Below are 288,358 nucleotides of genomic sequence, written 5' to 3'. Positions count from 1 at the left end.
CGAACCTGGGTCTTCAGCATGGCAGGAAAGAACTCTGCCACTGCGCCATCATCTGCCACCCAGTGGATGGTAATTTTAAAACTTAAGGTCAAAAACCATTTTGAAAATCTTCAAGATTTTTTTTCATAGACCTCCTGAAATCCATCCACGGTCTCCCCAAGGTTATGAATTTCTGATAAAAATGCAAACTGAAAATATGGAGATGGAGAACATCAATGAACAGTCATAAAAATAAAGGCAAAGAACCCACTCTTCACATCTGCATTTGTATAGTTTTATCTCCTCTCACTTGTAATTGCCCAGTCATCAACTATAAAATGGGAATAACAATATCTCCCTTACAGGTTCTTGTAAAGATTTTAAATGGGAGCATTTATGGAACTCTGTAAGCTTAGTTCTTGAAGTTCTTGGTTTTACTGGCATCCATGTTGAACAAGACAAAACTCATTCTGTAGTACAGATTGTCCTCATTATTTGCTGATTACATTTGTGAATTTGCCTACCCAGAAAAATTTATTTATAACCCCCAAATCAATATTCATGGAGTTTTCCCATTCTTTCATAGATGTGCAGAATAGTAAAAAAAATTGAGTTCTTGATGCGCACATTTCCAGCAGAGGTCAAACAAGGCAATGCTCTACCTTCCTGTTTCAGCTCATATTGTTAACAACGTCTTTTTCATGGTTTATTAAGTGCCATGTTTGTCACATTTCTGTGCTTTTTGTTGGTGATTTCGCTGTTTAAAATGAACTCCATGTGTAGTGCTACAGTGCTGCCTAGCACTGTGATGTAACTCACAGAGAAAATATATTTGTTAGATAAGCTTTGCTCAAGCATGAATTACAGTGCTGTTGGCCATGAATTCATTGCTAATGAATCAACAATATAAATGAAGTAATGTGTCTTTAAAGAGACATACATATAAATCAAAGTAATATATTGATCGGTTGAAGAAAACGTTGCAACCAAAGGCTGGCTTGAACCTAACCCTGTATTTCCCCTAGGAATAAAGATTCAGTATTCAATAATTAGGAGTTCTCAAGGACTTTATAGAACATAATTACCACAAATAATGAAAATCCACTGTAGTCATCAATGTCCCAGTCTCATCTCAACTAGATTATAAAGCAGGGGTATTATCTTCATTTTTATATCCTAGGCAGAAGAATGGTACTTTGCAGATAGTAAGTGTCCCATAAATACCTGATAAGGAAATTAAGGCACAAGTTCTAGTCATACAGTTTAATTTCCAGCTTCCTTTTGCTAATGAGTCATGCTATATGAGCACAGTGTAATAAACAATACTGGGGAGGGAAGAGGAAGGGAGTTGAAAAAGATGAACATTAAAAAAGTTCCTCTCCCTCACAATTCACAAAGATTGTATTCTTAAGGTACTGCAATGTCAAATCAGAGCATACATTATGTTGTTTCCGTTTTTAATTTGAATTAGTATAAAACATTTTAGTAGTATTCCTACAGGTCTCAAATGAAAAACCAAGTAACTAAAAACAAAGAAGAAAGAAGCAAATCATACCTCAACAAAGCCATTCGTACAAATAGGTATTAAGGTTTGTGCAGTTCTGCAACATCCAGGCAGAAGAAATTAATTTAGCTACAGAATATTTCCAACGTTTACCTGTAAATTAATTCTCTGCTACATGTATTCATACCCCCCTCAATTTAAATACGTGGGCGTTTGCTTACTAGGGGAATTCCAGGTTGCGCTTTCAGCTGTTGAGCTTCCCTCAATCCCCTTTGCAAAACAGTTTCACATATTTGCTCCATTGCTTCGGATTCTTTTTCTGGTCCAGCTTTTGCTCTACGTTGGGTTCACAGCCTAGGAAGTATGACTTTTTAAAAAAGGATGAGGATCCCCAACAACGGAGCTTCGTAAGCACAGCCGGGAGGTAAAATCATGAGCGGGTAAGACGCTGACTACGAAGAAAAGGTCTACTGGACAAAGTTTCAGAAACCTTAATCCTGTGTTCAGCGATTCGAAAATGTGGATCAACAAATCACCGAGGGATCACTTCCAGCAAGGTCCTTTGGTCGCAGGGCTCGTCGCGATCCTCCAGAGCCCAGACCTTTCGCTCCTCCCACCCAGAGGCTCTTCTCCGGGATCCGGTTTCTGCTTCCCTCTCCCGTGGGACTGCAGCCCGCCCCCGCCCACCCCCGGATACCAGCGGCGCCTGGGCAAGGTTGCGCTACTCACGTCCTTCTTCACTTCAGTCAGGTCCTCCTCGGTGAGGGACAGCACGGTGGGCTCCATGGCAGAGGCAGGAGACGGCTCTTCTTCCGGGTCCGGGAGCTTGGCCTCGCCGCCCCTCCCAGACCTGGGGGCTTCGATAACCTCGAGAAGAGGGGGAAAGGAGAGGCGGAGCGGGTCTCGAAGAAGAAAACCGCCCCTAGGAAAACAGTGGCTCGGGGGTCGCCCTCTGGGGGCGACGGCGCCTCAGACCGTACGCGCCGCGACGCGGAGATCCAAGCCAGGCTCCTTCCCTGTCCAGGGAGGCTCAGGCGCAGGCGCCGCCCGTTCGGGAGGCTGGGCCTTCGGCAGGACCCGCCCCGTCACTACGACAGCCAATCAGCCCAAGCCTCCCACCGGAGCCTTTCAGGAGTGGCTCTACCCGCAGCTGACGTCACCTCAAGCTACACCTCCGCAGGTCATTTGCATGTGGCCGGAGGCTGGCCTCCCAATAAGGAATCGTTTCCGTGGGTGGGATCCGTTGCTGCTCAGCTGGCTGGCACCGCCCACGGCGGCAGGCGTTTCACGCTGGGTGTAGGTTTGTTAGTACCTTCGGGTTCCTCCCTTTTTTCCTGACCGGGTTCTATAATTTCCTGTTGCTGTGTTTGCCCATTCAAATGTTTAAGTTGTTATTACACACAAACACACGCGCACACACGGAACAGAACTGCAGTATTAAAGAAATTTGGGGAAATAAGAAAAAGAACCACCTCATTCCCACCACTTTAACATCTAATTAAACGTTTGCATCCTTCTCGGTGGCTGTTCGTTTATAAACATGTTTTTCTTCATTCATAAATCTGTGGAGTGGAGTTAGATCTACTTCATGGGACTGCTGTGAGAATTAAATTATACATGGAAAGCTGTAGGTACCTGGCACGGGATAAGCACTTATTAGTATTATTTTGTATTACTCAAGCATTTAGTTGGTACTTACTAATATGTTCCTGGCAGCTTCTCCTGTAAGGGTTCTTCCACATTTGGGGGTGGGGGAGATTGATGAACAGTAGTTATTCCCAGAATGGTATTCCACTCAGGAATAGAGGAGTATGCAAAGCAACCTGAGAAATGTGGGTGAGGAGCTGAGAATAGAGGTCTACGCCCAAGGAGGAAAGTTGGATGACATACTAAATAAACTGGATAGTTTTTGAAGCCACAAGGGTAGGTCAAAATGAGGAGACCAAGGACAAACTTGGAAAGCCAATGTTTAAGGTCAGGGGAAGCAAAAAACCAGAAAAGAGGTGTTCCCCAAAATGCACCAAAACATTTTTAATCACAACCCAAGGATTCTGCTTTTTTGCATTAACATTATGTCATGTCTTTTTCCACATTGATACAAAATACAAGTACAGTTTTTTTCTGCTTGCTAAATCTTCTGTTGTCTAGGCCTAACGGAAGATACATATTTGAAAAAATTTATGTAAATTATTTAGTATATTAGAAGATGATAAACAGAAAATAAAATGGAGAAGCAGGATGAGGCTTCTCATTTACAATAATTTACAATAGTGTGTCTGCTTTAGTTTCCCTTGGCTCCTCAAGCAAATACCATGCAGTGGATTGGCTTCAACAATGGAAATTTAATAATTTACTGTTTGAGGCTAGGAAAAGTCCAACTCAAGGCAATGCTTCGTCTTGAAGACTCTGGGGTTGACTGCCAGTGATCCCAGGTCTGGGGTCCCTGTTCCTTATCTCCTGTTCTTTTGACTTTCAGTGTTTTGCTTCCCATGGCCTTCTCTCTGTGTGTCTGCATTACATTCAGCTTTTGAAGGAGTCCAGTAATCGGATTAAGACCCATCTTGATTGAGTTGGACCGCATCGTAACTTTTGTAACCTCATCAAATGTCCTGCTTCTAATGGGTTCACACCCACAGGAATGGATTAAGTTTAAGAACTATTTGCTACTGGGGTACATAGCTCCGGACCATCACAGCAGCCAATGAAGACCTGCCTGAAAAGGTGGGATTTTGGTTAGGATTTGAAGGAGGTGAGGGAGTGCATATTTGGAGAAAGAGCCTTGTGAATAGAAGGAACAGCCAATGAAAGGCTCCGGGGGTGGCTGGGATGGAGTCAGGGGTGAGCAGAAGATGAGATTCTTGTGTTCCTTTGTAAGAGTTTTCTCCCACTTTGCTGAATCATACGGGCTTACTCTGAGTCAGACAGGAAGCTGCTGGAGAAGAGTGGTGTGATCTGATTTATGATTTTTGTTGAGGAGGAGGGTGAAAGGAGGAGACCAGTTAGGGGGTCTCTTCTTTAATCCAGGCCCTAGAGGTGGTGGCTCAGACAGGAGAGCTAGCTGTGATGCTTGTAAAAACACAATTTGAAGAGAAATGAGGAAGCACTTTGATTTCCTTTAGGATCACTCTGACTGTAGAAGCAAGAGCAAAAATGGAGACCAGCTGGAGGCCACTGTAGGGATTTAGACAGACAGGAGAGTGGCTCTACCAGGTGGGAGCAGTGGTGAGTGCTGCCCCGTTGTTCCCTTGGCATTATTCCCAATCTTCCATGGTTATAAAAAAATTATAAAATTTTTTGCCTACATATTTCCTATGCTATTCTCTTTTGAATTATTATTTTCTTTGCCTAAATTATCAGGAGGCAGGAGTATGCTCCCAACCAAGGAAATGAATATTTTATGGCTTTTCAGATGTATTTCCACAGGTTCTCTCCTAAAGGGTTGTGTGGGAATGAACCGCACCGGCTTTGCTCGTGAAAGAGGTGATTTCCCCCCAATTAAAGCAAATGATTTGCCAGTTTGGTGAATCCCATTTGGTCCAGTCATTTTGAAGTTGCTGTTATACTGTTCTTTTTAAAATGAAATATTTTAAACACACCAAACAGTAAAAAGAGTTATATTACAAACACCCCACACTCATTACCATGAATTAACAAATAATTGATATTTTGACACCTTTATTTCTGTTATGGGTTTTGACTATCAAATGTTAATGGTAGACAACTCTGATTCTGACCCTTTCCTTGTCCTTGACCATCATCTCTCTCTCTTTTTTTTATGTTATATTTCTCTTTTTTTATTGTGAAAAATAACGTATATACAAAAAAGTAATACATTTCAAAGCACACTGCAACAATTAGTTATAGAACAGATTTCAGAGTTTGACAGTTCCACAATTTTAGGTTTTCCCATTTAGCTGCTCCAAGACACTGGAGACTAAAAGAAATAGGATTTGTATTATTCAATACAATAATTCAGCAGTCATATTCATTTGTTAAATCCTATCTTCTCTGTTATAACTCCACTTTCTCCTTTGAGCCTTCTCCCAATCTTTAGGGGTATTTAGGCTATGTCCATTCCAACTTTTTCATGTTGGAAAGAGCTGTCAATAATATGAGATAGGGGAATGGCACTAGTTGATGTTTTGGAGAGGCTGGCCCCTCTGGGTCCATCATCTCTTTTCTGACACGTGCAGCCATGCCCTTCTTCCATCCTTGATGTTCATTCACTTATTCATTTATTCAACAAAAAGTTGTGCCTATTAGGTGCCAGTAATAGGGTTGGTGATGGACTGAAGAGCCGACGTTGGATGACACTCAGGTGTGGAGTGAGAATCTTAGGAATTTTTGAAAGCTGAAAGTTTAATATTTTGCTTTCCAGGTGTTCCAGCCCAGCCCAGCCCAGCCCAAAGACCAAAGAACACAGCAGAGAGTTAGATATGGGTTTCATTTGGGACTTACTAACAGGAAACGATTCTTTCTGATGGTGACTGGTCAGGAAATGGAAATCAGTGATCCCCAAAACAAGAGGAAGAGTACCTTATATGATTCAGCAAAGCCTGGCAATATCTGTTACAAAGAAGCTTCAGCAGAGTCTCAGCCAGTTAATTACCAACAGTGATTAGGGGAGGGGAGTTTTAATTGCTTTAACAATAATGTCTGGGCTCTGATCACACCGGCTGCTGCATACTTAAGCCTTCATCTCCCAAGGGAGGGGGTCCTGACCCTGGGCCACCACACCAGGCCATGTTTTAAGGTTCCTGGGTCAAATCATGTGTCAAAGGGGCCGCATCCTAATGTCAAGTACCTAATCAAAGAGCTGGTTTGTGGCAGGCATTACAGTTCTCAATTCTGCTTTCTTTCTAATGTATCACATTTCATAATATGCAAACTCATTTCCTCTTCTCTGTTAAATCTCAGGGTCAGACTGTAGTGAAGGTTGGGCATATTTCCAAGAAAATAGCCCCGCTTATTCCCTATTTGCAATATTTTCACCTCCCCATCCCCTAGTATGCCCTTCATCCCTACCTCTGTGTCTAGGTTTCTAGGTACACCATCCTGCCTTGTGCTGTGAAATACAAGGCATCTGATAAATGTAGTGTGAATAATACAGTTTATGTGCTAAGAAAATAAGGTGGCATATCATTGTGGTTAAGAATGAGGACGTTTGGCATCTGACAGACCTAGGTTGGATTCTGGCTTTGCCACTTAATAGCTGTATGACCTTGAATAAATAATAAACACTTAATGAAAAAAATAGCTTTTATAAGAGTGTAAAGGAAGAGATGAATGTAATCAGTCACTTTTGACTGATAAGGTGACAGGAAAGAGGTGTATTTTGGTTGGCCAAGTAGATTTCAATAGGCGGAACTTTTGTTGCTTAATGATTTATTTCAAAAGTTTTATTAAATATCTGCCAGGTACAAAATACTATGTTGAACAACAAATTTTATTCCAGATGATTGTGAGCTATAACTTTCCTATAACCAGCTGGAAGAAAAAGTAGCCAGTTCTGAGGCATCCCTGTGTTTTATTTGCAGACAATATTGGTGAAATTCCGAGATAGAAGCTCACGGACTTGGTGAACGCTCCAGATGATCCTGCCCCCAGGAAGGGCTTCCAGTTTAGGAAGGAAGGACCCAGCATGAGAATGCTCTGAGGACATTCATAGTGCACCCCAAGATCAGGGCATTGCTGGGCTTGATGAGGAAACTGGATCCTTTCCTCCACCATCCTGGTTGGTTTGGAGACTGCAGGTAGACACCTGGTATTAGAGGCTTGCGTGTTTCTGGGACATGGAGCCCTGATTATCGTCAAGGGGAGGATATCGTCAATATCCTCATAAACCCACAGGAGAACCAGCGGGAGAGGCTCGATCTCCCAGTTGTACAACTGCCTGGGGAAAAATGCTCACTAACTATCATTAATTGCTGTAACAGTCCTTCTAGACAGATTTACTTTTCCTCACTTAACAGATGAGAAGTTTGAGGCTTAGAGAATATGATTTGCCTGCGGTCACTCACCTAGCAAGTAGCAGAATCAGGATTCAACTCAGCTCTGTCTGATAGCAAGGCCAGTGTTCTTAATTGCTAGATATACACTGAGCTAGCTGTTTTAGGTCAAAGGGTGATTCAGAGAAAGCCAGGATAGTCAAGCATTTCATGGTGCAAGACAGAAGGTTTCAGTTCATGTGCCTGAGGTGGAAAAAAGAAAATCCAGAAAACTTACCATGGGAGTTTCCAACTCCCTAAATGGGAAAGGAAGCACCCCAAGATTGGCAGGAAAGGGACCTTTCAGGCTCTTGAGGGATACTCAGCTGCTGCCTTATAAAAGCATCCTGTGGCCAGCTGAAGTGAAGGAGGCTAGGGATGGACCCACTGCTCAAGACTTAGGTATATAATTGACGGAGCAGAACTCAGAAAAGCAGCATCAACATTACTAAGCAGAAACCGAAGCTCAGAAATGTAGTAAGTCGGCTTCTCAGCCTATAGTAAGTTTTTACAAATTTACTCTCCTCTGGTAACAAAGCAACTTCACACGAGTTCAGATGGTTCTTGGAGCTGTCAGGTCCCAGGTAGAAAGAATCTTAGAAATGAGAAGGCCTGCCCCTGCTGAAGACCTGTGAACGTTTGTGCACAATGACAGTGACTGAACACCAGAAATTGTTCAACAGTAGACTTCTCTAAAAGAGAAAGCTGGTACTTGCAAACTCCAGGTCGGGCTTGACTTGCCAGCCTAATTCCAGAAAGGCAGATTAAAAGAGTAGTTTATGCATGCCTAGGAGGGGTAGGGAGCCTGACAACAAAGAGAGGCATGGCTTTCCTCAAGATCAGACATTTTCTTTCCCATCAGTCAAGGTTACAGTTATTGGTTAAATAATCTAGACTATTTATTAGAAGCATTTGGGAACTTGTGTCCAATACCTCCCACCCTCCAAAACTAATTAAAAAAAGAATCTCTGGCAATAAAACCTGAGCAGTAGGGGTTTTTTGTTCTTTTCTTTTTTTTTTCTGTATGCTATATGGCAAGGGTCACATTTCATTCTTTCTCCATGTTAGTATCCCATCATTGCAGCACCTTTTTATTGGATTTTGTTGTTTGTGTGATTTTTTTATTTGTTTGCTTTGCTTGCTTGCTTGTTTGCTTTTTGGGGAACTGCATAGGCCAGGAATCGAACCTGGGTCTCCCGCGTGACAGGCAAGAATTCTACCACTAAACTACCCTTGCACCCTCTCTTCTTCTTTCTTGTAACAGCTTCATTGATGTATAATTCAAAGGCCATACAATTCATTCATTTAAACTGTACAGGTCAGTGGTTTTTAGTATATTCATGGGGTTGTGAACTGATTTTAGAACATTTTCTTCATTATGAAAAGAAATCTGTATTTTTAGCCATCATCCCCAATTCCTCCATTACCCCCTGCCCTAGGCAACCACTGATTTACTTTCTGTCTCTTGGGATTTGCCTTTTCTGGACATTTCCTATAAATGGAATCCTATTACATTTCCTATAAATGGAATCCTATTACGTGGCCTTTTGGGTCTGGCTTCTTTCACTTAGCATAATGTTTTCAAGGTTCATCCATGTTGTAGTATCAGTTCTTCATTCTTTTTTTATGGCTCAATAATATTACCTTGTATAGATGTGCTCCTTTTTGTTCATGCATTCATAGGTTGATGGACATTTGGATTATTTTCACTTTTTGGCTATTATAAATAATGCTATTATAAACATTCATGTACAAGTTGTTGTTTGAACATATGTTTTCATTTCTCTTGGGTAAAACCTAGGAATGAAATTGCTGGGTCACGTGGTAACCTTATGTTTAACTTTTTAAGGAGCTGTGGTAATTTGTGAAACTTCCAGGTGATGCTAGAGTCAGAACTTGAGAATAAATGGTACAGACTGAATGGTGAAATGCAGAAAGACCCACTCTGACAGCTTCAAGGAAGCATTTGTAGGACCTTTTGTAATTCTTCAGGATCGGTGTAGAGCAAAGAGGTTGGTTCATAGTTGGTTTTCCAGCCCTAGCCAAGATACTAGTGACTGCAGTTAGTATGCAGGGAAATGTGCCTTGGTGCCCTGTTGTTGGCTGTATTTAATTCAATATTTATACTAATAATTTGGCGGTGGGGAGGATGAATATCTGGAAAAGGGGTTTTCAGACTTCTTCCAACAATGCAAACCTTTCTCCCAATGAAATCCTCTGTGGAAGCTCAAAAGATAAAGTGGATAAAGGCGGAGCTGCTCTGAGTGCCACTGAAAACAAGGTGAATTCATAAGACCCTGTCTGCTGTACTTCTAGAAGCTACTTTCTCCTCCACCCACCCAGATCCACCCAGGGCTTATGGAGCATTGTTTGCAAACCACTGATCCAAAAGCTGTTTTTGTTTGTTTGTTTTTTTAATTGAGAAATCTCCACACACCTAAATCCAATTATATTGTACAATCAGTGGCTCACATTATCATCACATAGTTGTGTATTCTTCACGAACAATTGCATCACTCCAGAAAAAGAAATAAAAAGAGAAAAAAAGAACTCATACATTCCATACCCTTTACTCTTTGCTCTCATTAACCACTAGTATTTAAATCTGCCCGGTTTTTACCCTTCATCGCCCCCAGTTATTTATTTATTTTTAATCCTTGTTTTTATTTTTTTTACTCACTGTCAATACCCTGGATAAAAGGAGCATCAGACACAAGATTTTCACAATCACACAGTCACATTGTAAAAGCTGTATCCAGTCCTCTTCAAAAATCAAGGCTACTGGAACAGAGTTCAACAGTTTTAGGTACTTCCCTCTAGCCTTTCTAATGTACCATAAACTAAAAAGGAATTTCTATTTATGAGTAGGAAAACCTCCAGGATAACCTCCCAAATCTTAGCCACTGAGACTTTATTTTGTCTCATTTCTCTCTTCTCCCCCTTTTGGTCAAGAAAGCTTTCTCATTCCCTGATGCCAGGTCCTGGCTCATCCCTGGGAGTCAGGACCCTTGTGGGCAGAGGGCAGTGAGTTCACCTGCCAAGTTGGCTTAGAGAGAGAAGCCATATCTGAGCAACAAAAGAGGTTCTCTGGGGGGTGATTCTTAGGTGTAATTATCAGTAGCTTCTCCTTTGCAGGAATAAGTTTCATAGGGGCAAGCCCCAAGATTGATGGCTCAGCCTATTTAATTGGTTGTCCCCCTGCCAAAAGGTGTTTCATTAATTTGTGGATAACCCAAAACTGAAGGCATCATAATACTTTCAATGATAGGCTCATGGTGAAAATGAACTCTAACAGTGGTCAGTATAAGGTATACAAAGTAAAATAAAACTTCTCTGGAGTGGGTGGCATTGGGAAGTGGTAAGTTTCTTTCATGCAGGATATTCGGGCATAGCCTAGACAGCATTTTGTGAGGGAGTGAATTTAAGAAGGTGAGGTTGGTTTATGTGATTTTTGGACAGTGCTTCCACCTCTCGGCCTCTGGAAGGGCATAATCACATTGCCAGAGCCAAGTGCACCTGAGGATTTCTGCTAGAAGGGGAAGGGGCTTGTTCTGAAGGATAAGGAGTTATTTTCCTCCTTATCCTTCTTCTAATTTTCCTAACATAGCTCCACTGTTTTTTTTTTCTTTTTTTAAAAAATTTATTTATTAATTAAAAAATAAGAAACAAAACAACATACATAATCAGTAATTTACAATATCATCACCTAGTTGCATATTCATCATTTCTTAGAACATTTGCATTAATTCAGAAAAAGAAACAAAAAGACAATAGAAAAAGAAATAAAATGAACACAGGAAAGAAAAAAACAAACAGAAAAAAGGTTATACCTATCATACCCCTTACCCCTTGCCTTCATTGATCACTAGCATTTCAAACTAAATTTATTTTAACATTTGTTCCCCCTATTATTTATTTTTATTCCATATGTTCTACTCATCTGTTGACAAGGTAGATAAAAGGAGCATCAGACACAAGGTTTTCACAATCACACAGTCACATTGTTACAGCTGTATCATTATTCAATCATCCTCAAGAAACATGGCTCCTGGAACACAGCTCTACATTTTCAGGCAGTTCCCTCCAGCCTCTCCATTACATCTTGAATAACAAGATGATATTTACTTGATGCATAAGAATAACCTCCAGGATAACCTCTCAACTCTGTTTGGAATCTCTCAGCCATTGACACTTTGTCTCATTTCCTTCTTCCCCCTTTTGGTCGAGAAGGTTTTCTCAATCCCTTGATGCTAAGTCTCAGCTCATTCTAGGGTTTTTCTCAATCCCTTGATGCTGAGTCTCTGTTCATTCCAAGATCTCTGTCCCACATTGCCAGGAAGGTCCACACCCCTGGGAGTCATGTCCCACGTAGAGAGGGGTAGGGTGGTGAGACTGCTCGTTGTGTTGGCTGGAGAGAGGGGCCACATTTGAGCAACAAAAGAGGCTCTCTTGGGGGTGACTCATAGGCCCAAATTTTAAGTAGACTTGACCTATCCTTTGCAGGGTTAAGTTTCATATGAACAAACCCCAAAACTGGGGGCTCTGCCTATAGCTTTGGTTGTCCACGCTGTTTGTGAGAATATCAAGAATTCAACTTGGAGAAGTTGAATTTCTTCCCGTTCTCACCACTCCCCGAAGGGGGCTTTGCGGATACTTTTTCACCCACTGATTGAATCACTCTGGGATTCATTGGGGCATCACTCTGGACAAACCAACAAAATCTCATGTCCTACCTGAGATTCCAAGTACTTATGGCGTTTAATCAAACTATCTACATAAGTTATATTAGGAAATGCGCTAGTCAAAATATAAATTTTGTAACAAATAAACATTTTTTGCTTTAGTCTCACACAGAAGGTGACATTTTAAAATATTAATTACCATCTATTTTCAGTACCCTGCAATGACATTCCTTTGTTTTTCCTCATGCAAAAACATTTTTAAAATTGTACCTTGTACATTTCACTATTATTATAAACTCTAGGCATTCCTAGATTACACCATCTCAATCTTTAACATCTATCTTTCTTTCTGATTTCAATATGTCCCCAGCCCTCCACCCTCCATCATTCTCACATGCAGCTTCATTCAGTGTTTTAACATAATTACATTACAGTTAGGTAGTATTGTGCTGTCCATTTCTGAGTTTTTGTATCCAGTACTGTTGCACAGTCTGTATCCCTTCAGCTCCAATTACCCAATATCTTACCCTATTTCTATCTCCTGATGGTCTCTCTTACGAACAAAATATTCCAAGTTTATTCACTAATGTCAGTTCATATCAATGAGACCATACAGTATTTGTCCTTTAGTTTTTGGCTAGTCTCACTCAGCATAATGTTCTCAAGGTCCATCCATGTTGTTACATACTTCATAAATTTAATCTGTCTTAAAGCTGCATAATATTCCATCGTATGTATATATCACAGTTTGTTTAACCACTCGTCTGTTGATGGACATTTTGGCTGTTTCCATCTCCTTGCAATTGTAAATAATGTTGCTATAAACTTGGTGTGCAAATGTCTGTTTGTGTCTTTGCCCTTATGTCCTCTGAGTAGATACCTAGCAATGGTATTGCTGGGTCATATGGCAATTCTATATTCAGCTTTTTGAGGAACCGCCAAACTGCCTTCCACAGTGGTTGCACCATTTGACATTACCACCAATAATGAATAAGTGTGCCTCTTTCTCCACATCCTCTCCAGCACTTGTCATTTTCTGTTTTGTTGATAATGGCCATTCTGGTTGGTGTGAGATGATATGTCATTGTTGTTTTGATTTGCATTTCTCTAATGGCCAGGGATGTTGAGCATCTCTTCATGTGCCTTTTGACCATTTGTATTTCCTCTTCTGAGAAGTGTCTGTTCAAGTCTTTTTCCCATTTTGTAATTGGATTGGCTGTCTTTTTGTTGTTGAGTTGAACAATCTCTTTATAAATTCTGGATACTAGACCTTTATCTGATATGTCGTTTCCAAATATTGACTCCCATTGTGTAGGCTGTCTTTCTACTTTCTTGATGAAGTTCTTTGATGCACAAAAATGTTTGATTTTGAGGAGCTCCCATTTATTTATTTATTTCTTCAGTGCTCTTGCTTTAGGAGTAAGCTCTATGAAACCACCTCCAATTATAAGATTTATAAGATATTTCCCTACATTTTCCTCTAACTGTTTTATGGTCTTAGACCTAATGTTTAGATCTTTGATCCATTTTGAGTTAACTCTTGTATAGGGTGTGAGATATGGGTCCTCTTTCATTCGTTTGCATATGGATATCCAGTTCTCTAGGCACCATTTATTGAAGAGACTTTTCTGTCCCAGGTGAGTTGGCTTGACTGCCTTATCAAAGATCAAATGTCCATAGATGAGAGGGTCTATATCTGAACACTCTATTCGATTCCATTGGTCAATATATCTATCTTTATGCCAGTACCATGCTGTTTTGACCACTGTGGCTTCATAATATGCCTTAAAGCCAGGCAGCGTGAGACCTCCAGCTTCGTTTTTTTTCCTCAAGATACTTTTAGCAATTCAGGGCACCCTGCCCTTCCAGATAAATTTGCTTATTGGTTTTTCTATTTCTGAAAAGTAAGTTGTTGGGATTTTGATTGGTATTGCATTGAATCTGTAAATCAATTTAGGTAGAATTGACATCTTAACTATATTTTGTCTTCCAATCCATGAACATGGTATGCCGTTCCATCTATTTAGGTCTTCTGTGATTTCTTTTAACAGTTTCTTGTAGTTTTCTTTGTATAGGTCTTTTGTCTCTTTAGTTAAATTTATTCCTAAGTATTTTATTCTTTTAGTTGCAACTGTAAATGGAATTCGTTTCTTGATTTCCCCCTCAGATTATTCATTACTAGTGTATAGAAACACTACAGATTTTTGAATGTTGATCTTGTAACCTGCCAATTTGCTGTACTCGTTTATTAGCTCTAGTAGTTTTGCTGTGGATTTTTCCGGGTTTTCGACATATAGTATCATATCGTCTGCAAACAGTGATAGTTTTACTTCTTCCTTTCCAATTTTGATGCCTTGTATTTCTTTTTCTTGTCTAATTGCTCTGGCTAGAACTTCCAACACAATGTTGAATAACAGTGGTGATAGTGGAAATCCTTGTCTTGTTCCTGATCTTAGGGGGAAAGTTTTCAATTTTTCCCCATTGAGGATGATATTAGCTGTGGGTTTTTCATATATTCCCTTTATCATTTTAAGGAAATTCCCTTGTATTCCTATCCTTTGAAGTGTTTTCAACAGGAAAGGATGTTGAATTTTGTCAAATGCCTTCTCTGCATCAATCGAGATAATCATGTGATTTTCTGCTTTGATTTGTTGATATGCTGTATTACATAATTGATTTTCTTATGTTGAACCATCCTTGCATACCTGGGATGAATCCTACTTGGTCATGATGTATAATTCTTTTAATGTGTTGCTGGATTCGATTTGATAGAATTTTGTTGAGGATTTTTGCATCTCTATTCATTAGAGAGATTGGTCTGTGGTTTTCTTTTTTTGTAATATCTTTGCCTGGTTTTGGTATGAGGGTGATGTTGGCTTCATAAAATGAATTAGGTAGCTTTCCCTCCACTTCAATTTTTTTGAAGAGTTTGAGCAGGATTGGTACTAATTCTTTCTGGAATGTTTGGTAGAATTCACATGTGAAGCCGTCTGGTCCTGGACTTTTCTTTTTGGGAAGCTTTTGAATGACTGATTCAATTTCTTTACTTGTGATTGGTTTGTTGAGGTCATCTATTTCTTCTTGAGTCAAAGTTGGTTGTTCATGCCTTTCTAGGACCTTGTCCATTTCATCTACATTGTTGTATTTATTTGCATAAAGTTGTTCATAGTGTCCTGTTATTGCCTCCTTTATTTCTGTGGGGTCAGTGGTTATGTCTCCTCTTCCATTTCTGATCTTATTTGTTTGCATCCTCTCTCTTCTTCTTTTTGTCAATCTTGCTTAAGGGCCCATCAATCTTATTGATTTTCTCATAGAACCAACTTCTGGTTTTATTGATTTTCTCAATTATTTTCATGTTCTCAATTTCATTTATTTCTGCTCTAATCTTTGTTATTTCTTTGCTTTTGCTTGCTTTGGGGTTAGTTTGCTGTTCTTTCTCCAGTTCTTCCAAGTGGACAGTTAATTCCTGTATTTTTGCCCTTTCTTCTTTTTTGATATAGGCATTTAGGGCAATAAATTTCCCTCTTAGCACTGCCTTTGCTGCATCCCATAAGTTTTGATATGTTGTGTTTTCATTTTCATTTGCCTCGAGATATTTACTGATTTCTCTTGTAATTTCTTCCTTGACCCACTGGTTGTTTAAGAGTATGTTGTTGAGCCTCCACATATTTGTGAATTTTCTGGTGCTTTGCCTATTATTGATTCCCAACTTCATTCCCTTATGATCTGAGAAAGTGTTATGTATGATTTTAATCTTTTTAAATTTGTTGAGACTTGCTTTGTGACCCAGCATATGGTCTATTCTTGAGAATGATCCATGAGCACTTGAGAAAAAGGTGTATCCTGCTGTTGTGGCGTGTAATGTTCTATAAATGTCTGTTAAGTCTAGCTCGTCTATTGTATTGTTCAAATTCTCTGTTTCTTTATTGATCCTCTGTCTAGATGTTCTGTCCATTGATGAGAGTGGGGAATTGAAGTCTCCAACTATTATGGTAGATGTGTCTATTTCCCTTTTCAGTGTTTGCCTCTTGTATTTTGGCTCATTCTGGTTCGGTGCATAAATATTTATGATTGTTATGTCTTCATGTTGAAATGTTCCTTTTATTAGTACATAGTATCCTTCTTTGTCTCTTTTAACTGTTTTACATAGGAAGTCTAATTTGTTGGATATTAGTATAGCTACTCCTGCTCTTTTCTGGTTGTTATTTGCATGAAATATCTTTTCCTAACTTTTCCCTTTCAACCTATGTTTATCTTTGGATCTAAGATGTGTTTCCTGTAGACAGTATACAGAAGGATCCTGTTTTTTAATACATTCTGCCAGTCTATGTCTTTTGATTGGGGAGTTCAATCCATTAACATTTAGTGTTATTACTGTTTGGGTAGTACTTTCTTCTACCATTTTGCCTTTTGTATTTTGTATGTCATATCTAATTTTCCTTCTTTCTACACTCTTCTCCACACCTCTCTCTTCTGTCTTTTCATATCTGTCTCTAGTGCTCCCTTTAGTATTTCTTGCAGAGCTGGTCTCTTGGTCACAAATTCTCTCAGTGATTTTTTGTCTGAAAATGTTTTAATTTCTCCCTCATTTTTGAAGTACAGTTTTGCTGGGTATAGAATTCTTGGTTGGCAGTTTTTCTCTTTTAGTAATTTAAATATAGCATCCCACTGTCTTCTCACCTCCATGGTTTCTGCTGAGAAATCTACACATAGTCTTATTGGGTTTCCCTTGTATGTGATGGATTGCTTTTCTCTTACTGCTTTCAAGATCCTCTCTTTCTCTTTGACCTCTGACATTCTGTCTAGTAAGTGTCTTGGAGAACATCTATTTGGATCTATTCTCTTTGGGGTACGCTGCACTTCTTGGATCTGTAATTTTATGTCTTTCATAAGAGTTGGGAAATTTTCAGTGATAATTTCTTCCATTAGTTTTTCTCCTCCTTTTCCCTTCTCTTCTCCTTCCAGGACCCCCACAACATGTATATTTGTGTGCTTAATATTATCATTCAGTTCCTTGAATCTCTGCTCATATTTTTCCATTTTTTTCCCTATAGTTTCTGTATCTTGTCGGATTTCAGATGTTCCGTCCTCCAGTTCACTAATCCTAACCTCTGTCTCTTGAAATCTACCATTGTAGATTTCCATTGTTTTTTTCATCTCTTCTACTGTATCTTTCATCCCCATAAGTTCCATGATTTGTTTTTTCAGACTTTCCATTTCTTCTTTTTGTTCATTCCTTGCCTTCTTCGTGTTCTCCCTCAATTTATTGATTTGTTTTTTGAAGAGGTTTTCCATTTCTGTTCGTATATTCAGAATTAGTTGTCTCAGCTCCTGTATCTCATTTGAACTATTGGTTTGTTCCTTTGATTGGGCCATATCTTCAATTTTCCTGGTGTGATTTGTTTTTTTTCCTGGCATCTAGACATTTAATTACCTTAATTAGTTTATTCTGGTGATTGCTTTCACTTCTCTTACCTAGGGTTTTCTTGCTAGATGAATTTGTTGTCTATCTGCTCTTTGACCTTCAGTTCAGCTTTTTCTGGACCTCTAGCTTAGGTTTAGTTTAACAGAGGATAATTTTTCAGTTCTTGTTTTCTTGTTTCTTGCCCTGCTTGTAGGGTCTACGTGGGTATTATAGAGTCAAGGCAGGTTTTCCTGGGCTAAACTGACTTCCTATCAGGGACAAGGAGTCACCTGCATCAGTTTTCCCTGAGGGTGAGACCCAGCAGGTTCAAAGACTTTCCTGTGAAATTCTGGGCTCTGTTTTTCTTATCCTGCCCAGTATGTGGCGCATCTGCCTGTGGGTCACACCAGCAAAAGATGTTGCGGCACTTTTAACTTTGGAAGACTCTCCCTGCTGGGGACGTGGTGGAGATGGAGGAGAGGTTGTAGGCTGGTTTTAATGGCTTCAAATTGCCAAGCCCTGGGATCTGAATTCCTTGAGGGAGAGATTCCACCTGAGTTGGGCTTCACCCCTCTCCTGGGGAAGGCACAGGTGGGAGACAGCCCTGAAAACAGCCCATTTCTGCCTATGCCTGGGGCAGTTGCAGCCCGAGAAGTCCTGCCGCTGAATCCAGAGGCTGCCAAGTCTCCATAGAGACACAGCCACTAAAGCCTCTGTTTCCTCCCCTTTCCTCTTTTTCCGTGAGCCCAATGAGTGACCTCTGCCTCGACCAGGTTTAGAGTCTCTTTCCTTTCCCTCTGGGAAGCCGCCTGTGGGGGAGGGGCACCGGGCGCCGGCTACCACAGCTTGGGGAATTCACGGTTTTGGGGAGGCTTGCAGCCGGTCCAGCTGGTCCAGACTGGGGTACACTGTGTGTCTGGTCACTGACGTGGCTCCAGGAGCTGTTCTGTACTGTTTCTGGTTATTTAGTAGTTGTTCTGGAGGACGAACTAAAACGCACACATTGCTAAGCCGCCATCTTGGCCCCTTCCTGGGTTTTTGCCTTAGAAAGAGCTGGCTATGATAGCAGGGCATATCAGATCTACTATTTTTATTATGTAACATATAATCACTATTCATTTAGACTGTAACTTCAATAAGCCCAGGACTTTACTTTTTTCACGCTGTGCCTGGAACAGTGCCTGGGATAGAAGTAGGTGTTCAATACACATGTGTGGAATGGCTGGCTGGCTGAAGAAAAGATAATTCTTCACCCCTTTTTGTGATCCTGCTTTTTCCATTACCCCCATCCAATCCTGCATGGTGCCTCTCAGCAGTCCTTCTTACTTCTGCAAAACACCAGGAAGCAGATAAAGGAGAATCCTGTGTTCCGTAGCTCTTCCTGGTCTTAATTCTAAACCACAGGTCCCAACCCATCTTTTGCCTGCATAACCTCCATCCTAGTCTCCGTCTTTGTGTTTTCTGACTCAGCCCTCACCCTCTGATTTTTCAGACTTACTTTACTTGGGCTTCGGTCATTCCTTTACCACTTAATGTTCAAGTTCAGGCAAGTTATCTAACTGCTCTGTGCCCCGGGTTCCTCTTTCACCCGGCATAGAAGCTTTAACAAGTAAAGAGGAATAAAGGTGGGGTATTGGGAGATGCTAACATTTAAAGGAGAAGAAATAGCAGTATCTGTCACATAGATGAACTGAAGTAATGTGCATATAAAGTGCTTAGTTCCTTTCATGTAGTAAACAGGCAGTAAATGTCAGCAATGATCCCTTTGTATTATTATTGAGACTTCCTATCATTATTAACTCACCCTTTAGATTGGATGCTTGTTGACACCCTCTAATTGATGACCTAGATTGCTCTCAGCTACCACTCAAGTTTCGTCCCTGAACTGTGCTGCCTTGAGGAAGCGTAGCCCCCCCCACCTCCCCCACCACTACCTCCCTAGCCTCTGGTTCCTTCTGGGCAGTACCCACACCCTGTTGACGTACCTTCAGAGCACAAACAAACTTGCAATTGCTAAGAAATAGCAGTCCTGATTGTGTAATTTAGCATCTCATGTCTAGTTTGCTTTTAGTCATGTCAGGTTGCTGAATGCCAGGATTCATTTGCAGCTCTGCAACATCCAGGCTGCATATTAGCTTTACATGCCCTAAACTGTTTGGTGCCAGCTATAAAAAATCCAAACCAATCATTTTGTGGTTATCTGGGTTGCTGTAAAAATTAATATAGCTCTGTGGACGACCCATAGTGCCTTAGAACTTTCCCGTTTATTTTCATCAACAAGTAGTTCTTAAAGCAGTGAAAAGTGCTTCAACCTTCTTTTGATAGGAATAGCATTTTGCTCTTGTTCCAAGATTAAAAATGATCCCCTTGTGCTTTTTTTCCAGATTCTACTGACCATAGAATCTGTATGTCCATATTATCAGGGGATCTTTGGAAAGTGTATTACTAATTTGGGGATATCTATTTTAGGAAAAAGGCTGTGGCAGGATTCCATTTGTATTTTAGGGAAAGATTCCTCAGGCAGCAACGTGGGGGATGGGTAAGGAGGAGTAAGACCCTGAGCTATGGAAGTGCGTACAGTTGAAGGCTGAGTCAATCATCCAGACAGAACATAAGGCCCTGAATTCATAATGTAGTTGCTGTAGAGAGAGAGAGAGAGAGAGAGAGAGAGAGAGAGAGAGAGAGAGAGATGAAGATGTGGATTTGAGGGAATAAAGGGAACTTGTGACACCTAGATGCAAACAACACCCCAACTCTGTTTTCCATAAGAAATCTGTTCCACTAGGCATTTTATGGTGCTTAGGAATTTACTGACTGTTTGAGGCTATTTTAGGTGAAAATCACATGGAGTCCATCCTACAACTTTCTTCCAGCCCCTTGTTTGGAAGCCCAAGTCCTTTCCTTGCTGCTCAGAAAAAGCAGTTTGGTCTTCATCTTCTAACATGCTATATCATTTACTTATGCTTATGGTTTACATCTCCCCCTGCTCTAATGTGAGCTCCATTGGACTGAAGTCTTTGTTTTTTATTTCCTTATATGTATGAAGTGTGTATAACAGTGTTTGGCTTGTGTTAGGTACTCAATAAATATTTGCTGAATGTTGAATGAATGGAAAAAATGTTGCTTAATATGTTGACTGCTGCAGAAAATTCAAATAAAATGAGAATTGAAAGAAGGCTACCTGGTTTTAGGATAGGAGGTTATTGGTGACCTGAGAAAAATTTGAGTGAAGTGGCATTGTGGAAGTCAAAATGAAGTGTTGTTATTTTAAATGAACTTTTTGGAAAAGGTAGTGAAGGCGCATGGTTTTAAAAGGTAAGAAAATGAGGCCCCAAGATCGGCTCATTTTCTGCATAATATTGTGTTCATTTGATATGTCCAGCTTATAGAGATGGAAATATAATGGCGTTTATTGGGTGAAGATGATGGCTTGAGAAAAAATATGCCTGGAAGTATATAGCTAGGTTCTCAAAGCATTGTTCCATTTTGCATAAAAGAATTGGAGGCAGAGTACAAACAAGTCAAAAAGAAATTTCCATTTTCATTAGATAAATAAATAACACAAGCCATTTAATATATTTGGACATTGTGGGGTCATGTTTCTTCCGGGGGAATGTTTTAGTGCCCCTTGACATAAAATTACTCTCTCATCTTTACCCTATAGCTCTAAAGAGCTGTTTTATGTGTTAAATATTGCTTGATGTCACTATAAGCCATGCTCTGCTCCTTGGCAAGTACCTCTTCTAGGGGAATTTATGAAAAGTGCCAGAGTCAATCTGCATCTTAACCAACCTTTTTTTTTCCTTAATTGCTCTCAGGGACATCAATGGGTGATTCTGTGCAATATTTGCTGTTAACTTTACTGAGACAGCAGATTGAGACTTAATTTTATGTTGCCTTCGTGTCCTAACCTTACCACCTATGCCTGCAAAAAGTTAAATTTCTTTTTAAATATCAAATTCTAGTAGGAAATGATTGCAACTCCTCTCCCTTGGTTTGGTGGCTACCACTGTCCCCTGTTCTTTTCTGAGGGTTCCCAGAGCTGTCCATGTGAAAGCAGATAGGTGCCTTGCACTCTTTCTCCCAGTCTTTGTCACTCACCCACATTGCTGAGTACAGGTGTCTCCTCTGGTGTTGCTACTGCTATCACCACTTTGGCCTTGGGGGAGGGGACACTGTTCTGTCCCTTGCTCTCCATATCAAACATGGACCCACCCTTCCCCTAAATTGTCACAGCACGGAAGACACCTTGCCATCACTGTTAGCAAGTATATACCCCAGGTAAAAATTATAGAATGAAAGTTCAACATTGAGAATATAAGAAATGGCTACTCTTAGAGGTAACAGGTTTAGAGCCATCTTGTCTTACCTTGAATTCCTTAGAAGTAGACCCTGAGGCAAGGATTTGAAAGCAAGTATTTATTTGTTAGGTGATCCCAGGAAACATTAGTAAAGAAGTGGCAAAGTCATTCCCTGGAAGGTAAGGAAGTCTATTCTATATAGGGTGCATCAAGAAGATTATTGCTGTGGGCAACTGGGGCTCAGACCCATTGGGAGCCTTCAAGAGATAGTGTGGAACTGTCTTGTCTAGTATGGTAGCTGCCAGACAGATATGGCTACTGAGCACTTGAAATATAGCTAATCAGAATTGAGATGTGCTGTAAACACCACATCAATTTTGAACACTTAGTACAAAAAGGTAAAATCTCATTGATCTTTTTCTTTTGGCATGGGTAGTATGCTGATTTGAAATGATTTATGTACCCTAGAAAAGCCATGTTTTAATACTAATCCCATTTTGTAAAGGCAGACGTTTCTTCTAATCCCTACTCAGTACTGTATGTTTGAAACTAATTAGATCATCTCCCTGGAGATGTGACTCAATCCAGAGTGGTTGATAAACTGGATTAGGTGGAGACGTGTCTCCACTCATTTGGGTGGGTCTTGATTAGCTTACTGGAATCCTATAAAAGAGGAAACATTTTGGAGAGAGTAGGAGATTCAGAGAGAGCAGAGAACGCTGTAGCACTATGAAGCAAAGAGTCCACCAGCCAGTGACCTTTGGAGATGAAGAAGGAAAACACCTCCCAAGGAGCTGGGGAGAAAGCCAGCATATAACACTGGTGTTTGCCATGTACCCTTCCAACCAAGAGAGAAACCCTGAACTTCATCAGCCTTCTTGAATCAAAGTATCTTTCTCTGGATGCCTTAGATTGAACATTTCTATAGACTTGCTTTAATTGGTATATTGTCTCGGCCTCAGAATTGTAAACTTGCAACTTATTAAATTCCCCTTTTTAAGAACTGTTCTGTTTCTGGTATATGGCATTCCGGCAGCTAGCAAACTAGATTTTGGGAATCAAACCTGGGTCTCTGGCATGGCATGTGAGAATTCTGCCACTGAGCTACCATTGCACTGCTGTCGTTGATCATTTTTATATTGATTACAGGCTGACATAATATTTTGGGATAAATCTATTATTATAATTAATTTCACCTGTTTCCTTGTACTCTTTTAAAACATAGTTACTAGAAAATATATAATTGCATCTATGACTCACATTATATTGGTTTTGGACAATGCTTTTGTAGAATATGCCTCAGAATTGTCCTACCCGAGGACTGAAGCAACTGGATGTAGGTATCCACTAATTCCAAACTGTCTTGCTGCTTCCAGGAGTGTCAGCTCCCTAACACTTTTGGCTGCCACATATTGGCAGAGTTAATGTATGCTTCTGAACTACAGAAAGCCCTTGGCTGAGAGTCAGTAAGTAGCAGTGGGTGCCCAAGGCATTTCGGGTGGGGCACTGGCAATGCCTCCTGCACACCCTTATTCCCTCTTTCCAGCTCATGCAAAGGTGACATACCTCCCTCCCAAACTCCCCATCTCCCAGTCAGGTTCATCTTCAGAATCCAGGCCAGACTAATCCCCGGGAGAAGAAGAATGTATTTGCTTCTTTTTCCCCCTTCACTCACCTTTAAGTCATCTTCCCTAAGAAATGGTTGATTGAGACGCTCCTACAAGGGAAGAACGTATTCTCTTAGGTGAAGTAAGGTCTGGCTTCTGGTCCTCAAAAGAAGGCAAGTATATCAGCCATCTCAGCACATTTCCTAAGATCTAGGTTCCTTGGTAAACTCTACAGCAGTTCTTCCAGTTCAGTCCAGGTTGTGCTGCACCAAGCCAAAGTCAGCTACTTTCCTCATTTCTCCTCTGTGTGAGGTGGAGAGATGAAGCCCACGTATCTGTCCTGCAGCCCTTCAAGAAAGCATGTGAATGAACACACAACTTCACAACAGGTCATATGTAGGCATGCTTCCTGATGTATATGGAGTGGGATAATATTTCAAAGAATTGGCTATATCATCTCACCCACAACTCGCCCCTCATGCCCCTTTAAACACTATGCTTTCTGATTTTCTTCACCTGTACCCTGAGGCTCTTCCTCTCAGCTGAGAAAACTAGACCTAAGTCATCCACTTCCTTTAAGGGGAAGGATGTCACTCTTGAACCAGAGAACAAAGAAGGCAAATTTATAGTGTTTAAGTTCAAAAATCACTGGTGCAGAAAGAGCCAGATCCATAAATGCATAACTGCAAAGAAAGGTTTGTTCCACATCCTGCCACACACACCCCCTCCTCCACCTTTCAGATTAAAGATTTCACAGGCTGGGAGAGGAAGAAAAGGAAAAGACCTCAAGGTCAGAAAGAGAGATAACTGTGCTCGAGCACAGCATGAACCATAGCTTACCAGCTCCACTGGACACCTCTGCCTATGGTTGTTCACCTGTGAAGATGACTGCACATGGTCTGCAGTCACCATGGTGATTACCCATCCATTTCCCACAGGCAGCCACCCAAGACTTTGATTAGTCCTCTTCCTGTCCTACACCATATGGGAAGACCCTCTTTCTAATGTCCAGGGTGTTTAAAAGCCCCAGGATTGAAGTCTTGTACATCTAGAAGGGCTTTATGGAATAGTACCTGTGCAAGCTAGGACCAAACAGGACTGATCTCAAACTTCTTAACAAGCCACGATAGTGGTGGGCACACACATGTGTCATAATTTATTAGAGCAGGAATATTTCTCTAAAGGAAGCATCACCTTCAGTAATGGAGCTCTGTCTGTTGTTAAGACACTTCTTACATTGATGTACAGGTCAGCATCTCTCTTTGAGGCCACATTGTCTTAACCTCCTACCTCCCATCTAATTGCTAAAGGCCCACCTGAAAGTTCTTCTCATAACAGAGAAACAGTTTGCTTAGAGGTAAAGTCAATTTAAAAACATCAAGTGCTCGAAAAACCGAGGGTACAATCTCATCTTGTATCACCATCTAACACATACACCTGGACTAAAAAGCCAGAAAACCATTTGAATGAGTGAATTTAATGAGAGAGGCATAAAGCAGTTCAAATTTGCCCCATCACTACTCATGGAAAAGTGCATTTGGAATGTATTCAGAAGACACTGTATCTTGATTTGGTGAGTGACTTGACTTGGGTACAGTCCAGGAGTTTTGCTTTCACTGAATCTCAAGCTCAGTGAAAGAGGAAGGTGGGAAGTTGCCCAGAGGACTCCTGGCCTGCCTTAGGCCAAGTTAGGGTATTGAACACTTCTTTGTCGCTAATTCATAATCACAGTTTTAGATACACTAACATGAGAAACAAGGTTTAATGCTCTACTAAGACTCCAGCAAATATTTCAAGGAACAGCCTCTTATATTTTATGCTTCCAGTGTTAGGTGATGATGGGCTAATGACAGAAAAGACAAATGGAAAATATCTGTATATTTGAAAGGGAATAACAATGAACTACTTCTCAGATATTATCAAAATCTGGAACATACCACCTGTTGACTAAGGTGGTAAATGTCTTTTGGGGGTATATCCCCAGCCACATATCCCCTCTCTGAACTCTGCACCAACCTCTGAACCCATACAACGTGACCCTCCCCCATAACTCATTGGGCGCGGGTGGACACTTGCCCCAAGTGGGACCCAGCAGGTCCTGCCCTATGGAATTCAGAAATGGGCCTCAGAGTCTCTCAAGTAGCCATATTTGGCTCTTGGTGCAGGTAGGTCAACAACAAAAGAGAAGGAAGATACATGGGACATGACTCTCAGGGGTATAAATCTCTATGGCAATGCGGGACCTGACTCGTGGGGATAAGCTGGGACCTGACATCATGGGATTGAGAAAACCTTCTTGACCAAAAGGGGGAAGAGAGAAATAAGACAAAATAAAGTTTCAGTGGCTGAGAGATTTCAAACAGAGTTGAGAGATTATCCTGAAGGTCATTCTTATCCCTTTTTAGTTTATGGTGTATTGGAGTAGCTGGAGGGAAGTACCTGAAACTGCTGAGCAGAATTCCAGCAGCCTTGATTCTTGAAGGGACTATGTAACTGTATAGCTTCTACAATGTGACTGTGTGATTGTGAAAACCTTGTGTGTGATGCCCCTTTTATTCAGGGTACGGACAGATGAGTAAAAAAAAATTAAGGATAGTAAATAAATAATATGGGAAGATAAGGGGTAAAAATTGGGTAGATTGAAATACTCAAAGAGTGGGAGGAGTAAGGGGTATGGGATGTATGAACTCTTTTTTCTTTTTCTTTTTTATTTCTTTTTTCTGGAGTGATGCAAATGTACTGACAATGGTCATGGTAAAGAATGCACGACTATGTGATGATATTGTGAGCCACTGATTGTATAATATGGGTGGACTGTAAGTATGCGATTTCTCAATAAAAACATTTTTTAAAAGCGAGAGAGAGAGAAGGAGGAGGCTCATGCACAGAGTGAAGGATGATGAGGTAGTGAGACCTGGATAAGCAACAGCATTGCTGACCTCTGGTTTGCCAGGTCTGGTTCCAGGCTCTCCCCAGGGCTCATTATGCTGCCTGTGCATAGGTGCCATGGTGTGTCTAAAATAACCCCATCTTTGCTTCAGTGCCTGTGGGTGTCTGTGCAAACCGTGTTCCCCACCAGCCTATCAGAAGCTCTGACTATTAACTGAGCACTGGCATATGGCTGGTACCATTTCGAGGATGGCTCCCCATCTCAGGATCACCACAGTCCTTACAACTTTGGTCCTTTGCATCTTGAAGCATAAATGAGACATTTTTCACATCCCTTACCTCTTCTCCCTTTAAAGATGCTTTCTGGGCCCCGCAGTCTGTGTTGAAAAGCTAGATGTCAGCAAAAGAGACAATAACAGCTTTCTTTTTCTCTGTGGAAGTTCTTACAGCTTTACATTTTAAAATGTCCATTAAATTGGACATTTACTCACTCAGTTGGTATCTTTTAGGCACTTACCACATGCCAGGCAGTCTTCAAGATACTGAAGCTGTAGTACCTAGTGGAATTTATATTATAGTGGGAAGAGTTAGACAGTCATACACTCCCAACTTAAATAATTTAGGCTAGTAAAGAATTGCGAAGTAGATTAAACAGGGACATAAGACAGAATGGCTGTGCATGTGTACCTGTGTGTGCCTGTGTTGTGGCTCCTTTAAGAAGAATGCCAGGAATGGACTCTCTGAGGGAGTGGCCTTGGATGGAGCCGGGAAGGAGAGAGAAGCTAGCCCTGGGAAGATTTGTGGAAACAGCTTTCTAGAGAGGGGTACTAGCAAATTCAAAGGTGCCGGGACCCCACTGCCTGCCTCCTTGTCTCCCTCACTCCTTTCCCTCCCCTCGATATTAACTGAGTTCCCACTGGGAGGCAAGAGCTAGCTGGACCAGATCAAAAGAACAGGACAGAGTTTTTGCCTTGGAGGGATGTACAAGCCACATAGCAAGAAAGGCAGAAGTAAGTCATCACAACGCAGGTGTGTGCACATAGAGGAAGAACGTTGAAAGTGTTGGAGGAGGATGGGATCACAGAGGGAGCCACGACTACTCGCCAACTTCTCTCAACCACCTGCTCAGCAGCTGGGTCCTTTTTCTTTTTTGAGATTTAAAAAGAATATTTTTTTATTGACAAATCTTCACACACATACAGCTCAACCATGGTATACAATCACTGGCTCCCAATATCATCACATAGTTGTGTATTCATCACTATGATCATTTTTAGAACATTTGCATCACTCTAGAAAAAGAAATAAAAAAACCCCTCATAATCCCATACCCCTTACCCTTTCCACTCATTGACCACTAGTATTTCAATCTACCCGATTTATTTTACCCCCATCCTCTCTATTATTTATTTTTTATTCACATGTTTTTTACTCATCTGTCCATTCCCTGGATTAAAGGAGCATCAGATGTAAGGTTTTCACAATCACAAGTCACATTGTAAAAGTTATATTGTTATACAATCATCTTCTAGAATCAAGGCTACTGTGACACAGCTCAACAGTTTCAGGTACTTCCCTCCAACCACACCAATACACCATAAACTAAAAAGGGATATCTATATAATGCGTAAGAAGAACCTCCACGATAACCTCTCAACTCTGTTTGAAATCTCTCAGCCACTGAGACTTTATTTTGTCTCGTTTCTCTCTCCCACCTTTTGGTCAAGATGGCTTTCTCATTCCCATGATGCTGGGTCCTGGTAAATCCCGAGAGTTCTGTCCCACGTTGCCATGGAGATTTACACCCCTGAGAGTCATGTCCCACATAGTGGGGAGGGCAGTGAGTTCAACTGCTGAGTTGGCTTAGAGAGAGAGGCCACATCTGAGCAACAAAAGAGGTTCTCTAGGGCTGACTCTTGGGCATAATTTTAAGTAGGCTTAGCCTATCCTTTGAAGGAATAAGTTTCAGAGGGGCAAACCCCAAAATTGAGGGCTTGGCCTATTGATTTGGTTGTGTCCCACTGCTTGTGAGAATATCAGAAATTCTCCCAAATGGAGAAGTTAAATATTTCCTCCTTTCTCCCCAGTCCTCCAAGGGGACTTTGCAAATACTTCTTTATTCCCTACCCAAATTACTCTGGGATGTATCATGGCCTCACACTAACCTGGACAAACCAGCAAGATCTCATGCCCTATTCAAGATTCCATGAACTGATGAAACTAAACTGACCATACAAGTTAAATTAGGAAATGCCCTACCCAAAATGTAAATTTTACACCAACTAAACATCTCTCCCTTTGGTCTCACATAGAAATTGAAGTTTTAAAATATGGACAATATCATCCTTTACCCTGTATTCTGATCTACCCCAGTCCTACCCAGGTCAGCTTCATTCATATCTGTAGTGGAACAGCAGCTGGGTTCTTGAAGGAAGAGGCTGAATCTGCAAGGTCAGAAGGTTCAGTTTCTTTCTAATGTAATGCTCTCTGCCTTAGGTGCCTTTTAACATTATGTGGGTTTGGGAAGCTTATTTGAACAACCTAGCAAAGCACACACAGCAAACACTGACAGGAAAATCCAGCAGAAATTTGGAATTGACTCAAGTTGCTGAGAAAACAGGAAAGGTGACTTTTATTTGTAGGACCAGGATGCTGACATAAAAAATTATATGTACAATACTCAGAGAAGGACTGAGGGCAAAGGGAGGAGTTGGCAGCAGTCCCTGGAAATGTGTAATCCAAGAATGAAAGTTTTACAGGACAAATGGAAAAAACCCTTAACATAACACAAGTTCAGAGTGAACCCTTTGGTATTTATTAAACTGATGAGAGGTTTAGGCAAAACTGTATTTACTTAGTGGTATGACTCATTTGAATGGAACAGACTGAAAAAAACCCACAACAATTAGGTTTTCCGTTTATCATTGTGGAGCCAGGTGACAATGATATTGAAGTCCAAAACTATGGAAGCCGCCAACAGACAGTGTCTGTGGAAGGGCAAAAGAGGGACAGGTCGTATCCTTTAGGCGATTTAAGGGGAGATGCTGGACTCGAGCCACTATGCAGCTGAGGCGAGTGGGCGTGGAGCGTCAGATGGGCAGAAGTGACTGCACTGGTGGGAGGTGCAAAGGCCAGAGAACACCTTGGGTTTGTGGTAAATACCAGAAAGGGCATGCAGGAGAGGTGTTTCTATTACTCTTTCAGAATAAATCATTTACAGGGTGATCAGATGCCTCTCTTGAAGGGAATTGTTTCTCTATAAACATTTTCCCCAAGGAGACTTTGAGGATTAAGAATAGAAACTGCCTGACTCTTAGCCAGTTCCTTCTCTGCTTGGTGAATTTGGGAACAGAAACTGGGAGCTTGGCTCAGTGCCTTCCCGTTTTTTCTTGGGAGCAGTCCACCTGCTGAGAGCACGCATTTGGCCCAGGCCCCTCAGGCTGGGCACTGTCCCTGCGCTGGGCGCTGTCCCTGCGTGCCCGTCCAGCATGGTCCGGGAAGGATGGGTGAGCGTCCCAAAATCTGAGTGTCCTTTGCCAATAGATACAAGCGAGCCCTACACTCTCACCTTTAGCAGTAGTAAATGTACGATTTTGGTCTCTAACTACTCACCCCAAAGCCTGGTCCAACCACTTCCTGCCTCTATTCATTTCCATTCTTCTTCCTTTTGTTCATCCTGTCACAGTAATACAAACAGTTGTTGAGTAGGTCAAATTAGATGTGCATAAATGTGCTCTGTTAACTGAAAAGTGCCCTATAGAACTTGCGCTAGGTGATTTTTCTGAATAGGGCTAGTCTATATATGTCACATACCATCATTTAAAGTGCTTGCTTGATGGAGTTTTTTGGTTCTGGTTGCTGTGCACCTTCCAGGCCATAAGGGGATTTGTGAGATGTTTAAGGCCTATGTGGTGTCCCGGCACAGCGAAGACTGAGACATGATTCTCCTAAGGGTTGATTCTCACCCGGAGCATGCAGGGCACAGGCCTGAACGAGCCTCAGTTTCAGGACCCTAGAGGATGACACTTTGAGGTACCTCCCAGGGCGCTACTGGGGTCTCAGAATGATGTCCTGCTCCCCAGCCCGTATTCTATTGAGAACAGGGTGTTTGCTCCTGATGCAGGAAGCCATATGACCCGTTCTCATAAAATGTAGAATGAAATGAAAGGAATGAAGGAGTGGGGTATTTTCTGAGGCCGATTAATTGAGATAAGTGAGTAGCTTTAAAAAAAAAGTTTACTTTTTATTATGGGAATTTGAACAATTTACCCAGAATTAGAAGAGTATAATGGAACCCATGCACCCAATTGCCTGCTTAGATAATGATCTGCATTTGCCATTCTGGTGTCATCTATCTCCCCACACATTTTTCCCTGCTGGAGTATTTTACAACAAATCCCTAGAAGTCTTATAAAGTAGCACTTTGGGTCGCTAAGCCTTAAAAAACCTTATAAATTGCTAAAACATGAGTGAAAGACTGAACAAAAGGTTTTTTATTTGAAAATGGGTGGTTCTGGTTTCTTATGAATTTTCTTGCTCTAATTATTTCACATATGTGAAACTGTGCAGCGTTTGTCCTTTTATGTCTGGCTTATTTCACTCAACATGAAATCTTCAGGGTTCAGAAACATAATACAGGTCACCGGGGGCTGGGCTGGGAGTGAGGAACAGGGAGTTAATGCTTAATGGGTACTGAGTCTCTGTTTGGGGTGATGGAAAAGGTTTGGCAATGGATGGCTTTTGGTAGCAGCACATTGTGTGATTAACAGCACTGAATTGTATAATTGAAAGTGGTTAAAATGGGAATTTTAGGTTAAATATGTATTACCAGAATGCAATCTTTTTTTTAAAAAAAACAACAATGCAGAACTCTACAACACAAAGAGAGAACCCTAATTAAACTATGAAGTATACTTACCAGTATAATAATAACAATTTTCCTTCTTCAAATGTAAACAAAGGTACCATACGATGCAAAACATTAATAATAGGGAAAACTGTGACAGGGGTGGGTCATATAAGGACGCTATACTTTCTGTATGACTTTTCTGTAAAACTACAACTGCTCTAATTAAAAAAAGAAGAAAGAAGGAAAAGAAATGCACAAAAAAGACCCCCACAAATCCCTGTCATTGTATTACTTTACTTATACGTACTTCAGTATGCGTTTCTATAAAGATATTTTAATATAATCACAGTGCTATTATAACTCCTAATAAACTAAGCATAATTTGTTAATGCTACCTCATATCCAACCATATTAAAACTTCCTGGATTGTCTCCTAAGTGTCCTTTTATAATTGGTTTGTTTGAATCAGGGTCCAAACAAGGCTCACGCACTACATTTGGTGGTTCTGCCTCATTTTTGAACTTTTCACCTGCTGCAATTGCATGCTTATTGAGCAGCACTAAAACCAAGACCCCAAGGCATTCTACAGTCAGATGCTGTGACCTACTCAAGGTAACCACAAAACTGCATGAATACCAGGAAATCAAACACATCTTAAATTTTCTTGTCGCAACAATTTAAAGTGATGGATAAAAAAGATTCTAGGTATCTCACCCACCTACTACAAAGGGAAATGTGGTAGTAGCTTTACAGCAGGGAAACTTGGCAGATGCCAACTTAACCAAGTGGTCCATGTATGCATCACCAGTAATAAGACATAGAAACCTCATGAACCCCTTGACGTGATGCACTGAGAACACAGCACTAAGTTTGTGGTGTTCTTGCCAAAAATGCATAATATGAACCAGTCCTGAGAAAACACTGGACAAATCGAAATTGAGGGCCATTCTACAAAATAACTGACCAGCACTCTGCGAAAGTGCCAAAGCCATGAACGGTGGAGGAACAGTTGTGACTGGAGGAGAAAAGAAGAAATGACAACTAAATACTATAGGGAATCCTGGATGGATCCTGGAACAGGAAAAAAGGACAATAATGGAAAAGATGTGAAATCTGAATAACATCTGAGTTATTGTACCAGTGTTAATTTCTTGCTCTTAATAATTATACTATTGTTATGTACGATGTTAACAGGAGAATGGGGTGAGGGACACAAACTCTTTGGTACTATTTTTACAACTTTTCCATAAATCTAAAACTAGAATAAAAAGCTCAAAAGAAGTCTGACATATTCTTTTTCAAAAATTTATTTTATTTATTAAATGTACCAACATACAAACACAAACATTCTTGTCATATGATCATTTTCTACACATATAATCAGTAAGTCACAATATCATCACATAGTTGTATATTCATCATTGTGATCATTTCTTAGAACATTTGCATCAATTCAGAAAAAGAAATAAAAAGAAAACAGAAAAAAATTAATATGTACCATACCCCTTACCCCTCCCTTTCATCGATCACTAGCATTTCAACCTACTAAATAGATTTTAACATTTGTTCCCCCTATTATTTATTTATTTTTAATCCATATGTTTTACTCATCTGTCCATAAGGTAAATAAAAGAAGCATCAAACACAAGGTTTTCACAATCACACAGTCACATTATGAAAGCTATATCATTATACAATCATCTTCAAGAAACATGGCTACTGGAACACAGCTCTACATTTTCAGGCAGTTCTCTCCAGCCTCTCTACTACATCTTGAATAACAAGGTGATATCTACTTAATGTGTAAGAGTGACCTCCAGGATAACCTCTCGACTCTGTTTGGAATCTCTCAGCCATTGACATTTTATTTTATCTCATTTCACTCTTCCCCCTTTTGGTCGAGCAGTTTTTCTCAATCCCTTGATGCTGAGTCTCTGCTCATTCTAGGATTTCTGTCCCACATTACCAGGAAGGTCCACACTCCTGGGAGTCATGCCCCACGTAGACAGGGGAAGGGTGGTGAGTTTGCTTGTTGTGTTGGCTGGAGAGAGAGGCCACATCTGAACAACAAAAGAGGTTCTCTTGGGGGTGACTCTTAGGCCTAATTTTAAGTAGGCCTGACCTATCCTTTGTGGGGTTAAGTTTCATATGAACAAACCCCAAGACTGGGGGCTCAGCCTATAGCTTTGGTTCATTGACACTTTATTTTGTCTCATATCTCTCTTCCCCCTTTCAGTCAAGAAGGTTTTCTCAATCCCTTGATGCTGAGTCCCAGCTCATTCTAGGATTTCTGTCCCATGTTGTCAGGAAGGTCCACACCCCTGGGAGTCAGGTCCCATGTAGAGAGGGGAGGGTGGTGAGTTTGCTTGTTGTGGTGGCTGAGAGAGAGAGGCTACATCTGAGCAACAAAAGAGGTTCTCTTGGGGGTGACTTTTAAGTAGGCTTAGCCTATCCTTTGCAGGGTTAAGTTTCATACAAAGAACCCCCAAGATTGGGGGCTCAGCCTATTGCTTTGGTTGTCCCCACTGCTTGTGAGAATATCAAGAATTCCATTTGGGGAAGTTGAATTTTCCCCCTTTCTCACCATTACCCCAAGGGGACTTTTCAAATACTTTTTTATTCACTGTTCAAATCCCTCTGGGATTTATTGGGGTATCATTCTGGACAAACCTACAAAATCTCATGCTCTACTCAAGGTTCCATGTACTTATGGTGTTCAATTAAGCTGTCCACATAAGTTATATTAGGAAATGCACTAGTCTGACATACTCTTTTAATAGGCACTTTGGTTTGTGCAACTGTGAAATTAACCATAAATGAGGAGCAGTTCCTCCAACTAGAGGTCTATCGTATTTTGCTGAAACAACCCAGCCAGGTTTTTGAGTCTGCTTCCCTCTTTGCTGGCTTTCCTGACGTAGAAGCAGCATGGATTGTGATCACTTTTTCCCTGAGACCATGTACTGTTTCACATCCTGCTCTCTTCACATCTCCATCATCGTCACGGCCACACCCTCCCCCGCACCCCCACCCAGGATTTCTGATAAAAAGTTTTACAGTCCAGTTCCCTAACAGGCAGGGTGTCCCTGTGTTCTGCTTCCCACTCCTAACCATTCCACCACCCCACCAACACCCAGGCCAGGCGGATTCCCCCTTCCCTCCGGGCTTACCCCCTTCCTGTTCCCTAGACCACTCCCCCTTCCAGTCTGGTCAAGAGCAAGGGGACTGTGGGAGACAAACACCACCATGTAAAATTTCAAGGGCCTATGACTAAAAGAGGAAGGGGTAAATGGGTATTGCTGGACATTTACTGGACTCCATCACACCCTCCTTTAGTCCTTCCCCCTGGTGTCCAAGTTCTTGTATCCTTACATTATTGGCCCTCAAGCCTCATTCCCATATTCCTTGGCCCTGTGGCTCTCTCTCTGGACTCCTGGAGCCGGCGTGCTCCAGACTGCCGTCTTCTTATGGTCTGCCATTGTTCATTTTATGTGACTGCTCGTCTAGGTTATGTTGTCCAGTTGTTACCAGTTGTTACTGGAAGTATTTCATTCATGGGATTAACACCTATGATCAGTTAACTTAACGTAGAGGAAATTACACTCAGTAATGTGGGCAGTCCTCATTCAGTCAGTTGGTGTCTTCAAAGGGAGAACTGAGGCTTTCAAGAATGAGAAGGAATTCTGCCTCCGGACTCTACCCCCCCACCCCTCCCTGTTGACCCCTCCAGACCTGAGAATAAAGACTTCAATTTTCTGCTCCTGGAATTTCTAGCCTCCAATCTCCCTTATGAAATTTGGAAACACATGCATATGAGCCAATTCTTTATAATAAATCTCTTAATATGCATATGTATGTATGTATGTATGTATGTAGATCTGTGTATATCCATATATCCTGTTGCTTCTATTTCTCTGGAGAACTCTAATACATTGTCCCTCAAACTGCCTGTTAGGAAAATGCTTGAGGCGGGGCTTCTTCTGATGGAAGGGGATGACACCGAAAGGAAAACTAGATGTCGACAGCCAAGGCCAGGCTTCTCAAGCCAGAACCACCTAGTTGATTGTCGCCAGGCCCCACTTTACTTCAGCTGTGTATGGATGAATTAAAGCCATGCATGGGGGTGGTGCTGAGCCTTTGCAGGTCTTACAGTTGGGAGGGCGAGCAGCTGAGGATGAGCACCTGGGGAGGCTCCCTAAACCAGAGCCTCTGCCTATCGGGAGCCATGACCTCATCTTCTCCACCTTCTTCCTCCTCCACCTCCTCATGTCCGATCTCTCCAGCATCATTATCAACATCATAACTACTGTTTTTTGAGCACTGCCCGCCCCTCTCCATGCATCATCTCCTCTAACCCCTATTCCAACCCCAGGAGGTAGGTGTGACATGTCTATTTTACAACTTGAGAAACTGAGGCCTGGAGAGGTAAAAACCTACTTTACACTGTGATTGTGATAATCCACATAAAAACATTTAGCTCAGTGCCTGGGAAACAGAGAGAGCTCAATAACTATATGAGCTTGTATTGTTTTTACAGAGGAAGAAGCTGAGGCTTAGAGTAGGTAAGGGATTGGCCATTGTTTACATATACAAGGGGCTTAGGGTAATGGTCTGGCTTGGGAGGGTGGGGTGGGGCTGCTAGAGGATTTGTTTGCCTAAAAGCTTGTACCTAATAAAAATACCCAAATTTTCTAGATATGGGTATAGTTGTACTTTACATAAGATTGAGATCATTTCAGCTGCCCATTGCAATTATGATTATTATCATGGTTCGAGATAGCTTGGGATCTGATGGAGATCATGGGTGATGAAAGCCTCTCCAAGTAATCTTTTGGTGCCATTGCAGTAAGGGCCCAAGCTAGTAGAGGACAGAGCCAGGATTTGAATCTGGCTCTAATTCCAGAGCCCACATGTTCGCTACTGCTCTATACCACCTGTAAATTGGCAGAAGGCAGGACTACCCAGAGGTTTGGTTTTCCTGAGCATGGCCTCCTCTCTCTGCAGAGATGAATGGCTGGCTCCCTTCTCTCACTCATTGATCCATTCATTCACAGGCCACCAAATAACCATTTATCACCTACTACGTGACAAACATGATGCTGAGTGCTATAACCGAGAAATCAGGATTTAAGTGATGATTTTGATTACTGAATCAGTATATAGGTATTCCATTTTTGCTTTCTGGTATATTGGAATAGACAAAGTGAAATTCCTGAAATCTCGAAATTGTATTGCAGCTGCCTTGATCTCTGATAATGATGGTATAGCCTTTATCTTCTGCCCTTGTGATTGTAAAAACCTTGTGATAACCTTCATTTGTACCCTGTTATCCAGTTTTTCAACCTTAGAGTCTTGTAATCACTAAAGACAGCCCCTAATGTTTATTAATGAAGGGTCTTAGGTCAGCCCAGAATTAACCCACCCAAGTCCAAAGTAATCGAGACTGGATCTAACCAAAGTGGGGCTGCTTGACATGTGCAGTAGCTTAGACTGTAACCTACAAGTCACTTATACCTTATTCTGCCATTTTCTTTTATACATTCTGTGACTAAGCATATAATCAATCTGCTCATGCTCAATAATTAAATCACCTCTAATTACATCATCTGGGGACACTGTGCTCATTATCGGAAACCCTGTCCATATTTTCTCTAATAAAATTAACAGAATTATTGCAATTCAGGAGACAGATTTTGGGCCTCTAGGCCATCTGCTCTCCTACTATCTACCTATGTGCTGGTTTGAAATGATGTATGTATCCTATAAAAGCCGTGTTTTAATCCTAACCCCATTTTGTAAAGGCAGCTGTTTCTTCTAATCCCTATTCAGTACTGAATGTTTGAAACTGTAATTAGATCATCTTCCTGGAGGTATGATTTAATCAAGAGTGTTTGTTAAACTAGATTAGGTGGAGGTGTGTCTCCACCCATTTGAATGAGTCTTGATTAGTTTCTGAAGTCCTATAAAAGAGGAAACATTTTGGAGAATGATAGAGATTCAGAGAGAGAAGAACAACACAGCCACAAGAAGCAGGGTCCACCAGCAGCCACCTTTGGAGATGAAGAATGAAAATAACTCCTGGGGAGCTTCATGAAACAGGGAGCCAGGAGAGGAAGCTAGCAGATGACACCATGTTCACCGTGTGCCCTTCCAGATGAGAGAAAAACCCTGACTGCGTTCACCATGTGCCTTTCCAGATGAGAAAGAAACTCTGACAGTATTCTCCATGTGCTCGTCCACCTGAGAGAGAAACCCTGAACTTCATCGGCCTTCCTGAAACGAGGTATCTTTCCCTGGATGCCTTTGATTGGACATTTCTATAGACTTGTTTTAACTGGGACATTTTCTTGGCTTTAGAACTGTAAACTAGCAACTTATCAAATTCCCCTTTTTAAAAACCATTCTATTTCTGGTATATTGCATTCTGGCAGCTAGCAAACTAGAACAGATTTTGGTACTGGAGAGTTGGGTGCTGCTGTGGTTTGCAAATACCAAACATGTTGGAACGGCTTTTTAAATGGATGAGGGGAAGATTCTGGAGGAGTTGTGAGAAGCTTGATAGAGAAGTCCTGGAGTGCTTGAAGAGACTGTTGGTGTAAATGAAACCACAGCCAATCCAGACAAAGGGGGATACAAAAGGGAAAAATTGGAGTTTTCAAAGTGAGGACCATGGAAGCTCAGGTCTGAAGCCAAGAAAACTCAGCCAGGAGAGTGAACCCACCCATATGCATGGAGAGGATGAGTCTCCCACCTCATTGCCGTGGTAGAGTTGTACCGCCTCAGGCCTTGGAAAAGGTACAGCATGCTCCTTGGGGACTGGGGAGAGCCTGGCTGCCACCATATGGAGGGGTTGAGCGTGTGCCCTGGAAATGGCAGAGAGCCCAGGGCGGGGCCCTGATGCCTGGAGAGAGTGGAGTCGAGAAAAAGGTAATCTCCTCAATGTCCCCTGAGGTTGAATCGGAAAGAGGCGGGCCACTGCATAGGCCTTTGGAAAGGGTGGGACTGACACTTTCTAAAGCTGAAGGATAAATGACTTTCAGACTTTGAAATCCAATGGAGTTTGCCCTGCAGGTTTTCAGAACTATTTGGGTCTTGTGACATCTGTGTTCCTTCCAATTTCTCCCTATGGAAATGAAAACATGTATCCTGTGACTACCCCTCCTTTACATATTGGCACCAGATAACTTGTTTTGAGATTCATAGGTCCATAGCCAGAAGAGAATTTTTACCACTTTAATATCATTTAAGGTGATATGTATAGTTGCCAAGTTGACAAGGGGTGGACATGTGGTAGTTAGAGTCAGGTGTCACCTTGGCCAGGTGAAGTTGTCTAGTTCTGCTGCTGTGGACATGAGCCGATGGCATGTGAACCTCATCTGTTGCTGATTACATCTGCAGTAGGCTAGGAGGCGTGCCTGCGCAATGAATGATGTTTGACTTAATTGGCTGGTGCTTAAATGAGAGAGCTCAACATAGCACAGCCCAAGCAGCTCAGCATACCTCATCTCAGCACTCGCAGCTCAGCTCAGGCCTTGGGAGATGCAGAAAGGAATCACCCCAGGGAAAGTTGTTGGAACCCAGGGACCTGGAGAGAAGGCCAGCAGAGATCCCCTGTGCCTTCTCACATAAGAAACAACCTCAGTTGAAAGTTAGCTGCCTTTCCTCTGAAGAAATATACATTAACTAAAGAAATCCCCTTTTATTGAAAGCCAATCCATCTCTGGTGTGTTGCATTCTGGCAGCTAGCAAACTAGAACACATGTAGTAATAAACTCCTCTTTTAAACCCCCAGTGTCTCAGGAATTGGATATTGAGCACATCAGTCAAAAGAACCTATGGTAACAGGGCTGGGAAGGCAATGAATGTGTAGCAGCTAACTCAGGAAGCGCACTGTCTGTAGAGGACACGTATATGTAATGAGACTAGTACCCTACACTGGTAATATGTATACATATATACATATATATAGTCTTCATACTGGGTCCAACTCTGTGAGTTTGTTCGTTTGTCTATTTCTGTACTTTTCAGACATCCTAAGCACTTTCTATGTTAGGTCTGATGCTAGATGCAGGGGCTCTCATGCTAAAAAAGGCCATTCTTGCCTTCAGTCTCTACCTGACAGGGGCAAAAATGACCAAAAAGCAGTGTGACTGATGATGGGTGCTGTTGCTAAGCAGTAAGTGGAGCCCAGTGGGAGCCACTGAAATGTCTTGGGCTTTGACGAAGGGGCACCAGCAGGCTTTGGTGCTTGTGAAGCCTGGGACAACGAGGGCTGAGCTGGACGCCCAAGGGGCGGAGCTCATCTCTCCCCCTCCCTTCCCCCACCTTTCTCCCCTGTCCTGCTTTCTCCTTTTCCTTCCCTCGCACCTATTCCTAGCTCTCTTTACCCCTAGGCTCTTTCCTTTCCCTGTAAGACACCTATTCCCAGGTTAGGGAACAGTGTATTTCACACCAAGATGTTAAAATTAATTAGAATAAAAGTGTTGCCCCAGGGTTTGATTATTTTCCTTAAAGGGAGTAGACCTTTTGCTAAAGAGTCCCTCTCCCAGGAAGAAAGGCAGCTGTGGGCCTAGGGCTGGGTGCTGGGGAGGGAGTTCCCAGCTCTGTAGTCTTTGGAGCCCTCCCAGGTTTCACTGTGCATGGATTTTAAACACCCCTGCGGGGACTTGATTCCACTCCTGGTCTGCAGCCTGGGAGGGGAGGCCAGGTCCAGGCTGGGGCTGGGAATTCACTTCAGCGAGTCCACTGGGAAGGCCCAGTTTACCCTGGGGTGGGGGTGGGGGGTGATCAGAGCGTGAAAAGGCCGCATATGAGCCACAAGGCCCAGGTCAAGGTCAGCCGAGGCTGCATTTTCATCCCATCTCCGCATCAGCACAGATGATTGAGAACATTTGAGTGGCCACCTGAGGCCGCTGTTACTCCACATTTTTTTCTGCAAAAACTGCCGTCAGCCAAGATGGGCGCCACGGTGGGTCTGCATTTCCTTTGTTTTTGAGGCTAAATCCAGGGATGCCTGTGGGAAAGAGGGGCAACCCACACTCTCAGGTCTGCACGAATAGGGAAAAGCAGACTTAGGAAAACATTCTATAACGTTTTGAAAATGCCTTAGCATGTAATAGTTTGACATTTTTAATAGGGCATTTATTTTCAATGTGCAGTGGAGAAAAACGCTTATGAGCACGGAACCCTGCTGCCAAAACAGACTGGGGCTTGAGCTCCCATGCTGCATCCGCTTGCTGTGTGATATTGACTGGTAACTGAGTCTCTCTGGGCCTCAGCTTTGTCATCTGCTCTTTAGTGAGGGTGAAGGGGAAGAAGCACAGATACTTCTTGGTACCCATGCCTAGCACGTAGCAAGGACTCCAAAAAAAGAAAAGGGCTATTATTAAATACTGTCTAAACAATTTTTTTTAACTTTTTCTATTGTATAGTATAACATATATACAAAGCAAAGAAATAAAAAAGCAATAGTTCTCAAAGCACTCTTCAACAGTGGTTACAGGACAGATCCCAGAGTTTGTCATGGGCTACTATACCATACGTTCATAGTTTTCCTTCTAGCTCCTTCAGCGTATAGGAGGCTAAAGGGCTTAAATACTTTTTATCATCACAATCGACTTTTTTTCCTTCTTTTTTTGTGAATGATAACATATATACAAAAAAGCTATAAATTTTCAAGCACAGCACCACAATTAGTTGTAGAACATGTTTCAGACTTGGCATGGGTTACAATTTCCCAATTTTAGCTTTTACTTCTAGCTGCTCTAAAATACTGGGAACTAAAAGAGATATTAATTTAATGATTCAGCATTTATATTCACTTGTTAAGTCCTACCTTTTACGTATAATTCCACCATCACCTTTGATCTTTCCATACCTCTCTTTAAGGTTGTTTGGGCTATGGCCATTCTAAATTTTTGATATTGGAAGGGTCTGTCACTAATATGGGGTAGGGAGATGGAACTATCTGATGTTCTGGAGAGGCTGGGCTAGCTTGTGTCTAAACAATTTTTAAAGTGACCCTGAGGGCATCATCCACTTTGGGGGGCGGGGAGGAGGGGGGGCTGGTCTGAAGCTGTACAGTTGGATGAAGGAGGAAGGAGTGCTTGGGGCATGCTTTGAAAAGCTGGATGGCCAGGACAGGCGAAGCGAGGAAGATGCCACCAGAAAGGCTGATTTGATTTCCCTCTCCTCCTCTTATATAAAAATATTGCAGAGGTGCTGAACTCATAGGCTTACCTGGCCAAGAATCTGCTTCTCTTAGTATTACTCTCACCCTCTCCACTTAGAGCAAATTTCATTTTCATGTCTCTATTTGCTCGTCCAGACTGCTTTCATCCCACTGCAAAGTGGTGTATGATGGCCAAGATGCATTGCTGATTTGGGAATTCAAGAGGAGAGGAACAATGAGCAATTAGCCAATTATTATATGTGGATTCCAGGATTGACCTACGGAGGAACTTGGTATGTGTGGTAATTACACACACTTGAGTTTTAGGAAAACAGAGAAGAAATATTATTTCCTTTTTTAAAAAAGGGATATGATGGTAAGAAGCATTTCATACACAATTATTATGCAGTACTATTTCATGGGCTGTGACAAGCAGTTTTATTTTTTTTTAAATACCAAAAAACACCAAACAAACGCAAACATTCTTATTTTGATCATTCCGTTCTACATACATAATTAGTAATTCATAATATCATCACATAGTTGCATATTCATCATCATGATCATTTCTTGGAACATTTGCCTCTATTCAGAAAAAGAAATAAAACAAAAACAGAAAAAAAATTTATACGTACCATACCCCTTACCCCTCCCTTTCATTGATCACTAGCATTTCAAACTAAATTTATTTTAATATTTGACAAGGAGTTTTAAGTACTTAAAAAAAGGAAACCTAATTGGGGACTAAGGTGGTTTTGGGAATGGCAGTTTATGAGTTTTGTACTGACAGGTGCTGGTGAAGAGCTGATTAATCTCATTCAATAATATAACAGGCTACATTTGTGTAGCACTGCATAAGAGTACACTGTACTTTTGTATAAACACTCTCATTCTCATCCCAACCAACCTTTGAGATATGAAAAGGCCAGAGACTATTATTATTTTCATTTTTTAACAGCTTAATGGAGATATAATCCATATATCATACAATTCACCCTTTTAAAGTGTACAGCTCAATGGTTTTTAGTATATTCACAGTAACATGCAAACCATCACCAAGTCAATTTTAAACACTTTTATCACCTGAAAAAGAACCCCCCATATACTTCAGCTATTGTTCCCACAATTTCCCCATGCCATTCCCCCACCCCCAGCCCCAAGCCACCACTAATCTATTTTCTGTCTCTACGCACATGCCTATTCCAGACATTTTGTATGATGGAATGATATAATAAGTTATCTTTTGTGACTGGCTTCTTTTAGTTAAGCGTAATGTTTTCAGGGTTCATCCATATTACCGCATGTATCTACAGATTCAATCCTTTGTATGGCCAAATAATATTCCATTGTATGGATACACTACACTTTGTCTATCGTTCATCAGTTGATGGACATTTGGGTTATTTGCACCCTTTCACTCTTAGGGATGCTGCTGTAAACAAATTTGTGTACAAGATTTTGTGTGGGCATATGATTTCCTTTCTCTTGGATACAGATGTAGTTGTTGGGTCATACAGTGACTCTATGTTTAACCATTTGGGGAGGGGACTACCATTTATTTCCAACAGCAATGTATGAGGGTCTGATTTCTCCCCATCCTCACAATACTTGTCATCCTCTCACTTTTTGATCACAGCCATCCTCATGGGTGTGAAGTGTTATCATTGTGGTCTTGATTTGCACTTCCCTGGTGACTAAAGACGTGAGCATCTTTTCATGTACTTATTGGCCATTGGCGTATCTTTTTTTTTGAGAAATATCTATTCGGATCCTTTGCTAATTTTAAAATGGTCTTTTTATTATTGAGTTGTAAGAGCTCTTTTCACGTTTTAGATACAAGTCCCTCATCATGCGGAGCCTGCAACAGGCTATCAAAAGGAGCCATAGCCAGCTGGTGGCCATTAACCCCACGCGCAGCCATTAACCCGAATGAGGCAGGCATGTACACCCGCTGGAAAGTCCCTCCCGCATGCGCAGTATAAAGGTCAATAACTCAGTAACAATTTGTCTGCAGCTAGCCCCAATTATGGTTATTGTTTCTAACTTGCCTTATGGTTGGCCCACGATGCCTTAACCCAATGTTTCCACATCCTGCCATGTATAAACCTGCATATTTGTACCTCCTTCATTCCGACTTGCAATGGCAACCGCAAAGCTCCTGCGCCCTGCTGCGCAGCACAATAAAATGATTGGAGCCTGGCCTCTGGTGTCACGTTCTGTTTGGGAAGCTGCTCAGCTGAAGGCTGTGCCCCAACACCAGGGGTGCAACAATGAGATATATGAACTGCACCTATTTTCTCCCATTCTGTGGGTTGTCTTTTCACTTTTTGTTAGTGTCTTCTGCAGCGCAAAGTTTTCAATTTTGAGGAAGTCCCAATTATCTATTGTTTCTTTTAGTGCTTGTGCTTTTGGTGCATATAAGTAATCCATAGCCAAATCCAAGGTCATGAAGATTTACCCTTATGTTTTCTTCCAATAATTTTATAGCTTCAGCTCTTACATTTAGGTATTTAATCCATTTTGAGTTAATTTTTGTATATGATATGAGGGAAGGGTCCAACGTCATTGTTTTGCTTGTGGGTATCCATTGTCCCAGCAACTATTCTTTCCCTGTAAAATAGTCTTTGGCGCTTATCAAAATCAGTTGAACATAGGCATATACATTTTTTCTGGACTCTCAATTCTATTCCATTTATATATATATATATATATACTTGTGCCAATACAACATTGTCTTCAATACTCTTGCTTTGTAGTAAGATTTGAAATTGGCAAGAGTGAATCCTCCACCTTTGTTCTACTTTTCCAGAAGACTGGTTTGGTTTTTCTAGGTCCCTTGCATTTTTTTTTTTAATAAGAGAAGTTGTAGGTTTAAGGGAAATCATACAGAAAATACAGATTTCCTATATTACACCACCCCTATTATTAACAGCATGGCACATTTGTTACAGTTGGTGAGAGAATATTATAACTGTACTTTTAACTATACTCCATTGTTTACATTAGGGTTCACTATTTGTGTTGTAAATACCTATAGGGACTTTTTCAAAATTTTATCCTAGTAACTTAAATACAACCTAGAATTTCCCCTTAATCACATCAAATATATAATTCAGTGCTGTTAACTACATGTTGCGCTACCATCACCAGCATGCATTACCAAAACTTTTCCATCACCCCAAACAGAAATGCTATTAGGTTCCTTACAATTTCATATGAATTTTAGAATTTGTTTGGCAGTTTCTACGAAGAAGCCAACTGGGATACTGACAGAGATTATGTTGAATCTGTTAACGATATTAAGATTTCCAGTCCATGAACTTGAGATGTTTTTCCCTTTATTAGATCATCTTTAAATTCTTTCAACAGTGTTTTGTAGTTTTCAGGATATAAGTTTTGCACTTTAGTGTTAAATTTATTCCTAAGTATCTTATTCTTTTAGTTGCTATTGTAAATAAAATTGTTTTCTCAATTTCATTTTTGGGTTGTTTATTGTGAATGTATAGAAATAAATTGGGTTTTGTATATTGATCTTGTATACTACAACCTTGCTAAACTCATTCACTAATTCTAATACTTTTTTAGTGGCTTCCTTAGGATTTTCTAAGACCATGTCACATGTGAATAGAAATAGTTTTACTTCTTCTTTTCTGATCTGAATGCTTACATTTCCAATAATTCTACCGCTCTCCTCCCAATTGCTTTTCATTACATTCTCCGCTGGTTTGAGAACGCCCTTAGACTTGAATTTCTCTATGCTCTGTTGCAAATGAATTCAGTTCCTTCGGGGAGGGATTCGGAGCTCGCCGTTCTACCATCTGCTTCTCTACCTGGGCAAAAGCTCTGAATCGAGATCTGGAGCTGGGAGTGGGAACATTAGCCTGCTTCTCTCTGAGTGACAACTTTGCTTTAGGAGCCAGTTGAGGGGGTCGGGTAAGAGGCAGTAGTCTCAGGTCTTCTGGGCTTGCCTCTCCCTGTGTGGAACCCCCATCCTGTGAACTGGGGCAAGAGTCACCAGGCACCCAGTCTTCCAACAGTGCTGAGCCCAAGCTTCCATCTCGCCTGTGGGGACTGGGAGGGAGAAGGGAGCACCCATCTCCTGCTGCCCTCTCTTGGAACTTCATCTCAATAACAGGCAAGATGAGAAATGCTGATGTCCTGCCCCTCCTAGGACAATAGCTGGAGAGAAGCAGCCGTGCACCAGTAGTGGGGTTTCTAGCTCACTGAGCTGGGGTAGGGAGGGAGGGAGGAAGTGGGGTTTTGTTCTAATACCGCAAACTCTCACTTTTCTAATGGCATTTTCATACATTTTTCTTGAGTAGATGTTTCTTCATTTGCTGTATGCACCTAGGACAATTTCCAGAGCACTGTCTTCAATTATTTTCACCAATTTTACTGGGGAGTGGGTTCACAGGGTGCCTCACACTATCTCATGATATGTGGAATCCTTATTAATGTCATTTATAGATGAGGACAATGTTAGTCTATTTGGGAGACTGGGGGTGGCAGAGGGAAAGGAAATTCAACTAAGATCTGAACAGTACAAATGCCTAATCACAGAATTCCAGGACGGTAAAGGACATTGGATATTATCTAAATCAGACCTACTGGATATAATCTCTCTACAGTGACTCTTAGGTATGGCTCTTCATTTAAGACTGAATATTATCCCCAGGAGCATCATGACCAAGAGAAACCAAAACAGCTTGTTCCTGGCAAGGTGGTCTTGATGTACAAACAGAAGGGAAAAGAGAGGAAATAGATTCTTTGGAATCCTAAACAACTTTATGTCACCAGAAGGTCATGGGCATGCTGTAAAAAGGCAACTAGCTGTTTCTGGACTCTAGGTGCCCAAGAGACTGCTCTAATTTTAGAATAATGCGGTGCTTACTACAGAGGTCCAAAACTCATAGGTCTGGAATGTGACATTCTTTCACCCTCAGGTTTGCGTCCTTATATTCTATTGTTGATTCCACTCTAATCATTTTGTGATACTGAGGGAGGGCGAACCAGTCCTCTGAACTGGCTTTGGTCTGAGGAATCTGTCAAGAAACATGATTTAAATTTAAAACCTCGAAAGATGGAGAGGGCGATGGCCACTCTCTGATGGACTAAGAACTCGTTCTCAGAGATGGCACTGGGCAGCATATCCTCTGATCCTCTCCAGAGCCTTTCTCTACCCTTCTCTGTTAGCTCTTTCCCCAGAAAGCTGAACCCTCTTTCTCAATCCATCTGGCAGTTGGGTTCACCCAACAGGAAGCATCAGCAGATTAGAGAGTGGGAAGAGAGAGAGAAAAGCTGGGGTACTGCTTCCCTGCTCTGAAACTTGGTCTTCAGCTGGATCTTCAGCTGGATCTCCTTCTCTGTCCCAGATCCGCTAACACGATTTCCTATCCCTGTACTGTTGGGCCTAGAAGTGCTGCTGAGAGCTGGTCTCTGGGTATCTTACCACCCCTTGTTTGTACCCTTAACTGATACCCATACTGAAATATACCTTTATTGAAATCTCTTCATTCAAACCAAGTGGGGGTTTCTAATTCTAATTTCTGACAGATTCCTAATCTTGTAGGGGTGGCGATGTTTCTTCCATCACCCCCACTTATTATGGAGCCTAGAAAGGCTCCATTTACTCTAGGGGATCTCCTACACTCAGTTCGGTCTCCTAGAAACAAAATAGATGACTGTTCACATCCTTCCACGAATTTTAAATCTCTGTCAGATCCATGAATCAGTGTTTATTCCACAAGTTCTTTCCAGAGGTAGAAGAGATAACATTTCTAAGAAGCTTGACCATTGCCTGGAATCAGGACTTGTTTGCTTCCTGAATTTTTCCTGTATCAGTGTAAAGTATGCAGCCTTTTGTGGAATTTTGTGGAAAATTTCAACACATAGCACAAACTTATTCTAGTCTCACTTTGAGCAGTTGTCCTCTGAGTTCTTTTTTTTCTGCATGGGTAGGCACCGGGAAACGAACCTGGGTCTCCAGCATTGCAGGTGAGAATTCTGCCACTGAGCCACCATCGCACTGCCCTGTCCTCTGAGTTCTTGTCTCTAAGTCTCGCTAATCAATACGTTCCCTTGTCCATGAGCAGGAATTTAAAAGAATTCCTTTAAAAAGGTTTAAGCATTGGAAAAAGCAAATTAACTTCTTAAATTGGTGTTAATTCACCCAAGCTTTTTTCTTTGTATTTATAGCTAAGTAACTAAAATATCTATTTCTTAATAGAAGGGGCCTATTCATAGGGCCTAAGTCCCTATTCTGAAGACCTAGGAACCTATCATTGCTTTTAGGCATTCATGTCACAAGCCAGCCCAGGCTATATTTTACCAAGAGGTTAGCTGACATCCTTGTTTGACTCTTTTATTTATTTATAGTAACGGTAACATATTTGGCACTTACATGTTATCCTAAAAGCCTGATAACCCCAGTTATCTTGTGCTATAAGTGGTCCATCTTTCACTGAGTTAGAAATGAGTGTTCGGAGGGGGGAAGGGAAATGGGGGACATTGCAATTTGCCAACAATTCCCTAATGCAAGTATATGTCTGTGAAACAGCAGTGTCAGCTACCAGGGAAACCTATGATTTCACCACGGAAACTGTCAGGCCAGCTTAGAGACATCAATGATGAAAATGCTGAGTTATTTCTGGAGTAGTTGATTGATGTTTCAAATAGAAGATGGCATTTTGATGGGATCTAAACACGCTCTGATAGGAGTTAATGAGGATAATGATGATGATAATGATATTTACATCATATCTTTCTTCCAAAGAACACTTCAGTCCTTTTATCTCATTTTTTTTTTTTTTTTTGAAAATGTTCCTTTAGGGTTGGGAGGGGTAGATGCTATTAATTTGTTTTTTTCAGGAGAGAAAATACAAAGTTAATTGGATGAGTTTCATGCTCTATTTTGATAGTGAGAAAAGATGTTTAAATGATAAACTAAGCTTGGAGAAATTAACCCTGGAGAAACACCAGACTTTCTCAGCTTCCCTTTGTTCTACACAATGCTGCCAGATCAAGCTCTGATAATATCACTCCCTGACCCAAAAGTCTAGGTGTCTCACAACCAGCCAGATCAGTCCAAATACTCCAGCTTAGACATCAAGGCTGTCAACATTCCAAGCTACATTGCTTTATCTGTCACTGTGCTCTTATATTTATCCCATCTTTCAGTTAAGCAAATCCACTTGCTTGCCTCTGCTATCTGCTCTGTGCATCCTATCCTCCTTTCATAAAGTTCATTCGCACTTGCTTACTCTGTCTTCCTTGTGGGATGTAAATCCAGGAAAATAGGGACTGTCTTGTCTTGTTCACTATTATATCTGTAGGACCTGGCAGAGTGAATTGGTGCATAGTAGGTGCTCAACAAATATTTGTTTCTGAAATGCACACCATATTCTCCCACCTCCATGCCTTTGCTCATGCTGTTCCCTCAGCCTGAATTGCATATACTCCCATCTCTGTTCACTGAACCAGAGCTGCCCTACCAAATCTAGGTCAAACTTAATTCTGTCTGATTGTCCCCACTTGGGAACTGCCAAAGCACTGTTCTTTTAGAGCTCTCTCCTTACTGTATGCTGTGTGATGATCATCTGTATACCTGTGTAGTCATCTTCCCTGCCTCTCCCCGAGGTCAGTTCTCCGACAGGAGCCATATGCCAGACTTGGCACACTGCAGACACTTTATAAATATCTACTTGGTCTACTTATCCAAAGTTGTTGTTGACCATCATTTCCCATTTTTAATTCCCATTTTCAGAATCTGCACGTTGTCCTGAGAGGGGGCTTGTCTCATTCTTATCTTCCTTCATTCTTCCCCAAAGTTGGGAGGAAGACCAGACAAGGAATCCTTGCTAAATGCTCCTCTAAAAAGTGTCTCCCTTTCTCCTCCATGAGGTGCTTAGGTGGAAGGTTCCATTTCCTCTTGGGGCACAGAGCAAGTTTACAGGTGTGGCATTTTTTAGCTTTATTGCCATGTCAATACAAATCTAAATAATGGAGAACTAATCAGTGCAACATCAACTGAGAAGGTGCGATCTAATCAATTATCTCCCCAAGGAATTTTAATAGTGTTTTGTGCATTTGGTGATCATTCCCACATACCATTCTGTTATGCTAAGAATACACCAGATTGATCTAGCTCTGGGGGTGTGTTAAAGCTTGTATGTAGCACATTTTTGATAACCTGAAGACTCTGGGTTCTAACAACACACGCATACCGACCATTTGTGATATAACACTTCATGAAAATGAGAAAGAGCTGCTTCAATAACTGCACTGTGGAATACACAGCCTGTTAAAATTGATGATGTAGATTTATATTTGTTGACATGGAAAGATGCACTCAGTATATTGCTTCGTGAAAGAAGCAGGCTAGAGAACAGAATGATCCTATAATATTCCATATTTATATCTATATCCATTCATAGTTGTGGAGAAGGATATTCTTCAAACCATTAATAGTGGTTATATCTGGGTGATGAAATTTTGGGTAATTTTTTTCTTTACTTTTGTTTTTACAATTTTGATGTATAGTTTGAATTTTATTTTTACAGTAAGCAGTTATTTTTATGATCAGAAAATAATAAAATACATTCAGTTTGGAAAAAACTGTTGAAAATAAAAGTTCCATTTAAAAAATCCTCAAATTACCTGAGACAAGTTATTTATACAACTCTGTAAAAAAAAAAAAAAGGAAAAGAATAAAAAGCCAGACTTTCACGTGAGTGAAGAAAAAATTGTTCAACTGCTTCCATCACTGAGCCATATAATGTACTGAATACACTTCGGATTAAAAGAAAAAAAGGAAGCCCTTTTAAGGAGAACATGTGAAATCATGGTCTCCTGACCTATCATGGTTAATATGCACACTTTGTAAGTGCCTGATGTATGAAGTATCATTTCAAATATTTTAATCAAAGCTTTTGATGACGTGTTGATTTACAGGTTCAATATTTCCAATTCCATATCTATAGAGAGAAAGCATCCCATTTCTGAGAGAGAAAACATCCCACTACATTCACTACATTCTGTTGCAAAAAAAGAAACATACGCTGTTGATCACAGCACAATTCACACTTTATTCCATGATGGTTGGTACACATGTAGGATTGGGATAGCGAGAAACTAAAATCAGTGCAGAACTTCTCTGGACTAAAGGGCCATGAAAGGCATTACTGGTTTTGGCACACAGAATGGATAACCATACATTGGCTGGAACAAGATGGTCAGTAAAATAAAATGCACAAATCTAACACCGTGTTGAGGTCATGTCTTGAGTTCTGTTGAATGTTAGAGTCAATAATTACAAAGACTAACATGCAACTCTACATAAGCCACATTACTCATCTACAGACTATTCCCGCCCCCTTAAAAATGAAGAGATAGCCTTAGAAATGTGTTCACAGTAGCTTAAAAGAGCAGTCAGTATGCACTAGAAAGACCTGCCTACTGATTTCTATAGCAATCCATCACAGTTGAAGAAGTAATGCTTAATAATATACTTTCTCTATATTGTCCTTAGTAAATCGAATCTTATTGACTAACTCTTACTTGCCTAAATACACTTCTTAATGTCTTTATATTGTCAAAAAAACGGTTTCTGTTAGTTTACCCATCCTTACAAATCACAATGAACAAGAGGTGGTAACTTACGTAATGGGTAATATTTCCTTTTGAAAGATAACATTATACAGATGAGAACATCAAGGATGTAACACTACTATGCTGCATGTGTTTTAGGTTTTCTCATAATTATATCACATAGGAAGTCCAAAGAAGTCAGTTTAATAGGTAACGTCAAATGCAGAAAAAGATTCTGTAGAAGAGGTACACAAATTCTAAGTGATTTCTTGAGACAGAGGAAGAAAAGGGGGAAAGGAGCAAAGGAAAGGAGGAGTGAAAAACAGCCTTCTGGAAAACAAATTGCTCAAAAGAAAACTCTATTTACTTGCAATCAACCAGGGAACAGTTCTTTTAATTGGGATTATAGAAGAAAAGATATTGAAAGATATGTGCCAGTTAGCCTTAATATTAACCAGAAACTGGCCGATTGGGTTATTTTTCTGTGGTTGTTTTTGAGATGTTGAACTCTTATGGGGAGAATTTCTACTTCTGCCAGCACAGGGCCAGATTTAACCCAAAAGGGCAGTCATATCTGCTGAAAACAGCTCTTCTTTATTAACTCTGGCATGTGGTTAACATTCTTTCTCTCTCTCTGATAGAATATATTATTCATCCATGATGCGATAGTTTGAAATATGACAGTGACCATTCACAGGAAGTTCATGCTTAAATGTCTACATGCAATATGAATGCAAACATTAATGTAAATGAGGAAGAGAGGGAATTTCTTCAAATTTTGCCAAAAAAACCCCATTAAATAATGGAAAAGGTGGATAATAGTTAAGGATGCTTTGATTTTCTCAGAGGTTTATCACTTCCATCTGCTAAGGGGGAGATGAAATGAATGAAGGTAATTCTCATTTGGCCACCAAAATAAAAAGTGTTTGATTACAAACACATAGGTGAAGAAAGCAAGGCAAAGAAACCAAGGCTTGAGGTAATATTTCTTAATCTTTGTGAGTCTTAATTTTAAACAATAAACCACAGGCAATACGGGAAAGGTGAAGATGACTAGGGAAGTTTGATAACATGCCTGGATCCGTCACCATCCTTTGGAAAGTACCATTTTCCTCACTTAACAGGCTGAGTCCTTCAGGTTTAAGTAAGACAATAGCCTCTTCCTTCACTGTGGTATTGCTCTTTGTGAGAGACCCAAGTCAGTTCGAGATTGTGAAACTGAGGCCTAGAGAAGAAGGACATTTTATTTGAATCCCACAGTAAATATTCATGGATTTTTTTTTATTATTATTATTTTTTTTTAGTTTGTTCTTCTTTCTTTCATGGATGTTTTAAAGTAGAGTAGTCCATTGTCAGAGGTTGGTCTCAAGTTGTCCTTTCTGAACAAGCTCCACGACCACGGGGCACTGCTCCCTCTGGTTGCACCACACCATCAATCATCATGTTTAGATGTGATGTCTCTTTTGAAAGAAATAGCTCTGCTAGACTGGGATAACTACAGGGGTAAAAGGCTGGAAAGAGGGTGAGTCGGGGGTGTGTGTGTGTGTGATAGAAACAGGTTGAGTAAAGAACAATTAAGACTCTCCTCAAGGTCTATAATAATGAAGGAAAAACTCATGGAATGTGACTTAAAGACGTTCTAAGACAAGATGTTATACCCACGGGGCATTTGCAAACTTCTTGATCTCTCAGCACCCATCTGGAGCTGAGTTTACCTTCCTAGGTGTGGTGCCCTACTTCTTGTGGAATTTAGATCTCTGGGCCCAACCCAGCCAGGGTGCGCCTCTGTATAGTAACACTCCCCGGAACAGCTGCTCCAGCTTTGGTCACTGTCCTGTAGAGGGGCTTGTTTGCCCCAGAAGATACAGCAGTGAGGCAGACTGTCGGCAGACAGGTTGGACCTGCAGGAAGGCACCCAGAAGGCAAGACCTTGGATCTTACGCAAGGTCAAGGTGACTATGATACAAGTGGGAAAGGCAAAAGAAAGTAACTGGAAGAAAAATTTCAGAATGCAGAAGTAAAAAAAGAAGGAAAGGGGGAGGATATATCTGGACAAGGGAATTTTGCAGGACCCAAAGATGATTATGAATACACAGACAAAAAAAACTCCAGCTGATTGGACTGATCAAGAAGACGCTCCTCAGAATGTATTGGCAACTGGACTATTTTCACACCGACAATACAAACATGAAAATGAGTTTTCCTTATTAACATTATTCACATTTCAATAGTTCATTAGTGCTATATTTTCTAGATTGCTTAATTCATTTAATCCACCATTTAGGTACCACCATGAGAGGAGTGAGAGTGGGGTGCAGAATGAAGCAATTAAGCTTAAAATTAAATTTTTGTAAACAGGAGTTAGTAGCACAGTGGCACAGTAGATTGTCAATGAAAACAAGAGAGTGGGTACTGAGCCAGCAGCCTCATGTGTGTAGGATCGCCAGCCACAAGGGAGGGACTCTGCAGCTCAGGAGTTGACCTTTTTGTTAATAAAAATTGAGCAGCAGGTGAGCAGCCCATCCACCTTTTCCAGTTCTGAATTGCTCACGGGAATCAGCATGTGGTCCTTCAGTTTTTCATAAACCTACAGTAGGAATAACGGGAAAGGAAGAGAAGAAGGATTACCTTTCTGCCTCTGAATCCAGCTGGTGAATTAGGCTGTTCACTCATTTAACCCAAGGTACACATGCAGTGTAGACAAAGCTCCCTCCCCGCACCAGCCATACCCAGGGAGCAGCAATTAGTTAACCACCAGCTCTGTGCTTTGACCTCAAAGACAAAGATGTATCAGAGATGTGGTTCCTACTAGAAGGAACTCTACTTACCGTTGGGGTTGCTAGATTAAGTGGTATGTGAAAGCAGGTGGCCATTTCTTTGGTCTGAACATTATTCTCTCTCCAGACTTTTAAACTCTCTGAACTATAATGTTTTTTTCCCTTACCTACACCTCTAGAAAAATATGACAAAATATAATTTAAGTGACGTATTTCAGGTCAAACTGCTTTTAAGTGACAGGTGTGAATTATACAGCATCTTTTGATGCGAACAGAAAGCATGTGTCGAGACAAATTAACAGCCCACAGATCTTTTTCTGATGATCAAGCACAGCAATTTTTTTGTGTGACAAAAATCATTTGAAAACACAACGCCTAGAAACAATCTATCACAAGAGTGCTTTTGTAGGAAGCACTGGGTTTTTTAAATTCAGCACAGCGCTTAATTAGAAGTGCTGGAGCCCAGCAGAGTGGGGTTCCAAACCCAGCCCTGTCAATATATTACTTACAGTGTGACTTCAGTCAGTAACATTCCCTCTGAGCCTCAGTTTACTTCTCTGTAAGGCTGGAAAAATAACACTGTCTTCAGAGGGCTGATGATTAATAAGATAACGCAAGCAGCATGCTTGGCATAGCGCCTGGCCCAGGGGCAGTGCTCAGGGATTTGCCTGCTGTTTTCACTGATGTGGTTAAGGTTGACCAACACAGGGCTGAATTCAGAGACAGTTAAAGATTGTGTGGTTGTCAAGGTGGCTGCAGAGGCACGAATGAGCCAGAGATGTGGTTCTCAAATTGAGTTCTGTGACCCACCCAGGCGCTTGTTGATACTGGAGATGCCAGGCTGGGGAGGTGAATCCAGTGATCTGCATTTTTAACAACCTGATGTGTGTTAAAGTATGGGAGCTACTATGTATCTGAGAGAGGGTAAGGCTCCAGTCTGGACCCAAGAGTCCTATATTTTCCTCAGGTTTGCACGTTCAGCCCTGGAAATAGAGAGATATTATCTTTGTATTCCCCCATCCTATCCTTTTTATCTGCTAAGAGAGAGACTATATAATCAGAAGGTAAACCTACTAACTATACGGTATTACATATTTGAAAGTCAGCATAAAATATTTTCTAATAATTTTCAACCTTAAGGTATAAAAAAATAAAATCAGTGGTTACTAATGGCGTTTCTAGACTGCCTAGTATAAATATCTTGTTCCTCCGGGCAGAGATGAAGGTGCTGAGATGTCTAAAGGGTTTGGACACTTGAAGGGGGCTTTAGATAAAGATGTTACATCTGCTTGGAAGGGTTAAATTGAAATTCCTAAAAATTCGGATGAGCCTGACAGAGTGCCCTGAAAGACAAGGAAGATTGCTTAGAGCAGGAAGGAATTCCAGATCTAGGGACACATGTAGAACACAAATTTGTGTTAGAACACAAATGCAGAGACACTTAATGGTACCATTTGGCTGGTTCCAGCCCTACTGCAGTTCTTCCTGCTCAGTTCTTTTGACCAAGAAGAGCTTTTGCTGCCTGGAAGTGCAGCACCCCTCACCCCACCTTTCACAGCCCTCACAGTGGGCGCCACTTCTTTGGTCATTCGTACTCTTGTGCCTTAAGAAACAAGTGACCTTCTGATGAAGACAGCTCAAATATGTCAGAAAATGCCACAGCTGACCACTGATTGTAGGCTCCGTGCTTCATGAGCATCTGAGTGCGGGGAGGTTACTTTAATCAGAGCTGGAGCACAGCCTGGGGAGATCCAAGTACTTATTTGAACAGCTCTGAATACTAGGCATGATGGTGCCAATTAATGTGCATGCATTAGTAACCAATGCCATGAATGAGAAAAGTGAGTCCAATAAAATTTCCTTATGCCCCAAATTATAATGATCTTTTCTGCTTTCTTAACAATTTGATGAGTATAAAGGAAAAGGAAGCCCGTATTTTTTGTTGCTCCAATCGCCAGGTGGGAAGACTGAGAAGGAGGCTTACACAGCTGCAATAGCAGAGAAGAGTGTTTTTTTTTAATTTTTTTTTTTTTTACCTTTGCACTTTCCGGATACTCTTCTGGGGTTCGGTGCAGCAAGACATGCCCTTTGCTGGGGATATTTAGATAAATACAGTTTGCAGCCATGTCATCAGGCACAGTGAGTTTGTCATAGCGGTGGTCACTCATCTGCTGCATGATCTATAAAGAGAAACAAGGCAGGCCTAAGCAGAACGTCTCCCCACATTTTCACAACAGAAGACAGGCAGAGGGCTTGGGATATAAACTTGCAATTGATGCCTAAGCACATTCCTCTGTTTGAGTTTCCGTCTACTACTATTCAATTTACTTAGGATCGGAAGAGTAAAACTTGATTGAATTATGATTCTTTGGACAAATGGCAAGGTTCTACCCCCCCTCCCCCCAACACCCTGTTCTTTTAACATGTGTGTTTGTTTCGGGGTTTATTTTTAGGTTTACAAACTATTATTTTTCTAGTTTTTGTTCCTAAGACACATCAGTAAGATAGTGTGGCCAATGCAGGGATTTTGATGATGTCCTTGACCGAGAAAGCAGGGCTGCCCTGGGGCTATATGAAAGAAGGACCAGGGCAGCAATCGGATGGGCATTAATCTAATTTAGCAATAACCACACCACACGTGCACACGCACACACACATGCACACACACACACACGGCATGTGTGAAAGGCTGAGAGAGACAGAGATGACTAGGACAGAAACACAGCTTTCAAAGAGATCACAGGCTAGTGGAGTAGGACTGACTGGCAAACAGGTAACTATATAATAAGAACAAACAGGCACGATGCTAAACATTCTACATTTATTGTCCAATCTCAAAAGCATCCCACTTTGTAGCTGAAGAAACTGAATTTAGGGCGGGCCACGGTGGCTCAGCAGGCAAGAACGCTTGCCTGCCATGCCAGAGGACCCGGGTTTGATTCCCAGTGCCTGCCCACGTTAAAAAAAAAAAGAAACTGAATTTAGAGATGTCATACACACAGTCTAGGTCATACAGGTAGGACTTAATCTCGGATATGTGCAACTCGAAGCCTTCTTTGTTAATCAGCTCACTTTGCTCTATTTCTTATTTCCATAGATCTGGCAGATGTCTCTCTCCTACAGACCACCATGACTACTTTTTGGCACTCATTTGGTACTTATTATTTATTCTCTTGTTGTACCACTGATTATCTTTTCATGTGTGATCCTATTACAACTTGGTGCAGTCTAGTGTGGCTAAAGGGCTTGACTGAACATTTCTCTTGTACTTTTCACTTGAATTGTTCCTCAAAAGGGTCAGGTTCATTGAGTGGATCACATGTGAGGCTGACTCCATCTTGAGAGTCTGATTGAGAAAACTTAGATCTATGGAGGCATGTGGATAATTAAGAAATTAGAGACATTCATTCCTAAAGGTTTAATTTTCTAAGCAAACTGACAACATACTTAATTGAGGCCTCTTTATAACATTTATACGCCAGAAAATAATATGAAGAGGCATGTTTGAGAGAGAAAAATTCCAGATCCAAGTAGCTCTCTCCTGCTATGAGTTGCTATTTAATTTTCTTATGTGAACCTTCTTTTTGGCTGCTTCCAAAAGACAGCAATAGTAGCCACCATTTATTACTATGTGGGAGGGAGCACATTAAGATCATGAGCTCTGGGGTCAGACCTGGGTTTGAATCTTACTAGCTGTGTAAATCTAAGCTTTTTTACCCTTTTTTTTTTGGCTTCTTGGCTTCCTCACTTGTGCCCCTTATATAGCTATTATGAAGATTAAATGAGGATAATGGTTATAAGATATAGTGACTAGCACATAATAAGCCGTTAATAAACTACTAATATTTTACAACCGACATGACCTGGTTCAAATTTTCAGTCTGCAATCCTGTCTACTAATCTGGCAAGTTTTGACCTTTACCCTCACTCTTAAGATACACTGTTTTGGAGGTTGAACCTTTCTCTTAAGACTGCATAAGACAATACCCATCATATTCCTATGGTAGTTTCTTCAGCCTCCTTTCCAAGGCCTACTTTATTTAACATATAATCCAAAGGTCTTTCAGGCTTAGCAACCCTTGTGCCTAGATCCCTTATATAGAATTGTTATGAAGTTCACAAAATTTTCAAAATGTGGACAAATTTTAATATAAGAGTTTTTGAGCAGTTTTTCTCTCTTCAACCAGAGTATCAGTTCCTTGAATGAAGTCCAGGCATAATGGAGTGGGCAGAGCATGGGATTTGGAGTCTGTCACTAAGTGTATGGCTTGGGCAAGTCATTTAAGCTCTCTGAGCCTCAATTTCCTCAGCTGTAAAATGAGATGACAATGTAATACCTATTTCTCATAGAGTAACTTTGAAGATTATTTTAAAAAACAAAACATATATAATATTAAAATATATAATATACATAAAGTGCTTAGCACAAGTTCCTAGCACATATTAAATGTGTAATAAATAGAAGTTCTCTCTCCTCTGTTTCTTACAAGTCACTTGGCATAGAGCAGGTGATCAAAACATATTTGCAATTAATTGATCACTTCTTCATTCCTTACACCTTTGCAAAAGATGTAAAGACCCACAGGAGTTACTGTGATCACCTACACGGATAAACTACACAATAAATATAATCTCACTCCCTCAGAAAAACAAGTCATGGTCTGGGTCCAGAAATAGTAATATAATCACATTTAATGTGAAACTTGACTAAAATCAATGAGGCCGAGGTTTTTTTTTCTTAATACCTTACAGAAGGGCACCATACTCTGTGGGCCTAACCCAGTGACTCTGAATGTAAGATGACAGGGAGTGGTGGTACCTGAACTGGAGACTATGCAGCACTTAAAGGCATTACATGAAAAGAAAGAAAAAAGCATTGTGTATACCAAACCAAATATGACTGCCTCTCTCAGTCTGTGATCTCTGATTTAGCAAAACATTATGGCAACCCAATGGGAGATCAATTTCTTCATGTGTTTAAGTAAAGCTGAGTCAATATGGTAAGACAGCAATCAGATTTGGTGAAACTTTTCAGCAATTGCTTTTGGCCAGTATGGTCAATATCCTTTCCAGGTTCAGGGCATGCAATTACATGGTCAGAATCTCTGTTTATTTTGTGCTGTTAAAGACGGACCAAGATGATCAGTCATGTCTGCAGTTAGAACTGAACTGTCAATGTACACAAGGTCTGGAGAAAAAGTTCAGGATTTCTTCCAGACCATGTGGGACAGTTTCCCTGAGTCCACTATTATCAAGGAGGACCCAGCAATTTGAAAAGAAACCTTCTACAAAGGCCCTTAAAATATGGTATGTGCAGCCATTGGAACCCGGATAAGCCTAAACACACACAAAACAAAATTGCTTAATTTCTAAGCAATAGGGAGAAATGTGGGAAGCATTTTCTGGCCCAGGGTATATGTAAACTAGCTGTTCCCCCTATTCACAAGCACCAGATAACTGCCAATTGGTTTTCTGGTTTTATTCATGAACTGTGGGTGATCCACTGCATTCTTTATCTATAGATAAAGGAATCACCCATGTATCAGTACAAGTACATTCTCTTTCACTTTCACAAGGAAGTGAAAGAGAAAAAGGCATGGAAGATCACACCTCCTAGCCTGACTATCAGTGGCTCCATAAGCAGTCTGGGCAAAATTCCCCACTTTAATGTGACTCATGCATGTCCAGAGGTGACTCTGAAGCAGAAACATGGAATGTTGTACATTCCACGGGAAATGTTATTGAAGATTGTTATCAGTGCTCACTTCTTGTTTATTAGTAAGGAACAAAACTAAACTCTCCAAGGTTGTGTCTACCTCAGAAAGTGCCAAGTTTCATTGGAATAATGGAGGCTATATATTTCCTTTCCAGTTTGTGCTTTGCTTTGGCTTCAGCTTCTCCATACCCTGTCTCACCCCCTATTCTCACCATCATTAGTAAACCATCTGCTTCCTTCTCAGTACCTACTTGTTTTATTTGTTGTTCTTCAATGAATGGCATTTACTTAAAATTTTAATTGCTGTTTCTTCTCACTCTGATGTATCCCCCTTTTTTGGCCCTACATTTGTAATCTGTAGCTTCTTATGGGGGAGCTTATAAAATACTGACATAGGGGTCAGTACCCATTCTAGAATTGTTTGAAGATAGTTTCTTTTTTTTCTTTTCTTTTTTCATTATTGAAGGAAAGAAATTATACTTAGTGGGGAAATAATTGATGCTGGGAATATATGAAGTAATTTGCTGATAAGTTCTACAGAGAGTTACTCTTAAAATAAACGTGTTAAAATCACCAAAAGCCACCTTAGGAAAAGCTTTTCAATTAATTTATCAAGGCCCCACTGTTATCATTTTAAGACAGGTTTAAAAATATGCCCAAAGAAGTGACTTTTAATAATTAGAACAGGCCCCAGTTGGGGCAGTGAGTGGTTCAGTTTAACTGTGGAAAGAAAAAATACAAGGGCTATGCCAGGCATAGTCTTTCTAAATGAAAAGGATTTAGGCAGTGTTAACTATTGATAATAAACTATAAATGCATTCCCCCCTCACACACACACACACACACACACAAAGCTAAAGGTGTGTTTATTCTAAACACAAATAGTTTGACTTTTGTGATGAAGAACAGGTTTCTTTTGTCCATGTCAGAATAGCTGTTTTCCTTTCTTATATGTTTTTGCTGTCTGAATAAGACAGCTTGCCATTTATTTATAGTTGGGTTTGGAGGGATGTATCTATATACACAATGCAGGGAGCTTACCGTTCTGAGGGAAACACACAGAGAAAGATTCAAGAAGACTGTGTCTCTCTCTACCATCTTTCCCTTGTTGTGGCCAAATCAGCCCTGCAGGGATGCCTCCCCCTGGCTGGCAGGGCACCACCTCAAAGAGCTCAGGCTGCAGGGGACTGAGCAATGGCAAGGTCGGGAACACGTTTTGTTTCTGCTTTGTGGATGCACAGAGCCTTTGTTGAAAGATGAGCATCATTTCAAATATCCCAAGAATGCAGTTGTTGGGCTGATTTGTTCCATGTTCCAACAATATTTTCCTAAGAAAGGGTGGGGGAGGTGGCACTGCTATGGAGCTCATTGAAAAGTGTTCTTTTATCCTTAGGGCCTGTATTTCCTGCTTCCACTGTGCCCAAGCCAGAGCGGAAAGGAAAAAGCACCTAAACCCTCCAAACGTCATTACAAATTCCTAGCCCTGACAGCAGATTACTCTATATCCTGAGAAGTCTCACACTAAACACTGGAAAATACGTGTGAGTTCTGCAGGGCTCTGAGGAGGATATGAGAAGTCAAATTGCTGCCCCAAATGCTTTTTCTGACTTTTGCCACTGCCCAAAGGAATTATTCCACTTTGCATGAAATAATCAGTGCAATTATTATTGGGATTGGATACAACTGGGGTTTGGTCTAATTCATCAGTCATTCATGAAGTGGTCCCTTTGGGTCAGGCATGATAGCAGTGAGAGGTGGGAAAGGGAAAGAGATACAAAAAGGACTTAATCACAGGCTCTGCCGTCAGGAGATGATTATAACTTAAGGCAGGGCAAGCATATGAATGGTATGCTGGCAGCAAAAAGGAAGTCAACCTCGCTCCTCTCATAGGCACCTTCTTAATGAAGAAGGCATGTGGACCATAGGGAGGAAATGGCTTTGAGAATCTACTTGGCCACAATCACTGTGGTCTGTTACACAGATGCTGGACTGGAAGAACCAGCCTTGCTTCCCAGAGTGTAGCTGTCACAAAACTGAATGGGAACTATCTGGCTTATCACCCAAAGGAATCTGTATGACCAGTTGCATTAACAACCCAGGCATTTCCGGCAGTTCCTAACACTTCTGGGAATTTTCTCGTCCAAAGGACTGGAAGGGTGCTCCATTCTCCTGCTTCTTACTCATGTTTTCTTTGCATTACAGTAATTCATTTTTTAAAAAAATTCCTGTGCTATGTTGTCTTGCAGGACAAGTTAGGACTTACTGGTCAAGTACAGAAGAAAAGGTGTATTTTAGGCATTGATATATGTTTAGGAAATATTCAAAGTACATTTTTGGCTCACTCACAATTGATTTTCCTAAGAAATATACATATGTTCCCATCTCAACATGTCAAAACTAAACCAATATTAAAAGCAACTGATTATATAGCTCTATTGAGATACATGAAATATGGATGCTTAATTAAGCACAACTGTTCACTGTTACTGGAATCTAAAGTCACTCATTCATTTATTTATCCATCCATCAAGAGTTTATCGAATACCTAGCAATATCACTAGGCACTAAGCCTTGGCAATCCTTTTAAGGCTGAGCCAAACAGCTATGGATAATAAGCTAGAACTGATATCAAATTTTCATTTTTTATAGTCTCTCCAAACATCAGCTCAAAATGAACAAAAGCAGAGATGTCTTTTGAACCTCTCCTCTGAATTGCTGGGCTGTACAGATCCTAAGAAAAAGGTTACATGGCTCTTTTTAGTTAAATCTGGGCAAATTTTCAGAGCCAAATATTTCCACTGAAAGTTAGTTGCCATTTTCTTTACAAATTCTCATATTTGGAGCTGCTGTCTCTGCTCAGAGTATATGTCCCACACAAATATGTGGAGGAAAGATTTTGTCATTATTCAAGCAACAACCGTAAGTCTTGTGAACCACATCTGGAAGGAACCCTCAGAAACAGTGGCCTTTGTATAGGCCCCACTCTGAGCTCTGTGGAGGGCTGGGGAACAGATCATGGGAGGAGGAACAAAGGGGAGTTCTCTGGACGAGTCATAGTCCTGAGTAGTTCTTGATTTCAAGAATGGAGAGGAAAGAAATTCAATCCACGGCATCTTTCAAAATGCAAATGTGCGACGGTTCCTTCCCTTCTTATCCTTACCTATCCATTCTTTAAGACTAGCTCTGCTATAGAAGCAAATCTCCCATACTCTTATTCTTATGTCTTGTATGTAAGTACAAAAGACAGTTGCTACTTGGCTCTTGGACCATTTCATGGCTATGCATCCCCAGATACTCACACCATCACACACCTTAGCACCCTAAATCCCACTGTCAAAGACGGATTCTCTTGGGTATTGGGGGGTTGTTGATCTTTAGGGTTCCCTTGTGTGCTGGTTTGAAATGATGTATGTACACTAGAAAAACTATGTTTTAATACTAATCCCATTTTGTAAAGCCAGCCATTTCTTCTAATCTCTATTCAGCACTGTATGCTTGAAATTGTAATTAGCTCATCTCCCTGGATTTAATCAAGAGTGGTTGCTAAGCTGGATTAGGTAGAGATGTGTCTCCACACATTTGGGTGGGACTTGATTAGTTTCTAGAGTCCTATAAAAGAGGAAACATTTTGGAGAATGAGAATTTGGAGAGAGCAGAGAATGCTGCTGCAGCACCATGAAGCAGAGTGTCCACAAGCCAGCAACCTTTGGAGATGAAGAAGGAAAATGCCTCCCAGGGAGCTTCATGAAACTGGAAGCCAGGAGAGAAAGCTAGCAGATGATGCCATGTTGCCATGTGGCCTTTCAGCTGAGAGAGAGAAGCCCTGACTGTGTTCACCATGTGCCTTCTCACTTGAGAGAGAGAAACCCTGAACTTCATCAGACTTTTGAACCAAGGTATCTTTCCCTGGATGCCTTAGATTGGACATTCCTATAGACTTGCTTTAATTGGGACATTTTCTCGGCCTTACAACTGTAAACTACCAACTTATTAAATTCCCCTTTTTAAAAGCCATTCTGTTTCTGGTACAACACACCAGAGACAGATTGGCTTTTAATAAAAGGGAACTTATTTCATTACTTCTTCAGAGGAAAGGCAGTTAACTTTCAACTGAGGTTCTTTCTTTCGTGGGAAGGCACAGGGTGATCTCTGCTGTCCTTCTCTTCAGGCAACTGAGTTCCAACAACTTTCCTCAGGGCGAGTCCTTTCTGCATCTCCAAAGGCCTGGGCTGAGCTGAGAGTGCTGAGATGAGGTATGCTGAGCTGCTTGGGCTGTGCTACATTGAGCTCTCTCATTTAAGCACCAGCCAATTATATCAAACATCATTTGCTACAGTAGGCACACCTCCTAGCTGACTGCAGATGTAATGAGCAACAGATGAGGTTCATGTACCATTGGCTCATGTCCACAGCAACAGAACTAGGTAACTTCACATGGCCAAGTTGACAACTGAATCTAACTACCACAAACACCTTGGACCATTTGATAGCAAGTAACAAATGAAGTATTTGACCATGTCCTATTATTGATGCTTTAATATAAATGTCCCCATTCATTTCTTACAATAACTCTGTGTATTGGGGTTACATTTTTAAAGATGAGAAAATCAAATTCAGAAAAATTTAGTAATTTGTCCGAGGGGTCACACATTAAGATAGTAAATTCAGGTTCAAATCCAGGTTACGTAAGCCTCCAAATGCCCATGTTTTTCCTGTCACACCAAACTTCACACTGCCAATATCCCTTGAAAAACTAGAATCAGAGCTTACTCACTGGTAGCCTGTGGGCTAATATTTTTCTATAGAGTCAATTTGTTTGACACACATATGTTTTAAAAGTTTGCATTTGAATGTATTTTAGATGGAGAAGTCTGATCTCTGAAGCCATCTGAGTTTGCTACTGGACTACATGGTTTAGTTTCCGTTAAGGTAGCTATTCTGTTCTTTAAATAAATGAAACAAGAGCAAAGCTCTTTAGGAATGGAAAAAGACAGTGGCTGAAGAGGCATCAGTAACACCTAGAGCACCAGAGAGGCAGGCTCCAAGGTGAGAGATGAGAAATGGCCAAATGTACCCACTTTGCAATGATGCCCAGGACCAGCCCTGTTCACCTGTCCACCACTGCTGAATTAATGCTTATTCTTTGTATAAGCAAATAATTCCCTAGTTCCCTCATCAATAGGGCATGCATTTAAAATTTTTTCTATAATATATGTTTTGTTCTGAGTCAACAGTCTGCATGGCCATTTGTGAAATGGTTGCCTGGAGGTTAGGGAGGTCTGTGTCTATATAAAAACATTCTATTTTTCTGGAACAGGTTGAAGAAATCATCATTGGGACCCTCACTTTTTTTTCTTTTTTTACTCTTTTCTTTTCTTTTTTGGGACCCTGAATTTTATCACTCTACTGTTAACTGCACTTTTAGCCTAAGTGGTTAGGAAAAAAGTCTTTCACACTGCCCTGAGGTCTTCAGCTCCAGGGAGTAATGTATTCGTAAATGTTTAACAACAAGCTCTCCAGGGGAAAATATATGCATAAACATACACACGTAAGTTTATCATAAATATAGTGATATAAAGGATGGATAGCACACAATTCATAAATAATAAAATATTGAGTACTCCTTGCTATGACTTCCATATTGCTAATTGAGTCTCAAAGAATGCTTTTGTTGACATTTGAAGAGCTCATATCTGAGGACAATCTATGGCTGCAATTGACAAATCAGTGTAGTTCTAACATGAATATTGGTTAATTGTTTACATTAATGAGTAAGATAGCTAAAACAGCGAAGGCATATTGGAACTCTCTTGTTTGTCAATGATGTGTGTGACTATGCTCACATAATAGTTTTTTGAAGAGTGGAAGAATTTCTCTCAATGTAAAGGCTATAGGCATGACACAATTTTTAACTTTAATCTACATTATTCAAATTTTCTCTATCAGTTTCTTATGTCTATCAATCAATAAAGTGATAAATCAGCATTTGATGATTTCCATGGTGTATATACTCCCATGGAGCCAATTTCAAACCATTACATAGAATTTCTACCCTACAGATACAATAGATACAGATATCTTCAAGAACGCAGTTAATTGTGAAATGTAGAAAAATAACCAGGAAGCAGTGAGTTTTGACTATTTATTACCTTTGTAATTAATATAACATACTTAATAATAAGCTTATATAATTTAATTTTAAATAATGCCCGTGTTTAACAATTGGCTTATAGAATTCCTGAAAACTTAATTATCAGCTCTCCTAAACTGGCAGGAGAAAACTACTGCCTTATATATGAGACTTCGTGGTTTTATAAGATTTGGTTCCTGACTTCAGCTGAAATTGGGTTTTCATAGAAAGTTACTTTAAGTCTCTCTCTACCCTCTTTGTCAATGCCATGGATAACTTCGGCTTTAAAATTTGTTTCAATAATTTTTGCTTCTCACTGGCAGATAATATTTGGGAATTAACTAATGCCCTTTAAAGAGGCCCAGAGAGATGAAGAAATTAAGTGATTTATCCAATGTCACATGAAGATAGTTCACTGGAAATTTGGTACTACACCTGAGGTCCCATGACTCAGTCTGGGCAATGGTCTTGGTTCGGCAGAGAGAAATTTTAGCGGGCCAGGGAGGTACGATGTTAACTTCTCCCTAGCTCCATCCCTCCACCCCCAAGTTGATAAAATCTAAATAAGATAGGCTTTCACGTCTATTTGATAATTTGTAGAATGTCCTAGACCAGTGGTTCTCAATCCTGGCTACAGAATCATCTGGGGGCTTTTGAAAAATACTGTTGCCTGGGACCCAACCACAGAGATTTTTGTTTTATTTGATCTGGAGGGGGGCCTAGAAACTAGGATTTCTTTTTAAAAGCTCCCCAAGTATACTCACATGGAAAAATAATGAAATGTGACCCTCACCATACAGCATACAAAAAAGAAAAAAAGCTCCCCAAGTGACTCTAATATGTATATAAGATCGAGAATCACCATCCTATGTTCTCCCTCCAAAATTTCTACCAACTTTCGGGGTCGATGGTGGGAAGGGGCAGAGAAGACGCTTATATTCTCCTATATCTGGCTCCAGCTTCCACTGAATTAGATCCATTTGAAGACAAATTTATTTTTTATATGCTATTCCTCTTTTAAGCTTTGTCCACTTAAGCAGGGACAGTAGCCTTTTTCTGACTGCCTTAAAACAAACAAATAAAAAAACAAAAGCAAACTTATTTGCATAGGGTAACAGACTTTTCTCAAGTTTGTAAGGTTGGTGCATTGCAGTTAATTTGAACACTTAGAATACTAAGTGCCTACAGACTTTTGACAACTGTGATTAGTCTTTCAGACTGCTCCCTACCCCACGTTCCTATTAGTTCTAATGAAAGGCATTTTTGCTTTTTCATACTGTATTGTTTTTTGCTGACCCTAAGACTTCAAGGCTGATACCTTCCCCTTCAAAGAACTTATTGTTGTATTCTTCTAAGCAAAGACAATTGTCTCCCTAACAGAAATTCACGGTTTGGCTCTTCTAAGGGTCTAGTGGACGTTGTGATTCCTTCCCCAGTATCTAAGCCCTGCTTTCTTGGTGACTACTCCAATTTTCATTTGGATATCCACACATCCTTTACGTAGCCCACATAACTGGGGGGAAGCTAATTTTAACCCTGACTCCAGAACTTTAGACTCTAGGCCAGAGGTTCCTAAACTTTCTTGGTTCATGGAGTCCTTAGTATCTCAAAAAGTTTTCACGGTGCTTCTAGGCCAAAAACCAAACAAACAACATAACAAAACCCTGCCATTTAAGTTCATTAAGGAGTTAGGTCCAATCAACCTAAAATACTCTGGCGTGGTACCCCGTGAGTTTACTGTAGTGACACAGGGTGTCTTGATGCACAGCTAAGGAACTGTAGCTCCAGGTTAAACTAATCAGTGTAATTCATCCCCTGGTTATAGTTAGTGGTTCAGGGATGGGTAGCTGACCAATTGCACTAATAAGAATGCAGAATATCAGAAAGAAGCACCCTCACTTTTCTGTGAGAACTTTTAAAAGTGGTATCCCTCCTCCTCAATGTGGATAAGGAAGCTGGTATGCAGAAGTTGCTGGCAGTCATTGTGCTCTCCTGAACAAGAGCCAACTTTTGAAAAGCTCTTCTGTGGAAGGTGGTGAGGAGAGATGTAAGAGTCCTTGTGGCATCACTGAGCAGACCAATCAAACCAACTCTAAAGTCTGCTTTACTTTGGAACTTTCTAGTTATATGGACAAATAAATCTCCTACATTTTTGAGGCCAGCCAGCTTGAATTGGGTGTTCTGGTGAAACCCAACAGCCTTTATTAGGTAGGACTAAATTCAGCTCTAACAGAAATCACCCGTTCCCCCAAAATGACTTAAGGAAGGCTTATGTCTCTCTCACATGGAAGGAGTTTTGAGGTTGTAGAGTAGCGTGGTGACTTTGCCAATCATCAGAGGTCCATACTCCTAGATTTTTGCTCTGCCATGTCTGGGGTATAGCCCTTATTCTTAAGGTAGAAAATGGTTGTGGGAGCCTCAGCCATCACATTCTTATTTCAAGCAGCAAGATACAGGAGGGAGAGAAGGGCAGAACTCCTCACTTTCAAGGAGGCTTTCTGGATTTCACACCTATCACTTCTACTTTCATCTCATTGGGCAACACTCAGTCTCACTGTTATATCTAATACAAAGGAGGTTGGGATATGTGGATTTTATTCCAAGGGGCAATATGCTTATTTAAAACTTAAGTTTCTATTAATGAGAAGGAAGGATGGAACGCATATTGGAGACGGCAACTAGCTGACTGTTATCAACTGATTCAGAGAGTAGTATTTATTTTTTTACCCTCTGTAAATATATGTTTTTACCTCTGCCCCTTTAGGCAACTGGCATACTATTTGAATTCAACTGTCTTGTCCTGCTTCAAGATGTCCAAGTCATCCCAGAAGGATAGATGATTATTTAAACGCTTCCGGGGGGCAGATACCACATCACTGGCCCTATGTGCAGTATGTGGCAGCAGTACTTGGCATGTGGTAGGCACTCAACACATATTTGTTGAATGCTGAATGACTGAATGGTCTTTTAGAAGTGCATTTCAGCATTTCTTAAAATTAAATTCATGAAACCCTCAGCATTTCCTAAAAACTCTTAAAATCATGAAATCCTCCTGCAGTCTACTGATAGAATTTCCTATAGGATGAACTCAGTCAGAGCAAAGGAGAGCTCCCAATCAGCACTCTTGTCATATCCTTCTCTGTAAAAATACTAGCCACTGAATCTCCAATTTTAATCAGCTTTGGTTGCTCTCCAGAAGTCCTTCTTAAACTCTCTGTAACACACTTCAGGGATAGGATCAAACTTCTTACCCAAACTGAGTTTTGAGTTTCCTTCCCCTTTTTGCCATCCCTACTTGTAAAATTTAGTATTGTTTGTTTTCTAGGACTTCAGAGTGGGAAGGAACAGATTTTTATATTTAAGTCAAGAGGATTTCCTGAGGGCCTAGGTGCCAAATACAAATTAGAGAAATAGGACTTACTGCAGATAAATTGTATTTTAATATATAAATGTACTCAATAGAGTGAAAAAGTAATATGGAGAACATGTCAAATATCTTTTATTCTGTAAGCATTCTCCGCTCCCCCTAAAAAAGACACAGCATTTTAGAGATAAGTTAGCTTTCTGTAGGCATTTTATATATCAATAATCTAGTAGATTTCTGCATGGTTTTCCTTCCCACAAGGGCTATATCTCTGAAATACCTGTTATTTTACTCAATATGATATTATTCTGAATGATTTTAGGTGGTATTTTCTTGTTCAAAGACATAGTAATTTACTTTTGGAATGTAAGAACTCCTAATGTAAGAACTGATGGCTGGTGAATTCCAGAGAGAGCCAGTGTTTCTCACACTGAATCAGAATCATATGGGTGATTTCTGCTGAATCAGACTTTCTCATACTGAACCCCAGGAATGTTATGTGCATTTTTAATGTGTATTCTTGGGTACACCAAAGTTTGTGAACTATTAACTTAGTCTATTCAAATCAAATTAAAATGATCTTCATGCCAAAAACATATTTTTACTGCTATTGATACTACAGTTACTAATTGCTAATATATCAAGCTCTTAACCTCTTACCTGACTGAAGAATGATCAGAAAATTTACATAAAATGTATTAAATTCAACACCTTTCATTTAGCTTCAACTTGATTATTTTGAACTCTGTATCCGTAAGTAACCTATGGACATGTGGTCACAGCTTTGAACTTAGTAGCACTTGAGAAAGAGATAAAGGCTGTTGCAACCTGTCTCCAAAGCTGCTTTTTACATCTGTAGATGGACAGTGTGACACGTAACTCATGGACCAACTGCAGCCATAGACCCATCCAGTGACCGTAACTGCAAAATGGATTTAGAAATATTCCTAATGATCATTGGATTAATATGATATTTAAAAAAATGAACAAGGAAATAATAAGTGATTTAAATACGGCAGGCTAACACTAGTAGTATGATTTTCATGGGACAATGGAAGCAAATTTAATTTGTTTCTCCACCATGCCATTATTTCTAGGAGTGACCCAAATCCTAGTATTATATCACAGAGTAGAGGTGTTTTCACCAGAGGATGGAGAATAATTCACAGTTAAAATGTCACTTCTAATTTAGCATCTATGTTTAATAGAATTCTTTCCTAACTTTCAGCCAAGCAATAGGATACTCATCAACACCTAAGGCATTTAATACATGTGCTTTCCACAGAGAAACAGTAACCCAAAACTCAACCATCCTCCCTCCAGCTCAAATGGCACATTTCCTAATCCCTTAACACCAAAAGGTACTGGTGTTGGCATGGCTTAGAGTGTCACATAGGTCATGCTGGGATGTACAATTTCAGCCCACAGAGTAAAAACATTGTTTTGTTTTTTTTTGTAATCTTTTGCCAACTTGATTCACCTAAGAAATAATATGACACGACTGGGGATGGACAGCATGTAAATGTCGTTAAGATGATTTTGTGTGTGTGTGTGCCTTGAGAGTGAGTAGATAAAAAAATAAATGGAAAAGGGTAAAGGACAGAGACTCCAAATTCAGATGGGTCACTGACTGCTGCCAATGGAAACTGAAATGGAAGCCAACCCTGTTAGTGTCTTACAAGCTTAGACACAGGATGTCTACTAGAGCTGCTGTCAGTTTGACATGTCTGAGTATAGCTATAGCTCAGTTTCCCAAACACGAATCTAGGTCAGTGAAATCTGGCCATGTACTTTCCCCCACCTTTGTAGGAGATAGAAGGAACTCAATTCATGGGGATCCTCAAAGGCACCCCACTCTCGTCATCACTTCTGAAGTCATGTGGTTCACCACCATCCTCAAAGGTCTAATACAGTGCTTGGCACAGAACCAGAATTCTGGAAACATCCGATGTCAAAGTGTTGATATGACTTTTTTTTTTCTCCCTTGCCCCTTAAAGTCTACCAGTTATAATTTTCTTACTTCCTTAAATGATCTCATATTCTAAAGTGTCCTTCCATTTTCCCTATTACTTTCTTAATCCAGAACTTCATCAACTTTATTACAGAACTGTGTGCTGATTTCTAACTAGTTTTATTATTCCTAATTTTCATTCCTGTTAAGTTATTACAGGCATAATGCCAGATGGATCTACCTACTCTTCATCCTTTTACTCTTTAGCTAAAAACATTTGTGTGGATCCCCTCAGCCCACACATAGGAAAACCCCAACTCCTTGGCCTCTGGACCAGCTCCAACTTGTATCGAGGTCCTTGTCATTCTTTCTTCCCCTGCACACAGCCCTCATTCCACCACTATCCTTTGATTATAAGTTAGATATTCCCAAGTTGTCCTGTTTGTAGTGACCACTCGTCCTTCATGCCAGCCAATGACTTACTGTTCATTCAGGGCCTCTCAGCGTTTGAGCCCTACCTCCCTATGTTCACTCCTTCCTCAGAACTCCTGTCACCCTTACAGGACCATGTACCATTTATTTGACACTGTAACAATATTTATCATTTAATGTTCTGTCTTGTTTCTCCAAGGTAGAGATAATTTCTCATCCACTTCAGTATGCCTTGTGTCTGGGTCAGTCCCTTTCATATAGTTGCTGCTCCTTAAACATAATTGCTGTGTGGTGTTCAGGAAACTTCAAGCTCAACTGTGATCTTTCTTTTTTTTTCTCTCATGGGCAGGCACCAGGACTCTATTCCGGGTCTCCGGCATGGCAGGAAAGAACTCTGCCTGCTGAGCCACCATCGCACTGCCCAACTCTGATCTTTTTTTTAACTGCCTTTAAAAAAGTCTTTTTGTAGAAGAGACAGTAACAAGAAGTTTGGAAACTTTCAGCTTTTTTATTCCCAGACTTTTATTTATGAATTAGAAAATGTTGTCATTTGTCAGGTATGAAAGAAGTTAATAATTATATATCTAATTGCAGCTTCCTTAAAGAAAATGGAATTAGGTTGAAGTCTTTGGTTTTCTATCCTCAAATAGGCAGAAATGTTCTACTGAGCACAAGTCTTTTATCACAAGCCACTGAAATGACAATGTGATAATGGTCGAGAGTCTGTAGTGGACCCACTATGGGATTATCCTTTTCACTGGTGTCGTATAATTATATGGTTGGCACTTTTTGGAAACTGCCTGCATATGCCCATGCTAAAGACACAGTCCTTTATTGGCCATCATGGCATTTCCAATGGGAAAGAATGAAGCTCTCATTCCCTAGAGAAACTGATTAGATTCTGCTTCTTCCAGGAGGAGACTGAGTGTAGGAGACAGGGATCTCACAGGGGGAGCTGGATACAGAGCCACAATATCAATCCATGAACTTGGATTTTGAGTTCTCTGCTTTGCCGTTTTAGCCATTTTGCCCCTATAGACAGTTAAAGTTCTTTAGCAGAATCTAGCAATTATTTTTAAAAGTAAATTCTTCTCTGATAATAGTATCAGTATAAAGCTTAACAATTTTTTTTCTCTTTGGCATAAATCTTCCCACCTCAAGAACAGTCCTGTTGTTACATGTCTACTCCCTAGGATGTGTGTGTTGGGGGAGGGGTATGGAAACGTGAATCAAATACAATTTTCCTGTCTTCAGAAAATTATAAACCTAGTGCCTTAGGGTAACTTAGAATATTTTAAGTGGACATTTTTGCATACCAATGGATTGAATGACGGCATCCATATTACTACCCAATGAGGTATTATAAGTGTACACAATGTTGAACTGGAGGCAGCAAAAAGGGAAGGAGCTCCCAGCCTTCCTTGGCTGTAATTTGGATATTTTTGTACTTTTACTGCTATTTTAATTGGGAAATATTATTTTGCAACTGTATCAGATAGGGGTTGGCTTCTTCAGATGCCAATTATCCTGGATTCTAGGTTAGGCGCTTTTGGAAGTTGTAGGAATCTTTGATGGTACGGATGGCACGTGACCTGTGGAGCTTTAAAAGCATGTGGCTGCCAGGCTGGATCCCAGACCTAGAATATCACAATTTTCTAGGGGTCGACTCAGGGCTGTCCAGGGGATTCTGAACCACACCTTTCATGAGGAATGACTGCTTTAAGTTCACTTAAAAAATTATCAGTAAGAAAGAGTCTTGGATTTTCTGAAAGGCCCTTAAAAGGCCATTTGTCCAACCACCCAACACAGGCTAGTTTTATTCCCCCAACAGCATTCTATAGCATCAGTTGAACACTTCTTGATGTCCCACTGTGTAGTGGACAGAATGAGCAGAAGTTAGTACTTTAAATTTAATTTCTTTCTTTTTTTATCTGACATTTTCTTGAAAGCTCAAAGGGGAAAAAAAAAAAAACACATTACTGTTCCCTTTCTCCTACTTGGCCAATTTTGCCTTCTTCCTGCTTTGGGACTAATACTGAAATTTGGCATGGTTGTTTTGGTCTGACAACTTCAAATTATTTAGTGGCTTATCATGCCAAAGCATTTTATTTTGGCCACACCAGACTTGTTGGAACACAACTCTGGGAATATTGACAGATAAGGCAATTGCTGCCAGGAAAAGGAGCATAAATAGTTACAAACTCAGAGGCAATTTGGTTTTGTGTTTTAATTTCTTAATACAAGCATGGAAATAAAAAAAAAATAATTGTATTATGGATCTGGTGAATAGACAGCAAGGGGAATAGACAGCCAGATAACAAGGCTAAATTAAACCTACAATGGACCTACCAGTATGCCTTTCATAGCAGAGATACAAAAGTGGAAAATCTTGTGGCTACACTCTATTATGCTTTGTGACAACAACAACTAAAAATGCAAAGTCTTTATTTTTCCATTTTGATTACCCCATGATTCCAGTTGGTTCTCATTCTGTTTTATTGGATTTTGTTATTACTGTCCTAGTTGTCATTAAAGGAAATTCCAGGCAATGAAAAATACACAAAATTTAAGCACGTTAAGGGTGTTTTCCATTTTCATTTTTATATGACCAGCTGTAAAATAACATGGACATTTTTGGACACAAAATCAATGCTGGAACTTAGTCAAAATGAGAGGAAATACTGTCTGAGTGACCTCTATTACACAGTTAGTCATTCAAAAGGAAAACACGCTCTGTGCTATGCAATGTGTGCTATGCAATTTAAATTAGCCGACAGAGCAGCCCAGGTCCTCATTCAAGGAATCTTGCAAATGCAGTTAGTTATTTCAGGAAGTAGATAAGAAAACTAAAAGACAGTTCCATCAAGGAGAAATGGGAGCATTTTAATTTAAAATTACAAGTCTACTGGAATTCCACTTACTGTATTTCAACTCCATTTACATGACAAAGACAAGGAAATGGAGTGATGATCTTGTTATTCTTTTTACTACATCCTTTTAGTATTCCTACTAAAATTGTGATTTTAAACAACAATTCATTGTGATCCAAAATAAGAGAATCATTATTAAAGGAAGAAAAAAGGCCACTAAACAAAACTGCAGTTGCTAAAAGGAAAAAAATACACAGTGAGAATGCTCCACTTGCTGCCTGGACACCAGATGGCACAGCCTTCTAACTTGTCTGTATTGTAGTCCCACTAAACTGCCGTCAGTAGCTTCCTAGTCTGATTAGTGTCAGGAAAGCTTTAGCTAAGGGTCACAGTCCTGCCCTCCACCCCTTTTTTCTTTCTTTAATTGACACAAGGACTGAATGCTATCAAGGAGATTATGTTAAAAATCAGTATTGCAAGTCCCTCCCACGGGCAGAAATTACAATCTGTCTATCCTGCTACAGACAGCATGTAATTAATCCAGTTCTTTGGAAAGAAAGGTTTTTGGAATGGATCTAGGAAAAGAATGGGGTGAGATGTGCTGCAAATCTATTCTTTTTGACAACAAGGTTGTTTGTGGAAAAGACAGGCATCATGCATGGTGTAAAATAGGGGTTTGGGAGTTAGACCATACCATTAAATAATTATTTCTGTAAGTTAAGCATAACCCACTTCCAACTATCTAATATGTGTATTTTTAAAAAAAGCACCTTAAAATTAAAGTATAACATATAAACAAAAAAGTGCACAAATCATAACTATGCAGTTTGATGATTATCACAGTTATCACCCACCACTGTCTTGACTGCTAACATCACAGGAGTATTGCCTGTTGTTTAATTTTATGTAAATGAAATAACAGAATACACAGTTTTTGGAGTTTGGCTTATTTGGTTTAATATCACATTTGTAAATAACAATTCAAGCTGTGGAGCAACTAAAGTTCTCATCTTCTTTGAGAAGGCAAATATTCCTTCTGGAAGAGTACTGATAGGTCTAATGTCTGTGCATGGATTAATTACTCCTACGTTATTTTCTTTTCTAGCTAGAGGGACTTGGACATAATGAAGGTGATAGCTGTCCCGCGGCACGAAGGGAATATGGGACATGTGGGAAAATCCTATAGAAAAAAGGCAGGTTGCTCTAAAGACTAATTTTGCTTAGATAATAGTATGTTTTGGGATCAGACCTGATGGTAAGTGTCTTCAGGAATTTGTCAAATCAACCTAACTCCCAGAACCCTGGCCACATCAGCAGTAAAATGCAGTAATATGTCTTTTCTTCCTTCCCTACCTTGGTACTTTGTATAAAATGTGGTCTGGGCCTTTAAATAGAAAATGCTAAAATCTTCCTGGATGGATGTGATTTCATTTAAATATTCAATGCACACAATATTAAATCTATTACAACCTAGACAGGTAGGATGACTACTTCCATAAGAACCCATTTCATTAACCAAGAATAGATTACAACCCATTACAAAGTGTTTCGGATGCAAGACTACCCAGAAACCCCTGGGCTCTTAGCTTTGCGTGACTGTATAAGAAGCTTTCAGATTCCGAAGGAGGCAAGTACTGGGCGAGTGGTGACAGATGTGGGAAGTAATCAAACTTTCGGTGTGTGGCACAGGAAGGCACAATTCACCTCTAGTTAAATGCTGTGCCTTTCAAAGTGATGCCCAAGTAGCCAGGAGCTTCTTTACAGAGGCAAGGACTGAGACATCGAAGTTGGCAGGGGAGAAAATAGACATCTGGGTCTGAACTACCTTCTCTGAAACAGATGAGGATCCCAGAGATCAGCAAAAAAAAAAAAAAAAAAAAAAAAATTTGGGAAGAAAGGGAGAAATAGAGAAAGGGGAGGATAGAGAAGGAGCTCAGCTAAAGTTAATCTAGGGCAAAACAACTGGGAAATGCTTTTCAGTGGAAAAAGAATGGGTATGGGGTTAGGGGTGCTGCAGTCGAGTGGGGTGGGCAATCGGGAAGCAGAGAATCAGCGCTCAGGAAACCTGACCATGAAACTGAGAAATCCTAGTTAAAATGCTTTTTATTTCAACAGATCTCAGTATTTTTATTGTAAAATAGGAAAAATAAAATCTGTATCACTTTATTATTTGTAACGGATGTCTCTGTCTCTATCCATGTCTTTCTGTCTATCTATATCTGTATTTATATCTCCATGTTGGAAGTAGGAATTACACCACTTTCAATTTTATTGATTATTCTAATACAGGAGCCACATTGTTCTCGAATAAAGAAGCAGCTCACTTTCACCTAAATATGAATTTCATCAACCTACGTATTGCCAACCTGAGATCATGCCCTCATAGAGACTGCATTGCTCTTCAGTTCAATTTGTCCTCCTGCTTTCACCGTAAGGTAACAGGGCATTTTGACGTGAGGAACATGGCAGGAGGGCACTGGCCGACTCCACAGGCCCATGGTTTTGACAGCACATTTGCTGATGGAAAATATGATCTCCAAAGAATGCCTTTCTAGACAGTTAGGATTATTTATAGCTTCTGACATAGAAGGTTTCCAGTACAAAATGAACATCATTATTGACACTAACTTGCATGAACTCTACAGAAAGGAGGTCTACAAGGTCCTCACAGGATGCCTTGAAATGGGGCCTACTTCATATAACGTAGTGCTACTTAACCATATTTAAGAGATGAGTATTAGAGCATTGGATAACGTGGAGAGGAGGATGAATGAGAAAATGGGGATAGGTTTCTAAGGCATACAATGGGACTTGGGACCTGGCTTTCTCTCTCTAGGTCATTGGTGGCCCGCTTTTCTAACTGCAGGGACTTCCTTCCTTTTTTTTTTTCTGTAAAAAGAATGCTAGTCCAACATCTCAGAAGCAATGCAGGCACTGTGTCACCTTTGCTCAGAGCCCTGTGGGTGCCTAGAGTACTGCCTTGCAGAGATAAACTTGTTCTTCTCCTTCATTTTAAGTCCCTACCTCTTCACATTTCTCCTGCTCCATCCAGCTCTGTCTCCAGGAGCTCTCAAAAAACCCTTTATTATCATAATTGGGCTGGTTTTCACATCTCAGGAATGTATTTTGCTCATTCTTTGCTTTTATGCCATGTCCCCACCTGAACACTCTTCACTGAATTCCACCCTGCCAAATGCCATCCATCCTTCAAGGCCTACATCTAGCCTCATTTCTCCATGAAACTTTCTCTGAATACATAGCCTTAATGAGCTCCTCCCTCTCTTCTGAACATGTAATAGCAGTTGGGGCCTACTTCATGTGCTATAGTGCTAGTTAACCATATTGCATTCTCTCTTTCTGTGTATTGTGTTAGTTTCTACATACTTGATTATAAGCAATTTGAATTAGGGACCTAGTCTACTTAGATGGGAGGTGGCCCTACTTTTTCTAGTCTGTTTATCCAGAAGGAGTTCTTTCTGCTCATTTATACAAAGTCTTGGTATAAGCCAACTTCAGTCCTCTCCTGCCTTAAGACTTTGTGATCCGTTTTAGATAAGCATAGACCAAGCTGCCATAGACAGACATGGCAGAAAATCCCTAAGCAGAAAAAGAATCTTAAACCCCTTGAGTGACACCATTCATCACATTCTTTCTTTCAAGACCTATTTTCAACAACCAGAGAGCTGACAAGCCTTCCAGATGCAGCAGAACAAAAGAGATTCTCCAACAGAAATAAAATTCTGAGACAGATGCTTAACAATACGTGACAAAGGTCCTAGGGCTACAACAACAGATAGAGTCTGAGAAGTGGGGAAAGAGGCCAGGTGAGCTGGCAGACCAATTTGCAGATAGCAACTCAACACAATGATTGCTTCCAGTCAAACTCTACCAAGTTTAGCCCTCACACAGGAGTATAAAGACCTGAAAGGTCATACAAATAAATTGTATACCTCGGGCACATAGATTTACTAATACCTCATGTATGTGACCTGCAGTCACCTGAGAGCCTGGTCTCAGGCCCAGCCCACCACTTACTTTTATCCTTGTGACCTAGGGCAAATCACTTTATCTAGTTTTCTCATCTGAAAAATGGAGATAACACTACCTCTCTCATTCATTTATAAAGATTAATTAAGGGCCCACATAAAGGAGCATAATGGTGAGCACAGGTGACATAGTCTTTGCCATATGGAGCTTCCAATTTAATTCATCGGGTGGTTAGTAACAGAGAAGGAAAGTGTCTTAACTATAAAGGACTGTGAAAATGGAAGGTCTTCTTCATTATCAATGACTTCCACTTATGATCTAGCTGTGTGACCTGGACAAGTCATCAATCAGTTTTCTGGGCTTTCCTATTTTCATTTGCAAAATGAGGAAAATCCCTGTCTTAAAACTGAATTATTCCAAATGCAATGAAGTAGGTAAACATTTTAGGTACTTCTGAATCACAGCTTTCTACAAGACTATTGTGCAACTTTTCAGTTATTAAAAAAAAAAATAATAACATAACAACCCTTTGAGTATCAACTACGAGACTTAGGAGGCAAAATACAACACAGGGTGCTTCATCTGGCGGCAGACTCTCCTTTCCCTTAGAGGGAGTAACCGTGTTGAGCTAGGCGTTTATTATTCTGAATTATGGCATTTCTAAGAACCTTGACGCATGAGTAAGGATGGCTCACCAGTGAAGAGTTCTTCCTACTCTTAGGCGCCTGTGGTTCCTAATGAATTTGAGGTCATGACAGTGCACATCACAGAAAGCACAAGTACCAGCCACCTTCCTTAATGCCTGCCCAGCAGACAGAATTAAAAAAAGACTGTGGTGCTGCCTGAGGGATTTACAAAGAGCATATTTTTGTATTTACCTTGAGGGCTTTCTGTGCAGACTCACTGGACCCAATGGCGATCAGGTTAGGCCCAGCCATGCTGCAGAAACTCTTCAGATGCAAAGCATCAGCCACCGGAACTGTGGAGACCGCATAGTCCTATATATCATAGAAGGACAGTTCGATGTCTCAGAATACTTTGAAAAGCAATTAAGAACCTATCTGACCCACGCCTACTCCTCTGGAGGCTTCCAGGTTCCTTGCATATCTAGAAGGAAAACTGGGAGGCATAGGTTTTGGCATTGCCAGTTAAATGACGACTGAATCTAGGAAGAAATTACAGAACTTCCTCCCAGATGTGTGACTGTGTCAACAGCAATGAGGTGGCTGGCTGTTTGATCTATGGAGGGGCTTCTCTGGGAGGGTGTGTCCAAAAATCACACGCTTTGTGTCTACAAAGCGTGGCTCAGCAGGAACCTCCACATGCTCCCGGGGAACAGGGTTTCTTGTGGGGGGTATATCTCTTCCTAAGCAGCTGGACAAGCCTTTCTGTTCATGATGAATAAAGTAAAGGGAGTGGGACAGGATGTGTACGCAGTACCCAGCAGAGGGCTAGGCCCACAGCAGGGACCCAAGGACAGGCAGCCCTGATTCTAATCCAAAAAGCCCACATCTCCATGTCAGAGCCAAATGGGGCTCCAGATTGTTCTGTAAGTCCCTGAATGTGTCAGGAACATCTGCCAGGTGTTTTTAGGATTATACATGGGGAGAAAACAGAAGATGTCCACAATAACTCTGTTAATGCTGTGGTAGCCAGTGAAGCCTACTGATCAAGAAATTTGAATTTCATAGCTTCTAATTCTAGTAAATGTACAAATACTAGGAATTATTTTGCAAAGCCACAGACAGAGGAACACCATTATCCATGACATATTTATCAATGGATCTGTGAATAAGTATTAACTAATTACTCTGTGCCAAGCATAGATTATTTTTACCTACCTTAAAAGTATCAGCCAAGATTTCAGCACCTCGTTGATTTGTCCGTTTGGAAAGGCCCACAAAAAATTCTCTGCCTATAATAAATGCCATGGAATACAGTAAGTGGGTAGTGCTAGCAGGCTACATGCTACTTCTTTTATCTATAGATAAATGTCCTTAAAGCATCACATGGTTTTCTTCTACCACAGAGGGCAGCTCCAGTTATACTCTGATCCCTACGTTCTTTACAAAAAATGTATTTCAAACGATTGCCCTCAGAAATGAATGTTTTATCTAGGAAATAACAGCATTAGACACAATAATCTGTAACATTTAATAATCTGTTGTATAACAACAATGACAAGTGAGCAGTATTTCCTTTTTTTTGTTCCATAAAAGAACATCACTGGTCATTCTTAATAAAGCCAGATCCCTTTTCTTACAATGAGATTATGTAAGACCTAGAGAGACAATCTGGGTAAAGTAAGTCTACTGCTTACTGGTGCTCTGATCTAACCTTTAAGAAGACCCACCCATTTATTTATTTCACACCTATCTATAAAGTGCAAAATGGAACTTAATAACATCAGAAGACACCTATCTATAAACTGCAAAAATATAATATATTTTTTAGGAGGCTGGAACTTTCTACTTATTTGGCGTTTCTGAAATTTTGCAATTTTTTTATTCAGAAGGCAGAGCACTAGATAAAAGCGGTTTCAATAAAAGACAAAAAAGTAAGCATGGAGAGATGGAGTTAGGCAATACATAAATATGGAGATTTTCATGATCCCTTAATTCTTTGGAAAAGAATTTCAAATGAAGTGTGGAAAATATATTCTAACAGATATCAGTACATTTTTTCCCAAAGCATTATAGTAAAGTATAAGGACAGTAGACATATAGAAGGAATTTCCTGAGAAGACTTTATAACTGATATTACTTTTATTTTCATAAAAGTATCTTCATTTATCTTTGAAAAGAGGTAAATGATAAAGGTCTAATGATGTTATGACAAATTTCAAAGCCTTCTGCTATTGGCAAACACGGAATCCTTTGTGACACTCGGGCAATTTTTTTTTGGCAATAGGATGACTATGTTGTCCTTTAAGAAAACTCATAACATAAAAGTCAAAATTTAAGTTAAGGAGAGGTCTTTAATTCAACAAAAATATTATGCATTTTATTAAGAAATTAGGTCAAATAAAAATATCATTTCCTAATATCTTAATTCTCTTAAGATAAAATAGATTTGTAAATTACAATTATACACAATTTTAAAGAAAAACATTCAATGCATTAAACAAGTTATAAGACATTTTTAATGGGGCATGAGCACTATTTCCATCTTAAAAGACTAGGGTGGGATAGGAAAGCACAGAAAAAATATACTGCTTTTCTCTTTAAAAAGTAAGCTGGGCTTCTGTTTCTGGCAAGATGGTGAGCTAGATGCTCTAAGCGACCTTCTAGATGAAAACAACTAAACACACTGAATTGAAATATTTAAAAAATATATATTTTTTGCTTGTTATGTCTCATGTCATCTTCTTCTACGCCAGTCCACTCTCTCCCCCCATTTCTTTTTTTTACTCCCTTACTTCATTCGGTTATATGAGATATCAGGTCATTTGTCCTATTCAACAGCTTACATTCTTAATTTGGCTGATTGTTTCCCTGCATGTCATTTAACATTTAAATTGTTCCTTTATCCTTTTTATTTTCAGTAAACTGATGGTTTCATCTTGATGCCATATTAGATTCTTATTCCATTTTTTTGGATTAGACTACTTCAGAGGTGGAGCTATACTTCTTTCGCATCACATCTTCAGGCACACAATTGGCTGTACCATTTCCAATGATACTAGACTGATAAATTCCCCATTTTATGTTTCCCAATCAGGCCTTCATCTAATAGTATTCCCATCTTTCAATGATCATTGTACAGATCTATTATTTAATTAGGGATCTTAGTTTACTGGCAGGAATTCTTCTACAAAAACAAAACAAAACAAAACAAAACTTGCCTTAATCAAGTAACTGGTTTAACTGGAAGTGAATTAAAAGAGGAAAGAAGACTAAATGCTTAAGTTTTTCTTTTATATATAAATTTTCAGAGTAATGCATTGGTATCCTAGCAACTTAACATAATTACCATTAAGCCTTTTTTTTTAGACATTATCCACTCATGAGTCAAAGATAAAATCATAATGAAAATTAGAAAAGATTTAGAATTAAGCTGTAACAAAAATATTATCAAAACAGGAAGGATCTAACTAAACAATATTAGAGGGAAAATTATTGCCTAACTACTTACATTAGAGAAAATGAAAGGCTCAAAATTAATTATAAAACTGAAACTTGAGATTTAAGGAAAAAAACAATAAAAACAAAGATTTGAAGGAAGGAAATAAAGATAGAAACAGAAGAAGGAAATATACAATAGAGAGTTCAAAAAAGCTTAATGTTGTTTTCTCAAAAAAATTAACACCACGGATAAACCTCTGGCAGAAGAAAAGGAGAACGCACAAACATACAATATAACAAATGAAAAAGAGGACATAACAGTAAATGCTGTGATGCTGAAACAGATATTAAGACTTATGAATACATTTATATCCCAAATTTGAAAATGTAGATGAAAATCAAGTTATCATTAAAGAAACTGGATTAATTGAAAATCTTCCCACAAAGAAATCACCAGGCCCACAGTGTCTATTTATAGGTAAGTTCTATAATTCTAGAGAACAGAAAAACAGGATTATTCCCTAATACATTTTATGAGGTTAACATTACTTTTTTTTTTTTTACCAAAACCAAACAAGGATATTATGAAAAATTATAAGCCACAGAAAGAAAAGACTTAAATGAAAGATTAGCAAATCAGATCTAACACTATATTAAGAAGAGAATATATCATGATCAAGTCTGGTTTGCATCTAGGGATGCAAAACTAGTCCAATATCAGAAAATTAATTAATATAACCACATCAAGAAAGCTTAAAGAAGAAAATTGCATAATCATCTAATTGAAGAAAAAGTAGTCTACTCCATCACCTGAAAACTTTTATACATGTTTCCAGGATATATACGTGTATATATTAAAGTATACAAGGATGGGAGGAGCATCAAGATGGCAGAACAAGAAGGATTGCAGTACGAGGGCAAATGCCAAATCTAGAAAAAAGCAACTTAAAAATGCATCAGTATGGATCACTGGTCCCAGTTTTGGAGGGATCAGAGTAACCCTCATGTGATGCTGGGTACCTGAATGTCTGGCTCAAAGTCTCTGGTGATGCAGACTTGCTGCCCCAGAACTTGCCCTGTATACAGAAGGCAGCTCACAGAACTCTCTTATAGAATGCTGTGGGAGAGCAGTTAAGTCATAGCTGACTATGGGATACCTGACTTTTGGACATATAGTGCTGTGCCTGGGATATGAGGGAACTGCTTCCTAAGGAAGAAAAGACATTCATATCTGTGTAAATGGGGGGAATTCCTGGGGTCACACGTGCATGCCCAAGACAAGACGCATGTGTAGAAAGGATCAGAGAGGCCCTTGTGCTTTGGCCTTGAGCTATTCTTTAAACTCATTGTATGGATTAACTCTGAAGGAACATACTCACACAGGTCAATCTGCAAAGACTGGGAAAGGTGTTTTCTTTCCTCACTTTTTTTTTGTAAGCTCCTGGCATTTAAGGTAAGCTCTTTCATAACACTAGCTTGATAAATGTTCAGGGTCTAAATTCTAGGGATAACTAATCAAAATACTAAAATGCCCAGGTTTCAAAAAAAGATTAAAAAATAGACAAAGAAACAGGAAGTGATGGGCCAGTTGAAAGGGAACATTAAAACATTAGAAACCATTAGTGAGGAGAACCAGAGGTAGGACATACCAGACAAAGACCTTAAAAAAAAAGGTTCTAAATATGCTCAAAGACCCAAAGGAAAACATGGACAAAGAACTGAAGAAACTTAGGAAAACAACAGATGAACACAAATAGAATATAGATATAGAGATGGGGATCATGAAAAGGAAATAAACAGAGCTGAAGACCACAGTAAAAGAAATTAAAAATTCTCTAGAGGGGTTCAGTAGCAGATTGGAGCTAACAAAAGAAAGAATCAATGACCTTGAAGACAAGACTATTGAATTCATCCATTCTGAGGAACAGAAAGAAGAAAGAATGAAGAAAAATTGAATAGAGTCTGTGAGACACCATCAAGTATATCAATATACACATTGTGGGGGTCCCAGAAGCAGAACAAAGAGAGAAAGGGGCAGGAAGAATATTTGAACAGTAATGGCTGAAGGTTTCCCAAATTTAATGAAAGATATGAGTATACACATCTGAAATGCTCAACAAATTCTGAACAAGATAAACCCAAATAGACTCAAGCCACAACATATTATGCTCAAACTATCAGATGCTAAAGATAAACAAAGAATACTGAAAACTACAAGAGAGAAGCTGTGTGTCCCACACAATGGAGCCTCAATAAGATTAAGTGCCAATTTCTCACTGAAAACCATAATGGTAGGAAGGCAGCAGGAAGATATTTAAAGTGCTGAAAGCAAACAATTGTCAACCAAGAATTCTATATCTGGCAAAAATGTCTTTCAAAAATGAGAGATAGATTAGGACATTCTCAGATAAACAAAAGCTGAGGGAGTTCATCCACACCAGACCAGCCCTATAAGAGATGCTAAGGAGAATTCTGCAGGTTGAAAGGAAAGACAACAGACAACAGACAACAGATCCAAGCCAAATGAAGAAATAAAGATCCCTAAGGGTAAGGACAGGGATAAATTACAAATGCCAGTACTATTCTATTTTTGATTTGTAACTCCAGGATCTAAAAGGCAAATGCGTAAAGTGTAATGATAAATCAGTAATTTTGGACTCATAATATATAACCAAGTAATTTGTGACAACTACATATAGGTAGGGGGTCAGAGGGGTACAGGAACACAGTTTTTACATGCTATTGAAGTCAAGTTAGTATCCAAGGAAATGAGATTGTTATAGATTTAGTATGTCAAATTTAAGTGTCATGGTAACTACAAAGAAAATATCAGAGAAAAGGCAAGCGCATAGAGACAGAAGTAGAATAAAGATTGCCAGAGGTGGGGGGAGCAGGGGAAATGGAAGTTAATGCCTAATGGGTATAAGGTTTCTCTTTGGAGAGATTGGAAAGTTTTAGTAATAGGAGGTGGTAAGGTGAATGCGATTAATTCCACTAAATGGTAAGCTTGGGAGTGGTTGAGATGTGAAAATTTGTTATTTATATATATTCCCATAATTAAAGAAAAGAAAAAGAAAGATTAACTAAAGAGACAATGCTAATGAAATATAATATGTGATCCTGCACGGGACCTAACAAGGGAGGAGAAAAGGCTCAAAAGGCCACTACTGGGACTTATGAAAAAATTGTAATATGGACTGTAAACTTTACGTCAACGTTAAATTTCTTGAACTTGATAACTGTACTTAAAGTGGTTATATAAGTGAATATCCTTGTTCTTAGGAAATGTACATGATGGTATACAACCTACACTCAAATGATCAGAAAATGGAATAACAGATAGATATGGCAAATGTGGCAAAATGTTAAAATTCATGGATCTGGGTATCTGCAGGAATAGGGGTAGGTGGAGTTCTCTGTATGGGGTTTACATTCTTTTTGTAACTGTCCTTTGAATGTATTTAAAAATACAAAGTTAAAAAAAACAGACTGTATATAACAGCATTGAAGATAATAGAGAAAACTGGAAAATACCCAAATATATGGTAGAAGCAAAATGAATAAAAACATTGGGGAGGGAGTGCAAAGGTAGTTCTCAGTGGTAGAATTTTCGCCTGCCATGAAGGAGACCCAGGTTTGATCCCCTGATGTGTATGTCCCAAAACAATGAAAAAGAAAAAAATTCAACAAATGGTGCTGCAATAACAGGATAGTCAACATGGAAAAAGAATGAAATATGATCCCCCCACCATGCAGCATATACAAAGAAAAAAAATACACTGGAGAATATTTTTACTACAGAAGACTACATAACAGTGAAAATGAATAACACAGTTACACACATCAACATAGAATGAAAAGTCACACTGAAGAGTTCATATAGTATAAATCTAATAAAGCTACAAGACAAGCAAAACTAAACAACATATAATTTAGGAAAATATAGACAGAGGTGAAACTCAAAAGTAAGACAATGATTAACTCAAAATTCAGGACACTGGTTACCTCCAGCTGAGAGGAGGGAGGGGTTGGAAATGGGGGGCCACACAGGGTTTCTAAATTCTCACTAATATTTTATTTCTTAAATCGGGCAGTGGATACCCAGGTGTTCATTTTATTATTGGTCTTTAAATTGTACATAAAGATTTTATAACTCTTTTTAATGTACTCTGTATATCACAATAAAAGTAAATAAAAGTAGAGGTAAGTTGATGTTGCATATTTACTTGAACTGGGATAGGAACACTTTTTTGCCAATAGCTATTTGCCTGACTGACAGATTTCCCAGGAGAAACTGAAGTTGGAAAGGAGCTTTCCTTCAGTCCATTTCCTGATAAATTATTAATGAAGCCCCAGAAGGAAGAGGACACTGAGCACATGGAAAGTTCTATACTTCTGTTTCTTATCCAACTCTACTTACTATAAAAATTGAAAAGTAGGAAACAGAAGGCAGGCCCAGACATTTTTAGGCTCCCTTCTTGGATTCAGAATACAGGTGATGAATGAGGTGCCAAGCTGAGAAATAATATCCCAATACTACCTCGGTTTTGACCAAAATAACTATTAAGATATTAACTTAAAATTGAGACTACCACATCCAAAAGTCTAGAGATAGTGTCAAAGGAAAGCCTCAATGCTTGTCTCCTAATTAGAAGCTATGGTAAAAATGCTAGGGTTGAGATGCTGTGGAAAGACCTTTGACCAAAGGATGAGGTTCCTAGTATAAGTTGTGCTATAATACCAAGAAGATTTTTAGGGAGCCTGTTCAGATCAACTGTTAAGATAGCTAACAGTTAGCTAAATGATATATTTAGATAGCTAAATGGCCATGAAAATAGCTTGTTTTAAACCACACATTAAATGCTATCAGTACTTGGTTTATAAGTTATTATATGGTTATGTGCTGCTAAAAATGTTTTCGCTTTTTTATTACAGAGAAGTGTGATTTATACATCTAGCTTTCCAAGAACACCTGTTTTCTAAGAGAATCATGTCATTCCATGCTACCAAAAAAACTGAAAGTACCATCAACGGGAGACTCAGAGAATATTTTAAGGGGGAACTTACTGGGCAGATTCAAGGACTGCCTGAGTCTGATGGCATGATCAGAACTGAGAATACCGAACGGGCTTCCTTGACTCCTTGCTCTGTGTTTTTAAGGCTGCATTTCTCGAACTGACACGCAAACCAAACCCCAGAGGCAGGGTCGCTGCCTCTGACAGCGGCAACACTGGCTTGCGGGGCACATTCCACGGGATACCGTCCACACAACCTGGGATGAGAATGGTGCCCCACAATGATCCCGCACCCCCACCCCATGGCTTGTGGCACTGAGCTAGGAGCTGCTCAAATGTCACAGGACAGCCACTTTCCCTCCTCCTGAAATGTTACATCCATTTGTAAGTAATTCAAGATGTAATTCTTATATTAAAACAAAGAAAGCCATGCTTTGAGTATACACATGGGATTCAGTGTAAAATTCACATCAGCTAAAGTATTAGACTTTTAAGAAACGTCATGTTTTCAATGAGCCACTTGGGGCTACCTTCGCAAACCTCTGGGAACCAGGCTCTGCAACAGTAGTAATCTCTGACATTTAGGGGGATGTATATTCTTACTACAAATTGAAAAGTACCACTGATTTTGTTGTTTATCAATACAACCAGAATGAACCCAGGAATCCAGATTTTAGCACAGGATTTACAAAACAATAATAATATGACCATAAAGAATTGAAAATGTTCAATGTTAGAATTACTGGTTTTTTAGTTGCCATATTATATCCAATCTATAAACTGATTCCAGTTAGATTAATAATATTAGCTGTTTATATTTTATTGAGTTTGGCTTTTCTTCATCTGACATTAAGCCAGGTTAATTTGCATTGAAAATTATTGAAGTTCCTCTTTCCATCTAGAAAGAAAATTATCTATAAATGACACTAATCTTGAATTAAGGATCTTTTAAATACAAACTAGATATAGTAATACAATGGAAAGCTATGTAACCCACAAAGTCATGTCATTCACAGAAGAACATGGTAGAAGCAAGTTACAAAAAGGTATTTGCAAAAAAAAAGCTATTTGCAGGTGGATAATATTCTTGTAAATAGTGCAAATATATGAATTTGAAATATGGGTGGGCAATGGTGGTGCAGTGGCAGAGTTCTCGCCTGCTGTGCCAGAAACCTGGGTTCAGTTCCTGATGCCTGCCCAGGTAAAAAGAAATAAAAATTAAAAAAAATTTTTAAAGACTAAAAGGAAGTACACCCAATTAAGTAATTATCTTTGAATGTTTTTTCTCTTTTGTCTTTTTTTATATTTCCCAAGGTCCATGCAATTAGCATCTATCATTTGGTAATAATAATTAATAAGTGAATATAATCCAAGTATTAGGAATATTTTTGGATAGGAAAACCAAATACAACTATACCTGTGAAGAGGACATCTCCACCATCTAAGGTTGCATTTTCATCTTTCATCTCTACTATATTGAGCTGAAGTTTTTCTAACGCTTCTTTCATCATATCAACCTGTTGAAAATAAGATGATACAAATGAATATCCTACCATTTCCTAACAATAAAGCCAGCAACAAGAAATCGGAAGTGATTATTTACACATGCACGTGTGCACATGTACACACACACACCCTGTGAACATACATAGTATAGTAAAGGACCAATCTTTATTTTTAGAGAATAAATTATCTGTTAGAAGTTGTCTAACTTTATCCTCTTCTAGTCTAAGACTGAGTCAATATAATGGTTCCTTTTTCTGTTGGAGGCTAAGTTGGGCCATGAGTCAAGCAAGGTGGGAGGCGTAGCGCTCAATACCTCTACCCTTGCCTGAAAGTACAAGAATTAATTTTAAACCTTAGTCAGTCAGTCAGTTGGTCAGTTAGAATTACAGGCACGTTAAGGCACTATGTGGAAGTAACATCAATGACAATGACCAGTAACTTGAAATCTCAACCCATAGGGGAATCACTGTTTACTATTCAAATATATTTTAAACATACAAGGCTTCTCTGCAAATCTGAACTGCCATTTAAGTCTGTATTTAAACTTTTAAAACCCAGTTTGCTAGACTGCAATCAAACCAAAGAATATTTGAGAATGAATTTCAGGGACGTTCTATGATTTGGGGCGTGGTTTAAGCACAGAGATATTCTGGGCTGAACTAGAAACACTTACAGTGAGGTTTACTTTAGGGCAAGAAAAAAAAGTAAGGCATAACAAACGCACTTTGAAGTTCACAATTTAATTCAAGCCCTTCCAGCATCAGCAAAACAATTAAAATTTTTTTGAAGGTCTGTGCAACCTTTAACATAGTGAAGATATGTTGAGAAGATGTGAATAGGGGCTATGGGCAAAATAAGAGATCACATGAGCAGAGCGCATTGGGAAAAGCGGGTAGTTCTGCCAAAATACACCATGCTGAGTACACATAGTGAATTGTCAATGAGGAGTTTAAGAGACAAATATAGCAGAGTAACTTCTAAAGTAACAAAAATATGGAAATATTTTAACAAGTCTGACATTCATGCAGTCTCAAAACATTAGAGAGGATACAAAGTAAAATAAATATAATATCTCATCTTTATCCTGGAACTCATGTAAAAATTCCACAAACCAGGGTGACTCAGAACAATAAAAAATTATTTCCATGGACAAAACAGTCTTAATGTAGTAATGAATACATCTAATGACCTCTTTTAACAGCAGAAGAAGTTCTCCTATGTAAGGGGAAATGGAATTATTGCTATAGTATAAAAAAGAAGCAAAACAACATTTACCATGACTTGCTGGGCTAGAGTGAACCCAGAAAAACTTAACTGTTTCCTTTTAGCATCTCTGCCTCTGTATCCATGGAAAATACACTGAGAAAGACCAAGAGAATTGAGCTACTCTTAGCTTTTGCTATTATTATGAATAGTATCTTAACATTTATATAACTTAACATTTCAAAGATTACTAGGAATTCAGCAATAATATGGACTTTGGTCTTAAAAGTTTAAATGTAACATCTCTTTCCAGGAAAGTATCCGAATCAAGTTTAAAACAGAAGTAGGAGGCTACTATATTCCAGTTTCAGATACACAGTATTTCTTTAAAAGTCCTGTGCCTTTCAAAATTAAGGTTTTAGAGGATAAATGCTTGTGGTTTTTTCCAAGTTAAAATAACTGCCCTGACATTAAAAAAATGATTTTTGTCCCCCCTCATCTCTCTCTTTTTTAAACATTCAGTCATATCTATATAAACAAAGTCATCAGGCCGGTTCCATATCACAGATACGGAGGATACTATGTTAATTTCAAAGTTAGGGCATGGGCAAGTTTAAACATTGTTTAAACATCAAGTAAACAGTTTTGAGAATTACAGGACCATATGGGCATTAGATGGGCAATGCTAATCTCAGGCAGATTTCTGGAGAAGCAACAGGAGTGGCCGAACCTGGGCAGCTGTCCACTGGGAACCGCATGCTCTTGGCACGGCTGGGCTTCAGTGAATCAGACACTCAGCTGCAAACAGGCCCAGCATTGCCTTTACACACGGGTCCACCGCAAGCCAGCTATTCAGGCAGGCACACTAAATATAACTATGGAAACAGGAATTTTTACAGGAAAAGATCCAAACCATGAACCTTCAAGAAACTGTGGTTACATAGCCATGGTTAATGTTGACTTAATTAACTTTTAAAAGGGGGAAAAATTATATGAGCAAACAACACATCCACCTTTCATTGAGACACTAACCCTGTAGAGTGGCACGAAGCGTTACTCAGGGTGGAGAGAAACTGTCAGAATAAACAATATTGATTCCAAAGTTTGAGCTGAATGGGTCTATTTTAGCCCGTGAAATTAGAAAAATGATCTTAATTAATTCAAATCTTAACTACATAAATTTCCATATTCTATTCTAAGTGTTTACAAGACCTTCCTTTCTGTTTCACTCTATATACACCATGATTTGATATTTTTACTTTATATTCCCGTTTCTTTCTGGCCCATCTTTTCTTCTCCCACCCTCTGCTTACAGATTCCTTTTCTGGGTGGGAAGTGGGTCCAGGCCGCCTGTAATGCATCCAGTCATCCAACCCACATCTCTTTCTCTTCAAGAGCTGGGAGTAATCTTGAGATAATAATTCTTCCTTTCTCTTCTTCTTCCACCTTTTTTTTTTCTTCAGAATGAGTACTGTAGAGTTATTAGGGTTACACATTTACAATCGCTGCACTGGGAGGGTCAGTATAGAATAGTATTATCATCAAGAGCATGGAGTTTAAACCCTAGCTCTGCTACTTGTTAGCTGAGTGATCTTAGGTTGTGTAACTTTCTGAGCCTTGGTTTTCTCATCTCTAAAATGGGTGTTTATTCATAATGGTATCAACTTCCTAGGCTCCCCTTGATCATTAAATGCATGTAAAGCACCTAGCACAGAGCCCAGAACGTAGTAACTGTTCAATAAATGTTAGCTACGACATTGATTATTTTGAAAAACTCCAGCCTGTGTGCAGCCAGTGACAAATAACCTGTGCTATGCAGTGGATCTGCAACAGAAAAGCTGTTGCTTTTTCTTACGTTTGGACAAGTTTCTCATGTTTTACCATCCTATGACAGAGCCCATCTGCTTTCTAGTGAATTAAAATTATAGCCTTTTCTGTGAAGCCAATGTCAAGATAGAGCACATACAAGGAAGGCATTTACATTTGAATAATTTAAACCTGATTCCCTTTCAGCTCCTGGAAGCTCAAGAGATGTGGTAAATTTCTTGTATCATCTCTGCCTTAAACACAGTCCTCTGGAGGCATAACATAAGGTGGGAAGTGAGCTCTCTGTAAGATGTCCCACGGGACTCAAGACAGTCAGCTTAGATGGCTCTGAATGATGATAACGACCAAGGATATCACTGTGCTAAAGGACCCAATCAGTAAAAAAATCCCCTCTCCTCAATATCTGGCCTCCTTGTCTTACTTCCCCTGTTTACTCTCTATTTACTTTCTTTTATGGCTCTTGTTTCTTTCTCCTCATTTTTCCTATCAGGTTTACATCATCATCCTGACTTCTCATTTCACCCCTTTTGGGTCCTTATGGTGCATGGAAAAAATCTGGGAGCTGAATGCTGGTTCTGCCACTTGAGCTCTTTGACTTGAGATGAATTAACCTGAGCCTCAGTTTCCTAATCTTAAAACAGGAAAATGTTTCCTAACAGGGGTTATGGGAGTAAAAAATGAGATAATATACATGTAAAGCACCTAGTTCAGTGCCTGGCTGAACACGTGCTTTATATGTGCTTAAAACCAGAAGTTGCTGTTATTATTTTCCCTAAAGAAATAAAAGATATTTATATCACTTTTGAGCCCAACTCTTCTTCTCTTCTAGCAAAATCTCTTCCAAACCCCAAACATCAAAAACTCAATATCGGTAATATACAAGATAAATAAAAGACCTTATAAACTTTTATTGAGAAGCTATGTTTACAATATCTTGCAATAGCACTCTAGCTGAATACTTTTTTACTTAGATTCAATATTTTCCAACTGACTTTTGCTGCATATTTTCAATAATGTCCATTCCAAATGTTTCACGTATTCTTGCTGGACTTTGCGAATGTGCTCATGAAGCTTGATGAACAGTTCTGTGCTGTGGCTCCATTAAGAATTTGCATCAACCTCTTTTTTGCCAAGCCTCTTTCCTTTAGCAGTTTCTGCTCAGTGGGCTACCAGAAGTTCTTGGATGTTGCTGTTTGAAGCTTTTATGTATACCAGAAAAGGCCAAGTTCTTTTAATCCATTCCTGTGGGTGCAGACCTACTATAAATAGGACCTTTTGATTAGGTTATTTCAGTTGAGAAGTGACTCACTTCATTCAGGTTGGGTCTTAATTCTCTTACTGGAGTTTTTATAGAAGGATAAAGGACATGTTGAAAAAGCCCAGATTGCTCAGAGGAGCCCCAGAGAAGCCCCAGAGAAGCTTAGAGACAACACATCCAGAGAAGCTGAGAGAGGAAGCCATGGAAGCCAGAAGCTGAAAGCAATGAAACTTTGGAGAGACGGACCAGCAGATGCTGGCCATCTGCCTTCACATGTGACAGATATGATACTGGCAGCCTGTCTTCAGAGTCCAGGTATCCTCCTGTTGATGCCTTGAATTAGAACATTTTCATGTCCTAAGAATTGCAAGTTAATACATCCCCATTGTAAAAGCCAACTCATTTCTGGTGTATTGCATTCCTGCAGCTTTAGCAAACTAAAACATCCGAGTTGGCTTGTCTTCTACTGACATGTCTCAGTCACCCACAGCTGTACTGTGCAACTGGAGACTGTGCTATTACCACTACAATTTCAATGTCCACTTAAATTTTCCCAGTCTCTTCATAATTCATCATATTATAAAAGGTTTAAAATTATACTGTCAACCTCTCTGTATTCTTATCCAGCTTTGAAGAGTTGGATAGTAGCAACATAGCTTTGTTGGTGGCGAGATGGTTTTATTTCCTCAACTTGTTGCAGATTGTTGTGCCTTTTAATGCCAAGTGTTACATGTAGATAATGCCAAGGAAGCCACATAAGAAACTAATGTAATGTCTCTAGCACGTCAAGGTGCAAATGGCTTAGAACTTGCTGACACATCCAAGTCACATCTGTTTTCCCTGGTCATATTAAAAAGGCCACACTGCCCTTCTTTATGCCACTTTAACCTTTGCTACTCAGCACATCTTTGGTCACTGTGGCCAACTGGACTAGTAAATTAAAAAAAAATTTTTTTTAATTATTTTAATTTTTTATTTTTTGCATTTATCATCACAATCAGCTTTTTCTTTTTTTGTGAAAAATAACTTATTCACAAAAAAAACCAATAAATTTCAAAGCCCATTGTAACAGTTGTTGTAGAACAGATTTCAGCGTTTGGTATGGTTTACAACTTCAAAATTTTAGGTTTTTACTTCTAGCTGCTCTAAGATATTGGAGACCAAAAGAAATATCAATACAATGATTCAGCAATCAAACTCATTTGTTAAAGCCGACCTTCTCTGTATAACTCTACCATCACCTCTGATCTTTCTCCCACTCTTAGGAAGTATTTGGGCTCTGCCCATTCTAAGTTTCTCATGTTGGGAGAGGATGTCAATAATATGGGAGAGGGGGATGGAACTAGTTGATGTTCTGGAGAGGCTGACCTCTCTGCAATTCAGGACTTATCTGGTCCAGAGACCTATCTGGAGGTTGTAGGTTTCTGGAATGTTGCCCTAGTTTGCATGGAACCTTTGTAGAATCTTATATAACACCCGAGGTTGGTGTCATAAAACCAGCACATTTATGACCAATAAAACAACACATTTTCTCATTCAATCAACAAACATTTGGCACGTGCCAATTTTTTTAAGTGGTTCATTAAGATATATTTACATAACATAAATTCATCTAAAGTGCATATCAATGACTTTTAGGAAAATCACAGAGGTGTGTTTTCATCACCACAATTTTAGAACATCTTCTTTATCCAAAAAGAAAAATCCCATACCCTTAGCAGTCACCTCTCATTCCCTCTTTCCTTCCCAAACCCTAAATAAACACTAATCAAATTCAGTCTCTATAGATTTATTTATATTTACATTTTATATAGATGGAATCATATAATATGTATTACTTTGTATCTAGTTTCTTTCATTTAGTATAATGATTTTTAAAAATTATGTTTTTTTATAATTAGAGAAGTTGTAGGTTTACATAAAAGTCATATAAAAAATGCAACATTCCCATACACTCCCTTCTTGTTGACACTTTGCATTGGTGTGGTAACTTTGTTACAACTGATTCTTTAAAGAATATTAAAATATTATTGTTAACTATAGATCATAGTTTATATTAGGTGTATTTCCCACCTGTATACTACCCTATTAATAACACCTTATAGTAGTGATGTTCATTTGTTATAATTCATAAAAGAAATTCTTGTATTTGTACTATTAACCACTGTCACAGTTTATTACAGGCTTCACTGTGTTATACAGTCCCATGTTTTATATTCTAACTTTCCTTCTATTAACATACACGTCCCCCAAATCCCTTTCAACCACATTCACAAATTTAATTCAGCACTGTTAATTACATCACAGTAATGTGCTGCCATCACCACTGTCCATTTCCAAACATTTACAATCAATCTAAATAGAAATTCTGCACAAATTCAGCATCAGCTCCCCATTCTATCTCCTGGCAACCTATGTTATAAATTCTATAAGTTTTGCTTATTATAATTGGTTCATATCAGTGAGATCATACAGGATTTGTCCTTTGGTGTCTGGCTTATTTCAGTCAACAGAATGTCCTCAAGGTTCATCCATGTTGTTGCATGTGTCAGGACTTCATTCCTTCTTACAGCTAAATAATATTCCATTGTATGTATCTTTTTTTTTTGCATGGGCAGGAACTGGGAATTGAACCTGGGTCTCTGGCATAGCAGGCAAGAACTCTGCCTGCTGAGCCATGGGGCCCACCCCATTGTAATGTATATACTACACTTTGTTTATCCAGTCATTGGTTGATGGATACTTGGACTGCTCCCATTTTTTTGCAATTGTGAATAATGTCACTATGAACATCAGTGTGCAAATGTCTGTTTAAATCCTGCCTTCATTTCTTCTGGGTACATACCTATAGTGGGATTGCCAGATCATATTGCATTTCTATACTTAGCTTTCTGAGGAACTGCCAAACTGTATATCAGGGAATGAGTGTTCCTATTTCTCCAGATCCTCTCCAACACTTGCAGTTTTCTGTTTCTTTAATAGTGGACATTGTAGTAGGTGTGAAATGATAACTCACTGTGATTTTGATTTGCATTTCTCTAATAGCCAGTGATGCTGAACATCTTTTCATATGTTTTTTTTGGATGCATGATCTGGAATCAAACCCGAGTCTCCCACATGGAAGGGGGGCATTCTAACCACCGAACTACCCATGTACCCCTTCATATGCTTTTTAGCTATTTGTATTTCCTCTTTGGAAAGATGTCCATTCAAATCTCTTGCCCATTTCTTAACTGGGTTGTTTGTCTTTTTATCGCTGAGTTGTAGGATTTTTTAATGTATTCTTGGATATTAAACCTTTTTCAGATATGTGGCTTTCAAATATTTTCTCCCATTAAGTAGGGTGCCTTTTCACTTTCTTGACAAAGTTCTTTGAAGCACAAAAGTTTCAGTTTTGAGGAGGTCCCATTTATTTCTTTGCTTTCATTGCTTGTGATTTGGGTTTAAACTCTAAGAAACCAGTGCCTACCACAAGAGCTTAAAGATGCTTCCCTACATTTTCTTCTAGGAGTTCTATAGTTCTGGCTCTTTGATCCACTGTGAGTTAATTTTTGAGTAAGAGGTGAGAAAGGGGTTCTCTTTCATTTCTTTGTATATGATACTCAGTTCTCCCACCACCATTTTTTTTTATTAAAAAGAATTAACAAACAAAACATTTAGAAATCATTCCATTCTACATATATAATCAGTAATTCTTAATATCATCACATAGTTGCATATTCATCATTTCTTAGAACATTTGCATCGATTTAGAAAAAGAAATAAAAAGACAACAGAAAAAGAAATAAAATGATAATAGAGAAAAAAAAAACTATACGTACCATACCCCTTACCCCTCGCTTTCATTCACCACTATTTCAAACTGAATTTATTTTAACATTTGTTCCCCCTATTATTTATTTTTATTCCATATGTTCTACTCTTCTGTTGATATAGTTGCTAAAAGGAGCATCAGACATAAGGTTTTCACATTCACAGAGTCTCATTGTGAAAGCTATATCATTGTTCAATCATCATCAAGAAACATGGCTACTGGAACACAGTTCTACATTTTCAGGCAGTTCCCTCCAGCCTCTCCGCTACATCTTGAACAACAAGGTGATATCTACTTAATGTATAAGAATAACCTCCAGGATAACCTCTCGACTCTGTTTGGAATCTCTCAGCCATTGACACTTTGCCTCATTTTACTCTTCCCCCTTTTGGTCGAGAAGGTTCTCTCAGTCTCTTGATGTTAATTCTCAGCTCATTCTAGGGTTTTTCTCAGTCCTTTGATGCTGAGTCTCAGCTCATTCCAGGATCTTCATCCCATGTTGCCAGGAAGGTCCACACCCCTGGGAGTCATGTCCCATGCAGAGAGGGGGAGGGTAGTGAGACTGCTCATCATATTGGCTGGAGAGAGAGGCCACACCTGAGCAACAAAAGAGGCTCTCATGGGGGTGACTCTTAGGCCTAAATTTTAAGTAGACTTGACCTATTTTACAAGTCTTTTGTGGGGTTAAGTTTCATGTGAACAAACCCCAAGACTGGGGGCTCAGCCTATAGCTTTGGTTGTCCACACTGCTTGTGAGAATATCAAGAATTCAACTTGGGGAAGTTGAATTTCTCCCTGCTCTCACCATTCCCCGAAGGGGGCTTGCAAATACTTTTCCAGTCACTGATCAAATCATTCTCTCCCACCACCATTTTCTGAAGACTTGTTAATATCAAATATCAATTGGCCATGGATGTGAAGGCTATTTTTGAGTCCTCAATTCAATTCCATTGGTCAATACAGCTTTGTAATATGCTTTTAAAGGTAGGAAGTGTGAGTGCCCCAAATTCATTCTTTTTTATCAAGACGTTTTTTGGCTATTCAGAGTCCCTTACTCTTACAAATAAATTTGATAATTGCTTCTCCATTTCTGCCAAACAGGCTGTTGGAATTAAAAAAAAAAACAGTTTAGTAGGCTTTAAGTAATACAATTCAATTTACTTAATTTGAACTTTTCTAATTTGAAATCTAAAATCATGTAGCTCTGGAAAAGAAAGTTTAGGTATTTCATTAATTCATGTGAGAATACAAGGAGAATATTGATGCTATGTAAAATAGCCCATTATTTTGAAGTTCTCTACACACAGAAGCTACCCAATAGTTATTAAACATTTAGTGAGCAATTCTTCCTAATAATGATTTACAGATTAATTACTTTAAAAGAAATCTGTATTTGACAAATTGGTCATTCTAGTTCAAGCAAAGTATTTTTGCATATGTTCTAACTTTTGTTGATAAAAGCTGAGCTGCCTGAGGGTATTTCTTGCATTGTTTTCAGCTCTGTATACTCCAATGAGCATAATAAAGTATCTTATGCCAAATGTAGTAGTTGACAAATATTTGTAAAAATGATCACACTGCACGATGTACTTGTAGTTAATTCAGTTGTCTTATAGTTTACATTTTTTTCCACTAATTTGTTCTGATCTTTCTTACAATTAGTCCAAGTTTTACTATAATTCCAAAGAGTAAACAGTCTACCCTTCTATTAACTTGTACATATTTATTTTAGTAAGAAAAGGATACAAATATTTTTCATTTGTGATTGCTAATTTATGGTACTGAAAACCATTCCCTCACTTCTGGGACTGATGCATACTACTGTGCAACTTCAGCCTTGTTTAAGAGAATGGTGTTTCCTACAGCTGTGCAATGTGGCTGACTGTTCATTTCCTTGTCTGGCTCAGCACAGAGAAAACCTAATTCATAAGACTCCCATTCTGCTACAGACAGAGATTTACAAATCATCACTGTTTTTAAAGGATTATGAAGATAGGCCATTCTGCTTAAAATAGAAAAGAATAAAGACACCTAATATTTAGTTTATCCCTCCAATACTGTCAGAACAGAGATCAAGTTTCTTTTAAAGTATTGTGGTGCCTATGTTTAGACTTTACTTCTCAATCAAATTGTGAAATATTTCTTTATAAGATTAATAATTGTTTTTATACTCCTCTTTTTCTTTTTTTTTGTGAAAATAACAAATATACAAAAACACAATAAATTTCAAAGTACATCGCAACAATTAGTTGTAGAACAGATTTCAGATTTTGATATGGGTTACAATTCCACGATTTTACGTTTTCACTTCTAGCTGCTCTAAAGTACTGAAACCTAAAAGAAATAGCAATATAATGATTCAGCACTCATACCCATTTGTTAAACCCCACATTCTCTGTATAACTCCACCATCACTATAAGGTTAATAATTGTTTTTGAAATTAGGTTAATAACCTTGAAATGGCTAAGGTCTTTGAAATTGTTTACTGAAAATAAAATATCCTTGTCCATACACGTTCATAGTTAGTTACTGCTCTAAATAAGATATTCATTACTTTTCCAGTTTTGGTCTGAATGTTTAACTGGTAGTGACAAGATGTAGGTTCTAGTGCCAATTCTTCTAATTAGTTGTATGGTCCTAGACAAGGCATTTTAGATCCCCACCTTCACCCAGATCAAACAGGGATATCAACAGCTTTTTAAGCACCTTACAGGTAAGCAGACTTAAGATTTATAGGAAAACATTTTACTAATGTCAATAAACAAATATAAGGTAAAATATGTTAGGTTTTATCCTATTTACTATTTTCTAATATTTGGTCAACATTTTAAAATAATTTAATAAAAATAAAGATTGCATACTTTCAGAACTACAAAATTCAGTAGTTATATACGTGAATAAAAATAGTAAAACTAGTTATAATAATAAATCCATTCATCCATGTTCTCATTTAAGAAATAATTATGAAAATGGGTAAAATTTCATGAAAATATTCCTATTTATTCTAGTTTAGGAGTTCTAGCCCATATCAATGGATTGTCTGGTACTGGTCACTGCATCAGTTACTCAAATAGTCATACTGTTCATAGACTTTATCAAACAGATGTGGCAACCCAACCATGATGTGTCTGTTAGTCCACGGGCCAGATCAAATACATCATTCTCCTCATCAGCAATTGGTTGTAACTTCTCAAATATGTGCTCTTCATAGATGAGCTGACAGGTAGGGCACGCTAAGGTTCCCTCGCATGCATGTAAAACATTAAAATCTGGATTATTTTCAAACATAACATCTAGTAGAGAGTCATCAACTTTTCCTTTTGTTAATGCTTCACTATTACATTTATAAAGTGGACTGTTATCTTCTGAGTTGCTCTGCACAGGTGCAGACATGCTCAGCGGTGGGCTTGCCCCAGCTCTCCTGCCTGGCCTCTGGGTTCTCAGAAGCCCACAAGCTCCCACCTGAGGTCCAGAGAGGAGTAGTCACCAATGGAAGGCTTCGCTGATTGCCACGGAGGTGACCGCAGGAGCCTGGCATCCTGGTGGTGACCGCAGCCCATGGGGTCAGGTTGGCTATTGGCATTTGGATTGGGACTGTGTTGAATCTATAACTCAATCTGGGTAGAACTAACATCTTAATGATATTGTCTTCCAATCCATGAACACAGAATGTCTTTCCATTTATTTAGGTCTTTTAAAAATTTCTTTTAGCAATGTTTTGTAGTTTTCTGTCAACAAGTCTTCTACATCTTTTATTCCTAGATACTTGATTCTTTTAGTTGTTAGTGTAAATAGAACTTTTTCTTGATTTCACGTCTAGATTGCTCATAACAAGTAGATAGAAGTAGTGTTCAGCACTACTGTTGATCTTGTCTCCACCACCTTGCTGAAATTTATTATTTCTAGTAGCTTTGTTGTAGCTTTTTGGACTTTCTATATATAGGATCATACCATCTGCAAATAGGGAAAGTTTTACTTTCTCCTTTCCAATTTGGATGCCTTTTTATTTCTTTTTCTTACCTAACTGCTCTAGCTAAAACTTCTAACACAATGTTGAATAACAGTGGTGACAGTGGGCTTCCTTGTCTTATTACTGATCTCAAAGGGAAAGCTTTCAGTCTTTCACCACTGAGTACAATGTTAGCTATATCCCCTTTTGCCATATCGTAGAAGTTTTCTTATATTCCTATCTTTTGAAGTATTTTTATCAAGAAAGGGTGCTAGATTTTGTCAAAAGCCTATTCTGTGTCAATCGAGATGATCATGCATTTTTTTCCACTTCAGTTTTTTAAAATGGTATATTACATGAAATTATTTTCTTATGTTGAACAGCCCTTGTATACCTGGGATAAAATCCACTTGATCATGGTTTAAAATTCTTTTTATGTGTTGTGGATTTTATCTGCATGTATTTTGTTGAGGATTTTTGTATTTATATTCATAAGAGAAATTGGTCTGTAATTTTCTTTTCTTGTGGTATCTTTACCTGGCTTTGGTATTAGGGTGATGTTGGCTTCACAGAATGAGTTAGGTAATTCTTCAATTTTTTGAAAGAGTTTGAGCAAAACTGGCATCAATTCTTCTTGGAAAGATTGGTGGAATTCGTCTATGAAGTCATCTGGTCCTGGACTTTTCCGTTTGGGGAGGTTTTTGATGACTAATTCAATCTCTTGTAATTAGTCTGTTGAGGTCTTCTACTTTTTCTAGAGTCAGTATAAGTTGCTAGTGTGTTTCTAGGACTTTGTCCATTTCACATCTCGGTTGTCTAATTTGTTGGCATAAAATTGTTCATAGTATCCTCTTATGATGCTTTTAATTTCTGTGGGGTCAGTAGTAATGTCCCCCCCTTTCACTTCTGATTTTATTTATTTGTATTTTCTTCCTCTTTTTCTTTGTCAGTAAAGCTAAGGGTTTGTAAATGTTATCGATCTTCTCAAGATAACTAACTTTTGGTTTTGTTTCTTTCTGTTTGTTTGGTTTTTTTAAATTAATTCTCTACTCTGATCTTTGTTATTTCTTTCCTTCCGCTTACTTTGGAATTAGTTCTCTGTTCTTTTTCTAGCTCCTCCAGGTGTGCTGTTGGGTCTTTTCATTTTAGCTCTTCTTCTTTTTTTTTTTAATGTAGTCATTTATAATTTTCCTCTTGGCACTGCTTTTGCTGCATCCTAAAAGTTTTGATATGTTATGTTCTTATTTTCATTTGTCTTGATAAATTTACTGATTTCTTTTGCAGTTTCTTCTTTGACCTACTTGATTGTTCAAGAGTGTGTTAACATTCACATATTTGTGAATTTTTTAGTTCTCTACCTTTCATTGATTTACAGCTTCATTCCACTGTGATCAGAGAAAATACTTCATGTATTTCAATCTTTTAAAATTTATTGAGACTTGTTTTGTGACTCAACATGTGGTCTACCCTGGGGGAATGATCATGAGCACTTGGGAAATGTAAATACTGCTGTTTTGGGGTGCGACGTTCTGTACATGTATATTAGGTTTAGTTCATTCACCATACTATTCAAGTTCTCTGTTTCCTTATTGATTACTCCAGATGTTTCTTGTAGAAGGCATACAGATGAATCATACTTTTTATACATTCTGCTAATTTGGGTCTTTTATTTGGGGAATTTAACCCATTAATGTAAAGGTACTACTGCATTCTTTTAGTTTTTATATGTGATATCTTTTGTCTCTCTTTTCACCCTTTTAGTTACTCTGACTGATAATCTTTATTTCTACACTCTACTCCAAGCCTCTCTTGTCTTTTCCTTTCAGCCTACAGAAGTCCCTTTATTATTTCTTATAGGACAGGTTTCTTGTTGACAAACACTCTCAGCTTCTGTTTATCTGTGAATATTTTAAACTCTCCTTCTTTTTCAAAGTACAATTTGCCAGAGAAAATGGCTCTCTCAGTACCTTAAATATTTTATACTTGTGCCTTCTTCCTTCTTGCCTGCATGGTTTCTGACAAGAAATTGACAGTGTTATCGAGGATATCCTCTATGTGATGAATTTGCTTTTCTTTTGTCATTTCAAGATCTCCTCTTTATCTCTGGCATTTGATGTTCTGATTAGTACATGTCTCAGAGTAGGACTATTAGGATTTATTCTGTTTGGAGTATGCTGTGCTTCTTGGATATGTAAATTCATGTCTTTCAATATAGCTGGGAAATTTTTGGCCATTATTTCCTCAAACATTCTTTCGGTCCCCTTTCCCTTCTCTTCTCCTTCTGAGACACGCTTGATGCATGTATTTTGTACTTCATCTGTCATTCAAATCCCTGAGAACCTGCTCAATTTTTCCATTTTTTTCTATCTGTTCTTCTGTCTGTAAAATTTCAATTATCTGATCTAGTTATTTGATCGTTTATTCTGCCTGTTCAAATCTGCTATTGTATGCTACTAGTGTGTTTTTATTTCTCCTATTGTGACTTTCATTCACAATTTTTATGCTTCTTTTTATACTTTGAAATTCTTCTTTAGCTCACATATTGTCTTTTTAGTATCCTTTAGCACTTGATCCATATTTTCCTTCATCTCCTTGAATTTACTTAGGAGATATGTTTGAATATCTTTGAGTAATTATACCAAATTCTGTGTCTCCTCTTAAGTTTTAATTTATTTAATTTATACTATAGCTTCCTGTTTTTTAGTAGGGCTTATAAATTTTTGCTGATGTAGGCATCTGGTTACCTTGATGAGTTTTCTCTGAAGGTCAATTTCTCTCTCTTGTCTAGGGTTTTGCTATAGATTGGTTTTAGATTAAAACTCTTTTTTTCCACACTTGGTTCAACTTATTCTAGACCTTTAGAACTGCCCATGTTTAACTATCAGTTTTTCAGCACTTTATCTGATTCTTGCCTTGGATATGTGGTACAATTTTTAAGATTGCATTACTTGTGCAATTGTTTCATCCCCAGGAGAAAGTTTCCTTTCATCTCCTCCTTCTCCAGGAATGTTGATCTGTTCTGTTGGTATATGTTTCAGTTCTATAGTTGATTTAACCTCATTTCATTGCCTCTAGCTGCTTTTGCTTGGACGGCAAATTTTGGGAGGATGGTCACCTTGGAGAGGACTTTCCCAAGTCAGTATGTCCCTGTCAAAACAGGGTCAGAGACACATGAAGTGGGCACAGACCAGCTCCAAAGAGCTCTGGGGGAAAGGGTCAGGAAAGATGCCAAGAATCCTTTATGAAGACTCCCTGAAGTTGCTCTCTCCTCACTTTCTCAGTAGATGGAGTCCTTTAGCAACTGTTCCCTGCAGCCCTATAGAAGTACTGTGTCTTTAACCCCCACCAGCTTCGCCTGTCAGGTGCAGGGTTGAAATAATGACTGTCTCTGTCTGGGGCAGGTTAAAACAGCAGCTCAGAACTAGGACTCAACAATCCATATTTGCCGATCAGTAGCTGTGATCAGTGCTCAGCCTATCCCCATTCCCCCACACCTTGTGTCATTCTTGGGGAAGCAGACTTCCACATCTCTCTCTGTCCACAGTAGCTGGCCAAGGATTGGACTTCAAGGCGGTCTGCCTCAGCAGTGGGGGATGGGTGCCAACAGCCACCGTAGAGTGAGTTACTCACAGTGTTTTACTGCAGTTTCCCAGCCTCTTCTTCTAACTCTTCCCTGGATGATTCACAGGCCCCTGTGGTCTCTAAAGTCCCAGAACAGTTATTTTCAGACAATTCCTGCCCGCCCACTAGCTTTTTCTGGAGGAGGACAAAGTCCTGGAGCTCCCGATTCTGCCATCTTCCACAGGAATCCCTCCTTTTTTTTTTTAACCATCTTACAAAGATAAAAAAGCCATAGTCCCTGTCCTGGCTAGTTTATAATCTAGTGGGAGCATATATATCTTATGACTATATAGCAATGATACAAAGGAATATTTGTTGTGATGCTCACAATAACTCCAAAAATTAGGAAGCGTGGGCATGTGTATGACCATTTTACATTTGAGTAAACTGAGGTTAAGGGAAGTAGCCTGTTAAGAATCCAGGCTTCCTGAGCTCATCCTTATGTTTATTTCACAGAGTGATTATAATTCTCCTGAGGTTTCATCATAGAGTACAGACCACATCAACATCAGAGCTCACCCCTGCTTTCCAACTTTGTACATTTTAAGTGCACTGGGTATTATGAGATCCCGCCCAAGCTGACCAGATTCCATGCCCTCTTCATACCAGAAATTAATGACATCAACAAAACAGCACACTAATGCAAAATGCTAACGATCGGGAAAACTGTGTGTGGGGGGGGGTGGTGGTATATGGAACTCTATTTTTGGCATGATTTTTCTGTAAATCTATATCTTCTCTAATAAAATAATAAACAAAAGAAAACATAATGAAAAAATAAATTGGTGACATTTCCGCACATTAGGATCTTAGGATGCTAAGTGTGATTAAGAACCCTAAGTAATGAGAACAGAATGTTTAAACCACATCAGGAATGCGCACTAAGGAGAGCCTGCATCTAAATTATCACCCTTCCGTTTTGGGATGCTTTAGGTTTGTATAGTGGTTCATTCCTTAACATTTCCACATATACTGATTAAGTCACTAAAACTAACCAAAAACTAAAAAGTAAATAAAGAAAAGAACCAACATTTAAAATACTGAATAATTCAGTCTTTAAAATCCCTAAATAAAAAAATATTGGAATCCTTTTCTATACTCCGATTTTAGGGCAGAGTTCTTAGAAGGCATATGGATACTATTGACAAGAGCAAATATTTATATAGTCTTAGTATGTTCAAGGTACTGTACCGATAACTCATATTTAACTTACCTAATACTCCTAACTACATGAAGTTACAGATAAAGAAACAAACACCAGAAAGGTACCTAAGGCCTCAAAGAAAGCAAGCAGCAAAACTGAGATTTGAAATTAGAGAAATTTGTTAAGTTACTGTTCTTTGTCTATACAATGTTGTCATTACCGTCATTAATGAAAAGATAATTAAGGTCTATACTATTCAAAGGAAAATGAATGTTAGAATGAATCTGAGGAGGTATAACACCCTCAAAAATAGATTATGCTCACTCTCATTTATCTGAGCCAAAAAATAAAATCCTAGACACGCTAGAGGAATGAAGGAAGAGAGGCTACAAATTGCAGCAGCCTTAATTTGGTTTTGACTTCCAAAGATTCTAAGTTCAGCTTTCCCAAGCAAAGACAAACTAAGGCTATTAGATTTTTGTAGCCACTACCTCACGCTACCAACATCTAGATTAGATTATAAGGAATTATTGTATAGAGATCTTTAAACAGTCAATAATATATTTTAAATACAGCAAGATTATAAAAGCATATGGACATGTCAGAAACACTCAAAAACACTCAAACCAAGGCACCGCACATGCTCCAAACCAATCCAATGAATTCAGAAAGATGACAGTGGTCTCCACCACAACGGGGAGGGTGGCAGGCAGAATTCTAAGACAGCACCCAAGGCCCCTACCCCCTGGTCTTTATGTCCTGTATAATCTTCCTCTGAGTGTGGGTGGGACCTGTAAATATGATGGGATATAAATCCTCTGATGAGGTTACACTATAAGGCACAGGTAACGAGATGTTGCAGTTATAATTAAACTCTCTAATCAGTTGACCTTTGAGTTAATCAAAAGGGAAGTTATCTTTGGTAGGTCTGACCTAAACAGTGAGCCCTTCAAAGAGGGTTTAAAAGTCAGAGATGGAGGAAGCCAGAGAAATGTCCTCCTGCAGGCCTGGGAAGAGAGCAAATAGCCATGCTGTGAATTGTCTACAGAGGGGGCCACGTGGCTAGAACTTGGGGGTGGTCTCTAGGAACTGAGAGTGACGTTTGGCTGGCAACTAGTGAAAAATCAGGGACCTTAGTCCTGCAACTGCAAGGAAATGAATTCTGCCAACAACCTGAGTTTGGAAGAGGACTCCAAATTCCAGATGAGAACACAATCTGGCCAACATCTTGACTGTGGCCTGGTCAGACCCTAAGCAGAGGACTTTTAGTTACATCAGGCCTGGACTTACGACCTACAAAAAAAATGTGAGAATCAGTGTGTCAAGTCACAACCAACGGTATTCCTGAAAACCCTAAAAAATGCCCTGGTCTCTAAGATTCTATAAATGTTTTACCTATAAATGTTTAAAAAAATAAATTAATTTTTCAGAAACTTAGAGCTTCCAGATTGTTCCCATGCCAAATAAACCCTGAAGCCTAGAGGTACCAGTCTCTCCAAGAACATCAACCAGTTTCATTTCTCTACACCTTAATGGCAATACCCCTTTTCAGCATGAAGAAGTTAGTAGTCATTGCTCAGATATCCCTGAAGAAAGAAAGATCACATGAGAAGGAGGAATTGTAACTGAGAAGTAGGATTTAACAAATGGTTATGACTACTGACTCATTATATAGATATTCCTTTTTGGGGGGGGGGGGGGTGGTGGTGCATGGTCCAGGAACTGAACCCGGATCTCCTACGTGGAAGGCAAGCATTCTACCACTGAACTACCCATGCACCTTAGCTATTTCTTTTTACTTTCTAGTATATTAGAATAGGCAAAAAGAAAAACCCGAACTTGTTCAACTGTAATCCAGTACCCCTGATCTTTGATAATGATTATATAACTATATAGCTTTTATCATGTGACCATGTTATTATAAAAACGTGTGACTGACACCCCCTTAATCCAGTGTATGGGTAGATGAGTAATAAAATAAAGACATGCATGAAAAAAGAGAATAGGTTACAATACCCCTATGTAAACAATGGACAACAGTTAATAGTACTACTTTAATAATCTTTCATCAATGGCAGCAAATTTAATTACTGTTGAAAAATAGTAGAACTACAGAAAAAGTGCCTTCATCAATTATAACAAATTTTTCTCACCAATGCAAGTATCGGTGGTGCGCAGGTGTATGGGAATTCTGTATTTTATGCATGATTGTTCTGTAAAACCATAACTTCTCTAATAAAAAACTTATATAATAAAAAAGATAAAGTAATGTTCTTTTAACTTGCTAACTCTGTGGTTATTTGTTATACAGCAATAGAGAACAAATACAGAAAGTTCCCAATTATTTTTAAAACATTTTCTACTGTGAAATATAACATATACACAAAAAAGCTATACCTTTCGAAGTACATTGTAACAAGATGTTATAGAACAGACTGTAGCGTTTGGGATGGGTTACAGTTCCAAATTTTAGGTTTTTCCTCCTAGCTACTCCAAGACACTGAAGGCTAAAATAAATATCAATATAATGATTTAGGAGGCATACTCATTTGTTAAATCCTATCTTCTCTGTTGTAACTTTTCCTTTCATCTTTCTCCCAGTCTTTAGGGGTATTTGGGCTATGCCTATTGACATTTTCATGCTGGAAAAGGGTGTCAATAATAAGGGATAGGGGAAGAGAACTAGTTGATGTTCTTGGAGAGGCTGGCCCCTCTAGATTTAAGGATTAGGAACCATCTGGAGATTGAAGGTTTCTGGAAAGTAATCTTAGTATGTGAAACTTCTATAGAATCTCAGATAGAGCCCTAGATGTTCTTTAGGGTTAACAGGAATGGTTTTGGTTGGGGTTTGGCAAACTGTGGTAATTAGTAATATCTAGCTGAAGTTTGTGTAAGAGTAGCCTCCAGAAGAGACTCTCCACTCTATTTGAACTCTCTTAGCCACTGATACCTTATTTTACTACATTTCTTTACACCTTTTTTGGTCAGGAAGGAGTTGTAATCCCACAGTGCCAGGGTCAGGCTCATCCCTAGGAGTCATGCCCCATGTTGGCCAGGGAGATTTCACCCCCTGGATGTCATGTCACACAAAAGGAGGAGAGTAATGATTTTCCTTGAAGAGTTGAGAAAGCCCCAGATTTAAAGAGACTTATTCAGAAATGTATTTGTAGAGGTCTTTGGTCAGAAGCAAAAATGTTAAACTAAGTGCTCATTTACAAGTTGTTTGTTCACAATATGGTGTACCATTTCTTAAGACATTCCTAAGAAATTTCCAAGAAAACAGTTTTTAAAAAAGAGTTTAGGCTCCCAGAGCTACCAATTCCCTTAATCCATTATTTACTGATATACTGTACAGTTGTATTGAAAAAAAAAAAGCAGAAAACAACATGCAGTACTATTTTTGTTGTTTTTACTTACAAATCTAATACAATTAAAATTACAGAAGTATATATATAGAAGTAGTAACAAAAGGTAAAATGTGCCTTTGGCCAAACCAATCTTATTCTCATTTTCATTCCATCGATAAATATTGAGTGTCTGTTACGACAAGCTAGATATCATGTTAGACAGTGGTCAGGGGTCATTAGAAAATAGACAAGGCTACGGCTCTTTAGCATAGACATTAAACATTCACACAAATCAATACACAGTTATCCATTATTTGAGGGCTATGAAGGAAAACTACAAAGTTCTTTGAGAAATAAGAGAAGTTCATAATTCAAATAGAAGATGTTAAGGGAGGACTCTCCTGATGAATGATAATTAAGCTAAGATATCAAAATGTTATTATAGTTATCTATTTCTGCTGGTGAGGTGTCTGAAATTCTTCCTTACAAACAAAAGGGGTTTCTTGATAATCCTCAAATCATGAAGAGCTCATAATTAGTCTCTGAAAAATTAATCAAGAGCTTACTATATTAAGAAAATGGTCAATAGAACTGGAAATTATTTAATCATTAAAATCTTCAAAGTTATCAACCAGAGTCAAATAAATGTCATTTATCTGTGATCATTTTGGGAACTCATGATATTTATAGAATTATCACCATGCATGAGAGTTTTATAACTACTTAGCTTTCATTTTTCTCTTATTGAATTTTTGAAATAACTTATATGAATGAGATCTCTTGAATCATTTCCCACAAACTGTTAAATATCCATTGCATTTTTTCCCATTGATTTCTTGGATTTTTAAACTTGCTGTTTATTTTTAGTGACAAGTTCTAAAAGTGTAACAGAATATTTAGCCACCTGGATTCCTTATTTGTAAAATGAGGGGGCAGAGCTTTAAAAGTGAGGTCATTTCCAGCTCTAGAATTCTTAGAGTTGTAGTTTCAAAACAATTTTTGGCATTCACAAATGTGACACTAACTGTAATCCTATTTCTCTCCCATAGAGTCTACTGGAAACACCGCACATGGTTATTCATGAGTAAAATATTCTGATGTTTAACCAGATGCAATCAGAAGCAAGAGTCTAGGCATGGATGAGGGAAGGGGGAGGGGAAGGGAGGGCAAATTCAAAAGAGAATTTAAAAAATCCCAGAAGGGTTGGATCCCTCAAAGGTGCACGGAAGGATTCGACTGCAGTTGGAAAAACTGTACCTGGCAAACAAGGTGCTGTGTGTCATGTTAACATTAACTCATGAAATGGACATTTTTATTTCTTTGGAGTAAACTATCAGTTTTTCCAAGGCTGCTAATTAACTGTCAAAAGTGAGAATCATTATAATACATAGAGCATCTACAATAACTTTCCTATAAGAACACAGATGTGAGGCCCTGCCTAGTTCCTGATCTCTGCTTACTTTCTCATGTCCACTATGGTATGGTAGATGTGGTCTTACACCCTGCCCAGTTCCCAGGCTCAATCTTGACCTGAGAAAGGAGGACCTAACAAGCTCTAGTTCAAGAACTAGAACTATCTGAGGCTCAGCATATTAAGCCTTTCTTTCTTTGTCCTACTCCAGAACATATAAGAGGGCACTGCTTTGATTCTTTGCCTTGTGTTTGTTCTAGTAACTTATCCCAGTCTCTTCCAATGAGTAAGGGTCCTGCTCAAGGATCCTTCCCCAAGGATGTGAGAGCTGGTCCTACATCTCAACACTATAGCTGGGCCTTCCGGATGCCTGCACTGGGCAAGATCCTTGTTATCTCTCTCCATCTCTCTCCAATCAGTATCCTCAAGGCCTACAGAAGTTACCTTTCTTTTTTAACTTTTTTTTTAAATTGTGAAAAATAACATATATACCAAAAAAGCAATAATTTTCCAAGTACATTTTAATAAGTGGTTATACAACAGATTTTAAAGTTGGGTATGGATTATAGTTTCACGATTTTTCATTTTTTCTTCTAGCTGCTCTAAGACACTGGATGGAAACCAGAAGAAATATCAATATATTGATTTAGCAGTCATAACCATTTGTTAAATCTTATCTTCTCTATTATACTCTTCTTTCTCTTTTTTCCTTTTTTGTGAAAAATAACATATACACAAAAAAAGCAATAAATTTTAAAGTACATTGCAACAATTATTGTAGAACAGATTTCAGAGTGTGATATGGGTTACAATTCCACAATTTTAGGTTTCTATTTCTAGCAGCTCTAAAGTACTGGAAACTAAAAGAAGTATCAATATATTGTTTCATACTCATTTGTGAAACCCAACCTCTTGGGTAAAACTCCACTATCACCTTTGATCTTTCCCTCATTTTTTAGGGGCATTTGGGCTATGGACATTCTAACTTTTTCATGTTTGAAGAGGCTGTCCAGAACTAGTTGATGTTCTGGAAAGGCTGGCCCCTCTGCATTTCAAGACTTATCTGGTCCAGGGACCCATCTGGAGATTGTTGGTTTCTGGAAAGTCACCCTAGTGCATGGAACCTTTATAGAATCTTGTATAATACCCTAGGTATTCATTAGGATTGGCAGCAGTGGTTATGGTTGGGGTTTGGCAAGTTATGATAGTAGCAATGTCTAACTGAAGCTTGTGTAAGACTGACCCCCAGAGTAGCCTCCCAACTCTATTTGAACTCTCTCAGCCACTGATACCTTATTTGTCATACTTCTTTTTCCCCTTTTGGTCAGGATGGCATTGTTGATCCTATGGTGCCAGGGCCAGATTTATCCCTGGGGGTCATCTGCCATGCTGTCAGGGAGACTTTCACCCCTGGATGCCATGTTCTTTGTGGTGGTGGTTGGGGGGGAAGGGACACGACAATGGTTTCAAGAAGTTATCTCTTAACTACTGGGAACTCCGGTCCTCTTTTATAATTTTCATGCCACTGACTTAACTTACCATCATTAATAACAAGTGATACTTATTAAAGCTATTTCTAGGTGTTATGCATCATGCTAAGTGATTTTTACATGTTTGTATCATTTAATCATCAGCAAATCCCATCCAGGTACTTCCCAGTCTAAGTTAGTTATGGCAGTTCCATCCCTTTTGTCAGGGACTGGTGCACATGACCCATTTTGGCCACTGGAGGAGAAGTCTGCTGAGAGGTTTCTGAAGCCAGAGAAAGAAACACAATTCCTCTTCTTCCTTTGGACATTGTCCTTTCTGGAGGTGGTGCCTCGAACTGGGGTTGGTTTGAGAACATGTCCTTCACTGAGGTGGCAGCGTAAGATGCTGGAAAGAACCTGAGCCTTGATGATACTGTTGAGCTACTGAACCAACCAACCCTTGAGACTAGGAATTCTTGATACATGAGATTTTACATTTTCTTTATCAGTTTGAATTGAATTTTCATTAGCTACAGCTAAAGGCAACTCATTTACTCAAATAACAAAAATGATAGGTTGTATCCAGAGAGTCAATAATGATAGATTATATTATTAAAATGCATTAAATTCTGATGTAGAAACACCTATTAATGGAGGGTTTTTTCCTTTTCCTAGTAACACACCATGAGTTGCCATTTGACAAATTAAAATTACACAATATGTAATGATGTGATTTTAACTGATAGTGCCTACTACTTTGGCTGCTAAAAATGTTTATAGAAAACAGATTGTAAATAATAGTTTGTAAATCTAAAAGCATTACAGGAAGTATTATACTGCCCCAATTCTGTACATGGAGTACAACTGTTACAGCTCCATATGTCAGAGTTGGAAGTTAAGATTCTAATATCCTCATCTCTGAACCAGTGCTCAGATATAGAAGACATGGTGTCTAAGAAGGATTAGACTGAGGTGTAGAAGGGAAAACAAATGAGGCCAGAGTACAGAGAAGTAATCGAAATGACTCTTGCCAAAACTGGGAAAGATCCTTCTCATTCCCTGGAGGAGTCACAGTGACAAAGTTTCAGAGATGTAAAGGCCTTTCCATGATGCTGTCCTCATACATCATTGTAAGACAATTTCCTGGAAGGATGGAAGTGGCATTAACTCTCAAATGAGAAACAAGGCAGGAACTTGTCAACTCTCTTGCCATATGATGTCCTAATTCAAGTGGTCCATTTCCATATTGATGATAATGATACAATACATATATTGAGTGCCTAAGAGTTACTGACATTCTATCTGCAGAAAACAAAAATATGATTTATCCCCAAATACCAAATGAAAATAAGTATCAGCTGCCAAAAGGCGTACAAAATTTAGTATGTCAAAAACTAGAGAAGTGATAGGTTTCTAAAATTTTGAACTAAATTTCCTGAAAGTTGAGAAGCATAAAATTTTGTGGTGCATGCTGTCCAAAATAAGCACCAGATATAGTTCTTGAAGTGTCCATAATTTTCTGTGAATTCAGAGAAGCTACATGCTGCCATTTATGAAGTCATGTTTGTTTAAAGGCTTAAACCATGAGAAATCTTATTTATGTTCAAGGCACAGTTAATACATTGTAGGCATTAAATTGCCCTAGAAGCCTTCCAAGACACCCTGCTCACACCTCTCCCCAGGCTCTGGCTTGTTAGATGTTCTCCCAGTTTTCTCATGTTCCCAGGGCATTCTGCTAACTAAAGATCTGGTCCATAGTATATTCTACATGTTTACTGAATGAAGAGCTTAACAACTCTGTGTGCAAGTCAGACACAATTTCCATAAATGTTACAAACAACATATGCATAAGGCAAAAATATCCATTTTGTTCAGCTAAGGCACAGCCACAAGGTGGGTGTCTTCTAGATAGCTCAGAGCATTTCAAGGTAGAGCTGATTCATCTGTATTTCTAAAAAGCCCTCTCAGTGGGAAAACCACCCTTGCTCTATTTTTACCAGTAATAACTCATTGCCACTTTTCTCTTTACCTTCTCCAATAATCTCATTCATTTACCTAGTTAGTCAATATTATTCGACACTTTTAATATACTCAGTACTGCTCTAGGCCCTGGATATATATCAGTGGGAGAGAAGATCCCTGTGTATATTCTGGTGGGGACATGGGAAGGTAGACAATAAAATAATAAATGGAAAAAAATTGACAGTGGAAATATGCAGAGATTTAAATCAGGAGATATGACCGAAAATGAGTGGGAGGTTACTATAGATTGGGAGGTCAGGAAAAGCCTGTCTGAAAATGTGACATTTGACCTGAGATCTGAATAACCAAAAGGACAAACTCTGCTCCATCAGGGAGAAGAATGTTCCAACAAGCGCCAGTACAAAGGGAAAAGTAAGTTTAACTTGTTCAAGGAACAGAAAGATGGCCAATAGGAAGCAAAGGGGAAAGAAGTATCAGACAAAGCTAGGGATGTTGGAAGGAGCCAAATCATATACAACTTAGTAAACAAGCATAAACGGTTGGGATATTAAGTGTGATGGGAAGCCACTGGAGTGTTTAAAGAAGGGGAGTAACATAATTAATTTACAAAGATAATTCTGGCCTGCTGCTTTTGCAAATTGATCAGAGATCAAGAATGGAAGCAGGGAAATGAATTAAGAGGTAATTACATTTATTCAGGTGACAGATAATAATGGCTTGGACAAGGGTAGTGATAGTGGAAACAAAGAAAAGTGATTGGATTGGGGATGTTTTGAAGGGAGAGTTGACAGGACTTGCTGGTGGCTTATATATGGAGGTGAAGAAAAGAAAGGAATCAGGAATAATTATTAGATTTTTTTGTCTTGCGTAATTGGGTGAATGGTGATAGAAATTTTCTGACACAGGAAAGAAAGCGGAGGAGAAAGCAAGTCTGGGAGAAAATCCTAGAGTTCTGTTTTGACTATCAGAGTGTGAAATATTGTCTAGAAATTCAAATGAAGATGTCAACACATTTGCATATAGTAGTCTGGGACTCTGGGAAGTAGTCATAACGGGAAATAAGATTTGGAGTCAGTGATGTATAAATGGTATTTAAAACCAAAGGACACTAGAAGAACTATATCAGACTAGTCTGCAGGAAGTGATGTGAGAAATCCTGCCTGCTCAATACTCTTAACTAAAATATTCCAAGGAAGAGACTCCAGAAGACATTTTGATCCATTGCTGTTGCAAAGCTTGGCAGCTGTTTGCAGCAATGGATGGAAAAATTCCCCTCTGGCATGCAGGGATTACTTAATGGACTACTTATTCATTATGATTACATAGATACCACCAGCATAAAAGGTCTAGAGATACATAAATGGATTGTAATGAACTCTCCGGATGTAATAGGTATGTGAAGACTTCAAGTGCTACTTCTTGTCAATTGCCTGTACATATTCTTGTTAAATTCAATTTTGTAGAAGCTATAAAAACATAGCAGTAGTATACAATTTTGTTCTTTCAGAAACCATCAATTTTGGAAATGTGATCACTTGAACAGAAGAAAAGCAGAATTTTATTAAACAAATCAATGGAGTAAGCAAGACTCCAGGAAGCACAACTTTCAAATGTGTTTTAAAGCAGTTGGTACAAATACATTTGCATCATAGCACCACAGAACTGAATGAATATTCGTTATACTAATGAAAACACATTCTTGGGCAGGCCACAGTGGCTCAGCAAGCAGAGTTCTCACCTGCCATGCCAGAGACCCAGGTTCAATTCCCGGTGCCAGCCCATGCTGAAAAAAAAAACAAACAAACCCACATTCTTATTCACTTATTCAAGTACGTCCCCCAAAGATCCTGACTGAGCAGTCTTTCATTATATATCCTAAAGCACTGCTGTATGTGCTTAAAATAAGTAAGACTGCATTTTTAAAAATAATTTTGTAGTTTCTGAAATTTTCACTAATCCAAACAAGACTTCTCCAAAACTGGTATAAGATGGTGCTTTTTTGGCTGTACTATGTTGCCCAGTGTTTGACACAAAAGGCAGGATCTTTTTTGGAATCCTGGGATTTTATTTTAGAATGTTGATGTCATTTTTTTTTTCTTCCTCATCCTGGGCTTTTTTGTGGGTCATTACTAAAACTTTCATTAGAGATGACTGTGACAGGATCCAGTCAAGATTAGCAGAGCACATCGTGTTTAATTCTGGGAAATGGCTTTCTGATTCCAGGCTGTAGCGTGGCAAATGACTTTGTTAATATTCCCTCTTTGTCAGATGTTCAAACATTTGATTCTCTGGGAGTTTATTTAAAATATATTAGTGAAGAAACAGCAGCTGAATATTTGTATGCTTAGAGATATTAAGTACAGGATTATTTCCACTCATGGTTGCAAAAAATGAATATTGTAAAAAACTGTCCCTGGTTTTGACAGTTGTCCATGTTCTGACACAGTCATGGTGGCAAAAATAGTGAATTAATCTCTTTTCTCTGTTATTGTATTTGGGCATCCTCAGCTGGGCTGAACTTGGCACAGTTCAATGATATTTTCCTAATAGGAACATTCCAGACAATGTTTTAACCGAGGAAAACTATATTCTGGCTAATGAGTTTTACTTTTCCCACACTAGTTTAGAAAAATACAGTAACTTTCTTGCCTTTATAGTTTCTTATCTTAAAAAACATACATATTTCTGCTTTAAATTTCTAAGTACTAATTTTTTTCTTAGAACTAGCTAATTAAAAAAAACATTAATTTTAAGGACTATCCACTATGGACATAAAAAAAAATTCTTATTTGTTTTTGAGTAATTCTCAAAATACAACAACCTTAACACCATAATAGATTCCCTTCTTATGAGGCAGAGCATGATGAAATTAGATGCTCACAAATGTCACTGCCCCTATTTATTGTCTTTTTCCTTGAATCATGACTGAGCTGGCTAGAATCCATTGTCTCTCAACCAGATTTATTGTGGATCAGATGCATTCCATTTCACAACAGGAATGTGCTTATTACAAATGCACAAAGCTTGCAGTCTAACAAAGCACACAATCTGTTGGCAAAAAAACCCCACACACATCGCTTCATTCAGGGTGGATATAGTTTTTTGTGAGTGTTTGGAACTAAATTTAATATCATATAAGTTGATACTCAAATCTTGAAATAAATCCCCAGTGAACTCAGTTCTATCTATGCTGTCAAAATTAAATGCATCTTAATATTGGGCAAATATACTGCTGAACATATTTCTTATTGATATTATATGGTAGTTTGGAATTGTCATATACCCCAGAGAAGGCCATGTTTTCTATTCCATCCTTGTAGGTGCAGAGCTTTTGTGGATGGCATCTTTTGACTACATTGTTTCAACTGTGATGTGACTCACCCAATCAAGGTGGGTCTTAATCCTTTACTGGAGCCCACCTGAGATGATAAAAGGCAGAAACACTGAGAGAGAGAAAGAGAGAGAGAGAGAGAGGAGAAAATTTAGAGAGAAAATGTCCTGGGAGAAGCAAGAAGGACACACAGAAGCTGAAAGAGCCACTGAAACAACCATCCAGGAGAGAAGGACCAGCAGATGTTGCTATGTGCCTTCCAGTGTGACAGAGGAACCCTGGATGGCAGCAGCCTTTCCTTGGAGAAGGTATCTTCCTCTTGATGCCTTGATTTGGACATTTAAATGATGTTTAATTTGAACTGTAAATTTGTAAACTAATAAATCCTCATTGAAAAAGCCAACCCATTCTGGTATACTGTATTCCGGCAGCTTTATCAAACCAAAACATACAGATAGCCAGATTTTCTTGTTGCCTCAGTTTCTCCTGGATAGTACTCCAGCAACTCAGAAAAGTAAATTAATCCTTTCAGGTCTCAGGGCACAATTTAACATATTGCCTTGTTAGTGAGTAATGCTATTTAGTATTTGTGCTGTGAATTAGAGAATCCTATCTCTATAAATACCCAGAGAGAAACTGAGATACATTTCTAAGAACAAGAATATGGATAAATTTAACAGTTAAAAAAAACTGTGCAGTAACTAAATATCGAGTTGCTCTATGACCCGGCAATACTCCTACTCGGTATACACTCAGAAGAGCTGAAAGCAGTGACACAAACAGAGATTTGCACACTGATGTTCACAGCAGCATTATTCAAAAATTGAAACAATCTAAGTGCCCATCAACAGACGAGTGATTAACAAAATGTAGTATATACATACGATGGACTATCATGAAGCCGTCAGATGAAACACTGTCCTGAACCACATGACAAGATGGATGAGCCTTGACGACGTGATGCTGAGTGAAATAAGCCAGACATAAAAGGATAAATACTGTATGATTCCACTTGTATTATCATGGTAAAGGTAAAATCAGAAGCTTATAATACAGAATATAGGGGACCTAGAGATACACAAAAGCCTGAGATGGGTGAACAGTTAGTTAATGAGGTTGAATTTAATTGTAAGAGAACAGATAGAAGTGAAGGCAGATCACCAGTTGGTCTATAATTAATATTACCATATTGAAGGTGAACATGATTCAAAGGAGTTGCATAGATCCATGTGTCACACTGATTAATACTACAAATATAAATACGTTTTTGCATGAACTACTGCAAAGGTATGAATCTTGTACAAAGAATGTATAAGTTCAGGGTATAGGGGGATAATGGTATTGCATGCTAAGGGCTATGTTTAACAGGAACACATCAACAGTACTGCAGCAATACCAGGGGTACATAACAGGGGGGAGGGATAAGAGTCAGGGGGAGGTTTGGATTTTCTATTTGGTGAGGGTGTGTTTATTGGCTATCTTCCTCTTGGGAACAATGAAACTAACTAAAATTGATGGACTGTTGACTGTAGATGTTATACAGGAGACCAGGCAGATTGAGGTGGCTGAAAGACGCACTGACTGAGAGGTAGATTGGTGAACGATGGTGTATACGTATGATTGAACATTGTGCTGCTACAAAAAGGAAAGAAGATGTGAGGCATGAAACGATGTGAATGAACCTGTGGGACATTTGGTGAGGCAAAATAAGTCAGAAACAAAACAGCAAATATTGTACGATCCATCTAGAAATATTTATAAGAAAAGTGGGGCCTACAGTGTAAGCTCTTATAGCAGTCACATTTAGTCTGGAGTGGCAATTGTCATTACTGGATATCAAAGAGCTGTTTTTCATATGTATAACCTGGTATTGAGAGATAAGACTAAAGCTGATCGGGTCAGGATTAAGGTAATTCAGAATACAGAGGTGAGGAAGACTGACTATATTTTAGAACCACACCTATTCTTTGAGACCAAAGGAAGAAAGTTTTATTTTGTCCAGAATCTAAATTTTCTGTAGCACATAATCAAACTCAATCTATCTGGATAGATCATTTAAACAATCCAAACACAGGGAACCCAGAATAAGATTGACAGCCTTTAATCCTGTATAGTTTAATGTAATGTCTGGATACACCCAGAGTATATTAAGTAGATAATCAAACAGTATTGGCAAAGTCCCTTGAGGGATGGGAGAAACAATATGGAACTAGTAAACATTATCACCAGGGAAACCCCAGATATTGTTGCCAAACGTTAGGGACACCCAAATCAATAGGCCAAGCCTTTGATCTTGAGGCTTGCTCTTATGAAGCTTATGAATGTAGCAGAGATGCTTAGCCTACATATAGGCATGCCTAAGAGTCACCTCAAGAGGACCTCTTTTGTTGCTCAGATGTGGCCTCTCTCTAAGACAAACTCTGCAAGTGAAACCATTGCCCTCCCACATAGGGGTGTGTGGGACATGACATCCAGGGATGAAAGTCTCATGGTGGTGTGGGAGATGACTCCCAGGGTTGAGTCTGGCCTTGGCACCATGGGATCAACAATGCCATCCTGACCAAAAGGGATAAAAGAAGAATAACAAATAATGTATCAGTGGCTGAGAGAGTTCAAATAGAGATGTGAGGCTACTCTGGAGATCACTCTTACTCAAGTTTCAGTTAGACATTGCTACTATCATAATTTGCCAAACCCCAACCATAATCATTCCTGCCAATCCTAAAGAATACCTAAGGGATTATACAAGATTCCACAAATGTTCCATGTACTAGGGTAACTTTCCAGAAACCTACAACCTCCAGAGGGGTCCCTGGATCAGATTAGTCCTGAAATGCAGAGGGGCCAGCCTTTCCAGAACATCTGCTAGTTCCATCCCCCTATCCCATATTATTGATAGCCCCTTCCAACACAAAAAAGTTGGAATGGACATAGCCCAAATACCCTTAAAGAATGAGAAAAAGGCCAAAGGTGATGGTAGAGTTATACAGAGAAGGTCAGGTTTCACAAATGAGTATGTGTGCTGAATCAGTATACTGATATTTCTTTTAGTCTCCAGTAACTTAGAGCAGCTAGAAATAGAAACCTAAAACTGTGGAACTGTAACCCCATCAAACTCTGAAACCTGTTCTACAACTAATGGTTGCAATGTACTTTGAAATTTATTGCTTTTTTGTATATATGTTCTTTTTCATAAAAAAGGGGAAAAAAAGAGAAGGACGAGTATAATAGGGAAGATACAATTTGGCAAATGAATATGACTGCTGAATCAATATATTAATATTTTTTTTGGTCTGCAGTGCCTTGGAGCAGCTAGAAGAAAAAAAAGAAAAATCATGGAACTGTAATCCATATCAGATTTTAAAATCGGTTGAATAACTAATTGCTAAAATATACTTGGAAATTTATTGCTTTTTTTGTATATATGTTATTTTTCACAATAAAAAATGTTAAAAAACTAGAATTACAATATCTTCTTAATAATGCTTGTTTACAGAGATTAAAAGGAAATACGCAAAAATGAAAAGAGCTGTGGTTAGTTGGTAGATAATGGCTGATGCATATCTGATGGGAGAAGTTGAGAGATACTTGGGACCTCATAGCCCAAATATTTAAAATTTCAACCACTGCCTACAGCTATAGTAACCATAGTTCATTCTGGTTCCCAAGGCAGATCTACGCAATAGGACACAGGTTGTTAAGTGCATGCTATCTATTATTTTAATCATCTGGATAAACTCTGGATAAGGAGGACTGGATCAGCTAAAGCTGCATTGCAAGGAATATTTTTGCTTGAGTTATGAGTCCCTAGTTCCCTTGTGCTTCAACTCATCCAAGCTTTCATTGTTGGAGTCTCCTTTCTTTACTGGGAAATCCCCATGGACAGAACTTGAGAAAAATCCAGCTCAGCTTTTACTCTTATATATGCCATTTCTAGTACATGCAAATACTTGCACATCCTTTGTCCACAAACTTTGGCAGCACAGCTCTGCCAACACAGGGGTACTCTCCTGGCCCCCTGCCTAAGCAGCTAGTCACCTGACTTCTAGCTTTCTAGACCTCCCAGACTCCCATATGTAGTATTTTTTAACTGCAGGAAATATATATCAACTCTCTGAGAGGTCTCTTAAAGACCTATTTATTCTCTCTGGACTTGAGGTGAAAGAGGTAACACATTCCATTTCATACATTCAATGTAGAAAAAATTAGAAAGTACAGATAAGTAAAAACAAAACCAATAAAAGACTCTGTAATTCCAACACCCATACATGCACTGTTAAAATCTCGCAAACAAACTTTCAGACTTTCCTATTATTTATTTTATAAGAACATTTTTATTCTATTATTATAAAATTATACTGTAAGGATACACATTCCATGTTTAAATAAAATATGGATCATTATTATAAAGCCATTTAAAAGTAAATTTACACTGTTTCAATTGGGATTGCCTTAAAGTGGATTTCGTAAAAAATTATCTTCTGGAAGCAGCCTTTTGTTGCTACATTAAGTAAGCTCGTTGTACTGAATTTCAGAATACTTTGAGACTTAACCTTAAGCAGAGATTGAGATTTTTACGGTGATAATAGATTTTGAGAACAGCTTTATAATACATTTAAATATTTAAAGAAATACTTCAGGATCAATTAGGACATGTGTTAAAATTTGACGATACAAAGTTATATCACAATTCATATCTCCTTCTCTAAATAAACATGAATCAGATAAGAAAAAGGGAAAAAATAGAAGTGATTAGCTGCTAAAAAATAATTGCTTTGAGACATCAATAACAACTTCATGTCATCATTTTCTGAGATGATATAACGTTTTATCTTGCACCAAATGCCGGGAAAGGAACATTACAACTACAAATGATTATTAAATGTTGGACAGAAAGAGGTCCTCTCTGCTCTTTGTGAATAAACAGAGCAGATCCAGAATGTTCCTGGTGAATCCAGGCATTCATTATCTTGAAGACACCTGATATCCCATCACAGAGGACGAGGCTGCCAACAACTTGTCCACACTGACTACATGCCATATGCCCCATTTTATAACTAAAAAAGGATTTAAAAATTCATGAAGCTTGTTGAAAGCTCAACTGTCATATTCTACTCATTCCAAAGAGGACAGGAAAAAGAGCAGAACAGACATTTCAACTGAAGCTATTATTGTGCTTGAATAACCATATTCCATTAAATTGCTCATAAACCTATTAGATGTCGATTGCAACAACCATACTGCCATATTCCTTTCCTTTGTATCAACTTGCCCAGTTTCATTCTGTACGGTATTATTCTTTCTGTGCCTTTATTCCAAGGCTGTTCAGAATTCAAAGCACTTGTTCAGTAAGTTTGTAATACAATTTAGTATGCTGTTAACAGAATCCTTTTGAGAAGATCATGGAAAAAGAAAATCAAACTTATTTTTGGGTCAATGACCAATTTCAAGGGAAACACATACTAAACTAGTTTAAAGGAAAAGGTCAGAATCCATGAGGTACTGAGGGAAAAAAAAAAGAAAAAACATTCATTTCCAAATTTTCCGACATTCTTTAAAAACAAAAATAAGGCCAAGTATGGAATAACCCGGTCTTGGTTTCCCTGTACTAATGGCACTGAACAACACTGCCATTCATAGGAAGTTAAAAAGCAAGGTTTTTTCCCTCAACACTGGGAAGTTTTGACTTCCTTTACCTTCATTTATTTATTCTGGAGTTCAAAAGGAATCTTATAAATCTTGAATTAGTCTCTCAGAACAAATGTTAACATAAAATCTACTAAATGCTTTAAAGTTTGTTTTTAACTAGAATAACTAATTAATTGTCTCTCCATTATAAATGGCACATTAAACCACTGCTGCAATAGGGTATTAAATAATGAAAATACACGAAGTTCAATATATGCACTATGGAATACACTATTTAAACCGTCTATCCAAAATTCAACTAAATAGTTTATTCTCCATTTAAAGATTAATAGAAAATGTCTGATGCTAAAAAAATATAGATAAGGGAACAAATGTCTTACTTTGAAATTCTTTCATCAAATAAGAAGCAACTATTTTCCTATAATTTTTTTCTATTCAATATATCCACCTAAGAGAGAAAAAAATCCACCTAAGAGCCTTAGAAGAAAGGGTAGGTCTCCCAAATCTCAGGTACTAAAGGTTTGTATCTATCCGGATAGTGTTCCAAAGGGTACAGTTGGGATATTTATTTCCACAGTACAAACAGTTTGGAATAAACTGCTAACATACCCAGAATGGTTTTTTTCCACCAGTAGAATCAAGTTGTATAAGGTAAAATTCATTTCCTGGATTCTTTTCTGATTATGAAAATATTTGCGTCTATCTTTTTTTTAAATGACCAAGATTAGAAGTAGTGAGTTTTTCTTGCAGCTTCCTCTCTGAAACACCTCAGTGAGAACATATAAAAAACCAACTCTAAATCATGCCCAAAGTCATGGAAGAAAGGAAGTAAATGTTAAAGCAACAAAAATGATTCAAGGAAAATAAAAATGAATAATAGCCCAATATAATAAAAGTTGCAAAATTATGTAATTTCAGAATCCATCAAAATAAACCATTCACATAACAAAAGTTTATTGATTATCTATTATATGTCAAAACTAGATGTAGATATGCATGTGATAAACTCCTGGACTGGAAAATTTAAAGAAAAGAAACTAGCACACGATATATAACTTATAGAAACGCGAAATGTTAAAACAGAAGCGCTCTTAGCTACTGTACAAATCAGGAGATCACATCCCACTAGTTTTAAGTAACATTCTTCAGTCATAGTGGCAAAGTAAGACTAGAATCCAAGCACCCCTACTTCAGCATAACAAGATTCCTAATTCATTAGAAATGTTTTTGAGGTGAAAAGTCAGTACTAAGACTACAAATATAGGATAAAGGATGATACGGTCCATATTTTGAAATTTTAACTTCTGTGTGAGACCAAAGGAAGGTAAGTTTATTTGGTGTAGAATTTATATTTTGGGTAGCACATTATCTAATTTACTTGTATGGTCAGTTCATTTGAATGCCATAAGTACATGGAATCTTGAACAGGGCATGAGATCTTGTTGATTTGTCCAGGTTAGTATGATGCCTTGATACATCTTAGAGTAATTTGGGAAGAGAATAAAAAAGTATTTGCAAAGTCCCCTTGGGCGACTGGGGAGAAAAGAAGAAATATTCAACTTCCCCCTATGGGAAATACCCAATATTCTCTCTAGCAGTGGGGACAACCAATTCAATAGGCTGAGCCCTCGATCTTGGGGTTCACCCCTATAAAAGTTACTCCTGCAAAGGAGAAGCTAAGCCTACTTATAATTATGCCTGTCACCTCCAGAGAACCTCTTTTGTTGCTCAGCTATGGTTCCATTCTCTAAGCTAACTCGATAGGTGAACTCACTGCCCTCCCCCCTACATGTGACACGACTCCCCGGGGGTGTAAATCTCCCTGACAATGTGGGACAGGACCACTGGGATGAGCCAGGACCAGCATCATGGGATTAAGAAAGCCTTCTTGACCAAAAGGGGGAAGAGAGAAATGAGACAAAATAAAGTTTCCATGGCTGAGAGATTTCAAAGGCAAGAGGTTATGCTAGAGGTTATTCTTATACATTATATAGATATTCCTTCTTAGTTTATGGTGTATTGGAATGGCTGGAGGGAAGTACCTGAAACTGCTGAACTGTTTTCCAGTAGCCTTGATTCTTGAAGACGTCTGTATAATGATCGGCTTTTACAATGCGACCATTTGATAATGAAAACTTTGTGTCTAAGTGAAAAAACAAGGGAACATAAATAAATAATGGGGGGGATAAGGGGTAAAAAATTTGGGTAGATTGAAATATTAGTGGTCAACGAGAGGGAGGGATAAGGGGTATGGTATGAATTTTTTCTTTTTATTTCTTTTTCTAGTGTGATACAAATGTTCTAAAAATGATCATGGTGATTAATACACAATTATTTGATGATATTGTGTGTCACTGACTGTACACTATGGATGGACTATACGGTGCATGAAGATATCTCAATAAAATTATTTTTGAAAAACAGAGAAGGAAGAAAAAGACTACAAATAAAAAGTTGCTTCTATTTCAAAAGCTCAAGAATAATGAATATAAAATGATTAACATATTATATATATATATGTATATTTGAATTTTGTCTCCCTAGGCTCCAGAATTCAATTACCAGACTTAATTTATAACGTTCATATTTATGGGACTTTCAACTTTTCATGGCCTAAATGAGGAGCCATCTGTTATCAGATGAAACCCAAAGACCACTGTGTAAATGTGGTGTGGTATTGGGAGCCAAGAGTGAGGACAAGGATGCCTTACAACATTACGTAGACAGGCATATTTTTAGGGGTTTCTGCACAATGCAGAACTGATGGTGCAGGTGTTTTTCAGCTGATATTGACAAGAAAACATTTTTAAAATCAATGCTAGTCAAAAAAGTCCGCTAGATTTCCCCTAAGGTTCCTTTGGGAAGCATAACACCTCTCCTTCCTTCTTTCTGTCTCCTATTCTCTTTTTGTCTCTGTCTCACACATGGGTACGCATGTGTGTACACACACACACACGTGCAATACACCCAAACAGACTCAGCAAGAATTTTGAGCAATTTATTTGAAGATCGATAACTGACTTCCCAAGTAAGCTTGACAATCTGTCTTCCTCTTCATTAATATTTGAAACCTGCCCACATGAAAAACTGGAAAAAATAGAGTATAAACGGTGACACAGTTTTTGTACTTAACCTCTAATTTCTGAACAGCTGAACATTTCAAGAATGTATCTAAGTGAATTCAAAACTGGTCATATGAATGACTTTTTCAACATGAATATAAGGTAATACAGTAATTGGACAAATTTTATAGGTGGCTTATTGGACTCCATTACATTATTTTAACCACATTTTGAGTATTTCCATTTACAAAGGATGTAAATGAAAACTGATTTTGTTCAATATACTGAAGCGGTTATCAAATTTTGAAAAACAGAAAAAGTAAGACGTTAATGAGGGTGGAAGAAATTTCCCCTGCTGAAGGCAAGATGATAGAGCAGATGTAAACTATGAAGGGGGGTCTACGGTGGTTGGGTTCAGGTGTCACCTTGGCCGGGTGATGATGCCCCATTGTTCCATTGCGGTATGTGGCGTTCACCTGTGGCTGATTGCCTTTGTGGTTGGCTGGGGGGGGCGTGCCTTACATAACGAGTGAGGTTTGGTTTCGTTAGCTGGAGGTTTGATGGGGAGAAGTCAGAAAAGAGTTCAACGCAGCACAGGCCAAGCAGCTCAGCATAACTCATCTCAGCATTCGCAGCTCAGCCCAGATGTTGGGACACGCAGAAAGGAATTGCCCTCGGGAAAGCCAGCGGAACCCAGAAGCCAGGAGTGAAAACCAGCAGATGCTGCTATGCGCCTTCCGGGTAGCAGAGAGCCTCAGGTGAAAGCTAGCTGCCTTTCCTCTGAAGAACTATACAATTTTAACTAAATAAATCCACTTATTAAAAGCCGATGCATCTCTGGTGTGTTGCATTCTGGCACTTTTAGCAAACTAAAACAGGGTCATTTTATACGGTCTCCTCCTTAAAGGCTGTTCCTCATAAACTTCTCTCCACTTATGTCAAATGCAAACCTTAGCTTTGTTTCTGCACTTAGCATGTCCTTATCAATAAAAATGTCTAGTAACATAAGGCAAAGAGGATTGTACACAGCTTTGTAAGGCTTATAAAGAAAAATAGCAATTAGTACCCTGTCTTTGGAGCCTGGGATTCTTTTTAGCAAGTAGAAATCCCAGCAAATGAAATCCCTATTCTTGCAAACTAAGTAAGCATCCACACAGCTGTTTTGTGACATCACTAAGCCAAGCATAACAGGAGATACCTCCATACATTTACCTGAAATACAGAAAAAAAAAAAAATTCTGACTAACAGAAAAGGCCACTAAAATAACGCGGTTGAAACTCACATTAAAAGAAAAAAGCATCTAGAGGTGAATTTAAAAAAAAAACCTATTTTACCTTTACCTAAATTTCCTAAATTGCTTTAAATATAAAAAATGCCTTACATTAGAACCTAATCGACTTCTCCATTATCTGTGACTAAATTATTTTCATTGTGGTTTATCCACTGCAATTTTGTCTTTCAGCCTCAATAGAAGTGAATATATATAATGAGGAGAGCTGTAAGGGGCCTTATACAGAGTTATCCAATCTTTCTGTTTTCACAGATGAGCAAACTGAGGCCCAATACAATACCTTGTTCAGAGTCACCGGTTGTATCTGCATATTTCAGAGCTGTGTTTTCCGCCTCTGAGAGCAGTGAGCAGTGCTCCTTCCCTCCTCACTGCCCTTCCACCAACAATGGCTGCAACAGCCAACATTTAAAGATGGCACCCTTCTGTGTGCACTTGGGTGACCTTACATTCACGCTTCATCACAAACTCATGAAGTATGTACTATTTGTACCACCATTCTACAGAAGAGGAAACTGAGGCACTGAGAGCTTGTGTAACTGGCACAAGAGTCTGCTTCCGGAACTACACCACACCCTCACTCTTAATCACTACACTATTATCAGCTTTTCTCTTCTTTTTCAGAGCATCTGTTTACCTTAAATTCAGCCTGCTCTTCACTGAACTCGTCTTTTCCCCAAACTTGCTGGCATTCTTACTTTCCAACTCAGTTAATGTCCTCCCTGTCCTGAGTCACTTGGAACCTTGGAGTCATCTTTGACTCCTCCCTAATTCCTCACCCTTCTCCATGTTTCTATCACTACAAAGGCTCTTGAACCCAAATACATTGCAATTTCCTAACAATGGCTGCATTCCCCGTTGCCTACATAATTACAAAAGCTTCCTAACTTTCTAACTCCTCCTAATGGCTGGCTTTCCCATCTCTAATTCATCATGTAGCCAGAGTGATTTTCCTCAAACAGAACTCTCATCCATTTAAAATCCTAAACATTTACACTTGAAATTTGCTTTTAAATGTGTAAAGCATTTTTTTCCTGCAAATTTCTCCTTGAAACTAGTATTTTCCCTGTTTAACAGATGGTGAAACAGAGGCCCCACAAGATTAAGTAACATGTAGTAGATAGTTTTAAAAACCACAAATTCAGTTTCGACAAAATGTAACTTGATTTTCCTATCCAAGGCATATTTTCCAGAGACAGAAAACGATCCAGGTAAACGCAGTCAAATTCAGTGATTTCTTAATTACTTTAGATTTAACCATGGTCAAATTAAGGTACTTCTGCCTTCCTCTCCACCTCTTTTCTTTCTGGTTGACATGTACACTGAGACTCGCACAGCCCCCTGTCCTGGCACCTGCTTGGATAAACACTCATCCCACTGCGGTCCTAGATTTTAGGTCACTGGCACTGCCATAGCTGAAATGGCTACATTCTTGCAGGTGTTCAGTTCCTTGGTCCATGTTGCCTTCTGCGGCCATATATTTTGGTCCCACTTATGAGATCCATTTGCATTAATTGCCGTACGCTCTCATGCCTTCTTTCTCAACCAACTCAACTGTTGTAGGGAGGGATGCTTGAACATTAAGCCCAACAGGAGTCCATGCACCACACTGTTGCATCCTAGAGTTCAGGACAAGATGTTGGCTAGTTCCCTTCTACTGCAGGCTTCCCATGTCAGTGCTTAGATTCCATGAGGTATAAAATCTCCCTGGGCTTCACTAAATGGTGTCTTTGCATTACATGATAGCAGGGGACGGTGCCTTTGGTAGGAGGTGCTTAGAGGACCAAAGATCTCTCCCTCCACTTCATGTCTTCCATCACCTCAAGGAGCAGACAAGGGTCTCTTACACTTGGGAGTGGCTCCATCACTTCACTTCTCCGAGCCTCAGCTTTAGCACAACTGGACTAATAATATGTTTGGTGAGGACTAGAAGTAATGTAGGGAGAACCTAAAAAAGTAATTAGCACAATGTTTCCTAACTTTCAATTCCAAAATTGCAATGTGCTGAAAACCAAGGATCTTTTTTTTTTTCTTTTTAATTTAGTGCCAAAACTCATTTGGTGACAAGATGTGACCTGACATGAAGATATTTATAGGCTTCATCTCACTTAAAATGAATATTCATAAGTTTTGCTGCACATATATTAATGTGTTTGATTATAGGGTGCTATTTCAGATCCATGTGGGTGTGTTATGTAATTTTCAGTTTACACATTTGGCCCCATGGGTTTCAGAAAAATATGGATCTGAAAGATACTTTCTGTGGATACTGAATTCTATTTTGACAGTTGGTTTTTCTCTTCAAGCACTATATTGTCTTCTGGCCTGCATAGTTTCTAAAGAGAATTCTGCTGTGATTCTTATCTTTGTTCCTCCATATACAATCTGTCTTTTTTTCCTCTGGTTGCTTTTAAGATTTTCCTCTTCATCACCGGTTTTCAGCAATCTGATTGCGATGTGTGTGGTAGACTGAATCGTGTTCCCACAAAGACATGTTCAGGTCCTAACACCCTGTCCTATGGGTGTGAACTCATTTGTAAATAAGATTTTCAAGTCCTAACCCCATTCTGGTGGGTGTGGACCCATTTGTAAATAGGACCTCTGAAGATAATATTAAGGTGAATTAAAATTGAATCAGGGTTGGCCTTAATCCAATATATCAGAAGTTCTCAAAAGCAGAGGAAGGGGTGGTGCAGTAGCAGAATTCTTACCTGCCATGCTGGAGACTTGGGTATGATTCCTGGAGCCTGTCCATGCCAAAAAAACAAAGCAGAGGAAGTTTGGTGACCAGAGGAGAAAGGAGACAGATCACCCTGTGACAGGGACAGAGACTGTAAGTCGCCACCAGAATGCTACCGACTTTGGAGGAAGGACTTTCAGCCTCCAAATTTGAAACAATAAATTCCTGTTGTTTCAGCCAACCGGCTTGTGGTATTTGTCATAGCAGTCCTGGAAACTAAGACAATGTGTCTTAGTTTGGCTTTCTTTATGGTTTCTTCTGCTTAGATTCATTGAGCATTTTGGGCTTATAGTTTTCATCAGCTCTGGAAAATATTCAGTCGTTATTTCTTGAAATACTGTCTCCATTGCAACCCGTTTCTGGGAATGTAATTACATGAATGTTGCTTGTTCAACAGTTCAGCAAGACTTTGTTCATTTCTTTTTTCAACTTTTTTTCTGTGCTCCTTTTGGAAAGTTTCTATTGCTATGTCTTCAAATTCACCGATTTTTTTTCCTCCCATAATGTCTAATCTGAACATAATCATATCCGGAGTATTTTCCATTTATGATACATTTTTCATTTCAATAAATTTCAAAAAATGGGGTCTTTTTTTATACCTTCCATGTTTTGCCTCATCATGTTCAGTTTTCTTTTACATCCTTGGGCATATTTATGATTGAGATCCTTGCCTACTAATTCCATCACCTTTACCATTTACAAGTCTCTTTCTATTGAATTGATTTTCCTCCTGAATGTAGGTCATATTTTCCTGCTTCTTTGCATGCCTTTAAAAAGATAGTAGACACACTGCAAAGTTTTACATATTTGTGTGGCATAGTTTGAGGAATTTCTTAAAACACTGTTGGATTATACTGCAAGTCGTTAAATAACTTTTGGATCAGTCTCATCCTTTCAGGAATGCTTTTGAATTTTCTCATTTTGTTGATTGCAGAGAAGACTTTATAATGGGGCTGACTTACCCTCACTATTAAAGCAAAGCTCTTCTGAGAACTCTACCCAATACCATGTATATTAGGACATCAGTCCACGCTGGTTGGTGGGAACATGAGCTATTCCCAGCTCTGTGTGAGTTGTTGGGTCTATTGTTTGCTGGTGATTCTTTGGCTGTGGGTAGTTCTAGTACACATATGCAAACACTCAGCCAGACACTCAAGGAACTCCTCTGCTGATTTCCAAAATGCTCCCTGTGCAGCTCCTTCATCTCCAGTACTTTGCCCTACAAATATTACTGTCTTGGTCTCTCCAAACTCTGGTCAATTCAGCAAGACCAGTGGGCTCTGTTCTGTTTCCCCTCCTCCTGCAGTGACCCGGAAACGGTTTCCAGATAGTAGGCTAGGGCAATTGTAGGGGTCACTTCATTTGTTTCCCATTTCTCAGGGATCACAGTCCTATGTTGCCTATTATACAGTGTCTGAAAACCATCGTTTTGTATTTTTGGTCCAGTTACCTAATTGGTTAAGGCAGGAAGGAAATTCCTGTAGCAGTTAACCCTTCACAAGTAGAAGTGAAAGGCTCAAGCCTATGTACTTAAAATGTTATTTTGCTTCCCTGGTTCCCTTTGTTTGTGTTTTTTTGTTTTTTTATTTGGGCAGGCACCGGGAATTGAACCTGGGTCCTCTGGCATGGCAGGCAAGCATTCTTACCTGCTGAGCCACCGTGGCCTGCCCTCCCTGGTTCCCTTTGTAACCTCTGTACATTATTATATAATTTCTCACAGCTTAAGTGCTTCTTTCCATTAGAACAATGAGGACCAGCATTCCATTCCTTAACAAATAAATGGATGCTCTAGAAATTAGTTTGGTAAGAATTTGTGATTCTTAATCATCCTGGTGATGTTAGCAGCCGAGGGAGCAGAAAGTGAGCGTGGCAAAACTCCTTTAGGATTTATTTAAATGTTACTTAAAGTGTTAAGTTTTTATATAGCTGTTAATTCCAATAGAGCTGGAAGTCTGCCTGAGAACACTCACAGAGGGGGTCAAAGCCACTGGCTACAGAGCAAAGCAAGGGAAACATGGAACCATAACTACATTCATGGAGGATTTCTAACTTGAAGTAAAAACAAATTCAGAAAGACTGGAGAAAAAAACATCCCATTTAGGCCTAGTGAAGAAAACCAGGAATATTTTAGAAAAAAATAAAAGGCCAGTAAAACTGACAGCAAATTGTAGCTGAATGACCGAGCTCTTTAATAATTTGCTTTTAGGAGCACTACCTCATTTTAAATAAAATTTTAAAGAGTATTATCAAGTTGGAAAATATGCCAGTCTATTACTCAAATCACTATGCCTGTGGAAACCTGTATATTTGGATGATAAAGCCTTAACCAAGACAAAACCTCCGATCTGGTGGTAGTTTACTTTGAAGTCAGCCCAGCCTGGCAGGGTGGGGTCTAGGAGAAAAGTTGAGTTCATGGACAATGGAATCAGCCTGGCCTTGTTCTCAACCTTTCCAACCTCTGTTCCTTATCTGTAAAGTGGGGATTATGACAAATACTAAGTAATAGGATTGCTGTGAGGATTAAATGAAATAATCTGTGTAACAGCTTTAGCAGAATGTCTGGCACATAGCAAGCTTTCAACAAACTTCAGCCATTGCTACTCTTATTATTACCGTTCAGGAGAAAATAAAATGTCTCTTGAACACTTAGCTTTATAAATGCAAGTGACATAAGTAGACAGTAAAAGTCAAACTACAAGAGGATAGAAATACTCTAATGGCTGAATGCAAAGTTATTGCATAAAAATAATTCTAATCAGTGTACACCTTTTCCTCCTCAGAAATGAAACAGGAAACATGGTGGGAAAACAGCATTTTAAAAAAATTTGCTTGCTTTTTTTTCCTAATCCCATTTCTAAACATATTTCCAGAATCATTAGATTCCTTAGAAAAGTATAAAAGAACATTTTACATGCAAAAAAAAAATCATGAAAACATTATAAGAACCCATAAATACATGTTTGAGACAATAGGGGCAAATTGATCATGGACTGGTATTAGTGATTCAAAAGAACGACTGTTAGCATTAAGTATGTTAATGTCATTATGTTTCTTTAAGAAAATACCCATAAGCATATGAAATGCAAATTGAAGTTGTGGGAATGAAATGACAATGCCTGAAACTTGCTTTATAATACTTCAGAAAAAAATGGGGGGCGAGGTGGAATTGAAAAAGTCAATGTAGCAAAATCTTGATAATTACTGAATCTATACAATAGATATATGGAAGTTCATGGTATTATTTTCCATGCTTGTGTTTTAACTTTTTCATAATAATATATTAGTGGGAAAAAAAGGGCACAACTTAAATATCTAACAATGAGGAATTAGTCAGATAAATGATGCTATATCACACAAGTGAATATTATAAAATTAAAAATTATGACATGGAAAAAAAAACCCCATAGGTGTCTCTTATTTATCTTATTTAGAGTAGCATACAGAAAAGTCCTAATACAGTTTACCACTCCAGGGCAATCAAAGGTTTTCTGAAAAATGATAAAAAAAAGAAGAAAGTGTCACCTTCACTATGCTCCTGATGAAGCGATTTTCATCTACTTTCCATGTAGAGTATTTGGTTTCCAGATAGCGGGCCTCTTTGTTAACTTCTTAGTGGCCCAGGATTCATTGAAAGCAATTCAAATTGACAATCCCTGAGAGACCACATTGCAAAGTGGTTAAATTCATAGGCTTTGGAATTGAAAAGTTCAGTTTAAACCCTTGTTTTGACAATTATTGGCTCTGAGACCTTACGTGAGTTACTTATACTCTGAGCCTCAGTTTCCCTATCTGTAAAATGGGCATTAAAAGTCATTTTTATCTAGCAGGGTTATTGTGATAAATAAAATGCTACATGTAAAGGACTTAGCATGGCCCCTTATGCACAGTTAATGTTCATTAAATACTTACTATCTAAGAATTTTTAACCTGGAAGTCCAGACAATCTACATGAAAATCCTACAAGACAGGCTACGTGCCACCATCATCACTGTTGACTGACTTGTCTACTGAACTGACACATGCTAGTGGCTGATGCTGGGTCAGGCTTTGTGCTGAATGCTTTACTTTCTTAGTTGACATGTTCTTGACAAGACTGTCTTCACCAGAGACTAAACTTTGGTGAAGCTCAGCAATGCCTTTTCTTTCATCATCAATGGCTATAGCACTACTGGGCTGGGCACAGTGCTTACAGATTGGTGGTGGTGGTGGGGGCAACAAGTATTTGTGGAATGAAAAAATGAGCAAGTGATGAATGAATGATATGACAAAGATGCCATCTTTGCTCTGAGGGAATCTGTGTTCTAGCTGGAGGTGGAATTAGACCTCAAAAGGGGAATGAAGGCATGAGGGTTAGAGAAGAAATTTTAGGCAGTGTAATAAAAAAACTTCCATTTCAATAATGCTCATATGGTTCAGTGATCATAGCAAAAGAATGTGTAACCAAACATGACACTTCTAGGAAACCTATCAATTTCTAGCATTCCTGTATTCACAGAAGCATCTTTATTACTTAGAGAAAAAAAGAAGCTCCAGTAATTTTATATTTGAAGGATGGAAAGGAATATACGGTTACATATTTGTCTACATTATGTCAGCTCAACTTCTGCTCCAGCGTCCTTGCTTTGACTGTCCACCATTACGGGTGTCAATTACCCATCCGCCTCCTTTCCCCCACTCCATAGCTATTTAAGAAGAGACACAAGGACAAATGGGGATCACATATCAGTTTTATTCAGTACACCCAGGAAATGGCCAGATTGGAGACCTGGTGAGGTCTCCTGCCTTCTAGCCAGGTCTATAAGAGCACAGCTCTGATTTAAAAACCCTATTGCACTACCCTCCATTCTCCTTGCCTACCTGAGGCATTCTACAGGGCAAGAGGAAAAAGAAGGACACAGCACATTCTTTCTACTCAGCAAAGAGAAACAAAGTAGAATCTATTTACTATATTTGAGGCAAAGTGACTCACCAATCTAGTCAAAATGTGACCTGACCAAGAGGATAAGCACATCTGCCCATGGATAAAAAGATGAGAATGGTCACTTCAATGACCTCCTTTTTAAAGGAAACATGAGGAAATAAAGAGTCCCCACCTCCCATACTCCATGTGCAAGCTTTTTTTGGGCAGAAAGAAACAGGAGGATGCAAAAGGAATAAAAGACTGGGTATATTCTGGCTCCTCTACTTTTTCAACTTATTTCCAACTGATCCTATATTGCTTTTGGAAGAAATGAATGCTTGTTCTTCTGCTACAGATAGCAGAAAGCCAAGTGTTCTTTATAAAGATTTATTTAAGACAAACAACCTACTAGCTTGTAGCTTGTAGTAACCAGAAAAAGGGATTACAGTTGAAGCATCCCAAAACCAAAGTTATTTTGCTTTTTATTTGCCTTATAAATAATCTGGAGGAAATAAACCATTTAATCACCTGGGTGTGTAGTTCTCCTACTTCATCTTAGAGACAACACAAGGAAACCACACAGCCCAAGTTCAATGGATGATTTGGTGGGATTCTTTTTGGTCATGGGAAGTCCAGATGTTGTACCTTATATATTTTTTATTTAGATAGCATCTATAGCAGCCCTATAAAAGGATTTTTTTTAACTCTGGGGTCATGAAGGCCCACTTTTTTGTCTACATGCCTGAGTTGATTCAAAGATTCTTCTCTTTGGAGACACTTGGTCTTGTTTTGCCTTTCCCAGCCACTTGTCCGAGAATACAGTCTTGAGCTCACTGGCCGTATTTATCAAAAATGATCAGGGAGGAATGCCTGAAGGACACACAGTCTTCTCTTCCAGAAACACTATAAGGTACATTTGAATTAAGTAATTCAGAAGAACAACATGGGTGTTTCTCAACAGAACTGTTCTCACTGAATTGAACCTTGTGCGGTGTCTCCCAATATCCACCGAGGGGCTTTATGAGGCTGGGGCCCACGGAACTCATCATTGCATCTTCCTAAAATGTGGTAGATGATGCGACTGACATCATTACATACTGTCTATATGGAGTTCCCAGGAGGAAACTCTTCTCTGAGCTTAATAATGACACTCACTCCTCTATACTAATCAGGTTTGCCTCTTTATGTTGACAGTAGGAAAGCTTAGAGTGGAATTTGTGATCCACCTGGGTCAGTTTGTAAGTCATGCAGATTTTTAACTGTGTTCTTGGCTCTACCTGATATTTATTATTCTCATCTTTCTTCGCCCATTTTTTGATTGATTCGACCTTGTATTTTATAAATCCTTCTAAACTGCCTTATATCCCTTCAGCAACATAATGGTGCATAAATGGAAAACATAAAAATCAAAGCAGGGATATGATCAATCCCCATGATGTGATTACATCTTCAAGATGTGGGAGGCAAATAGGGTTTCTAAAGCTTCATTATTTAATGCTAGAACATTGAGCTAAATAGTGAACATTTCCAAGTACACTAACCGAGATTGAAACCTTTCCTCAGTAAATTTTGGTGCTTTGTAGAAATAGACTTTGAGTGCTTAAAAGTAGCTGTAATAATATACTGTGTTGACATAGTCTAACAATAAAATGACAGAACTCTTTCCTTTTTCCAAGAACCTATGAGAGCCAAGGAGAAGAGATCCTACCATGAAAACTTGAAATTAATTGAAAATGAAATTCATTGAAAATATTACTGATAACTTTTTACCTGGATTTATTCACTTTCTGGGAGCTTTGGAGAACGACTAAATAAATCAAAATCACTAACGATAGTTTTAACAACACATACAGAATTGTATGGTTAGCGCTTATATTAAGGAAAAAGGGTTGCAATGAAGCACCAATATAATTTTACCTTGATTTTCAGAGAAGCAACTTTGAACTATTTTTAAATTCTTATGGAAGAATCAGATATTTAGCTTTATGTTAATTCTAAAAAGAAGCACTATTACTACCTAACTTGAAATAAAACATTTTCACAAACCATCCTGCACCTAATTCTTTTTCAATGTGTTCTGAAAATGTAGTCTTTTTAAAAATTCATCTCCCATTTCTCTCTTCCAGCCAGGTTCTAAGTGCAAAATATTTTCCTCAGTCTTTCACCTAATAGCAAATGAAACTACTTTCCAAATTTTTTTACAGACAAAATATTTTCAAAAGACAGTATGTACAAACTGTTTTAGCCTCAGATTAATTTGATATTTTCTTTTGAAATCTATAATCTCAGTTACAATTACTAAAATATAAAAGCGCTTTGTGGATTTTCTGGCAGATACAGCTGACCTAGAGGTTTCATTTCTAGAAAACACTATTAACTAATAAAAATCTTCTCAGAATTCTCATTTTTGTTCCAAAAATATTAGTTTAACCTTAACAGATACCTGCTCTCTTAAGAAAGCTGTGTACGGGCACTCAGAGGAACGTCTGTTCCAAGTGATAAGAAGGGACCTGTGTGTGTTGGCCGAGACCTGGGGCTCTCCCTCAGGACCTCCTGGTGTTTCATCTGGTCAGCAAAGATAGCCAGCTTGAGCGCATTTTCCCTTGGACATGTCAACTCCTGGGTTTACCAAATAGAGTTACAGAAAAACAGTACAACAAATTAGCATAGCTGCATCCAAGAAAAATCTGAGATGATCCATTCAAAACGTACAAGACACACTGTACTTGAAGGCTCATTTCTGGAAGGGCCTCTAAACATCCCAAAGCTCTACTATTTAGGGATCTTATTTCCAGGGACAGAAGCCTGGAGCACTTGAGATTTCTCAATTGGAACTCTCGGCACCTTACTTTAAAAATAGTCTGAAGTCAGAAACTGAAATACTGATCTATTTTTCAACCCCCAAGTTGCTCCTTAGTCAATATAACATTGAACATTTCTGCACAAAGGATTCTTATGGCTGGCTGCAATTCAGGCAAGTCCTAAATTTATTAAGGGGGAAAACATGTTATTCACAAAAGAAAAAAAAAAATGTCTATCCTCAGTTGGAAAAAGATCTGGTTTTTTTCCCTTAATACTGAATATAAATCAGTTCAAATTTATTTTGGCTCATTAATCTGTAATTTAACATAGTTGTTAAAATAAATGGATGCTTCAATCTATTTTATGTGAAATTGTTTACTAGAAAAATAATTCACTTGGTAGAGCATATAAAATATAGTTTCCCTTGTGTGACTCCTTACAAATGGATACATGTACTCTTGGAAAAATTTACATGTAAGATTTTAACAACATAACTATAACTACTGACAATAAAACACTTTAGCTAATACAAAACAATTTCTAAACCTTAAATTACAACAACATTTCTCCTTCTGCTACTTGTGATAGGATAAAAAATCTTTCTATAACTTGTATTTAACAGTAAATTTCTAGAATAGCTTAAGCCCACTGGAAAAAAAAAAAACAGTTGATGGAATTTTCCTTTATGAACTGCATATTGTATTCCAAAAATAAAGCTAATCAGAAGAACTCAGAGCAATATTAAAATTCACAAGTATTAAGCATTTAACAATTTCCTTTTCTAGAAACCACTTCTTAAGGATGCCACTGGATCATAATGACATATATGAAACTGCTGCCTACAGGACTGCAGGTGACAAACCCTGTAAGACCACATTCTAGAAGGTACTGCTAAGCTTCATTTGTCCTTACCATAGCTGACTGCCATCAAACTGCCATCCAAAACTGCTTTAGGGAAGCAGTTCCTCCGCAATCTTTTCAACAGATTCCCTGTTTTAACATCCACCTATGTTACTGCAGAACAGTCTGACCTGGATTGAGCCATGGAGCAAATAATAACACTAACTGCAACTCCAGACAGAAAAAAATAGGAGCTAATTTTCCAGACTCTTGTGGGAATACAGAGCACGTCTGCTGAAACTGAATCCGAGAGCTCAATGATATTGTAGACTCAAGTATTTCTTTATATTCCACGTAATGGCTTTTCCGTTCTTGGTGTTTTATAACACACTACTGAGCTGTGATTTAAAAAGTGAGGGAAATTTTCTCTCTCCGACCCTTCCTCTCTCCTTCTCTCTTTCTCTCTCTGAAGTTGAGTTATACCAACTATAAGTGCAGAGTGAAACTCGGACAGAAAGCCACAGGAGTTTTTCCATATAGTGTTCTTATTGAACCCCACCACTGCAGCTTAAATCAGTTTATGCCAAAGGTAGAAAGTAATAAAATCTAGACCATCCCAAGATTTTCCTTAATTTTTGAGAACATCATTTCTTTAGGCATTAAACCTAAACTTCTTTCCTTTGGGTTGGATTTTCTTTTTTTTTTATTTTACTTTTTTTTCCTTAGAGAAGTCGTTGATTTACAGAAAAGTCATGCAGAAAACAGAGTTCCTATATAAATGCCCCATTATTAAAACTTTACATTAGTGTAGTACCTTTGTTGCAATTGATGAGAGATTACAACAATTGTACTATTAACTATAGCTTTGGGTTTTGTTTAGCTTTCGCCAGAGAATGGTTGGTTCTGTGGCCTGCCCCTAGGAGAGTCTGGCTGATTATTCCATCCTCACTCTACGTCATTTACAACCCTGTCCTATCTTCTTTCTTGGCAAGGAAAGACATGCCCTTTCGCTGATACCATTGCTAAATTTTATGATGCCTCCCCTCTTTTTGCAGCAACTACCAGGCTCTCTACCATTTCATATAATCCTGAAGATGAGACACTAGCAATTCTCTTCAGTTTGATTCAACAGACAGGCCCAAATAGACTTGATTTCATTTGGTCTGCACCTAGCACAACAAAGATTACCAAAAACAAATGGGGTTAAAAGCTGAAGCTAAGAGTAGAGGGACTAGCCAAACAATTAGGGTAAAGATCTTGTTTTTCCCTGATGTTAAAAAACTTACTGTAAAAATACTGTATTGGGCTTTGTAAAGGGTGTGCGTCATCAGGCTGTTAGTACAGACACAGAGATACTGCCTCTAAGCAAACACAGGTGTCAGGGTCACTCCTTATTTTTCTGTAAGTTTGGTCTAAAGTCTTAAAAAGTAATGTTCTGGATGAACAACAGCAGTGCCGGTACTAACGCGGGGTCCACTCCCTGCTTCACATTTGGCCCAGGAAATGCTTGATCCTTGGCTGAAGCTAAAATGCCCTAAAATGAAGTTTTAGCAATAAATAGTAAACAGAGAAGGTATGTCGGAATAATAGAAGTCTTAAGAGGAGGTGGAGTCCTGTATGAGAAAGCGGGGCCCTCGTAGAGAGAGACAAGGGGCCCCAAGTCATAAACACGTCATTTATCTGCAAGAAAGAAGCCCAAGGAGTAGGAGTCCTCCATGTCCTCTGCCCCCAGTCCCTCACATGAGAGGAATGTTCTCCTCTCCTCCACCCTAATACACCTCTGTTAAAATGCAGAAACAAAACACTTATACTGCCAACTTTAAACATGCAGAGTTTGGTTGTATTTAAGAGCATATTGATATTAGCCTCCAACAACTTTAGAAGACATTTACCCAGGACCCACTGTGTACCAGGGATGATATGTTTCCTCCTTGGAGTCCCATAACAACCTAGTGGGCTGTGTATTATGTTTAGTTTGCAGAAGTGACAGCTGAACCCAAAGGGGGTAAATAATTCACACCATCTAGGACATTATGTAGGACATGGGGGAGCCAGGACCCTAACCCAGGTTTAACGCCGAAATCCATTGTTTGGGATTGAATCATGTCCCCCATAAAGACATGTTTAGGTCCTAAACCCCTATTCGGTGGGTGTGAAGCCACTTGTAATTAGGACCTTTGAAGATATTATCAGTAAGCTGTGGACTGATCTGTGAATAGGAGCTTTGAAGATCCTCCTTAGATGAGATCACATCTTATCAGGGTGCACCATAATCCATATGACTGGAATCCTTCTAAGCTTGAAGAAATTGGGACACAGTCAGTCAGCAGGAGTCAGTGAAAGCCAGAAGTAAGGATGCCAGAGAGGTCACCATGAGATGGGGGACTGTCATAACTAGATCACTATAGACTTTGGAGAAAGCATGGTTTTGCTGATACCTTGAATCTGGACTTCTAGCTTCCAACACCGTGGGACAGTAAATTCCTATTGTTCAAGCCAACCTGAAATATTCAGGAAGGACATATATAGAACATATTATATGCAATATACTTTAAAAATTCATAAAGAGCAAGCTGAAAAACTACATTTCATTTTTCATTGTACTTTTTAATTTTTACATTAAAAAATCTATTATATCAAAGCCTTAAAATGCTATGTTAAATTATAGAGTATATTTTAATGAGAGTATATTTAAATCAGTATATTTAATACAAATTTAAAAATCTTTATTTGAAACATAGTAAGAACAAACATTATCTATTTTAAAAGTAAGTTTAGACCTTCCTAATCAAGCTTTTGTTTTTGGTGTCTGTCCCCATGTTTTAAATGTTTCCATTTCCTTTGCAACAAGGAAAGTTAAGAACAAGGAGTTTTCTTGTATATTTTCCCAAATAGTTAGATAATCCTTTAATCAGTTCTAGTCCACCAGTTGCAGATCAACTTTTCACTGCCCAGTAGTAACATTCGGAGTGAAGTTTTAATTACAAATTAAGAAAGACGAAAGATGTAAAAACTTAATACATTTTGCCCTTTTTACATACCATGTAGAATGAGGCCTCAGTATGCTTGAAAAATCTCTTAGCAACTGCGAGCGGAGCCAGCCAACAATGGATGATTCACTGATTTAGCTTGAGTGTGCAGGAATGCCTGCCAAAAGGTCTGAATAAACTCACATTGCTAGACACTGTGGTAAAACGTACCCTGACCTCTTTTAAAACTCTATCAGAATGGAAAGTTAAACTTGCAGCTTTCCAGCAATTCAGTGACAGCTGGAAATATACTTGAATTATAATATCCTATTTTTATAACAATAGATAGTCTTTCTTAGATTATCATTTTCACCTAATTAGACAATGGCTACTACTAATTGGAGATTCCCAAAGGGCTACCACTGTGTTTTTAAGCACCAAAAATAATGGCTGCCTAGTCAATTTAAATCTGAAAGGAGGCTTTTTGAAACCTGAAACTGAAAGAACTATTTGTTAGTTTTTGTAAAATTGACCCAAGGATTGTGCAATATTAGCCTAAACAATAACTGCGCATTTAAAATTGGTATACATTATGCAACAGATACCCAGTGCCTGTCACTATATATATGTAGAGATTATACTAGAACATCTATCTTATAGGTAGATAAATTCAAGAGTTCAGTTCTTTTGCTTACATCTGTCATTTGTCTCCTTAAGCATCCTTTTGATGGGTGAGTGTTATTTCTTCTATTTTTGAGCTGGAAGAATAAGCACACAGAATTTAAATAGTGTGCTTGAGCTCACAGCTATTCAAAGGCAGGCTCAAGTTTACAACGCAGTTTTTCTAAGTTTAAAATTGGGTAGCAGAGCCACTGCTACTTTACAACTCTCAACGTCAGCAGCAATAATAAAATAATTCATGAACTCAAATCTTTTTTCCCAGTGGGGACCAAGACATGCTCCCTGTTTTAGTTTAGTAGGCTGTTTATGCAAACACTGTGGAATGGCCCAGGTTGAGCAACAGGGATTTATTTGGTTATGATTCTGAGGCTGAAAGAAAGTCCACATCAAGGCATCATCAGGGCGATGCTTTCCCTCTGAAGCCTGTGGCTTTCTGAGCCTTTTGCTGCTGGTGATCCTTGTTTCCTTTGCCACGTGACTAGGCACAGGGTGGCATCTGCTGGTCTCTCCCAGGTTCCATTTCAGCTTCTTGCTTCCTGTGGCTTTCTCTTTTTCTATCTTAATTTCATTCTCTTATAAAGGACTAAGACCCATCCTGGTTAAGGTGGGACACACTCTAACTGAAGTGACTGCATCAAAGGGTCCTACTTACAATATGTGTACACCCACAGAAATGTATTATATTTAAGAACACGGTTGGGGCCCATATAACTTCAAACCACCACACTTCACAGCTTATTTTGCCTTTGACGAACATAAGCACAGAACGAGGAACTTTCTGCCTTGAAAGAACTTTTCTTCAGTCTGCTTTACTTCCTTATCTTCCTTTTCTTTTTTCTCCTCCCCATCTTCCCTCTCCTTTTTCTTGCAGTTTTGTGTTAAAATACTCAAACAATGAAGATTAACTGAAAGATCTCTCCTCCTCTTCTGGCCTCTCCTCCAGAGGCAACCACTGTTATTAAATTTAGGTATTTCCTTTTATACTGTTTTCTGGGCATTTACATAGTTATTATAAATACATATAAATATAATTTTGATTTGTGGGGTTTTTCCTTTTTAATACACTATTGCATATAGTATAAAGTATGCTATAGAATCTATAAAAGTACATAGATTCTACAAAATACTGTAAAAATACTTCTTCAAGTTCTTTCCATAACTATACATATAAATCTGCTGATATTTAAAATTGCTAAAAAGAATTTCATAGTACGTAGCTTACTTTCTGAAAAAAGAAAAATTATATACAGACATTAGCAATATAGGTGTTCTTCCAGCATAAGCTAGAAGGCCAAATAGAGAGACACATGGTATGGAAAAAAAACAATTGAGGGCACTGAATTGTAATTTTTTACTTACTTCACTGATGACACTTCCAACAGTGGAAGTGATGAAAAGGCTTCTTACATTAGACAATTCTAACCAACCAGCTAAAACTGAGTTGTCAAATGGGAAGGATGGAAATCTTGCAAGAAAGGGGCCATATCAACTTGAGGATCACAACAGAAGTAGAAAATTGAAAAAGACACACATGACCCCTGCCCTGAGAGAGCTGACAGTCCAACCTAAATGCCCTTCAGTCCCACAGTCACTGTTAGACCAGGCTCACAGGATTTCTGGAATGAACTACTGTAGGTATTCGTAAGTGGTTTCCCTGGACCCAGTGTTTTGACCTTCCAATCTACAACAGAGATATTCCCAAGCAGCAAAATCTGATCATGTCATCACCCAACAAAACACTTTCAATGTTTTCCCTTCAACTGCAGTGTGGGACAAGGCATATTCATCTCAGGCCGGCATTCCGTTTTTCTCCTTTTGCCTTAAGTTCTGGTCACATCAAACTTTCTACTATTCTTTTGGAGATTTTCTGTCACATCCCTATGCTTTTTCACATGCTGCCTAAAATATCCTCTCTTTTTTCCACCTGGAACTCACAATCATCATTCTAGACCAAGTCAGCCTCTTTTCTGAAGAGCTACCGAACTCCCACAGCAGGGAGTTACTTCTGTGCTGCCAAAGCAAAGTGCATTCCCTTCTATAATGGCATTTCAGATTGTTTCAGCATTATTTGTAATGCACATATGATCTTTCTGTTTTATTTACAGGAAATGCTATATATTAGTCAAAACCAATTGTGAAGGCTTTGTCAAAACTTAAATTACTGATTATGACTCATTGCTCCACAAGTCTTCAGCCCTATTTGAATTGTTGGGCTGAATCTTAACTGGGAAGATCCAATTTTCTTACGTATATACCAACAAAAATCATGAAGATGTTTTCCATTGAGAAAAATGAAAATAAGATTAATATTGAATATTTTTAGGTTCAGATACTATTTATGTTTTAGTTTAGAATGCATGCTTTGAATGCAGTTTAAAAGATAATTTTCTAGTTTCCAGCATCACCTCATTCTAAGAATACTTTGATTCCAAATTTTACTTAATTTTATCTCACAAATATATATATAGCTTTTCTGTTTAAAGACCAATGTAAATAAACCAATGAAAGATATTCTTTCGCCTTTGGGTAAGAAACTTGGGGGATGTGGACCCACGAGGAGCAGGCATCACTGCTGATGAATGGGAGCTGGGAAGCAGGAAGGCAATACTAAAGAAGAGTACTTTACTAAAGTAAAGTAGAGTAGAGGTCTGTAGACAGCACCCCTCATCCATGGTGTTGAGATGATGTCTTGAGACACAACCCTACCCAATTATATTCTTCATATGTCCATTGATCGAGTACCTTGGCAGGGCCAGACCACCTGAGTCTTGGCCTAGCATACAAGTTATCACAACTTCATAAAAGACACCACAAGGCATACGAAAATGTTCCACTTCCCTTGTCAATGAAACAGGTTGTAACAGCTGGACCAAGAGGCAGGAGTCTAAGAAACAGTGTCTAGAATGTCATTAATTATCCAAATGAAATTTTCACACACCTTTTTAGAAGAGAGTTATTACCAAAAGAGAGGCCTGAGTTTTTTGTTCGATTTAACAAATAGTTACCTTCCCAAAACAGAGCAAGGAGCTAGTACAAAGAATTATAAATCAAACATCTGGAATAACTGTAAAAAGTAGCTTAGAGGAAGTCTTAAAAAACAAACTACAAATGTCAATTAGGACAAAGAGAATCTATGTAACTGGAAAAACAATTAGAAAGATAAGAAACCTGCCTTGAGTAGGGTGCTTGTTTGCCTGAGAAAGTAAATGCTGGCCCTGACAGGAGCAGGTGGGAAGGAGGGTACTGCTGCATGGTTCCATTACCAGGCAATGCTGTTCTTGCCTGTCCCCTTCACTAAACTGTCTGTGAGCTCATTTGGGGCAGGGACTGTATTGTTCATTTCCGGATCCCCAGTCCTTAGCAAAATGCCTGCTCGGTGTACATCTGTTTAGATCCAGGTGCCAGAACAGCAGGAAAATTAATCTATCCAGTTCTAAATAAAAAGACTGTGAAAGAGACATCTGCAGCTCCTGGTAGCTTCCTCGAAGATGACTGCTGAGCTATTTGAGGATGAAATTCTCCTTCTGAGGCTTCCCATGGAGGCTGCTGCTGTGAATTCCTTAGAAGTATTCTGGTCATGCAGACTTCTGCTTTGAAAGGAGGAATCTTAAGAAACCAGAGAAACATCAGCTGATACCTTTGCCTCAGCATCATGAAGGCCAATCAATAGCTGCAAGCAATTTAGAAAGGGATTAAAGCAGAATTTCCATCAAACTCAGGCAGAGAGGAACTTTCTGCACAGATATCATTAGGGCTTCCTTCTAAATTATCCCATTAACACGGAATGTACTTGTAGTACCTAGGAGAGAAAGAGGCATTGGACTGATGTTTTAAATTCCTACATGTACCAAAAATTCTAGGCATAGTGCCAGTGGTAGGAATAAAATATATTTAAAAAGAAATTAATTCGAAACAGTTTAAAGGTTTTATTTTAAAGCCTGGGTAGTTTCTTGCTTACTATAAATTGCCTTCATAATTCAACTCTGCCTGACAACAAAAATTTATTGACTGTGGAATCTACTATAGCAACATGCTAAATGCTCTACTGCTCTTTGTTAACTGATACAAAGGAACACAGAAGTAACCAGTCTGCCGGGGAAACACACTGAATTTCACCTTTCAGGATCTTCTACCAATTACTTCCCATTTCTTTTTCAGTTAGTCCCTCATATCAAGCCACAATGTCCCTTCCACTCAGGGGAAGACTGTCTTCCAAAGACCACGTTCTCTTGGTCATTAGCACCTCTGTGCCTTTGCTCGGTCAATTCTCCTGTCTAAAAAACCTTTCCTTCTTCTTCACCACCAATTGGTGTGGCATAACTCAAAAGCCCCCTTTCTTTCTCCCCCAGGCCCATCTCTCCTGCCCTCACCATGAGGGGCATCTGCCGGTAGGAGATGAAGAGGATGGAGAAGATCTTCGTTTTCTCCATGCTTGGGAAAGCACGAAGTTGTTTCTGTAAGGAATGATGAGTCTTCTTAAGAAGAATGGAAATCGTGAGTATGTATAAAATATTTTGAGGAAAGGTATTTTATTAATGGATTCTAGGATCATATTGTTGGAGTAAAATGTAAAATAAATTCATCATTGTGAATATTTTGGAGATGAATTAATACAAATAAAGACATTTTAAAATATTTATCTTCTTATTATATAATAGAACCTAAATACCAGCTTGCTACATTATTGAGCTACAATTATTTTTGATGAAATCAAGAAAATTCAATATACTTTAAATAACTGATCTGAATCTCAGTGTGATAACCAGGAAGTAAAAGAAAATGACGTACAGTTTTACCATATAAGGACAGCAGATCCCAGTCCTGTGAACCTGCGCCTTTGCACATATTTTTTGCAGCTGCTGATATACTTCAGAGCCAAAGCTGAATTTTGAAAGTTTGGATTCTTGTGTGTTGTGATAATCAGCTGGGGTTTGGAAATGCCTTAAAAAATCCAATGCTCTGGCATTTTAACAAGGCTTCTGAAAAAACAATTTAACATCTGGAATAAAAAATTTTGTGGAAATCCAAGACCAATGGCGTAAAGAACATTTCTTTAAGTAACAGTTAAAATGTGGCACTTCCTTCTCTTACATCAACTAAATGGGTTTATTTTTTAAAGATTCTGAGGAAGTTTATAAGTATGGAACAGAAACAAGGTAGAGAAAACTGGATATTGTAGATATCTGTCACTGGAGTATTTCCCAAATATGCTTCTTTATTCTCTCAGCATCATTTTCTCTTTTAAAACTCAATTCTGAAAAGGAAACAAAATGATCAAATTTAAGCCTCTTTCATTTAACCTTTCTAAAACTGCTGAGTGAGACTAAGTAAAGAATCTATGCAGTTCACATTTCACTCTCCCCAACATGCTTCGGGAGAGCAGAGGCAATGACATATTTCTTAAGTTTCTGGACTGCCATGGTAAGTAAGGCCAAATGAAAAAAGAAGTGCTTATTTCAGTTGAACGTACACTAATTCTCTATAGAGCTTTAGATATTGTTTAAAATAACATTAAAATGTGTTCCCTACTAAAATACTAGACAACATTTATTGAGTGCTTACCACATGCATGTCAGGTACTGCATATTTACGTAACTACAAAATCATCACTACTATCTCTTTTATGATAAGTAATTAATACAGTGTTACAGTGGAACTGGCACAGAAAGGGACAAGTAGAACAATGAAATAGAAGGGAGAATGCAGAAACAGATCTGCACATATAGAGAGAGACATGATTCATGACAAAGAAGGCTCTGTAGAAGAGCAGGCAAAGGATAGAACATTCAATAATGGTGCCAAAAGAGGGAGGGAAGGAGGGAAGGAGGGAAGGAGGAAAGAAGAAATTCGATCCCTACTGCACACAATATAAATCCATTCCAAGTGAAAGTAAGGTCTTAAATGTGAAGGGAAAACTCTAAAGCTTTTAAAATATATTTAAAAACTGGATAAATTTGACATTAAAATTAACTTCTGTTCATCAAAAATACTATAGAATAAAAAGGCAAGCCACAAACTTGGAGACAATTTTGCAACACGTAATCAACAAAGGATGTTTCCTGAACATATAATGAGCTCCTCTGAAAAAGAAAAAAAAAAAGAAAAACTCAATAGAAAAATGAGGAATTCAATAGGTACAGATATTTCAAAGACATGGCGGAGAGATCCAAACTGTGCCTAGCATATGGATGGTTTTCAAACAATATTTACTGAGTGAATGAGAACACAAATGACCCATAAACATACGAAAAGATTTTCAACCTCATTGGCAATCAGAGAAATAAAAATGGAAACCACAATGGGACACCATTTCATATTCACTAGATTCGGAAAAAAACGAAGTCAAAATAATACGCAGAGTTGGAGAGGATGAGGAAAATGGGCACTCTCACGCATTCCTTGTGGGAACATAAATAGGAGCAATCCCTTTGGAAAACATGTGGCATCACTTAGTCTAGCTGACAATACGTATATCTTGTAAATCAGCTCCATTCCTAGGTATGTACCTGAGAGAAGTGCTTGCACATGTGACCTAGGAGACATGGTTAAGGTTATTAGTTGCAGAATTGCTCATAATAACAAGAAACTAGAAACAACCCAAATAGAAATCCACAGTAGACTGGATAAATAAATTGGATATATTCATACACTGTTATGGATTGAATTGAGTCCCTCAAAAAGATACATTTATATTCTAATCCCCAGTATCTCAGAATGTGACCTTATTTGGAAATAGGGTTATCAGAGGTGGAATTAGGCAAGTTAAAATAAAGTCATACTAGAGCAGGGTGGGCTCTTAATCCATTATGACTGGTATCCCTATAAGAATAGGAAATCTGACACAGACAGACAGAGGGGAGGACATCATGAGACAAGTGAGGCAGAGAACACCAGGGATTCCAAGAAACCACTGCCAAGAAGCCAACAAAGAGGCATGGAATAGAGTCTTCCTCTCTAGACTTCAAAGGAAACATGGCTTTCTCGACACCTCAATTTGGGACTTCTAACCTCCAGAACTTTGAGTCAATAAATCTTGTTGTTTTAAGTCACTCAATTTGTGATACTTTGTTATAGCAGCGCTGAAAACAGAGACACACTGGGATACAGTATATAGTAATGTTAAGCAAAAGAAGTCTTAGAAAAATACATAAAGTATGGTTTTGTTTATGTAAAGTTCAAAACCAGGTTAAACTTAACACTTTTTATTTTGAGGGAAAATACATAGGTGGTATAACTATAAAGAAAAATGAGGGAATGGATTACTATAAAATTCAGATTAGTAGACACCCCTGTGAGAAGGAATGTGATTAAAGAGAAGTATATAGAAGACTTCTAAGTTTGATTTCTTAAGAATTTTTTATCTTTCTTTATTCATTTTTTTATAATATTCTTCTAAATGTATAATGCATTTTTCAATATTTAAAAAAAATGTTTAGTCATATTTTTAAATAAATCAAATTCTACCTGAATCCTACCACAGGAATTATCTATCAATATAAATCATATCATGAAAGCTTTAGTAAAACTAATAGAATTATTCCTTAATTTATGTATTTTATAGCCATACCTTTGCAGTTTTAGATTTGCTTATGTCACATATATTTGCATAAAATTTCCTTCAAGGTATAAAAGAACAATAAGTTTCGTATTTTTCACTCTGAGAAAGCCTGTGATATTATTAATTCTTTGTGGGACTGTGATTTTGGTTTCCTTCTACAAATGGTATCTGTTTTGGCTTGCTAAGACTGCCAGAATACAATATATCAGAAATGGGTTGGCTTTTTCAATGGGGTCTTATTAGGTTACAAATTTACAGTTCTAAGGCCATGAAAATAACCAAATTAAGGCATAAAGAGGAAAATACCTTCTCTGAGGAAGGGTTGCTGGCATCTGGGTTTCCTCCATCATATGGGAAGGCACATGGAATGTCAGCTGGTGCTTCTCTACTGGTTCTTGTTTCAATGGCTCTCTCTCTCAGCAACTGTGGGTCCTTGCTTGTTTCCCCCCGGGGTATTTCTCTCTAAGCTCTTTGGGCTCTTATTGTTTTTTATCCTCTTTACAAAGGAGTCCAGTAAAGGATTGACTAATGGGCTGGGTCACAACTCAACTGACAGAGCCTAACCAAAGAGCCCCACCCACAAGAGGTCTGCCCCACAATGATGGATTAAAAGAACACGGGTTTTTCTGATGTACATAACAGATTCAAACTAGCACAGTGTCTAATGAGTTAGATTACCTGCAGGGAAATCTCCAAGAAGTAAGTAACACATTTCCAAAGGAGATTTCTTTTAAAAACAGGTATTTCTAATTTCTACAAAAGAAATAACTTAGAATGGTATGAGTAGATCTGGAGCAGATCAGACAACTGAGCTGGTGTTTCTAACCACGGTTTTCTCAGGAATAGGTTAATCTTCCTGACACATAACAGCATGCAAGAAAACACTGCATTTTATTTTTTAGAACACAATTTTTGTGGTTGAAACCCACCAACTGTGAAATGATCAAATAATCAGGTGAAAAAATCTGAATTTAATGGAGGGACTCTTGTGCCTTGGAGATGAAATCTGAGGTCCTGTGGCCAAGCCAGCTGGGCTGGAAGGCTGAGTGCAGCACAGCGTGCAGCCAGGAGCCAGCTCCTGCCAAGGACAGCAGCCTCTTGCAGGCCCGGGACAGTGTGCTCTGCTGGGTGAGTGGGAGGGAAAGGTGGGGAAGCTGCCTGGCTGTGGTGAAATGCCCCATTCACAGGGAGGAGAGTGGGCTCAATATGCTTGTGTTCTAAGAATTTTGGTCCCCATTTCCTCCACTCATGCCAATCTCCACCCCAACAGTATCCCCACATTCTCCAAATGCTGATAAGCCCCATCTTCAGGGAGGGGCTCCTAACTACTTTACAGCTCAACTCCACTGGGTAGTTCAGTTATATTATTTGCGAATTTAAGCAAACAGGGCCTTCTGAGGAAAATTAAGGTTGACATGTGAATCCCATTCCATTCTAGGGAAATTTTAGGACCTTAAAAGCATTCCTTTATCAACCTTCCTATATATAACTCTCCCAGTAACTGGCAGCATCTTCATGCAGTATCATCCAACACAAAAAAGAACAAAACAAATCTCTAACCATCATCTATATTCCAAAATGGCATCTATTTAACTTACACTATAAAAGCTATATTGCATTAATTGATGGCATATTCATGTAGATTTCAGGAAATCATCTATAAAATATTCAAAATAATCACAAAGTATTCCCATGTGATAGCTAAAAACAAAAAAAATCCGTTGTCAAGCTGAGATCCTTTAAAAGATGGTCTTTAACAAGATCCTGGAAATAAAACTATTAAGTATATTTACATACCACATACCATTCTATTAATGATTACAACTGATGGTTGCTTTGCGGAAAGACGGTAGGAAATGGTGGTAGAAGATAAGCTCTCAAAGAGTTTGATTACGACGGGCAAAATAACCAAATCTACATAGCTCTTTGAAAACACTGGAGCAGAGGCTGAAACAGCAGCTCCATTCCTTTGAACCTCATTTGTTATTGAGCTTGCTCCAGGCAGATAAGATCCAAGACCAACCACAAAAACATATATTTGAATCAGCAAGAGGCTTATCTCAGCAACTGGAACCTCCTCTGCTAAAAAAAAAATTGGCCCAAGAAAAGGATTTTCCCTTTTTGCCCTAACAATTCAGGGTCTCCCAGCTGTTAAAAAAAAAAAAAAAAAAGCAAAAACATGAAAGGTCAAATTTTTCTTTTGTTCCATTAAAGTGAGTCCAATAAACCTCAGTAAAATAAGAAATTTATGAAGTTTTTTAAAAACAAAGTTCTTTTTATATGGCTTTCATTACATAATTTGACACATCTGGTGTTTCTAATTTATGGGAACAGGAAGTGAAAGACCATAAGTTTGATTTGGAATGGGGGGAACTTTATGAATTAATATGTGGTAGAACACAATTTATGGGCCAAATACTAAGGGAAGGCCTCACACTTCCTGGGGATTTAAGATTTCATATACATATTTCAGCCAAATGCCCAAGTTTCAGAATAGTCAACAAAAGTATTCATTTTTTGGTCCCTCACTCAAGTAGGGTGGAAAATATCATTTCTTCAGATGCTGGAAAAGATCTTCTCAGTGTTCAGGAATGCAACTGCTGCTACTTTTCAACACAATGCCACATTTCCCAGGCTTTCCTGGCCCATTTGGGTTGGTTCCTGTGCAGGAGGCTGAAGCACTAGGACTGGCGGTATGCAGTGGGTAAAGGTGTGTCCTATAGAGCAGCACAGGGATGCCAACCAGATTCCCCAACCTGGCTCGTCACTGATGTCCATTCACATGCAGAACGGACGATGCCTGCTTAGCAAAGCAAAAGTGCCTTCCATACCTCGCTCTGAAAAGGCTGGTCCCCATTCAGCCATACTCTCCCCTCACGAGGAAACCAGTGGGGTAGGATTCATAATCAACTGATGGAAAGTTTCATAGGAAAAACAAGATCTGATGTGTGGCAGATGTGATCACTTTTCTTAGGAAAAAAGCTGCTAAAGCTGGAAAAGTATTGCAGCCCTGTGCAACTCCACGGATATCATTCACACTGAATTTTATATGAATAGCGTCCCCTGGAGTTCTGCTAAGTAGCGGGCCCCAGCCCTAGATTGCCACTAATTTGTTTTCTGGCTGTACTGATTTGCCTTTTCTGAACTTTTCATATAAATAGAATCTGCTCACTTTGGGTTTAGTTTTCTTTTCTGTTTCTAGTTTCTTAAGATGGAAGATCTTTCTTTCTAATATTAATGTTCAGAATTACAAATTGCCTTTTAAACACTGCTTTAGCTGCATCTCACAAATTCTTTCTTCATAGTTTACATTAGGTGTATTTCTTTCTCATATACTACCCTATTACTATACAAACTAAGTACTGACTCTTCATTCTCAACTCCCAACCCGCCCCCTGGTAACCTATATTCTAGATTCTAACTATGAGTTTGCTTATAATTATTAGTTCCTATCACTGAGATCATACAATATTTGTCCTTTTGTATCTGGCTTATTTCACTCAACATAAAATCTTCAAGGCTTATCCAAGTTGGTGCATGCATCAGGACTTCATTCCTTCTTACAGCTGAATAATATTCCACTGTATATACCAAATTTTTGGTTATCCATTCATTGGTTGATGGACACTTGAGTTGCTTTTATCTTTTGGCAACTGTGACTGACACCACTTTGATCATCGTTGTGAAAATATCTGTTCAAGCTCCTGCTTCCAATTCTTTTGGGTATATACCTAATAGAGGAATTGCCAGATCATATGGCAATTCTATACTTAGCTTTCTGAGGAACTGCCAAATTATTTTCACAGCAGCTGTACCACTTTACATTCCCATCAGCAAAGAATGAGTGTTCTTCTTCTTCCACATGTAACTTTCTTTTTTTTGTTAAACAGTAGCCATTCTAGATTTGAAATGATACCTCATTGTGGTTTTTATTTGCATTTCCCTAATAACTAGTGATGTTGAGCATCTTTTCATGTCTTTTTTTTTTTAGCCATCTACATATCCTTTTTGGAGAAGTCTATTTAAGTCTTTTGCCCATTTTTATTTTCATTTTTTGTATTTTTGTCACTGAATTATAGGATTTCTTTATATATTCTGGATTTGAAATCCTTATTGCATATGTGATTTCCAAATATTTCCTCCCACCGAATAGGTTGCCTATTCACATTCATGATAAACTTTTGATGTGCAAAAGTTTTAAATTCTGATTAAGTCTCATTTGTCTATTTTTCTTTTGTTGCTTGCGCTTTTGTGTAAAGTCTAAGAAACCACTGCTGAACACCAGATTCTAAAGATGCTTCACTTCATTTTATTCTAGGAGTTTATAGTATTGATTCTCATATTTAGATCTTTGATCTCTTTTTAGCTTATTTTTGTATATGGTTGTGATAAGGTTCTTCCTTCATTCAGTAAATGGATATTCAGTTCTCCCAGTATGATTTTGTGAAGAGACTATTCTTTCCCCATTGAATGGACTTGGAAATCTTGTCAAAATCATTTGGACATAGATGTGAGAGTCTATTTATGAACTCTCAATTCAATTCCATTGATCTGAATATCTATCCTTGTGCCAGTATCATGCTATTTTGGCCACTAGCCTCGCTTTAAAGTCAGGAAGTGTGAGTCCTCTAAGTTTATTCTTTTCAAAGATGGTTTTGGCTGTTTGGAGCCCCTTACTCTTTCAAATAAGTTTGATAATTGGCGTTCCCATTTCTGTAAAGCAGGCTGTTGGAATTTTGATTGGGATTGCATTGAATCTGTAAATCATTTTGGGTAGAACTGACATCTTACAATATTTAGTTTTCCAATCCATGAGCATAGAATGTTCTTCCATTTATTTATATCTTTTTTATTTCTTTTAGCAAAGTTTTGTAGTTTTCCATACATAAAGTCCTTTTACATCCTTGGTTAAATTTATTCCTAGGTATTTGATTATTTTAGTTGCTATGTTATAAATGGGATTTTTTTCTTGATTTCCTCCTCAGATTGTTCATTATTAGTGTATAGAAACAATGTTGATTTTTGCTCATTGATCTTGTATCCTGCACTTTGCTGAATTTGTTTATTAGCTCTGATAGCTCTGTGTAGATTTTTTGGGACTTTCTGTATATAGGAACATGTCATGTGCAAACAGTGAAAGTTTTACTTCTTCCTTTCCAATTTGGAAAGTTTTACTTCTTCCTTTACAAATTTCTTGTCTAACTGCTCTACTTCAATTTTCAGCACAATATTAAATAACAGTGGTGACAGCAGGCATCCTTGTCTTGTTCCTGATCTAAAACGGAAAGCCATCATTGAGTATGATGCTAGACGTGGGTTTTTCATACACTCTTTATCATGTTGAGGAAGTTTCCTTCTATCTCTATTTTTCTATATGTTTTTATCAAGAAAGGATGCTGGATTTTGTCAAATATCTATTGTGTCGATTGAGATGATCATGTGTTTTTTTCCTTTCTGTTTTGTTAATGTGGTGAATTACACTAATTGATTTTCTTATGCTGAACCATCCTTGCATACCTAGGATAAAACCACTTGCATGGTGTATAATTCCCTTAATGTGCTATTACACTTGATTTGCAAGTATTTTAGTGATGATTTTGGGATCTATATTCATAAAAGAAATCAGTCTCTAATTTCCTTTTCCTGTAATATCTCTGTATGGCTTTGCTATGCAGATGATGGCCTCATACAATAGCGTATGTAGTGTTCCCTGCTGTTCAATTATTTGGAAGACTTTGAGCAGGTATTAATTTTTCTTGGAATGACTGATGGAATTCACCTGTGTATCCATCTGGTCCTGGGGTTTTCATTGTTTGGAAGGTTTTTGATGTCTGTTTTAATTCATTTACTTGCAATTGGTCTAATAAGGTCTTCTATTTATTCTAGCGTCAGTGTGAGTTATTGGTGTTTTTATAGGTATTTCTCAACATCATCTGTGTTGTGTAATCTGTTGGCATAAAACTGTTCAGCGTACCCTCTTATGATCCTTTTTATTTTTGTGGGGTCAGTAGTAACAACTCCCCTCATTGCTGATTTAATTTATTTGCCTCTTCTCTCTGCTTGTCAGTCTAGCTAAGGGTTTGTCAATTTTTGTTTGTTTGTTTTTGTTTTTTTTTGCATGGGCAGGCACCAGAAATCGAACCTGGGACTCCAGCATGGCAAGCAAAAACTCTGCCTGCTGAGCAGAGTCACCTACCCAGGCTTGTCAACTTTATTGATCTTTTTGAAAAGTCAACTTTTGGTTTCGTTAATGCTCTCTATTGATTTTTTTCTCACTTTCATTCATTTCTGCTCTAATCTTTGTTATTTCTTTCCTCTGGTTGCTTTGGGATTAGTTTTCTGTTCTTATTCTACTTCCTCCAGGTGTGCAGTTGAGTCCCTGGTTTAAGTTTTTCTTCTTTTTTAATTAAGCATTTAGGCTAAAAACTTCTCTCAGCACTGCCTTCTCTATATCCCATAAGTTGAAATGTTGTGTTCTAATTTTGTCTCAAAATGTTTACTGATTTTCCTTGTAATTTCTTTCTTCACCCACTGATTGACTAAATATGTATTATTTAACTTCCCTATAATTGTAGATTTACCAGTTCTCTGTTACTGATTTCCAGGTTCATTCTATTGTGGTCAGAGACAGTGCTTTGTATAATTTCAATCTTAAAATTTATTCGGACTTATTTTGTGACCCAACATATGGTCTATCCTGAGAGAACAATCCATGAGCACATAGCATAGAAGAATGTATATCCTGCTGTTTTGGGGGGCAATGTTTTGTATATATCTGTTAAGCCTAATTAATTTATCACATTATTCAAGTTATCTGTTTCCTTATTGGTCTTCTGTTTAGATGCTCTATTTATTAATGAGAGTAATGTATTGAAGTCTCAACCTATTACAGTAGAGGTGTCTATTTCTCCCTTCAGTTTTGCTAGTGTTTACTTTAGGTATATGAGGCACATAAATATTCGTGATTGTTATTTCTTCTCCGTAGATTGTCCCTTTTATTAATATATAGTATTAGTATATACTAATATATGGTATCCCTCTTTGTCTCTTCCAACAGCTTTTATCTATTTTGTCTGATGTTAGTATAGGTTCCCTAGCTCTTTTTTAGTTACTTTTTGCATGGAATATACTTTTCCATTCTTTTAGTTCCAATCTATTTGTGTCTATGGGTCGAACGCGAGCCTCTTATAAACAACATATATTTAGATCGTGCCATTTTATCCAGGGGCCCCTTTTGTATGCAGTAGACCTTAGCTGTTTGCATTCAGTCATGGGTTTCTGAGTATATCCCCATGTCTGTATATGCATGTGGCTATAATTTGCTGCCATGACTGGCTCTGCAGTGGGAGGGACCCACATTGTGCTGCCTTTGCACAACTCCCAAGCTGTATAGGACTGAGTAAGGAGGAGGGGTACAGAATGGAGGGTCCGGCATGATAATTTCCTACCTACTCTTAGATTCTTTTCCTTTTTCTCTGTTGCAGTGTTTGAAGAGTTCTTTTCCAGTCTCTATTGTCCTCTGCAGTTTTAAGCAGGTATGATTTGTCCTTTTATTGGCTTATTCAATGTGGAGACGTAACTAGGGAATGTCTTACATTGCCACACTGGTGATGTCACCAATAAACTTTGTTTTAGGACAGTATTAGTTTACAGAAAAATTCCAAAGATGGTGCAAAAATTCTTATATACCCTGCAGCCAGTTTTTCCTATTATTAACCTGCTACATTAGTAGGATATATTTTTTACCATACGGTTTAATTTTTTAGGCTGTTTAGACCAAATATCAGGAAATGGGTCAGGTTAAACAATGGGAATTCATCTTCTCACAGTTTTGAGGCCCAGAACATGTCCTAATCAAGGCGTCATAAACATGATGCTTTCTTCCCAGAGACTGGCCACCTGCAATCCTTGGCTCTTTTGTCACAAGGCAAGACACATGGCAGCATCTGCTGGTCTCTCTTCTTTTCTGGGTTTCACTGATTACAGCTTCTTGCTTCTGTGGCTTTCTCTCTCTCTCATGTCTGAATTCATTATGTTTATAAAAGACTGTACTAACAGGATTAAAATTCATCTTGAGTGAGGTGGGATACACCTTAACAGAAGCAACTTCATCAAAAGATCCTACTTACAATGGGTTTACACCCATAGGAATGGATAGACTTAAGAACATGCGTTCTGGGGCATATAACAGGTTCAAACCACTATACCATACATTGGTACATTGCTAATGAATCAATATCGATGCATTTTTTTTATTAAATAAATTCCATATTTTATTCAGAGTTCCTTACTACTGACCTAATGTCTTTTATCTGCTTCAGGATACCACATTACATTTAGCTATCATATGTCCTTTGATTCCTCTTGGCTGTCACAATTTTTCAGATCTTTATTTTTGATAACCTTGACATTTTAGAGGAGTACTTGTAGGTATTTTGTAGAACCCTTTAATTGAGATTTGTCTGACGTTCATTCTCATGGTTAACCCGGGGTCATGGATTTGAAGATGAATACCACAAGGAAAACCATCATTTTCATTACATCATATCAAAAATACATATTATCAACATCAATTATTACTGTTATCATCTGTCAGGTGTCCCCCCATTACATATTCTACTTTTGAAAGAAAATCACTACGTGCAGCCACTTAATTCACTTAACTGCAGTTAAGGAGTGGGAAGTTACATGCCACTTCTTTGAGGTACGCTCACTGCAAGCATAGGTCCTGTCAGCTGACAGAACAAGAAAATATACATGTAGAAAACAGTCCATATATATACATATCTATAAATATGTATATTTATATGTAGAAATCAATCCATTTATATATCTATAAATATGCTTTGGGTGTAAAGTTTAGGAAGCCAGCTCCTGTTAGCAGGTCTTAAAGATGTTTCCCTACATTTTCTTCTAGGAGCTTTATGATACTGATTCTTATATTTAGGTGATTGATCCAATTTGAGTCATTTTTGCATGGGGTGTAAGGTAAGGGTCCTCTTTTATTCTTTTGGTTATTGATATCCAATTCTCCCATGTCCATTTATCCATGAGCAAGAAATGTCTTTCCACTTATTAAGATGTTCTTTAATTTCTTTTAGGACTGTTACGTAGTTTTCTGTATACCAGTCCTTTAGATATCTAGTTAAGCTCATTCCTAAATATGTGATTATTTTAGTTGCTATTCTGAATGGAAGTTTTCCTTAATTGACTCCTCGGTAAGGCCATTGTTTGTGTATAGAAACAATACTGATTTTTGCACATTAATTTTATATCCCATCACCATGCTCAATTTGTTTATTAGTTCAAGCAACTCTATTGTAGATTTCTCAGGATTTTCCAAGTACAGCATCATGGCATCTGCGAATAATGAAAGTTTTACTTCTTTCTTTCCAATTCAGATGTCATTTTTTTTCTTCTCCTGCCTGATTGCTCTAGCTAGAACTTCTAATATAATGTTAAATAATAGTGGTGACAGAGGGCATCTTTGTCTCATTCCCGATCTTAAGGGGAAAGATTTCAGTCTCTCTCCATTGAGTATGATGCTGGCTATCGGTTTGTCATATATGCCCTTTATCATATTGAGGAAGTTACATTTGATTCCTACCTTTTGAAGTATTTTTATCAGAAAAGGACGTTGAATTTTGTTGGATGCTTTCTCAGCATCAATCAAAATGATCATGTGATTTTTCCCTTTCGATTTGTTAATGTGCTGTGTTACATTAATTGGTTTTCTTATGTGAAACCATCCTTGCATTTCTGGTAAGAAACCCCATGTGGTCATGGTGTATAATTCTTTTACTGTGCTGTTGGATTCAGTTTGCTAGCATTTTGTTGAGAATTTTTACATCTATGTTCATTAGGGAGATTGGCCTATAATTTTTCTTTCTTATAACATCTTTACCTGGCTTTGATATTATAGTGATGTTAACTTCATAAAATGAGTTAGGTAATGTTTCTTTTTCTTCAATTTTTTTTTTATATATATATTTTTTTATTAATTATAAAAAGAATTAACAAAACAATTAGAAATCATTCCAATCTACATGTACAATCAGTAATTCTTAATAACATCACATAGTTGCATATTCATCATTTCTTAGTACATTTGCATCGATTTAGAAAAAGAAATAAAAAGACAACAGAATAAGAATTAAAACAATAATAGAAAGAAAAAAAACAAAAAAAAACAAAAACAAAAAACCTATACCTCACATGCAGCTTCATTCAGTGTTTTAACATAATTGCATTACAATTGGGTAGTATTGTGCTGTCCATTTCTGAGTTTTTATATCCAGTCCCGTTGTACAGTCTGTATCCCTTCATCTCCAATTATCCCTTCTCTCTTTTTTTTTTTAATTAACGGAAAAAAAGAAATTAACCCAACATTTAGAGATCATACCATTCTACACATGCAATCATTAATTCTTAACATCATCACATAGATGCATGATCATCATTTCTTAGTACATTTGCATTGGTTTAGAAGAACTAGCAACATAACCGAAAAAGATATAGAATGTTAATATAGAGAAAAAAATAAAAGTAATAATAGTAAAATCAAAACAAAACAAAAACCTATAGCTCAGATGCAGCTTCATTCAGTGTTTTAACATGATTACTTTACAATTAGGTATTATTGTGCTGTCCATTTTTGAGTTTTTGTATCTAGTCCTGTTGCACAGTCTGTATCCCTTCAGCTTCAATTACCCATTGTCTTACCCTGTTTCTAACTCCTGCTGAACTCTGTTACCAATGACATATTTCAAGTTTATTCTCGAATGTCCGTTCACATCAGTGGGACCATACAGTATTTGTCCTTTAGTTTTTGGCTGGATTCACTCAGCATAATATTCTCTAGGTCCATCCATGTTATTACATGGTTCATAAGTTTATCTTGTCTTAAAGCTGCATAATATTCCATCGCATGTATATACCACAGTTTGTTTAGCCACTCTTCTGTTGATGGAGATTTTGGCTGTTTCCATCTCTTTGCAATTGTAAATAATGCTGCTATAAACATTGGTGTGCAAATGTCCGTTTGTGTCTTTGCCCTTAAGTCCTTTGAGTAGATACCTAGCAATGGTATTGCTGGGTCGTATGGCAATTCTATATTCAGCTTTTTGAGGAACCGCCAAACTGCCTTCCACAGTGGTTGCACCCTTTGACATTCCCACCAACAGTGGATAAGTGTGCCTCTTTCTCCGCATCCTCTCCAGCACTTGTCATTTTCTGTTTTGTTGATAATGGCCATTCTGGTGGGTGTGAGATGATATCTCATTGTGGTTTTGATTTGCATTTCTCTAATGGCCAGGGACATTGAGCATCTCTTCATGTGCCTCTTGGCCATCCATATTTCCTCTTCTGAGAGGTGTATGTTCAAGTCTTTTTCCCATTTTGTAATTGGGTTGGCTGTCTTTTGTTGTTGAGATGAACAATCTCTTTATAAATTCTGGATACTAGACCTTTATCTGATATATCATTTCCAAATATTGTCTCCCATTGTGAAGGCTGTCTTTCTACTTTCTTGATGAAGTTCTTTGATGCACAAAAGTGTTTAATTTTGAGGAGTTCCCATTTATTTATTTCCTTCTTCAGTGCTCTTGCTTTAGGTTTAAGGTCCATAAAACCGCCTCCAGTTGTAAGATCCATAAGATATCTCCCAACATTTTCCTCTAACTGTTTTATGGTCTTAGACCTAATGTTTAGATCTTTGATCCATTTTGAGTTAACTTTTGTATAGGGTGTGAGAGATGGGTCTTCTTTCATTCTTTTGCATATGGATATCCAGTTCTCTCTTCTTCAATTTTGTTGGAAAAGTTTGAGCAGGATTGGTGTTGTTTCTTTTTGGAATGTTTGATTTAGTTCCCCTGTAAAGCCATCTGGCCCTGGGTTTTTCTTCGTAGGAAGATTTCTGATGACTGATTGAATCTCTTTACTTGAGATTGGTTTGTTGAGATTTTCTATTTCTTCTTGAGCCAGTGTAGCTTATGTGTTTCCAGGAATTTGTTCATTTCATATAAGTTGTCTAGTTTGTTGGAATGTAGTTGCTCATAGCATCCTCTTATGATTATTTCTTCGGGGTCTGTAGTGATGACCTCCCCTCTCATTTCTGATTTTGTTTATTTGCATATTCTCTTTTTCTTTGTCAGCTTTGCTAATGGTCCATCGATGTTATTGGTTTTCTCAAAGAACAAACTTTTGGTTTTATTGATTCTTTCTATTGTTTTTGTTTTGTTTTGTTTTGTTCTCCCATTCATTTAACTCTTCTTTAATCATTATTTCTTTTCTTCTATTTGCTTTGGGGTTATTTTGCTGTTCTTTCTCAAGTTCTTCCAGGTGAGCAGTTAAGTCCCTGATTTTTACTCTTTCTTCTTTCTTAATATATGCATTTAAGGCAATAAATTTCCCTCTCAGCACAGCCTTTGCCACATCCTGTAAGTTTTGATATGTTGTATTCTTATTTTTATTTATTTCCAGATAGGATTTCCCTATGAATTTCTGCCTTGACCTACTGGTTGTTTAAGAGTGTTTTATTCAATCTCCATATATTTGTGAAAATTCTCATTCTTTGATGGTTATTGATTTCCAGCTTCATTCCATTGTGTTCAGAGAAAGTGCTGAATAATTTCAATGTTTTTAAACTTATAAGACATGTTCTGTGCCCCAGCATATGATTTAATCATGGAGAATGTTCCAGGAGCACTAGAGAAGAATGTGTATCCTGTTGCTTTGGGGTGTAACGACCTAAATATGTCTGTTAGGTCTAATTCATTTATCAAATTGTTTAAGTTCTCTATTTCCTTGTTGATACACTTGTTGTTCTATCTATAGAGAACAGCAGTGTATTGAAGTCTCTTACTATTAATGTTGAAACATCTATTGTTACCTTCAGTTTTGCCAACACTTTTTTCATCTACTTTGGAATTCCTTGATTGGGAGCATAAACATTTATGATTATCATTTCTTCTTGGTGAATTGTTCCTTTTATTAATATACAGTGTCCTTCTTTGTCTCTTATGAAATCTTTACATCTAAAGTCTATTTTGTCTGATATTAGTATAGCTATTCATATTTTCTTTTGGTTACAGCTTGCATGGAACATCTTTTTCCATTATTTCACTTTCAATCTATTTGAATCCTTGTGTCTAAAATGAGTTTCTTGTAAACTGCATATAGCTGGATTATATTTGCTAATCCATTCTGCCAATCTGCATCTTTTAATTAGTAGGTTTAGCCCATTAACATTCAAAGTTATTACAGTAAAGGCATTTCTAGAATCCACCATCTTATCCTTTGGATTTTATTTGTCAGATCTATATATTCTTTCCTTCATTCTCTTTTCATCCTTGAAGTAACCCTTCCTGGTACTCTTCAATTCTGTGCCCTCCTCCAGACCTTCCTTTCCCGTCTTTTGTTTTCAACTGGCAGAACTCCTTTTATTATTTCTTGCAGGGCTGGTCTGTTGTTGAGAAATTCTTTCAGGATTTGTTTGTCTGTGAAAATTTTAATCTCTCCCTCAGTTTTGAAGGACAATTTGGCTGGATACAGAATTCTTGGCTGGAAGTCTTTCTCTCTCAGGTCCTGAAATATATCATACTACTGCCTTCTTGCCTCCATGGTGCCAGTTGAGTAGTCCGAACTCAGTCTTATGTGGTTTCCCTTGTACATAGTAGATCATTCTTCTCTTGCCACTTTCAGGATTTTCTGCTTCTCGTCAACATCTGACAGAACAGACTAATATATGTCTTGAGGTTGGCCTATTTGGATTTATTCTATTTGGAGTTTGTTGAACTTCTTTGATTTGCATATTGTCTTTTATAAGGGTTAGAAAGCTTCCCTTACTATATCCTCAACTAATCTTCCTAGTACTTTACTCTTTTCTTCTCCTCTGGGATACCAATGATTCTTACATTTTTGCATTTTGTTTTGTCCATCTTTTCCATGAGATCCAATTTAAATTTTTCCATTTTTTTGCCATTTGTTTTTCTGTGTGTTTGAAATCAATTGTCCTGTCCTCTAGCTTGCTTATATTTTCTTCTGCTTGTTCAAATCTGCTGTTGTATGTTTCTAGCAAATTTTTTATTTGGTCTTCAGCATCATCAATCTCTGTGATATCTCCTATTCTTTCAAATTCCTTTTTATGTTCTTCTAGTGTCTTTTTGTCCTCCTTTATGTCATTAGCCAATTCACTGATTTTATTCAGTGGAAGTATATGAACATCTTTGCTTAGTTTTTTTCCAAAACCTGTGTCTCTCAGGTGTTTTAATTGGTTTTAGGCAGGGTTATATTTGAGTGCACCATGATACACTTAGTGATCTTCTGTTGCCTTAGAGGCATGTAAATATCCTGATACGGTTACTTTGGAAGTTGATTTCCTTCAGTAGTCTAAAGCTTTGAATTTATGGGATGGATGTGGAGCAGGATGTGGGGCACAACAGTGTGGTGACAGGTTGCGGTGCAGGTATAGACACCAGTTGGGGATGCTACACTGGTGCCTGTGAGCCTGGGTTGCAGGGCATGGGGTTGTGGGGTTGTGGAGGTGTGGTGGGGCCATGGGGGCAAAATGCAGCTCAGTCAGGCCTTGGAGTGCAGAAGCAGGATGTAGCATGGGTGACACAGAGTTAGGGCATGGCATGAGGTGGATGGGGGGCTGTACACAGGGACTTTGCACAGCAGGATGTGGGTGATGCTTTCAGCGTGGGGGTCATGGGTATTTGCGGTACGGAGAACAGCGGTCAAGGCACAGAGGGCAGAGTGTGGGTGTTTCCTTGTGCAGAGGGAGGGGCTCAGGGGGGCCAGGATGAAGATGCTTGAGTGTGCAGGGGCAAGGCACAGGTTGTGGAGGTTGCAGAACATGGGCCAGGGGCTGGTGATGTCGGGTGGGGCGCCCTGGCGTGGGTGCACATGTGCAGGGGGTGGGGGTGGGGCAAAGGTGCATGCATGTGAAGGGCAGGGGCTATGTAGCATAGATACGCATGTTAGCACCTGCCAGGTGTGTGAGCAGGGCACTTGTGCCAGGGAGTGGGGCAAGGGTGTGCACGTGCACAAGGGAGGGGGCTGGTGGGGAGCACAGGTCAAGAAGATGATGCACGGATGCGTGGGTGCCTGGTGGGGAGAACATAGCTGAGCGCGTGCACGGGTCTGGGAGGTGGGACCCTGGAGTGCAGGGGTCTGGGAAGCGGGGCCCTGGTATGCGCATGTACATAGCTCAGAAGCAGCAGGGTGGCATCTGTGCAGGTTGGAGGTGGGTGTAGCCTGGATACACAGGTCAGCACTTACCCAGAGCTGGAGGGATATGGCAGGGTGTACGTATGCACGGGTCTGGGTGGACTGGACGCTGATATATGTGCGCACAGAGCTCAGGGGTGGCAGGGTGGGATTGTGCCCTGCAGGGGACAGGGAGGGGGAGGGGGAGGTTGAAGGCTGGGTGTGGGTGTATAAGTCTTGGGAGTAGAGAGGCGAGGTTGTGCACTTACAAAGGAGAGGTGGCTTGGGCAGGTGTGCAAGCTTATGCGTGGTGGGGGTGCGTGACAGGGTTCAGGTACCTGGGTGGATTGTGAGTGTAATGTGTTCAAGGGGGTTGGCTTACTTCTTTGTTCCTGTCTCCCTGTCCATGCACTCCTGAGGGCTCCGGGAAAGGGGTGTGTTTGGTTATCTGCACTAGCTGGATGGTCTCTGGTTCTCTGTGTCTCAATTCTTCAGCTTTTGCAATCAGGGCATCCTTATGTGGTATAGAAGACCCTCCCAGGTCTCTGACACCCTGGAATCACTGTCACAGTTGTTTTTCTGTCACTTTCTCTAGCTGCTCCTTGGAGCAGGATGAACTCAACCTTTCCACCATCTTCCTGGAACTCCTGCAATATCATTTTTTTTTTTTTTTTTTTTTTTTTTTTAGACAGAGAGAAGGAAGGAAGGATAGAAGGAAGGAAGGAAGGAAGAAAGGGAAACATCTTTAAACATTTTCTTGTTTTATTGTATTTTGTTTCTTTGTTTTTGTTACATGGGCTGGGGCCGGGAATCGAACCGAGGTCCTCCGGCATAGCAGGCAAGCACTTTGCCCGCTGAGCCACCGCGGCCCGCCCATCATTTTTAAATTAAACATTTTTTAAGTTAATTTCCCAGTTAAGGCATCACGTCATATTAACAATTGGATTAAGTGCTATAATACAAACTGCAATTCTTTTCATGTTGAAGCTAACCTCTCATTTTGGATTGTAGCTTTAGAATATGTTGTCACTACAAGCAATCTATCACTTTCTCTCTTTTCTTATTTCTCTTTCTAGATTTTCACTGGGACATCTCTTCCAGCTGGCAACTTTATAATGGCTCAGCTTTTCTTATGTATTTCATTTTTGCTGACTTGAATTTGTATTTCTTTCTCCTTCTCCCTGGCTTCTATGGTTAGTCACACCATTTCTCCAACATTTATATTTCTCTAACGGATAAATTAAAGTTATACTTTTCCAGTTTGTCATGAACACTTCAGCTAATGAGAATAACTTTCACAAACACAAGACATTAAATACATCAATTGGACAATGTGTTTTTAAGCAGGAATTCCAGAATACTCAGTTAAATAATTTTTTTCCTTTTGTTTTAAAAACCTGACCACCATCAACACATAAAGATTATATATCCATTTTTGGACTTTACATCAGTTAAATACTTGTTTGTAAGAAACTAAATCCAATGATAAGAAAATTTATTATTTTTCAAGGTAGTTTAAAATTTCTCATCAAAATTCATACACTCAATTTTGACTGGTGGGTTATTTTGCTTTATATTTAATACAAGAATAGCTTATGATCTTAAAAAAACTCAGGATTAGGCTATCTGAGTTCAAATTTTGCATATATCATATATTTTGGTGACTTTTGTCAAGGACAATGATTTAACTGTCTTGTGCCTCAGTTTCTCTATCTGAAACTTGGTCAGGTCCATTTGTTTGAAAAGTATTATGGAGTGTCCACTTTGTGGTAGGTACTTTTCTAACTGCTGGGGATACAGCAGTAAACAAAACAGATTTTTAAAATCTTGTCCTGGTGGAGCTTACATTATATTCATTACTAGTAGACATAATTTCAGAACCTTCCTCATGGGATTATTATGAGAAACACATGAGTTAATACATATTGAAAACTAAGAACAATGTCTGGCACACAGCAAGAGCTCATTAAATGTTAGGTGCCACCACCACCACTGAACATTTAATTTTTATAAAAAAGTTTCCTTGCCCCCTCCCACTTTCCTTGTCTCCTTCAAATTCAGATTATACCTAATTATATAATTATATAGACTGAAATTAGTGATCTATGTGAGCTCTGTAGTAAACTGACAATGGTAACAAGAGCTGCCCTCTCTACTCCAAGTGTTGATATGAAAATCAAATGAAATAATTTACATGGAAATGCTTTGTAAACTACTGTTACGCAGATGAAAGATGTCATTATCAAGCACAGAGAATAAGGCCTTGCCCTCGGAAGAAATTCTTCAATACGTGTTTACTGAGTTAAGTTTTCATTTATTGCCTAAGCAGTTGCACAGCCATTATTCAAGCAGTCCACATAATGCTTGAGACCCAAGAAAATGACCCTTTCTAAGTAGATAACTAGCTACCAGTTTATTGAAGCAATTTTGGCTAATTTAACATAGGCTATTACTAAATTACCTGAGACCTCAAAGGTGCTGAAAAATATTGCATTTGCCTCACACATCTACTTGGGCTAAATGTTCTAAACCTCCCTATTATCTTAAGGATGATCATAGTTCAAGTTTCTTATTTTACACCTAAGGCAAATAAGACTCAGAGAAATTAAGTAACTTCCTGAGGATCACAGCTAGTTACTGTCAGTGCGTTTCCATTTCATCTAACCCCAGACAAGCATATGCGAGGTGCTTTCACATATAAAACAGAATACAGGTCTCCAATTCTCATATTAAGCCACTTACTTCCACACTGTATAAAGAGTTCATCATTCTTGTAGTTCTGGTTTTTTGCTTTTGTTTTTTTTCTGAGTGGACTTGGAAAAAAGTGGAAGAGCTAAAGGAAAGCAAGCTAGAGAAGCAGGCATTTGGTATTATGGCATATCTGAAAATCTGCTCAATTTCTGAAAATTTTTATATGGAGCTTCAGATTTCTAGCCATTCGTGAGCCTGTTCAGAAGGAACAAGCTAGTTAGGGAACTTTGTTTGGGGTTTTAATTCCAACAGGTTCATATGGTAACTTGGATTCAAGCAGACCTTTTACAGCTGTGAGATCTCTATATAGAAATGGCATGTGCAAAATGTTTGTGTCTAGCCAGTCCATGCAGGGCCAGCTCAAAGGCACAGACTGGAATAGTCATCTGTCTTCTGACATGAGTATTAAACTGGATGTGTTTACATGACCGTCTGTTGTCAACTGCTCTTGGAAAACAAACACAGTATAAATATCCTGTTTCTCTTTAAGGATGTGACAGAACTAAGAGAAAAAGAAGAAGGGATAGAAAGTCACAATAGGGACCCTGATTTTTAGCAAGTTTTCTTCTTTCTGCACCCTTCCGACCTCAGGAATCTTTATGTGTTTGGGAACTGTCCCTCCCAAAATATCCCAGGTGAGGGACCACGTAGAAAGGCTTTGGTCCTTCAGGTATCAAATGTCTTCTCTGACGCCCAGAGTTGAGCACAGGTGAGAGAATGATAATTTGTGCTACTAAGGCCCAGCCTTTACATTTATGGTGCCAACCCACATCCTAGCCTTCCCTGGTTACAGAAGGTTACAGAAGGCTATGGCAGTCAGGTGTTAACCTGCTGAGTTACAGCTAGCTGCCACTAAGTCATCTACCCATATTAAGTACCTAGCAAGTATGTGTTACCCAAGATGTTTCAAATTATCCACCTGCTTTCCCAGACCTCTTAGAAGCAAGGCTCAGGAGAGGGGATATTTTTGCATGCCCAGAAGTTTGCCTGGAGATGAACTCTACCTAACAAGGGTAAGGTTGTTGTCGGGGTCACTAAACTGATATCTGAGAAGGCAGTAGGAATGATTTGTTCCACATCAACTTCCTGCAGCAGCGACTCAAGACAAGTAACTCCAGACAACACAGTCAGCTGTTTGCCTGTTTACTCCTGCTTGGCGAAACTGCAAAGACAGCAGTGCTTTATTCAGGACTGTCGAGCTTTTTAGTCCCAGAGGATTAGGGCCCGGAGAGACTACAATTCTCTGGTGAAGGCTGCTTTTATATTGAGTATGATAAAAGATTAGAATTTGCTGCCATATGGCCTGAGATAGAAATACAGGGAAATAAAGCAAGCAAAGAAGATAACAGCTGAATGTTTAGAGCTATAGACAAGAAGGCTGGGTAACCCAAGGGGGCTGCCGTGATGTTTAGTCCTACTAAGGATAACGAGGAGAGCTCTGCAGAACAGGGCCCCAGGCGAAGGTTGCACTTTCCTGTCTGATAGCAAGAAAAGAACTCCTGTGATTGAATGGGACTAGGATACTCATTAAACTACATACCTTCTGAACAGCTCAGTGTCTACCGGAGAGCCTTGCTTTATCGGCCTGCCATCCTCCCTCCCACCATCCTTTCCTTAAACAAAGCTCTGGGATAGAGTTTAAACACACTTTGGGATGTCCGTCCTTGTGTAATAACACATTTGACCCTGTAAGGCACCTCTTGGTTACTGGGTAATCAGTACCTCCATCTTGCCAAAGGTGATACTTTGAGTCATAAGCAATATTCCTTAAAAACGTTATTTTACAGCTTCATAAAATAAGCAGAAAGGTTATAAGTGAAGGGAATGGTCACAAAGCACCTGCCCATTTCTCACGCATGCGAGTGCTTCTGGAATTCATCCACCTGGGAGCATGGATCCGCTTTCCCACAACCTCAGACACTCGCTGACACAGTGGGTATTATAATAACTCAAACTTGATAAGTTTTGCAATGGAATACTTTGTTCATCCTTAAGTACAATAAAAGACATTTCAGGAAAATATGAAGTGACTTTGCAGAGTCAGAAAATCTTGAAAGGACTTTGTGTAGGACATATATGTTAGCTCCAAGTTCTTAATTTCCTCTAGACTGTGAGCTCCTTGACAGCAGAGATACAGCCTTGTTAGGTACTGCTTGGAACTGGAATGAATGACTAAAGGCTCAAGACAGCTAGATAGAACACCACTAAACACGGAACTCCTTGAGGGCATGGCCTCTTCATCTGTGGGTTTCCTTTCCTCGTGGGCTAACACAGTACATGGCATAAAGCAGGCACTCGGCTACAAATGAGATAACCAACTCATGCTAAACCAACAAGAGGACTCCTCAATATCCCCAACACAAGCAGATTCTGAGATGTGTAAGCAACACTAGAACACAGAGAAATAATGCAAATTCCGTCATTATAGATGCTTTTAAATATGGTCAAATCTATTTTATTTTTGTGTGGACTATTCATGACCAGTTTTTATTCACAGTGGATTTCACCCTGCCTGGAATTACACCTTAGTGGCACAACTGACTTGTACTTAGGAAATGCAGTTATTTTAAAGGAAACATAAGAATGTGAATCTTTCCAAGAAAAATCACATGACATACTACAGAAAAAATATATAGATGTATTTTGGTTTACTTAATGATTTGAATTATCTGCTCCATCTTCCATTAATTAATTCAAATGCTTAGTATTAAGGCATCTAGAAAATCAAAGTATTTAAAATTTTTTAACTCTGTTATTTTAGCATTTTGAAGGCACAGTGCGGTGAGAGCAAATTAGGGATATGAACCGATCACATCTTGGAATGACTCCCACAAACTAAAACCAACAAAACAAAACGATATTATAGGCCGTCTAATACTGCATTTTAGTTCAGGCTTAAGCCTACTGGTTTAGAACAGATGACTCCAGACTGTGGAATCTGTTCTATGATACATAGTTACACTGTGTGATGCCAATCCACAATCCCAAACTGATTTGGGGCCAGGATGTGTGTGTGTGTGTGTGTGTGTGTATGTGTATACTGTATATATATATATATATATATATATATATATATAATATATATATATAGCATTAATTTTTATTTAAGTCCTTTAAGTGCTGCTCAGTGATTTTTCTTGGAAGGCCTGAACTACCAAAAAGAGCTGTCATTAGAAGATAAAACATCAAGGCCCTGGCAAGGACCACGAGCTGGCGAATCCAGAGGCTGGTTATATTGGGTTGCAATAAGGTTTTGAGCTTGGCTAAGGAGAAGGAGGGATTTCTTCTTCCCTTTTGCATATGAAAACTACTTCTCCCACAATGATTTAAGGAAATTGCACCGAGTTTTCAGTTGACATCTATCCTTAATATTAAACGATAATAACAACGGCAATAATGTAAATCCAGCACACAGCCTGAGAACATCCTTAGAATTTTCTAGAGAAGACTATTGAACACGCTAAACTGCAAGGAATGAATTTCACAAGTATTACTGTCAATCCAACAACTAGGTAAATAAATAATATACCTAAGACTGGCACTAACTTTTTAAGCTGGAAAAAAAAGTTGAACAAATTAAAAATAACACCAAGCTTCCAATTTTGCATCATCCTTTCATAAGGATATCATTAAATTCATACATTCTCTTTCATGAAAACAACTTCAACAAAAGCTAACATTAATGTCATACAAAATGTATATAGTTTGTAGCCCAAGCTATGTTAATTATGAGAAAAATACTGGGGAAAGTTTAACCTGAAGAGAAAAATATTTTATTACTTCTGATTTAGCTAATTCGGAATCCAAGCGTAATATGTTAAATGTTTTTTATATTTGATTTTGTAGGAAAGAAACCCATATAAACCTTGAGTCATTATTTATTTCAGTTATTTATATCAAAGTAATTTTCAAAGAAAATAACTCAACATTTTCGTACCATGTTTCTTTTTTAATTAAAATTTTAAAATTAAAACTGAGGATAAATATAAGGGATAATGTTAAGGTGTAAAATGTAGTGGCAAAAAATCCTGTCAGCATTTAATTGGAATCATATTAAATATAAATTAATTTAGAAAAAAATGGAATTCCCTGCAAAATTTAGTGATCACCAAGAAGCATATGCTAATTCATTTATCATTTTATTGTTTTACATTGCTAAGTAGAATTTTATAATTTTCCTTGTATGGGTCCTGTACTTTTTTTTTTTTTTTTTGGCATGGGTAGGCTCTGGGAATTGAACCTGGGTCTCCGGCGTGGTAGGTGAGAATTCTGCCACTGAGTCACTATTGTACCACCTGGCCCTGTGCATTTTTAATGAAAGTTTTCACAGCATCTTATATTTTGTGTTGCTACTATGCATAAGATTTTTTAAAATATATTTATTAACAGATTATTGTTAAACAACTGACATTTCCACTTAATTTGCTTATTAGTGTTTTTATATTTTTATTGATAAACATAAAAACATACATTCTTAACACAGACATTCTATACCTGGTATACAATCAATGGCTCACAATATCATCACTAGCTGTGTATTCATCACCATGATCAATTTTTTTGAACATTTATATCACTCCAGAAAAAGAAAGAAAAAAAGAAAAAGCTCATACATCCCATTCCCCTTATCCCTTCCTCTCCTTGACCACTAGTATTTCCACCTACCCAATATATTTTAACCTTCTTTCCTCCTATTACTTTTTTTATTTTTTACTCATCTATCCATACCCTACTTAAAAGGAGCATCAGACACAAGGTTTTCACAATCACACACTTACATATAAAAGCTACATCATTATACGATCATCTTCAAGAAACAAGGCTACTGGGACACAGTTCTATAGTTTCAGGTAGTTCCCTCTAGCCACTCCAATACATCATAAACTAAAAACGGGATATCTACATAATGCATAAGAATAACCTCCAGGATAACCTCTTGACTCTGAAATCTTTCAGGCACTGACATTTTTATTTTTTCTCATTTCTCTCTTCCCCCTTTTAGTCAGGAAGGTTTTCTCAATTCTCTGATGGGAGTTCTGTCTCATCCCAGGATTTCTGTTCCATGTTGTCAGGGAGATTTACACCCTGGGAGTCATGTCCCACATAGAGGGTGAGGACAGGGAGTTCACTTGCCACAACAGCTTAGAGAGAAAGGCCACATCTGAGCAACAAAGGAGGTTCTCTGAAGGTGATTCTTAGGCATCATTATAAGTAGGTTTAGCCTATCCTTTGCAGGAATAAGTTTCATAGGGGCAAACCCCAAGATCAAGGGCTCAGCCTATTGATTTGGTTGTCCCCATTGCTTTCTAGAATATCAGAAATTCTCCAAATGGGGAAGTTGAATATTTCCCTCTTTCTCCCCATTCCCCCAAGGGGACTTTGCAAATACTTCTTTATTCACTGCCCAAATCACTCTGGGATTTATCCGGGCATAATTTGGACAAACCAACAAAATCTCATGCTCTATTCAAGAAGCATGACCATACAAATTAAATTAGGAAATGTACTACCCAAAATATAAATTTCACAGCAAATAAACATCTCTCCCTTTAGTCTCACACAGAAGTTGAAGTTTTAAAATATGGATAATCTCATCCTTAACCCAGTCTTCTGATAAACCTTAGTCCTATCCACATCAGCTTCATTCATATCTCCATCTGATGTCTGATCACTTTTTCAACTTTTTAAACAGTTTCTATACGGGGTACTGCTGGTTTTCATAGCTTCAGAGCTCTAACTCTGGGTCTCAGGTGTCACATAAATACTCAAAGTTTCTGGGAAAGACCATGTTATATACAAACAGCTTAGTATCTCAGAATTGAGAATTAACAGTTACAATTCCTGAATATATGTGTCTGCTGTAAGTGCTTACAATCTAGGACCCTTTACAATAGTCCCCAACCTGATAACCCATGCTCTCAACTTTAGTTCACCAGATTTTTATATTATACTTAGTCCATATGATTGAAGCATATTTGTCTTTTTGTTCCGGACATTTCATCCAACATACCAGCTCTTAAGTTTCATTCATCAAGTTGCATGCCTCACAACTTCATTTCTTCTTGTGGCCGCTCAGTAGTCCACTGTGTGTACATACCATAGTTCCCCCTTCCACTCCTCAGTTGTTGTTCCCTTAGGCCACCTCCATTCGTTGTGGATCACAAACACTGCCACCAGAAACACCAGTGTGCAAATGTCCATTGGTGTCCCCACACTCAGTTCCCCCAGGTATATACTGAGCAATGGGGTTTCAGGATCATATGGCAAATCCACCTCTAGCCTCCTGTAGAACCACCACACTGCCCTCCAAGGGACTAGACCTCTCATTTTCCTACCAACAGTGAAAAGGTACATTTCTCTCTCTACATTTTCTCTTTGCTTATTAGTTTTAATAATAGTTCCTTACTTGATTGGCTTGGGGTTTTCAATTAGACTATTTACCATGGTATACAATCATGCTTCCTTTCTTCCTTGGAAGTGGCTGGATGGGCATGAGCACAGGACAGAGAGTGGGGGAAGTAATGGGTAGCTGATGTCAAGCTACTTATTTCTGTTTTATATTTTATTGTATTGGCCAGAAATTCAAAAACAACATTAAATAAAGGTGAAAACAGGCCTCCTTAACCTTGATCATTTTAATAAGCAATGCTATATGTTATTTTAACTTTTGATTTAAATAGTTATTACTTATCATGTTAAGAACTTATATAATTGAAAACAAAACAAAACAAAACAAAACTTATATCAACTGACCATTAAAAAAATAAAGGAAGAAAACCACATGATGTCCACAGCTGCAAAAAGATATGAAAACAATCAATGCGATTCATGAAATTCATGTAAACTCTCAGCAAACTAGAAGTAGAAGGGAACATCCTCAGTCAGATAAAGGGCATCTGTATTAGTTAGGGTTCTCTAGAGAAACAGAATCAACAGGGAACACTCGCAAATATAAAATTTATAAAAGTGTCTCATGTGACCGCGGGAACGCAAATCCAAAATCTGCAGGGCAGGCTGTGAAGCCAATGACTCCAAAGCAGGGTCTGGACAAACTCCACAGGAGAGGCTCGCCAGCCAAAGCAGGAAGAGAGCCTTCCTTTTCTGAATCCTCCTTAAAAGGTTTCCAGGGATTAGACTGAGCATCACTCATTGCAGAAGACACTTTCCTTGGCTGATTACAAATGGAATCAGCTGTGGATGCAGCTGAAGTGATCATGATCTAATTCTATGAAATGTCCTCATTGCAACAGACAGGCCAGCACTTGCCCAACTAGACAAACGGGTACCGCCACCTGGGCAAGTTGACACATGAACCTGACCATGACAGCATCTATGAAAAAACTTACAGCTAACATGATACTTAATGCTAAAAAAAACAATGCTTTCTCCTTAAGATCACAAGCCCAGAATGGTCACTCTTATAGCTTTTTTAGACATTGTATTGAAGATCCTACTTTAAGCAACATGTAAAGAAAAAGAAATAAAAACCTTAATATTTAGAAAAGAAGTAATAAAACTATATTCTCAGATGGCATGAACATGTCCTCAGAAAATCTTAAAAAGCCCACACACAATTATAACTAATGCACGCATTTAGCAAGGTGGCAAATGAAAGGACAACATACAAAAATCAATTATTTGTATTTCTATACATGAGCATTAAACAACTAGAAAATGAATTTTAAAAAACAATACCATTCATAATAGCACCAAAACCATCAAAAACTACCTACGGAAAACTATAAAACTATAAAACATTATAGGGAGAAATTAAATGAGACCTACAGAAATGCAGAAAAGAAGAAAAGTCTTCTTTAGGTGACTCAATATTGTCATTGTAAGATGTCAATTTTTCTCCAAATTTATCTACAGTTTCAACACAATAGATAAACACAATGGGTAAAAGGTAAATGAAAAAAAACTGTAACAGTGTAACAGTAACAGTAACAATGTAATATTACTCAGAAATAAGAAGTGAATGCCATACTGATGAACATGAAAAGAATTTTAGGAGTTATGCTCCAAGAAACCAGACAGGAAAGAGAACAAATTACACGATTCTATTTATATAAAATTCTAGAACAGAAAACTCTAATCCATAGTGATAGAAAGCAGGGTTTGGAGTGATTGGAGGGAGGTGGAATTGATTATAAAAAGAGAGAGAACTCTCTGATGTGGAAGATTTCCATTTCTTGATGTTCCACAGGTATATGATTTTGGTAAAATTTATCAAATTGTACAATTAAATGGATGTATTTTATTGTAAATGAACTATACCTCAATAAAGCTGCTTTAAAATTTTTTTAAAGCTATCTTTATATTGCTATTACGGTGTGTTTGTATGAGTGTCTTAATAGAATTACTTAACTCAAGAATTGGTGCTGTATTTCATCAAATGCCTTTTCACCCACCTATTTAGATAATTATATGATTGTTCTGCTTTAAAATAATATTATACTGATTTGTAGTGATAGTTATTAATACTATACCACCCTTGCATTCATGATCTAAAACTTACTTTGTCATGTGTATTACTGTTCAGTATTATTCAAATTTACTGCACATTCAATCTGCTCTTACTGTACTTAGAATTTTTTAATCTAGTTGAGTTCCATATTTTGGGTTAAAAGTTGAAAACAACAAGTTTGCATGAGCTATTACTTCACTAATGGGTAAACAAGATACAGGGTTCTTATGTCTGTTGTTTGGCATGTTGGAGTTTAATCTTCCTTTTCTCATTAAAGTGGGTGGGAGACATGCTAGCATGTGGTAAGATGACTCAGACTCATGCCCAAGCTCTGTGGCTATGGTTTGCTTTATGATAGTCTGGTAACTGAAGCAAACAGGACATGCATCTAGCTCTCTGTGAGGTGGACATTTGCAAACAGCCTGCAAGATCAGAGCGACATTCAGTCTCAGTTATCCTGGGTATTGCCAACTCTCTGGAAATCATGACTAATAGATATCTTAAAGGCATTTCTATATGCAAAGCTAAATTAATAATTTGGACTCTAAGGTATAATCATAAGTAGGCTCAGCTTCTCTCTTGCAGGGATTTCTTCCCTAATTCCAAAGTCTAAATCTGTTTTTCCTCCCACATTAATCATTAATGCCATATGCTCACTTGACCAAGACAATATGTGGGCACCATCCCTGGAGTATCTCTCTTAATCCAATTTTATCAGGAATTCAATTGTGTGTATATTAAGTGCCAGGTACCATGCTAAGTTCTTTACAGGCATCATCTTTTAAAATTCTTTCCTCAACCTTATAAGACAGATATTGATATGCCCAGTTATGGATGAAGAAGCTACACCTTAGTAAAATTAGGTAAATTTACATTGTGAAAGTCAGGTTTTTAATGTCTAAGTGACTCTGAAACTCATAATTCTCCAACTATTCTGCTATAGCTTCCAAATTCATCTTCCTGACTCTAGTCTTGCCTCTCTCAAAGTCTTCTTCTTGCAGTGTAGTCTATTTTTAGTATTAGTCCAATCAAGTCCCTTGCTTAAAATTCTTCAAGCTCTTCTCACCTCCCTTCACACCTTTAGACTAAAGTTCAGCTCCTCTGAATGTCCTCCAGGATCTGGTTCTACCCTCTTTTCCAATCTTCCACCATATGCCTCTCTGGCATTCTGACATATAGCCACCCTAAGTTAAGCAATAACTCCCCAAGCATACCATGTTCTGCCATGATATGCCTTTGCATTCACTGCTACTTTGTCTGAAAAGCACTGTACCCTTCTTACTGGCTAATTCTAAACCATTCTTCAAAATTCAGCTCACTAGAAAAAAATCATGAATGACTTGTCCTACTACTAGTATCTGAAAGAAAAACAATGAACTAGTGTGAAAACTGTCACCGTAATTTATTTTCTAAATGGGGAACAAAATGATTTTGAAACATCCATCACAAAAAAATGCTTCAATGTGCAATTACAAATATGCTTTACACAAATGATAAAATAGGAAAGTTAACCAAAGAAATAAGAACTAAATGGAAATTTAAGAACTGAAAAACACAACATCGAAAAATTCAATGGATGAGTGAGAGGAAAAAAATCAATGAAACGGAAGATAGAAAAATATAAATCATCCAATGAAGAGAGGAAGATGGACTGAAAAATAATACGAACAGGGCCCCAGGGACCTAAAAAAGAAACCAGTATTTATGGCATCAGAATTCTAGAAGGAGAGGTGAAAGTCAATGGGGGCTGTGTAAGCATTAAAAACTTAACCAATGTGACAAAAAATGTAAACCTACAGATTTAAGAAGCTAAGCAAACACCAGAAAAAGTATAATTCAAAGAAATTCACACCAAGACAAAACATAATCAAACTTCTGAAAACTAAAGGCAAAAAAATCTTGAGAGCAGCAAAAGAAAACTAACAACTTACCTATAAGGGGAAAATCTAATTCTAATTATGGCAGATTTCTCACCTGAAACTATGGAAGCCGGAAGGAAATGGTATAATATTTTCAACTGCTGTAAAATAAAATAAAATTAAAAAAAAAAAGAACTATCAACCTAGAATCCTATATCCATGAAAATATCCTTCAGGAATGAAGGGAAAATCAAGACATTATCAGATGAGGGAAATCTGGAGAAAACATTGTTAGAAGGCCTATCCTAAAAGAATAAGGAAAGGAAAAACAGAAAGAAAATGATAAAAAGAATGAATCTTGGAACATTAGGAAAGAAAAATGGAAAGCACAAATATGAGTAAATCAATATTTTTTTTTCTCTTGCATTTTCTAAATAATGACTGACAGTTGAAGTGAAAAACTGTATTACTATCTGAGTGATTCCAAATATAGGCAGAGGAAATAACTGCATTATAAATGAGGGAAAGTAAAGAGATGGAAAGGGAGGTAAGGTTTATATACTTCATTCAAACTGATAAAATGTAAACACCAATACACAGTGATAAGTTATGCAAATATAATATAAAACCTAGAACAACCCTAGAAAAAGATACAAATAGAGATACTCAAAAATACTATGGATAAATCAACATGCAAACCCATGAAAAGGTAAGAAATGAAAGCAAAGCAATGAGAGAGTGAAAAAACAAAAACAAAAATTAAAATGGCAAACTTAAGTCCTAAAATAGCAATAATTATATTAATTGTAAATATTCTAATTAACTGATTGAAAGACGGAGATTAAAAGTTCTGATTCAACAATATGCTGTCTATATGAAACTCACTTCAAACATAATTAGATGGATAGGTTAAAAGCAATAGGATGGAAAACAATATTTACCATGCAAACTTTAATCAAAAGAAAAGAGGAGTGGCTACTTTAATGCCAGATAGAGTAGGGTTCAGAACAGAAAAGGACATTACCATAATGGTAAAATGGTCACTAAAACCAGAGTAATTCTAAATGTGGATGTACCAAACAACAGAGCTGCAAAATATGTGAAGCAAAATCCAAAAGAACTGAAAAGAGGAACAGACAAATTGAAAATTTTAGTTGAAGACTTCAACATTCCCTCCTTAGCTTTTGAAAGAATAATTAGCCAGAAAATCACCATGGAATACCATCAACCAACAGGATCTGATACAGCATTTATAGAATACTCCATTCAATAACAGGATAAATATTAAGATATGACCACCTTAAAACAAACCTCATCAAATTTAAAATAACTGAAATCATATTGAATGTGTTCTCTGATCGCAACAGAATTTAACTAGATAATAGAAAAATAACAGGAAAAGCTCAAACACTTAGAAACTAATCAATGCACTTCCAAATAATCCATGGGTCAAATGGTAGCCCCCCCAAGGAAATTTAAAAAATACATGATTGAATGGAAATAAAAATACATCAAAACTTGTGGGACACCAGTAAAGCAGTGCTGAGAGGAAAATTTATAACACTAAATGCTTATATTAGCATAGAAAGAGGAAAAATCATATATTAACAATATAAGCTCTCACTAATAAGAATATAGAATTAGAAGGTCAAAATAAATGTGAAGCAAGCAGAAGGAAAAAAATAATAAAGAAGAGAAATCAAAATAATTGAAAATAGAAACAATAGGGTGGGCCACGGTGGCTCAGCAGGCAAGAATGCTTGCCTGCCATGCCAGAGGACCCGGGTTCGATTCCTGGTGCCTGCCCATGTTAAAAAAAAAAAAATAGAGAAAACCAAGATAACAAAAAGCTGTTCTTTGAAAAGATTAATAAGAATTACTAACTCTAGCAAGACTGAAAAAAAAGAAGACACAAATTACCAATATCAAGATTAAAACAGGGAATATGACTATAGACCCTGTAGACATACAAAAAATGATAAGAGACAATACAAGCAACTCTCCACATATAAATTTGACAACACAGATGAAATGGATCAATTCTTTGAAAAACTAAGTACTATAACTCACCCAAAATGAAATCAATAATTTGAATGGCCCAATAACTACTAGGGAAATTGAATTCACAATTTTAAAACTTTCCCCAAAGTAAATTTCCATGTCCAGGTGGTTTCACTGGCAAGTTCTACCAAACATATAAAGAAGAATTGACAACAATTTTACACAGTCTCTTTCAGAAAATAGAATAGGACAGAAATTCCCCAATTCATTTTATTAATCTAATATCAACTTAATACTAAAGTCAGATTAAAGCAGTATAAAAAAAAAAGAAAGAAAAAAACCAAAAAAAAAAAAAAAGCAGACCGATCACTCTCATGAACATAGAAGTAAAAATCCTTAGCAAAATATTAGCAAAGAGAATTCAGAATGTGCGGGTGGCTGACTGGTAGAATGTTCATCTTACATGCAGAAGAACTGGGTTCAATTTCTGGACCATGCACCTCACCCCCTAAAAAAAAAAGAGAATTCAGAAATATATAAGAAAAATTAGACACCATGACCAAGGTGGGATTTATCCTTGTGATGCAAGGCTGGCTCAATATTTGAAAATCAATCAACATAATTCATTACGTTAGAAGTTAAAGACGAAAAATCACATAATCAACTCACAATTGATTCAGGAAAACATTCTACAAAATTTGACATTCATTCACTACAAAAACTCTCAGAGATAAAAGCATAGAAGGGAAATTCCTAAACTTAATAAAGAATAGCTATTTTAAAAACCTACAGATACGACTGTACATAATGGCGAAGGGCCAAATGTCATCCTCTAGGATTAGGAACAAACAAGGATGTTTTTTGCCCCACTCTTACTTAACATTATACTGAAAGTTATAGCCACTATAACTGAAGGAAATGAAAGGCATATAGACTGGAAAGGAAACAAAATTGTCTCTTTGTAGACGACATGATTATCTACATAGAAATTCTGAAGGAAGCAAGAAAAACTCCTAGAACTAACCAGTGAGCAAGGTGCAGGATACAAGTAAATATGCAAAACTCAGCTGTGTTTCTATATATTAGTAATACATGTGGACACTGAAATTGAAAATACAAACCCTTACAATTGCACTCAAATAATGAAATATTTAGGTAGAAATCTAACAAAATACATATAGGACTTTTTTGCTGAAAACTATAAAATGCTGAAAGAAATAAAAGATTTAAGTAGATAGAGAAAAATACCAAGTATGTGGATGGGAAGTCTCAATACAGTAAAAATGTCAATTCTCCCTAAACTGATATATAGGTCTAAAGCAATTCCTATAAAAATCCCAGAATATTTTTGTAGAGATAGACCAAATCATTCTAAAATTCATATGGAAAGGCAAAGGAACTAAAATAAATAACACAAACTGGAAAAGAATAAAGTGAAAGGAATTAGTCTACTCAATATCAAGACTTATTAGATAACTATAGGAATCAAGATTGTATGATACTGGCAGAGAGACAGACAACACACAGATCAATGGAACAGAATAGAAAATCCAGAAAAGGAGGCATACAAATAGGCTCAACTTATTTTGGCGGAGTTGCAAAAACAAAAAAGTGGTGTGAAGGAACTGAACACCCAGGAGCAAAAAAAAAAAAAAAACTTCACCTAAACCTCATGCTTTATACAAATACCAATTCAAAATGGATCATGACTTAGATGTAAAATATAAAACTATAAAACTTTTAGAAAAAAACACAGAAGAAAATCTTTGGGAACTAGGTACAGGCCAAAGATTTTAAACTTGACACCAAAGGCACAATCCATAAAAAGAAAACTTGATAAATTAAACTTCATGAAAATTAAAACCTTTGCTCTGCAGAAAGTCCCTCTTAAAAGGATGATAAGATAAGCTAGAGACTGGAAGAAAATATTTGCAAACCTTATATCCAACAAAGGACTAGTATCTAAGATATATAAAGGACTCTCAAAACTCAACTGTTAAAAAAAAAATCCAACTTCAAAGTGGGCAAAAGACATGAACATACACTTCACCCAAGATGAAGCATATATTGCAAATATGCATAAGATGTTCAACACCATTAACCATTAGGGAAATTCAAATTAAACCCACAATGAGATATTATATACACCTACCAGAATGACAAAAATAAATTTGTTTTAAGTGACAACTCTGAATGCTGTCAAGAATGTGGAATAAATGGATCACCCATATATTGCTGGTAAAGATGTAAAAACAGGAAAGCTATACTATAGAACACACTAGCAATTTCTTAAAAAAACTAAACATGCAACTACTATATGACCCAGCAATTGCACTCCGCAGCATTTACCCCAGAGAAATTGAAACTTATGATCAAACATAAAAAGTTGTACATGACTGTTTATAGCCACTTTATTCATAATAGCCAAGATCTAGAAACAATCAAAATGTCCTTCAGCAGGTGAATGGTTAAATAAACTGCAATAAATCCATGTATGGAATACTACTCAATAATACAAAAGAATGAACTACTGATACATAAAACAATCTGAATGAATCTCCAGAGAATCAAACTGAGTGAAAAAAGCCAATCCCAGACAGGTACATACTATATGATTCTATTCATATAATGTTCTGGAAATGACAAAATTAGAGGTATGGAGAACAGATTAGCAGGTGTGAGGGGTTAAGGATTGGGGGAGAAGGGACAGGAGGGAAGTGGGCATGGCTATAAAAGGGATTCTTGTTGTGACGGAAATATTCCATGTCTTGGTTGTATCAATGTCAATATCCTGGTTATGATACTGTACTATAATTTAGCAAGAGGTTATCATCAGAGAAACTAGGTAAAGGGTAAATGGGATTTCTCTGTATTATTTCTTTCGATTGCATGTGAATCTATAGTATCGCAAAAATTAAAAGATTGTGTGTGTGTGTGTGTGTGTGTATTTTTACCTGAAAGTAATAAAACTATCTCAAAAATAAACAAATACTCATCTCAGATGTCAGCACCTCTGGTCAGTCTTCCTGGACCCACTTGTTTTATATGTAGGCCGCCATCCCCACCGTACTGGGCTTCTCTCAATCACAGTTCTGATCACTGCTACAGTTAATCTCTTCATCCTCCAACCGCCCCCCCACTCCCTCACTACACGATGCAGTACCTAACACACTGACCTCATACAAAATTTATTATAAGAGTTGTCTGGATGACAACACAAGCTGAAGTCAAAAGAGAATTGGCATTTAAAAAAAAAGGGAACTGGCATAGAAGACAACTACAATGTACTAGAACCTCAACATTCATTAATTTTTCTAAGACAAACTCATCTCATTGCCACTTTATTGGCAGATAAAGCTTTAAATCCAGACTTTCAGTGCCTCTTTGTAATCATAATCTGGGAGTTTCTACTTTCTCTTCCTTTTTTTTTTTTTTCTTTTTGGTAGAGGTTACATTTCATTATTTTTCCAAGTCATTATTCTGTTATTGCAGCATCATTTGTCAAATTTTTTTTTTTCAGGAAGTGCATGGGCCAGGAATTGAACCCAGGTCTCCCACATGGCAGGCAAGAATTCTACCACTGAACTACCCTTGCACCTACCCCCTTTCTTTTTTAAATAACTTTTGTGTGACATGGGAGAAGGGTCCTTCACCCTCCAGGTTTCTAATTTTTGAAGGCATTTCTTATTCAGTGTTACACTTTTTACTAGTTACTCTTCCAGTTTCTCATTGCTTATCATCTCACTGAACTCTTCATAGTCTCACTCATAAAATAGTCCAAATTAACACAGGGTGGTGGGAGGCAGCCTTGTCAACCGTCCTTGTCCTTCATTCAGGGCTGACCATCCGTGGCAATGCTTCCCATGAGTTCCACTCAATTATAAAAAGATATTCATCATGTGGCAACAGAACATCACTGAGCCATAGGAGGTCTACTCGACCCTCATACAAACAGAACACCTGCAGGCTTGCAGATTTCTTTTTGAATTTTCTTACTGTACATGTTACTTCACAGTGTATGTGAGAAAGGATTTATCTCACAGTAAATACCACCTGAAGGAAAGAGCAACCTCTAGCAACTATGACCTTTCTGTTTCATAAGTTAGAGGGAGGTGGTAAAAGGATGGAGAACAATGTTTGTAGAGTATTCCAGTAAAAGGAAAGGCTAGGGAGTCAGAAAGCCTTGTTTAAAATTCACTTTTCACCATGTACTAGTGTACAATCTTGGGCAAATTGCTTAATATCCTGAACCTTGATTTTGCTGCTACTGAAATGTGGATATTTACATCTATTTCAGAGGATTAAATAAGATAAACCATCTCAAATGTGTGGCACATATAAAGACTCCCTCAATGATGGCGAAAGTGTCTAAACTCACTTATATCCAGGCACTGTAGAAATTCACCAGGATCCTTGATGCAGGTTATTGCATCTGCACAGATAGCAAAGATTGGAGACAGGTGTTTTTGAAAGTAAGCTTGAGTATCCTACCACCCACTGTTCATGTATGAAGAAGTGATTCAGAGTAGGGAGTTGAGGGCCATATATTCACTCCCCAAATCAAGTGGCATATTTTTAAACCAGAAAATGTACTTGGCTTGTGCCTTCATGACCACTTTGCAATTTATAACATGATTAAAAACAAGATGTAGAGTCACTGGCCCTTACAGTGTAAATTCTGCAGATTATTTCAATTTCAAGAACACAATAAACGTATGTTTGGGAAATAAGGGAGAGGGCACTCCAGGAAAAATTATAATCCTTTGTTTTCCTAGCATGTAAAACAGTATTTTCTATTATTTCTCAAAACAAAGACGTTGTTAGCTTTTAAATTTTATTTTCTAAAACTGTATTTTCACAATCCTAAGAAAAATATGCAAGTAGAAGATTAAAAAGAAAATAGTGAGGTGCTGTATTTTCCAATACATCAAAGCCACCAGGGAAGCCAAAGAAGAAAAATCCCATTTTGTTCCTGCAACCTCTTCCTAGATAGGTAAATGTACCCTTCTTTTTTTTCTATGCCTTCAAACAGATGTTTACTGTGCAAGAGCTAATATCTCCTTAATGTCATGCATGCTAGTTTAATATTTCAGAGAGCATGAGAGTGAGATATGCTATAATGGACAATGATGATTTTGACTGAAATATTCTGGGAAAGCTGTGGCATGACATGAATACAAAATATGAGATAGCAATGTATGTTGGTGACATGAGAATGTGTGATAGCAATACTGCTGCACTATAAGCATTGGCCAGCTCCTCTGGCTGCACTAGTAATGGAGCCCAGAGGATGTGAAAGGGAGAGCAGAGGGGCTATAGGGCTACATAGGGCTATTACTGTTGGGAAGGGAGGCCCTGAAAGGAGGCAGAGGTCAAAACTGTAAAACGATGGCTACTGTTGGCAACTCTCACTTCTTTCGCATTTGTGCCTAGGGCCAGCCCTATCTTCAAAAGTACTCAAGCAAGGCTCATAGGTACCATGGTGATTTTAAACATGTAACCAAATTGTTTCACATTTCCTCCACAAAACACGAAATCTACATCCCCTCTCTCTTTGAGTATGGGCCTGTCTTAACAGGTTTGGCTGGATGGTCAGGGATTTGGAAAGACCATAATTGAAAAAATGGTGACAAAGAGGTCTGGGGAAGAAGTATGTAGATAGACCTTTCTGAGTGGGCTAAAAACATGAAGATATTTGTGACCCATATGAATGCACACCAAAGGGTGACTTCAGCAGAGGAAGGTTTTAATAATCAAGTGGATAAGGTGACCTGTTCTGTGGATACCAGTCAGCCTCTTTCCCCAGCAACTCCTGTCATTGCCCAATGGGCTCATGAACAAAGTGGTCATGGTGGTAGGGATGGAGGTTATGCATGGGCTCAGCAACATGGACTTCCACTCACCAAGGCTGACCTGGCTACAACCACTGCTGAGTGCCCAATCTGCCAGCAGCAGAGACCCACACTCAGCCCCCGATACGGCACCATTCCCCGAGGTGACCAGCCAGCTACGTGGTGGCAGGTTGATTACATTGGACCACTTCCTTCATGGAAGGGGCAGCGATTTGTTCTAACTAGAATAAACACATACTCTGGATATGGGTTTGCTTTCCCTGCACGCAATGCTTCTGCCAAAACTACCATCCGTGGGCTTATAGAATGCATTATCCATCGTCATAGTATTCCACATAGCATTGCTTCTGATCAAGGAACACACTTCACAGCAAATGAAGTGCGGGAATGGGCACATACTCATGGAATTCTCTGGTCTTACCATGTTCCCCATCATCCAGAAGCAGCTGGCATTGATAGAATGGTGGAATGGCCTTTTGAAAACTCAATTACAGTGCCAACCAGGTGGCAATACCTTGAAAGGCTGGGGTAATGTTCTCCAGCAAGCTGCATATGCTTTGAATCAGCATCTGCTGTATGGTGCTGTTTCTCCCATAGCCAGGATCCATGGGTCCAGGAACCAAGGAGTGGAAATGGGAGTGGTACCACTCACTATTACCCCTAGTGATCCACTAGGAAAATTTTTGCTTCCTGTCCCTGTGACCCTGAGCTCTGCTGGTCTACAGGTTTTAGTTCTAGAATGGGGAGTGCTTCCATCAGGAGAAACAACAATGATTCCATTGAACTGGAATCTAAGACTGCCACCTAGTCGCTTTGGGCTACTTATGCCACTGGATCAACAAGCCAAGAAGGGGATTACATTATTGTCTGGGGTGATTGACCCTGACTATCAAGGGGAAGTAGGACTGCAACTACATAATGGAGGTAAAGAAGAGTTTTCTTGAACTATAGGAGATCCCCTAGGGCATCTTTTAGTACTACCATGCCCTGTGATTAAAATCAATGGAAAACTGCAACAACACAATCCAGGCAGGACTACCGATGGCTCTGAAACTTCAGGAATGAAGGTTTGGGACACCCCACCAGGCAAAAAACCACGGCCAGCTGAAGTGCTTGCTGAGGGCAAAGGGAACATGGAATATGTAGTGGAAGAAGGTAGTGATAAATATGAACTTCGACCACATGACCAGTTACAGAAACAAGGACTGTAATGCTGTTTTGTTCATGTTATATTATTTAAGTTGTAAGATATCAAGTTAAAGAATGAATATTACCCAAGGATTTGCACCCTATTCTGGAGAGATTTAATGTGTTTCCAGTTATAGACGGACAGTTGAGTATTGTTAGGTGAAAGAAAAAATGTGTGTTTTATTGTTTTTTATTTAGGAATTAGGTATGGTTTAAGGTGGTATGTATAGCTGCCAAGTTGACAAGGGGTGGACTGTCATGGTCAGGTTCATGTGTCAATTTGGCCAAGTGGTGGTACCTGTTTGTCTGGTTGGTTAAACGCTGGCCTGTCTATTGCAATGAGGACATTTCATAGAATTAGATCATGATCATGTCAGCTACATCCACAGCTGATTCCATTTGTAATCAGCCAAAGGGGAGTGTCTTCTGCAATGAGTAATGCTTAAGCTGATCACTGGAAGCCTTTTAAGGAGGATTCAGAAGAGACCATCTGCCTGTTTTGGCTAGTAAGCCTCTCCTCTGGAGTTCGTTCAGATCCTCCATCAGAACTGTTAGCTTCACAGCTTGCCCTGTGGGTTTTGGACTCTGTGTTCCTGCGGTCACGTGAGACACTTTTATAAATTTTATATTTGCGAGTGTTTCCTGTTGATTCTGTTTCTGTAGAGAACCCTAACCAATACAATGGTTCACAGTGTCATCATACATCTACACATTCACTACCACAATCAATTTTGAACATTTTATTACTCAAAAAAAAAATTAAAAAGAACCCCAAAACATCCCATGCCCCTTATCTCCTCCTATAACTTATAAATTTGTATTATTTTTTGACTCATCTGTCCATATACTGGATAAAGCATCATCCCCAAGACAGTCATACTATAAAGGCTATAGTTATACAATCATCTTCAAGCTTCAAGGTTACTGGATTACAGTTCAACAATTTCAGGTATTTCCTTCTAGGTATTTTAATATACTAAAACTAAAAATGGATATTTGTATAATGCATAAGAATAACCTCCAGAATATTTGAAATGTTTCAACCACTGAGACTTTATTTTGTTTTATTTATTTCCCTCGTTTGGTCAAGAAGGCTTTCTCAATCTCATGATGCAAAATGAGTCATGTCTCATATTGCCAGGGAGATTTACAATCCTGGGAGTCATGTCCCATGTAGAGGAGGAGGGCACTGAGTTTATCAGCCGAGTTGGCTTACAGAGAGTGAGGCCACATCTGAGAAACAAAAGAGGTTCTCCAGGGGTGACTTTTAGGCATTAATTATTAGTAGGTTTAGCTTCTCCTTTGCAGGAATAAGTTCCTAAGGGCAAGCCCCAAGATCGAGGGCTTAGCCTATTAAAATTGGTGGTACCCAATGCTTGGGAGAATATCAGGTCTCCTACAACCAGATAATCCAATCAGCTGAAGGCTTTTAGGAAGGAGAGAGACCCTTTTACTGGTTTTTCAGTCAGCAAGCCTTTCCAGTAGAGTTCATCCAGACCCTTCATCAGTGCTGCCAGCTTCACAGTCTGCCCTATGGATCTGGGACTCTTCCATTCCCACAGTTGTGTGAGACACTTTTATAAATTTCATATTTACAGATCTCTCCTGTTTGTTCTGTTTCTCTAAAGAACTCTAATATAGTTTGGTACTGGCAGTGGTTCTTAAAAAACAAAATCTTAAAAATGGATTTTTACAATTGGTTTTCTACTCTGACTAGACTCAGAGGCATTAATGACTCTGTTTTCAATAATTAAGACGGCACTGACAGTCCATGGGATGAGCTGGCAGAAGAGATACTCAAAATATCACCATTAGATTCTGCTAATTGTATGCTGATATGAGGCAAAGCTCTGGGTGAGAATGTTTTTGACACTTTTACAGAGTTTTGTGGAATTAAGAGGTATAATGATGTTGGCTGGTTGTTGTTAGATATGCTAGATATAGCGATGAGGGAAAGGAATGAGTTGAAGGCTTCAAGTTTGCACCTTAAGTGCCGTATGAATGATGTAAAAGTTTCCATATGTGCCCTGAAAGAAAATCTTATTTCCTGTGGTCGCAGACTTGAGATCTATGAAAACCAGATACAGAGCCTCATTGTATGAATAGCATATTTATAACATAAACTAAAATCTCAGCCTTGCAGGGTGTCTGCTGTTAAATTAAGGACTTTGGAAAAGAATCGGATCCTGAAAGGTAGGATGGTGATATACGGGTTGATAATGATGGCAATGAGGAGACAGGATACCTGAAATCTGCTGAGCCTTTGCCAGATAAACCTTTAAGGGACTGTTCTGAGGAAAGCGTTTCCCTACCTCCAGCCTGTCTTGAGGGAAGCAGTTTTCTGTCCTCCAGTCTGCACAGAGGAGTCTGCCATCCAACCTCCACCTAAGGAGATTAACCCTTCAGTGCCTGCTAACCCTGTAAACACCTTCCCTGGGGAAACAGCCCTCACTCCTCTGTCTGGAACGACTAATTCCATTTCAACAGATGAACTGTAATGGAATGCCCTTACGTAATTGGCTTGAAAGACACCTCTATTTCTTTTCATGACCCACTCCCACCAACCACCTTTTCTTTAAGATCTATAACTATACTAAAGTCCCAACAGGCTCTGAAAAGTGAGGTACAAAGTGTGACCCAAGAACTACATGAGTTTCCCAATCTATATTGACAGAAGTATAAGAGAATTATGTGTGAGAATAGTTCTTAAGGTTGTAGGATAATGGTGGAAGGATTATAAAATTGGATCAAGCTGAATTTATTGATATGGGCCCACTAAGCAGAGATTCTGCATTCATTGTTGTAGCTCAAGGGATTAGAAAGTACATTAATAGTTTATTTGGATGGTTGGCTGAAACATGGATCAAAAGGTGGCCAACATTACCAGAGGCTGAAATGTCAAAATAATAGTATAATAGTATATGTACTGGTATAATAGATGAGGGGCTCCAGAGGCTTAGAGAGATTGCAACATTAGAGTGGATTTATCATGGAAGTTCTGCTTACACACACCATGAATGTCCAGAAGACACATCTGTCACCAGAACCTTGAGAAATACATTCATGAGACGTGCTCCATCATCATTGAAGAGCTCTGTAGTCACCCTTCTCTGTAGGGCAGATATTACTATGGGAACTGCTATCATTGAGCCGGAACCTGCAAACACAATGGGGATGATTGGATCCTGAGTCGGCAGAAGCCATATGGTAACAGTTAATCACTATAGACAAGGTGGGTGTGGCCACCATAATGAAAGCAAACTCACAGCAGCAGTCAAAATAATCTGATTCACAGACTTGTGGTATTGGCTAGTAGCTTATGGGGTACCTAGAAGTAAAATACATGGGCAGTCTACTAAATTCTTGTTTGAGCTGTATAAGCAGAAGAATTCTAGGTCAATTGAACAGAAATCTAATTTAAATTACAAAAACAGAGAGTCACGGCCCATAATCAATTCCCAGACTTGAGAGAGTTAACAGGTCCAGAGCCCCTTGAATGAGGGGAGGGCCGAGTACCCTTGGGGAAAGACAATTTAACAATGCCAAAAATTTACACCATTAACCTTTCCCCAAACCTTCCTCAAGGAGACCCTTGTTTTTTACCATGTGACTGTGCACTGGGGAAAAGGAAATGATCAGATATTTCGGGGATTATTGGACATTGACTCAGAAGTGACACTAATTCCAGGAGAGCCAAAATGTCACTCTGGTCCACCAGTCAGAGTGGGGGCTTATGGAGGTCAGATGATTGATGGAGTTTTAGCTCAGGTCCATCTTAGAGTGGGTCCAGTGCATCCCCAGACCAATTCTGTGGTCATTTCCCCAGTTCCAGAATGCATAATTGGAACTGACATACCCAGCAACTGGCAGAATCCCCACACTGGTTCTCTGACTATAGAGTGAGGGCTATTATGGTAGGAAAGGCCAAGTGGAAGCCACTAGAACTGCCCCTACCTAGCAAAATAGAATCAGAATACTATATTCCTGGAGGGATTGCAGAGATTAGTGCCACTCTTAAAGAACTGAAGGGTGCAGGGGTGGTGATTCCCACCACATCCCCATTCAACTCTCCTATTTGGCCTGTGCAGAAAACAGATGGGACTTGGAAGATGACAGTGGATTACCATAAACTTAATCAGGTGGTGATTCCAATCGTAGCTACTGTTCCAGATGTGGTATCACTGCTTGAGCAAATCAGTACATTACATGGTACCTAGTATGCAGCTATTGATCTGGTAAATGCTTTTTTCTCAATAGCTGTCAGTAGGGACCACCAGAAACAGTTCGCATTCAGCTGGCAAGGCCAGCAGTATAGTATTTACTGTCCTGCCTCAGATGTTTATCAACTCTCCAGCCTTATGTCACAATCTTGTCCACAGGGAGCCTAATCATTTCTCCCTCTCACAAGACATCACACTGGTCCATAACATTGATGATATCATGCTGATTAGACTTAGTGAGCAATAAGTATGAACTACTCCAGACTTACTGGTAAGGCATTTGTGTGTCAGGTGATGGGAAATAAATCCAACAAAAATACAGGGACCTTCTACCTCAGTGAAATTTCTAGGTGTCCAGTGGTGTGAGGCATATCGAGATATCTTTTCTAAGGTGAAGGATAAGCTGTTTCATCTGGCCCCTCCTGTGACCAAAATGAGGCACAATGCCTAATTGGCCTCTTTGGATTTTGGAGACAACATATTCCTCATTTGGGTGTGCTACTCTGGCCCATTTACTGAGTGACCAGAAAAGCTGCTAGTTTTGAGTAGAGACCAGAACAAAAGGAGGCTCTGTGACATGTCCAGGCTGCTGGACAAGCTGCTCTACCACTTGGGCCATAGGATCCAACAGATTCAATGGTGTTGGAAATGTCAGTAGCAAGCAGGGATCCTGGTGGAGCCTTTGGCAGGCCCCTATAGGAGAATCATGACTGAGACCCCTAGGATTTTGGAGCAAAGCTTTGCCATCAGCTGCATATAACTACTCCCCTTTTGAGAAACAGCTTTTAGCCTGCTACTGGGCCTTAAAAGAGACTGAATGCCATGGGCCACCAAGTTACCATGAGACCTGAGTTGCCTATCATGAGCTGGTTGTTGTCTGACCCATCAAGTCATAAAGTTGGGCGTGCACAGCAGCACTCCATCATAAAATGGAAATGGTATATTAGAGATAGGGCTTGAGCAAGTCTTGAAGGCACAAGTAAATTACACGAGGAAGTAAACCAAATGCCCATGGCCCCCACTCCTGTCACCTTACCTTCTCTTCCCCAGACCAGAGCTATGGCCTGTTGGGGAGTACTTTACAGTCAGCTGAAGGAGGAAGAGTAAACTCAGGCTTGGTTTACAGATGATTCTGCACCACCCAGAAGTGGATAGCTGCAGCACTACAACCCCATTCTGGGATGTCCTTAAAGGACAGTGGTGAGGAGAAATCCTCTCAGTGGGTGGAACTTTGAGCAGTGTACCTGGGGTTGTTCATTTTGTTTGAAAGGAGAACTGTCCAGAGGTACGTTTGATGCATGGGTCATTGCTAATGGTTTGTCCAGGTGATCAGGGACTTGGAAGGAGCATGATTGGAAAATTGGTGACAAAGAGTTCTGGGGAAGAGGTATGTGGATAGACCTTTCTGAGTGGGCAAAGAACTTGAAGATATTTGTGTCCCATATGAATGCTTACAAGAGGATAACTTCAGTGGAGGAAGGTTTTAATAATCAAATAGATAAGATCTGTCCTGTGGATAAAAGTCATCTTCTTTCCTCAGTCACTCCCACCACTGCCCAATGAACAAAGTGGGCATGGTAGTAGGGAGTGAGGTTATACATGGGCTCAGCAACATGAATTTCCACTCACCAAGGCCAACCTGGCTATGACCACTGTTGAGTGTCTAATCTGCCAGCAGTAGAGATATATGTTCAGTCCCCAATATGGCGACCTGGTGGCAGGTTGATTACATTGGACCATTGCCATCACGGAAGGGGCAGTGATTTGTACTAACTGGAATTAACACATACTTTGGGTACGGGTTTGCATTTCCAAATGCTTCCACAAAAACTACCATCCATAGACTTATGGAATGCCTTATCCATCATCATGGTATTTCACACAGCATTGCTTCTGATTGAGGAACCCACTTCACAGCAAATGAAGTATGGGAATGGGCACATGCTAATGGAATTCTCTGGTTTTACCATGTTCCCCATCATCCCAAGGCAGCTGGGTTAACAGAATGGTGGGATGGCCTTTTGAAGAACCAATTATGGTGCCAATACCTTGCAGTGCTGGGGCAACTATTCTCCAGAAGGTTGTGTAAGCTCTCAATCAATATTCTGCACGGTGGTATTTCTCTCATAGGATTCTCAGGTCCAGGAATAAACGGGTAGAAATGGGAGTGGCAACACTCACCAGCACCCTTTGTGATCCACTAGGAAAATTTTTGTTTCCTGTCCCTGAAACTGTAAGCTTTGCTGGTCTATAGGTCTTCGTTTCAAAAGGAGTGTTGCTACCAGTAGACACAACGATTCCATTCAACTGGAAGTTAAAACTGCCACCTGGCCACTGTGGGCTTCTCATGCCACTGAATCAACAGGCACAAAAAGGGGTGACTGATCCTGACCATCAAGGGGAAATAGGTTTGCAGCTACACAATGGAGGGAAAGAAGAGTTTTCCTCCAATACAGGAGATTCCTTAGGGTGTCTCCTAGTACTACCATGCCCTGTGATTAAAATCAATGGAAAACTGCAACAACCCAATTCAGGCAGGGCTACCAATGGCCCAGAAACTTCAGGAATGAAGGTCTGGGTCACTCTACCTTTCAAACTATGACCAGCTGAAGTGCTTGCTGCAGGTAAAGGGAACATGGGATGGGTAGTAGAAGAAGGTAGTGATAAAAATGAACTATAACCACATGATCAGTTACAGAAACGAGGACTGTGATTGAATATTTCTTCCCTGTTTTGTTATGAGCATGTTTGCATTTGCACATAAGCAAATATCTTGTTTTCCTCTTATCATATGACATAAGTTGTTTTGCTCATATTATAGCATTTAAGTCATAGGATATGAAGTTTAAGAGTGAATGTTACCTAAGGACTTGCACCCTATTCTGAAGAGATGTAGTGCTTTTTCGGTTGTATGCAGGACAGTTGAGTATTGTTGAGCAAAACATATGTCTGTTATTGTGCTCTATTTGGAAATTAAGAGTTGTTTCAAGGTGATTAGCTGCCAAGTTGACAAGGTGCAGACTGTGATGGTTAGGCTCTGGTGTCAACTTGACCAAGTGACTATGCCCAGTTGTCTGGTCAGGCAAGCACTGGCCTGACCACTGCTGCAAGGATATTTCGTGGCTGGCTGATAAACCAGAAGGCTGGTGTATTAAATCAGCAGTCAGTTGACTACATCTGTGACTGATTACATCTGTAGGAGGTAAAGCATGCCTCCTACAATGAGATATTCCAAACAGTTGAAGGCTTTTAAGGAAGAAGAGAAACTCTTTCACTGCTTCTTCAGCCAGCGAGCCTCTCCAGTAGAGTTCATTCAGACCCTTCATCAATGGTGCCAGCTTCACAGCCTGCCCTATAGCTTTTTTTTTTTTTTTTTTTTTCATTTTACATGGGCAGGCACTGGGAAATGAATGCCCTATGGATTTTGGACTCTTCCATTCCCATGTTTGTGTGAGACACCTTTATAAATCTCATATTTACAGATTTCTCCTGTGTTCTGTTTGTATAGAGAGCCCTGACTTACACAGTGTTCAAATAAACTGACCATACAGGTTAAATGAGATAGTGTGCTACCAAAAATATAAATTTTGCACCAAATAAACATCTCTTCCTTTGTTCTCACACAGAAGTTAGAATTTTAAAACACAGTTGATATCATCATTTACTCTGTATTCTAATTTACTTTAGTCCTAACCAGATCCGCTTCATTCATATTTCTAATTGAAGTCTGATCTCCTTTTCAGTTTTTTAAACAGTTGCTGTATGGTATAATACTGACTTACATAGCTGCAGAACTTTACTTCTGAGTCTGAGGTGTCACAGAGATACCTGAAGTTCCAGGGAACAGTCAGATTATACACAAATAGCTCAGCATCTCAGAATTTAGAAATAACATTACATCTCAAGAATAGTTGTGACTGCATAAGAGTTTACAATCTAGGAATCATCACAATAAGCCTTCCCCTGATAACCTATGCTCTTGAATTTAATTCTCAGAGTTTATAGTCAGTCCATATTAGTGAGGTGTTATGTTTGCTTTTTGTTTCTGGCTTATTTCACTCAACATATTGTCCTCAAGATTCATTCATCTAGTTGCTTGCCTCACAACTTCATTCCTTCCTGAAGCTGCTCAATATTCCATTGTATGTATACACCACAATACCTTTATCAGTTCATGTATCTCAACGTATCCTTAGGCCACCTCCATCCATTGCAAATCACGAATACTGCCACCAGAAATACCCGATGCAAATGTCCATTCGTGTCTCTGCTTTCAGTTCTTCCAAGTATATATCTAATAACAGAGTTGCAAGATCATTTGGCAACCCTATACTTAGCCTCCTGAGCCACTAAATTTTTAGGTCATTTGCTATGAAACATTAAATAACAACAGGGATACAGATGATGACAAAGATCTATTTTCAAAATGTCCTTAGACCGTGAGGTATGATATATGAATATCTGGAGAGCTTTGTTGAACAGACTAATGTAGGCCAAAATATGATTTCTTATGGGAAACTAGCATTTGAAGTGAATAAAAAGAGAAGTTTTATGACAGGGTAGTAATGAAAAGAATGGATTTTGGAATTAAGACAGACCAAATCTAAATGTGAAGTAACTCCAATCTTTACTAAAATTGTGACCTTGGTCAAGTTACTTAACCTCTCTGAATTCCAATTTGTTCTTCTGGAAAAGTGTGATAAAATCAAATTCATAGAGTTGCTATTAAGATTAAGCGAGCTGAGAATAAGGACTGAGAGATCTCTTCTCCAAATCTTCCTGCCGAAGGGCTAAAAAGCTGAGGAAAAAAACTTTCATTACAATTCCTGGCTGCTGCAAAGACTTCTGCATATTATACATATTATGAGTATTTAGCATTCATTACATATTAAACATTATGTTCTTCTCTAGTTCTAATATCAGCTCTGTACATCTGTGTGCTCTTTAAAACAAATTTCAATCATCCACCTACTGCACATTAAAAAGTGCACTCCATGTAAGATTAGAGGCATCATGGAATTTAATTAACACTTGCTGAGTGTCTATTAAGTCCCAGGTATAGTCCTCTGAAAACTTTGGTTTAAATTTTAAACCAAAATTTAAATTTAGTAGAAAAATCTAGTATCTGGTAAGGATAGCAAGACAATTCTTCTGTAATGTTGGAAGACATTTTATAACTGATTAAATTTGATGACTGATCTATTTTAAGAGACATTAGTAATTTTTTAAAAGATTGGTAGAAAGCAAAGACAATTCACGCTGCTTCTAAGACTACAACATTTTAAGTCCATGTGTTCTAAAAACAGTTCAGATAACAGTCTTTGACATGATATCTCATAATTCTTCATAGAGAAGTTTACACTTTTAACTCAATTAAAAATCAGAGTTTTAATTGAAGATATGCTTATCCAAGTTAAAAAAAAAAAAGCTGTCATGGGCTCTAAAATATCTCAGTTCCACATAAATTTTGCCTAGCTTTTGGTTTTGTTCTTCTACTATTTTCCACAATAATTCAGGATTTAACACTGAATGTTCTTTGTTTATGAGCAGTAAGTGACCTAAAAAAGAAACACAAAATACGTGATATTAATTGAAGGTATTTATGATTTTTATCATACTCTTTACTACCTAACAACATCCTTTTTTTAAGTTAAATCTGATTTTTTTGTTTCAGTTCCTGAGTCAGATCTTCAATCTTCTTTACAGTTCCAACCAAATCCATCTTCTTTTGTGTTAATCACTCTCTTCTCCAACTTTTCAGTACTTCTCTGAAACTGGTGTACAGTTCCGAACTGCACTGTGAGCTTGTAGGGGTCTAAGCAGAGGTAAGCAGCTGGGAAGCATCACTATATTGTTCTATGAACTGTCTCTTGAAACCTGGAAGTTTATTTCTCATCTTTGGGCCAATATAGTATAACTCTCAATAATTCCTGCCTTTGAAGAGGCTGGAGAATATATAAAACTATTCAAACTTCAACTACTCATAGGTCAGGAACACCCAAGGGCTTTGGTTTTTAATGTAATTTCCTTAGATAAAAAAGTTTCCTTATTCCAATCCGGGAAGTGGATGTCTGTAATACAACATAAATTACACAGTTTCTGATTTTACTGTCTAGACACCATCAACCTCCTTAACACTACCTTCTCTGTCAAAAGTCTGGGCAGGACCCCAAAAAAACTGATGTCCAACTAAGCTCGGAAATATATTTCTTCCAACTAAAGCTGGCAGGACCCTAGTGAGCACATTTGAAGCCAACAAAAAGCAGGACTGAAAATTAAGAATAGTAAAAAAAGGGTGGGAAGGAGGAGGGAGAGAAAGGACACGGTAAGTACAACTGCCTTTCACAAATTAACAAGGCTCAATAGCATCAAGTACTTGAAAGGTTTCCATCTCCACCCCAACTTCCAAATAAATACTATATCAGCTTTGTAGGGAAGTGCATTTTTATGGTCTCACCATCCTCAGTACAGGCTCCACTGTCAGCAGGCACAGATAAGAGAATTAAAGTAGGTGCTCAAGAGGACAGCAACACTCAACTGGATTTTTCACAACACCTCTTCTTTGGGCTCAACATCATCCCCACAGCACACAGCAAAGATCACAGTATGGAGGAGGGACGCAAGAAACCAGTTGCGTGCTCAGGGGCAGAGAGTTGCAAAACTGTATGAGAAAACAAAATTCCCTACCCTTCTCAGATCACCCAACTGTTTTCCTGCAAGCCAGCTGAGGAAAAACTACACTCTCCTAATAGTAATAGCAGTAAAACAATAATGGCAGCTATCATTCCCCAAGTCACTACTACATGCTATGCCCTATACCAGATGTTTTGCATATATTATTCTTATAACAGCACAGCTTTCATCAATATGGCATGTTTGCTATGGAGTAGAATTTGGCAAAAAGGAGGTTGTCTTGGATCATATCTAAAAACGATTAATTCCTAAAGTTCCAAAAGGATGGTTTTGATATCTCACTTAACGTCTAGCACTTTAACATCGTTATAAAGCCTCTTCACATACCTTTTTTTTTTCATCTTAACAAAATTCTCGAGCAGCAGGAATCATGGTCTGTATTTTACATAAAAGAAAACCGAGGCTCAGAAAGATTGTGACCAAAGCCACACATTCATAAAGAACAAGAGTAGGGCTTAAGCACAGGTGTTCTGACTCCAAGGCCTGTGCTCCTCCACTGAATTCCAGCCGCCAACTAAGAGGTGGCCCACAGAAGAGGCCCTGAGGAGCCTGTGCTGCTAAACTGTACTGAGCACAGTCTAGTCAATTCAATTTCCATTAATTGAGAATGGGACTCACTGTGTTCAGTGTGGAAGGCTCAGAAGTGAAAAAGTCCTGCAGGAAAGGCTTTCCTAGATTAACGAGGAAGATTGTCATGCAAATAAATAACTGAAATACGGAGTATCATATGCTGGCCAAGATAGAGGGGGAATAATAAATTCGGGAGTCTGTGAAGGCTTCAAGGAGGAGAGGTGCTGAGTTATGTTTAGTAGGATACTTCAGAAGTTCTGCAGATTCTTTTGTTTTTTTTTTTCATTAGAACAGTTGTAGGTTTACAGAAAAAGCACGCAGTTGTACAGAGTTCCCATATACGTGCCCCTCCCCCAGTCTTGTGTCAAGAAAAAAGCGTGAAAGATTGCTGTACTGAGTGGACCTGCAAGCCAGACCACAGGGCATCAAATTAGGAGAGTCAGTTAATGTTAGAAGCAAGTGAAGATACACAAAAGAACAAAAAGTGCCTCTATCCTTCCTAAAGGTTACATGCTCAATGAAAATATGTTACATTGAAATTCAGATGAATTTATCTCAACGGTTAAATGTTATTTGCAACTGACCATTTGTTAGAATAGCAAACTCAAACCATTACAGCCCAGTAAAGACATCTGGAGTATCCAAACACTTGTTTTCTGGTACATTTCTGATTGGGGTTGGTCTAAAGTTGAGACACTCATGCTGAGCTGAGCTGAGCTGACCCAATGATTGCTCATGAACTTGTCCGCTTGCATGATTTCAGAAGGAGGGAAAACAGAAAGACATCTTGGGCTAGTTGTTCATTTCCACTGCAAGTCCACCTTTTTTCCTATTCTTCAGCAATATCACTTCAAAGACACTTCTGAGGCCTAATACCCAAAATCTTTGCATCCCTTGTCTGACCCTTTGTTTTAATATTTTAACCCATTTCCCTCATCTCTCCCTGAATGCCCCAACCACTGCCAATCCTCTAATATATGGCTTAGCATTAGAGCGATGTATCAGGTTTCTGGGTGGAATTTCACTTCTAGCCAGTTTTTCCCTCTTCTCCTCTCCTCCCGTTTTACCTCCTTTTTCTTGGCCCCCACTCTCTCTACAGCAACACCTTGTTACAGTATGTCTTAATTTTCACTTAGGGGCAGGGGAGAAGTGTTCTAGTTAAAGGAAGATAGGACACTTTTCAATAGGAGAGAAAGAAAAGTCGCCATCATTGAATTTCAAAACTTGAAAGTAAAAAAAACACCTTGAAAGGACCCCAGAGTTAGTCAACTAGCTACAAACTCTACATTTTATAGATGATGACACTGAGTATTATTAGTCTTACCATTTAGCGAGCAATGACACCATACATATAATTGCTAAGCCAGGATTTGAACCAGAACGTGGTCTCCCTTGCCAGGGCACTTTCTCTGCCACAACAGTTCTGTATTCTGACTTCATTTATAAGCAGAAGACCACAACCCTTACCTGCCCATTTACATGCAGGAATCTGCCCTGTCTACAGATTCTTCCACCGTAAACAAACATTTCTGTACCTTTAACACTAAAATTACAGCTGACCCAAATCCTGTCTATCCATAGTCTGGTCTATGACTTGATGGTTTGGCTCAAAAAATTTGCATGAGCCCATGAGACTCCCCATTTGGGAATTTAAAATTGAGAAACTGAAAGTCTGAGTTAGACTGCCACAGCAGTTAAATTGAAGGGATATGAGATAAACTCTGGACCACAAGGAAGCTTAAATTATGAGGAAACAGGAGAATAAAATGACACGATACACGGGCAAAAGACAGATGCAGAAGAGAGACGCTATTATGGCCTTGGATGCCTAATGGTTTTGTGGTTTCAATTTGAGTCTATGATTACAATTTCCCTCCTTTTTCTTGGCAGCTGACGAAGACAGGTCTCTGCTGTTTGCAACCTAAATGAAATATGACCAGAATGCAAAACCCCTTACCCGGTAATATGATTGTTCCATCTCAGCCTGGAGGTAGATCTGATAGCTCCCTATTTAGTTCCAAGGCTTGTGAAAGACTCAAATTGAGTTACCAGGAATTGTAGGATTAGTCAGTCTGAATTATGCAAAATGTTAACTAAAAATTACACTGGCCTTTGCTCTCTGAATTTCCTCATCAACAGATTAATCCTCGATAGAAGCACTGGAATGATTTCTCCTCCACAAAGCTCTTCTTCCTTCACATTCAATTATCAAAATGAGAAGCCGGCTGTTACCCCATATTCATCACTTACAGTAATTAACCTGAAGAAGACTTGGAGACCTTGTACAGTGCTGTGTGTTCAGCAATAAATGTCAACCAATTGTGATTAGGAGCCAGAAATCTTCATAATCTGTTCCTGTTAGAACATCAAGGTCTATTAATTTGAAGTTGTTATCCCAGATCACCAATCAGAATGCATGTTCTTATCATTGTTAAGCCTACTTTTAAATTCTTTTCATCACTTCTGTTCTAAAAGATAAAGAACAGCAAGTATTATTTTAAGAATGAAAAATTCTTGAGAATCTGGTTTCAAGAGTTCTACAAAGGATTCATTTCCTCCTCACACCACCATCCTTTGTTTACAAGTGAATGTCCCTCTACTACTCTCCCTCAGTACAAATATTCGGAAGAAAATCCACTTAAAAAATGAGTAGTATCTTAATGTGAAGAAATATGCTGTGCATCAACAGCAGCTCTAAGTTTCCACCATAGTTCAGAACTCTCTAATGACTCACATGACCTTTCTGCTGAAGGATATGCATCACTTCCTTTGTTCTGGTTCTGTTCTATATGGAATAACAATAATGTGAATAATTTTTTCTTTACAAAAAACAACACACAACACAGGAATCTATAAAAACAGTTTTAGCAACTGAGAAAAATCACACTGAACATAGTAAGATTAATATTTTACCAAGAAATGCCATGTAATAAGGTCTGTTTCCTGAAACGTCCAAGAGCAAATTTACTTATTAAATTGAGCAGGGAAAGTAGTATTTCATTGATAGCTAATTACACGGAACATGGGAATGGAGAAGGCAAATTAATCTGTACCTTAGCTATAAAATCACCTAACCTCAGTCTTCCTAACAAGGTGAACCTAATGTATACTAATGTATACAAGGTATAAAGTCTTGTGCTGGATTTGAGGTCCAGTCAGCAGAATGAGCCACCAGGTCAAGGGCAGTGACCAGGTATGGTTCCAATGATGGGCAAAAGGAAGAAAAAGAGTCAGAATGGCAGCTGGCATCAGAGGCTCCAGCAGAACTGACCAGGTTCATGGACACACCCAGTACAATGCAGGCTCCTGTTTGGCCTGATACATTTATCAAGAAGATGTATAAGGGCTAGTTGAACATGGGACCAGAGTACTCGGCAGTAAGTCACAGGAATTCTTTCATACACAAACTTGGGGTCAGCCTTAGGGATCTTTCATGAGGTTCCATGCAGGAAATGAACAAAGGGTGTGAAGATATAAACCTGGTTAATGAAATTAGGGTATAATCTAAGCATATGCAACAAGTAAAGGTCATGTCAGGGCAGGGCCAATGGCAGAAATGATGAGGTTGAGCCATTGACCTATTAACCAAAGGGTCTCTTTAATTCCTCTAATCGCTGTACTGCGCCCATGGCTTGGAACAGGTCAAGGCAGCTGGTAACAATGATGAATTTGAACTGCTGACTCACAAAAAAACACACAATTGATATTTGTATGGCTGTTATGTATTGTAGGTAAAAGTATTAACTAGGAGAAGGTGGGTCACATTGGAAGAGGTTTATGAACTTGAAAACTAGACCAAGGCACAATAGAGAGATGGACACTTGGTGGCTGGAAGTCCAGCCAAGTGGAGCTGAATCTCTGGAAAGTATGGTGACAGTAACAAGTGGGAGGTGTGGTTCGGGGGTGGAAAAGCAGCTGTGGCAGTGCTGGAGAGGCAGGCAGGGAAACCACAGGGTAGGGAAGTCAAAGCTTCCCAAAGGCAGGTACCCAGAGGACTGGACTCTAGTCCCCTACAGAGAGGAAAGGGAAAATTCATAAGCACAAAAGTAGAGCCATACAAACAGGTAAACAGGATGGATAAGCCACTGATTTCTCCTTGAATATGGGTAACAGTGGTCCCAAGCCTAGAGGAGTACTGGATGGAGAAGGAGGATAAAGAGCCAAAGGCCTATCCAAGCCATTATGAATGTTAAGGATCTTAGTTGTCAAGGTAAGGGATAATTGAACTGGAAGTGAGAAGTCATAAATGTCATCCTATCATCCCTCCTCCCAGACAACAAGGGACAAAAGTATTTTTATGTGCCTTGCCACTCCCTCAACCATTCTCAGGTGTAAAGGAATTAAATAAGTTGGAGCTTGCTTGTATTATTGTTTAAATTATTGACCATGGGGTCTATATTACTAACTGAGAAGCACACAGAGGTAGGGCAACATTTATTTCCAGAATAGTGAGAAGTTGTCCCAACTTTCAAGTATTTTCCATGCAATGTTCCCTTTGATTCAGTTGGAGAGAGACTGAGCAAAAGTTAGTGTGGATGGGAGGACAGATTTAACTCTTCCCTTTTACTCCAGAAAGCCAGGATGGTTTCATTTCTGGACCTGGAGGAATTCCCAGGATTCTTGTTCAGACATTTACTCAGCATGCCTTCCTATGCTTAATAAGTTAATAATCAGGGTTGCTTAACTATTGGCAATAGGGAGGCCCTACTATCAAATACCAACCCCAGACTAAATGCATGGCTGAAGACATAGGCAGACCCCCCTCTGGGATTCTTCTAGATGGAGAAATTTTATATTCCAGATTAATGAATGAGGGGAAAGGAACGGGTAGTTCCTGGCGAAAACTCTGTCATCAGCAAGAAGCAGCCTTGTCTCCTTTCTCCTGAGTTTCTCAAAACACTAATGGATGTCCTTGGTGGCATAAAGCCTACAGCTAGGTATTTGTATTGAGAAGGTCACATTAATCCAAATTCTCTAATGACTGGCATGGCAACTGGTATCTTTTCTCTGGTATAGTGGTAAAGAGCCCCAGCTTCAGAGTCAGAAATACCTAGCTCACAATTCCAGTTCCCTACTTAGTAACTTGACTTTAAATAACTCATGTAACCTTTCCAAGCCTCAGTTTCTCCATTTGCAAAATGGCAGGAATTGTTAGGGTGAGGAGAGGTAGGGTACACAAAGCAGCAAGCTTTGTGTACAAGATATGGTAGTCGCATATCTGCTTGGGTCCTGCCTAGTTCCCAAAACTCTACTTAGAGAGGTACATAATCTGAACACAATTTGTTTCCTGTGTTTCCCAGGACGAGAGGGCTCTCCCCAAGAGTTCCATGTACTAGCATGGAGCAAAAAGCCAGGTATGCTCAGTGCCATTGCTATAGGTCCTGCTATTAAATATCTGAGAGCCATCTCAGGGAAGCTTGGAAACCCATCTTAAGGTGTCCTGGCATGGCAGGCTGTGGTCCTACTGCTACAGATGCTAAATTTAGAGTTCAAACAGCCACCACATAATGCCCACAACCATAATCCTTACAAAGTGCTTTCACACTCATTTCTTCACATTTAAACTTCAGAACAATATGAGGTTGGCTGAGAGCAACATTACCTCCAGTTATAGAGGGTAATTCTGTAGTCCACAGTGGTCACCTGCATGCCTTCAGCTACAGTTTTTAAACAGAGAAACTTAAGGATTTCTTGTCCAGCTCCTGCTTACTGCCAGTCTGCCTCTTTATTGTCTGAAAGTGTGTTTCTAGACACCCTGTTATGGACTAAATTGTACCCCCAAAAATACACATTCAAGTTCTAACTACTAGTCCTGTGAATATGAATTTATTTGTAAATATGATCTTTAAAGATGTTAAAATGGGGCCAAACTGGATTAGGGTTGGACCTAATCCAATATGATCGGTATCCTTATAAGGAGAGAAAATTGAACACAGACAAATAAGTAAGAGAGAGACAGAGATAGAGTGGTGACCATGTAATGGCGGTAGAGATTGAGTTCTGCCACCACAAGCCAAAAACACCGTGGACTGCTTGCTGGTCATTCACGGGAAGCCAGGGACAGGCATGGAAATACATTTTACCCTTAAAGAGTACACATGACCCTACCAACACCTTGATTTCAGACTTCTAATCTCCAGAATCATGCGCTAATAAATATGTCTTTTTTTAAGCCAGTTAGTCTGTGGTACTTTGTTACAGCAGACCTGGCAAACCAAGACACATCCCCAGAAACTTTGGATCATTTACTTATCATTTGACCAATAAACGTTTATTACCTACTATTTAATAAAAGGCCTTATCTGAAATACTGATTCTCAGGCTCTCAGCATGAAAGGCCTCATTAAAATTTTACAACCATATGAAACAAGCCATTATTTTCCTTTGCATAAAGTTATTTTTAATACACATATATTTGTGATTATTTTATTTTATGTTTATCTCCCCAATTAGACTTTAGCCCATCAGGGTCCCATCATATTTGTATACTTCATCATTTATATATATACCAGACACTCAATAATAATCGTTTGCTGAAAGAATAAAAGTAGTGTTGCCCTTTTTTTAATATGTGACAAAACTGTACCAAAAGGTAATTTGCCCAAGTTCACAATGCTAAAGATTTAGATTCACTAAAGCTTTCTAAGAGTAGTCTCTTTCTACAAAGGCTTCTCTCAAAGGGTTGTCAGAGCTTAGCAGTCACAGCTATTAGACAAGGGATATCGCACAAGTCTAGTAAATAATAAACAACATCACCAATAGGCTGGCTGCTTCTAGCCCAGAAATAGTAATGTTGCCATTAATGTTATGTGCAATCATTCATGCATCATAACAATGTTACTGCTGTAATTGTGTTTGCGGAATTCAGAACATTTTGATCTTCACATCCTGAGAAGCTATGAGGAAGATATTTTTCAGGAAACTGAAACTTGTGAACTGCCCAAGATGACATAATTGAGAAATGGAACCAAGGTTCAGACTCAGGTATAATTTTATCATGCAATATAAGAAGAATTTAAGGAGTTCTTAAAAATGGAAACCATATTTGATACATAAAGGTATTAGAAATGCAAGTTCAATTCTAAACACCCAGATATGACCATTTCAAGATCAAATGGTAAGTTTAAAGGCAGAGACTGTCTAAATATTCATTCTCTTAGAAGATCAGGAGGATGAAAAGGAATTGTAGAGAGTGTGATTCAGTGGAGGATGATGACTTACCCTTTAAAAAATGAGGTGATGATAAGGCCAATATCTACATTAGTCCTGCCTGTAGTGTGGGATAGGTGGTGGCAGCCAGGCCCTGCTGCCAGCTGGGGCTAATACAGATGTCACCAAGGGTTCTACCAATTTCCTGGCATGTTTCAAGTGGAGTCAGCACAGAGGTCCAAAATAGAAGGGACACATATTCCAAACGCTGGGCAGATTCTCAACAACTGGGCAGGCCACAGGCAGCAAGACCCCAATCAAATGCATGGAGGTCTTCAGTTCTCAGGAAAAGAAAGCAAGAGAAAAGCACACCCTCAATCCTTAAGGGCTTGAACAACTGCTCTTTAGAGACAAAAATCAGATAAAAGCTAAAAAAAAAAAAGGACTAATCATTTATGGAGAAGCAACTCTGTGCATCACACTGCTAGGTATGTGACACAAATCTTACCACCCTGACAAAGCTCTAGGGTAGTCAATGCTTTTTCAGCTGTTACAGATGATGAAAAAGAAGCTCAACTTGCTTAAGGCCACAAAGCTAATAAGCAGAGGAACCCCTATTTTAATTCATAGCTGTTCTCTTCCACCCCTCAGGGCACACAAAAAGGAGGTGAAAGCCATGGCTCGAGGAAAGCCACAGGAATCAAGCAGTCTGCCTCGGGAGTCATTTTAAAAGACAGGTGCCAGGGGCAATGCAAGGGTAGTTCAGTGGTAGAATTCTCGCCTGCCATGCAGGAGACCCAGGTTTGATTCTTGGGACCATGCAACTCTCCCCTCCACCATCCCCCACCCCCCAAAAAACACCTCTTTAAAAAAAAAAAAAAAAGCCAGGTGCCAGGCTCTGTGTGAGAGGTGTGCATGCTGGGGGCTGATGAGGAGTGAAGTTCCTGTGATGATCTGACCCCTCATGCGACATGTGTCTGGGGAATTTGGCAAGCTGAAGAGGCAGGTGGGAAGATCAGTGAGAAGCAGCAGAAAACAGAAGCAGTGGAAATGAGGCTGGCACCAACAGAACATGAAAACGCACTAGGCTGTAATGTGGTCCTTTTAATAAGTGGTGTGCTTTCTGAACACCTGCCATCCTGGGCTGCAATGTCACATCATAATTTGATTTAAAATAAACATATCACTTCTATGTTTGCAAATACTCTATAGCATTAACAGGAAGGATTCCTTGATATTTGAAATGCCAATTTGCTTAGAAAAACTCAAGACTCCATGTACACTCTTGGCTTCTCTTCTTCTCTCTTATCTCCTGCATTTTGTTGCATTTAAAAGGATGGCTTTACCTACCAACTGGGTAATAAAGGGCCCAGTGCTCTGAGAACAAACTGTCCATTTGCTCAATGGAAATCAAATGTCTTGAACATTCCAAAATGTTATTATTATAGCAAATAGTAGAGAATGGCAGTAAAAGCTAAAATGATAGCATTAAGTTTTATTTCGGTCTCCCAGATGAATGGATTTCAAACCTTTTTGACCATGACCCATAGTAAGAAATATATTTTATACTGCAACTACAGCATATATGGGAATTGATTTGTATCTCTGTGTGTATGATAAATGAAACAAAGGTTACATGAAATAATACCTACCTGTATTCTGGGTAATGCATTCTGATATTTTTTATTCCATTCTAGTTCATTTACAAAACAAACCAGAAAAATCTGGACTGACCCACTAGGTTGACTTCATGACCTACTAATGAAGTATAACTTGAAAATCACCCACCCCAGCCAAGAGGACAGTGAACAGTAGGGAAGTTCCAGGAACTACATGCACTCTTTTCTCCTCCATTGCCAGCTGGGATGGATAGGAAAAGTCCATCCCAGATGTGAAATCAAGAGGAAGGGAAACCAGCATAGAGTCAATCGGCTGAAAAGAGCCTAGTCAAAAAGCAGAAAATCTCCTGGCTTGAAGTCTAAAATAATAAAACTCAAGTATTCCTCTAAACATTTTGATGACATACATAATAAATTACCAAGCATTATTCCACAAGGAAGGCATTGTTACAAAACTGATTTTATCCAAAGTCAATTAGGAGTGTGTCTAAACTGGGTGTGTGTGCACGCAATGTGGGTATGCTTTTAAAATAGGCCAAAGGGACCATAGCTGTTACAGAATTTCCAATCATTAGGCTGACCTCAGGGCAGACAAGTGTTTCTGGGAGCGTGTACTGAGTCATAATTGAGCCCTCAGTCATGGTGAGGCCAGCGAGCTATATTTTGTATGATTTTCTGCATCTACTTTCACAAAAATGTTCTAACTTAAATCCCTGGTACTTTACCTCCTTACCAAGAAGCATGTCTCTAGGGTCCAGTTTAGAAGCAATATTAATCCTCAGTTTTCTTGCAAACCACTCAGAGGTTGCAGTTATCCAGCTCAATGCTCACAAAGAAAAAAAGGCAACACGAACCTGACAATTCCTCATGTAATAACTGCCCCAAGATGCACAGTTTCAAGCCCTTTTCCTATATATACACAATTTCTCCAGTCCTAGTCATACACAATATGCCTCTATCATTAATATTTGTTATCAAAATTTTCATAGCACTCTTTTTCAGGAGGACAAAAGACCAAGTATAAGGGAGTATACTCTAGTCTGAGTACTTGGCTGCTCAGCTGGGAAAAAGGGGTGAAACTGAAAATCAGAGGCTCAGTTTCGCTATAATTACAGACCAGTTCTTTACTAAATGTTCTAATACACTTTATCAGAAAGAACCTCGGTATAATATCAGTCCAACTGTCATACTTAATTGGGCACCATCCCAACAAATATTGCTAAAACATGTTACAGGGGGAGAAAATTAAATTTTCTTTGGGGATTCTTAAATAGATTTCCACCTATCAAGTATTGCAGAAATTAAAGGAAAAGTAGTGAAACTAGTGAGCTGAGAATGACATGAAAATTATAATTACCTTTTGGCACATTCTGTGTTTTGACATATCCTGGGGTTCCTGGAACTATTTAGAAAAAGTATTCTGAATCTCTATCCCCATTCTCAGAGTGTCCACAGCCTCCTGTTGTCAGGGTAGAGCTCAGCCTCCACTTGGCCTCTGCTAGGAGAAAGCTGAGGAATGCAAGCCTTCTGGACCCACAGAGTTCAGACATGCTGGTGAATCGATTTTCAGAAAAATCAAAAAATGAAGGTTCAGATGAAAAACTATGCATTCCAGTCTTAATCAATGTAACCTTTCCCTAACTAGTTTAGAACATGTCACTAAAAGAAGAGGTATAATCAGCTTCTAGCAAATAGTGACGTTATCCGCATATTCCCCAATCATGCCCACTAGGGCACACAGATTTAGGGACCCCCAATACCAGTTTACTGAATAGACAGGGGGCCATTCAGGCAAGTAGAAATCAATTATGACTTGATATGTATACAGAACATATGCTAGGATTCTGACCATGAATCCCATAACCTGACTGGCCAACAGGCATAGCAGTTTTTTCTATAAAGAGGCGACATGTTACAATGTGGTTGAAAGATATAATAGAAGGCAGTCCGAGCACAGTTTGCTACCTTTCCCTGGGACCCACAAATACATCCTGTGCTCAGGACCAGGTGTGCCAGCCTGACATGATAAAACACAATGACCTAGCAGATAAGGGGGACTGCAGGCACTTTCCTTCCCCTATCGTCTTGGGCATATGTAAACATTTACTGGATACCCTCCAAGCATTTATTGATTCTGGTGGGTGTGCTTTATGACACCAGTCCACATCTGGTGGTATATCTGTTCCTGGTGGGGAGGGAGTAGGACTCCTTCACTATGGCATGAAAACACAAGAGGGGTGCTGCGAGCAGAATAATTCCCTATGTACATTGTGCATCGAGACCCACTGGTTTTGGAAAACCAATGCCCACTAGTGAAGTTGACCTTTGCTGTCTCCTCCCTATGTGACTAAAACATCTCTCCATCAGACTCCGTGTGGCTTGTACTTTTGTAGGTGACCCTGACACTTATACTAGAGTGGGGTGATGTCTCCTTAAGTGCCTCTCCTCCTGGCCAACAAAAGGGTTTCCACATTTTTTTTTTATTCATGACCCACAGTAAGAAGTATATTTTGCATATGTAGTCAGTATATAACACAAACACACACAAATGAAACACGCTGCATGAACTAATACTTGCCCTTACTATGCTGCAGTACATTCTATTTTCTACTGATTCTCATACAATCAAAGAGCTCACTGTGACCCACTAAATCAACTTCATGACCCACTATTAGGTAGAGAGCATCAATTTGAAAAAACAAAACAAAACAAAAAGCTGTGCAAGGAGCTTCATCTTGCAGCTATGCGTTATTTATAGTTAAAACGCTATCTGTGGTTGGCTTAGGAGACACATAGATTAGGGGGGCCTAAACACCCTGATATCGGAGATGTTTAGTTTGAGAGTGATACAGAGAAAAACTGGTGACCATTCTGACCCAGGTAGGAGGTGTGTGTGACCCTCAACCTCTCAACAATTGCTTACCAAAGAAAAGGGGGTTGGAAAACCAGAGGCCCTGATTAAGACCAGGATGGCACACAGAAAGTTAGAAAAAACACCAAAACAAGAGCAAAACTGACTAATGTACTCCAAAACAAAGTACCAGATTTAAATTTCTCTGCATAAATGTCTTTAATTGGAAAATATGATTACATTACAAATGGGCTAAAATATAACCTAAAGCCAAACCATAGTTATATTATTCTTTCTTCCTGAAATGATGGTTTCCTTATGAGTCAAAAAATAATTAAGAGAGTAAATTGGATGTATTTTTCCTCTAGTGTTATCTTGTACCTGCAATATTATTTAATTTGATAATTTCAACTTCCTGAATTAAGCTAAAAATGTGTAGGTAAAGTTTTAAAAATAGCCGTATTTATATCTTACTAGGTAATAACCTTAATCTGTTTGCAGCTAACCACAGAAAGGCCACATAAAATGTGTAAGTTTTATTTTTCACCTTTACCCAGAAAAATAATTGCATATAGTTTTAGAAGAGAAAACTCAAAATGTAGAAAACAAAACTCAAACTTTAGCACCAGGAATGGAAATCAGCACACATCTATAGAGAGAGTTTAAAAGAAAGAAAAGTGCCATAAGTTCTTTAATATAATAGGAAAAAATTAAAGCACATAATCTCAAACCACTTGTTTTCCAATTCTTCAGACCATTGACTTGCATTTACTATACAAACATCAACTGGCAGACATCGATGAAAGTGCTGGGTGATGGTAGAGATTATGTGGGTCTAGGGATCTTATGCTATTTCAATGGCTATTTAAAATTTTTCTTTAAGAAGAGACATTATCAAATGTGGTATAAATGGTAGAGTTAGCAGAGCCTTTGAAATAGATTTAGCAAATTCAACTTCATCTCATAATAGATTATCATTAGTAATAGAAGAGTTTCTATAATTGGTTAGTTAAGTAGAATAAGTATAATATCTTAGGTTGAATGAAATCCAGTATACTTTATTCATCAAACCAAAATCCCATCTTACAAAATTATCATATCCCTATCCACCTTCCCCCATATCCTAATCCCTTTTCCACCCATTTCCACCTCCTATCCCAATGCAATCTTCCAAAAGGAAATTCCTCCAAGCAGGAAAGAATGTTAGATCTTAAAATCACTTAAAAAAATCAGAAGCAATATCTCCTTATCCCCAGGACAGTGCATTCTCCCTACATGCTTCTGCCTCTACCATGTGCAAGGTTCAACCCATGATTCTACAGCAAGCTCAGTTTAGGCTACATTTGATTTCTATTCTTTTGAAATTCAATGCTGACTACTGCCAGCAAGGAGAGATCTGTGAATAAAAATACATTTCAATAGCAAATGAGATTTAGTTATCTCTTACATGCCATGACATGGGTAATGCTATATATAACCATATACTAAGGGTTGTAAGGTTTGCCTGATGCATCCTAATATGGCAAATTTGGGGCCAAAGAGGGAAAAATGATTACCCAGCAAACAATACACTGATAACTTGTGGATCAAAAACAAAAAGGTGCTCTGCCAGAATGTGAGTGGTATTCTAGCATCTCAAGAAAGGGGTTTTGGATTTGGAGTAGACTTTATAGTCCACTCCAGGGTGGGTGACATTGTTCCCAAACTGCTAGTCAGGAATCCTAGAGAGGGTAGAAGAAAAGAGGGGCATACAGCCAAATCCCTCTAGCCTCGAAACAGGAAATACAGGTATAGAAATGGTTTTCTTGGTGAACTTGGAACTGGAGATCTGAAACCTCAGAGATCCAAGAGGGCACGAGGCAGGGCTTTTAAAATCCTGCACCCTTCCCAACATTAATTAAATAATGAGCCATATACTATCACCCCTGTCCTATCTTATATTTCTAATTCTGGAAAGGTGCCCGATCCCCACTGCACCTTGTTTAATTTAACTCAATAGTCACTTCTTCTGGGAAGCTTTAATATGGGTCAGATACACCACCAGGAGCTTCCCCAGCACCAGCAGAATTCTCTCATAAAATCCGTCCCACTAGTCTGCCTTCCTAGCATGAAGTGAGATTCTCGAGGGCAAGATTTGTGTCTAATTCCCCTAAACCTCCCCAGCAACAAGCACCATGTCAGGGGCACAACAGATAGTTCCTAAAAACAAATATTAATAAATCAAGCAAAACATTTTTGCATACATTTTCAATGGAATAAAAATTATCCTGATAAGACCAAGAACCTGCAAAAACAGCTTAAAAGTTTCATTCCCTTTAATTTACTAATTTAAATTAGTCAGTGCCTGCCCATGCAAAAAAATAAAAAATAAACTAGTCAGTTCCTTATCCACCTTGGTTTGTTGGGCAAAATTAAACCAATACTTTTTTATCCTTGCGTTCTGCTGTGTGAATTTCTCTTGTCATCCTTGCTTGGATGATAGAAAAAAGGCTGGAGTCTGGTGATTTATTCCCCTTTATGTGATGCTACTGCTCCACTTCAGGAAGACAATGTACATTATTAATTACGTGACAATGATAAAGCAAACTAGGATGGCCTTATCCGCACACATTTTTTAATGGAATTTGTTGTTTGAGATCACTCCTTTTTGTCCAGTCAAATGAAAAGTGCCTGTTTATGAAATGAGCCTGAGGACTTTGACAGATTTAATACCTAATATCAGTTTAGGGAAAGCAATGGAAGCTAACTTCAAAGATTAAGTGACCATTGTGGTGAAACTCTGGGGATTCAGTTTCAATAAATAAATATTTATTGACGACCTAGAGTGCACAAGGCACTGTGTTCTGTATAAACTATAAATGAAACCTTTCTCAGTTATCTCAATTGTGACACCGCTTGATAAGAGGGATGAATATTTCCACCTATCAAGATCTCAAGTTAGAAAACAAAGAGGAGATCTTAAGTCGTTAGAGATTTTAATATCAAAGTCCAATAAAATAAATAATAACCAGCACTCACTTTTAAATATGCATCTCCAAGTTTATATTGAGGTTCATAAGAGGCTATGAATAATTTATTTATGATGCAAAGGCAGGAGAAGGTAAATTTGTTCAAGAGTCTCAAGATTTTTCTGTGATTGTGGTTTATATTAATGGATGAATAACTACCATTACTATAATAAAACTAATTTTGAAGAAATCTCAGCTCAATAAGAATTCAACTACAAGCAAAAGCAATTTTCCAGCATATCTGAATTACAAGGGACCCATCCCTGCCTTCTTAGTCTAATAATGATTCCCCAATGATTTAAAGCATCTCTGCAGAAAGCTCATTTTCAGCTAACAGTATCTAAAAGAAGTTACTCCCTACTCATCTTTGTTCTTTAATTCCAAAGTTTTCAAGATCAACTCCATGGGAATAGATTACATTACTGGATGCATCCCAGTATTTGAGACATATCACTTTACAAATATTTATGGCCAAGGCCATGTAGGAGAGTCAAAAATGAAACATCCTGAAAAGGAGCAGTTGTTCTAACTAGCTGGAGGTGATGATTTATTAAGAACCATTAGCCTGCTACCATGTGAAGTGCCTCTAGCAAGTTTACTTTCCATCTTGGTAAAAGTCTAAGTAATTTCTAATTATGGTTTAGGGCCATTTTTTTCACCAAACAGAACTTTGGAGAAATGTGTGCATTATAAATCATTTACTCTGCTGGTAAATATAGCACAACCATGCCTGCTATCTTGGATGAACCATGTCTAGACACTTAAGGAGATTTGTGTGAATCAATTATTATTATAATTATTATTTTTTACTAAAATGAAAACAGTCTACTCTCATTTAGGGGAAATGGGAAGTAAAATTATTTACTTAGTTACATTAGACTGCATATTGTTAATGTGTAAATGGGATTCAGGTAGTTATTCTGCAATGAGTTAGTGTTCTGTTATGATTAAACAAGCTGGCAGCAATAACTTCCAGCAAATATGATCTGACAGCTTCCAGTCAACAAAGGCGGTGGCATAAGATGCTCCATGGTGCCATTACCCAACAAAATCTCTGAACAACTCAAAAGCTGGCAGAGTCATCTTTCTCATATCCAGAAGACAGTTAAAAGATTGCAATAACTGGGCAAGTGCTAAATCAAGAAAACACAACTTTAAGAGTGGCAGGAGAAGTTTGTGGCATACTTGATGGCCTCAATTCCACCCTTCCCCTGTGTCATGGTCAGGTTCATGCGTCAACTTGGCCAGGTGGTGGTGCCTGGTCATCTGGTTGGGTAAACACTGGCCTGTCTGTTGCTACGAGGATATTTTATGAGCTTAAATCATGATTATGTCACTGCATCCACAGCTGATTGTGTTTGTAATCAGCTAAGGGGCGCGTCTTCTGCAATGAGTGACAATCTAATCACCAGAAGGTTTTAAGGAGGATTCAGAAGAGCCAGTCTCTCTTACTGCTTCAGCCGACGAGCCTCTCCTGTGTAATTCATCCAGACCCTTCATCTGAGTCATCAGCTTCACAGCCTGTCCTACAGATTTTGGACACTTCCATTCCTATGGTTATCCACCCAGCCTCTCCTGAGAGTTCACTGAGGAACTTCACATTGGAGGTACCAGCACATGGCCTGCCCTACAGACCTCAGACCCTTACATTCCCACAGTTGCCCAGCCAGCCTCTGCTGAGCATTCACTGTGGACCTTCATCAGTTATCAGCTTGTGGCCTGCCCTACAGACCTATACATTCCCACGGTTGTGTGAGACACTTTTATAAATTTTATATCTACATATATCTCCTGCTTCTCTAGAGAAGCTTCTCTGTTTCTCTAGTGAACCCTAGCTAATACACCCTATATGGTGTGGAGCTGGCTTGTGCTCCCATTGTAGGTACCTGGGCTTGATATGGAAGGAGTAGAGGAACCACCATGTGCCTAGTGGGATGCCTATATATAAGTGCATATGAGTGGCATATCCATTGGGTGGCAGCCTGAAAGACTGAACCAGGAAACACTTCCCTAGAGTACCCTTCCATAACTGGTCCAGCAGGCAGAAACAGCTTGCAGACAGCTAAAGGAGTCTAAGAAACAATTAAATCCAAGTAACCCGGGGAAAAGGCTTTAAGACATATAATAGAGCATCTGGGTAGAAGTAGAGTATTTCCTTTCATAGAAAGTAGACAGGACTCTGACGATGAGCAAAAAACTATGAGCAAGTGTAAGACTAGGACAAAACATAAGCTGAGAAAAGGCAGAGAGGACTCTGCACTTTACTTTTACCTCGGGCTGATCTTCATGATAGAAGGACTAAACTCTGAAGGAGAACACTAGCCAAGAAAGAGACAATTTGCAAACACTGAACGAGCAATTTTGTGTTTGTTCGTTTTTCTTAGCTCCTGGCACTTGCTGGATATAAACTTAAGATTGAGATAGCTCAGAAACTAAATCCAAGAATTAATACATTAAAATATTAGAATATATAATGTCAACAAAAGATTACAAGACAAGACAAACAAGGAATCAGGAAATGGTAGGTTCATCAAAAGGAAAAAGATAATTAAGAAATCATTAATGAAAAGACCAGACTTTGGACAGACTGGACAAAGATTTTTAAAAATTATTTTTTATTATGCTGAAAGAGATAAAGGAAAACATGGAGAAAGAACTAAAGGATATTAAGAAAACAATGAATGAACAATATGAAGGAATGAGCAATATGAAAATCTCAAAAAAAAAGATAGAAATTATAGTAAGGAGCCAAACAGAAATACTGGCATTGAAGACCACAATAATTAAAATAAAAATAACGAAAAGATTTTCAACAGCACACTGGAGTTTGCAGAAGAAAGAATCAGTGAACTCAAAGACAAGATAGTTAAAATGATTCAGGCAGAGGAGCAAAAAGGAAAAAGAGTGGAAAAAAAAGTGAACAGAGCTTAAGAGAACTGGGGTACACTTTAATGCATATACCAGTATATGCATTAAAGAAGTTCCAGAAGGAAAAGAGAGAAAGGGCAGAATGAATATTCAAAGAAATAATGGCAGAAAACTCTCCAAATTTAACAAAATACATGAATATACATGTAAATATGCACCCCAAGATAACCTTCACTCAAACACATAGTAGACAAATTGTCCAATGCTAAGGATAAGGAAAGAGAGCATTCTGAAAGCTGCAAGAAAAAAAATTCACGTTATATACAAAGGACTGCCAATTAGAGTAAATGCCTATTTCTCATGAGAAACCATGGAGACAAGAAAAGAGCAGGTTGAAATACTTAAAGTGATGAAAGAAAACAATTAACAACCAAGAATATTAGATCCAGTGAAACTTTCTTTAAAAACTGAGATAGAGTATACATTCTTAGATAAACAAAAGCTGAGGAGTTCTTAGTTACTAGACCTGCCCTACAAGCAATGCTAAAGAGAGTTTTTCAGACTGAAAGAAAAGGACACAAGACAAGGGATCAAAGTGACTGTCTTAGTTTGCTAGCTGCCGGAATGCAATATACCAGAAATGGAATGGCTTTTAAAAAGGGGAATTTAATAAGTTGCTAGTTTACAGTTCTAAGGCCAAGAAAGGTCCCAGTTAAAACAAGTCTATAGAAATGTCCAATCAAAGGTATCCAGGGAAAGATACCTTGGTTCAAGAAGGCCGATGAAGTTCAGGGTTTCTTTCTCAGGTGGAAGGGCACATGGTGAACACAGAGTGTGTCTCATCTGGAAAGGAACATGGTGGACGCAGTCATGGTTCCTCTCTCATCTGGAAAGGCACATGGCGAACACGGCATCATCTGCTAGCTTCTTCTTCTGGCTTCCCGTTTCATGAAGCTCCCCAGGAGGCGTTTCACTTCTTCATCTCCAAAGGTTGCTGACTGGTGGACTCTGCTTCTCATGGCTATGTCATTCTGCTCTGCTCTCTCTGAATCACTCTCATTCTCCAAAATTTTTCCTCTTTTATACGACTTCAGAAACTAATCAAAACCCACCCAGGGGCGGAGACATGTCCTCACCTAATCCAGTTTAACAACCACTCTTGATTAAACCACATCTCCTGGGAGATGATCTAATTACAGTTTCAAACATACAGTATTGAATAGGGATTATTCTGTATTTATGAAATGGGATTTTGATTAAAACATGTCTTTTCTAGGGTACATACACCCTTTCAAACCAGCACAATGACATAAAAAATAAAGATCTCTGGTAAAGGTAATCCATACAGGTAACTGCAAATGTCAGTACTACTGTATTGGCATTTGTGGATGGCTCACACTTCCCAATTTTTAAATTTATCACAAAGCTACGGTAATCAAAATAGCATTGTACTAGCACAAGGACAGACATGAAGACCAAAAGAATTAAATTGAGAGTTCAGAAATAAACCCTCACATCTACAGCCAAGTGAGTTTTGATAAGGGTGTCATGTCCAAAAATACCCACTTAATGGGGAAAGAATAGTCTCTTTAATAAATAATGCTGTATAAAATATCCTTATACAAAAGAATAAAAGTGGACCCCTACCTCACACTATAAAAAAAAAAAAACTAAAAATGAATCAAAGACCTAAACATAAGAACTAGGACTATAAAACTAGAAGAAAACATAGGGAGACATCTTCAGGACTTGTGTTAAGCAATGGTTTCTTAGATTTTCCAGCAAAAGCACACACAACAGAATAAAAAATAGACAAATGGGACTTCATCAAAATTAAAAACATCTGTGCAAAGGACTTCATGAAAGTAAAACAAACTACACAATAGGAGAAAATATTTGGATACCACACATCTGATAAGTGTCTAATATCCAGAATATATAAAGAAACTTTACAACTTAATAAAAGACAACTCAATTTAAAAATGGTCAAACCATTTGAATAGACATTTCTCCAGAGAAGATAAAAAAAATGGCCCAAAACACATGAAAATATGCTCAAGACCATTTGCAAATGTAAACCACAAAGAGATACCAATTCATACCCATTAGAAAGCTATGATTTAAAAAATGGGAAGTAATAAGTTTTAGAGAAGATAGGGAGAAATAAGAACATTCATTCCTTGTTGGCGGGAATGTAATATGGTACAGCCACTGTGGAAAACTATTTCATGGTTCCTCAGAAAGTTAAGTATAGAATAAACCATATAAGCTGGTGTGGTAGTTAGATTCAGTTGTCAACTTGGCCAGGTGAAGGCACCTAGTTCTGTTGCTGTGGACATGAGCCAATGGTAGGTGAATCTCATCTGTTGCTAATTACATCTGCAGTCGGCTAGGAGGCGTGTCTGCTGCAATGAGTGATGTTTGACTTAATCAGCTGGTGCTTAAATGAGAGGGCGCAATGTAGCACAGCCTAAGCAGCTCGGCATTCCTCATCTCAGCCCTTGCAGCTCAGCCCAGGCCTTTGGAGATGGAGAAAGAAGTCACCCCAGGGAAAGTTGTTGGAACCCAGGGGCCTGGAGAGAAGACCAGCAGAGACCATCCTGTGCCTTCCACGTAAGAAAGAACCTCAGTGGAAAGTTGGCTGCCTTTCCTCTGAAGAACCAACAAAATAAATCCCCTTTTATTAAAAGCCCATCCGTCTCTGGTGTGTTGCATTACGGCAGCTAGCAAACTAGAACAGCTGGCAACCCCACTACTAGGTATATACTTCAAAGAATTGAAAGTAGGACTCAAACAGATTTCTACATTGAGTTTCACAGCAGCATTATTCACAATTATCAAAAGGAAGCAACCCAAGTGTCTCTCAACCAATGAATGGGTAAACAAAAGTGGTATATGTATGCAATGGAATATTATTCAGCCTTAAAAAGAATAAAGTTCTGATACATGCAGCCACATGGCTGAACCTAAAAGACATCATACTGAGTGAAATAAGCCAGACACCAAAGACCAAATATTGTATGATATCACTGATATGAAATAATTAGAATAAGCAAATTCATAGAGTCAAAAACTAGAATATAGGTTACCAGGCGCCAGGGAGAGGATTGGGAATGGAAAGTCAGTACTTAATTATTTGATGTGGCAGAAAATTTTGGTCATGGATGGTGGTAGTGGTAGCACAATATTATGAATATAATCAACACCAGTGAATTAAATATTTAAATGTCCTTAAAAGTGGAAATTTTAAGTTGCATACATATTACTAGATAAATTTTTAAAAAATCATAGGACTGTAGAATTAAACTATGCACTACAGTTAATAGTATGACTATAACATCGTTCCATCTATTCTAACAAAGCTATTATACTAATGCAGAGTGTTAATAGCAGGGAAAATTGTGTGTGGATGATGAGATACGGGAACTGGAGTATCTTCTGCATGATTTTCCTGTAAATCTACGGAAAATAAATTTCTCTAATAAAAATAAATTTTAAAAGATTTTAAAAACCAAGAAAATAATAGCTTATACATACACACACAAATGACCTGATATTTTCATGAACATCTGAACTGCACCACCTAGTAGTTATCTGACTGAACAAGTTACTTTTCCTGGGTACCTAAGCCTTAGTTTTCTTATCTTGTAAATAGGACTAATAATAATACTATCTGTGGGGATTCTTGGGAGGATCAACTATGACAATGTATAAAAAACGTGCATATGCACGCACACACTCATATATAAAATTGGCATGTTATCTATTGTTGTTTGGCATGATCTTGATATTCACCTTGCCTCTGGGTTCGATATAATTATGTTTTCTCTAACCAAAGAACAAGCAGAGGATCAAAAATATTTGGTTCTGATAGCTAAGTGCCCTAGTAGAAGGGGCACTTGTACACAAAGATGTATTGCCCACCTCTTCCATTTATGCCTTGGTCCTCCCCCTTGATGCCTAATTCTACCTTTGGGATTTATTACTTAGTTCTAAACATTGCCTTCTTCCTTCAAAGGCCCTTAAAAATGCAAATGCTGCAGGGAAGGATAATTAAAGCCATTATCACTTTTGTGAAAATGAGTTTTTGTATTTTTTTTCTAGACAGAATATTCCACAGTCTAATACCTGCTGCCTGGGAAAGGATAAAATGGCTCTGAAAGAGAGGTCAACGGGCACAGGATAAACTTCACAATTTTGCTTGTGCAAGTTTTGTCACTTAATCATTTATTAGGAACTTAAAACCTTCTAGAAGTAAACTCCAGACTTCGACATTTAGAAGTTGAGTTTTTTTTCCTAAAAGGAAGATGGTTTCATTTAAAATGCAACAGGCTTCTCAAGGTTAACTTACTTGTCTTCAAATATTAAAATATTTTAAATACTCATACTCCTGAAAAACACAGAGTTATAGGACAATTAGCATTATTTGTGGACATTCTGTATATACAACTTCCTTCACTAGAACTTAAGTTTCCTACAGACACAGCCTGTGTTCTGTGGAGGTCCCACTGTGACAAATATTGAGCTTTCAAAGCAGAGGGATTTTCTTGAGTTAAGTTTTCAGTCCTTTCTTCCAAGGAAGAAAAGTCATTAAACATAATATGATGTTTTGGTTAAGAAAGAACTTCTCAGGACTTCTGTATAAACAAACAAAAAGCAGCAAGAGAGACAGAAACAATTTAAGAACTATGTACACTTGTAATAAAACCTTTGGGATCTAATGATTGTGAATGCATGCAAAATGCCAAATAAGTCAGAGGAGGCAGAACTAAGACATTCGTTCAATAAAATATTTGCTGAATACCTTTTACACGCAAGACCTTGGGAATAAAATATTGAACAATGAAGAAATGATCCCTGCCCTCAAGCTTCTGTGAAATGGGGACTATGAAAAGGTAAATAGGCAATTACTATATGGTCTAAAAAATAGCTAAAAGAAAGTACAGGTAATCATAGAAACTCATAAAAGGAGAGCCAATGCTGTGAGAGATTTTAAAAAGCATTACCTTCAATGGCCAATTATCCCGGTGGTTGGGACTAAGGTTTTAGAATCTTGCAAACTGGAGTTCAAATCCTGGTTCCAATGGGAACTAACTAGAACATTGGTCAATTTATTCAAACTCTCTAAGCCTCTGTTTCATCAACCTTAAAACAGAAAAGTTGATATGAGAATTAAGTGAAATACATGTCATAAATCTGGCAGAGTGTTTACAAATGGCAAACACCTAATAAATATTAGCTGTTAATATTATTAACAGTAAGCTGAGATCTGAAGCATGAGTAGGAGTAGCCAGGTAACAGGGAGAAGACAAGAGGAGGAGTGTCCCAGGCAAAAGAGAAATGCATAACAAAGCCCAGAAAAGCAATAAAATGGTGAGCTTGAGTGAAAGAGCCTGGCATGAGTCTAGGGTTTGGAGGTGGCTAGTGGGACTAGAGATGAAGCTGAAAGGGCCAGCAGAGCCTGGCTCAAGGGGTTTATCTAAAAACAATGGGGGACCCTCAAGAATTTTAATCAGAGGAGGAAAATGATCAGATTTGAGTTAGAAAGACCACCTTGACTACTAAGTTTGGGGACTGGAAAGGAAAGTCTGGACACTGCAGGCAAGGAAACTGGTGACAATATTTTTTAAATAATGCTTTGGCTGTTGTGACATTTCACAGTTAGGAAATCAGAAGTGGTATGGGAAAAAAAGACAATCCAAGGAGGGTCTTAAAGTAAATATCCGCTTGTCAGTTCTAGCTAATTGGCATTTCATTCATTCATTTGTCCATTCACTCAACAAGCTTTAATGAATGCCTACCAAGGCAATGATCTGGTACTGTGAGATTTTAAAGAGCATTACCATCAGTGGCCCTGCTCTCCAGAAGTACCATGTCCAACATGGACTGCCCATATTTCTCTCCCTGGCAGGAAGGTCTGTTCCCTAGTGATCCAGATGATGTGCAGCAGTAAAGCTGCTTTTGGGAGGACCACATACCAGCAGGAGACCAAGCTGGGAGGTAGTACACGCAGATTAGGATGCAACCTAGGACATGAAGAGACTCTCCACTCTGGCAAGGAGAAATGTCACTGCAACTGTATCAGTGCACAGTGGACTTCTTACTACTCAAGAAGGAGTAAATCTTCCACTCCCTACTGTTCAGTGAAAATAATAATGCTCAACATCCATTAAATGCCCTGTCCTATCAATTTCAGATGGATTCATAAATTTATTACAACAACTTTGTGAAATAGGTATTCCTTTGTTCATTTTACAAGTGAGAAACCTGAGGCAAGAGACATTTCCCAAAGGTCACAGAATTAGGAAGTGGTGGAGCTGAGATCCTATCTGATGTTCTCATACACTATGCCTCACAGTTTCAGGCAGTGGGACATGCAGCCGATATAAGAATGAAGCCAATTTAAACTGGATGCCTCAAATTCTGGAGAGGGAACAAAGATCACCGCCCACTTTGGAAGGTTTTGTTTTAGGAATAAAATGAAATGGATAAATAGACCTGGTAGCTGTCTCTTGAGAGGAAATTGGACCACCCTCACCAAGTGATTACCATTTGAGGAGTTTCTGAAACCTGTTTTACTGTTAGAAGTATAAGCACTGTCTAGAACCTATTAGAAAGTATTCAATGAGGTTACTTTTTTTTATCAGTTTAAAGTAGAGTGGGGGCATCTCATGGACTCAGATTTGCAAAGCCGTGACAAAGGCAAAAAAAGAGCTAAGAGAATGAGACCTGTTACGCTTTTGGTTTCCTGCTAACGGAGGGTGGAAAAAAGTGGTTATCTCAGTAAATGGGATATGATTTCTCCCTCACACCATGTAAGATTCCAACAACCAAGCACTGGCGCACGTGTAGAATAAACATATTTTAATCATAAGCTCTGTGAGGTATTTCCAATATAAAGTGAATAAAGGCAAAGTTGAAAAAAAACTCCCTAAACCTCAAGATATGAAAGAAGTCATCAGCTTCTTGAAATGCCACTGGATGCCAATAGCGACAGAGAGTCTTGAATCTGGGCTCTTAATGGGCAATAAGGAGAATCCCAGACCAGATGGCATTTTTAAAATCCAATTTCACTCTATTTGTCTCTCCCTGCTATCCTACAATGAGTTTAAAGCAATCATAGCTATTTTCACAAGCTGCAATATTTTAAAGTCACCATCGCTTGAGAACACAAAAAGCCCTCTCAATCACTGTGTTGTTTTTTTTAACATAAAGAATTACAATTATGGAATTTGTGAAATAGCCATTTCTGATTAAACACACACGCGCACACACACACAGCACAGCTTTTCAAACCTAGCCTACTCATCCACAGGTTTAGCACTGCTCACCAACTAAACACTCACTCTTCTTACTTCATTCACTTGCCAGTCCCTCGGGACTCACTCGCCAACACTGAAAAGTAACTCGGTACGCCCCCAGGTCCGTGAGCACCGACACCCGCTTTATTCATCCGGCTGGCCCTGCTCCGAGTGCCAGACGGGACTTGGGGACCTCACTGTCACGCTACAGCAGCCCCCAAAGTCCCCGCACAACCTCGGCCCGCCCGCTGAGAACTGCACCCCTTCTGCTCCTTCTCCCTGGGAAATACTCATTGTTGCATCGTCTTGATTGTTGCTTAACCTTTACAAATAATAAATGCTGGTGGACTAGATTCCCCACCCCATCCACCTGCCAGTGTCCGCCCCACCCCATCCCCCAACCCCCAATAAAATACTCAGCCTGATCTTCCCAAAGACACCCAAGCTGCGTCAACAGCCGGGAGGCGTGAACACTGAACTTCTCTCTGACTCTAGTCTACTCTCTCACACACACCCACTCCCAAAAAAGGGAAGTTCTGAACTAGTCCGGGTGCCTATTTCCCGATTCCCGAGACAACTCGGCCGCGGGCTGCTGGGGAGGGCCCGGCGCGCGCCCCCGGCCGCGCCCCTCGCGACGCGGGGCGGGCAGTTACCTCCTTCCTCCGGCTCGGCGCCCCGGGTCGGGTGATGAGGGCCGTCTCCTCGCACACCACGGCCATATCCTCCACGAACACGCAGTCCGGGAGGCTCTCGTCGGCGGGCAGCTCCACCACCTGCAGCCCCAGCTTGCTGCCCAGCACGCCCAAGAACAGCTGGTGCTGCCGCTCCGCGCGGGCGAAATCCACCTCCTCGCCCTTGGCTTGCCTCAGCGCGTGCTGGACCAGGGACTCGGGCAGCGCCCGCACCACGGCGTGGGTGGCCCGGCCAAAGGCGGCGGGGTGGCCAAGCCCTGCCATGGCTCCGGGAAGCGACGAGGAGGCGGCTGGGGGCGCGACGGCGGGGTCCTCCTGCGGGCAGCGCGCGCGCAGCCTGCGAGTGCCCGGCGGCTCCGGTTGGCAGCGGAGGAGTGTGGTGCAGAAGGAGCCCCGCTCGCGCCCGGAGCCCTGCCGGCGCGACTGAGCATGCCCAGAGCTCCCGGCGCCGGCCCGCGCGCAGCCCGCGCGCCCACTCCGGCCTTCCCGGTTTTTGTGACAGCCCAGGCAGGAGGTGTAGCGGCGAGGAACGCAAGAGGAGAGGGGCTGGGGGAGGAGGCCCAGGAGGTGGTGAGGGAGAGGAGTGCGCGCAGGTGAGGAGACCTTTGCAAAAAGTCTCCCCTACCCGACCTCATGTTACCTGTATTGAGCGGCAGGTGTGCACCTCACGTTGCGCTCCCAACGCGGACCTGCCAAGAGCGCAGTGATTTGGATAGAGCCGAAGGCTCCTTGTAGGTCAAGAGGTGAAGTGACATGGAATATACTTCTGTGGATAAGTACTTTGCCCACTTCCCCCTTTCCTTCCACTCTCCTCCACCACCTCCTCGCCCGGTTTCCTAGCGGGAATATCCATCTTACCCCTCAAATCCGTGTTACCTTGACTTTCTCCGCAGATTGACCTTCCACCTCACATGAGACCCAAGGTTTATAGAAAGTAAAACGTGTATCTTCCCATCTATGAGCGAGGGAGAGAGAGAGAAAGAAAGCATCCAAGAGATAATGTTTAGAGAAAAAGACCCATAGAAACTCCCAGTATCTCAAGGACAATCAGTTTTCACAATGGGATTCTGATGTAATCATCTCCAGGACCCACAGAGGTAGGGAGGCAAGGAGCAAGAGCGTCTTCCCCACGACGGAGTGATGCAGAGTCAAACGGGTGGCATCACTTAGTTCCTTCTCATTGGGAAGCAGAGACCTCCTCCTTTGACTGCTCCCTCATGCCCGTTGAGAGACTCCATGGAATTTCTGTGGCATTTGTTGAACTTTATTCCATACTCCTCAAGGAGGGGCCTTCCCTTCATTATGGTACTAGCCTCTTTTTTCCCCCCTCCCATATATCTCATATTAACACTTGAGTTCAGCCTCTTTTTAGTGGGAAATGGGGTGAAGATCCTCATCAATAACTACTTCAAACTCCAAAATAATCTCTGGTTATATCCTTCTTTCCTCACTGTTCAGTAGGACACTTCTAATTTAGGGATTGATGAGAATATAGAACATTAGATTAGAATGGGACTTTAGGAATCCTCTCATCTGACTTCCCACCCAATGTTCATGAATTCCAGCTAAAATACCTATTACAGCCATCTGGTCTTTACGTGAACTTTTAAAAAATTCACAGTCAATTCCATTTTTAGGGAACTATAATGGTTAAATTTTTCTTCCTTTTAAATTTCAATCCCTGTAAATTTAGCCCGCTGTTCCAGTTCTGCCTTCTGAGACTACCTAACCTGCTATATTCTTTCACACAACAGTCATTCACTTATATGAAGACAGTTCTGCTATTTATTCTACCTGACCATCTTTCCCTTCTGCATCCCTTCATGTAACCCCCCACTCTGGACCCAGAGCCTATGGCCAAAAATAACTAGTGATTTGGTTTCTGGTCCCTTCAACATTCTGGTCATCTTCCTTTATCCCTCTTAAATCATGATGTCTGAAAAGAAAACAGTTCTTTTCTTTCTGTGTGGTCTCATGAGAAATGAATACAGCAGCACCCTTGTTCCAGATGCTAGATGTCTGTTAACACTGCCTAAGATTGCATTAGCTTTTCTAGAGTCCCAGTGCCAAGGCTCAGGCCAGAGCTTTCCTGCTAGAACTCTGTTCCCAACTCTTAGGAAATGTGGGAAAAATCTATATGAGGAAGCTGGAATAGCTGTCCCAACTGAGTTCAGAGAAGATGTAAACTACCTTCCCTTCCTTCCTCCAAGTGTAATTTGAACTTACTCGGGTGACATGACATTTCCGAGTTTAAAACCAAGGCATTTTAAGAGAAGTACAGCTTGGACCCTGAGTCTGGGGAGGAGGCCTAAAAATAGGATAACAAATCTTTAAGAACTCTTAGGTTCTCCTTTGAGGCCAAATTCTCGGGGAACTCGGGCTGCCCTACTGGCACCATCTTTTTGTCAGAAATTTCTTAATGGTGTTCAGACGGAGGATTCCTACCCACATGCTGAATTTTCCCAGGTTGAAGTATAGAATCTTGTTCCCCCTTTACTGTGGACTTTACTCACCAATTGAGGCTTCATTCCATTTCCATAGCAATCTTTATTCATGCCTGTGCCTTGTTGAAAATTGAGTAATTTGCCTGCAACCCAGGACCCTTGGCCTAAGAATGGACTGGGCCTTCTATATCACTCTGAGCGCATGAGAACCTAGAAGCCAATTAAAACCTGAAAGATTTCACCTATAAATTGGAGTTACCCAGCTTTCTAAACTGAAATTGGGCAGCTGATTTTTAAAACCTAATTTTGTAGTTATACCTATTAAATGTTATCTACTTCATTCCAACTTGGCTAGTTCTGATTCTGTCATCTTGTGCATAATTTATTACTTCTAGTTTTTATGTTATCTGAGGTTTGATAAGCGTACTTTTTGTCTTTGCCAAACAGTTATCAAAATGTGTTGGAATGTCTATATTGGTGAAAAGAATAATAAAAGCACCAAATTCAGTAAATTGTAGTTTACATACCTTCCTGCTTGAGCAATGAAGGAGTGTTTTTTTATTATGGACATGGACTTACTGAGCCTAATATATTTATAGATTCGTTTTTACCACAAACATTCATTAAGAATTTCCAAGGGCATACCATCATGTTTTTAAGAAGCATAAACATGATCCTTGATCTTGAGGTGCTCGCAATCTCATTGTGAAAACAAGACATCCAGAACTGGAGCTTTGATAAAGCCACTTGAGAGATACAGGAAACAAAGGGAAGTTGAAGGAATTGAATATTACTGTGGCTGTTAGAAGTGGAAAAAAGTTACTTGACATGATTGGACTTGGTTTAGGCCTTGAATAATATTCAGGATGTACGTCATTAGAATACAAGAATGAGAATTCTAAGGATAAGTTTGTGAAAACCCAGAGGCATGTTCAAGAGACAATAGATAGATTAGTTCAGTTCATATATGTATTGGTTAAGGTAACTCTAGCTGCTATAACAAAACAACTCCAACATGTACAATGCCATAAAATTGACAGAAGTTTATCTCTTATTCACTTAAATTCTAAAACATATGTTCCTGATTGGTGTACAACTCTTCTTCAAGCAGAAATCCAGGGATCCAGCCCTCTTACATTTTGTGGTTCCATCTCTTCAACAAATGGCATCCAAGTTCACCGGTTCACCTTCCTCAAGCTGGAAGAAAGGGAAAAAGCATGCAGGACTATATACGGAAGGTTAAATAGGCCAGGCGTGGAAATGATGCCAATCACTTCTGCTCATATTCCATTGGGTAAAACTCAGTCACCCATATACAATAACCACAAAGAAGGCTGGAAAATACAGTTGTCTCAGTTTGCCAGGGCTGCTATAAGAAAGTATCACAGACTAGTTGGCTTAAACAACAAAAATTAATTGTTTCATGGTTCTGGAGGCCAGAAGTCTGAAATCAAGGTGTTGGTAGGGTCATGCTTACCTTTAAAGGGGAGAATCTGGTCCATACCTCTTCCCTGACTTCTATTGGGTGGCCAGCAATCCATGACATTCCTTGGCTTGTGGCAGCATAACTCAGTTTCTGCCTCCATCACATAGCTGTCTCTCGTTGTCTTTGTCTCTATCTTTCCATGTCCAAATTACCTCTTCTTTATGGACACTGGTCATTTTAGATTAAGGTCCACCTAATTCAGTTTGGATTCATCTTAGCTAACAACATCTTCAAAGATCCTATTTGCAAATAAGTTCACATTCGCAGGCCCAATGGTTAAGACTTGAACATATCTTCTTGAATTAAATACAATTAATTCCATTATAGCCTTGCTATGTGCCCAGAAAGAAGAGGAAACAGGGTAGAGAAATAACTAGCTGGTTTCTGCCAGAAAATGGGAAATAAAGCTTGAAAGTTCGGTTAAACTTCCATCACAAGAGCAATGGAGAGACATATGGCATGGAAATTAATAGCGTAGGCACTGGAGCCAGACTATGTGGGTAGAAGCCTGGTTCTGCTATTCCCTTGTTGTATGATCTTAGACATATTTCTTAAAAGCTCTTTGCTTCAGTTCAATCCTCTTCTGCAAAATGAGAAATAATGATCCCATTATCTTAAGTTATTATGAAAGTTAATATATGCAAAGTACTTAGAAAAGTGCTTGGATTAGTACCCAGCACCTAATAGGTGCTCAATATCTCTTCACAGGTTTTGAATAGAAGACTTTGAACATGATTTCTTAGCAAAGGCCAAACCACATATCTATATCCACCGAATCATTAGTCATGATAGGAAATCCTATCCAATAGAAATAGTGGCCTTCAACTAGGTTGATGTACCAACTCAAGCACAAGTGTAATCTTTGATTTAAAAAAATATTTATTGAACCCTTTCTACATGCCAGGTACTGTGCTAGGTACTAGAGATGTAATTGTGAATGAGAATGTGAGCTTATGGTCAAATTGCCCCTTTTGCCCTTCCAGGCATTTCAAGACATTTGTATCTAATTCTCTGTTTAAATTCCCTCTGTTTGAAATACCTAGAGTTGTGTCTGTTCTCCTGATGGAGCCCTGACTGATACAGAGGCAAATTTTCTTTTCCATTGGTATATGCATTTGCAGTCAATTTTAGATAGAAATTTACTGAGGGATAAAATACACAAGCATTCCTGCCTTACTGCATTTTTAGCAGATACAAGACTTACTTTCAATAGGATCTCAGGTGCTAGAAACATTGGATTTCAAGTAAGTACCATAAGTCTGCAATATGACACTAAGTCCTGCATGTTTTAACATAGAAATCATTACATTTGCCCAAAAAAGATATGATATGGAAGAAATCCATTATTGCAGATTTCTTTTAGCATCAAAGGAGTAAATGAGGTTTGGTTGAATGGGTAGGCAGTGGTTTACAGAGCAGAAGATAATTCCAGGAGAGTCAGGGCTCTGGTTCCTAAGTCAAGACATGTAGCTTCCTAACCCCAGTTTCTTCAACTTCCATCGGGGAAGGGATTCATTAAACGAACATTTACTAAGCACCAACAATATGTATGGTGGAGGAATACATAAAAACAGTGGGTGAGGCATGAGTTTTGGATTCAAACAAAACCTAAGTTTGACTCCCAGTCCTATTGCCTTCTAGCTGTGTACCCCAGACCCATGTCCCACCATTTTCCCTCTTGCTCTAATCCTGGAGGACTGAACTTCATGGACTTATCACATAGGCTCACATTTTTATTGGGCTTTGCAAATGGCACCACTTATGGACATTGTGGGGCAACAGAAGAGAGGGGTCGAGGTATAAATTCCTCACTCCCTTCTGCTCTTTCATGGTCCTAGGAATGGCTGCATCTCTCTACAACTATGACTTCTGTCTGTTGGCCCCTCTTCCAACGTTCCGTTCTCAACTGAGTTCTGATAATATCACTTCCTTTCATTTTCCACATGTAGGGGTTATTTAATGGCTTCTTGTTTTTGCTTAGTCCCTGGGTGTCTCAACAATCCTTGTTGATTTTCTTTACCCTGCCCACATCTCTAAAATCATTCCCTTTATTGAACGTTCACTTCCAAGTTCCTACCTGAGTATGCCATTTGCTTTTCACCAGCGGCTCACTTGGGTGAGTCATTTGAATTCATGTGTAAAATGGGAGTTATACTATCTTGTTCTCAGCATTGTTGTGACACTGAAATGTGACAGCATGTACAGTCAGTCTTGTTAGCATGAGGCCTGGCACACAGGAAATAATTAATGATAGCTGTTAATATTAATAGCACTTATGCTCTAATGCCAGGAACTATGATGAATACCAAAGTATCCACTTGTCTTTTTTTAAAATGCCCATTTCTGCCACTCAACATACCCAAGTCCCTTGAACAAGTTAATACGCTAAGTGCCTACCATGGTAATGGTCACATTATAAGCTCTCAATAAATGCTGTTAGCTCCTCAAACCTCAGCCTTCTCTTCTCTCCATTCTCTCCCACACAAATAACATTTCCCTTTTCTGAACTCCCACCATCCATTCTATATTCCTTTCTTATGCTGCTTGTTATTTTTTCACTAGCACAGTGTAATAAGCCATCGATGTCAGTCATCTACCTCATTACTACCACATTACAGGCTAATGAGATAATCCAAGTATACTGAAAAGTACAAAGTATTATATAAATGTACTGAATTTTAACAACAAGTTTATGATATATTATGGTGATATGCAGAGGTTAGTGTAGGGCCAAACTTTTGTAACAACTTGTTTTTTCAGTTTCTAAGAGCTTTTTGCAACACTATCTTTCCCGCAGTATTTTTTATGGTATTTCATACTCAAATGTATGTTTGGGGGAAGAAATAGCTTGAAGTAAAAGCCCTTTCAAATTTTAAGTGATCTAAATGCAGAAGAAAGGAGGAATATTTCTCTAAAGTTAAAATTTTTACACACACATTCCAGTGCTCTGTTGAACCCCCTCTGTTTCCTTATAAAATTTAGTTGTCCCCTTCATTCCTTATGAAATTTAGTTCCTTTGTTTCCTTATGTAGAAAAATGAAATGTCAGTTTTGCAGTACCAGGGAATCATTTGTGTTTGCTCTTGTGCTTAATCAGTGTACAGTTATTTGAATATATATTGGGGGACACATGACCCATGAATCCTCCTTAACTGCTTTCCTCTTTTGCTACAGTGACATTGCTCTCTCCTACATTTCCTCTCTCTCTGTGTCTGTCTCTGTTTGTGCTCCATTGATTTTCTTCTTTCTCTCACTTTAAAATGTTGGTATTTCCCAGAGTTCTCTAGCCTCACCCTCTTTTCTTCCAATTTTACATACCCTCTGCCATGGATGAGCTAATCGTGACTTCAAACATCACCTCAATGTCAGCAGTGACCGACTTTACATTCTAGTCCTGTCCTCTCTCCTGAACTTCAGAACTGCCTAGAAGACATTCCTATCTGGCTGTTCCACAGGCATTCACCAAATAAGCAAGTCCAAAGCTGAACTTGTGCTCTGCACGGAGTTGCTCATTCTCTTCTTCTACTTCATTCATACAGGTTGCCCAAGCCAGTAGCCTGAATAGTATTCTTAGCGTCACTTGCTCTCTTTCCTCCACATTGAATCAATCATCATACTCTGACAGATCAATCTCCTTCAAATAACTCAGATCCATCCATGCCTCCCCAGCCATACGATTACCTCCTACTACAGAATATTGTTATTACTCTCCTTGATTACTAAATGGCCTATCCAGAGTGATCTTTATAAACTGACTGAAAGGTTTAGGAGGTGAAAGGGTGAGAAAGAAAAAAGGTAGACCAGGAAATTTAAAGTGTGTGTTGGGGGGTATTTCTGCACTCCCAGGCAGAGCTCACCAAACCCAAGATGGAAGGAGGTGAGTCTGCACGCAGGCTTTGGCATAGGCAGCTTTTAAGGATGGAGGTCAGGTGATGTCCAGAGGGGGCGGTTCGTTAGTTCTGGAAGTCAGGTTGGAAGGGGCAACACAGCCTCCGCATCTCAAGATGCAGTGCCCTTCCCCATTCCCCCGACCTAACACTGACCATGCCACTTTCTTGCCTAAATTCTTCAAATGCCTTCCCAATACCCCCAAAATGAAATCCAAATATCTTACTATGGCCCAGAAGACACTGCCAACCCTCCTCCCCCACCCTTCGTGATGTGGTCACTGCCTAATTCCATCCTCATGCTAGTCGCTTCCCAACCACTCTGAACTAGTTGCCATCCTCTCTCTTACTTGGGCCCTGCACGTGGTTTTCCTCCACCTGGAATGTGCTTGATCCCATCTCTGCTTAGATAACTCCTAATCCTTCTTTAAGATTCAGTGAATGCATCATCCTTCTAGAAGCCTTCTTCAGCTCCCCCCTCCCTCAGGGGCTGGATGAGATACACCTGTATTCCCATTTTCACACCCATCACACATTGCAATATTATTTACTAGACTGAGGAGCTCTTGGCAGGCAGCACATCAGTTTATTGCTGAATCCTCAATTCAGGTGTTTAGAGAATGGCTTAATTAAAGCATTCCTCCCTCCCTGCACTCATCAGTCTACCTTCATAGGAACAAGTTTCAGTTCTCATCAATTAAGGGGATTACACCAGCTCCAAGAGCCTATGATTCTATTGCTCCAAATGCCAACTGATGGCCGCAGGGCAGTGAAGAGTTGACAGCCTGGGTTTGAATCCTGACTCTGCCATGGCTGTGTGATCTCATATAATGTAAAATTATTTTTCTGAGTCTTAGCCCCTCCCTTCATATATAATATGGAATAATGCCAACCTGTATGACTGTTATGAAGATTAAAGGAAATTAACTTGGACAATGTATGAAACATTAATAGCTTCTCTCTCCTCCCACTGGATAAGTGCAAAGCCTGTAGCAGATAATTCTTTTTTCAAATCCTGGGTCCCTCACTTACTACCTATACAAGCTTGGTCAAGTAACTTTATATGCTAAGCCTCATTTTGCTTTTTTGTTTGTTTTTGTTTTTTCATTTGTCAAACAGAGATGACACCTACCTCATGGTGTTATAAAGATTCATGAGATGGATGAGAAGATGGGGTAAGGAGTATGGGATGTATGAGTTTTTTTCTTTTTTATTTATTTTTCTGGAGTGATGTAAATGTTCTAAAAATGATCATGGTGAAAAATACACAACTATGTGATATATTATGAGTCACTGACTGTATACCATGAATGGACTGTATGTGTGTGAAGCTGTCTCAATAAAAAATATTTTTTAAAAAAGAATCTACCTCTGTAAAATTTATCTTTATCTAAAAAAATCTTTGATCACAAAATATCGTTTCTTACAATAAATCAAATTTCATGTTTCTAAGAGAAAAAAGATCAGTGAGATGATCCAAGAGAAGCTTTGAAGCTTATAGATAGAGTAGCAACTTAACAAATATTAGTGATGAAGAAGAATAAGAAAAGAAAGAAGAACGCAAAGGAGGAGAAGGAGGTGAAGAAGATATGTCAGGTCGGACAGTAGTTGGGTCTCACTGAGAGTTACTCCCTTACCTCTTCCCCATTCCATTCACGCTTGGTGGTTGGGTGGTTGGGGTAGCTTCATTTATCTATTTTAGGATCAAATCCCACAACATCAAAATTGTTGCCCAACTTCCCCTACTAAATGGGGACCTTCTTGTACTGAATATAGTTGAATATTTACTCAAATCATTAGCATTTTAAATAGCTGGGTACTTCTTTTTATGCTTGAAAAATGTATAAGCATACATAACTCTATTATGAATAATAGAAAAAATGGTGTCAGACTACTTCCCTATACTTTCTTTTTCTTGCCAAAATTGACATAAAATTATAGTGTGTGGTCCTATACATTGGGTCATGCACGTGCGGTTTGCAAGTTTCTTGTAGAGGTTTTATGGAGAGAGTCTCACTATCCCCATTACCTGAGCTCTTACCTCAGAGATGATACACTTTTCCTTATCCCATCCTTCACCTGTTTTCTCCACTGAATCATCTTTCCTTAGCTCCTCATCATGCCCTTATTTTTCTTACTCTTTGTTCCAGTTGTTTATTGCTACATAATAAAAGACGCTGAAACTTAGTGGCTTAAAGCAACTATTTTATTTTGCCCATGATTAGTGGATTAGGGCTTTGAAGGGGCTTGACCAGGTGTTTCATCTCTGATCCACATGGAGACAGGTGGAGCTGCAGGATCCACTTCCAAGAAGGCGTCTTCATTCATACATCTGGTGCCTCTCTCTCTACATAGGCCTCTTCCTCCAAGGCCTCTCTATGTGGCTTGGGCCTTTCATAGCGTGGAGATCTCAGAGTGGTTTCATTTATTTGGTGGCTGGTTTCCTATTGGCAGAAAATAGAATAGAAGCTTCCAGGTCATTTGAAGTTTACACTAAGAGCCAACACAGCATCGTGACCCCCATACCCTATTTAAAGAAGTGACAGGGCTGTCCAAATTCAAAGGAAGGGGAAGTAGAACCCACCCATCCATGGAAGGTGCCCATCATCCATCAGCCACACTCTTATTCTCCAAGTCTGATATTATTCTGGTTAGGTTTAGAATTTATATAACTTTTTCAGAGAATTTGCCTCTCAATTCCTGAAGTTTTGCTAATGAAGAATCTGGGTTGCAACATTCAGATTTATTTGCCCAGTGCGTATTTACCGATTTGTTTTGGGGGCTCTTACCAGTGGGGAGTGCTGCTGTTAATCAAGCAATACTATATTAGATGCTTACAGACTAAGATAAATGCTATAAAGGAAAAGCACTGGGCACCCTGGGCATGTATAACAGAAATCCCATCTGTTGGAGGGATCAAGGAAGGTTTTCTGTGTAGGTGACTTCTGAACTGAGATGTAAAGGATGGTAGGTATTAACCAAGAATGGAGTGAATATTCCAAACTGAGGGAGCATGGGAGCAAAGACCAAAGGCAAAAGGGAGCTAAGTGTGTTTGAGAAAGTCAGAGAAGACTCCGTGTGTGATGCAGGAATGTGGGTAGTGGCATTGACCTCGCGTGTTCTAAAAGTGAGAAAATGGAGGGTCAGCGCCCCACTGAGAGCCTGACGTAAGGCAAGGGTTCCACAGATGTGTGCTGCCTGGAGGACAGGGAGTTTGTCCATAACTTTCTACCTGCCCTCAGGACTCTTCTGCAGCCTCTTACAACTAAGAGTGTTCTCTAAAATTTTAATGAGCTCTTACCCGAGGATCACCCAGATGCAGAAAAATAAGTTCCAAAAAAAACAACCCTAAGAAAAACATTAACAGCAGAAAATACAGCACATCCCTGTGGTATTACAGATAAGACTCTAGTTTAAATGTAAATCAAGACTAACTCATGCCAAGATTATCTAACTCTTTAGAAATGATATGTGATTCATATTGTTATCTCCATTAGTAAAAATATATAAATATATTTCAATTTTGATGTAAATGATAGAGGAAGATGCTAATTTGTGTTACATACAGGTCACATGGATGGCTACTTCATAAGTTTTTCATTAACATATTTAAGCATCCAACCATCAAAGGTTATGCAGGAATATAAAATGCTGCACAAGTTATTATCATTTATTGCATTAGGATATTTTTTTATCCTTCAGTATATGAGCTTCAATTTTCTGTTCAGTTCTTGTTATTTTAATATTTTTACTATTATTGAAAAAAAGTGAATGAACCATGCCATCTGCCAACCCAAAAGTGGAAAAAGGTATTTAAAGAAAGAATTTTTCAAAAATACAGGAAAATGAAAGTAAGAAGAATGCCTTGGGAAGCAACCTTTCTTTCAGTGGGAATACTGTAATAGGCACATCATTTTAGGGGAGAAACGGCAAAAAATATTACAAAGAAAAAATCACGATCACACTTTACTGGAAAACAATATATCTTAAAGAATATAATATATTCTTAAAGAAGAAAGGAGAGCGGTTCCATCTCTAATTTGCTTTTTGCCAAGATCTTTTCCTGACATCTTACTTAATTTTAGGGATTATCTTTTCAAAAAGGTAGCCTCCTTTTTGTGAATTAGTTAGGGTTTCTCGAGTGCTGAGTATTCTCTGCCTCTTTGCAGTCTTGACCTGATTCTCATCAGCAATGGTCATTGACTGATAAGGTGGAAATCAGGTAATGAGGTTTGGTATTGTCGGGGTGGCGGGGGAGCCATGAATGTCAACTGACGAAAAGTGGGCTGCTCACATTTCTGGGGAGAGTCTTCGGGAGTTTATAGTACTGTATAATACTATATTCTGCATAATTTTATGTTACTAGATATTTATTCTAAGGAACATGGTGAGACTGTGACACAGCCTTTAAAAGAAATGCTATTTTTCATTGCCTTTTGAAAGTTTAAACGTAACTTTTCTGTTGCTTTACTTTGCATTTTGATTTTAAGAGTCATGATTTGCTCTAGCCCAAGAGGTAGTAACTGAGAAGTTTAAAGTAGTTGACCTGAGGTTATTTTTCTCTCTCTTGCTTTTTCTTTTATAAAATCACCAGAAGGAAATTAAATGCTTAATTAAATTTAACAAATTAGCTCAACACTAATATTATCACGAACAGTGTTTGCACCAGTAATTGCTTATGGAATATTAGGACAAGGTTTGCAAGTTGAGTAGGTTTGGTCACAGATCAAAACATGCAGTTTTAGTTCTTACTGTGATAGTTACAGACATTCTGGAGATGGAGGCCATGTGAGTATCAGTATACCTGACAACCGAATATTTTTAGTTCAGTTTCCTGGGCCTTATTTTAATTCATTTAGGGTAACAATGCTGTTTCCAGCTTCCATCTGCTTGGCCCTGCTTAGGGGAGAGTTCTGTTGGGCCAGGCTAATCATATTTCCTGGAACAGTTCACATAGATCTGATTTGGAAATTTCCAGAAATGACAATGCCCATTTTAACATACAGGAATCTAAGAAAATAATATTTCCTTGTCACAGTGTTCCAAATAAGACAGCCAATTACATTCAAAGAGCTGTCTGTTCTCACAAGAACAACTTAAAGAATTAAAGGAGAAAACAACACATGAAAAACACAGCTACTTCTTCAAGGGAGTGGGAGAACCAAGCCATCGTGGATAGTCAACACTTCTCTCAGTAGGGAAAACTGTGACATAGTCAAAATTCATCTTAGAAATCCTTTGTGTTCTCAGTTTGCCCACCCTGCTGTGTACACACCATTTTAGCAATTCCTATTACTGTGCTACCTCTCTAAGTCCAGGCTTAAACTGCTCCCCTCCAAAACCAAGACGTACCTGCTCTGAGGGCAATCCTTTCAGATTCCTGATACGTGTCTAATTAAACCTAATAAACCTATTCAGGCTAACATCTTAGAGGATGAAAACAACGTTAATTAATTTAATACCTTTTCTTTGAGTGACTAAGTGTGCTGGGTACTACAGCTAATAATCTGATTAAGACATGGTTTTTCCTCATCATTTATAATAGCAATAACTGGAAACACTGAAGGCCTTACAATAATGAGGTTGCTAAATAAATCACAGTACATCCACACATGTGGGATACTCTGCCACCATTAGAAATAATGCTTTCTAAAATAACGCCTTCAGTATGATCCCAGTTTAATTTTTAAAACATAAATATAAAAAATCTTAATGAAATATAATAGTAAATTTGATTATCTTTTTAAAATGGGGTTATGTGTGATTTTTATTTTTTCTCATTGAAATTTTGTATATTTTCCAAATTTTATCAAGGAGTATATACTTGTGTTATAATCAGAAAATAAACAACAAACATTTTTTATCATCATCTCTAGAAGAGTTCTCGGTCAGTCCAGAAGATACTAGATTGAAAACAGATCATTAATATGTTATGACAAGTATTTTAGTTATGGAGGAGGTATCAGAACAACTGACCACCCATATGAAGTATAAGATTTCATATGCTCCCAGCTCCAGTGGTTTTTTAAAGTTTTCAATATCTTAAGGAAAGGCACAGTTTGCAATTCTTATAGAAAATCTTTGGATGTGTTTCAAAATTTGGACTTTTTCAGATTTTAGAAAGGTAATATGGTAAGTATATTGGCTTATATACCACTTGCAGTAGGATCTGGGGCAGACCCCCCAAATCAAACATTATTATTCTATTAAGTGAGATGATAAGGCCTAGCAAGCTTCACATTACTCCAAATTCATTACCCAAATTCTTGCTTTGCAGAACCCTTAGGATTTCTGAATTGCAGAGAAGGGATTGTGGACCTGTTATGAGAAACGCAGGGGTTTTATACTGGAGCCTGTGGAAGGTGAGTCATTATCTGTTTCTTAACTCACTAGCTCATTAAGCCTAACATTTTCTCTGATTGTAAGAATCACAAAACCAACTTCAGTTCACATGAGAGCATGTGACCATGTTTGATTATAGATAGCTACTCCAGGAGTGAAAATGCTCGTTCTATACCTCGAAGACACACATGCATAAGATGTATGGGGTTGAAGGAGAAAGACAAGCTATCATAAACACACTTTCTAAATGGTTTCAAAATGCCAATCAATATGTAGGTCTTCTAGGTAGAAGTAATATTAATATAGATGACAAAAATGCACAGCTTAGTATTTTTTTAAAAGGTTGTCTTGAGGCCAGATGTTCCCTAAAATCCCTTGGAAGTACACTGGCAGCTACATGACCAAAAGACTGTGGTTTCAGTCCTTGTAAAACTGCTGAGTATATTTGTATTTCACCAGTTCAGGATACATTTTGTAGAGAGGAGTGTGTGTGTGTGTGTGTGTGTGTGTGTGTGTGTGCGTGCGCATGTGTGTCTGATATACATATACACAATTCTAATGTGTATTTCACATATAAATATATATGTATTTCAATTCCTGTGATATAATGACTAGTGTTCACTGTCTAAGTGAATATTGCATGCGACTCAGAACAAGTAGCAACTTCCATGAAGTGACAGATAAGCAGTTTTTGGGGGGGGAAAGGCTGCCAAGGGTGATTCATTTGAAATCAACCTTGACAGCTTTCTTGCTGACAAGGCTCACAAAAGGGAGGACTAGAACAAAGGTTAAATTCTTCTGTTCTGGGAAATTGTGCTCTGTCTTAAGGCTTGCTCCTCTGAGCCCTGCTAGAGCCCTACCCACCAAGATGTACCTTTTGCTTTTCTTATGTGGATATAAGATCTTCTCCTGCTAGACTTACCAGACAGATCTTTTGGAAGAAAAAGGAATTTCTCCATAGTTCTACAATGTATTCAAGGAATGTTGATTTATTGATGCAAGTTGACCATCAAGATAGAAAATCTACAATAATCCTTAAAAATAATGATTTAAAAACCATTATTATCTTCTCTCTCAGTAACCCTGTTTCCAGAACTACCGATATTTAGAAAATTGGCTGATTTGACCTCCCTTATCTATTTTAGGCCTCTGGCTGGTATCATAAAAGCAGAAACACGGCCCTAGGGCAGTAGCAGGCAAGCAATTTAAGAGACGCATGTACCCTGTGAGTCACTGAGATTTGGCTATTTTGAACATTTTCATCACTGCTTTCCCATAATATCAAATTCTTTTTAGCAAATGATAAGGGTTACTGTGTCTATCAGTGGCACAACATGAGCTCTAGTGAGTTTCTTTTTAAAGGTTAAATTCACATTTTATCACCCTAATATAGATTCCCATCTTGATCATCATCACACTAAAAATGCTTATTACCTGTTTAATCGAATATAATGCTGCAGAGGCTCTACAGAATATAAACCAAAGTTATTTAGGCCTTTAGGATCTCACATTTTGAATAGGCAATGACAAGACAATAAACCACTTCATGAGTTAAATAGGTAAAACATTATTTTAAGAACAAACAGGCCAGTTGGCTTCATTAGTCCTTTAGTTCATGAGTGAAGAGACAATTATAGAAGCAATCCACAGGGGAATTGCTGATGGTTTTTAATTAATTAATTAAGACGGCCTTTTCCTGAAGAAAGGCAAATCTCGGTACTGTCATAATAACTGTGATACAACTAAAATCCTGGGGTTGAAAGAATATTCCAGGACTCCTATTTTTTCTTTTATCCCCAAACCTTCCAAGAAATGATATTGGTACTAAGGTCCAGAAAATCCTGTTGGATTTAAGTTCTGACTTCGGTCACAGATCACTAACAGCAAAGTGCTATTTATATCGAGAGAAGTGCCACGGTTGTACGCAAATATATACTGAACGCAAGTTTTGGGCACTGCTCATTACTGTAGAAAATGAACACAGAAATTTTAGATATATCAATGGACACACTTTAACAGCATCAGTAGACAATTAAAGTCATTGAACTCTGAAAATAAGTTATTACAAGGTCATGTTTATATAAGCATGTCTGAGTAACTGGGACCCAAGCATTTATTTTAGCTACTTTGTTCAGCGTAAACTGAATTAACAAAAGATAATGGGTCTATTTCTAAAATCTATTTCACTGGTGCCTTATTGACACAACAGGAAAGCCCTTTTTGCTTGGAAAGTGAATTATTTAGGCTAGAAAATCTTAATGATTTGTTTTCTGCAAAATTTCACAACAAAGAATGTCTTTGAGAAAGACACCTAACTATGAAGTTGTAGAGATTGCCCCCCTGTCACTCTTCATTTCTGACAAACAAATGTGGGTCTGAGGTTCTGACCTAGGATTCAATTCCAAGGGGTGATTTCCATGGATATATAACTTACTTTACAACAAAGCATAAGAAATACGGTTTTCTGGAAATAAGGATGAAAATCCACTGAATCGAGAGCTCTCGTCTATGCTTCAGAACGTTAGAAATAAAATGCTTTTAAGTAACATTAAGATGCCTCGGTAGAGATACATGGCAGTATTTTCAAACCATACAAAAAAAAATCTATGAAATTGAAACCTTTCCCCCCAAAATCAAAAGGCTCATGGAGAATTGTCCTGATGGAATTCAGCTCTTACAAATCAATCTGAGGCTGAATAATACTCTTACAATGCAGAGAGTTAGGATCCTCCTGTGAAGCATTTTCCCTAAGCATTTTAGGATCTTATTATAGGGTATTGCAATAGTTATGTCTTTAAGATTTCAACCAGACTGTATATTCATTCATTCATTCAGCCATCAGAGGTCTACTGGATGCCACCAGCATTGGGGATGCAAAATGGATATGTTATAACTCCTGAACTTCTTCCATCTGATTGGAAAGAACAAGTACAGAGAATCTCGATAGTGTGCAATAAATCTAAGGTGACTGGAGAAAAGTTCTCACCTCATTTGGGGCGAGCATCATCAACAGCAATAAACAGAAGTGTGGTCCAAGCAATGGGAATGGAATTTACAAAGGAATGGAGGCCTGAGAAAGAAAAGCATTTTGCAGGCATGGGAAACAGTTCAAAATGAGCAGATTCAGGGTCGAGAGATAGGCAGAGGCCAGACCACCATGGTCTTTGAATATCATATTTCAGAGTTTGGATTTTATCTGGAAATTAATAGAGAAGAAATCTTTGGTAGATGTTAAGCAGAAAAGTGAACTGATTAGAATTGCCTCTAAGGACAATACTCTGGGGTAGTATGATATTATTTCCCTAAAACAATTGGATGTTTAATTGGCCAAAGTAGATTATGAGAAAAGTTACACCTGTGTATGGGAGGGGCCATAGACCAATATTAATCTTTTTCAGATAAATAGTTGGGTTCTTTTCTCAGCAGTTGTTGTCCTTGTATATAGGACCACCAACTGAGGGAAATCAGTGGAGGAGGCTTTACCTAGAGAGTACTGGAGCACCTGTGGGCAGCACTTTTCAATCAAATGCGTATCATGTGAGGCTCTTCAAGCTCTACTTGCAGGAATCAGTGCAGCTCCAGAAGGACTATAGACAATAAAAACATTTTGTCATGTGGGTTATTAAAGAATGGACTGAGAAAGCAACTTAATAGAACTATTCATATTCCTTCTTATTGTCCAAATTGTGCCTACATCAAATGACAACTTATGCTATAATTATTCTGCTAATCAGCAGTATTCTTTCAATATAATCTTATTTTTCCAACTCAATTTTTTTACTCTTCACTAAAATTGTATACATTTAATTTCTTGAACTGCTAACACATTCATAGCATCAAAAAACATTACCAAAATATATAGCTGTATCTCCTTTCACCTGTTTTCTTTCTGCTGAGTTCCTATACCCCCACAAAATATTATTACTTTTTCACTTATACTTCTTAAGACTTTTTAAAATGCATATACAAGCCAGTTTACATATAAAATTATTTTTATATGTATGTTTACATATAAAATTATTTTTGTATGTATCTTTTTTCACTTTTTTATTGTATGGTATAACATATATACAAAGCAAAGAAATGAAAAAGCAATAGTTTTCAAAGGACTCTTTAACAAGTGGTTACAGGACAGATTCCAGAGTTTGTCATGGGCTACCATACTATCCTCTCAGATTTTTACTTCTAGCTGCTCCAGAATATAGGAGGCTAGAGGGCTTAAATATTTTTTTTATCATCACAATCAACTTTTTTTCCTTCCTTTTCTTTTTGTGAAAAATAACATATATACAAAAAAGCTATAAATTTCAAAGCACAGCACCACAATTAGCTGTAGAACATATTTCAGAGTTTGACATGGATTACAATTTCACAATTTTAGGTTTTTACTTCTAGCTGCTCTAAAATACTGGGAACTAAAAGAGATATCAATTTAATGATTCAGCATTCATATTCATTTGTTAAAATCCTATCTTCTATGTATAACTCCACCATCACCTTTGATCTTTCTATACCTTTCCCTAGGGGTGTTTGGGCTATGGCAATTCTAAATTTTTGCTACTGGCAGGGTCTGTCACTAATATGGGGTAGGGAGATGTAACTATCTGATGTTCTGGAGAGGGTGGGCTAGGTTTCAGGACTTATCTGGACCAGGGACCCATCTGGAGGTTGTAGGTTTCTGGTAAGCTACTCTAGTGCCTGGAACTCTTGTGGAATCTTATATATCGCCCTAGTATTCTTTAGGATTGGCTGGAATGGTCCTGCTTGGGGTTGTATTTGCCTTCTTTTTAAAACTCCAGTTGTAGCACACTATTTTGGTACCATTTTCTCCACTTAAAAACAAATCTAGCAGGTTCAATTCCCAGAGCCTGCCCATGTTTCAACAACAACAAAAAAAAACAAAGCGATCTTTCCATATAAATACATAAAGATCTTCCCCATTATTTTTTGTAGCTGCACACTTTGCTATTAAGTCATATATCCCTAATGTTGAAAATGGGAAAACTGAAGCTGTCCTTTATCATTCTTTGTTAATAGGATCTGTAGAAATAAAATAAGACTTGAATCCTAGAAACTGAAAGCTAGTGTGTCTGATGAGATTAGACGTAAGCCAGAATTACATTATACGCTGAAGAGTGCATGTATATATTCATACTTTGAAAAGTATCAAAAGTCAAGCAGTATGTTTAGTAAATGTTCATTAACCCCTTTAGATAGTCAAAATTTCTGTTTTTTAAATAAAATTCGGCTCAAATATTGTCTTAATATGCAGATACTGATTGTATTTGAAAATATAAATTGTATCAACAAAGACATATAGCTATGAAATGTAATTTTGTCACACCAATGCTTATAAACAACAGTCAGCTTATACATGGCTGTTAGCCACCAGGCATGTTATACAGGCCATTCTAAAGATGTTTAGTGTATGTTTAGGTTAAGAGAAGGACACTTTGGTAGAAGGAGAAGATTTGGTGATCTCTGTGAAAAAAGGTCAGATGGCTATTCAGTCCCGAAAAGGGAAAGAACTAAGAATGAGGAAGAAATAAAGAGTATGGCAACAAAAGACTTTTGGACAACTTCATTGAAAAGAAGAAAATAGGCTGTAGACTATTCCAGCATCCTGATCACTGCTTGAAGGAAGAAAAGACAGAGGGGCCAGATAGAGTGAAAGAAATGAATAGAACAGCATAGCCTTAAAACATGACTGGAATGGGCTTTGGGGATAGGGAGAAAGGGGTTTGAAAGATGATATAGAGATTCAAACCTAAGAGGGTAGAAAAGTAACACTGTTGGCTGAGATAGGGTGGACGGCATTTGGGGTGGAGTAAAAGTTTATTTCTATATACATTATGTTTGGGGGCTAGTGAGACATTTAGCTTGAAGTTATCAGTAGGCATTTAACAGAGAGGTTGTAGGGAAAAGGGAAATCTGGGAGTCATTTCAAGGAGTATTTATGAGACTCAAGAGAGATTTTCAAGAGCGAGTGAGTAAAGGAGCAAGGACAAAAGACTGGCTCGCATTCGGAGGTGGAAGGAGAAAGATGAGTCATGAAGGGAGAAGGAGTGGTCAGTGGTCATTGAGGTAAACCAAGGTAGTGATGGTTCTGGAAACCAAGAGAGAAGGGCATAGTCCACAGTGTCAAATGCTGAAACAGAGATATGGAACCCCAAAACAGTATTGGGGAAATAGAGGTAAGATTTTCAGACATTTGGTAGTGAGCTGAACAGTGAGAAAGTAAAATCAAGAAGTACTTTACATTGACATTTTTTGGAAATGATTGTGGAGTGAAGAAGAAATCAGGATAATGATGTTTATATTACACTTTAGAGTAATAGATTATTTCCACATGCATTATCTGATTTGATGAGATCTCAAGGGGGTAGTCGTAGATAGATAAGCATAGAAAGATGCAGTACATATGGAATAATTGAAGATGCAAACAGAAGATGAAGTAATGGATGGAGTCAATTTCCTAAGGAAACAGAAGAGGGAAGGATTTAGTCTGGAAAAGGGTAAGGATAGAAAAGAAGAAAAAGTGAATTCATGAACAGGTAGGAACATTTTGAGACAGAGTTTAGAAAGATTCATGACTAAAGATCTAAAAGTAATAAAGAAAACCTTGAATTGAGGACCAATTCAAGAAGAAATGTAAAAGGAGTGGAGAGTTTATGATTTTTTAATAATGTTGGCATAAAAAGTCGAAACACTGACTCTTCACCCAGTCACAAGCTCTCCAGATCCCCAATATAATTGTTCTCCCTCTGATGTAATGTGAGTGGACATCAAAGCACTAGAGACAAGCACAAATAGTTCAGTCTATATATAACCTCAGGAAAGACTTTAAGAGAAATATATTCACTGTAAAATTCAATTTAAAAGCCTGTTTTGAGCTCCCATCTCCACCCCATGCCACAGGAAGGAAAAGAAAAAGCAATCTGTTAGAATAATTCATCTCAACAGGATGAGATGTCCTGGAGTTTTTCAAACAGAGATGTCAATCTGTGGCCTGATTCCTTTAGAGAGATCTGCATTCTCCAAGATAATACCCATGTGTTCATAACTTTATTCATTAAAATGTGTCCATGTGAAGACACAAATTTAATTTTGTACTCTATAAGCTAACACAATTTGGGGACAAAAAGTATGATAGATCTCCTTTCTTGGCTGAGCAGTCCACGTGACATGTCCACTGGGGCCTCATGCTGTCACAGTGTGACATGTTGAGATCATAGACTCTTGGCTTTTTGAACCAACTCTACTGTTAAAATATTAATCTCCCCATCACATCTCATAGAAGGTAAAGGTTACTATCTTTGCTCACCCAGTAGACCTCCCTCCAAGGAGGTAAAAACTCCATTCTAATGACAAGGGTAGACATGTACCCTTGATTGGACCAATCATGTTACTCCAGGCTCAGTGATGGGTTCGGGAGGAGCATGGGATCTAAGTTGATCCAGTGCAAGTCCATTCTGTGATTGTTTACAGATTTGGACCCAAGAGGAAGAAATCCCTTTCTTTGCTGGTGGAAGAGCTGCTGCAGTGAGATGAGAGACCAAAATTTCCAGGAACCATGTTCCCTGTGACATGGAGAAAGCTCATCTGCAAAGAGAAGCAGAACCATAAGTCAGAAATGGAGAGTGGGAGCACGAAAAGTGTTCCTGCCACTGAATCCAAGCATTCCTAAGACCAGCTCCCCATATCCTGTGCATTAGTTATTTCAGTCAACAAATTCTCCTTTTTGTATAACCAAGTTGGCATTTGTCATTCTTCATCCAAAGTGATTCGACTAATATACAGAATGTATTATATACACACAGTACTCAATAAATAGATTGATCATTTGGTTGATTTGGTGTCAGTGCTATTTCTGTACCTTTTGCTTCTACACTTTGTTTGCTCCCTACATCCTCAATCTCAATTAGACCTATTCAAAACTAAGGCTGAGGGTAAGGGACCCATGAGTAGCCAAAACATCTTTTTTTTTTTTAATTTTTTTAAAAATTTACATGGGCAGGCACCGGGAATCGAACCCAGGTCCTCTGGCATGGCAGGCAAGCATTCTTGCCTGCTGAGCCACCATGGCCCACCCTAGCCAAAAAATCTTGAAAAACAAAAATGAAGTTGGAGTATTTACACTTCTTGATTTTAAAACTTATTACAAGAAGCGCACAGGTAGTACAGTGGTAGAATTTTTGCCTGCCATGCAGGAGTCCTGGATTTGATTCCCAGTCTGTGAACCCCCCACACAAAAAAAGAAATTTATGAACAAAATTCCCTGTGATATATATATCACATATCTGCCTGAGTGTGCATATATAGATATAGCTATACATATACTTAGAGAGATGCATTAAAGATTAGAAAAAATAGCGTTACAAAGCTACAGTAATCAAAACTGCATGGTACTAGATGGCGGCTTAGTAAGACGCTCGGATCTTAGTTTCTTCTCCAGGACACCTACTAGGGGAGTAGAAATGATACAGAAAGCGCCCAAAGCCACAACAGAGATAAAAAAGACAGCATACCCCATCCTGGAACGGCTGGCTGGCTGAGAGAAGCAGCTCGGGTGAGATCGCCGAGGCGCGCGGGCCTTACCGGGCGGGGCGGGAAGCGGCCGGAGTTACTCCCTTCCCCCTTCCCGGGCCGGCTGGGAGAATTGGAGAGGCAGTCCCCTGAAACCAAGGCGACTGGCGCCCACACCACGCGCAGCCCCCGGACCAACTGAGAGAATTGGATCGGAAATCCCCAGCCCGAGGAGAACGGTGACGGGTGGGGGAGGCCCCTTTCAAACCCGTGATTCCCGGGGAACGTGCACTCTCTCGGGCGGGCCGCTGCCGCTGGCGCCCTCCCGCCACACTTGTTGCCCAGGGCCGACTAGGAAATTCGGACGGGCTCTTTCCCTGGCTGCAGCGACCAGCAACCCTCCCTGCGTTCGGACCCCGGGCCGGCTCAAGCCGCTTCGGCTAGCGAACCCCCAGGACGGCGAGAGTTTTCCAAAGTTTAAGGTCCCACAGCACCTTTTACTGGTGGGACCCGCAGACAAACAGGTGCCACGAGCGCCACCTACTGGGCAGGATAAGAAAAACAGAACCCAGAGATTTCACAGAAAAATATTACAACCTTGCTGGGTCCAACACCAAGAGAAATCTGAATAAATGCCCAGACGCCAGCAGCAGAAGATAACTGTCCACGCTCAAAAGATTGAGAATATGGCTCAGTCAAAGGAACAAACCAATAGCTCAAATGAGACACAAGAGCTGAGACAACTAATGCTGAATATACGAACAGAAATGGAAAACCTCTTCAAGAATGAAATCGATAAATTGAGGGAGGACATGAAGAGGACATGGGCTGAACATAAAGAAGAAATAGAAAAACTGAAAAAACAAATCGCAGAACTTATGGAAGTGAAGGATAAAGTAGCAAACATAGAAAAAATAATGGATAGCTACAATGATAGATTTAAAGAGACAGAAGATAGAATTAGTGATTTGGAGGATGGAACATCTGAATTCCAAAAAGAAACAGAAACTATAGGGAAAAGAATGGAAAAATTTGAACAGGGTATCAGGGAACTCAAGGACAATATGAACCGCACAAATATACGTGTTGTGGGTGTCCCAGAAGGAGAAGAGAAGGGAAAAGGAGGAGAAAAACTAATGGAAGAAATTATCACTGAAAATTTCCCAACTCTTATGAAAGACCTAAAATTACAGATCCAAGAAGTGCAGCGCACCCCAAAGAGATTAGACCCAAATAGGCGTTCTCCAAGACACTTACTAGTTAGAATGTCAGAGGTCAAAGAGAAAGAGAAGATCTTGAAAGCAGCAAGAGAAAAACAATCCATTACATACAAGGGAAACCCAATAAGACTTTGTGTAGATTTCTCAGCAGAAACCATGGAAGCTAGAAGACAGTGGGATGATATATTTAAAATACTAAAAGAGAAAAACTGCCAACCAAGACTCCTATATCCAGCAAAATTATCCTTCAAAAATGAGGGAGAAATTAAAACATTTATAGACAAAAAGTCACTGAGAGAATTTGTGACCAAGAGACCAGCTCTGCAAGAAATACTAAAGGGAGCACTAGAGTCAGATACAAAAAGACAGAAGAGAGAGATATGGGAAAGAGTGTAGAAAGAAGGAAAATCAGATATGATATATATAATACAAAAGGCAAAATGTTAGAGGAAAATATTATCCAAACAGTAATAACACTAAATGTCAATGGACTGAATTCCCCAATCAAAAGACATAGATTGGCAGAATGGATTAAAAAACAGGATCCTTCGATATGCTGTCTACAGGAAACACATCTTAGACCCAAAGATAAACATAGGTTGAAAGTGAAAGGTTGGGAAAAGATATTTCATGCAAATAACAACCAGAAAAGAGCAGGAGTGGCTATACTAATATCCAACAAATTAGACTTCAAATGTAAAACAGTTAAAAGAGACAAAGAAGGACACTATATACTAATAAAAGGAACAATTAAACAAGAAGACATAACAATCATAAATATTTATGCACCGAATCAGAATGCCCCAAAATACGTGAGGAATATACTGCAAACACTGAAAAGGGAAATAGACTCATATACCATAATAGTTGGAGACTTCAACTCACCACTCTCATCAAGGGACAGAACATCTAGACAGAGGATCAACAAAGAAATAGAGAATCTGAATATTACTATAAATGAACTAGACTTAATAGACATTTATAGGACATTACATCCCACAACAGCAGGATACACCTTTTTCTCAAGTGCTCATGGATCATTCTCAAAGATAGACCATATGCTGGGTCACAAAGCAAGTCTTAACAAATTTAAAAAGATTGAAATCTTACACAACACTTTCTCGGACCATAAAGGAATGATGTTGGAAATCAATAATAGGCAGAGTGCCAGAAAATTCACAAATACGTGAAGGCTCAACAACACACTCCTAAACAACGACTGGGTCAAAGAAGAAATTGCAAGAGAAATTAGCAAATACCTCGAGGCGAATGAAAATGAAAACACAACATATCAAAACTTATGGGACGCAGCAAAGGCAGTGCTAAGAGGGAAATTTATTGCTCTAAATGCCTATATCAGAAAAGAAGAAAAGGCAAAAATTCAGGAATTAACTATCCATTTGGAAGAACTGGAGAAAGAACAGCAAGCTAACCCCAAAGCAAGCAAAAGGAAAGAAATAACAAAGATTAGAGCACAAATAAATGAAATTGAAAACATGAAAACAATAGAGAAAATCAATAAGGCCAGAAGTTGGTTCTATGAGAAAATCAATAAGATTGATGGGCCCTTAGCAAGATTGACAAAAAGAAGAAGAGAGAGGATGCAAATAAATAAGATCAGAAATGGAAGAGGAGACATAACTACTGACCTCACAGAAATAAAGGAGGTAATAACAGGATACTATGAACAACTTTATGCTAATAAATACAACAATTTAGAGGAAATGGAAGGGTTCCTGGAAAGACATGAACAACCAACTTTGACTCAAGAAGACATAGATGACCTCAACAAACCAATCACAAGTAAAGAAATTGAATCAGTCATTCAAAAGCTTCCTAAAAAGAAAAGTCCAGGACCAGATGGCTTCACATGTGAATTCTACCAAACGTTCCAGAAAAATTAGTACCAATTCTCCTCAAACTCTTCAAAAAAATCGAAGTGGAGGGAAAACTACCTAATTCATTCTATGAAGCCAACATCACCCTCATACCAAAACCAGGCAAAGATATTACAAAAAAAGAAAACTACAGACCAATCTCTCTAATGAATACAGATGCAAAAATCCTCAATAAAATTCTAGCAAATCGTATCCAACAACACATTAAAAGAAGTATACATCATGACCAAGTAGGATTCATCCCAGGTATGCAAGGATGGTTCAACATAAGAAAATCAATTAATGTAATACACCATATCAACAAATCAAAGCAGAAAAATCACATGATCATCTCAATTGATGCAGAGAAGGCATTCGACAAGATTCAACATCCTTTCCTGTTGAAAACACTTCAAAAGATAGGAATACAAGGGAACTTCCTTAAAATGATAGAGGGAATATATGAAAAACCCACAGCTAATATCATCCTCAATGGGGAAAAATTGAAAACTTTCCCCCTAAGATCAGGAACAAGACAAGGATGTCCACTATCACCACTATTATTCAACATTGTGTTGGAGGTTCTAGCCAGAGCAATTAGACAAGAAAAAGAAATACAAGGCATCAAAATTGGAAAGGAAGAAGTAAAACTATCACTGTTTGCAGACGATATGATACTATACGTCGAAAACCTAGAAAAATCCACAACAAAACTACTAGAGCTAATAAATGAGTACAGCAAAGTAGCAGGTTACAAGATCAACATTCAAAAATCTGTAGCATTTCTATACACTAGTAAGGAACAAGCTGAGGGGGAAACCAAGAAACGAATCCCATTTACAATTGCAACTAAAAGAATAAAATACCTAGGAATAAATTTAACTAAAGAGACAAAAAACCTATATAAAGAAAACTACAAAAAACTGCTAAAAGAAATCACAGAAGACCTAAATAGATGGAAGGGCATACCGTGTTCATGGATTGGAAGACTAAATATAGTTAAGATGTCAATCCTACCTAAATTGATTTACAGATTCAATGCAATACCAATCAAAATCCCAACAACTTATTTTTCAGAAATAGAAAAACCAATAAGCAAATTTATCTGGAAGGGCAGGGTGCCCCGAATTGCTAAAAACATCTTGAGGGAAAAAAACGAAGCTGGAGGTCTCGCGCTGCCTGACTTTAAGGCATATTATGAAGCCACAGTGGTCAAAACAGCATGGTATTGACATAAAGATAGATATATCGACCAATGGAATCGAATAGAGTGCTCAGATATAGACCCTCTCATCTATGGACATTTGATCTTTGATAAGGCAGTCAAGCCAACTCACCTGGGACAGAGCAGTCTCTTCAATAAATGGTGCCTAGAGAACTGGATATCCATATGCAAAAGAATGAAAGAAGACCCATCTCTCACACCCTATACAAAAGTTAACTCAAAATGGATCAAAGATCTAAACATTAGGTCTAAGACCATAAAACAGTTAGAGGAAAATGTAGGGAGATATCTTATGGATCTTACAACTGGAGGCGGCTTTATGGACCTTAAACCTAAAGCAAGAGCACTGAAGAAGGAAATAAATAAATGGGAACTCCTCAAAATTAAACACTTTTGTGCATCAAAGAACTTCATCAAGAAAGTAGAAAGACAGCCTTCACAATGGGAGACAATATTTGGAAATGATATATCAGATAAAGGTCTAGTATCCAGAATTTATAAAGAGATTGTTCATCTCAACAACAAAAAGACAGCCAACCCAATTACAAAATGGGAAAAAGACTTGAACAGACACCTCTCAGAAGAGGAAATACGGATGGCCAAGAGGCACATGAAGAGATGCTCAATGTCCCTGGCCATTAGAGAAATGCAAATCAAAACCACAATGAGATATCATCTCACACCCACCAGAATGGCCATTATCAACAAAACAGAAAATGACAAGTGCTGGAGAGGATGCGGAGAAAGAGGCACACTTATCCACTGTTGGTGGGAATGTCAAAGGGTGCAACCACTGTGGAAGGCAGTTTGGCGGTTCCTCAAAAAGCTGAATATAGAATTGCCATACGACCCAGCAATACCATTGCTAGGTATCTACTCAAAGGACTTAAGGGCAAAGACACAAACGGACATTTGCACACCAATGTTTATAGCAGCATTATTTACAATTGCAAAGAGATGGAAACAGCCAAAATCTCCATCAACAGAAGAGTGGCTAAACAAACTGTGGTATATACATACGATGGAATATTATGCAGCTTTAAGACAAGATAAACTTATGAACCATGTAATAACATGGATGGACCTAGAGAATATTATGCTGAGTGAATCCAGCCAAAAACTAAAGGACAAATACTGTATGGTCCCACTGATGTGAACGGACATTCGAGAATAAACTTGAAATATCTCATTGGTAACAGAGTTCAGCAGGAGTTAGAAACAGGGTAAGACAATGGGTAATTGAAGCTGAAGGGATACAGACTGTGCAACAGGACTAGATACAAAAACTCAAAAATGGACAGCACAATAATACCTAATTGTAAAGTAATCATGTTAAAACACTGAATGAAGCTGCATCTGAGCTATAGGTTTTTGTTTTGTTTTGTGTTGTTTTGTTTTGATTTTACTATTATTACTTTTATTTTTTTCTCTATATTAACATTCTATATCTTTTTCGGTTATGTTGCTAGTTCTTCTAAACCAATGCAAATGTACTAAGAAATGATGATCATGCAGCTATGTGATGATCTTAAGAATTAATGATTGCATGTGTAGAATGGTATGATCTCTAAATGTTGGGTTAATTTCTTTTTTTCCGTTAATTAAAAAAAAAAAAAAAAGAGAAGGGATAATTGGAGATGAAGGGATACAGACTGTGCAACGGGACTGGATGTGGAGACTCAGAAATGGACAGCACAATACTACCCAATTGTAATGCAATTATGTTGGAACACTGAATGAAGCTGCATGTGAGGTATAGGTTTTTTGTTTTTGTTTTTTTTGTTTTTTTTTCTTTCTATTATTGTTTTAATTCTTATTCTGTTGTCTTTTTGTTTCTTTTTCTGAATCGATGCAAATGTACTAAGAAATGATGAATATGCAACTATGTGATGTTATTGAGAATTACTGATTGTACATGTAGATTGGAATGATTTCTAATTGTTTTGTTAATTCTTTTTTTAATTAATAAAAAAAAAAAAACTGCATGGTACTGGCACAAGGACAGACATATTGACCAATGGAATCAAATTGAGAGTTCAGAAATAAATCTTCACTTCTACAGCCAACTGATTTTTGACAAGTCCATTTAATAGGGAAAGAATAGTCTCTTCAACAAATCGTGTAGGAAAAACTGGATAGCCAGATGCAAAAGAATGAGGATGGACCCCTAACTCAATCCATACACAAAAATTAACTCCAAATGAATCAAAGACCTAATTATAAGAACCAGGACTATAAAATTCCTAGCAAAAAACATACAGAAGCACCTTCAGGACCTTGTTTTAGGCAATGGTTTCTTAGCTTTTTCAGCAAAAGCACAAGCAACAAAAGAAAAACAGATAAATGGGACTTCATTAAAATTAAAAACATCTGTGCATCAAAGGACTTCATCACGAAGGTAAATAACCTAGACAATGGGAGAAAATACTTGGAAACCATATATTTGACAAGGATTTAGTATCTATAATTTACAAAGAAATCCTCCAACTTAACAACAAAAAGACAACCCAAATGAAAAATGAGCAAAAGACTTGAACAGACAGTTCTCCAAGATATACAAATGGCAAAAATGCACATGAAAAGATGTTTAACACCATTAGCCATTTTGGAAATGCAAATCCAAACCACAATAAGATATCATCTCATACCCACTAGAATGGCTACTGTTTTTAAAATGGGAAATTACAAGTGTTGGAGAGGATATGGAGAAATAGGAAAACTCGTTCATTGTTGGTGGGAACGTAAAATGGTGTGGCCATTGTGGAAGACAGTTTGCAGTTCCTCAGAAAGCTAAGTATAGAATTTTATGACCTGGCTCTCCCACTTCTAGGTATGTACCCCAAAGAATTGAAAACAGGACTCAAACAGATATTTTTCACACTGATGTTCATAGCAGCATTATTTACAATTGCCAAAACATGAAAGTAACCCAAAAATCCATCAACTAATGAGTGAATAAACAAAGTGCAGTATATACATTCAGTGGAATAGTATTCAGCCTTAAAAAGAATGAAGTTCTAATACATATGACAACATGGATGTGCCTCGAAGAATCATGATAAAGTGAAATAAGCCAGATACCAAAATGCAAATATTATATTATCTCACTAATATGAAATAATTAGATAAGCAAATTCATAGTCAGAAACTAGAACATAGGTTCTCAGGAACAAGGGTTGGGGAAGGGAATGGAGAGTTAATGGTCAATTTCTGTTTGAGGTGATGGAAAGGTTTTGTTCATGGATGGTGGTGATAGTTATACAACATTGTGGATGATTGACATGACTGAATTTATTTGAATGTGGTTTAAGAGGGACATTTTATGTTGTATATATGTTCCTAGAATAAATTTAAAAAAAAATAGGACTGAACAATGTCAACAGTGAACATTAATATAATCCATGAACTATAGTACAATTGTAAAAACATTGTCATCAATTTTATAATAAGAGTAGCACACTAATGCAAATTGCTAATAATGGGGGGTGGGGAGGGTATGTATGGTGTGCTGGTTTGAAAGGATTCATGTACCCTAGAGAAGCCATGTTTTAATCCTAATCAAACTGTGGGAACAACGGTTTCTTCTAGTCCCTATTTAGCACTATAGGTTGGAAACTTGATTAGGTTATCTCTACGGAGATGTGACTCAGTCAATTGTGGGTATTAAGCTTGATTAGATGGACACTTGTTTCCACCCATTCTCTGTGGGTCTTGATTAGTTTACTGGAGTCTGATAAAAGAGGAGACATTTTGGAGAAAGTTCTTTTGAGAACAAGGAGAGAGCCGCAGAGCCATGACAGAAGGACCAGAGAACCCAGATTCCACCAGCCAGCAACCTTTGGAGATGAAGAAGGAGAACGCCGCCGGGGAGCTTCCTGAAGCAAGAGGCGTGGAGAGGAAGCCAGTAGATGTCATCCTATTCACCATGTGCCTTTCCAGATGAGACAGAAACCCTGAATCTCATCGGCCTTCTTGAACCAAGGTATCTTTCCCTGGATGCCTTAGATCAGATGTTTCTAATGACTTGTTTTTATTTGGACAATTTCACAGTGTTAGAATTGTAAACTAGCAACTTATTAAATTCTCCTTTTTAAAAGTTGTTCCATTTCTGGTGTATTGCATTCCAGCAGCTAGCAAACTAGAACACATGGGAACTGATTTTTTGATGATTTTTCTATAAACCTGCAAGTCCTCTAATAAAAAATATTATTAAATAAAAAAACTAAGGCTAAAATTGCCAGTCATCCCTGAGTGCCCTAGCCATCTGACCTCAGTCATTTACTATGCCTGTGTTCTATTCCTAATATGTAAAATATGGCCAATAATAATACCAGCTCCTTATTGAGCATCTACTATATACCAGGTACTGTCTAATCCTTAACATACCTTATTCTAATCTTTATAGCAACTTTGTAAGGCATGCATAATGATTTCCATTTTATAGATGAAGATACTGAGATGCAGTGAAGTTAAATGAATTGACCAAAATTAGATAGCTTGAAATGGCAGAATGTAGCTTCAAACCCGGGTTCGTATGATGCAAAGTCTTTCCACTAATCTATGATCAATCCCTGTTTACTCCTGAAAGCTTTTGTGTGTGTATTAAGATAATGAAGGTAAAATTGCTCAAAAAATAGAAAATGATCAAAAATCATTTTCCAGCTGGAAAAAAAAATGCAAAAAAATGGGCTCAAATATTAACAAGGAAGATTTAGGTTAAGGAGAACTTTCTGACTACACCAATTATGGTATTAAAAACCATAATTGAGAAAAAGTAAATACTGAACCTCACTTACATGAGAAATATTATGATGAAGGAAAGTGCAGCCAGGATTCTGTCCCATTTCTGAAGGCTCCATGAAACTCAGAAGGACGAAAGTGGAGTGTCACAGAGCTAAGCTGGAGAACCAAACCTTCTCTCTCATTTTCCTCATTGGACCTTTGATATTTAGGACCTGGCATTTCTTTCATGACCCTGTGGATGAACTATGCTTAAAGATATAAACATTTGTCTTACAGATCTGGATGACAGTATTAGTGATGTTTGAAATGAGCGAGCATAAAGTCATGTTAACTGTCTCTATGCCATTGAAATATATGCAAACTCTACATTTGTATAAGTTTAAGTGAAAGAAGGATAAGAGCACTTCTATGTGTTAAATGACATCTTGCTTTAAAAGCCCCTACAGGCTGTAATTACTGTTGCAAACAACTTCAAGGAAACCACATTATGAAGTATCTGTCTATATATGTTCATTTTCTTCATGAGATTTTGGGTATAGAAATTGGGTCTAATTCATCTTTTTATCCCTAAATCTAGTTTAGATAGAATTTGGCATATAGTACAGAGCTGCATTATGATTTTTATGGGCCCTGGGAACTTCTGCCTTCATGGATCCCTTTCTCAATAAAAAAATACTAAAAATTCTATTTTATGATTGTATTGGTATAAAGATGACTACATTAATATTATGTGCTAAAACATTTTCTTTGACTCAGTTCATTTTTTCTTCCGATTTTAAAAGAAATTAAACATTTTCATAAGTCCCTTAATTATTGTGGATTCCCAACACTGTGCCTACTGTGCCCTGACACATATTAAATAGATTTTTGTTGAAAGGATGAATGGAGTGAATAAGTGATTTACAGTGAACATTTAATTGATGGTAATGATTCTTGGAGCTGTTATTTCAGAGTAGCTTTCAGCTTAAAACTTTTTCCAAAAGCAAGTAATTAATAAAACTGCCACAAAATATTAATATTCATCTAATCTGGGGCCAACTATTGAGATATATTACTGTAAACAAAATTAAAACCCAAGAGCAATGTAGAAGAAGCCTTTCAAAGTAGCAAAATATTTTAAAATAATACCATAGATTACTGCAATATTGAACAAATAACAAAATTTAAATATTTTCTTTTTTAAACTTTGACATTCCATGAAAGTCCATTTATAAGGTAGATACTTAAAAAAATAGTGGGTTTACAGTTGGAGCCACATGATTTTTGACTATAATTTGGTAAAACACGTGTCCAGAGTGCTTGACTTGATGCATTCCACCATTACTTTTGGAACTCAGTATTTCTCCACTGTTGTCTTCAGACACATCTTTTTAAAATAGAAAATTGATTGATGAAATATCAATCATGAAAAGGCATGAATAAATGCTAATGTATATAATAAAACACTGTCATTTTATAAGAAAGTTTTATTGGCTAACTGTGCCATTTCTTCTAGTAACTCAAAAGCCTCCTGTTTAATTTACAGAATGAAATGTGGAAATCAATTATTCAGTCCATAGCATGATAAAACTGATTTTCAAAAATTATATTTTGGGAGGCAACCAGACTGACTTGTCTTTAAATCCACTGATTTAAAATATGGAGTGCCATATCTGAGCAGTTTTTTTTCCCCACTTCATAGTAACTGAACAATGTTCAAAATATGAGGAAGTATCTTTGTGTTGTCTGGACAGGCTTATGTACAAATTAATATCTGGATAATAATTCAGATTCCCCCTTCCAAAAAGGATATTATACATATAAAGCAGAAAGTGCTAGTATTTATGGGATGGGCATTTACAAGAACAGCTCTTAAAGACTACACAATAAAATTCCATTAAAGCTGCCTAAATTAATTAACCAAAGGTACTGAAATGGATTCAGCTAATGGATACTGCTTCCCCAGAGAATGTCCTCTCTTAATTAAAAAAAATTTTTTTAAATGATGTTTTTCTCCTCTTTTTCGTAATATCTAGCCACCTGGCCAAAAGCAGGAGGGGCAGGGAGCTGGTTTGCACAGAGTTGTTCATGCCAGCTCTGAGGCAGCAGGAGGCAGAGGTCATCTAGTGATCAGACGCTTCTCCTCTCTGAGGGCAAATGGGCTGCCTTAGCAACTGTCATATCCTGCTGCCTTTCAAAACAGAAACAGTCTAGAGTTTCAACCTCCTAGCTCCTGCACTGCATTACCAAATGGCAACCTGGCCAGACCCTTGTACATGCCTGATGCAAATGAAGGTGGTGAAGGATTTTGCGACCTGGTGAATATGGAGGATTTTTATGTTTGGGAAATGAATGGTACCTGGCACGGCTATCTGTCATTTATTGGATGGTCTGGAGATCAAACAAGCACAGGGGAGGCAGTCATTTGGTCCTTCTCATGCCAGCAAACAGAATCATGTCCCTGTAAATGGATGAACCAATAGGGGGTCTTGGAATGAGTCTGCTGGTTTTCCAAAGGCACAAAATGAGGAGCTTCAGAGGTTTAGGTTGTGGTGTCACAGATCTCACTTTGCAGGCACACAGGCCCCTTGCTGTCCCATGTTTCCCATGCGATGTCCTCCTTTGACCACTTTACTGCGCATTAGCAGTTCCAGCAGAGGGCAGGCCGGGAAAAGGAGAGGACTCATATATTAAGCCGATGATAGTGAGTCTTCTGAACATGTCAAGGCAAATTTTATAGGTTACTTACAGCAACAAAGTTCTGTTTGTCCAAAAGTTTTTCTCTCTGCCTGTATATGGTATTTCTCATTTTCTTCAGGGTCTTCCCTCTGGAGGAATTTACAGTCTGGTTTTTGAGGTAAAGTGCAGACACAAAATAATGAGAAAGCCATCCCAAACTATCCCAAGTCAAGTCATGGGTTATATAAGAAGGTAGAGAGATTTTTGTGTGTTTGAATTGGTGACAGCATTTGTAGATGAAAAGTATAAATTGAAAGTACCAGTTGATTAAAAGGTAAATAATCAGTGCAGAGCAAAGAGACTAAATGTTTGGGCCATTGTAATTGTTGAAAATTTTCTGAGCAGGCATAGTGACAGCATCACAGGGAGGACTTGTGGGCACCCTGTTAGAATTTGGTTTATGTAGGACAAGTCTCGTTGGGTCTCAGCACCTCAGACTGTTGGGGCGATCAGTGAGAGCAAAGGGGCTGGGAAATTCAGGATCGGTAGGCATTCCAAGAAGAAAAATACTCATTATCTTTCCGTATCATTAATTAAGGTCTGTGTGACAATGTCGTGAGCAACTCATGCCAGTAGGTCTTCATCAGATAAACAGGGCTGCTAAATTCATGGCCAAGGAATGCAGGCTGGGGAGGCACTCCCAGCCACAGCTGCTACCCGAACCCCCAGGACTGGCTGGGAACCAAAGAGAGACATGCTGAAACCAGGAGCCTCGGCGACGAATGGCAGCGTTACAGCCGCCTAATCCTGAAATGAAAAGTAATTGCATCTGGCTTAAAGAATAAAGGAAAAACAAGATCAGCCTTGGCTGAATTACATTTTTCAAAACCAACCATGCTGTAGACCAAGTTCTGAAACCTCCTTGGTATTTAAAAATGTGAGGAAATGGATGTTTTCTGTCAATAGAATTTAAATCCATCCCAGAGAACTGATATACAAGAACACTTGAATGCAAATACATTTTGATTAACATGATTGAATCAAATTTGTTTACTTTTAGCTATAAGGCATGCCATCTACAGTTTAACTCATTTGAGTATAATTTTAGAAAGGCAATCTTCAAAATAGCTGTTGCTTTTGATATAGAAACATTTCTTACTGAAAAGTCCCAGCCAAAGCTAACAGCTCTTTTTCTACTCAGATGAAACTGCAAATGGAGAAGTAAGGAAGAAGGGGAGAGGTGAAAGCATTTCAATACTTCTACTATATTAGTATGATGGAATTATCTTTGCTATAGTACAAAATTTCATAAAGATTCATGCAGGAAGAACTGCAAATTTAAAACATTGTTAGGAGGACCTAAAGATGATAATTCATAACTGAAAAAGTAGTATTTGTGTTTTTTACATGTTTATTTCTCACAGGGGCCATAGAATGGCAAATGTCAGGAGACGCTCTCTAATAGAGTCTCCACGTTCCTTGAGAGCAAGGGGGCAATGACACAGAGTAAAAAGAGAGCAAGAAATAAGAACAAGCAAATCTTGGCTTTCAACTTCTAACTTTTAAATGATATGTATTAATTTAATAAATATGTAGGGGACTCACAACAATGTAGAGAAAATGAATTAAATATATGTCTTGCTTCCTAGATCTCAAATTGCTTTGCTTCCTATTAGACGGAACCATATAAAATTGCCTGCACAAAATAGCAATTTAACATGGTTTAACCTAATATTATAAGCTGCAGAGGAATATCATCAACCAATATCACCCAATAAGAAACAGAACCTAGTTTGTTTTCCTGCTATCATTCTGAACAAGCACTAATATAATGAAACTATGTGACATGCTATCTTCTCGCAGGTTATAATATTGAAACTATCCCTTCTAGAAAAACAAGGCCTATTTAAAGATGTTGTTCACAGCTTCATTAATTCAAAACAGAAAAAAGTAATTCTTATGCCAGATGCTCTTTGAATACCTTCAGGATGATTTAACCAAACAAAACAGTGCCATGATCCTGACTCTCAGCCACAGACAACTGTGCCCGGTTTTCCCGTGAGCTCAAGCCAGTGAACAGCTGGAAGATCAGTCATAGAACCAATAACCTGATATGCAGTAATCACAAACACGAGGGCTTATTTTAATCAAAGGTGTCATAGAGCCTGTGAGGTGAAGAAACAGCCATGAGCAGCGCCAAGAATGCACAGCCGATCAATTGTGCTCTCTGCTGGTAAAAAGCACACAGCCAGTGACCCAGAAAATCACAGCATTTCCAAAGTTGAAGGACTATTGTACTTATTAACGCTTATGAAGATTGAGAAAAAAAGAGCAGACACAAAAACCTTCAGTACTTTTTACACCAATATTTTATCATTCTATGCCAAGAAAGGATACTGACTATTGAAATAACCCCCAATTTTCTTTTCTACACCGAGCATGATTCAAATGTTAGGAAGATTTCCATTCCCAATATAGAGAGACTTTAGATAAGTTTCATATTCTTGTGAAATGTAAGAATGTCCAGAGGAAATAGGGATTTAAAGTATAGCATTAACATTTATGCTGATAAGATACACAGTGACTGCAAACTTTTAGGTGATTGGGAAGTGTATATTTATGGTATATGGTTCAAGACCATTTTAACCTAAACATGATACCTGTAGATTTAAGGCAATCTCAGTCTTCTACATTAAAAATTCAGATTACAAAAATGTAATCTTTCATGAAAGGTCAAATGTCATTAAATCATCAACAATATATTCTCTTCAAACACCCTTATTCCTATACCAGATGACTGTGAGAGAAAGAATAGGTCTTTCTTTGCCCAAATATTTCAAGTAAAGACTCATCCTTTATTTATTTGTATTTTCCTTTCTGGAGCTGAATCTTCAATAACTGAAGATTCAGATTTAATTATCAGCATCTCCCTGTGTGAACTAACCACTGAGGGCCTCACAACTTGCTTTCTAAAAAGAAATGCGTTCAAATAATATGTCATAAAAAGTGACACTTAGTGAAATTTTAATATACAAACTTAAAGTGGCTTCACTGTCCCCATCATGTTGTCAGTATTTCTCCTCCTGTCTAAGAAACCTGTTCCCCTTCTCTTTCTCCAGTGTGAATTTTGAGGAGATTCTAAACCCTTTGGGACAGTGGTAGTGACTTCACTGAAGGCTTGTTTCCCTACCTCATCAGCTGGGGACTGTAAAGACTTCACATATTACATTTGGAAAATAGGGCAAATGGAAAATAAACTTAGGACGTTTTCTAGAATTGCTCTAATGGCAACTTCATATAATTAAAGAGCAATTGACTGTTTAAAGAAAAAATGGTAACAACTTATTGTGGGCTTTTAGCACATGAAAAAGGATGGTATAAGGCAACAATAATGCAAAGGAACAGTGAATATATTTTTATAATTTTTTATTCCACATGTCTACTTATATAATGTGACTTCATAGTAGGATCTGCTAAGTTAAATTAGTATAGGTAGCATAAGTTAACACAGTAGACACTGCTAAGTTAAGATGCATGTTTCAACCTCTAGATCAACTGCCAAAAAATAAAACAAAAAGATAGAGCTTTTAGGCCAATAGTGGAGAAGAAATAGAATACTTAAACATCCTCAACAAATCCAAAAAAAAAAAAACGGAAAGGAGAATAAAAAAGAACAAAAATTCACAAATATGACAAAATAAATGGATGGGTAAAAACAAATAGCAAAATTGTAAGTGTAAATCCAACCATGTCGATTATTATATTAAATAAAACTGGACTAAAGACTCAAATTAAAAGGCATATTGTCAACTTGCATAAAAAGGCAAGAACCAACTCTACATAGTTTACGAGAGAGACACTTTAAATATAAAGTACAAAGTATACTTTTAAATATAAAGTATAAAGACATAATAGGTTTGAAGTAAAAGGAAAGAGTTAATCTCTGTTCTATTTCAATGATGTGTTTTATTATCCTCTTACCAGTATCACACTGTCTTTATTATTATTGCTATAATTTAACAGGATCCTCAGGTGATTCAAAGTGCATATTTACATTTGAGGGGTTTGGCAGTGATGAAAGAAAATATTTATTAAATTTTTATCAATGAGAGAGGAATATCAAGTATTAGAATCCTACTTGGTCTATAATCAAACCAAGATAAGAGATTAAGTCATTTATCTAAGATTATAGCTGTGGACCACATCCCAGATGTCCTGACTCCCAAACTACTGTAATGTACCAAGAACTCAGCTCTGTAATTAATAGTTTGTTTCACTCAATAAAAACAAGGAAAACAGTACTTTATATTTACCCACATTTTGCCACTTATAGTACTCTTCACTTTTTTGTTCCATCTGTTTCCATCTGGAATAACTTCCTTCAGACTGAAGAAATTCCTTCAACATTTCTTGTAGTATATGTCTATTGACGACAAATTCTCTCCGCTTCTGTTTATTTGGCAATTTGGCGGGGCAGGGGGACTTCATTTAAGGCTCTTACTGCTGGATTTATAATTCTAGGTCAACATGTACTATTTCTTTCAGTGTTATTCCATTGTCTTCTGATTGAGAAGTTAGCATTATGTGGGGTATCTTTGCTCTGACTGCTATTAGGACTCCTTTGAGTCTTGGTTTTCGGCAATTTTACCATGATGTACCTGTGAGTGGTTTTCTTCGGTTTTACCCTGCTTGTAGTCCATTGGGATTATTAGATACATGGCTTAATAAATATCATCAAATTTGGAAATTTTTCAGCCAGTGTGTCTTCAAATATTTTTTCCTGCCTCAATCACTCTCTCCTTTGTTTCCGGGACTCCAATTTCACAGATGTTCGGCCCACATACAGTCCCACAGGTCAAAGAGACTCTATTAATTAGTTTTGGCCTTTTTCCACTATGCACTTCAGTTGGGATAGTTTCTATTGCCCTGTCTTCAAGCTTACTAATTTTTTTCCTCTGTAGAATTTTATTTGCTGTTAAGCCAACCTAGTGATTTGTTTTTCATTTTAAGGTAATTTTTTTTCAGTTCCACAATACCCATTTGTTCTCTTTTATAGTTTCTATTCTATAGCAAGGAATTTCCTCTGTTCATTTGACTCCATATTTTCTTTCAAATCTTTAAACACATTTGTAATAGCCGTTTTAAAGTCCGCGCTTGCTTGCAAATTCCAACATCTCTGTCATTTCTGGGTATGCTTCTAAAGACTTCAAAAGACTATTGTGGTCATAGTTTCCTGCTTCTTTCCATGTCTAATAATTTTTGAAAATTGTGTATGCTGGGCATTGTAAATGCCACATTATTGAATCTGGATTTAAAGAAGGCTGTGTTTTGTTCTGCTAATTTACTGGTGGGTTGGCATGATTCTTGCAAGGCTGTTTTGAACTTTATTTGGGGGAGCCTACAGTAGCCTTTACTGTAGAGCTGAAAGTAGCCCCTCTAATGGGTAGCTAGCTTTCTGGGGTCTTCACTAGATAGCCTGGTGGATCACTGAAGTCCCTCCACTTAAAATGCCTACTTCTCAAGTTCTGTGCACCTTTCAGAATCTTCATTCAATTCACAGTCCTCCAGGAGCTGTTTCCCGCTATGCTTTGTGGAGTCCTGCCCTGAGAATAAGCAGCTTAGTATTCAGGCAAAGACGGAAGATTTTTAAACATTTCTAGACATTTCTTCAGTTAAGCAAGGTCACTACTCTCTCTACTTAGGCTTTACTTTCCTGAGTCTCCAGGAAGAAAGGCAGGATGGCTGAGGGACTGTTCTCATGTGTCTCACTTTTCTCAGGGATCACAATCTAGTACTGCCTACTCTCCAATGTCTGAAAACTCTTGCTACATATGCTTTGTCCAGCTTTATAGTCATCATGGCAAGAGAGATGGCCCAGACCCAGTTACTTCATCATAGCCAGAAGCAGCATTCCTACACATTAGATATAATTATTATCTCCTCTCTGAAATTCTCCTTAATTTTCATTTCTAGAACCCACTTGATTTTCCTCCTAAATTTCTAATGATTCCTTCTCTATCTTTTCCTCCTCTTTCTGCTCCCATCTCATATATTTCTTCCATAAGGGTCACAAAAATATTTCCTTTTCAGTCTCCACTATTCCATTCTCATAGTTTCATCTATTGTATCTATGATTCACAATTCTATGTCTATTTCCTAATCCCCAGCCCATATTTGGCACATTTTTTTCTCTCCAAGACTACTCTTGTTTCTATATTTGAATCTCTGTTTCATTTAATGGCATTAGATCTTTGGACCAAACTTACAGTCACTTCTGGTTCCATCTTCTCTGATTATCCCGATAACCTATTAGTTGCTAAGCCATGTTGAGTCTATCTTTAGAGTGTATCATGCCTGAGTTCCCTTAATCTATTCTCTGAACCTAATCTATTTTGGGTCTTTACTACTTCTTAGCTGGACAATTATAAGAGTCTCTTATCTAATCTACCTGTCTCCATCTTATCCCAGACAATCCTCCTTACAGCCACCGCAGTAGTGAGTAAGCTCTTTGACCTTGGGGATTTTTGTCTGCTTCATTAATTGTTGTATCCCTACAACCAAAAGCAGTCTCTAGCACATAGTAGGTGCTCAAAACATACTGGTTAAGGAAAAATGCTTCTGGTCAAATTTTTTAAATGCATTTGATAGTTTCAATCTCCTTTACAGGATGGTAAATGAGTGCCCACTTCCTAGTGAGTAACACCTAAAGTCTGCTATTCACGGTTCTCCATATTCTCTTCCCATTGATCTTTGGATTTTTTACTCAAGTCTTTCTCTTACATTATATGCTTTAGCCACATGCAATGGTTTTCTATACATGGTATATATTTTCCCTCCGCCATGACTTGTTCATACTGTTCTTTCTACTTGGAATGGCCTTTTCCCCTGTCTTCCCATACCTGAATTATACCTATTTTTAAGAATCAAGCTTTCCCAGGCAGCCCCCACTAACCTTGGACTTTATGTCATCTGTATGAACTTCCTTGGAATTTGTGGTAATCTGAATTATACCTTAAGCAAAAAGCACATTCTTGGTCTCAGTCTGGGTCCCTGAGGGTGGGAGCCTATCGTAAACGGGATCTCTTGAAGATGCTTTATTTAGGATGTGGCCTAACTGAATGAGAGTCTGCCTTTATCTGGTTACTTGGGTCCTTTATAAGCAGAAGAAATTCAGACATAGAGGGAGAGAAACACACAAGGAACAGCCAGAAACAGGAAGTCAGTGGGAACATGGAAGAGAAAAGAGAGGACATCACCATGTGATGGGAAAGCCAAGGGACGTCAAGAGAAAGCATACCTTCTAGCCTTCAAAACTGGGAGACAGTAAATTTTCATAATTTAAACCAACCCATTGTGTAGTATTTTTCATAGCTACAGGGAAACTATGACAACACTTTATTGGCACTACTTTTGAATGCATGTTATACCATCTACCATTTGTATAATCATGTCTTCTTCCACGTTGTAAACTCTTTGAAAACATGGACAATGTTTGCAGTATAATGGCTTCTTCCATAGAGTTTAACAAATATTTTCCTGTTCAGCTTTCATTCTGATATGCTCTACTGTACTTGTCTAGCAATGAGAGGAATAATTTGCCGACTATATATAATACACGGTACTCAATGCTTTACACATTATTTTGTTTAATCCTTGAGAGTGATACTGAGAGATAAGTAAACCCAAGTGACAACAAACCAATAGCTCTGGCAGAGATCACACGTGCTCTACTGCTGAAATTTCAATTCCTCGAGTCCCTTCCTATCACTCAGGAGGGTGTGACCTTCCTATCACTCAGGAGGGTGTGAGAGGTCAAATGTTCCCCTTCTGCCATTGCACCTGGTGGGAGGATGCTTCACATGTCTGTTCCTCCCTGAGAAGTGGTTCTTATGGCCATGACTGCAACTTCCTCCTATCACTGTCATCACCACTACTGTCCGTTCTTTAGTGTGACAGCCACTGGCCCAGGGCTCCTCCAGGCCAGGAAGCTTCTCGCTGCAGCCCAGGCCTACATTGAAAAGCACCTCTCTTCTGGATGCGCCAAATGATGGGTCACCCCGCCCCGCCACCCCTCAGTCTCTCAGGTGTGATGCGACACAGGGAGACAAAGATGAATAAAACATGGTAGTTAATTATGAGTCCATAGCTCAAGATCTTGGTCTTGATTCAGAGTCCAATGGGAGAAGACAGCCAACCGAATTAAATCCCATCTCACAAGTCCTAGAATGAAGGTTTATATGACTGGCCAGGGGAGCACTAATAAAACAGAGCTCCTAGCTCTGCCTGGGGGAGTTACAGAGGAAAGAATGTTGCCTTGCTTGCTGGGTACTGAAGAATTCACAGGACTTCCCCAGGGATAGGAGGGAAAAAGCTCTCCAGACCAAGGAGAGAAAAAGAAGGACACCAAATTCCGTGTGAGTGAATATACTCAGAGAATAATCCCGTTGGTTATCACTGATTAGTTGCACACTATAGACCACAATTTTGTGGAGTATTTTCTTTCTTATTTGGCTTGCACGATATTTTAAATATATATATAAATTACCTGCCAGTGTTTAAATGGAGAGACTTCATATACGAATCATTATTTCTAACTTATTAGAAACACAAAAGTTGACCAGCGCTGGACCCACAATCAATTGGTCCCAAGTCGCAGCTGTCTTTTTACAAGGAGGTCCTGCTCTTCAATCCACCTGAGACTCCGGACCCTCTAGCTGCTTTATACCCAGCCTTTCCATGGGCATTTGAGTTCATGAGCCTGGTAGAGAATACAGGCAGGAGAATAGCTTAAGTGGGGAAGTGAGGGTTTTGGAGCAAGCCTGTATCTGGCCTTGCTTGCTAAGCTTACAGACTTTACTATGTGAGTGTAACTATATAGGAATTTTATCTGCCTCACCTAAGGAAGCAAATAATTTTACTGTGACTTTCAGATATCGTAGCTCCTTCTTTGGTATTCTTCTGTAAAGCTGAGCTTTCTGTCATCAATTCGAATGATATATAATTCCTCCTAAAAGGCAAGGTAGATGTTTAGTTATTTACCTTCTATTCCCAATTTCAGAATAAGGAATTATTGAGTTAGTCACTTTCAATTATGGCAAATGGTTTTTTCCTCCTTTCTTTCACTTTTTTTAGTCATCACTATGGACTCACTATATATTTAATGTTTCATCCTCAATTATGGTCTTTTTATGTTCAAATTGTTCTAAATTTGGTTAGTAAGAGCTCTTTCAAACTAGCTCCTGTGCCCTTTTAAGATGCCCCCCCAAAACCACTGAGAACTTCTTTGCTTTCTGGCCCAACAAGATGTGCTAAATTCACATTGTAGATTTCTTCTCCACACTTGTGAAGAAGTTCTCCAAGGATTCTGTTTTTGTCTTTGTTTTTAGTAAATAATGATGCGTAGAAATTAAAATATGGATTCTAGATGTTTTCATTGCTAGAGGGATGTCATTGCTTCTATGCTTTGTCAGTGGACAGAGCTAGGACTTACACGTATATATATACATATGTACACATTAAATATATAGTTTTGATTCATGAGTCCACATCATCTTTCCAATTCAAATATAATATTTTCGCTTAATATTCAGATCTCTTCCTGTGTTTTAAAGGAAGAATGAACAGAAGTGAATGTGACTTGGATATGAGGTAAGGAAAAATAAAGGGTCAAAAATGATTCCCCAAGTTTCTATCTTGACCCTCTGAACCTGGATGGATGGTACTGCTGCTGCCATTTTATTAAGAAATGAATTAAGACAAAATGCATGGGGTGGGGTTTGGGATGAGAAATTGATTGTACATAGGTCAGTGTTTCATTTGATGAGTCATGAAATTAAATTTGAGAACTGACAGAAAAGTGAGTCAATGACAAGACAAGAACTCTATATACGTATAGAATTATAAGTTATATTCAAACTACAGTCGAGATTCATCTCAAGTATTGGGCACTATTCAAATACTCTTAAATCTGTAAATTATCCTGGTAAATGGATGAAGGTAGATACTTGAGTATAACTTATTAGTGTGGGAAAATGTAACTCAAGTAAAGGAAGAAAAACATTTTTTTTTTAATTTAAGTGAAGAACTTGTCTGGAAAGTAAAGGAGAAATCTTACAATAAGCCTTGAGTTAAAACGTGGGATAGAAAAAACTGATGAAATAAAGATCCATGCTTGAGAGTGTAGGCAAATCCTCTCCGCAGCATTTCTGGATGGGCAAACGAGTTTGGTGGTACTATTGCTTCATAATGGCCTGAGCAAGTTTGAGCTGATGATTAACATAAAGATGAACCATAAATTCATCCACATTTCTAAGGTCAAAGATGAATATACACAAAGAAAACTGGAGACAGAAGAATACATCCACCCAATTCCTGCCAAGCTTTTCTAGGCTTTAACTTGAGTCATTATGCTTAGCTTGCTTTCTGCTGGGGGTCGGTGTGTGTGTGACATTTAATCATTGCTTTCCCTCTCTCAGGACAATAGCCCAGTGCCAACTGACTCATCCAATACCAGCTTTTATTGTTGGTTTGTTTTTTGCATGGGCAGGCACCGGGAAATGAACCCGGGTCTCTGGCATGGCAGACAAGAACTCTGCCACTGAGCCACCATGGTCCACCCCCAATACCAGTTTTAAATGTCACAAGTGATATGGGAGTGGCAGTTTTCATCTATCTTAGTACAGGAAAAAAATTTTAAAAGAGGAAATCTAGAAGATCGATGCTTTTACAGATGAGAAGAAAGGCCAAAGGAGGAGCTGATGGAAGGACTGACTTGGGATCTTGATCAGCTAATTAAGGAAAGAGCTAGGACTCCTCCTCTGATCCTATCCCAGCGTTCTCTCTATTTCACCACAAGTGACCCTGCTTAATTTCTTCTGTTAAAAAATATTCCTGGAAGTATTGCTTACTTTGATTTGAAATGCCAAAGGACATTATGTATCGTTACTTTGATTTGAAATGCCAAAGGACATGATGTTTAAACGGGCTGGTCAAACAAGCTAGGGTTTGAATCTCAGCTTTATTACTTACTGCTGTAGAGCTCTGAGCAGGTTGCCTAACTTTTGAAAGCCTTGATTTCTCAACAGTGGAATGGAGATAATAGCACCTATCTCACAGAATTTCTCTGAGTAGTTAAATGTTTTTTTTCTCCCTCTTAATTAACACAGTAAGTGTTCAATTAATAGGAAGTGTTATTATTCATTATAATACCCTAAAATTGATCAGAATTCAAAATTCCCATTCTGCCTTGCTAGGCAAAATGAAGTATAAATAAATAAATAAATAAAGGTACCATTAATTAGGCATCTTTCCATTTCACAGCTAAGATAATGTTTATTATCAATGTCCCAGGATCAATTGATTGAGCACAAGGGCAAAAACCAAGCACAACGAGTCAAACAGTTTCACAACTCTAATGATTTTTTAAAAAATCACAGCCTAAGGAGAAACCGAGCTGAAAATCCTGAGGCAGTAGAATAAAAGGAAAGGAAGCTCTGAAAGAGCTAGCAGAAAAGCTCCACAAGCTCAACAAAAGCTTTGGCAGCATCGTTGCAGGCTATGAGTGAAAAAGAAAGAGATGGAGCAGCTCTCCAGAGAGTGTGAAGTTAAGATCCCAAAAGAAAGTTTAAAAAAAAAATCCCAGCAAGAAAGATATCCTGTCTTTCAGAACCAGGGGTCACCTAATGTGAAGAGGTTTATTCTAACATAGAGCACGTGAAGAATTGGTCATTAACTCCCATGGGAGCCTAAGAGGAGCCTGCTTCAGAGATTCCCATGAAATGCCAGCTAGTCAGGGACCCTTGCATTTGAGATGGTGACTATGTGAATTTTCTGTAATCAAAGATTTCTTCCAAATGTTGGGATCAGAGCCCTTCTGGGAAGCTTACCATTTAAAATGAATGACATGCTATTAGCATTTTTAAGTATCTCATTGTGCACACAGTAATCTCTAGCCTCATTTGAAGATAGTATTTTCGAACAGATATGTAGAAAAAGAAATACTTACAGAAAAGACCTTGAGTTTTTTGTCAGTCTTTATTGCTTCAAGGACCAAAAAGCAGGACCCAGAAGTAAAAGCACCAAGAAATGAATTTGTTCATGAAGCACATAGAGAAGACGATGCCAAAGGGACACTTCAGGCACAGCTACTCAGAACTTCTCAGGTTAAATTGAAGGAGAAAGGTGCTTTCAGTTAGGCTGTCAATTCAGGCCTTTGCTTTGCTGAAATTGAACCAGATCAATGCTTTTTATTAGTTCTTTTCCCACTGATTCTAGTTTTTGTCTCAGAATTGCACTGGAAATATTTCGCAAGGCAACTTGGCAGTATTTGTTAAAATGTTTAATGTACATATCGTTCAACTTGGTCATTTCACTTTTATAAATTTTCCTATAGAAATTCTAACAAAAGTGTATGAGGATGATTTCAGATGAAATATAGATATTGATAGGAGGACATTCTGTTGTTTCAAATACAATACATTGCAAGCAATCTAAATGCTCATCAACATGAGCTAGTTAAATAAATTATCATTTAGCCATATATAAGCCCTGGAGGGAGACTGGCTGGTTGTCAGCTGGGGGCTGCCCTTAGGTCTCAGAGGCTTCTCTCTGGTTCTTGAACATAACCCCCACCCCCTACATCTCAGAACTAACCACGAGGCATCAAACCCTTCCCATGCTGCTCTCTCTCTCTGACCCTGCTTCTGCCAGGACAGGTTCCACTTTTAAGGACTCAGATGATTAGCTTGGGCCCATCCAAATAATCCAGGATAACGTCCTCCTCTTAAGGCCCTTAAACTTAATCGCACTACATTGTAAAGTAACAAGTCCATAGGTCCTAGGGATTTGGACATGAATATACTGGGGAACTATTATTCTGTCTACCTCACCTCTCCAAGTCTCAGATTTCTCATCTCTGAAATAGGTACCTTCCACTTAAGATTGTGGTGAGCTTTAGGTGAGATAATGCAAACAAAAGGGAAATAGAGTTTACTTATAGAATGTCAAGAAAGAAGATAAAAGGAAGAATTGAAAATTTTTGATTAATAGAAAATTTCAAGTTAAATGGTAGAAATAAGCCCAAACATAACAGCAATAATAATAAATATAAATCTATTATATCTGCCTATTAAAATATAGAGATTCTCAAGATTAGAGAAAATAGCAAAATCCAGACACATGAAGATATCTTTAGGCTAAATTTTAAAACACACACAATAGTGATATGATTATGGACAGATACATATTTAGCAAAAGTGTAAGAACTTAGATGGGAAATAAAAGGATCAATTTCAGGCATGTGGTTGACTCTGGAGAGAAATGATATGGAAGAGTGTTACAACTATGTCTATAATGTTTTATTTCTTTCTAATGAAAATAAAATATTTGACACAAAAATGACAAAATATTTGCCTTTTAAAATTCTGGTTTATTATATTCTGGACTTTTCTGTGCATATAAAATGTTTAATTAAAAAAATTTTTAAAGAACTAACTGAGAAGTCAGAAATAGGGATGATATCCTGATGATACATATCTTTGGGGTTCGAGAAAAGGATTCTAAAATTTTAAAAGCGAAGCTGAAGTTAGGGCAGCCAGATGGAAATGTATGTACACTGTCCATCAGTCGTGTGTATATTGAGCACTTGCACTCAGATAAGAATGATACTGGGTGATACTGGCATACACTCTCTCCCCCCATCCACCCCCACACCTTACAAAAACTCTAGTCTTAAGGAGTTTATAATCTGTTTAAAAATACCCAAAATACGTACATGAAAATGTTTAAGAAGTATAAACAGAAACATATGCAAATTGAATATAGTTCCTAAATGTTAAAATTCATAATACAGTTCATAAATGTTGAAAAAGAAACAAAGAAGCCATTGGAATGGTGACTAAATTCTTCAGAGAAATTTAACTTGGAGCCAGATTCCAAAGGAGAAGGGGTTCATGGATTTCTAAGAGGGAACAATTCAGATAGGAAAATGGAATGTGCAGAGGCACAAAGAAGGGAACTAGTAAGCAGAACGCAGGAAAAACTAATAGATCATTGTGGTTGGAGTGGAATTTCCTTCCTGAAATTCTGAAGAGCCATGAAAACAGATAAAAGTTTTTAAGTGGACATAAGCACTGAAAAATGTTAATATACAATTAAATGGAAGATCAGGTTAGGCTACCAGGAAAATAGATCTGACATCACAGATTGTACATTGATTACGATAATCAACTTCTTCCCCACATATTTGCTGGTTCCAATAGAGCCACAGTAAAAATGTAAAGAATGTAAAGTATAGAGACGGTATGTATGAATTGCTTTAAAAGAAAAAAAAAGGAATGTTAATGGAGAGCAGTGAACGAGCCTCAGTACATTCCCTGTAGGAAGTATTAAAATTACCTCTCTAGACACCACTATTTAGTAGATATATGAACAAATTCCACCACCACCACCGCAAAGGACAAAGTGTATTGAAAATATCCCCTGTAATGTCATCAAAGTATTCTCATGTTGGGCTAAATTTACCTTTATGCCTTCAAGCTAATTTGAGCAAAGGGCTCAAGCTAATTTGAGCAAAGGGCTCAACCTAAATTCTATTTGGGGTGAGCTAGGTGACCTTCATCACTACCTGGAAAACTCAAATCAGTTCATATCTTGTGGTCTACACCACAAAGGACACCCTCTAACCTCCCCAGCCAGTCACCAGGTTCTGCCACCTCTGCCTCCTTATTTCCTCAACTGTTGGTCCAGATCTGACCTTGTCTAGTTTTGCCTAAATGCTGTGGCAGCTTCCTTTTGGCTTCCCTCCCCACCAAGAATTGTGGGGTGGGTCACAGGCCTCTTATTACTGGGAATAAAGGTCCTCAAATTCCAATGACCAGCTGCTCTCAGCCTCCTGTCCAGAAGGCCTTTCCCTATACCTCAGTCACCAGCCCTGCTGCTGACCTGCTCGTCCTGCACATCTCAGCTCAGATGAGAATCCGTATTCCTGACTCACCCAGAAGGCTTTTATGCTCTTCTCCTAAAGCCTTGATGGGCTCAAGTAAGAATTATCTTGCTTAATTGTTTATACAACTGTCTCCAACTCCACTCATGGCAAGCTTTTTGAGGATGGAAACCATGTCTTAGTTATTTTTACATCTCCAGTAAATGGCGGTTTCTGGTATATTTTAAGCACACAGTGAACATTAATGGATGAATGACTAACCTAGTACTACCACTCATGGTCAATAAGGGAATCACAGTTAATCAGAGGAATCAAATACTTTCTATTTCTGCTATAGGTGGCAGTAGGAGAAACCTTTCTCCTTAATTATTTCATATAACACTGTCCCATAAAATCCTTGCATTTGTGAGAGTAAAGGTTGAAGGAAGTTTTTTCTCCCCTTAGGCAATTAAAGACCTTGATTATTTGGCAAAGAGAAGATACTAGATTCGTTGAAAGAGAGATTAGTCAAAATTCTATGTTCCTGTAACTAATTACAGTGAGTAATTAAAAAAATTAGTATCCATAAAAATTGACCACAAACCAATAAAGATGATGAGTTGAGTCATAAAAATTCCATGCTATTTATATTTCCACCCACACACAGTGCATTTACCCTAAATGGAAAAATTAAACTATTGGGATAAAAAACATTTAAACTACAGAAACAAGGAACTCCGAATGCTAATCCTGCCTAAAGGGCAGAATTTGATTCTGTACTAAACTACTGTGTGTGGGATTAAGAGGCGTGGTTGACCAAACATTCGAGAACAAGTAATTACCACCGCATCTCTCTATCACATATTTGTCTCACACATAATTTACACAACAAGCCCACAGAGGGGGAAAACAAAACACTGTTTGAAACATTTTTTCCAGCCACAAATTTTTCAGGCGTACTTTCTTTCCCTCATCAAAGATTATTTACTCCTATGGTCTCGGAACGGCAAGCAGCAGGATATTTTCTGTCTGTTATACAGGGAAAAAGAAATAACATCTCTAACCTGTTAGTCTTGGCTATGTCCATGCAGCCATCCCAGTCTAAATGTGGGGGTGCACTGTCCTCGTGGCTGGGTTACGTAATGCTTCCATGGTGGGATGGACGTGCGAGAGAACACTTTCCTGTGCCTAGAATATGCCAGGCCCTCAGAACACCCATGAGAAAGACAGGGGCCCGGCCTTCGGTTGGCTTACAGTCGAGTAGCCGAGACAATGAAGCCAATAATTACAGCACAGAATGGTTAGAGCTGTGGTGTGTGGTGCACAGGGAGTCACGGGGGCGCTGACCCCTGTTCAGAACGGTCGGGCATGGCTCCCGGGAATCAAGACATCTAAGCAGCAATTTGAATGCCCAGTTGGGCTAAAACAGTTGAAAACAAGATAGGAAAGTGGAAAATCCAAGGCCAAGGGAGAGAGAGCTGTGTGTGAGAGGGAAGAGGAGAGTAGAGGCAGAATCCTACTTACCAATGGGGCAGCACAGACATTTACAAAGACAAGCAAGTGTGAGGGGTGCAAGGGTGGCTCAGTGGTAGAAGTCTCGCCTAACATGCCAGAGACCCGGGTTCGATTCCCGGCCCGTGTACTGATTTAGAAACAAAGACAAGCGAATCTGCTCACCAACCAACAGCAGCCGCTGCTGCCCTCCTCCTCCTCTCTACAGCGGGGCTTCTATGATCAAAAGGACAGCTGAGCACTACAGGACATTAGAGAGAGACTTTGATGCTGTCTGGGGTGGCATCTTGGCAGAAGGGATTCTGGCATTTGCCCTCCTTTAAGCATTTTTCACCCAGCATGGAGAAACAGGCCATCAAACTCTAACTCATCTGCAACCCCAGCCCAGCTCTGGCTATGGTGGTGGTATTTGGCTGAAGCCTGACTGGACGAAGGAGTTAACCTCAGTGTGTCTCAGCTCCATCATCATTAAAATGGATTGTAGTGAGAATTAAGTAAGTGAGTGTATCTCAAGTGCTCAGAACAGCATCTGGAAGAAGGGAAGAGAGTGTTTGCCTGGGGAAAAAACACATAGCCTGGCACAAAGCAAGTGCTTTTTATTTTTATTTTATTTTATTTTTTGCACGGGCAGGCACCAGGAATCGAACCTGGGTCTCTGACATGGAAGGCGAGAACTCTGCCTGCTGAGCCCCCATGGTCTGCCCAGTGAATGCCTTAAAAGAAAAAAGAATTCTTCCAATGAGAAGCTAGTTGGCCAGCTGTTCAAATAACACGCGTGCCCTTTACAGGAGCTGTGTTTGGGAGTAAAGTTGTTGCTGTTGTAGTTGAGTGTCTTTGGCACTTACAGGATATTAGGAACATTAACCCTTTGAAGAAAAAAGGCTGACCTGTGGAGACCTTTCAAGAGAAATTACAGTGGAAATTTTTGTCTATCTCCACCTTTGAACATTTATCATCCCCACATTTATTGAGTGTGTACTGAATTTCAAACACGAGGGCACCAAGATACCTGGGAGGCTCTGACAATCTATTATTCACCTGATACACTTTTACCAACTCCCTAGAAAGTACAGCCACTTCTGGAGACAAAATGATACATTTGTCCCCAGTGCCTTCCTGTCTAGGGGGAGGAGATAAATCATGCAGATATAACCATGACACAAGGCAGAAGGTGACACGTGCTATAAGGACGAGGGACAATAATAATACTGGGTTTTGTGCTAAGTGCCTAACACTTATCTCAGTGCAGTATGGTTGTTGAGAGGATGGAGAGATGGTTTCCAGCTGGAATGATCAGGAAAAACTTAGTTGGAGACATTTGAACATGACCTTGAAAAATACTTCACTTCAGGAGTGCTTTGCTCAACCTTGGTTTTACAACTGAACAGGTCCATGAGTTTTTCAAAAGATGTTTGCTCTAAAGGATACTTTAGGGGAAATATCCATGTGCCGTTAAAATGGAATTGCTTCTTCTGAAAACCTTCACCTGACTACAAGATGGAATGACTACCAACCCAAGATTCCAGCTGTCACTTAAAATTTAGCAACTTCCCATTATATCACGATGGGAAGACAGTCATCTTTCCTGCATTGCAACTCCAATTCCGTTCCTCTCTGAATGCTCTTTCTTCCCCATGATTCACTGGAAATCATGTTTGCTGCACGCTCTGGGATTCTGTTCCCAATTATCGGTTGTGTAATTTATTGATAAAACAAAGCCAAATATGAGTAAGAAGGAAAGCCTAATTAAAAATGAAGCACTCAGTGTCCCAACAAAAAAATTCCAAGGGGTTTTCATCTAGACAGATTTCAAAAATAGAAAATCAGCAATGCATAGTTTGAGGGCTCTGTCACTAAAGAAATCATCTCAGTATTTATAAGCCAGAAAATGGATTAAACAGATGGGGAAAAGTTATCTGTGTCAGAGAATGGGCACCTACAGAGAAATGGAATTATTCAGAACCAAAATGACTCTGTTAACAAACATAGAATACCTATTTGTGTCCTGAAATAAATGTTACTGAAAATCTGTAGTAGGTATGAAAAGGAATATAAAATCAGCCACCAAGAGAGAACATAACAGGCTTCATAACTGGATTGATTAGCCAATTTCATTTAATAGTGGATTTGGATGTGGCTTTTTTTCTTTATTGAATTGACTATTTGACTAAAGCAATCAAAACAATAACTTTCAGCCAAACGTGGATGCAGCTTAATTTTGATAGCCTTATACTTAAATATAAAGAAAACATTTTTTCATAACCAAGAAACTACCCCCAACAGCTTATGTATCTTTATATTCATCTCTGTCTACAGCTATATGGACATGTTTCTAATAAGCTTACACTTAGGTCAGTTGATAAGACACATGCTTTGCCTTAAAGGAGGGACAGCAAAGCCACAGTACGTTTTAAAAGTCTTTGAAGATTAAGGGACTTGGTTTAGTCAGCGAGCTGCTGAATGGTCCTAACCAGATCACTTAACCTCTATGCTTTCTGAGTGTTGTGCTGAACAACTAAAAGAATGACATTAACACACACCCACGCACACAACACCATACTCTCAAACGCCACGAGATAATAGACTGATCAGGAGATTCTTGAATCTGCAAGAACAGAGAATTGGGGACAAGCAGAATACAGGGCTTCTGAGTAATGACCTAACAAGTTACTATTTATACCACATCTTCCATCCACTGATGTGAACTAGGGGTCTTTCACTGCCAGAGGATTATTTTAGGGAATGAGCTTCCTGGTGAGCTCACAGTTTAACACTGCTTGTATCACCATCTTGAGTCAGCAGTGGATAATGTGCAAAATCAACCAATTTTAGTCATCTGTGGGATCTCTATAAACACTCCATAGTGACCTTTTCAAAGTCAGTGTATGAATTTGCTTTATCTCTGCTTCATTTCCTGCTCCAAATAATCTACTAGGGGTATATTTAGGTGATGACATCTTACGGTACGTGACTAGGTGTGCTTCTCTGTATTTGAAAATCCTCCCAGAGATTCCACAGTTGGAGGACTTCTGGCTTCAGAAAATCAATGAACAAATATGATAAAAATGACCAACAAACATGACAATAAAGGATCAGGGGGTGCAAGTGTCATATACATGCTAGGGGAAAAAGGACTGCCCTCCTGACTCACTTTAGCGACCCTTCCAGTGAGCTGCATGAAGGAAGAGATGAGAGAAAAATGTTCATTCCTGAAGCTAGTAGCTTTCCCTCTAGCTATCAGACCCTACATTTGGAGTGTGAAATGAGCCTCGAATTATTAAGCATCTCTTCGTTCCGTGATGGACTCCTGGGCTCTGAGTTACGTTTCACTGGCAGCTAATCACATGCTGGATATAGAGCGCCTCTAATTTGTTGAACATGAGAAAGTCTGATGACAAGCTCCACTGGTCAGACACACCCAGATTCAGGTGAGTGAGTAATCACAGCTTGTAAAGAAACCTGCCCAAGAACTCACATGCCACGGGGTGGGAACTGCATGAAGACTTTACACGCGAGTTTTGCGTTTCTGAGAAAGATGCTGGGTTTGGCTGTCTTTATTAAAGAATGCAGAAACCAAGAGGAGTTGAGTTGGGGGAAGGGGAAAGGGAGAATTCTAGGCAAATTAAGTCCTTGAGGTTGGCATTGAATAGCCCATCAGTGAGGAAGAGTGTGAAGGGAACCAGGCATATGTGAAAGAAGTTTTGAGTTTTGTTTTTCCCTTCTTGGCCCTCCACTGAAAACCTTCAACCTGGGAATGGTTCATATCAATTTGCACTGATCTCAAAAGAGAATTAGGGAACTGCAAATGAATTGGATGAGAAGCAATGTGAGGATAGAAGGAGGGAGAGAGAAGAAACAGGTAGAATGAGAAATATTAATAGGGAAAAAGAAGGAAATGGTATATCCTGCAATTATTTTTATAAGAGAGGTGAGTAGTAAGCGTTCCAGTAGAGAATTTCTATTTCTTGAATTTTAAAAGTTCTTTAAATTAAATTCATTAAATTATTTAAATTTTAAATTGAAATTATTTTGAGATTCTTAGATTTGGGGGGGGGGGGGCGCAAGACTTTGTTATAAGAAGGTTCGTTTAAATGCCTCTTTCCAAAGAAAACACAGCTCATACCAAGATATACAATTTATGTGTGGCTCCACTGCACTGCTGGAAACTTGGACCCTCTGATTGATTCTCCTTTGCCGAAATCCTAGTACCCTTATCTCCCGGTCTAAAGACGAGTTTGATGGACGCCTGATTTAGTGAAGCGAGTCTTTCAGGGCAGAGGGGAGGGCAGCCGCCGGCCCGACTGCCTGCTAATGAAAGGCTCGTGTGACCATCTCTGTGAGCCAGGCCAACAGTGTTCCTGCAGGATCCTAAGAAACCAACCTTTTGAGGAACTTCGTGATAAGGAATGTCTGGAATGTTTTTAGCCCTGAGAGTTTCCGGGAAGCCTGGATGGTCCACAGTGAAGAATGGGCAAAGCAGTATTACAATGCTCAGCAAGACTGGCTGGGATCAGAGAGAGAGCAGAGGAAGTAATCATTTAGATGGGGGATAGGATTGTCTCTTCTCAACCATTAAATGCAGTTCTAGATTTCTTTCTGAATTCCAGCTGCATCACACAGACCATCATCTACTATCGGCCTAGGCTAACGATGGAGTAGTGCTAAATAGGCTATAAAGTTTAAACTAAAAAAGCAGCAACTACCCATAATTTGTTTTTTTCATAGTGGCCTTTTGCTTGGAATATTTGAATGGAGCAAATACTGTTGAAGTATTAGCACAACTGCCCCTTTTATTTTTACGGTGTTAAAAAATGGTGTTCATGGAATCGGGAAGTTCTATTTCAAATTATATTTTAAATTTATTTAAAGGTTTTAAAATTCTATTTATATGTAGGTAGGTGTCTGAATGCATATAAACATACATATATATAAATACATTTTCCCTGAATGCCTCTTTTGTTTATTGCAGCTATGAACTTGTCAAGGCTGAAAACATTGTTTTAATAAAATATTTAGCATTTTACATTATACTTATTATATAAAGTAATGTGGTCTCATTTTTACTTTTTATTTTAAATATTCTTCATCTTTGGCTTTCTCCAACTTTTTGTCTGCATTCCACAGTGAGAGATACATTTTGTATTTTGTTCAGCACATTCACATGTATATAATAATATGCTATTTGGATACATATATAAGTATATATGTATATATATATATATATAAACCTGAAGCAAAATTTCATGAACCAAAACCAGCCCTTACCTTATGTGACGCATTGTGGTATTTTCTATTCTGTTCTATTATTTCATTTATATAAAACATCAATCATGGCCCATTTTATTAATTTCCCTACCCACTAATGAGTCATGATATACACTGTTTGCTGTACATTGCCTTTACTTGGTCCTTTAAATAATTTTTTATTCTATTAAAGAAAGTAAAATGTTATAATGCAATAAAAATGGGTATCCACTTGAAATGATTCAGGGAAATAAGGGCTAATAAAAGGACTGTATCTTTAGCTTGAGCAAGCTGTGGTCATTGTACCATGTTATCATATTTTGGAGAATGTTAATTGTTTTTAAAAAAGAAAAGTCATGTAACCCTTTGTTCCTTTTTAAATAGCATTTTTTCACAATCTTTCAAACTTAAAAATGAGATTCCTTCTTCCTTTAGGCTTCCCTCCATCCAAACATTCTTTTTTTAAGAAAAAGTAATGAAACTTACTAGAATACAAAATTAACAGTAAAGATTTGGGTAGTACCATACCAGACTTCCACTAGCTCACTTTAGAATGACAAGAAGATCACGTGTGGCATGAGGATAAATTCAGAATCAGGCTCTGGGCACTAGAGGGGATCCTTAAAATTGATGTGCAGATTTAACTTTTGAAGATGAGATCAGATATTAATTGCCAAAGAGGGGTAATGATTTAAACCAACTGCATGGTGACTTCATCTTGTAAAATTGAACAATCATTCTGTAATGTGAATAATGCTTCCCTAATACAGAGGTCCACTGCTGGGCCACAAAATTGACAGGCTGGTCAGAACGTAGCAAATATCGAGCAGACTATGTTTGAAATAAACTGGGTATTGGGTCTTAACATATCTGATTTATAACTTTAAATTTTTTTTTTTCTTTTTTTTTTTTTTAAAGAGAGGGAGGAAGGGAAGGAAAGACAGAGAGAAGGAAGGAAGGATGGAAGGGAGGAAGAAAGGGAAACATCTTTAAACATTTTCTTGTTTTATTATATTTTGTTTGTTTGTTTGTTTTTTACATGGGCTGGGGCCGGGAATCGAACCGGGGTCCTCCGGCATAGCAGGCAAGCACTCTTGCCCGCTGAGCCACCGCGGCCCGCCCAACTTTAAATTTTTGTATGGCAAGTTGAATTTCAAATTGGGCCCTATCAATATTGTTTCCAAATTCTGTCTGCAGAGTTCACAAATTGGTGTAGAGAGATACATTATTTTAAAACCCCAAATGCCATAACATGGATTCCCTGGACAAAAGGACAGACAGAGTCTTTTCAGAAGAGTGGCCATTGGAGAACCTCCTTACTGGACTGAACCCTTCCTCGGTAGCAGTTGTGGTGCAAAATGCTCTACACACTTCTTCCTGAACACAGCGTGGAATTCTGACTAACCCGCTGTTGACTGCCCATGCACCCACCCCCCCCACCTGGCCTTCTTCACACCGGCTGCCCTGACTTGCCCACCGCAGAGCTCAGCACACATGGCAGTAAGTGCTTATTGAGTTATTCCTCCTACGCTCTACTCTAAGTGGCAGAGGACAGGCAGGTGTTACCCTGACCGCCACCGCATGCCCAACCTTGCCCAGTGAACTTGGCACAGAGAAGGTACCATGACAATGTGTTGAGAGAAGGAACAGATGAGTGAACTAGATATTAAGCACCCACTTTACCTTGTAGCACCCTTCAAAAATGAGCCTTCTGTGTACTCTTATACCAGTGTGAAGCAAGTGCCACATGCTCTGCAGGGCTGCCCTCCTCCTAAGCCAGCAGGAAGTGTATTTCAGCCAGCATCTGATGACAGTTCTGTGGGAGGAGCCCTGGGAATCTCAGGAGTGGAAATTGTGTCCCAAGCATCTGAAAATCTGGGAGCTCATAGCACCCAGGGTCAGAAAGAAAAATTCAAATGCCTTTCTTTTCTTCTCTCTTTTTCATTTTTTGCTTATGGCTCCAAACTTTTGCAGCAAACACCATTTTAGTGCTTCACTGCTAAAATGGGAAGGAGGTGGTATTTTACAGGTAAATTGCTATGGATAGCCTAGTAGGCTTTCCATGAATATTTTTTCTATGAAAGTATGAAACAGGAGAATCCAGTCCCCACACACTAATTCTTCTCCTTCAGATACTGTTAGGAAGAAGTACTTGAGCCAAATAGACATAAATGGCATTTGCAGTAATATGCTAAGTATTAGGTTGAACCTTATGAAACTGTCATTTTAGTAGGTCAAAAACAGTCAAATATCGGCTATTTCATGTAGTTTAACCTTTTACAGGTTTAAATATGCTACCTTTATGTAATGCAGCTTTGTTAGAAACAAGTCAAGGGTGAATCCTGCTGAAAATAAGAAAATCTGAATGGTAAATCAGGCCATTATCAGCCTTCGGGGAGAACTAAGGACCAAAGTGGACACAAAGGACGTACAATTGTCCTAGCTCAGTTTTTCCCAACGTCTATTCTAAGGCATTCCAAGATCACTAGATGTCTCATGAGGAAAAAGAAAAGGACTGGTTTGGGAAATACACAAACAAAATGCTTATTAAAGTATCACATTAGGATATTAAAGAACCCAAGTGGATCTACAATACAGTCATTCAACTATGTTAAATGCAGGACTTCCTAGACTTATTTGGCTAGGGAAACCTTATTAGAAGGAAATGCCTATTATCATAGCAACAGTTAACAGTCTGGGATTTGCAGGACCAACTTCTGCTCCTCGCTCCAGGTCCCTCTAGCCCATTCCCTAAGCCTGAAATGGACACATATTTAACCCTATGAGACATAGAGCCCCTGAGAGGTTCATTTCAACACCTCCTCACTATTTCCTAACAAGGAGAAAAGGGCAAAAGCTCAGGATACTCCACATGTCAGTACACAAGTTGCAATCTAGAGATTTTATGTACAATTGGCACATGTCTCACAATGCCATCAGTCTGGTGTTCATGTATTTTGGAGAATAATATTAGTAGAGATTTGGGGGGATAATAATACCTGCCATTTATTGTTCATCTACCATGTGCTTTGCCACTGTAGCATGTCTTACATTTTTAGTATCTCTCATTTACATTACATTTCTCATAGTGAGTTGGGAAAGTGGGCACTTTTGCCCCCATTTGTTTTGCCTCCATTTTATAGATAATATTTTCTGCCTTGAAATTATTGAGTGTGTGACCCAAAGTCCATAGGTTTGATTTAATGACAACAGATTCTATGCTCCATCCTCCACATTATAAAAGCTAAGATTTAATAGTGCTTATCATAGCCAGACACCAAATTTTTAATTGATTTTTTTTGATAGATGTTATATATTCATATCCCATGTAATGATCCAAAGTGTATAATCAGTGGTTTACAATATCATCATATAGCTGTGCATTTATCATCACAATTACCTTTTTCTTTTTTGTAGAAGGTAACATATATACAAAAAAGCAATAGGTTTCAAAGCACATTGCAACAATTAGTTGTAAAACAGATTTCAGAGTTTGATATGGGCTTCAATTCCACAATTTTAGTTTCTTACTTCTAGCTGCTCTAAGATACTGGAGACTAAAAGAAATATCAATATTTTTTAGCAATCATACTCATTTGATAAACCCTACCTTCTGTATATAACCCCACCATTACCTTTGATCTTTCTCCCACTCTTTAAGAGTATTTGGGCTATGCCCATTCTAACTTTTTCATGTTGGAAGGGACTATCGATAATATGGGATAGGGGGATGGAACTGTTTGATGTTCTGGAAGGGCTGGCCCCTCTTCATTTCAGGATTTATCTGGTCCAGGGACCCATCTACAGGTTGTAGGTTTCTGGAAAGTTACCCCAGTGCATGAAATCTTTGCAGAATCTTATATAATCTTTAAGATTAGCAGGAATGGTTTTGGTTGGGGTTTGGCAAGTTATGATAGGTATCAATGTCTAACTGAAGCTTGCATAAGAGTGATCACCAAAGTAGGCTCTCAACTCTATTTGAACTCTCTCAGCCACTGATACCTTATTTGTTACACTTCTTTTCCTCCTTTTGGTCAGGATGGCATTGTTGATCCCACGGTGTCAGGGCCAGGCTCATCCCTGGGAGTCTCTCCCATGTCTTTCACCCCTGGATCAGACATCAAATTTTAACTCATTTAATCCTTATAATTAACTAAGATGGATGCCTTTGCTCTCCCCATTTTACAATTGTGGGAACAGAGGCTGAAAAGTTTAACCAGTCTGCCTAAAATCACAAGCTAAACAGAGGCAGGGATGGAATTCAGACCCATGCTGAATATTAAGTGGTTTTTTACTGAAAAATATGATTCCACAATAAAGAAAGCCATTTAATCAGGACTTTCCACACTTATTTTAATAAAGGAGACTTAGTTGAAGGTAATGCCTTTTATTACAGTTAGCAGTTTGGAAGAACATGATTTGGGAATTGCAGGACCAATTTCCTCCCATTTGATCCAGGATTCTCTAGCCTCCCCCAATCCATGCCCCTTTACCACTACGCCATCCTACCTCTCTTAGAGACCCCAGAGTCTCCATTTGCTTTCCTACTCACTACAACATCACCTTGATAATGGCTTCAGAGGCTAAATACAAAAACTATCCATCTTTTTCTTATAATATGACTATCAAATCCCTCTATGAAGGTCTTGTAAAAGAACTGAGTTCAACATAAGTCATCTTCAATTAACACACTGTTGGATCGATAAACTGTAACACTGACTGGGTGTTAATTTTGGGTCAGACACTCTGCCACATGCTTCCCACAGATTATCTTATTTCACAACAGCCTTATGAGATAGACACTGGTGTTAGTCCCAACTTAAAGAAGAAAAAATCAAGTCACTGGGAGTTTAAGTAACTTGCCCAAGACCACACAGCTACCTAGCAAGTGGTAGAGCCAGGACATGAAGAGGAGAACACTGTTTTTAAATGTTCCCAGCCTCTTTAGAAGCTTAACATTGGTGTGAACTGAGCAAAGCTAAACATGTTCTAACATGTTAGCCCCCAGTTCTAACAAAGTGATCATTTGCTCATTGCAAGCCCTACATTAAAAGGTAAATGACGTCTACCAAATGGTTACCCTTGGGGAACCATCAAAATCTGTCAACTGGAAATAAGATTCCAGAGGGGGAAACCCTTAAACCTTTAATTGCTCCAAGATGATATGTTGGTTTGGCAGATCTGGCTCATCTTAAAAGGAAGTTTTTTGGAAGGTATAACTGACTAATATGGCATTAAAAAAACATGATTCGAGTTCTCATGCTTATAAAATCATAGTTGTCATTTCAAGATTTGCCAAAGACTTTGCTTTGCAATTTCTTACCAAATTAGAGAAAACCAATATTGTACATACTTAGATACATTCAGCACTTTGTTTCCCTTCAATAAAACCCTTCAAAGGGTCTTTAGCATTTTAGTTACTCAATATAAACATTAGAGGAAAAAATCGCTTTCTTTTCTAAAATCACTTATTTTACATTAATCTTTATGACCATTGCATATTGATTCAATTGCATTACAGAGCTTTAAGAGAGAATCAAGACTGTAATAAGAAAGTATTGAAAAATCTAAAGCAACTGGAGATTCAAGTAGTTTACTGTTTCCTTAAAAACAATTACAGGTAGATTTTCAAGGAGGTAAAATAGATAAAAACAGAAGGTAAAAACTGGCATTTAATAAGGCATAGAGGCAGCCTTGAAAATTTGTAACTAAAGAAAACTTTTAAATAATAATAATAATAATAATAAAAATAATAAATAACCTCAGGAGGTAATATAGCATTGAATTAAGAACAAAGGCTCAGCATTCTACTAGCTGTGTGGACTTGTGTGAGGCATCTATCCTTCCTGCATTTGGTTGCTTCCTTTTAGAATGAGGTTGCTGATAAGGCCTACAAAAGAAAGTTGCTTGCTGTGAAAATTAAACGACATAATATATAACAAGCATGTCTGGTAAGAACTCAATAACTGTTAACTGTGAGAAGAAGAAAATGTCATTATCATAGCAGCACATTTGGGCAAGGAGAAGTAAAACAAAGGTCAATTAAGGAGGTAAGTTAAACGAAAGGTGGATAATCACAGTTCTACTGCAGAGGCATAAGTGATAGAATTGACACATTGTAGGCACTTGATAAATATTGAATGAGTCAATGAATTAGTTAATGGATTAGTGAATGGAGTCAGGAAAAAAGCTTACTCAGAAAAGCTAAATTATTTGCCTTCTGCAAGCTTTTTGATTTTCTCTAATCTATCATAAGAGAGAAGTTATCCACATATTTCAGAGTAGTCTTTCTACTCCTCATCTAGAATTCCAGTTCAGAGCAGTAAATTTTTAACTTTTTCCAAAACTACACAAGGACACAATGAACTAAGTGAACTAAACTAAATGATCTCGACATCATGACAGAGAAAAAGATGTTCAAAGATGTAGTTGTCTCTAACACACCCTTTATTTCTGTCTAAATAGTGTGATTTGAAATATACAATTGTCGCGCAAAAAATAAATACATATTTATTACAGAAAGATAACCACAAAAGAAAAAGGAGAATGTTGATTAAAAGGAGTAGGAAGGGGAAGCCAGGGATATTGGTTATTTTCCTGCCATTAGAGGAAATGTATCATTATTCTATGTCCCTTCCATTCAGTTATGTACCTTTCAGAAATTACTTTTGGCTTCTTTCCAATTCTGAACCATGAGCAAAATCACAAACACATTCGACAACAATATGTTCCTCTTGCGTAAATGTCTCTTTTAGGCCACATACATAATTAAAATCCTGTTGACTCAGGAATAACGTCTCAGAACTGAATGTCCAAACTCTGTAACTTGCTTCTTTTTCAAACCGGACTGCACAGCTGCCAAGAGCTCCTGGGCCTTCTGCCTCTTTTCTCCACGTATAATTTATTATACATTATATAGCATAGATTTGATTTGCCAAAGCCTGCCAGAAGTAGTTCATGTGACTACTTATTTGAACTTTGTTGTGTATACATGTGACCAAAAACAGTTTACCACTGCAAAAGAAAAAAAGGAAGTAGCGTGGGAGTGAGGTGCCTACAATTCTTTTTTCCATGGAAATGTGATCAGAGTCTCAAGGCAAAACAGTCTATATATATATATTGCTTTGTAAGGACTGTTCACTTACGGTGAAAGAATATTTTGAAAAATTAGTGAAAACATTATATAAATAAATCCTTGGTTTCCAGTATTCGAAATGAAGAAATAGACCTTAAAAGTTCTTCAAAGTAGATATGAGACATAAAATAAAGCACTTTAGCTTTCCTTTACCTTTGAGCAGTGCTAGATTTAAACCAGACATGAAAATCTATCCTATTTTTAAAGACTTCTAGAGGAAGAGGTAGCACAATGTTCTTAGGAAGTTGTTCCAATATTCCTCCCAGTCATAAAACTCTTACATTCTAACCTAAATCCCTCATGCTCTAGTTTCAGCCCCTTTCCTTTTGCTCTGCCGAAGTAGGATTGAAGAACAGTTGCTCACTTACCAAACTGGCATTATGAGGATATTCTCAGCACTGTATATGTATATTTTTTTCAGCAATGGAAATTAAGCATATAACTCTGCAGCTGCCTGGAACTCTTTTATTCCTTCAAAAATATTTAGATATGATATTGGTTCTTTTTCAGTTTTCAGAAAGTTCTCCATTCCTTCACAAATTTTCAGAATGACCTGTACATCTTTTAAAGGTTTTGCTCCATAATTTTAGTACATATCTATACAAGCTACAAGGGCAAATTTTCTAGTTAATTGAAATATTTTTGTTGTATCATCTGCTAATTATGCTCAGCTTTTTATAACTCATTTTAGAAGCTATTTCAGAAAAATCAGAATCATCAAGCATTGGGGTACACTAGAAAATTATAGAAACTTCTTAAAAATACAGATGTCCAACTTTTGCCCCAGACTCAGTATATTATAATCATTAGGATCTTGGAATTTTTCAGTTGCTCCCATTCAAAAGTCTTAACTTGGTTTATTTAACAAGAGCTTTTTTAAAAAAAAAAAAAGTTATCAAAACCACTAGTGAAAAAAAAAAGGAAACAGAAAGAAGCAAGCAAACAAAACCTCTAGTGTGTTCTCTTCCTCTTTGGTAAAGCCAATTCTGCTTTTATTCTTAGAATTATCACATTGACAGGGTCAAGTATTTTGTGCTGTATTATACATCAACATTCACAAGCCACATTAACAGGAAAATCAAAACCAAATCTGATCCATTTCTACAAGTTTCACACTCTAGAACTAAATGCATTACCAACAAGCTATTGATGTATGATATACAGCACATGAAAAAGTGATTATGAGAAGTATGAGAGTATCATCGTCGGCAAGTATATGATGCATT

The 288,358-nt window shown here is 38.5% G+C and overlaps 2 protein-coding genes, 1 long non-coding RNA gene, 1 other non-coding gene and 1 pseudogene across 5 annotated transcripts in view; all 5 read right to left on the bottom strand.

The window, feature by feature from the left end:
- Positions 1 to 2,537, bottom strand: part of BCL10 (BCL10 immune signaling adaptor) — an 11,090-nt gene extending 8,553 nt beyond the window's left edge. The window contains exon 1 of the mRNA XM_077120415.1: positions 2,213 to 2,537. Coding sequence (XP_076976530.1) covers positions 2,213 to 2,269 — 57 coding nt within the window. The 5' untranslated portion in view covers positions 2,270 to 2,537. The remainder of the gene's footprint in view (positions 1 to 2,212) is intronic.
- A 6,099-nt stretch (positions 2,538 to 8,636) lies between these two features.
- On the bottom strand, positions 8,637 to 8,707 carry TRNAD-GUC (transfer RNA aspartic acid (anticodon GUC)). The gene has a single exon. It is a non-coding gene; the product is annotated as a tRNA-Asp (tRNA).
- Positions 8,708 to 52,245: 43,538 nt separating this feature from the next.
- On the bottom strand, positions 52,246 to 224,285 carry DDAH1 (dimethylarginine dimethylaminohydrolase 1). Of its 2 annotated transcripts, none has more exons than XM_077120412.1 (6): positions 223,876 to 224,285; positions 88,679 to 88,778; positions 80,024 to 80,097; positions 79,061 to 79,180; positions 55,769 to 55,912; positions 52,246 to 53,542 (listed from the first exon to the last, which is right to left on the bottom strand). In XM_077120412.1, exons 1-6 carry the CDS (start codon positions 224,176 to 224,178, stop codon positions 53,426 to 53,428), a joined length of 858 nt encoding a protein of 285 aa, XP_076976527.1. In that variant the 5' UTR covers positions 224,179 to 224,285; the 3' UTR covers positions 52,246 to 53,425. The 2 variants fall into 2 exon arrangements, with proteins under 2 accessions (XP_076976527.1, XP_076976529.1); XM_077120414.1 differs by lacking the exon at positions 223,876 to 224,285 and adding an exon at positions 138,480 to 138,745.
- Positions 99,880 to 100,350, bottom strand: LOC143650937 (adrenodoxin pseudogene; annotated as a pseudogene).
- Positions 224,286 to 233,926: 9,641 nt separating the features above from the next.
- LOC143650086 (uncharacterized) lies at positions 233,927 to 246,047 on the bottom strand. Its single transcript, XR_013159355.1, has 3 exons — positions 245,397 to 246,047; positions 241,556 to 241,659; positions 233,927 to 234,174 (listed from the first exon to the last, which is right to left on the bottom strand). It is a non-coding gene; the product is annotated as an uncharacterized LOC143650086 (long non-coding RNA).
- Positions 246,048 to 288,358: the final 42,311 nt, after the last annotated feature.

The sequence above is a fragment of the Tamandua tetradactyla genome, chromosome 11 (assembly GCF_023851605.1).
Source record: "Tamandua tetradactyla isolate mTamTet1 chromosome 11, mTamTet1.pri, whole genome shotgun sequence".
In the NCBI taxonomy this organism is placed as follows: Eukaryota; Metazoa; Chordata; class Mammalia; order Pilosa; family Myrmecophagidae; genus Tamandua; species Tamandua tetradactyla.
This window is presented reverse-complemented; position numbering and strand designations above follow the sequence as displayed.

Excerpts from the sequence above, each read along its gene's own strand:
- DDAH1 (XM_077120412.1), bottom strand. The coding sequence starts at position 224,178 with ATGGCAGGGCTTGGCCACCCCGCCGCCTTTGGCCGGGCCACCCACGCC. Across the intron at positions 79,181-80,023 it reads TCTTGGCTGATACTTTTAAG|GACTATGCGGTCTCCACAGT; the intron begins GTAGGTAAAAAT and ends TATGATATATAG. Across the intron at positions 55,913-79,060 it reads CTGCACAGAAAGCCCTCAAG|ATCATGCAGCAGATGAGTGA; the intron begins GTAAATACAAAA and ends TTCTCTTTATAG.